The 267,010-nt window shown below is 33.2% G+C and overlaps 8 protein-coding genes and 1 long non-coding RNA gene across 12 annotated transcripts; 5 read left to right on the top strand and 4 right to left on the bottom strand.

Moving 5' to 3' along the window:
* Positions 1-27,286: 27,286 nt before the first annotated feature.
* LOC113520377 (homeobox protein 10) lies at positions 27,287-145,463 on the bottom strand. Its single transcript, XM_026905700.3, has 4 exons — positions 145,084-145,463; positions 128,334-129,245; positions 106,620-106,861; positions 27,287-31,793 (listed from the first exon to the last, which is right to left on the bottom strand). Exons 2-4 carry the CDS (start codon positions 129,103-129,105, stop codon positions 31,347-31,349), a joined length of 1,461 nt encoding a protein of 486 aa, XP_026761501.1. The 5' UTR covers positions 129,106-129,245; positions 145,084-145,463; the 3' UTR covers positions 27,287-31,346.
* On the top strand, positions 102,770-105,599 carry LOC128201337 (uncharacterized). Its single transcript, XM_052898017.1, has 2 exons — positions 102,770-102,942; positions 103,467-105,599. The coding sequence occupies exon 2, from the start codon at positions 103,472-103,474 to the stop codon at positions 105,341-105,343; it is 1,872 nt and encodes a 623-aa protein (XP_052753977.1). The 5' UTR covers positions 102,770-102,942; positions 103,467-103,471; the 3' UTR covers positions 105,344-105,599.
* LOC128201338 (uncharacterized) lies at positions 136,996-158,088 on the top strand. Its single transcript, XR_008253199.1, has 3 exons — positions 136,996-137,120; positions 157,455-157,545; positions 157,954-158,088. It is a non-coding gene; the product is annotated as an uncharacterized LOC128201338 (long non-coding RNA).
* Positions 158,089-171,271: 13,183 nt separating this feature from the next.
* On the top strand, positions 171,272-177,575 carry LOC113520345 (homeobox protein Hox-C6a-like). Its single transcript, XM_026905657.3, has 3 exons — positions 171,272-171,800; positions 176,301-176,476; positions 177,368-177,575. Exons 1-3 carry the CDS (start codon positions 171,320-171,322, stop codon positions 177,494-177,496), a joined length of 786 nt encoding a protein of 261 aa, XP_026761458.2. The 5' UTR covers positions 171,272-171,319; the 3' UTR covers positions 177,497-177,575.
* On the bottom strand, positions 177,296-186,078 carry LOC113520346 (protein jagunal). Of its 2 annotated transcripts, XM_031914619.2 has the most exons (5): positions 185,826-186,078; positions 185,446-185,587; positions 184,336-184,569; positions 183,091-183,241; positions 177,296-177,461 (listed from the first exon to the last, which is right to left on the bottom strand). In XM_031914619.2, exons 1-4 carry the CDS (start codon positions 185,912-185,914, stop codon positions 183,110-183,112), a joined length of 597 nt encoding a protein of 198 aa, XP_031770479.1. In that variant the 5' UTR covers positions 185,915-186,078; the 3' UTR covers positions 177,296-177,461; positions 183,091-183,109. The 2 variants fall into 2 exon arrangements, with proteins under 2 accessions (XP_031770479.1, XP_026761459.1); XM_026905658.3 differs by lacking the exon at positions 177,296-177,461 and having other exon boundaries at positions 181,969-183,241.
* A 4,921-nt stretch (positions 186,079-190,999) lies between these two features.
* On the bottom strand, positions 191,000-202,885 carry LOC113520273 (uncharacterized). 3 transcript variants are annotated; one of them, XM_052898046.1, is made up of 8 exons: positions 201,681-202,885; positions 195,832-195,954; positions 195,277-195,390; positions 194,448-194,611; positions 193,628-193,746; positions 193,198-193,318; positions 192,190-192,308; positions 191,000-191,161 (listed from the first exon to the last, which is right to left on the bottom strand). In XM_052898046.1, the coding sequence occupies exons 1-8, from the start codon at positions 201,788-201,790 to the stop codon at positions 191,027-191,029; spliced, it is 1,005 nt and encodes a 334-aa protein (XP_052754006.1). In that variant the 5' UTR covers positions 201,791-202,885; the 3' UTR covers positions 191,000-191,026. The 3 variants fall into 3 exon arrangements, with proteins under 3 accessions (XP_052754006.1, XP_052754005.1, XP_031770525.2); XM_052898045.1 differs by having other exon boundaries at positions 195,277-195,396; XM_031914665.2 differs by lacking the exon at positions 195,832-195,954 and having other exon boundaries at positions 195,277-195,396.
* An 84-nt stretch (positions 202,886-202,969) lies between these two features.
* Positions 202,970-220,521, bottom strand: LOC113520322 (jupiter microtubule associated homolog 1). The gene is given in 4 exon segments (XM_026905625.3): positions 202,970-204,475; positions 204,478-204,696; positions 208,289-208,483; positions 220,362-220,521. Coding segments are annotated over 3 exon segments (438 nt in total). The 5' UTR covers positions 208,473-208,483; positions 220,362-220,521; the 3' UTR covers positions 202,970-204,440.
* Positions 220,522-222,160: 1,639 nt separating this feature from the next.
* LOC113520274 (gamma-taxilin) lies at positions 222,161-233,467 on the top strand. Its single transcript, XM_052898090.1, has 7 exons — positions 222,161-222,354; positions 223,882-224,220; positions 227,539-227,736; positions 229,508-229,792; positions 230,247-230,420; positions 231,342-231,491; positions 231,743-233,467. Exons 1-7 carry the CDS (start codon positions 222,286-222,288, stop codon positions 232,388-232,390), a joined length of 1,863 nt encoding a protein of 620 aa, XP_052754050.1. The 5' UTR covers positions 222,161-222,285; the 3' UTR covers positions 232,391-233,467.
* Positions 233,468-249,202: 15,735 nt separating this feature from the next.
* Positions 249,203-261,200, top strand: LOC113520429 (uncharacterized abhydrolase domain-containing protein DDB_G0269086-like). Its single transcript, XM_026905759.3, has 5 exons — positions 249,203-249,330; positions 249,498-249,547; positions 251,491-251,996; positions 258,443-258,646; positions 260,076-261,200. Exons 2-5 carry the CDS (start codon positions 249,514-249,516, stop codon positions 260,262-260,264), a joined length of 933 nt encoding a protein of 310 aa, XP_026761560.2. The 5' UTR covers positions 249,203-249,330; positions 249,498-249,513; the 3' UTR covers positions 260,265-261,200.
* Positions 261,201-267,010: the final 5,810 nt, after the last annotated feature.

Here is a 267,010-nt window from a genome sequence, read left to right on the forward strand (position 1 = left end):
ACTATCGACATAATGAACTAGAACTATCGACAGATTAGATCTAATATTTGTATTTGAACCTTTTTGACAATAAGAATGTCAACAGTAAAGTGTAAAAAATACTTCACGGCTTGTCAAAACATTAGCATGTTTATCAACATTCGAATACTTAACAGGTTTTAAACTTTTTCCGCTTCTAATCTATTCAAATATATATGAAATATTCAAGGACATATAATATATATATATCGCGTCTCTTCCCTTCCTGTGTGTATCATAAGAAGCAACTAAGGGTACTTAATGGTCGAGATGGGTAGCAGCGTCTCTTTAAATATCACCAAAGCCTAACTGTGGTTGCCAATCCGTCTGCCAAGCATGGCAACTACTGGAAAAACCCTCTCAACCTATAAGCTTTCTTTCTCATCTTTATCATCTCTCACTGGTCTCGTTTTCGCCCGACATCGCATACCGATAGCGCAGGCAGAGTTACCGTTCCATTTTCACCTATTAAGAAAAAATACCGCCACTTATATACCATCTTAATAGCACCATGAATATAACAGAATATAGTATGACGTTCATTGTACAATAAGCACAGAAAAAGAAATAGACCTGACAAAGTCATAGAAAACAATCTAAAAAAAAATGCTTTAAAAAATATTAACCTTCCTCATCAGCAGTTGGATAAAATTTCTCTTTTCAAATTTGGTTGGAGACTATATACTTACAAAGAACTATATACTTAAAAAGGCCTAATTTGATGGCCAAAAGCGTAATACCTGTTTTACAATGATGCGGTCATTAGAGGTACCCAGCTGATTTTTATTAACTAAGTAATATTACATTGAAATAAATTGCTATAGGTATACCTTTATCATCATCTTCATCACCATATCAGTCGTTAACTTTCTACTGCTGAACATAGCTCTCTCTCATAATGGGGGTTTTGCTAGTAGTTGCCACGCTTGGTAGGCAAATTGGCAACCGTAGTTAGACTTTGATAATGATTTATAAGTGATGCTGCTGGCCATCCCTTGGCCATTAAGTTTTCAAATTTAAATTTAGAACGCCTTCCTTTTTCAAATGTGGTTTTCAATCCTAATACCAGAAGAACGCATAACTATTCCACGTTATTTAACCCCAACAATACCAATATACTTAATAAAATTTCTCAAAAAGATCATTAAGCACTAGTGCATCCGGTCACTGCACTATACAAAAAACTTCACACCAATAATGATTTAGCCGACTCAGTAAGACCAATAAATCCTATATTAATAACTCCATTCGTAACACCTTTAGTTAAGAATGTCTAATTTAAATGTGAACTTGAAACTTATGTGTATGAGTATAAAGACTATATTGTTAGAGTTTAGAACGTATTTTTACACTGGACGCTATAATCTCCCATAATAAAAAGTCAGGCGTTTATAAACCGGTAGCCGAAAAGGATTACCTATAGGTTTTGTATTAATGTAGCGTTGACGGGTTGATCTTAGTGATGGACACTCGTCTTGGATATGTTTATCGATAAACCATTAAAGTACCAAATTTTATAATTACTGGGGAGAAAAGGATTGTTAGTAATGGAAACTAAGAATCCCATTGCTAGCAATGTACCCAACCAGGTCGACTTCCCCGCAGTTCTCCCTGGAAACTATCATTAATTTAATATAATTCCTGATAAATTCATCATGATGGGCTAACTAGCCTATTTTCATTCTCATCTATCACCCTTCACTGGTGCTTCGTTAGCACATGCGGGGTTACCATTTCACTTTCACCCATCAAAAAAAAACCTTATTACTATAATATAAATATGTCACGCCTCGATGTCTGTTTATTTCTTTATGTATTCGCAGTTTATTTAATTTCTACCAGGAAAATAGGAAAACTTTTTGCAAAAGTCGTCTTCATGAGACAGAGGTACCCCTCTGTCACATTCATGTTTCTACCGTGAAACAGTTTTGCTTTCATGGTTATGTTTCGGTTTGAAGGGTGATCATATGGCAGTAACATTACAGGTTACGGAGGCGTAACATCAAAGAGTGTATCATGGGTGTCACAGAGTATGTCATAGAATGCTCTGTGACACCCATTGTGCATTCATGTCCTTCGTCCATGATCGTTCCTGATGAAAAGAAAGGTAAACCATCAGCTTGTTTGCTATTTTATTTCATATTAACAAAAAAGCCTGCCAACACAGTCAACAACAAACAATTCACTACCAACGTATTTATTCTTATAAAAATATGATGCACATTTGCAACAAATTAAGATTAATTCAGATCTATTTTACAGTGGTAGTATCTAAGAAGTGGGGAAATGATTTCAGAACATTGTAAATGAAGCGTCAATCTTCAAATATTCTTTCACGAATAAAGATAAAACATACCTTGCTTTTTGAATACGTGTACTCATTCAAATCGAAACGTTACAAGTACTTATATTTTAATCATGTGTAATACACAAAATTGACAAATAAATAAAACTAATGGGTCTTAATTTTTATTTATAACTGTCACTATAAGTTTCTAGGTTTTTTTTTTATTATTTAAGAGTTTCCTCTTGTTGGAACAACTATTTCATATATTCTCCTCGAGCCAGTTAAACTCCTAGGTACTATCTTAAAAATAAAAATAATATCGATAAAAATTATCGATATATTAATAATCACCAAACTGTTCGTAATAATTATAAATGATGCTTACATCATTAGCGGGATAGAATGATCGAGAATGGGATGTACTATATATTTCTCTCACTCGAACACATGCCGTTCGTGTTCACAGGTACTATTTGCGTGAGACATTCGAGATTGTTGTTGTAACTTGAGAAGAGTAAACGACTTAAAGTCCTAGATTATTTTAGTTGTATTATACAGTATGTATACATTTCGATTGATGAAATTTTTGTTCGTGAAATACAAAAGGAAAGAAAAAAAATAAAAGGTTTTTTTTTGTTGAGTTTGGAATGGTAAAGATGCTGAGTGCCCACTTGATGGGAAATACCAGAGGGAGACTTTGTACAATAGTCGTTTGCTTGGTTACCTCTGTCCCATTCGTGTTCCTATCGTGAAGCAGTTTTGTTTACATGGCTGTGTTTCGGTTTGAAGGGTGGGATATAGCAGTGAATTTACAGGGTATAAAGGATTAACATCTGAGTCCTCAGGAACAGCAAAGCAAATAGGTAAGTGCAGCCGCTTCCAAGAGATAGACTTACATACATTCGACAGTTGGATTGTATTAATATACTTTAACGATTAAATATTACTAAGAATTATGTATAAAAAAACATTTTTTTCTGACTGCCATAAATGCGTCGAAATCAATTACGTGCAATAATAAAGCACTACAAAATACATTATAGACACCACAAAAACCTCCCCCTATAAAGAGACTGCGCGCGCGCATTCAATATATTTTTTCTGCGTATACCTGCCGACTTCCTTCCTACAACGATCCATAACCGTGAATGACATTCCTGGGATTTGACAGTTAAATGGATACCATAACACCTCTACCAAGTTACATTCCAAAATTGTATTACCAATTTCAACTTTCCACCGTCGGTTTAAAGTTGATAATTGTTCGAGATTATAATTGGTTGACGAAAAATAAGTGGAACTTTTATAAAGATACTGCTTTATATTTAATAAACAAAATTAACTCTTAAAGTAAGGTATTAAGATTGAAAATCGCATGAATATTATTATTGAAATGTAAATGATATTATTTTTCTAGAGAGTGAGTAAACCTTGCAGTTGACGTGCGTGGACGCATTGTGATCGGTGCCACGCTGTCTGCGACGCGCTTTTTTTTGGCTGTCAACTGAACGCGGATAGTTTTCTTAATGATACAACTTAGTAATGAGGAACACATAATGATAGCGATGACAAACGTATAGAGAATTATTTTAGACAAATTATCGTGAACGATTTTTTTTTTATTTTACGAGGAGGTTTAGCAAAAAAACTACGATTTCCTTCTTGTGGATTTTAAAGTTTTTTTATTTATACTTTATTGTACACAAAAAATTACATTAATGTAACTCTGTAAGGGTTCTCTTCCTGCAAACTCTCAAACTCTTTTTCCAATGTGTACAATCATCATCATCATTGTTGAACATATGCCTCCCCCATAAAGGGGGTTTTGCCAGTAGTTGCCATGTTTCGTAGACGGATATGGCTACCGCAGTTAGGCTTTGGTAATGTTTTAAGGTGGACGCTGCTGCCTATCCCTCGACTATTAAGTTCCCTTAATCGACTTATACGACACCCACGAAAATGGAAGGGGTGGCCGCTTCTACGCCGGGACCACACAGCAACATTACGCGTACCCACATTTCGCGGATAATTTTGAAATTCAATAGGCAAAAAACTAACAATATACCGTCATTCGGGTTAATTATGTTTGTTATCGATGTATCTCTTTAGCAGAGAGTTAGTCAACAACTTAAAGACATTAATAATCCAAACATTTTGATGGAACTCACGACCATAGTCAATCTATAAAACAGGATCTATAACTAAACCACAACGTTCTAATCCGAATATTATTTATCTACAATATAATATTATGTAGGTATATATATACATGTATATATATAAATATAAATTACAACGCGGTTTCAGAGATGTTTTCTCCCACGAACACTCAGGTAATGGAATGAGCTCCCTGCCGAGGTTTTCCCAAGAGACTACAGCATGGGGTTCTTCAAAAGGGGGGTAAAGAGGTTTCTTCAGGGTCGGCAACGCGCGCGTAATACCTCTGGTATTGCAGGCGTTCATAGGCTACGGTACCCGCTTGCCATCAGGTGGGCCGTATGCTTGTTTGCCACCTCAGTGGTGTAAAAAAATATATAAATATAAATTAGTATTTAAGTATGTCTATCACTTGTCTGGTAGTCAAAGTATAGTAACTTTCTAGATGGATAGATTTCTTGATATTTTTTTTTTATGTAAGTTGCTATTATGGATATTATGTTTTTTAAATTACTTCAAATAACAATATTTCAGAACAAGACCACCACCATTACACTTTCTAAAATAAATATATATACCTTATAACATCAATACTTCAAACACACTATTTATTACAAAATAACAAAAAAAAAATCGAACAATAATTCTTCGGAACATTGAGTATCCGAGTACGTCAATTGACTCTGCATTGAAAGAACTTAGTAGAGAAGTAAAAGAAAAAATTGACTCTTTGATCCATTCACGTTTCATACACCCATATTTCCGGTTCGTTGCATTGTAAACTTTGTATAACGAATTAGAGGAAACAGCTTTTGTGAATGCGAACTGATACGATATACGGCGATATTGGCACTTTTGATCTATATTGTGTAAATACATTCTTTATTGGATTTTAAGATTAATCTCTATGCAGCTTGCGTACTTTGGTAAATGACTTACGGTCCGTTTTAGCTGTTAAACTGTTTTATGGCCAATTACACTTTGAATCTTAAAAGAAAAGTAACCTATTAATTACGAACTTGTTGTTATTTACTAACCAGACTTTTGTACAAAAGTCGATTGCTTGGGCACCTCTGTCCCATTCGTGTTTCAACCGTGAAGCAGTTGTGTTTGCATAGCTGTGTTTCGGTTTGAAGGGTGGGATATGACGTGAACTTACTGGGTACAGAGGAATAACACCTGAGTCCTCAGGAATGGCAAATCATGGGCGAAACAGTATACTCTGTTATATCCATGGTACTGCTCATGTCTATAGGTGACGGTTACCACTTTCCATTAGGTGTTCTAAGTTGTATAAAAAAAAGAAATTTTATCGAACTTGGCTAAGCAGTTTAATTTTTAAATCAAAAGTTTATCCACTATTAAAGTTGATTTTTTTTGGGACACAAAACCTTATTTCGTTTACCAAATTCTATTACAGCCATATCGCCTCACCATTGTTACTTATTTAGAATCGAAAATAATATTTTTTCGAATAGTTTTTTTTTCTATTTCGTTCTTAACTTGCTAACGGAAATTGATACTACTTTATGAATGAACGTAAATAGGTTTAACTGCAGTGTAGTACGTTATAGTACGCAAACAATAGCGTAGGTTACCACAATGGAATGATTCCGGTATGAAAAAACCGTCACATTGCCTATTCATTGTACGATTCATGCTGTGATACCAACGTGTACCATTTTACTATAATTTTTTTTAATGGGTGATAATGAAATGGTAACCGCGCCTGCGTTGCGGTATACGCAAGCGAGGCACCAGTGAAGGATGATAAGTGAGAATGAAAAGGCAGGTCAGTTAGCTCATCGTGATGAATGCACCTGGAATTTACCTCGATGGTTTCCACTTGGAGGTCGACCTGACAGGATATATTGCTAGTATTGTTACGCAACTTTAATTATTTCTCTCCATTCTAATGTTGCCTGGAAAAGATTATGAATTTTTCAACCGACTTAAAAAGTTCTTGTTTTATCTAAAAGGATCTATTTACAGATTGATCCCATAGAGGTTTTATCAAAAATAGATTCAGTAATGTTGAACAGAATCATAGAACAATAGAGAATAGATGAGGCAAAATGCTGTGCCATCTTATACGACATGACGATTTTTTAAAGAGCATAGTCCGAGGAATAACTACATGGGACAAATAAAAGGAACTCTAGGTATCATATCGCATAGAGAGATCAAAGATATGGCCTGGGATAGAGCTGGCTGGAGGAAGACGCATGAATTAGTCGCGCCGACAAGAGGAAACATTTAAATGAAAAGAAAAAGATATTGTTGGAATATCCAAAACTGAAAATGCGATGTCACAGCATTGAAAAACATCTAAAATAAAAACGTTATATGAAATAAATCACTAATCGTTGTCTCATCACCGACTTCTCGCAAGTCAAATAACAAACCTGCGACGCGATATGGGAACGCTGTAAAACAAACACGCGACACGTCAATTGTCGTCACGTCGCTGTTGTGATAGGACGGATCGTATCGGATGTTGTCACTGCGCGCCGCTTCGTTTCCTTAATGCCCCCACTAATTGCTTGTTGCGTCTGATATGTTTATTTTTATATCTCTGATTGAATGAAATTAATTAATGAAAACTCTATTGTATCAAATAGTGATGGTAATCATATCATGATATCAGGCTTTTACCGTCCACTGCTGGGCATAAACCTACCTCTTTGGGAGTTTTGCCAGTAGTTGGGACGGTTCGCAGGCGGATTGGCAACAGCAGTTAAGTCCTGCAGATGTTTTAAGAGGGACGCTACTGTCTATACCTCCTTAGTCGCCTATTACGACACTCACGAGAAAGGAAAGGATGGCATATTCTATGCCGGGACATATGTAATTACATTTACACAAATAATTAAAAATGTGTTTCACAATAAAGAAATCGACTTCAATTGCAGCAAAATCAGTTGTTTTGATTTAAAAACTAAACTATTATTATTACTACATATTAGAATTTCATCGTGCCTCCGAGCAAACTGTTTATAATTACTCCTCTCCATCCAAGGTTGCCTGGAAGAGATCGCTTTTAGCGATAAGATCGCCAATTGTTTTCTCATTGTGATTATTTCTTGTAATTATTTATATTTATAATAAGTTTACTATTGGAATCTTTTAGAAAAAAATAAAATAAAGAATATGTATCTATCTATTTTTCTATCTGTTGTATTGATTTTGGTATAATTTCTTTGCGACCAATCTGTAAATATATAGTAACAATTGACCTTTGTATATATGTGTGTTGTTTTGTTGGTTACCTATAACTTTTTATTAGGTAACCAATAAAAAAAACACAACTAACTTGAAAACCTCCTTTCTTTATGTCAGTTGAAAACAAGTCATTCCAACACATTAGTAAAAAACTTCAACCGAGGTAGATACCTAAACTCTGTCGATTCATTAAACATATTCGTATGTCCCAATTAAAGTATAAGATTAAGTACTAGTCCATCATTCACCCAAATATTCCTGCTTGTCTAATGAGCTAGTAAAAAACTCAACATTGTACCTGGGTGTCAATAAACCCTCTCACCGTTCTAACGTTTAATACACCAGCGCACAAAAGGCCCAAAGCTGTTTTATTTTCAAAGCTTTAGGGTCCGGTTAACTTTGTGCACGAACCTTCAATACTGTAACATATTCAAGGTGTTATTTTTAAAATATCCTTACATAAAAGTTAGACTTATATGAATGAAAATATCTATGTTTTATAAGAGATGGGAAACAGTGCAATTATTTTAGTAAACAATGATAATTTACCACAATTTAAAGAAAGACTACTTCTCTTTGCATCTTCTATATTTATATATTCTTCTTTCTTGTATAACGGGCTGTGTTTTGAAGAACTTATTTATTTATTTATTTAAAGGAACACCAACAGCATATTGCATTATAACATATTATATATAACAAACATTACCTAAATATATTACAATATTAATGCACATGCCTATTATAGGTATTCACAGCATTTACTTTAACATAGTTATACAGTGCGAGAAAATGAAGTAACAATTATAATGAATTAAATAACACTAGACTACAAATATTTTAAAAGTTGCGTTATTAGTTATAGAAATATACATGTAACCTAAGTTGTGAGCAATATCAGAAAATACAAAAATAGAATAAAATATCAAAAAATAAAACTTTTCAATATAATGCCTACAACCACCTTTTATCATCGCGCCGCTTGACATCGATAGAGAATCTATCCTCACACTTTAGAACCAGAATGGTCAAATATAGTATAATTTCATAGGTGCTTCCTCCCGCGAACACTCAGGTTGTGGAATGATATTCCTGCCGCGGCTTTCCGTAGAGACTACAGCATGAGGTTCTTCAAACAGGGCATATTAAGGTTTCTTAAGTGTTGCAGGCGTCCATAGGCTACAGTAACCCCGTCTACCATTAGACGGGCAGTATGTTTGTTTACCACCAAAGTAGTAAAAAATATCTCGACGTTCCGATCTATTTACAATACTTGGTAAACCCCATGTTATAGTATTTTTTTTAATGGGTGATAATGGAATGGTAACTCCACCCGCGCTCTCGGTATACACCGGCGGAGCACCAGTAAAGGATGATAGATGAGAATGAAGTAGGTCAGTTAGCCCATCGTGACGAATACAACAAGAATTGTTCACGGTGGTTTCCAGGAGGAACCACGTGGAGGTCGACCTAATAAGGCATATTGCTTACAATGGGGCTGTCAAACTCCATTGCTAACAATCCCTTTCCCCCCCATGTTACAGTATTATACTAGCGTTATCCCGCCTGCGCTATCGGTATACACTGGTGGGGCACCAGTGAACGATGGTGCGTAATGATGAAGTAGATCAGTTGGTCCATGGTGACGAATTCAACAATAAATAAATCAGGATAGTTTCCAGGGATAACTGTGTGAAGGTAGCCTGATATGTTATATTCCTAGCAATAGAATTGCTAATCTTCATTACTAACAATCTCTTCTCCCCGGACTTACAAATTACATATCCTAAATTCACCATAATCGAATTTCCATTCGAATAAGTGATTAAAAAATTGTTTAGAATTTTTGAACAAAAAAATTTACATGTTAAAACAAGTTTAAAGCTTTTGAAGATATATTTACAGACTTAAATTATTTCATAAAATTTTTCCAGTGTTGATAGTTCAGTTATTTCTATACGGAACCCAAAATGTTGAACCCATACATGTTGCCTTTGAAGGTAACACCGGTAGCAACAATGCCCGCTCATTTATCAGACTCGCCTTTGCTTTTTAACTCTCTTTGGTCTGGCACCGAACCCGCTACCTGTTCGTTAGTCGCCTCAATTTAGTTAGTTAATTAATGACTATCCACGAGTTATGAGTCTCGTTGTTATTATAATATTAGAGTTATTTTCTTGATATTTTGTCACATATTTGTATGTCTATCATACATATTTTTACGTTATCATTTTTCGATAACATGCAAACGTGGATTTCCTATTTGAAACTTCAAAATTCATGATATAAGCCATTAACTCCTGTCGTCCACTCATGAACATATACCTCTCTCTATTGAGGGATTTTGCCAATAGTTGCCACACTTGGCAGGCAGGTTGGCAACCGCATTTTTGGTGATGTTTTAAGAGTAACTCTGCTACCTATCCCTCGACCATTAAGCTCCCTTATTCGTCTCTTACGACACCCACGAGAACGGAAGGGGTGGCCTAATCTATGCCGGGACCACATGGCACTATTTTTTTATTACAGCTATATTACTTAGATGTATATTGATTATATGTAGAGTACAAAATTGAGTCTTATTGCTAAGCAGTCTCTTCCAGAGTAGTCGACCCATGGTCAGAAATGAATGACAGATTGAGTAATTTTTGTATTAATGTGTTTGTCTCTTATTTATTATATTAAAAGTTTTTAATGAAACTTCAAGCAAAACCGCGGTCAGTATATAAAGTATAAAAGTTATAAATAAGCAATAAGTATAGTATAAGTAAGCTGTGGCGCGTGAGGTGGATGAGTGAGACGCGGGAGGCGAGCTTAAGTATTCTTGGACGATTTTAATCTCCACAGTGGGTTTACATGGATCTAGTTTCATAAAAAATATACGATTTAACAATAATTATTTTTAACAATGATTTGGCAACCGCAGTCAGGCTTTAAAGATGTTTTAAAAGGGACGCAACTGCCCATCGTTCGCCCTCCCTTATTCGGTTCTTACGACACCAGCGGGAAAGGAAGAGATGGTCTAATCTATGCCGGAACCACACGGCCAACGGCGGTGTTACCATTCCATTATCACCCGTTAAATAAATAGCACAAATGGGGTCACCATCTTATTATTATTGTAAAAAAAAAAAAAATAAGCCGTCGCCTATAGAAACAAAAACATTGAAACATAGTCCATGTAAGCCTTCCTTAATCGTGGCATACAGTTGCCATCACGCCGCGGCGTAAACAAATATATTTATTTAATAACTTTTTATTGCTATAATCTGGACATAATTTACGTTGATAAGAAGATCAACACGCGCTAATATATTATCATTTGATATTCTCCGTGTGCATTTTGTTTCCTTCTATTTCTACCTTTATAATCCTATATTCTGATGGGGCGGGAAATATTGGCTGTCATTTTATGATGTTGTTAACAATGATGATAAAAAAAAAAAACAAATCTAGACCTCTATGGTCTAGATTTGTTTTTTTTTTCTTTGATTATTTTTGCGACTCCATTTTTAGTTTACGATAATTCTGCAAAGGTATGTAGTGTAAAAAATAAGTAAATAAATAGTCGTTATACATATTTATAATAATTAATAAACGTAAGTTGTTTTAATTTAATTTAAATTTTATAAATAAAGTGTAATGCAGAAAAATTAGGTTCATCTTAGGTATTAGAGTAATGAAAATTGACAGTTGACAATTGACAATTGACCTTTTCTAATGAATGAATGAATGAATGAGTAAACTTTATTTGCATTATACAATATAGGAAATAAGTAACACAATTAGAAATAAATTAGACAATTAACATATATAACGATACAATTGTATAAGTACAGTAAGGCGGTCATATTGCTGAGAGCAATCTTTTCAAGACAACCTTAAGGCAATGGATTAATTGTTGTACAAGTAGGTATGATAGTCACAACAATAAAAAGTTTCAATCTGTAGCTGTGTTTCGGTTTGAAAGGTGGGTTACGACGTGAATTTACTGGGTACAGAGGAATAACATCTGAGTCCTCAGGAATGGCAACGCATGGGGGGTATGATCTCACTCTTCAAACCGAAACACAGCCATACAAACACAACTGCTTTACGGTTGAAACACGAATGGGACAGAGGTACCCAAGCAATCGACTTTTGTACAAAGTCTCCCTCTGGTATATTTTATCAATATAAATTTTATTTAAATTTCATCCTTATTGAAGTACATTGAAAATGAACGTACTATTTAATTTATTATTAAAAACAATATACTTTACTTGGATATGTATACATACATACATATTTACTTATCTACATACATAATATATACTTAAATTATGTTGAACCATATGTCAATGTTCCCAAAAAGTGACATATTGTCCCATTAGCGAACTGTCATTCACGGACACGTCACATCAGAAAACGTCAATCTCGCGGTATTTGCTAGAAATCGGTTTATTCGTATCAATAACAATTGTGTGGATATTTTACATTATCTATGACAAAGTTATACAGTATCCGAGGCAAAGGAAATTCAACTTTGTGCCATATACGTTAATTTCAAAGTGTAATAATTTCGTAACGTTGCCAGCCCTCGAATATTGAATATTTAGGGACAAATGGTGTGAAAACTGTAGCCGATCTATTACAAATAATCGGATTACCTATACGTGTCACATGAATAGGATTAATACAGCCCACGTCCAATAGTTACACGTGAAACTGGCAAAATATAATAGATTCAACGTTTCGAATAAAAAAAAAGTTGTTAATATTACGTCAATTTTTAATTATAAATACGAATATTTCGAAAAATCTAATAATAGGTAAGTTTTTTTTTTTTAATTTCGCCTGTTACTTACATTTTTACGAAAAAAAAACTCGACGCATTATTTAATACTATCCAGACTGCCAGTATTTGAATCATTGTAGTAAGATTCACATGCTGGCTAATATAAAAAAAAGGAAATTAGGTTGTTGTTATTTATATTGTTTCTCTTTTCTATTTAATATTTGAATATAGCTGTATAAAAATTGTACGAATCCTGATAACCTTTTTAATTTGGACCAGTTTATGTTAAAAGTAAACTTGAATATATAAAGCATTAAGATTGAAAATTTATTTTAAATAATCCACATCACTTAAATACACTTAGGTACAAGGAATAACAACATAAAAATATATATATATATATATATATATATATATATATATATATATATATATATGAGATCATATACGTAAAATCTAGTTTTATATTAACTAGTTAGCAAATTGTAAATCAAATTTAATTTTTTTTTAATTAAATAAATTTACATTCAAGTCAACATCATCATATCAACCGTTAACTACTCATTGCTGAACAGACCTCCTGCATATGGAGGGTTTTGCCAGTAGTTGCCATGCTTGGCAAGCGTATTGGCAACCTTCAAGTTAGTTCCAATATACGCATTGTGAAATGTAGGCATTTGTATTACATTCAACAAGACAATATTAGTTTTTATTTACTTTTGCTTCAATATTATTTCAATAATGTATAATAATAAAACAGATAATAATTTAATTCTAATAATCCATGGGTATTTGAGAGGCCATTGACTTATATTTATTATTTTTATTATACACTCCATGCCTATACAATATTTGAAAGTTTTCTTTGAATAAACTATTCCAAAATTAACGACTATTAACGAAATCTATTGAATCTGTAACAATTAACTTAAAATGTCATAAAGTCAACAAGCGTAAACGTTAATACGGTTTTGAAATCAATTTGTCAATGCACATTCTAACATCTGCCGAGCCGCCGGTTTGATGCCCGTATTGTACCCGTGCGACAAATTTGCACCGAATGTTAAATATGTGAAATGATACGTGTAATTTAGATACGGTAGTAGCTTGTTACGATAACGTTAGTTATAACAGTTATCGACGTAATAACTATAACGTTTTCACTAACTAACCAATTAATATTTGTTTCATAATGATATTCAAAATTCGTGGTTGTGGGCTTGTGATCGTGTGTGAAATGAGCAATGGTACTAATAAAGCCTGAATATGAGCATTTTTTTATGCAACTTAGAAAGGCAAATAAGCTGACGGCCTTTTGGAAAATGGTAACCGTCGCCTATAGACGTGAGCAGTACCATGGACATAACAGAGTATACTGTTTCGTCCATGATGCATCCCATGCGTTGCCATTCCTGATGACTCAGGTATTATTCCTCTGTACCTTGTAAATTCACTGCCATATCCCAACCTTCAAACCAAAACACAGCCGTGCAAACACAACTGTTTCACGGTAGAAACACGAATGAGACAGAGATGCCCAAGCATACGACTTTTGTACAAAGTCTCCCTCTGGTAAGATTATGTTACAATTTATAAGGGACTAATACATAACACTATGAAGACAAATAAAGAAGTATTACAAATAAAACTGTAGGATATTTTTTTTATTAAAATGTGAGTTAAAATTGTGACCCACAAAAAACTGACTTCAATTGTGGCAAAACCAATCATTTTTATTTAATAACTAAACTACTGATATGATTTTAATAAAATATTCATGGGACCAATTTGTAAGTATTTCAGATTAAAAATAGTAATATTTTTTAAATCGGTTTAAAACTTACGAAGTTATGAGGTAACAAACGTAAAAAAATACAACGGGATTGAGAACTTCATTCTTTTTTAAGTCGGTTACATATATATATTGTACCCATCTATTAGAAATTAATTGGTTGAGACACATATTCATATGTATCTAATTATTTACATTAAGTACGTTAATAGTAAGGTAGTAAATAAATGAATTAATTAGATAATAAAGTCTAAGAAATAACATAATATTGTTATAAAATTATGTGACTGAACTAAAGCAATTTCAACCTACTTCTAATTTAAGATGTTCTTTAATTAACATCATTATAATATCAAGAACAAGTAATTAAAAAAAAAAATCTATTTAATTTGGGACTAGAGTATGTAATTATTAAAGTCAGTCATCTTTATTTTCTATTTATCCAAAGTTTGTACCATATTTTTTAATATTATTATTATAATTTATCTTGTACCTAATAAAAAATAATTAATAAAAACAATAAATTATAATAATTATCGACAATAATAAAAATATACAAAATTAGAGACACATGTAATTAATTTTGTATCTTTACTAATTTACATTAAATTAGATAATTTTAAATTTTGTTTTGTTATTTACAACGTCTTAAAATGTCGCTTTAAAAAAAACAATCGGTTGAATGATTTTTCTACTGTAATTAAAACGAATGTGTTATAAGTTATAACACACTGTGCTTAACTAAGTGCATCACTATCTTGTCATTGTGTTGAACATCTGTGATTTTGTCGATAGCTTACAATATTTAGTGAATGGTAACTCGATTATTGGGTCGGAAGTAATTAATATTATTGCTTTATAAATGATCCTGATAGTAATTTACACGGGGAATCTTTATTTATGAGAATTATATACTTACAATCATTTATATATATGTAAGTACATATATATATTCAAGCGTTATTGATATTTAATTCACCAGCATTCAACCACAAAATTTTTAAGGGGATTGCGTGGAGGTCGACCTGATATAGTATATTCCTAGCAATACAGCTACTAGTCACCATTATTAACTGCCCTCCCCCCACCCCCCCTTCGCCCTCTTGTATTTATTTGGATAGATTGAATTTAAAAACAAAAAATCCTAAATATTTGAGCCTGGCCTATTAACACCTGTAGGAAAGGGATTGTTACTAATGGAGACTGAGAATCCTATTGCTAGTAATATACCCAACCAGGTCGACCTCCTCGCGGTTCTCCCTGGAAACTATAATGGTTAATTCCTGATGAATTCATCATGATGGGCTAACTGGCCTGTTTTAATTCTCATCTATCACCCTTTACTGGTGCTCCGCCAGCGTATCCCGTTAGCGTAGGCGGGGTCACCATACCATTTTTACCCATCAAAAAAAAACCTGTAGGGTTACTCCTGAAGTAAATGTCAATAAATCGATATTGAAATTGAGACGTCTCTCACTCTCGGATTGCAATACTAGCGACATAATGGTTTCATATTGTTTTAATAGATGCATATTAGCGTAACGTGCCAATGCATACTATTGTAAACGGATTCTAATTAAAACCTAATCCCTAACTGTCATTTCATGAGTGCAGTATAAAATTGTCATTGGCAATAGATTAGATTGATATTGATATCAGATTCAAGAGTAGTCCTGCTGATCCCACGGTGTTAAAACGGGAGATTTGTGTTATACAATTTTCTGTTTTGCTACCTTAATTATATATATATATATATATATATATATATATATATATATATATATATATATATATATATATATATATATATATATATATATATATATAAGATTTTTTAATGTTTGATAATGGAATGGTAGCCCCGCCTGCGCTATCGGTATACGCTGGCGAAGCACCAGTGAGGGATGATAGGTGACGATGAAAAAGCAAGTCAGTTAGCCAATCGTGACGAATTCCACTAGAATTAATCACGATAGTTTCCAGGAGGAACCGCGTGGAGGTCGACCTGATAGGGTGTATTGCTAGTTATAGGGAAATCAGACTCCATTACTAACAATCCCTTTCCCCCCTAATTAATATATTCAAATGCACAACACACAACAATATGCCACAATGTTCGTTTACCATCAGACGAGCTGTGTGCTTGTTTGCCAACTTTATGGTATAAAAAAAAATTACTCAAATTTCTCCGACCCAATTTCATATTTCCCTAAAAATTTAATTTCTCTAATATGTAAACAACTAATTTTTTACCTACCATTGCGAATAAAATACCCAATCTGGCAACACTGTTTCGGTTGAAATAGCTTTCTTATTCGATGGTATGTTTGTGTCCGGCTAAACGTCGATTAGCCGGTAACAAACAGGGGGGCAGTGGCAGAGGTCGCACCACTAATTTGTAGTGTCCGCCGCGCCGGTAAATCTTGGCCTGTCTCTATTCTAAGTGAACTTATTAAACGATTGTCAGCATCGAGAGAGAAGAAGGTTAAACAACTCCTCATTCATGAAGAGCTTGGTGTAACCTTTCATCGTCGAGTAACACATATATAGTATAACTATACCGTTTGATTTTTTATTGCTCTACTGTTTGTTTTTGGAATTTTATCTTCGAATATAACATAGTCTGTTTCAATAGAACTTAATGAAAGTTAAAATCAAGTTTTGTTGATATTATTACAATAATATTCTTTAAATTAAATTAGTAATAAATTGAAATGTTCATAAGCCTCCCTCTTGAGGAGTTTTGCCAGTAGGTGTCGCGCTTGGCAAGCGGATTGGCAACCGCAGTCAGGCTTTAGAGATGTTTTAAGAGGGACGCTACTGCCCATCCCTCGTCCCCCATTAGTCGATTCTTACGACACCCACGAGAGTTAATAAGTAATTAAATAGATACATCAAGATACATTATGTGCGTAAGTATTTAGAACATTATAAATACTAATTGTCAAATTTAGCCACAAAGAGTTAACCCGTTTTCGAGGCTCGATGCTCTATCTATATAATCTAAGGATACTATATAAAATAATAAATAACGCTATTCTGATATTATAATGACGAATGGGTTTTTCATACTTTTATTAGAAAATAAATCGTAATGAAAAAAATTAAACTTTTGCCAAGTATGAAACAGGTACAGACAGCAAAACAATTATTAATTTTTTTTTATGCAAATTAGAATGGCAAGCAAGCTGACGGCTCACCTGATGGAAAGTGGTAACCGTCGCCTATAGATATGCGCAGTACTATAGACAAAACAAAGTACACTCTTTCGTTTTTTTTTTGTTTGTTTTTCTGTTTTATTGTTAATGGTTTGGATAATTTGACTGTTGCTTAACAGAGTATACTGTGTCGCCTATGATAGCCCCCATGCGTTGCTCTTCCTGAGGACTCCGTACCCTGTAAATTCTCAAAGGAAGAGTCTTGTACAGTCTCTCCTGCAAAAATGTACTCGTATGTATTTTGTAATACATATTTATAATTTTCTACTAACACACAATTATATAACTTAACACATATATAATAATTTGCGCGCGCAGGCCGCGCATGCGTATATCAAAGAATTTTGTTGTTGGCGCCACGGGCTTTAATATTTTTATACTGTTATGCTAGAATTATATGAAATGTAATTAATTTAAATAACACATAATAATGTATTAAATCATATTCGTGAACGGGTGCTGCCTATAGGGACTGATCCGCTCTGGTCATTGCAACTAGTTTATTTTATTGATTTATTTTAATTAGATACATTTAATATGTATATAATTAAATTATATGATCTGATATTGTTTTTCAGTTTATATTCACACAAATTCATTATTTATAGGTATAATTAAACTTTTTGAAAAAAGCAACAGCTGAGTTTCTTGCTCGTTCTTCTTGGCTTCTTTGAAGTTGCGTTCCAAATAGGTGATAATGAAAAAAATGGCTATTCAAAAGTGCTTAAATTTAAATTTACTTGAATAAAACATTTCTTTCTTTCTGAATACATAAGAGAAAAAATCATTTATAAACAAAAAACAACAAAAATATAGATTTTTGGTACTTTTTAAGTGCATACATACTTTTACAATAAAATACCTAACTAATTTAAACTTATATTCCCTGAAATGAAATTTTAAAAAATGCATTTTTTGAATATATAAATCCTCAATGACAAAGAAAGTCTGAGGTTTATGTTCAGCAGCTAACGGCTGATATGACAATGAAAGTTTTTGACCCCTTTTAGAATCAAACGCACGACATCTAGTCTAGAAGTCGAATTATTTATATTACATTCAAATCTTCTTTGATCAAAATACATAATATCGACTACAAAAAAATCAAGAAGCTACATTTCAACGATAAAAATAAACATATTCTATAATTTTTTTGACAAAAAAAATAATAAACATTATACTATACTTGCAAACCGTACACACGTTGCGTATAAAGACAGATTTTTAAAAATTTAACAGCCTGTCATTCGCGAAGATCCGCCAAGTTAACCGCCCCCCCCCTCGCCCCCCTCGCAACAGGACGAGAGCACCGGAAACTTGTTAGGGGCAGGTTGTGAAAGTAATCAACAATTTAAAATTGGGGCTAATCTCGCGCCCGTCGTAATCGCGGGCGATCACTCTTCAACTCACAATTTTGTAAGGACAACCGTCCACTCGATGAGAGGCTACGCGTTGCGAGCTCCACACGAAAAGAGAGCATGGAGAAAAGAAAAAGCGTAACTTTTGTCTATAAACAGTGACCCGCCCCGACTTAGAGCTTTTCCAAATAAAAATACGTGTAAATGATATAGTTTTCTACAAGTTTATTTAAACCATCATATCAGTCGTTTACTAGTCCACTGTTCAACATAGGTCTCTCCCATAAAAATGGTTTAGTCATTACTTGCCGCACTTGGGAGGCGGGTTGGCAACAGTAATTAAGCTTTTGGCGATATTTTAATGGAGATGCTGCTTCCCATCCCTCGACCATTAAGTTCCCTTAGTGGCCTGTTCCGACACCTACAGAAAAGAAAGGGCTGGCCCATTTTTTACCGGATCACACGATAATTTTGTATGTTATTGTGTATTTTTTTCAAACGTATAATAAAAGAAAATCAGGAAGGATGGGAGACCGGCGTGACTTATATGTATGTATGGATGATAAAGGAATGACAACCCCGTTTGGGATATCTTTTTTTTTAATGGGTGATAATGGAGTGGTAATCCCACCCACGCTATTGGTATTCACCAGCGGGGCACCAGTGAAGGATGATAGGTGAGGATGAAGCAGGTCAGTTAGTCCATCGTGACGAATTCAACAAAAATTGTTCACGATGGTTTCCAGGGGAACCACGTGGAGGTCGACCTAATAGGGTATATTGCTAGCAATTGGGATGTTAAACTCCATAGTTAACAATCCCTTTCCCTTCACCCTGCCTGTGCTATCAGTATACGTTGGCAGAGCACTGATGAGTGATGATTAATAATATATACAGTGATTGGTAATACAGGTGGTGATGAAAGCGGGTCAATTGACTTACCCTGACGAATTCAGAATGAATGAATCACGATGGTTTCCAGAGGGAATCGCTTGGAGGTGGACCTGATTAGGTATATTGCTAGCAATAAGACAGTTTACTAACAATTTTTCCCCCGGTATTGCATATCAGCTGATTATGAACTTATTTAATTTTATTATCTCCTTACATAAAAAATAAAGCTATATATCTATCGCCTACACCTGGACAACTGGCCCAACGTGTTTGTTTTTCCCTGAAACTGTACGACAAATTGACGCGTCAGTCAACTTACGTCTTTATCGCGCACGTGGACGCCGCCGTATATTTTATATTGCTGTCTCACTCCAACTAAATAACGAATAACAAATGTAATCCACGGTTAATGCCTATCCCAGCTTCGTGTATCGCGAATCATTTGTTGCCTCTCCAACGGTGTTTGTTTTAATTCTGTTAATTGATAGAAGACACGTGTTAGTATCATAATTTCAGAGGAAAAGAGATTGTTAGTAACGGGGACGTGTGGCCCCATTGCTAGCAATATACCCTATTTTTTTTATAGATGATAATGAAATGGTAACCCAGTCTTCGATACCGGTATATACTGACGGGGCACCAGTGATAGATGATAGGCGAGGATGAAGGCAGGTCCGTTAGCCTATCGTGACAAATTTTACTAGAATAAATTTCGATGGTTTCTAGGGGATCCCCGTGGAGGTCGACTTGAGAGGGTACCAATGGAGCTGTTAGACCCCATTACTAACAAACCCTTCCCCCCTAAATATACCCTATCAGGTCGACCTCTTCGCGGTTCCCCCTGGAAAACATCGTGCTCTATTCAGATTTGCTACAATTGAAGCCGATTTTTTTGTCAAACACAACACAAATTGTTCGTTTTTTTGTAAGATTTTTCAAACATTTATTTTCATACAAACATTCGTCAAAATTACAAACACAACAAAAACAAAGAATTACCTAATAGGTAATGCGCTCACGTATCGTACCGTACATTCGGTAATTGATTTTTCAATATTTTTATATATATTTAATTATAAAAATAAATATTAAATTTTTGTACAAATAAATATTTTTGTGGAATTATTAGATATTTTGCCAATGCGTAAATTACAAGAAACTAGTATCATAATTTGATTTATAATAATTTCACCCATCTGAGAACTTATTAAAGACATTTCTGAAGCGACCTTGAATAGTCGTTGTCAAGAGCAGCCATCTGTGATCTGTCAATCGGATGATTGATCAATCGACTATATACCCATTAAACTCAGTTCTCAATATAATCCTGAGTTTTCAAGGGCAACGCCGGCACGAGTGGAAAATCTAATTTATAACAACTGTTTCATATTTTAAACTTCGAACAATTGATAAGAGTGCTAAATAATAAGTAAGAACTGTCCAACAATTGTCCTCTCAAAATTTCCAGACATCCTAAATGGGTAAATTATTGAGGACTTAATTCGAATTCATTTAGCGCAAAGAATACCTTAGAATGTCAATGAAGCTGACACACCTGATGGAAAGTAACCGTCGCCTATATACATGAGCAGTACCATGGACATAACAGAGTGTACTGTTTCGTCTATAATACTCCGCATGCGTTGCCATTCCTGAGGACTCAGATGTTATACCTCTGTACCCTGTAAATTCAAGCTCAACTGCTTCACGGCAGGAACACGAGTGGGACAGAAATACCCAAGCATACGACTTTTATACAAAGTAAAGCATGATAAATAATAAATAAAATTATATAACAAGACAATTAGTAAATAAAATCTAGATTGCTTTTAGCGACAAGGCCGCCTTTTGTATATGCACATTCTGTATAAATATGTTTCTGTATACATCTCTATTGTGCGCAATAAAGAGTTTATAATTATTATATAGATGGAATTCTTCGTAATAGAGCAAGTACTGCGAATGCGAACTGGTTTGAAAAAAGTGGTTTTTTTTTCTTTTTTTTATACTTGAAAATGGAATGGTAACCTGCGATATCAATATTCTCTGGCGAGGTATTAAATAGGTGAGGATGAAGTCAGGCCAGTTAGTCCATTGTATTGAATTCCAGAAGAATTAACTAAGATGTTTCAAAGGGGAACCGTATTGAGACCAACCTGATAGGATATATTACAAAAAAAAGAAAAAAGAGGTGTGAGTATAAACATGAGATACAGCATCCTACCTTTGTACGATCATAGGGAAACAGTAATAAAGTTAATTATTAAATTAATAAAGCTACAAAATTGGAAAGATGCAGGTATACTGAGGGATGTGATACCTATTTAAAAATTTCAAAAATTCTATCTATTTAAAAGGTTCAGAAAGACCGTGAATCAGGTCCTCCTTATAAATTGTTCTTTCCTAGTAAATTAATTTATTGCGATAGGTCAATTGACCCACATTCATCCTTATCTATCATCCGTCAATGGTACCTTGGTCAAAGTAAAACAGCGCGGCAGAGTTAACTTTAATTTTTTTTTTTAAATTGACGTACTTATCTTCCCAAAAATAACTTGGGGGGAAGGGATTATTAGCAATGGAGTTTGATAGCCCCATTGCTAGCAATATACCCTATTAGGTCGACCTCCACGTGGTTCCCCCTGGAAACCATCGTGAACAATTCTTGTTGAATTCGTCACGATGGACTAACTGACCTTCAGCTTCACCTGTCATCCTTCACTGGTGCCCCGCCGGTGTGTACCGATAGCGCGGATTACCATTATATTATCACCCACTAAAAAAATATCCAAAAGTAACTCTTATTCATAGACAAGTTTCGTTAAAATCCGTCGAGTAGTTTTTGTTTCTATAATGAACATACAGACAGACAAAAATTTTACTGATTGCATTTTTGGCATCAGTATCGATCACTAATCACCTCTGATAGTTATTTTGAAAATATATTTCATGTACAGAATTGACTCTACAGATTTATGATAAATTTGTAGTCAGTAGCGACATCTATATTAAATTTAAAATATTAACTGTGCATTATGTAAACATATAAAGACCACAAGAAGCAGTCCGATAAGTAAACAAGTTTTTACATAATTACACAGATGGCGCTTTTACACATTACTTTTTTTTATTAAATAATTTGTGAAACTAGTTATTTTGGCCTTATTTATAATTTAATTTTAACACTATAATGTCTTTGTTTGTCAATTATAAATAAATGACTGAAATTACGATATAATACTATAGTTTTATAATTAAGTGCAACACTTATTAATATAAGAACTTTCGTAGCTTTTGTACGCTGTTTATTAGTTTTTTAACTCATCTAACAGAGGGAGACACTATACAAAATTGTCTTTATGGGTTGGATTCAAGACCTCGTCTAATAATGAAATTATATCTTTAAATAACTATTTTCAGCTCATAACTCTGTTAGTTTTAAATCCATTTTCATTTGAAAGGATATACTATAAAATGACCATAAGATATTTTATCAAAATCGGTTCAGTAGTTTAGTTTTGAGACCAAAATAACTGGTTCAGCCACAACTAGTCTTTTTTGAGAAACACAAACTTTCAACTATTAATCGAATGAAAAGTATACACAATATAAATTAATAATAATTGTATTCATTATCTAATTATTAAGTCTAGATTCACACTGTAACGCCGGTCTTTTTTTATTATCGCCAACAGTTTAGTAGAAAATTAAAAGAAAAACACAGTTAACAACTTGTTTAGGGGCAAAATCGTATTCAGCAAGGTTGAATTGCCCTATAGAGTACCGATGCCAAAAATATCAGAAAATCCCTTTGAAACCTTATTTTTTCCGAACTTTTCATAATGGAGTATTATTCTTATACTATATTACCCTAAAGGGAAAATGTATAAAAGTCTATGTACTCTCAACGTCCGATTTAGCGGTCACATGATTCTCGTAACACATTTCTGTGCCTCTAGTGAGAAAGGGTTCAATTCAAAATGGTCACTTTTCAGGAGAGCCAAAAAACTATTTTAAATAAAGAAAAAAAATTCTGCTGCTTTTATTATTTGCTAATTGAACAAGTCAATGATTGCATTTATAGTAATTTTTTCTCTTCTTTCTTATGAAATTGTCGGTTTTTGTGTAAAACCTATAGTTTTAAAAAGAATTCTATTATACCTAATCACACTTAACAAAAATATATATGATGTGAAAATAGTTTTAAGTTGAATTAAAACGATTTTATTGAAGTATTGAAGAAAAAAAATGTTGTGTATTTTACGCTATAAAAAATAATCGCTATTAAATGGTGTAAAAGGGTTCAAATCCTGATACCAAAAATAATTTTTGTAAAATTTGTAGTTTTACTAATTATGACTTTTTTACCACAAATATTTTGTTAATTGAGCCTTTTACATGTTTACTATCTCTATTGTTTTTAAAGATATCGTTACGATTCTTATACCATTCGAAAGAGAAAAATTATTTATTACTAAAAAAGAAAAAAAAGTTATACCCTTTCTCACTAGAGGCACAGATTTAATCTAGCACTCGCATGAATGAGAAATACACCCAGTGTACTACCATATATATTTAACAAGTGCCACTTTTATAAACCCACCGACAGAACTCGAATCACCATCCTTTTGTTATACGATACGGAACTGTATAACTAATTATAAATTATATTACAAAAAGTGTTCATTAGATGTAAATTAAAAAATATATTAGACGCCATCTAGTATATCATAGTGTAAATAAACCGACTTGTAATGTCTATTAGTTGTTTTATCACGCAATAGATGGCGTTAATAGTAACAGGAGTTAACTTTGAGATCTTAAGTTTCTCTTTCGCAGTAGAGGTTGATAATATATAGAAATATCTATTGTAGTCACAATATATATGAATTGACATAATAACGAATATATTAAATATTAGCAATCCGATATAGTTACAATATCAAAATGAAGATGTCGATAAATAGATATCCAAATAGCGTGGATGACGTTAAAATATGTTATTACTGTTCTTTCTCTCATCAATATCTATAGGAATCTAATGTAGATATCGGGGGGAAAGGGATTGTCAGTAATGGAGACTGAGAATCCCATTGCTAGCAATATACCCAACCAGGTCGACCTCCTCGCGGTTCTCCCTGGAAACTACTATTAATTCCTGATGAATTCATCATGATGGGCTAACTGGCCTGTTTTCATTCTCATCTATCACCCTTCACTGGTGCTCCGCCAGCGTATCCCGTTAGCGCAGGCGGGGTTACCATACCATTTTCACTCATCAAAAAAATATATATGGTAGATATCAGAGCGCAACCGATGTTACTCATACCTATAGTGCAGTTAATATAACTTTGTATTGCCTCTAGTGGTATTTTTTGTGGATAACAATGAAATGGTAACCAACCCCGATTGCACTATGGGCATATGCTGGCGGAGCACTATAGAGGGATGATAGATGAAGATGAAAGCAAGTCAGTCCATCTCACCCCTTTCCTTTCTCGTGGGTGTCATAAGAAGCATCTAAGGCAACTTAATGGTCTAGTAATACGCAGCAGCGTCCCTCTTAAAACGTCACCAAAAACCTAACTGCGGTTGTCAATCCACCTGCCAAGCGTGGCAACTACCAGCAAAGCCCCTGAATAGGAAGAAAAGCAGTGGACATATAATAACTAAAGTAATGATGATTTTTTAATTATTTTTATACAACTTAGAATGGCAAACAAGCTGACGGCCCACCTGATGGAAAGTGGTAACCGTCGCCTATAGACATGAGCAGTACCATAGACATAACAGAGTATTCTGTTTCGCCCATGATACCCCCCATGCGTTGCCATTCCTGAGGGCTCAGGTGTTATTCCTTTATACCTTGTAAATTCACGCCATATCCCACCCTTCAAAACAAAACACAGCTCTGCAAACACAACTGCTTCACGGTAAAAACATGAATGGGACAGAGGTGCCCAAGCAAATAACTTTTGTACAAAGTCTCCCTCTGGTAATCGTTTAGCATATCAGGCGTTGTTATAATTATTATAAACGTAGCAATGCTATTACTTTCTTTATCCAAGGGAGGGAAGGGAAGGGACCAAAACACGTATGTTTGCGCTTGAAGCTGAGAAGTTCTTGACGAAATAAAATACTTGTCCGTGCCTCAAGTTTTATAATAAATTAAAAAAATACAAAGGTGCGTGTAGTCTTATCCGTTAACAAAATTTGAATGTTTGACTTTCTAACGGCTGATCGGTCTATGTCTATGGTTCTAATATTGCAAGTGCGAAAAATTTTACTTTTTATTAAAACTTCTATAATGCCTGATCTCGAACAGCATCTTTCTCTTTATTCTCCAGAGTGAACAAGTCTGCTGGATTACACTCATACTATTATGTGCTACCTTGCACAATCTCGTCATCATCATATCAGCTTCTGGTGATGTTTTAAGATGGACGCTGCTGCCAATTCCTGGACCATTAAGTTCCCTTTATCGCCTCTTACGACACCCACGAGAAAGGATGGAATAGCCCATTCTATGCCGAAATCACACGGCAATGCACACATGGCCGATATCAACATAAAAAAAAAAAAAACAAATGATACTGAGCATTTTTGGCGTGACTTAGTAATTGTTATATAATACCCGTAAACATAACCTCCTTATTTACAAAGTCGGTTGTAAACTTAATGAAATACGTTCACACGTTAGTAATACAAATTTCTTAGTATCGCGTGAGAAAATGCGAATGTAATGCGATACGGATATAATGTAAAGAATTAATAAAACTTCAAAGCGAAGTTTAGTATCCAATGATGTTATAAAAATGTAATTGTTATTTTATTATTATAAGATATTTAAAAAAAAATGGTTTGACCTTGGAAGATATTTAAGAAAAAAAAAATAATGAAGGATAAGCAACCTGAAGTGGCAAATGGCTGGTCACATAGCTCGGAGAACCGACAACCGATGGGGAAGAAAGGTTCTCGAGTGGCGACCACGTACAGGTAAACGCAATGTAGGACGACCCCCACTAGATGGAGTGACGAACTGAAATGTGTTGCAGGGAGTCAGTGGATGCAGGGGGCTCATGACCGTTCTTTATGGCAGTCTGTGGAACATAACAGAGTATACTGTTTCGCCCATGATACCCCCCATGCGTTGCCATTCCTGAGGACTCAGGTGTTATTCCTCTGTACCCAGTAAATTCACTGCCATATCCCACCCTTCAAACCGAAACACAGCCATGCGCGACTTATACATTTTTTTTCTAACCATTAAGTTGGCAAACAGCCCGCCTGATGGTAAGCGGTTGCCGTAGCTTATGAACACGCTTTTTGCAGAATCCTGTTCTGTAGTCTCTTGGAAAAACTTCGATAGGGAGCTTCTTCTATTAGTCAACCGTTTATAGGAGAATACATCTCTGAATCCGCGCTGTGCCCAAAAATCTGGACTGAGGTAATGGCTGTGAACTCTCTGTCGATGGCGAGCTGCGAGTACGTATCTAATTATTTATATGTTTAATAAAATGAATAATAATAAAAAATGTTAGTAATAAAAAAAAGGTATAATGAAAGTACAATTTATTTCCTCACTGACATATTCAAGAACAGAATAACAAGAAAAAAATAGGACAATCTGACAAACTATAGAAATTATTATTAAAAATTTATTATTTAGAATCTTAAAACAGATGCAATAAAAGAGATTTTCGTGTAGCTAATTAATAGTAAAATATCTATTAATACGTATACATGTAACTGTCACATTAAAAACACATACTACATAAATTAAAATACATACAAGTCACTTAAATTTATTATTATCCAGGCCTATTTCTTAGGTGTAATCATGTAAGCAACATAAGTACTTATTACATACACATAGGGTCGATTATTGCACAAACTGTAACATAATGTTAAGAGTTATCAATACAATGCCAACTTAAATATTTTAACACAATATTTAATAAAATACAATGAAATAAATATTGTATAATATTCGAACATTTATGGATTATGTAGATAACGTTAAGTAAGCCCAGACAGAAGGACACAGACACGTGTTTAATAATAGAAAAAAAAAACTTAAAAGAAAGATATGGTTTGAAAAACTTCAGATAATGTGGTCGATTCTGAAGCTGTATTTCACAAAACCTATCTTTTTACTTTTTAACTTGATAGTTTCGTGAAATTATTGCTTTATGAAGTATTCGAAATTAAATTTAAAATATTTATAATTTAAATCTTTTTTTTTTATACAACTTAGAACGGCAAACAAGCTGACGGCCCACCTGATGGAAAGTGGTAACCGTCGCCTATAGACATGAGCAGTACCATGGACATAACAGAGTATACTGTTTCGCCCATGATAACCCCCATGCATTATGTATGATTATTCTTTGTAAGTACATATATTATTCGATATGTTTGTATGTTTATTTATCATAAATTGTTGTAATCTCTCTAAATACTTATTTAATTTACATTTTTTTTTAATTCAGCGTCATTTACTCTCTCTGTTTAGCGTAATGGGTGACCGGTAGAGAATGCTATTAGGCATTAAGTGCGCCCTGTAGTCCGCCTTTAATGTGTGTAAAAGTCTAAATAAATAAATAGTATTGTATAATTAAGAAAGTTAACAGCGTAAAACATTAAGGAAAATAATTACAAGTGCCTTTATCAAATTAAAGATTTTGTATTAGAAACTTTCGTTTGATTAGAAAAAAAAATAGGATAAGAGAAACACGATAGTAAATCTATATATATATTTTTTTTTATTCAACTTAGAATGGCAAACAAGCTGACAGCTCACCTGATGGAAAGTGGTTACCGTCGCCTATAGACATGAGCAGTACCATGGACATAACAGAGTATACTGTTTCGCCCATGATACCCCCCATGCGTTGCCATTCCTGAGGACTCGGGTGTTATTCCTCTGTACCCAGTAAATTCACGCCATATCCCACCCTTTAAACCGAAACACAGCCATGCAAACACAACTGCTTTACGGTTGAAACACGAATGGGACAGAGGTACCCAAGCAATCGACTTTTGTACAAAGTCCCCCTATTGGAAATTTAACTCATATTGATGTTTAGAATAAAATTCAAATCAAATTGTAATATAATATCAAATTATTTTAAATTTTAGGGACAGGTTTAAAGAAAGAGCTCCTCAGAATCGACCTCATTGTAATCAATGGGAGTTTATTAAGAGTCCTTAAAACCAAACAGGTTTACAAACTAAAAATGTGCTGTAATTCTAATTAGTACCAAAACGTACCCAAAACAGTCTAATTTGTAGTCACATAACCTGAATCTGTCAAGTTTTTGATAATTTGTAACAAGTTCCTTAGTTCTGGTTTCTATCAGTCAAGTCACAGACATAGATTGAAATAGATGTCGCATCAACATTTTTTTTATACCGTAAAGATGACAAACAAGCGTACAGTCCGTCTGATTCGAATTTATATTCAAATCATCTTTATTCAAGAGGACTGGTTTACAAGCACTTTTAATTCGTATTTTTTTTATAATCTACTGCAGGGTTCGGACGGTTGTTATTTATTAAGAAGAGCCCGCAAGAAACTCAATAGTTACTTTTTTAAATCTTTGATAGCAAACGATCACTGTAGCCTACAGACATATGTAACACTAGGCTTGTCACGTGCACGTTGCCGACCCTGAAGAAATCTTAATAGGGTGTATTAAGATTTCTTCGATGAATTTATGTATTTGGCACTTAGCCTTGGTTCTAAAATTAGTTCAAAGGAGCCTCTTTTATTCCAGCTAAATATATAAAAATAACCTTTCTTTAAATATACTTAATCACAATCTTTTATACCTCTAGCACTGAACCTGACACAAGAAAATCAAGTTACTATTTTTAAACATATAGGTAAGTAACAAATTTAGAAACGTGATTGATAACGTTAATGTAACAATCTTACTAATACGAGTATAAATAATGTAAAAGTGAGTTTGTTTGTTTATTTGTTACCAACAAGTGTCGTAACAGCTTAACAACATACTATGAAATTTGATTTCATCATATCAGCTGTTAGCTGTCCATTGCTGAAACTAAGCCTCCCCCATAAGATGGGGTTTTGTCAGTAGTTGCCACGCTTGGCAGATTGGTTGGCAACCGCAGTTAGGATTTGGTGATGTTTTAAGAGAGACGCTGTTGCCCATCTTTTGTCCATTAAGTTCCCTTAGTCGCCTCTTACGACACCCACGAAGACGATAGAAAGAAGTTTATAGACTACTATTATCCCGATCACTGAATATATCCCAATCATGTGGAATGAAGTCGCGGGTAAAACTTAGTTATATGTTATATCTATTTGGAGTTCCTACATGAAATATATATTAAGGATTAGCAATCGAAATTGTGTTCCTAATGGGTGGCAATGAAAAAAATTCAAAAAGGCTTAAACCTAAGTTTACTTGAATAAAAATATTTCTTCCTTTCGAAGGGTTTTGTATCGAACGGAGTTTGCTGACTAATTTTCTAACATTACAGCAATTACATTTCTCATACAATATGTAGTTTTAATTTAAGCTGAAGCACTAACGTCATCTATCTCAGTCTATATCTGTGATCCAACTGCTCATGGGTACCAAGACCAATTTAATATAAACTGGAAGAAACTACATACTTCATCAACTGCCATGGGAATCCTATGTCCACCTCCTGATCCACATCATAGTTATTGAATATATTCTTAGCTTTAAACTTGGACCTTGATGGAGAAAACCTTTTAAGTAATTTTATTTATTAAGATTGTATTCCACTTTAATTATGACAAAATCAGATAACTTGATTAAAAAAATAAACTACTGATTCAGTAGATTCTGATAAAATTCTGTGGAACGAATCTGTAAGTATATCCTTTCAGATAAAAGAATTTTCCTTATCGCTTTATAATTAACGAAATTATTAGGTAACAAACATAAAAAAATACAACCAAATCGATAACCTCCTCCATTTTGAAGTCTGTTAAAAATGTCTCAAAGGCGTGTACAAAGTCCATTTTATACCCGACTGCTGGACAAAGGACGTCAATGAAACCAAAACAAAATTGAAGGCTACTTTTTATCCTTCAATTCTGTTCTAATAAGCCATATACAGCACATTACATATTTGTTAGAATTGACAATTATACTGATGAGGAATAACAAATTTGCATTATCAAAGCTTTAAAAAAAGTAATATAGGAACTGTGATTTGAAATTGCAATTTCAATACAAGAGAGACCAAGATAAATTACTCGTATCAATGAAGATCGAACGAAATCTAAATTTCCTATCACGCTAAATTAAGATCCGAAAACGTACAAAACATTCACACGACTTACCAATTTTTTATGTACAATTCGTAATGAGCCTATTATACTATCTCTACCTATATTTTACAGATACAAATTAAAAAGCATGCAAAGACAATCTCAAATGCTCTGTCTACCTTCTATGTATGAAATCATTTCAAACTCTACAGATAATTAAATAAAGCATTGCTCAATTAAATACCTCACTCGAATCTACGTAAACTTTACTATTATTATTATTGTACCTAAAAAAAGATTTAATGATTGCAAAACTGGCCCAAACATATCTACTTAGTCTAGAAAACTTTACATCTCAACATCTCTACTGAGAGTGTCGAATTTTAGTTCTTTCACTTCCTCAGCACTGAAGCTTTTCACTGACACTTTACCAGCTTCTCCTGATAAATCTGTACTTGATAGTTTATTCGTTATTTTAGTTATTGAAATTCTACTTTCTATATCGTTTGCATCGCATATTGTCTCTAAAACTACACCTTTCTCTACTTTCCTAGGTTTTGGCGAAACATTTTGGGTTACTATTTGTTTTGTACTTCTCAGTTTCTCACTTAAGATTTTATTACAATTCTTCTTCGACATGTCTATAGCTAACGGATCGTCTTTATTTCCTTGTTCGTCGACTTTCTTCTCTTCGGTAACTGGTTTCGTTTGTTGCTTGAACTCGGCTACTTCAGCGTTGCTTATGTTATCTTTTTTCTTCCATTTCGTTCTTCTGTTTTGGAACCATATTTTTACCTGAAAATAAAAAATATATGTCTTGTTAGCCAATTATTTATATTCGCATTCTGAATTAAATTAAACAACATGTATGAGTATAACACTAATTTTTAATATCATTTAAACATATTATAATTCAATCACATGGTCGTATCAGACGTTTACTTTCACAGCTAAACATAGCCTTCCCTACAAGGGGGGTTTTGCTAGTAGTTGCCACGCTTGACAAGCGAATTAGCAAACGTAGTTTGATTTTTGTTAATGTTTTAAGAGGACACTGCTGCATATGTGTCCACCATATATGTCCCTTAGTCGTCACTTACGACACTTACGGGAAAGGAGTATCGTAAAAGGGGATCTAAATAAATGTTTATCAGTGTGATTGAATTAGCTGTGTGATCCCATAGGCCACCTCTTCCCTTTTCGTAAGCGAGAGGCGACTAAAGGAGGACGAAGGATGGGCAGCAGTAAAGCATCTCCTCAAAACATCTCCAAAGTCTAACTGCGGTTGTCAATCCGCCTGTCAAGCATGACAATTACTAGTAAAACCTCCCAAGGCCTCACCCTTATGTTCAACAGTTGACAATCAAAGGCGGATATGTTGTATCTAAAACTATTAGACAAAATCTATGAATACAAATTACCTATAAATCTACTACAACTAATAAGAATATAAATTACATTAGGACTTATTTATGGGACTAACCTGATTCTAACAAAACACTTTGAGAACGTAACAAATGAATGTATATTATACTGGATTCCAGTTAAATGGAGCTCAGATTTAATTATATTAGGGCATGTAAGGATATCGCGTTACCAGATAGGCTACACACGAGTTGGGAACAGAGCGAGTCGATCGGTTAACAAACAGTTAATTACCGGCTGATCGATGCCGGCTCAGGGGAGATGAGTAGTAGGGATGGGGCCGTGTCGATGGTTTATATTATTGTAAGACAAAATAATAATCGAGTACAACAATTCAAATTTAAACGTAAAATATGGGAGAGAATGCTTTTAGCATTAAGTCCGCCATGTACATATATTTGTACTAATGAATAAATAAATAAAAAAAAAATATTAGTAGAGATGGGGTCTTATCTTATGTAGGGATAATATTTATATCTTTATATGTATCACATCTCTATATTTAGAACTAACAGAAATTTTCAACGTACCTTCAACCAAATTGTTTAATTACAAAACAATTTGGCAACCTTTAGATGGAGAGGAGTAATTCATTATAATTACTCCTCTCCATCCAAAGGTTGCCTGGAAGAGATCGCTTTTAGCGATAAGGTCTATCGTTTTCTTATTGTGATTATTTCTTGTAATTATTTATATTTACAATAAGTTTACTATTGTAATCTTTTGGAGGAAACAATAAAGAGTATCTATCTATCTGTCTTATCGATAGATTAGTAATACGAGGGAAATTAGTAATTGAATTGAAATCAATTATATCATATCAGCCGTTAATTGTCGTCCGCTTAAAATAGGTCTTTCTCTATATCGGGTTTGCCAGTAGTTGTCATGCTTGGCAGGCGGTTTGGCAACCGCAGTTAGACCTTGGAAATGTTCTAAAAGGGACGCTACTGCCCATTTTTTGACCATTAAATTCCCTTAGTCGCCTCTTACGACACTCACGAGAAAGGAAGGAGGTGGCCTATTCTATACCGAAACAACGCGGTAATTGAACTCAAAATTGGAGAAAATGTTCCAACTTTTGTATACTTAATGTATTTTAAATCAATTATGGAATCATTTTGATAATTATGAGAGAAAAAAGTAATTTAAGAGAAAAACTCAAAATTGGACGGCATGCTTCGGTTTTGTACAATTTAATTTATTGTACTATATTTTACGTTACATTTTTTATATAAAAAGAAGCTACTGAACACATTTTCATGAAATTTGACTCCCTTACAGTTTTGACCCTCGTAATGTAAATGATTATTAATAATGATATGAAAGATAAAAATTGGCAGTAAATTAACAATTTATTTAAAAAATAAACCTAAGATACCGCTTAATATACAATATGTTAATTAACGTAATCAATGTCTTAAAACTAGTGTTATTCATTATAAAGGTATTATAATTTTTTCCTCTATTTTTTATTATAATAGGTATGTATATAGTATACTTTATACTGTATAGTGCCGTTAGGTTTACTTTTTTAATTTTTTTTTTATTTTAGTTTAGTATTTGTTAATATTTTTTGGTAATACTTTTTCTTAGAATTAAAAAAAGAATTCTGAAACTGTATTTATGAATACTTTAAAATTTATTATTTATTTTAGAATTATATTAAATAGTATACTGTAGATAACAATAAAAAATAAAAAATTAGAATTTTCCGCAATTCGAATACATTAAAAAAAAAACAGATAATAATGTTATTCATAGATACACTCGCGGGACCGTTGCAAACACTATTGCAATGGCTTGCAAAACTATCGGCTAGTTTTTAGTGTTTATTTGCGCTTGTGATAAAGCGGATATATCTAACGATGCGATAGTGAATGCATCTCGACCAGTGAACACATTCATATCTGAGCAGCTATTTGCGAACGGATGTTGTAGCCGGCATGTTGCTGTACAATTTATCTATAGCCAATATCTACTCCACCTTTACTATTTTTACGGACTTTTAACGCTTTGTTTCGTGTACTTTTTTTATTCTTATATACGTAAATAGGGTGTTAGAGTTTCTTGACTTGACTTTTTTCGAAGATTCAAGATTTTTTTGTAAAACATGCGTATAAATACATGCAGACGTTGACAATATAATATCGTTCGACATATTTAGCCTGTACGGCATACAAACATATGTAGATACTAGAAGTGGTGGAATCTTTACTAATATTGTAAATGTGAAAGTGAGTTTTGTTTTTTAATGGATGATAATGGAATGGTAACCCCGCCTGTGCTATCGGTATACGCTGGCGGGGCACCAGTAAGAGATGATAGGTGACAATGAAAGCAGGTCAGTTAGCCCATCGTGACGAATTCCACTAGAATTACCCAGGATGGTTTCCAAGGGGAACCACGTGCAGGTTGACCTGACAGGGTGTATTGCTAGCAATGGGGTTATTTAGACCCCATTACCAACAATCCCTTTCCCCCTTGTGAAAGTGAGTGAGTTCTTTTTTTTTACTTTTAATTTTTTAATTAATCATTGTGAAATTTGGTATATAGGTACTATATGGGATGGAGAAAGACATGGGTTACTTTTTATTATGGCCAGTAAATATATTCCAGTCAAACGGACGAAGTTGTGTGTAAAAGTTAGTACAGTGATAAAATTACAAAGATTGCGCCTTTTAACACGAAAATGAATATATATGAATCTGAGCAATATATATATATACACTAACTACTCCATGATTTTTTTTTCTATTGAATGTAAAAAAATATATCTTTTCTATGAAATTGTTTCATATAAATATATTGCAAATACATTTTTAAGACATAACACTTCTATTTTCAGGAATGCCACAACATACGAGAATTACCATAGCCATCTCAGTGCTCAACATGCCTAAAGAAGTGTTCGTTGAGAATCTGAAGAGAGTACACATACTCGTACATACAAAGTTACAAGCACCTAGGAAAAGTTCCCTTTTCTTTGCCAGTCAAAATTTGAAAATCAATAAACATTAAGCGCACACAAATGAGTGGAAAAATTAAGTGTTAATATATTACGAAATCACCACATAACCGCTCTTAAGTGACGCAATAAAACAAATGCTAAGTGCACACGAGCGGCACTGTGGCTAAATGAAGTGCAAGCTATAAAATAAAAGTGGGAGTGACTCGCTTCATCAAACACGAGAGGCTATAAAAAAACAATAAAGTTATGCCGCAGCGAGGGAATTGATACTGTGTGTAATAAGGTTTAATGAAAATTACTGGCTGAATATTATTAAGCTTATTTCTACTATCTCTTCCATTATTTAAGTTCAGGTTAGGTCTATCAAAAATGTCTATGTGTAATAATGACGCTCTGCTACCGCTATGCTAGCTTTAATCAACTATCATTAGATTTATAATAAACGAATTTTATGTACGGATTAGTGGTCCTTCGAGCCGGATGTGGATCTTTCAATTAAGAGTTATTTTGAACTTTTATACTTTTAGTACAATAACAAAAACTTATAATGCATATTTCTACAATACTTTCATTTAATTGTGTGTAACAAAAGATATCAGTTATTTAATTAATTAAGCCGATTCTGAAGAACTTATTCTGTGGCTACTAAATAACTAACTACTTTAAAATATCTTTTTATTACATAAAAAACATAAGATATGTTTATTATATAAAATGATGCCTAAGATATGAATAAAAATATTCGCTTTTACGTGTATCAAACTCGCAACTGTCGAAATGCGAAGCAGTCTATTTAACCACTACACCACAAAGTTCATCAAATGCGACATAGATGGCGGAGTAATAGCTTCCGCTAGAATTATCCCGATTAATATCATCTCACCGTTGTTTGACCGGTGGCTATCCGATGTTACTAACCAATACACATAGGACTGAAATTTTGGCTATTGATCCGATAAAATCGTTTGTTTGATATGAAATTGGTTAGGTGGTTAGGCTTAATTTATATGTATTTGCAGATATATGTAGGTATCTATGGATATATATAGATATCGACTGATATCTATATATTTGCAAGGTGATATTAAAATGATGAACATCCTTCTTTTTCATGATACTTAGAATAGCAAACAAGCTGACGACCCACTTAAGGGAAAATAGTAACCGTCGTCTATAAACATGAACAGTACAATTAACATGGGCATTAAAGGATATACTGTGATACCTGTGGTACCCCTCATGGATTGCCATTCCCGAGGATTATAGTTTTATGTCTCTGTACCCTGCAATTTCACTGTCATACGCCACCATTCAAATCGAAACACATTCATGTAGCGATGCTATTTTGTCATTAAAATTTATTATTTAATTAAAAAAAAACGCTTACTAACGCAGCGTTACGCATTTTATTGTAGTCTTAATTTTTTTTTAAATTTCTCAATTCACATTTCTTTGGAATTAATAATGTTTACGGTCACTATCATAATACTTCCTAAAATGGATGCTAATGATTCAGATCTCATTCTGTAAATATAGGATTTGAATTAGGACAATTGAAATATAGGGTACAATATTAAATAAATTAAAATTTATATCAATAAACCACAACATCTACACACATTTAGGCTACAAGCAATAACAATATTAAAATAATATATAATAAACTTTACATATATACCTATATTACATTTTTCATTAAAATTACATGTTATAGTCGACGATTACCACTTTCCATTACATGGGCCGTCAATTTGTTTCCCATTCTAAGTTACTTAAAATTATGTAGATAGATTTTTTATATTATCACAGGCAAGTTATTTAGTTTTTGTATTAATTGATATAATTGCATTGTCTATTCCTATTTGTGTCTATGATCATAATAGTTTCATAAAAATTGATAAACCCGAAAATTATTCAAAACAACTATGTACTTAGGTAGTTTATAATTAAACACAAGTATAGACTTTGATCCTAGATACAAGCTCATTAAATACCTACTCATACATCATTCGGCACAATACCGTCACATGGCACTTCCGTGTAATTGCCTCGCAAATTAATCCCAGTAACATGTGACATTTGACCCGACAGTGTACACAGGCCCTATAACTACATTTCATACGAACATTTCCGCACATCGGGCGAGTATTGAGCAACTATTAATTGCAGCACTCACTACAATAATGTCAATCAACCAAATAAATTGAATACAGATAGGAGGGTAGAGGAAAATAATATCTTATATAAACAAACTGTTATTTTAAATTGTCATCGAGATGTTTGTAAGGAAAATTTTTCCCATTTGATTTAGACAACTCAAGCCAATGGAAACAATTTTTTTTAATGAAATGGAAGTGTAATGTTAACTCCGCATGTGTTATCGATATAAGCTGGCTAGGTACTAATGAATGATGATTAGTAAAAATAAAAATGAGTTAGTTGGTTTATCGTGATGAATTCATCATAAATCCACTACGATAGTTTCCAGAAAGCAACAAGCGGGGGAAAAATCTTAGAGAATATGAACAATTTGTCTATTAGACTAATAATCCATTTCTCCTCTTTCAAATTGAGTAGTATCTATATTCCCAGTTACACGATGTAAATAAAAATAAGTCGGTAAATTTTCAACTACTATTTCAATTCAATGATGCAGGGTTGAGCATTGAAAATATATAAAAAAAAAAGATTATTTTTATTTAATAGTTACTAGTGTTCCGTAGATAAATTATTTTACTTTAAAGCAGCAATAAGTGCATTATTGTATTCCCATTTGTAGAGTAAAATAACCACTTAAACAAGACACCAATTACTAGGAATCGAAACTAATAAGCAACAGCTAACAAATATCTGACAACTTATCCATTAAATATTCGTTTACACTTCTGAGAATATTTATTTATACCCCTAATGATATTTACAGTAAATTAAAAATTAAATAATCTAAGCAACTTCTCTACCTTACGCTAGTAGCATAATGTGCGATTAGCCTGTCCGTACAATGCAATCCACTTGCTTGCAAACATGAAGATAATTATTATTGATTGCGCATTAGTTCCAAGCGGAAACGGGATAGATTATACGTTTGTTTATATGTGTGACAAAGAGAGATACAGTAGAGATGGTTTGATATGATGCTGTGTTATATGTAACATGCCAAAGCCGCCGCTAATTGCGCGTCCGTATGTCAAGTGATAGCTATCATATTGTCGAATGTAGTTACTATTTCGATTTTGTCCAGCTGAAAATTGTATGTCTGCCAGTGACATTACTTTGAGTAGGTATCGGTTTAATTTGAACTCCGGTTCTTTCAGATCTATTGATGCAGGAAATAGTTGGAGCTTTGTCAAATTTGTCCATCGCCATACATACTCGTATTCTTACACATACATACATACTATATATATATATATATATATATATATATATATATATATATATATATATATATATATATATATATATATATATATATATATATATATATATATATATATATATATAACAACTTTTGTACAGTCTCCCTCTGGTATGGTATTAACTGCGATGGTGTCTAAAAGAACCACACCAGAGGGAGACTTTGTACAAAAGTCGCTTTTGTACAAAGTCTCCCTCTTGCTTTTGGGTACCTCTGTCCCATTCGCGTTTCAACCGTGAAGCAGTTGTGTTCACATGGCTGTGTTTCGGTTTGAAGGGTGGGATATAGCGTAAATTTACAATGAACAAATGAATAACACCTGAATCCTCAGGAATCATGGGGCATGGGGCAGGACGCATGGGGCTATCATGGGCGAAACAGTATACTCTGTTATGTCCATGGTACTGCTCATGTCTATAGGTGACGGTTACCATTTTCCATCAGGTGGGCCGTCAGCATGTTTGCCATTCTAAGTTGTATAAAAAAAAAAAACGTTTTCTATGACATGCTATGTAAATATAAAGATTATCCTTTTGTCTCGACTCTCGACTGATCTTAATTCAGGGATAGATTAAAATGTACTCGTTAAAAGAAAATACAAGAGACTAGATAAGGCAAAAAGGGCATTGACATTATTAACACTGACACTGTTTGAAGATTTTTTTTTTTTTTTATTTTAAAATTTTCTCAAAATTTGAAGACTTTATTGAAGACTTTAATTTTTAATAATTACTGTTTTTTGTCACTTTTTTCAAAGTAAGAAAGAGACGAAACATGAAATAATAGAACTTATAAAAAGTAATAATACTTATAAAATTAAATACATAAATATAACAACAATTCACACCTAGTTACATCTACTAGCCACCGAACTAGGCTGAGCCTGTATCTCAGTGGTTAGTTAAAAACTTCCTTTGACTTAACATAAGACGGTACAATCTAAAACATAAATACACTCATTTGCAATGTTCAATTTACTTTTGGTGCAACATTGTTAAATGTGGGTAGCATCATATTATTTACTTACAATTACGATTAACAGTTTACCCACCTAATGTGCAATATTATTTGCCGGTCATATTAGCAACCACATAAAGTATTGACTTAAGACAAATATTAATAAATTAATTTATATTATAGCATAATATTATTTTAAGCAGAGACTAAGTATTGTTAGACATAATATCAAATTTACAATGCGTTTCATTTAGAATAATTCTTGAGTACATCTATGTTGTTTTTTTGTTAAGCATTCTATGCTATATATAAAATTGCGCGATAACATACATTAAAAATATCAATTCTTATGTCTAATCTGTATTTAAACAAAAGTTTTTAGTGTCATATTATTATCATTATCATGTAGTTACTTACCTCCCCTGTAGACTTCCGTAAGAAACAGTCTTGTTCACAGACTGTAAATTGTATGTCACGGACAGGTGTCTGTTTTTGTCATATAGTTTACTGAACAGTAACACATTTGAGATTGTGACTCCATGTAGTGGGGAGTCGTTCAACAGTGCGTTCGCCTCTTTTTTAAACTAGCTGATATCCGCAACTTTGTCCGCGTGGTATTTGTTATTCCTGATTAGTATGTATCGATGTATGTATCTACCTATTTATTATGTCTGGGAATACTGAACCAAAAATAATCAAATGACGTCTCGTTCTTACTCTTTTACTTAGATCAAAATGACTTTACTATTTGACTATTCCACGGGAACTCTTTAATTTTCCGTGTTTAAAGTATTTAAAATGTTGACCGGGGATGTAAGTTACCACCATCCAAAATTCCATTAAAATCGGTCCAACAGTTTCGGAGATTAGCCCGTACAAACAAACAAAGATTCAAAAAATTTTAAAAAATCTGGATGTGTTCTTTTTCAGTACTAATATTCCCTGACTCTGTTTTTTTTCTATGTACAGACATTCGACCTCTACCGTTTTATTATATGTATAAGTAATTTTTTTATCTTTTTATCGTATTTATAAATGCAGTAGTTCCAGAAATAATTGTTACTAATTACTGACACTTCTCCTTCATAATATAATAAATATTAACCACGATGTTTTCCAGGGGGAACCGCGTGAAGGTCGACCTAATAGGGTATACTACTATGGGTTCAATGGGTTCATTAGACCCCATTACTAACAATCCCTTCCCCCCCAAAATGATTGGTTAAGCCGAGTCAAAGAACTATACATTCGTAACTACCATTTTTTTAAACGAAGTGTACGTATTTATAAATGCAGTAGTTCCAGAAATAACTGTTACTAATTACTGTCACTTCTCCTTCATAATATAATAAATATTTATGTGAGGTCTTTTGTTTTTTTTTTTTATTTATTACCTCTTAGCATCTTAACAGATTCACTGGCCGTTATTAAATTTGGTACAAAGTTTATGATTTTTTTTTTAATAGGTGAAAATGGAAAGGTAACCCCACCGGCGCTATTGCTATACTCTGGCGGGACACCGGTGATGATAGGTGAGGATGAAACTAGGTTAATAAGCCCATTGTGACAGATCCAACAAGAATTATTTATGATGGTTTCTAGGGGGAATCGCGTGGTCGACTTAGAAGAGTATATTGCTAAAAATGGTGATTAACCTCTCCATTACCAACAATCTCACACGAAATTATTGGTTTTTTTAATGGGTGAAAATGGAATGGTAACCCCACCTATACACTGGCGGGGCACCAGTGAGTGATGATAGACGAGAATGAAAGCAGGTCAGTTAGCTCATCGTGACGAATTCCACTAGAATTAACCACGATGTTTTTCAGGGGGAACCGCGTGGAAGTCGTCCTGATAGGGTATACTACTATGGGTACAATGGGTTAATTAGACCCCATTTCTAACAATCCCTTCCCCCCCAAAATGATTGGTTAAGCCGAGTCAAAGAATTATATGGAATAAGGACATAGGATAGGCTACTATCCCGGTCACCGAACATATGCCGGTAACGGAGATAAAATCGCAGGTAAAAACTAGTTTGTAAGAACATCGTAGAAAATACAAACAGACAAAAGATATTTAATAGCAATAGTATACGCAAATTATACTAAAAAAGAGAAACAGGTTATTGGAAACGGCCCGCGGCAACGGTAGCTACTCTGTCAATCCAGTGAAATAATATAAGACCTGTACACAATAATACGAAATGCCTATTTTACGATTTCGTGCAAATATTAAATGCCTGCAGGTACGTCGTAATAAACAAACAAATATCAAATTTGTGATATCCGATATTCGAATGTTCGAATTACAATAGACGGCTACACAATAAAATTAATTTTCAACGTTCTAAGAATTATGCGATATCCAATGTAGGTGAATATTAATTTTTAATTTATAACAGACACCAGAGCGCGCCTCTGTACAAAAGTCCTTGGTACCTTTCCATTTGTGTGTCTACCGTGAAGTAACTGTATTTTAGTTTGAATGTAAGGATTATCATATCTACCGTTATCTGTTCATTGCTGAACATAGTCCTCTTCTAGATGGGTTTTGCCAGTAGTTGTCACGCTTGGCAAGCGAGTTGACAACCGTAGTTAGACTTTGGTGATGTATTAAGAAGGTCAGAATTTAATAGACGAGAGAAGCACCCATCCCTCATCCATTAAATTCCGATAGTCGTCTCTTACAACACTCACGAGAATTGGAGGGATGGCCCATTCTATGCTGGGACCCTCGGAAAGAGAGGGATATAGTAGTGAAAATACAGGATATGGAGACATAACACCATAGTCATCAGGAATGGCAAAACATGAGTGTTCCATGGAAATCACAGTGCATTCTGTGATACTTATGATACTTATGATTTTATTTATTTATTTATTGCATCAATTAAAAATAATAACTACAGTACTATACTATCCATGTGTACAGGCAACGGTTACCACTTCTCATCAGGCGGGCCGTCAGCTTGCTTGCCAATCTCAGTATGATAAAAGAAATCAATATTATGAATTACTTTTACTTAATTAATCAAAAAAATTATAATTGGGGCTTCGTTTATTTACTGCTCTGAAGTGTACACATCTGTAACGTACGAAAATTTCTAAGAAACTAGTGGATAATTTTACATCAGACCTATTAAAAGGGATGAGGCTCAATTAATATAATTGTATTGCTGAGTTTCCTGAGTTATTTATATGATTGACGATTTTGCATGAAATCTATTAAAATTATTTATTAAATTTAATACAAACCCATCACTGAGTTTTCTGTTACGTAATAATTACAAAAACCATTAGTTTGACAAGAGAACTACCTAAAGGATTTAGGCTTATTCAATTTTATTAGGATTTTCTCTATTACTGAGTTTTCTGACACACTTTAATTAAACAATTGTTAATTTTACAATAGATATATTTAAAGAGTTTAGGACCAATTAATACATTTCTCTCACGAAATTTGCTGTCATGTAAAAATTACTTTATCGAATTATTTAAAAATGTTACAATTTTATAGAAAAAATTAAATTCTATTATATATAGTATACATATATATTGTTACATGCTTATTTTGGCAACAAATTTGGTAAAATTATAAGTAACTGCCGTGTGGTCTTGGCATTTTTTTTATACAACTTAGAATGGCAAACAAGCTGACGGTCCACCTGATGGAAAGTGATAACCGTCGCCTATAGATATGAACAGTACCATGGACATAACAGAGTATACTGTTTCGCCCGTGATACCCCCCATGCGTTGCTATTCCTAAAGACTTAGGTGTTATTCCTCTGTACCCTGAGCCATCCTTTCCTTTCCCGTGGGTGTCATAAGAGGCGACGAAGATAATAATTGAAGATTAGTCGCAGAATTCCTCTTAATCAAAGCCTAACCGCGGTTGCCAATCTGCCTGCCAACCGTGGCAACTACTGGCAAAACCTCCCAAAAGGTAGACCTAGCAGCAGTGGATAGCTACTAATGGTTAATACATCGATTATATAGTGATAAGTAACTGAATTTTGAACCTACTGTGTGACTTTTATTAAACTCAAGATATTGCATATAAAGTTCGCTACAATAAATTCTAAAAATATAAATGATTTCGCTAATAAAATATCAATCAATCAATAATAAAATCAATATTATTTGTACACAATTAATATAGTAATATCCTTAAATAATCTACTAACCCTGAAAATGAGAAGAACACAAATAACAAAACGGCTAGGCCCTACAGATAAAAGATGTGTTGAAAGACAGAAAATAAGATGGGTTAATGAAATCATAGAAATAACAGGAAAAAATTGGGTGAATGTTGCTACAGATCGAGATAAATGAAATATGTTGAAGGAAACTTTTATCCATGGGGAACCATATGCCAAAATACCAAAACACAAAAAAAAATGTTAAAAAAATTAACATTGTAAAAAACTAATCTTGTAAAATATAGGAAATAAAGTTATAATACTCGTAATATAGCAATAGAGTACAAGTGCAAGCTAAGTTATTGCCACTTTATTTATACTGTGCTGTGTGTTGCTAAACAATTTATAGAATAACTTTTTTTTTTCGCAAATACATATATACAGACCATATCATATCTATAATGTATATGTATATATATCATGAATAGAAATGTTTATATTGTACGAAAATGTAACCTACCACCATGGGAAGATAAAGCGTATTAAACAATCATCACAAAGGTCGTATAATAATTACTTTATAATTTTTTTTAATATTTAAAATATGTGTACAATTTTTATGTCCGCAAGTGTACTCGTGTATAGAGTCAGCAGTGTACGCTTACACAAACTACGTATAAGGCGCATTATACACAGTAGTGGAGGCAATCAATATTAGCGCCGTGCGTCGCTTTGTTCGCGAGATCAGTGTACACGACCCTATTAGTGCCGGCTTTTTGATAGTGTTGTGATCGATGTTGTTTTTATATCGATATTTTTAATAACACATTAAAGGCGGGAGATCTTGACAAAAGTATGCTAGGTACTCGTCAATCACAGTTAACTGGTTAAACTACAGTCGAGATAAATTGTATTACTATGACTCTCACCTTTAAGTAACAGTCGAGATAAATCGTATTACTACGACTCCCGCCTTTACTGTGTTAATTTTTCTTGTACCTACTGTTTTACTAACACGTGCACTGCATTCTTTGATAAAATATAAAAAAAAATATTTCCTTAATGTATTGTCTTAGACAAATTCAAAACATGCTTATTTCTTTATCGGATCTATGAATGTGTAGCATTGTTCATGTTTATAGCGACAATTAATGATTTCAATTAAATGGACTATCGGTTTGTATTACTATTTCAAGTAATATTTAAATAATTAAAGATTGCTCAACCGATTTTGATAAAATGTTTATTTTCATAAAATACCAATCTGCAAGTATATTCTTTCAGATAAAAAATAATTTTCAAATCGGTTTATAATTGACTGAGTTACGAGGTAAAAATATATAAAAAATTGCAAACAAAATGAGAACCTCCTTCATTTAAAAGTCCGTTGAAAAAGTATAACTTATTATTATTATTAAATATTATATATATATATAGTATTAAATAACCGTTTCATAGTTCTTGACATTGCAGTCAGCCATGATAATGGTGCTGTCTAATATATTACATGAAAATAATTATAGAGTATAATGTATCATAACAACAATTAATATATAAATATAAAAAAACATCGATAAATATAACAATAAATTATCCTGCATTCTTGACATCGACAAATTATCGATATCAACAATATAATACAGCACTAGGCTTATCTAAGTTGCCGACGATCGAGGCCGATGACTAAGCTTCGTTAATCTAACAATTATTCATTGAACATAGTACGATTCTCCCTCTGAAACGAATCTAAATGTTACTGCTGTCCTTTTCATTCATATTACATGCTGATAAGAGAGAAAAAGATGACAGATTAAGCCATTGGGATTTTATGGAATTAGGAGATGATTTCTTATTTGACCTTTAATATTTTTAAACATTTTTTTTTTATGTATCTATTACTATGTTGTTTTACATTTTTATTCGGATTTGCCTTTTTAATTTATAAATAATTAATTATGTACAAAAATATACAAGTTATTTTTTTTACTGAAGGAAATATATAAAAAAATCTGTATCAAATTACATGACTAATTAAATTAATTGTGATGACAACGAAATAGTTAAAATATAATTTTAATTATCACTATAATATATAAATATTTATATCACAGTATAAATAATTATTTTTATATTATGAATCTATTATTATTTTTATTAAAGTATTTATGTGAAATAAAATCCTATTAATATAATAAATGTAAAAATTTGTAATAATTTGTGTTGAATGGATGGACGTCTGTTACTCTTTCAAATAAAAACTACTGAACGTATTTGAATTAAATTTGATACAACCGTAGGTTATATCGTAAATAAACACATAAGATACTTTACAGATTAATTCACGCAAGTGAAGCCGCGATATACAGCTAGTTAAATATGAATGAGCGATAGTACAAACGATAGTGGATCTTCACTACACTATAAATGCCGTCAGAATAAATCTATTAAACTAATTGGTGTCAAGAAGTTTAGAGTTTCAAATGACGTGTTTGACCTTTGCAACGGCACGGTACGGGAATTGCGAAAGTGAGTACCCCTCTTTATGAAAGTGATAATATTACACGGACTTTGTTCTAAATGCGAACGAGTGTTCGAAATTTAAAAATTTGAACATTATAACATTTTAATTCTATAAATAAATGAGTCACGTCTCACGTGTATTTTTTATCGTAAATGCTCGACTAACTTCGGGACCGTACGAGACCCTTGATCACTATTGACCTACAAGGACGCGGGCTCGATATATGAAAGTCATTTCGGTTATTTCTATAATTAAATTAAAATAATAGGTACTTATAAAACTTTTAACAATAATAATAATCATTTATATTTTTTAGTATTAATATTATCCGTCACTGTTTGAATGAATTTATTCATTAATAAGGAATTCAAGGATGAAATTAATGAATGTGTTCATGGACTTCATAGTATATACACTAGGTTGGCAACCCTCTTGCGTAGCCCTTCTGGAGTATAAGATTTCGCCTGTTATGTAGAAGGTATAACATTAGATTTATCAAATATTAATAAAATTTTCAAAGGACTTAAAATGGAAATTCTCAAGTATGTCAGTAATATATCTTTTAATATAAAATATTAATTACCGGTTTAAATTACGCGTAATTTGGTCGAGAAAACTCGACTAGTTTCGGGACCATTCGGGACACTTAATCTTAAGTAGTTGTGATGCAAGCTATCTTTTTTACGCAAATAACATACTTTATATATAAGAACCATTACACTAATCTCCTGATGATCAGGCAAGGGTTTTTTTAATGGGTGATAATGGAGTGGTAACCCCACCCGCGCTATCGGTATACACCGGGAATCAGGCTAGGGTACCCAGTGTTAGTGAAACCAGACTACAATTTTTTTTTTTGATGGATGAAAATGGTATGGTAACGCCGCCTGCGCTATCGGGATACGCTGGCGGAGCACCAGTGAAGGGTGATAGATGAGAATGAAAACAGGCCAGTTAGCCCATCATGATGAATTCATCAGGAATTAACCACGATAGTTTCCAGGGGGAACCGCGAGGAGGTCGACCTAGTTGGGTATATTACTAGCAATGGGATTCTCAGTCTCCATTACTAATAATCCCTTTCCCCCCACTGAAATAGGTTACAATGGTGCATTATGTCCAAAACCTCATATAAACCACTATAATTTCGTATAACACTTTCTCTTGACCTCCAATCAGAGGTTATCTATCGCGCTATATCTTTAAGGATCCGACTAGTAAAGTGACGAAATAATGGAGCCGTCAGCGAAAGTGCATTAACCAATGTCGACGAACTTAATTGTTTTCATTTTAGAGATCCGTCAGCAAAATACATATAAAATAATGTGTGGATGTTCCTTTCCACTTTGGGTGTTGCTGAAAGAGTACTCTTTTAGAGTTAAGCTCCCCTTTGGACATTTTTTTTAAAGAACTTAGAATGGCAAACAAGCTGACAGCCCACCTGATGGAAAGTGGTAACCGTCGCCTATAGAAACGAGCAGTGCCAGGGACATAACAGAATATACTGTTTCGCCCATGACACTCCCCGATGCGTTGCCATTCCTGAGGACTCAGGTGTTATTCCTTTGTACCCTGTAAATTCACGCCATATCCCACCTTTAAAACCGAAACACAACCATGCAAACACAACCGCTTTACGGTTGAAACACGAATGGGACTGAGGTACCCAAGCAAACAACTGTTGTACAAACACTCCCTCTAATAAATAATTTACTTACTTCTGTAATATTTTTATGTAATATTGGTGCATACAATAAAGTATAAATAAATAAATAAACAAAAGCAATCATTAAGATTGTATTTAACAAAAAAAAAAATCCGACTTCAATTATGGCAAAACTTGTTATTTTGTTTTTAAAAAGTTTTGTAAATATATTATAGTGATGATTGATGTTAAATTTTGGTTTCACAAAGTAAGAGAGCACTGATGCCTATAGCACAGGTGTAAAACCTAGTTTAGGCATACAGGGTCCTCACTTTACAAGGCGCCTGAAAGAAATCACCCTTCAAAATATCATCCATAAAAAAAACCTATATTGATACTGAAATTGGTTTGTTTTAATGGGTGAAAATGGTATGATAACCCCACCTGCGCTAACGATATACACTGGCGGAACACCAGTGAGGATGCTAGGTAGATAGGACTGGATAGTCTGCATTCATCATGATTCTTTCAGGGGCGACCACCCCTGACCGATATAGTAATGCTGCTATATATATATATATATATATATATATACATATACATATAGTCTGTAAACATATATTAGTCAAACAGACGAAGTTTCGATTAAAAGTTAGTAGTATAAGAATTTTTAAAAATACAATTTTTAATATTGTGTATTACAAAAAAAAAAACAATTGTGACAAAACAAGTTAATGTGTTGTAAAAAGTAAACAAATGAACCGATTTTGATAAAATTCCCATGGAACATATCTGAAAGTATATTTTTTCAGATAAAAAAGAATTTTCCAAATCGGTTCAGAACTGACAAAGTTATGAAGTTACAAACATACAAAAAAAATACAACCTAATTGAAAACCTTCTTCTTGAATGTTGTTTCTTGATCGATTAAGAATAATCGATTTTCTTTTTACAATCGATTGAGAATAATCGATTAAGATATTTCAGTTTGCAATAAACTAAATGTATTAAAAAGATGTAATTTTATTTTCCAAAACTTTAAACAAAAATGTTTTAAACCTTAAATGCTGTAACAGAATAACAGCTTATTATTTATTTATTTTTTAATCCTAATTGATGCTAAAGCGATGACAAGCCGTGATGGAGAGTAAACGTGAATAGCGGATCGATTGATCAATTTAATCGATCGACTATCAAGGCCCGATCAATTACGGCCGGCCATCTTGTCTGTCCATACATCGAGGTTCCCATTCGGTTCCATTTAAAATTATGATGGCATGAGAATATGCAAATACGAGGTCTGTCCGGAAAGTTCTTATAAAAGTGTTCTGGAATGCGAGAAAGAGGAGTGGGGAGGCCAGGAGAATATGTCCCTAACAAATATTTATCTACCTCTAACGCGTCGGCATGGAGCCCGCTTCCGTTGAAGAGCAGCGCGTCGTGTCTTGTCGGCGCGTGAAATTTTTGCCGATCTCAGGTTTATGGGGATGATGCTAGGAACCAACCGTCCACAAGTGGCTAAAAAGATTCAGAGAGGGCCGAGAAAGAGTTCGATGTTCGGGGGATTGTCCATCAAGAATTCGTCCCTCCAGGCCAGACAGTTGATGGAAAATTCTACGTCGATGTGCTCAGCCTCAAAGCTCGTGTGGCACGAGTTCGTCCAGAATTGGCGCGAGAGGGGCGTTGGATTCTTCACCACGACAATGCCCCTGCCCACACCTCTCTTGTTGTCCGTGAGTTTTTGAGTAAAAATTCCATTACGGTGACCGAACACCCCCCTATTCGCCGGATTTGGCCCCGTGTGACTTCTTCTTGTTCCCAAAAACCAAATTGGTACTTCGGGGGCGGCATTTGGGGGACATAAATGAGATAAAAAAAGCTACGACGGGGCAGCTGAGAAACCTACAACCAGAGGACTTTCAAGGAGCCTTCTCACAGTGGAAACGGCGTTGGCACAAGTGCATTATGTCACAGGGGGAGTACTTTGAAGGGGATAAAATTGATTTACCTGAATAATTGTAAAATAAAATTTTTAAAAAACTTTTATACGTACTTTGACAAACCTCGTATTTATCTACTAGCTTTTACACGTGGGTTTGTCCGCGTGATAGGGTCATTGATAGGGAGAAGAAGTAGCTATGTTTTTCTCCATCCTATGTAGTACCTGCATACCAAATTTCATAACGATTGTTTTTTTTTTAATGGATGACAATGGTATTGTGTTCGCACCTGCTCTAAAGGTATACACTGGCGAGGCACCAGTGAGGGATGATTAGTGAGGATGAAAGCAGGTCAGTTAGCTCATCGTAACGAATTTAATTATTATTAACCACAAAGGTTTTCAGGGAGAACCGCGTGGAGGTCGACCTGATAGGGTATATTTGTAACAAAGGAGTAGTTAGGTGCCATTCCAAATAATCCCTTTCCCCCTCGATTGGATTGTTATAAAATGGTTTTCGCAGAAATTTAGAAGACTCTAAATATAGCAATATTTCGAATCGAGTTGTAAACTTGCAGGATTGTTTGTTTGTTTCTAACTTTCCTTCAGGATTTATGTAATTTAGCTACAATTAATTTAGTGTACCTAACTATTTGGGATAATAGGATTAACAAAGATGAAACTTTGCAATTTAATAGATTTATCAATTATTGGAAGGATTAAATAACTCAAGTGATTTGTAGGTAGATAGATAATATATAGATAGATAGAGTCTTTATTACCAACAAGCACGCACGCACGCACTCACTCACTCATATACACGCACACACACACGCACACACACACACACACGCATGCGTTCTCACCTTTTCGCATTGTTTTCTTTTATTTTTTTTGTTTAGATAAAGTGTACAAAATTTTAGGTAATCGCATTCATAGTCCCCAAGATACAAGTCTGGCCTAGTTTGGGGATTGATGGTAATGCAGACTTTTTACTCGTTCAATATAAATTGTAAACAACAGTAATAACACGTAAAAAATCAACAATAAATCGCCTTTTGTACTACACTATACTTATCGATTTATAGTAAATCTCTTACTACAGGAATTTTCCCTACAAAATGGAAGATGGCAAAAGTAGTTCCAATACATAAATCGGGAGAGGACACACACACACACGGCCAATTTCCATTCTATCTTGGTTTGGTAAAATTTTCGAATCAATTATTTGCACTCATCTGCAGAATCATCTTGCCTTATATCTGAGTAATTGTCAACATGGTTTTACTGGTTCGCGGTCTACAAGTACAAACTTGGCATCGTTCACTGAACTCCTAATAGGAGCAATTGATGCTGGAGAGCAGATTGATGTTATATACACAGACTTTTGCAAAGCTTTCGATAAGGTCTCTCACAAAATTATTATTTATAAACTGCGCGCCTATGGTATTACAGGATCTTTATTAGATTGGATGGCTTCATATTTAATGAAAAGGACTTTCTTTGTAGTAGTAAATGGGTTTCAATCGGCATCTTGTAAAATTACATCTGGAGTACCCCAGGGATCTCACCTGGGACCGATTCTTTTTAATCTTTTTGTAAATGATATCCTTGAGTGTTTTCTTTTCTCACAAGTATTTATGTACGCAGACGACTTAAAATTTGCTAGAATTATTAAATCCTATAACGATGTAACGCTCCTACAAAGTGATCTTGATAGGCTTATTAGTTGTGATATCAATAACATGAATTTGAACCCTAAAAAATGTCGTATAATAAAATTTAGTAGAAAGCATAATTTAATATATTCACAATACCGAATCAAAAATGAAATAATTGAAGAGAGTAGAAGTATGCGTGATCTAGGTGTATTATACGACCAACAATTAACGTTTGATCCTCACCTAAATAACATTATTAATAAAGCTTCAAGGATGCTTGGTTTTGTTATAAGAACCTGTAAAGTATTTCATAATAGTAACATTAAAATTATACTTTATAATAGCCTGGTGAGTGTGTGGTCTGCGCCCACATTTTGCTACACATATATTGCGTATGGAACGTATCCAGAAGCGATTCCTATGGCACTTGGCATTTTCCACTGGCATTGCCAAAAAAATTAAATCCTACAAAGGCTGACTTTAGGATGATCTCATTAGAAAAACGCAGGAAAGTCTCTGACGCCATATTTATGTATAAACTTATAACATATAAATTACATTGTCCTCAGTTATTAAGCCTTGTAAAATTGCGAGTCCCTTCTAGATTACCTCGTGGACCTATAACTCCGCTAATACCTCCATTTAGAAGAACTGTTCTGGGTAGTAATTCTCCAACGGTAAGGTTCTGTAAGATTATAAATAGCTGCAGTGACCAGGTCGATATTAATTTTGATACTCCAATTGTTTTTGTACGAAATATCTATAAATATATAAAATGAGTCGTGCTGCTGGATCTGCTTATGGATATGGTGGCTTTAGTTGTTAGTTGTTAAGTATTTAATAATAGTTGTAAGCTATATATATTTCTCTGTACTTATTGTTATACATGTATTAATATATGCTGTGTTTGCCTATAAAAAATTGTTACACTTAGTTCTAAGCTCCATAATTGTATATATATTTACATTATTTTGTGGAAACAATTGTTGGTAAACCTAAATAAATAAATAAATAAATAAATCGAAAATTCTTCAACAAACCCTGTAATGTTGGTGCAATAAAGTGTTAAATAAATAAAAAAGATTAAAAAAAAAAGTATTTTGCTAGTAATAGGAGCTGCCTTAGCTGTTACTATATACCTAAGTACACCTCCAGTGTGATGCACCTACATATATATAGCGTTGATTTAGGTAGATGTTCCAATAATTCCTGAGGTCTATCCTAAGCAAACTACCTTTTAAACATAAATCGCGTTCCTGTTTATTAAAAAGGCCAATTTATAATCTTCATTCTCTTTTATTTAAGGAGTTCATATAGATAGATGCTATTTATTGTTCCCTCCAAAAGATTATAGTAATAAACATGACAGCAACAAAAATAAAACACAAGAACAGAAATAAAACAAAATAAAAATCAGAACAAAAATGAAACTAATAAAAAACAGAAAATCTTTTCGCCAAAAACGATCTCTTTCATGCAATCTTTAGGAAAAGAGTAATTATAGTTTGATCGGAGGCATGATGGGATATATAGATATATATTAAACAATATTCTTTTATAGGAAGCTATAAAATGTTGCAATACAGCTTTACCTCTCAAGTAATGCAAGTTGCAGATCGAACCAAGATCAAAGTGGACCGCCAGAGTGCAACACTCAGGAATTGCAGCCGAGTGATACAAATGCACTCCGGATGTACAAGACAAGTGAACTCGATCTTTGACCGTATTTCTGGATGTGGCTTAAAATATTTTTATTAATATAGGTTTCGTAAAAAAAATAGGCATCACTTGCGGTGAAACTAGTTATTTTTATTTCAAAACTAAACTACTAAACCAATTTTGATAAAATTTCTATAGAACTATTCTTTCAGATAAAAAAAAATATTTTTTCAAATTGGTTTATAACTGACGGAGTTATGAGGTAACAAACTTAAAAAATACAACCGAATCGAGAACCTTCTTTTTTTAAAATCGGACGAAAAAAAAAGTCTTAATCGGATTATTACAAATCTTAAAAAAAATAGCTAAGTTATAGCTGAGTTATTTTATTATGACTATAGATTGAGGGAGCACGTCATTATCTCTGTGAATTTGGTACGCAGTATACCAAATTTCATTTAAATCTTTCCAACAATTCAAGCAACATTGAATAATAGACATTCAAATATCTTTCATCGTCATCATATCAGCCGTTTATTGTCCACTGTTGGACATAGGCCTCACCCATAAGGAGGGTTCTAGCTTTAATTACGTTTGGCAGGCGGGTTGGCAATCGCAGGCAGGCTTTGGTGATGTTTTAAGAAGAACGCTGCTACTCATCCCTTGCGCTCCCTTAGTCGAATCTTACGACACCCACGGAAAAGGAAGAAGTGACATATTCTATGTCAGGACCGTACGGCCAATATCTTTTTTCAAACATGCTTGGAAATGTGAGCATTATTTTGACAATCTTCTTCGAGATAAATCAAAATTGCCGTACTGGCCAGATACATGCGGGCAGCGGCCGGCAAAAGTTGTATGAAAATCTGTCGTGTTTTGCGGCCAGATAGTAATTACTATAGTAATTACTATGTAAACTCATATCTGTCCTGGATTTAAAAATGGAATGACCTTTTACTTCGAAACATGGCTACCAAGGAGGTAACTAATAAAAGCTTTTATTTAAATTTCGAACTGGCTTACAAGTAGAAAGCTGTTTATTGAAAAAAAAAACAAAGGAAAATTATGACGCGTGAAAAGTAATTATTGTTCGTTATTCGTCATTAAACTTAAAAAGTAAAATTGTGTTTTTGATTTCCGCGCATTGTTTGAGAAAAGTACTATACAAGCCTTGGCCACAACTAGGCATTGATGGACTCACGTATGTGTGCCTAGGCTACGCCTCGGCCCACATTTTGACGTTCGTCCATTAATGCCTCAGTTGCTGGCCGCTGCAGTAATGTACTAATACAATCTTTCAAATTTATAATATCAGTGAGATAAATGTTTATTAAGTAAATTAATATAATCAATCGCTGTATAATATATCAACAGATAATCTTAAGTAAAATATCGTTGATTGATTAATATCGGATTATTCGAGAATTATCTGAGTAAATGGATAGATAATAAACTATACAGAATTAATTTGGCCGTAAAATTTTATTCACTAATTTTTTATTTATTATTCTTATTTCTTATTCACACACCTGCAATTCCTCTTGTATTATATTAATTTGAGCGATGTACTTTTGTTAAAAAATTTTTTTCTTTGGAATTTCATTTTTTTCACGGAAAAACACTTAGAAATGGTAAGGGCTATGGGTTAATTTTTTATTTATTATTCTTATTTCTTACGGTCCTGAGCCACCTGCATCCACTGACTCCCTGCAATGCATTTCAGGTCGTCACCCCATCTAGTGCGGGGTCGTCCTACACTGCGTCTACCCGTACGCGGTCGCCACTCAAGAACCATTTTTCTCCATCGATTGTTGGTTCTTCGAGCTACGTGACCAGCCCATTGCCACTTCAGCTTGTTTATCCTTCGGTCTATCAGTATGTTCTATTTTTGACGTTCACGGTAATTTCATTTCTATATGCGATGGAAAATGGTATATTTTCCATCAGGTGGTGAGATATCGAGCTATATTTGTACATATTATAGTGCTCGATAGCACATTTAAGAAAAATAGAAGTATTTATGCGGACTATGTGCTTACAAAGGATATATCAAGTGAAACTTGTGAGGAATGAGATTTATTTTATTATTATTATATCAGCCGATAACTGTCTACTGCTGAACATAAGCCTTCCCCATAAGAGGAGTTTTGCCAGTAGTTGCCACGCATGGCAAGCGGGCTGGCAGCCGCAGGTAGCTTTGGCGATGTTTTAAAAAAGACACTGCTGGCCATCCCTTGATTATTAAGTTCCCTTAATTACCACTTACGACACCCACAGGGAAGGAAGGGATGGCCCATTCTATGCCGGGACCACAAGGCATTTAATAAAAAAAAATGGAAATTATATAAGGAAAAAGTTTGTAAGACTACATATATAATTGTATCGTTATGTTTGTAAATTGTTTTGTTTATTTTCTATATTGTATAATGCAAATAAAGTATACCTACTCATTCATTCATTCATTCATAAAAGTGTTTCTTCTAGTGGTCATTAAATCTGTCCATTTTATCCGCGCTATCATTGTATATACCTACATCGTGTACAATGTACAAAACGTACATCTAGTAAACTTAACGGAAATTGCATTTATAAAACGAACAAAACAAATGTACGCTCAGTTGTCTCTTCCAGCGATCTTTAAACCCGTCCACCTTATCCGTGCTATCGTAGTATCTGCAACTATATGCATCCCAGTGCAGTTTTTGGCACTGTAACGTCTCACGAGTGGCGAAAACTTGGCACTAAACCAATTTATATGGACTCTATTAAATAAAACGCCACTTTGCTATATTGTCGGCAAATTATTTTAAGTTTTGCGATAAAATTAAACGTATTCGTTATGGGTAAAAAGATGCTACCAGGTAGGTAGTTAATTGGTAACACTTGCATCAACAAATTGTTTTACGTTGTCACCACTGGTGAACATAGGCCTCTCCCATAGACTGCCATAAACCCCCTCTCCTCCTATGGTTTTATTTTATGCTATCGATAACGCAAGCTTAGTAGCATACTTATTACATTTATAGCTTGAATTTATAATTAAACAGAACGTCTCTCTACAAACATTTCAACAAAAACAACTCTACTGACAATTAGAGCGTATTAAAAATATTTCTAATCGTAAATATAATAAATCTGCATTATTTATAACACAGGGAGAAATGGAGCATGCGACTCGCCTGATGTTGAATGACTACCGCACATCTTAAGTATACGCAACACCGGAGAAATTGCAAGTGTGCTGGCGGTCTTACAAACAGGAATAAATTTGCTTTTTTTTAATAATTAGGATATCGTATTAGTTCGGAAATACTGTTATTGGAAGTTAATTGCAGTGTGTGTTTTTTTTATCGATTAAATAATAGATAGATAGATAGATAATTTATTTACATTACTTACAGCACACAAATTACAATAAAAAAAAAAACATACACATAATACACAGTAAAAGAGATAAAAGAATGAAAATAAAAAAGCACAAATAAAAAACAAAAAAAACAAAATATATAAACTAACAAACTCCTTTCTTTCCCTTCCTTCATACTTGTGCCATAGTAACACAAAATGGTCACAACTCAGTTTATTGCTTTGCCCTTAAAAGAGCAAAACACTGATATTCTGTTGTGGCCAAAAGTCAGTCGCGAATCTCCTCATTAAAACTAACAGTAAAAAGAAATATAAATACACTGCATTGTATGTGTCCATTACATTCGCCTCAATTTGGTATTATATTCTAAATAAATAAATAACAGATACCATTAGATGAGAGGTAGTCAGAGATCACTTTCTGTCACATTCAGGTATTCAGGCAATAAATATTTCCGCTACGTACCTATTAGGTATGCCAATTTGTGTTTATTAATCAAAAAAATAAATTAAGTTCTTTTTTAAAAATGTGTTTAGTTTTAGACAAATGAAATGATAACCCCGCCTGTACTAACGGATATACTGGCGGGCCACCATTGAGGAATGACAAGTGAGATTGAAAAGGCAGTACAGTTAGTCCATATGTGACAAATTCACCAATAAATCAATCACGACGTTTTCCAGGGGAACCGCGAGGAGGTCGACCCGATAGGGTATATTGCCAGCATTGGGACTGGCGGTCCACATTGCTAATAATCCCTCTCCCCCTCCAAAGCGTGGTTGTGCGCGAAAGAAAGTGCCTTGAAAAATGCACGGAGGAAGACCGCCACTCATCCAGATGGTTTCTTTTTTTTGATAGGTGAAAATGGAATGGTAACTTGCCTGCGCTAACGGGATACGCTGGCGGAGCACCAGTGAAGGGTGATAGATGAGAATGAAAACAAGCCAGTTTGCCCAACATGATGAATTCATCAAGAATTAACCATGATAGTTTCCAGGGGGAACCGCGAGGAAGTCGACCTGGTTATATTGCTATATTGGTATATTGCTAGCAATGGGATTCTCAGTCTCCATTACTAACAATCCCTTTCCCCCCCATCCAGATGGTTAGGATGGAACTTCAGTTCGTGGCGGGTTTTACGACAGTGAAATTAGACAGCAGGTATTAAACCGAACAATTCGTCAGACAAACACTTAGATGGTTACATAATTCATAACATTGATATGATTTTTTTTATATCTATGATTGATATGCTTTATAGAACACTTATTACAGTAGATATGATGTTTATCTGTAAATAAACAAGAAAAATAAAAATAAATTACTCAGGTATAGATAAATATAGATCTGTAAAATGATAGGTACGGACCTATCTTCACCGTCGTCATCATATCACCTGTTAACTGTCCATTGCTGAACTTAGGCGTCATCCATAAAGGGGGTTTTGCAGTAAATGCCACGCATGGTAAGCGGGTTGGTAACCGAAGTAAGACTTTGAGGGACGCTGCTGCCTACCCCTTGAGGGTTATGTTTTTTTAATGGGTGAAAATGGAATGGTAAACCCATCCGCGCTATCGGTATACACCGACGAGGCACCAATGGAAGATGATAAGTGAGAATGAATGCAGGTCAGTTGGCTCACCATGATGAATTCGACAAGAATTATACATGATGGTTTCCAGGGGAAACCGCGTGGAGGTCGACCTGAGAGGGTATATTGCTAGCAATAGGGCTATTAGACCCCATTACTTACAATCCCTTTCCCCCCTGAGCGTTCATTTACCTTAGTCACCTCTTACGACAGCCACAGAAAGAAAGGGGTAACATATTCGATATTTATACACAGCAACCGTTGAGAAAGGGATTGCTAGAATTAGTAACCCTAATACGAGCAATATACTCTATCAGGTCGACCTCCTCACGGTTCCCCTTGGAAACCATTGTGATTAATTCATTAGTGAATTGGTCATGATGGGCTAACTGACCCGCGTCATTCTCACCTATCATCCTTCACTGGTGTCCCGCCAGCGTATACCGATAGCGTAGGCGGGGTTACCATTCCATTATCATTCAGTATACACAGCAACCTATTAATATCAAATTCATCTTTTTGAAATTTTTTTAAACAAAATAAAAATAACCTCTGAATGAATAAGATTTTTCCCCCATTATTTTTTTTGTCTAATTGTTATCTTTGTTAATTATAAACTATTTGATTGATAATTTCTTTTTTAATTCGATAGAATTGTATTGGAATAGAATAGAATATATGTTTATTATTTTCTTTTATGCAATTTAGAATAGCAAACAAGCTGATGGCCCACCTGATGGAAAGTGATAACCGTCGTCTATAGACATGAGCAGTACCGTGGACATAACAGAGTATACTGTTTCGCCCATGAAACCCCCATGCGTTGCCATTCCTAAGTCCTCAGGTGTTATTCCTCTGTACCCTGTAATTTCAATGCCATATCCCACCCTTCAAACCGAAACACAGCCATGAAAACACAACTACTTCACGGCAGTAACACGATGTTTATTCACAGATCATGAATGAATGAATAAATGAAAACATTCATGATTTGTTAAATTTATTACCTTTAAAGAAAGATACAGGTTATAAAAATTAACATAAACATTTGTTTTAAAATATATTTATAGGAACTACATTTGTTACGATTGAAGTTTTTTTACAAAAAGCAAAACAAAATCAAATTATTTGGAGATACGTAGTTCTATGTTCAAATAAGTATCTATGAATAATTTCGTCGTTCTTCTGTACGTTTTGTTTGTTTTTACTATGTTTTTAATAGATGAAAGCAGAAAGGTAACCCCACTTGCGCTATCGGTATACGAAAATGGGGCATCAATGAGAAATGATAGTTTAAGAAGAAGGCAGGTCAGTCCAAATTCAACAATAATTAATTATTCTTTTTGAATAATTCAAATTTTACTTATTGCTAACTAATTAGATGCTGGCCCCCATAAACAATCTCTTGCAGAATCTATGTAGCTATACGTCATTTATTACTGTACATTGTAGTGTAGGTACATTGCATTATAATGACTGTACAATCAAAATAATAGTTGCCAGAACAAACTAGACAAATTCTATATCATCAATGAAATCCACCTGACAAGTTTCAAGCGATGCCAAACAAAATAGCAATTAGTGAGCTCATTGAATTGCAAAGCACATTATTGTGCGCGTGGGCAACTCGCCCCTCCCCACTGATTGGTCTGTGCTATTTAGGCCGCCAGAATAGCGCGCTGCGATTGGCCGAGATTATCTAGGTCGGCGCGCTTCTGAACGCTGATTGGTCAATGATTAATATAAGTGGTAATTTGGCAAAGTTTCAAACGGGCGTGGTTTGTTGTATATTTTGAAACAAATGACCTGTCATCCAGTTTCGCGATGACAGCTGTTATTGACAGTGTATTTGTGGTCACGTGCCGCAGAGAAATCTAGGCTAGCTATCCATATACGTTAGAGATAGCTGTGACAATCTTAATCTACCAATGAAAAGGATCAGGGGAATGGGAATAATGAGGATTATTGACCCCATTGCTAACAATATACCCTTTTAAGTTAACTTCCATGGAAACTCACATTCCTCTCCTGGAACCTATTATGGTAAATTCCTGGTGAATTCATTACAAATGACTAACTGACCTGATTTCGTCCTCATCTATCACTCACTGGTACTCCGCCAATGTGTACCGATAGCGCAATCAGGATTACTATTTCATTTTCATCCCATAAAAAACTTGAACCTCATCTATCACCCTTTACTGGTACCTCGCTAACTTACACTTATAGCATAGGCGAGGTTATCATTCCACTTTCATCCATAAAAAACAAAAATAAAATAATCCTTAGATACTAATAACATAAACGTTAAAGTGAGTTTGTTTGTTACGTTAGAGAAGAATCTCTACTAAACCTAAATTTCATAGCTAAGACATTAGACGCCACCTTAACACCACAAATATGAAATTTGATAACAAGTAGGTACTACTTATACGGAATAGAGAAAGACATAGGCTATTTTTTATCTCGGTCAGTGAACCGTTGCATCTTGACGTTTTAATGGCTCTACATTAGGGGTCAACCCATTGTCATGTAATTTAGCGTACAAGTACTATTTGGGATGAAGCAGTACATAGGCTACTTTTATTCCAGTTAATCAAAATATCCCAGTCACTCAGATAAAGTCACAGATAAAATGCTAGTAAATCGTAATAAAAAAAAACGAGATAAAATAAAAATCCTTTTGAAGAAATGTTTTGCAGTGAACAATGAAACCCTTTTCCCTAAAGAATCGTAAAACACGGTGGAAAATTTTGAGCTTACTCATACTAACATAGCCATGTTAGTCTGAGTGTGGTCCAGGCATAAAATGAGTGACCCATTTTCACACATCCTTTCCCGTGGTTGTCATAAGAGGCGACTAAGGTAACTTAATGGTCGAGGGATGGGAAGTAGCGTCCCTCTTAAAACATCACCAAAGCGTATCTACAGTTGTCAAACGTATCAACTACTAGCAAAACCCCCCAACAGAGAGAGACCTATATTTTCCAGTAGACAATTAACGGCTGATATGTAATATTTATACTAACACAGCAAATCCAGTTGTCAAGTTCATAGCATTTAATTTCAATTCATGATTCTTTGAGAAAAATGATCAATTGCACTAATAGAACGTCCTCGTAAAGAATACTAATTAATGGCTTCTAATCCATCCTGAATGTAACTTACCTACTTTATCTGTTTCAATACCAGTTATTTTGAACTCAATTACAAAAGATACAGAGGCGTTATCACTTTAAATACCCAAGCCCCTATAAGGGCGTGTACACAGTGTTCCTCGCAGGATAATTGCTGCGCATTCCCATTATCCTTAAACGCAACAAATAAAAGGCGATACGACAATTGACCAGATTTTCGCATTAATCGCCGCTTGAAATAAACTCGAGATAATCGAACGAGGTGCTAATTAAACCTTGAATTAAACCTAATCGGGTTTGGCGACATGTAGCTTGAGATAGAAGGAATCTTTATTAATATTCTAACTAGCTTTTACCCGCGACTTCGTATGCATAAATCGAGATAATTTGATTAACTACTTATAAGCACGAAGCGCTTTTGCGTTTTCCTTCACCATGCGTATGACCAAGGAGCGAAACTATCTTCCTGCTTATATTTTTCCATTCAAATATAATTTGCACAAATTTAAGGTAAATGTGAATAGGTTATTCGTGGACCCGCAGGCTCCATATTAGTCCACATCTTCGCTTTCCATCAGGCGAGATCGTGATTACTTGTGGAATCCTTCAGTAGTTAAAAAAAGGGGGTAAAAAGTAGGCTATTTACTGCTTCATCCCAAATCTACCCATATTCTGACTATGAATAAATATTTCTCTTATTGATTTTTTTAGACCAACACCTTTTTAATAGATAGGTAGTTCCTTGTGGCAGCTCCATAAAATCAAAGCAGTTTTAAAACGAAAACAGTTCTGTTTCACTTTACACTTACTGTATAATTAGAAGTCTGCTTCAATAATCAATCATTATCAAATTAATAGAATTAACAGTCAAGGGGTGAGCAGCAGAATTCCCCTTTAAAACACCACCAAAGTCTAATCCGCCTGCCAAGCATGGAAATTACTGGCAACACCCTCCAATCAAGACAGGCTTATGTCCAGCAGTGGACAGTTAACGGCTGATATGACGATGATGATTATGAAACAAATAGAACACACGAAATTTGAAATTTAAAAATTGGATCAAGTACGTCAAAACTAAAATACCTTTAACATACAAATACTGCTAACAATCGGCCAATACAAAGACTGAATTTCAAATGTGTATAGATAAAACGAAAAGTAGATAAGGTCTCAACGAAACGACGGTGCAGAGAACCCGTGCGAGGACCACCGGCGGCGGTGCGCGATGCACAGCCATTTGCATAAAAATGCACCGACACGCGCCTTAATTGATTGTAGCCACTCGACCCGTACATTCGCGTACACAACCATAATGTGTTTTAATTTTTTTTTTCATTTTAAAACTAAATTTTCTTACTGATTGGTTATGTACAAAAATGCTCGTTATTTATAGAATAAATAATTCAATTGTATCATCATCATCATCATATCAGCCTTTAACTGTCTGTTTATAAAATGTGTGCTGGTTCTTGTTATATATTTTTATTACTTATTAATTATATTATATTATTTGTAAATAAAATGCCGTCTGTTGACTTGACGTATTATATGTATTTTTTGTTCCATTTCAATTGTTTATCAACTTTCTTTTTTATAAAAAACAATAATTGTCAATAAATGAAAAAAAGGTTAATTTTGAACATATTCCACCTTAGAAAAGGTGTGAGAGAATTTAACAAATAAAAAAAAATACTTAAAATAAATTATTAGCTTCTACAAGAAATAAAAGTAAGCAATATTGATATCGATTGTGTTAAATATGCATCTAACATGATGTTAGGCTCAGGTCAATCCGTCAAGGAGTTGCTTAATTCCCACATCCCTGTAAATTATGGTTTTTATCACACAGCGGCCAAGTTTCCGAGGCTGGAGAAGTTGATAGTTTTAGAAGACGAAATTGTTTATCAACTTTCTTTTTTATAAAAAAACTACAATGGTCAATATATGAAAAAAGGTTAATTTTGAACACTGTCCACTGCTAAACATAAGCCTCCCCCTTGGGGGATTTAACCAGTATTTGCTGCTTGGCAGGTTGTTGGATTAGCAATCGCAGTTAGATTTTGGAGTTGTTTTAGATAAAAAAGTAGAGTGGATTTTAGACAAAAGTCGATTGTTTAGGTACTAATGTCTCATTTTGTTGTGTTTACATGGCTGTGCTTTAATTTGAAGGGTGAGATATGGCAGTGAAATTACAGTATTGTTTTCCATTGCAAGTAGTATAAAAAAATATTGGCACATTGACAAATTCATTATGATTTGTAATTGTATTACAGTATAGTAACTTAGATATTACAAAACATAAATAAACATGAGCTCGCTTTGAATCATTAATAAAACCATTTAAATGTCATGCTAATAGACTATGAATCATATTTACAGTGGGCAACAGCTTATATCTGTAAGTAGGAAATAACGTATGGCCTAATTATATCATACTTCTTTACTAAACCTTATCGTCTTTTCATACTGAGAAAGGCTATTCTAGATAGTATTTATACAATATTAACAATTACTAACAACAAAGCCGTGTGATCTAGACATAGAATAGGCCTCTCCTTTCTTTCCCGTGAGTATCGTAAGAGACGACTAAAGGCGGGCGAGGAATGGGCACCAGCGTCTCTCTTAAAACATCTTCATAGCCTAACTTAAGTTGCCAATCTGTTTGCCAATCGTGGCAAATACTAGTAAAACCTCGCAAAGGGGACACTGTTTCTCTCTTGTTGTTTCTGACAATTGCCGAGACGCTGCACATAAAGTACCGTACTCACTCTGAAGAAGACTTCCGAATGAAGTAAAATACATACAATAAAAATATAGAAGTGAAAACTATTTGAAAGTCGCTTAAAAGTTTTATACTTTTCCCATTTTTAAAAATAGAATCCAAATTTTATTCATTTTTAAATTTAAGTAAATAATTTTTATTAGCGATTACTGTTATTTTTATATTATCAAACGAGTTCGAAAAGATCCAACAACTTTCAGTTTAGCACTTTTGTCAGCGACTGGACAAAGTGCTACTGGAGTTGTGCAGCTCGACGACGGCGAAGCGACAATTAGACTCGTGCACTTAATGCTGTGCGATTTAATTGTCCACCGTTGCACCTAAATCCATTCTGTTTTAGGCCTCAGGACTCCTACACGACTTTTTATCCGTTTACGTTACAAATGTCGATATAAGGCTTTCCTAAATTAATGAAAAGACCTTTCGCTGTTTGAATTTAATGTACTTAGTTGTATATTAGAATGACTATATATATCTCGCGGTTTCGCTCATGATAGTATTGTGATGTTGAATACCCTTTAAACTCCCTCAAGAAATGATTTTAAAAATAACAAAGGTATTTTTCAAATCCGACCAGTTGTTCCAGAGCTAGGATAAGATACTCCTTCGGGGAAGTAGGGATTATTAGTAATGAGAATTAGCAACTCCATTGCTACAAATATATCCTATCTGATCGACCTTCACGCGGTTCCACCTGTACATTAACGTAATTGATTTATTGTTGAATTCGTCACGGTAAGCAAGCCTGACTTGCTTCATCCTCACCTATCATACCTTACTGGTGTCCCGCCAGCGTATTTTTTTTTATACAACTTAGAATGGTAAACAAGCTAACGGCCCACCTGATGGAAAGTGGTAACCGTCGCCTATAGACATGAGCAGTACCATAGACATAACAGAGTATACTGTTTCGCCATACCGTTAGCGCAAACGGGGTTATTATTACATTATTAACTTATTAAAAAAACATACTTCTTTGAAGGGGGAAGGCATTGTTAGTAATGTGGACTATCAACCACATTACTAGCAATGGAATTGGTAATCCACAGGTTCTCAGGCTGTCCTTCGCGCGATCGCCCCTGGAAATCATCGTGTCGAATTCTAGGTGTGTTCAGCGTGATAAGCTAACTGACCTGCCTTTTCATTCTCACTTATCATCGCCCACTGGTAGCGTATACCGTTAGCGTAGGCTGATTCACCATTCCATTATCATCCATTTAAAAAAAAAATAGAAAATATATAAGTCCATCATTTCATATATTCCATCCCACTCCATCCGCATGACACCACTGATTACACTGTGACGTCCGTACCTCTCAATTTCTCATGGGCAGTCATTCCCGTAATGTCACCGTCGAAATCCTTCCTTTTTAAAATCGGTTAACGAAATGACGTCAATAATCATAAATGTCGCTAGAGAAATGCAGCACGAATGCGATTCAAAGAATGTAAATATCCAGACGGAAGGGTTGGGTCGAATGAAATTGTTGTCTTAGGGGGACTCGTTACGTCCCTTTGTTGGATTATTTGATTATTTTAATTAATTGCGAACATCATTGTATGTAATTGACAAGTGATTTTTTTTTTAATAGAATTTATAGTCACAAACTAGCTGTATCTCGCTGCTTTCTTTATTTATTTTTCATTAGTTCGTGTATGTGTACAAGGCGGAATGCTAAGAGCATGCTCTCCCAGTCAACCTTAGGGAAGACTTTGTAAATCTAAATTAAAATATAAAGTGCCTACTCTATTACTTTTTTCTTTTTTTTTTAATACGTAGTTTAAATTTTACAAAGTAATTGTCAGTAGATGTCATGTGAAGGGTGAGATATAGCAGTGAAATTACACAGTACGCAACTATGGAGGCATAGCACATTAGTCCTCAGAAATAGTAAAGGGTGGACGTCACAGTATATTCTCTAATGTCCATAGTGTAATAAGCAATGTCATGTCTATAAGCAAAGGTTACCAATTTCCATCAGGTAATTAGCTTTGCTATTATGAGTCAGCGATTCCTAAAGTGGGTTTCGCGGAACCGTAAAAAAGTCACTAGGGTTCCTCGAAATGATTTATACAGTGAAACAATTTAATTTTTCATATTAAAAATTAAAGGAAACTATAAAGTCCTATACTTTTAAAATATTTCTAATAAAACCTTTTGTTCTTATTTAAATTACAGTGTTTTTGATTTGTAATAATTTGATATGCGGTTCTATAAAATAAAACGGTATTTGGCGGGTGTTCCGTTATCTTAAAAGTTTACAATAATGAGACAAGTAGTGCCCTCTATCTTATAAATTGCTGTATCTAAAGAACGTCTTGTCATTTATGATGATTCAAAAAGATTGAAGTCTCTTTTTTTTAACAGAGCAATAGGTGTATAATTATCAATGTTTTTTTTTTTTTGCAACGGAATAAATAAATATTATTTTAAAGCTTATACTCATTTAACTCGAGGCGAGACACTGTGAGTAAAGCGCTAAACGGCCCCTGAAAAAAACTTTCGGATGATGTTGAAACAAATGTCGGAAAAGACAAAAACAGTGTTTTCATCAATCTCTCTTATTTATATAGACATTAGAATCATTTTTTTTTTCTTACTTTCATAAAAAAAGACAGTACCCCTAGTTTCAGGTTTCACAAACAGTGCCTAGCTTGTTCCATTACACACAAAATTATGTATAGGTAACGAGATCAATGAAATATGTGCATAGTTCGCTCACAAGAGCAATGTAATGATATAATTCGCGTTCGCAAACAGACCGCAGGCATGTGATTGACGTGCGGTCAGTATGTTGGTATGTATCACTCAGTCTATACTAATATTGTATAGATGGAAGATTTGATTGTTTGTTTGTTTGTAATGAATAAACCCAAAAACTACTCAACTTATTTTTAAAATTCTTTTAACTATAAAAAGTTGCATTATCATAGGATACATATTATTAAGCTCGCCTTGCTATAATTCAAGGAGTACTGACACCAACACTCATGTATGGAAGCGAATCGTGGGTATGGCAGAAGAAGCATGAAAGTAAGATAAATGCTGTACAGATGAGAGCTTTGAGAAGTATGTGTGGTATTACTTTAAAAGATAGAGTAAGAAACAGTGTGATTAGAGAGAAGTGTGCACTGAAAGTCGATGTAGTGACCAAAATCGATAAAGGAATGTTGCGTTGGTTTGGTCATTTGGAGAGGATGGATGAAAGAAGAATTACGAAAGAGATTTATCGAGCAAGAATGAATGGAGATGTCGGTAGGGGCCGCCCTAGACGGACGTATGTCGACCAAATAGGCGACGCGCTGAAGAAGGGCCAAATTAAAAGTACCCGTAACCGACGAGCGTGTATGACAAGATTGATGAATGTGGAAGAAGCGAAAGAGGTTTGTTTGAATCGAAGCATTTGGCGTTCCATTGTTTCTGCCTACCCTAATGGGAGACAGGCGTGACAGATATGTATGTATGTATGTACATATTATTAAAAAAAATCCATACGAAAATTACAATAAAGAAACTCAAAATATTAAATATTTGCCTATTAAGCTAACATAGAAATAGAAATTTATTACTAGAAAAAAACATAAAGTTACAAACACAAGATACAATGGGCGAACCTGTATAGTGGGCACCCTACGAATATTAACGATTTACAATCTATTATAACAAAGAGTATATAATGAGCGGGTATTAATATAAAAGAAGAGGAATATAAAACTGACATAACGATCATTTGCTGATCAGGTAACTCTCGTAAAATATATAAAATACTAATTTATATATCTGTCTACCCGTGAGAAGCCGTGCGGATCGCTAGTGTTATATACACTATAGGTTTATAAAATACGCTATATAAAGATAGTAAAAAAAAAAAATAGTGACTCGATTCTTGTTAAAACAAACTTCTTGACGAGCTCCGTGAGGCAAGACGTTGCTTTGTGTAAATGAAGTTCTGAGTAAAGGTGAATCAATATCTATATATTGTAGTTACAGTATCTGTATATACTATATTGGCCCAATAACAGATATACTAGATATAGGTTTTCCAATATGTAATATCGAAATGAAGAACTCAATAATGAATATAGATATCCGATTGGTATTGGTGATATCCCATGAATGGGCATCAAAGTCCAAAAGAACTGAATATATAGATATCAGATATTACTCATCTCTATAGTTCTAGATTTGACCTCATACAGTCCAACACAATGTTGAACGATCCCTAAATGTAAGGACGACCTCAAATGTACTGTAATAGTACACAGTCAGTGGGGGGAAAGGGGTTGTTGGTAATGGGGTCTAACTGACCTATTACTAGCAATACGCCCAGTCAGGTCGACCTCCACGTGGTTCCCCTGGAAACCATCGTGGTTAATTCTAGTGGAATTCGTCACGATGGGCTAACTGACCTGCTTTAATCTTCACCTATCACCTCTCACTGGTGCCCCGCCAGCATATACTAATAGCTGATTCTATTAACACCCATAAAAGAGTACACAGTCAGTAGATATGGAAGAAGCTTATATTTAGAAATGAAGAATGATGATGATGTAAGAGAAGACTAAAGGAAGAAAGCAAAATTCCCATACTAAACTGTCTGGTCAGAATAGTCGTAGTATAGAATAGAATAGTGAAATATATTCTTCTCCTACATAGAGACTCATACCCAGCAGTGGAACGCTAAAGAATAATTTAAAAGGAACACAGAAGCAAAATCGTCGAGGTAACAATTCAAATACCTTTAAGACAAAATTCACAAATCAAACCCTACACAAGTCATGATTTTGCGAAATAGTACACTTAACGAGCATCAGTCACCCCCCGGGCGTGCGTTATCAACACGCCATCGCGTTGAGGGGAGGGCAGGATCAATTGCATCATTACAATTTAGGGGAACACTCCGTACGAATGACGGCCATTAAATTTTTAAAAGTCTCGTACGTGGCGAAGGATTCTGTTTAATGAATTAAGTGACTCCCTTTGTGTAGAATTGAATGCAATGAATATTTTTTTTAATAGTCTTTTGAGCGGCCTTTATGAGCGGTAGTAACAAAGTCTTACAATACTTGGCTGCGATCTGGGATGACTCTCAAAGCAGTTGTGTTTGCATGGCTGTGTTTCGGTTTGAAGGGTGGGATATGGCGTAAATTTACAAGGTACAGAGGAATAACACCTGAGTCCTCAGGAATGGCAACGCATGGGGGTTATCATGGGCGAAACAGTATACTCTGTTATGTCCATGGTACTGCTCATGTCTCTAGGCGACGGTTACCACTTTCCATCAGGTGGATCGTCAGCTTGTTTGCCATTCTAAGATGTATAAAAAAGCACGTTTATATTATTTATTTATTAAATAATAAAAAATAATTGAAATTAATTCAATTAATCAAATATAATTTTATATATAAAATATGATAAAATATGAAATATAAATAACCGTGTGGTCCCGGCAAATAATAAGCCAGCCAACCCTTCCCTTCCCGTGGATGTCGGAAATTATTTTTTGTCAATAAGGATACTTACAGATTGTTGGCATGGAAATTTCATTAAAATCGGTACAGTAATTTAAGTTATAAATTAAAATACCTGGTTTTGCCACAGTCGAAGTTAGTTTTTTGTGAAACACAATTTTCATTCAATTTAAAAATACTTAAAACGTCATTTTTTTATTATTAATTAATCCATCAATAATATTCAAATTATACAGCACATTTCTAGCCATTTACATTATTACATAGCGGTGTAGGTCCCGGCATAGAATAGGCCACCCCTTCCTTTCCTGTGGCTGTCGTAAGAGGCGACTAAGGGAGCTTATGGTGGAGGGATGGGCAGCAGGGACCCTCTTAAAACATCACAAGCCAAACTGTTACCAACCCGACTATCAATCGTGGAAACTACTGGCAAAATTCTCCTTATGGGAGAGGCCGTGTTCAGCAGTGGACAGTTAACGGCTGATAAAAGAAGAACATAGCAATTTTTCAGTTTATAAAATTAAATACTGCCATTATTTTTATCATATAGCTTAATAATTAATTATCCTCCGCATTTTTGTTTCTGAGAACTGATTTTCTTGAACAAATTCAGGGGAATGTAAAGAATTAATCCCTAGGTGGCACAACCGGAGGGGAAATATTTAGAAATTCAATCATTTTTAAACGTAAACGAAGCTACGGTTATATGGTAAAAATAAGGAAATATAATCACGACTTTTATCCCTGATGGTGTTGTCAGAGGTAATTGCCGACATATTGAAACAAGTCATGCTTACTTTAATGTCCAGATTGGTGGCGGCGTGATGGGCTATATATGTTTAAACACAACGATGGTTGGCTCATTCGTCATACTCGAGAACGGGTGTTACCGTTCTCGAGTATGACGAATCTGATCTATTCAAGAATACTGTGATTGATTGTAATGTTAACTAATTAGTTAACACTACAATCAATCACAGTATATAAAATGATAAATCCCCTTAGCTCATTGTTGCATCAGACGTCTATACTTACTCACAACTCCCGTATGACGAGGATATTTTCACTGACTGGGATACTAAGTAGCCTTTGTCTTTTTTTTTATACAACTATGGTGGCGAACAAGCATACGGCCCATCTAATGGTAAACGGGGTTAACGTAGCCGATGGATACCTGTGACATCAGGAATGTCAGGCACGCGTTGCCCACCCTTACAAATTTTAATATTCCCTTTTTGAAGAACGCCATACTGTAGTCTCTAGGGAAAACCTCAGCAGGAAAATCATTCAACAACTTGTGAGTTCGCGGGAGAAAACTCTTTTAAAACCGCACTGTGCGTGACCATTCTCGTTGTAATTCTCCATCCCGTATAGTAACTATATACAACATTTCATATAATCGATATGGTATGGTTAAGCCGTTAAGGCGCTAAGAGGTAACAAACAAAAACTCACATTTATAATATTAGTGAGGATTTGAGAAAACCAACAACAATTTCATGTGACATCTTGCTAACCAACATAATTTTAATTTTAGCATAATATCAAACGGAACATGTCACACAAATCAAGCAATAAAAAGAATGTAACCGAAATCGTTTAATCGTCCAAGACGAGACATTATTTGAATGAAGAAATAATCTCAAAATATTTCTGTTGGAATGAATGCGTCAAGTGTTGAAAGTATAGACAAATCCCCTACAAGCGTTGGGGCATTTCATTAGAAAAACATTTCGTTGATATTACGCGGAAAGTCGTCTATTAGTGCATGCTGTTTGTCAAATAAACTGTTGATAGAATTTAGATGGGAACAGTTGTATGGGTTTATTCATAAGCGGTAGAGGACATAAGTATAAATTGCTTTAGATTTTCTATTATTTTTTGTCTTTCAAACATGACTTTTAACAACATATGATTTTAGATTTGAAAAAAATGTTAATCGATGTTTTTTTTATTATACAACTTAGAATGCCAAACAAGCTGACGTCCCACCCGAATAATTTATTATTCATAGTTCAGTATAATATATAATTAGTTTATTATAATCATTCTATAATTTCTTTTTATACAACTTAGAATGGCAAACAAGCTGACGGTCCACCTGATGGAACATGATAACCGTCGCCTATAGACATGAGCAGTACCATGGACATAACAGCGTATACTGTTTCGCTCATGATGCCCCATGCATTGCCATTCCTGAGAACTCAGGTGTAATTCCTCTGTACCCAATAAATTCACGCCATATCCCACCCTTCAAACCGAAACACAGCCATGCAAACACAACTGCTTCACGGTTGAAACACGAATGGGACAAAGGTACCCAAGCAATCGACTTTTGTACAAAGTCTCCCTCTGGTATAATTAATTTATTTATAAATAATTATAGCTAAAAACTCTATATTATTATTAATCACGGATAGAAGACATATTTGAAAAAGTCCTATCAAGAGTCTACAGATCAATACATTGGGTCGTATATTCGAGTTATATATTAACTCATTAATAAATAAAAATACTTGTTTTTACTCGCGATTTTGTTTGCGTGATCGCATATGTTAAGTGACCAAGATAAAAAGTAGCCTATGTCTCATTTCATCCCATATAGAAACTGTGTACTACATTTCATAGTGATTAGAGTTAACAAACAAACGAACTCACTTTCACATTTAATAATAAGGATACGTAAATAAAAATGTAGTCGCTTCAGCTTGTCACTTTCCCCACAAACATATACATGTCAAATAATGTCTGTTCGGAGTGCCCTGAAAATTCCTGTAAAGTTATTTTTCAGCGGGGAACATCGACAGATAGCCGAGTGTCATCGTGCAATCTATTACAAGAGTTCATCGAATTCGAATGTTTTGATCTTTGTTAATGTTAAAATTCACTATTTTTGTTTACTTGTATGTTTATGCTTTAGTCTTCTTCTTCAATATATGCTCTGTTTCAATTAATTTTCCTGTAATTTATTTATTTACAATTAAGAATTTTAATAAAATTTTCGCTAAAAAATACAATTCTGTTTAACATAGGGTTTTTTAAAGTGGGGTCCGCGGAACCCTTAGAGGTTCGTAGCATGTGTATCAGGTGTCCGCAGTAGGTTTGTTAACTGTAAAAACAACTTATAGGAAAACTACAGTATTTCCTACTCGACAAAACGCAATGACGTAGTTAGGCGACGAATTCAATAGGTAGATACGAGTAGAGATAATCGTTTAAATTGTGAAAGTGGCCCGTGACTGCAAAAAGATCAAGGAGCCCTCCTGTAAAACTTCTCAAATTAATAAATAATCATAATCGTTAGTAATATCATAAATGTGACAAATCATAAAAAAAAACTTAATCATAAAAATTGAAACATTCTACAAACCTATTTTAACTATTACTATATTTTGTCAAAAGCAATAACAAAAGGCTTTTGATGTCTGGGTAACCTGTATGGTGGAAGATATTTATATCATATGTATATATTTATATTTAGATAGTATAATATATAATAATGATTTATTATTATACATTATTGTGAGATTAAATATTAATTCACTTATTTATTATATAAAAACTAAAACGTTCTACAAGCCTATTTTAACTATTAGAATGTTTTGTTCCTTTCTTTCAAATTGAGAATTTAGCATAAAAAAGAAACAAAACCGTTCAATAGCTAAAACAGGTTTATGAGAGGTTTGACGTTTTTATAAATAAGGGGGTGAAAGCTTTAAAGCTTTCAAGTATTTAGTCATTTAATAATATTTAAGTTGAATCACATTACTCAAGGTATCGTCGCAAATCTTCAACTATAAATTATACAAGCCACATTATAAGCGGTGGTTATGCGCATTAATTGCTGGTTTCCTGGGATCGGGTTACAACGATTGATCTGCGCGCGCGCCGGATACGATGTGCGACGTTGATGTTTCGCATTTGGACGTGTCTAGATCCGGACTATGGGATTTTAATGCTGCTACAGATACAGTGGAATGTCGAAGGAACCCTTACTAATATAAAGAATTTATAGTTTATTTGTTTGTTTTTTAACTTTTATATACAATAAGATAAAGTTAGCTGAGGTGCCAAAGTAGGACGAATCAAAAATCCATTAATTGATTGAATTCTTTGATTTCCCATTTATTTAATTTAGACAGTATTTCTGTGATAATTTAAGAAGAAAAACTGTTACCTTTTTATTAATTTCACTGAGTTCTATTGAGACAATCTATATACACACTAATTTTACATAAGACTTTGTCCACGTGACCGATGTGTTTTGATTGACCAGGATAAACTGTCCATGTCTTTCTCCGTCCCAAATTGTATAGTTATACCAATTTTCACGACAATTTGTTGTGCATTGAGGACACAAAAATTAACAAAGATATTCGCTTTTACATGTGTAATATTATATTTACGATATTACAATATATTTTATGTTTTGTAGTCCACAAGAAAAAACCGACTTCGATTGTTTCAAAACCAGTTTTTATGATTTCAAAGTAAACTAATAAATTTTATAATTTTGATAAAATTTCTATGGTACCAATTTGTAAGCATATGCTATCAGATAAAGAAACAAACAAAAAGCCAAAAGACAACAAGAGTAAAAAGAAAATACAACCCAATCGAGAACCTCCTCCTTTTCGTAGTCGGTTGAAAAGTTTAGCAGAACTATTATTATATTAATGTCCTTTAGGTATAACGATCTGAACAATTGTACACTAATTTGCTATTACAATCATTGTTTCCACTAGAGACTATGCGTAGTGTAACCATATATACAGTAAACTGAAGGATAAATCTTACAAGGCTAGCAGCTTACCTGCAATGCCTCTGGTGTTGCGGACGCTTATGGGCGACGGTAGCCACTTCCCAAGTGAACCACATGTTCGTTTGTTTATTTTTCTTTTTCTCAATTATCAAAGACAAATTTATTAAATAACTGAACATTTATTATGTTCATTAAAAATAAACTTCAGAAATTAATTAAAAAAATATTCGAGTGTAATGAAATACTCGATTGAAAACATGTATTCAAGTACTTGTCCGAATCCGCAAGCTCGAGTCGGGATACGATTCTTTTTTTATAAACACCAAATACCTTGAATACTAAAAAGGTCACCTCGGCACGTCGCTACATTCTATAAGAAGTCACTTAAAAATACGCACGACAAAATTTGAGGTCTAATTAATAACGTTTACATAATATAAAGCGCATTGACTTTTAGATCACCGGGATGCACACCAGTAAATACAGGGCTTCCGTACTTACGGGTCTGTAAGCTTTACATAAAAATATAAGAGATAGCCTTTGATTTTGTAATAATTTACGCTGTGTTGCACCTATGGTAACCTTCTATGCCCAAATAGGTGAACCGTATGTAATGTAGCCCGAATACGTTGTTGTATATAACTTTTAACATTCTTATACGTTATACCAAGAGTAAAAACCTTTTATTACAGTGAATAAGAAATTTTTATATAGGTTTAAAAAAAATACAAAAAAAATGTAACTCTAAACGGCATAGTAAACAATTTGTCATGAATATCATGAATGTTTAGTAATAATATTGTAATAAATGTGAAATGTGTTTGTAAAAATAAAGGACATTTTTAATAGGTAAATCGTACTTTAAATTTTAAGGGATTTGAATAAAATTTGGTACATTAATGTCATAATACACTACACTACACACATACATTAAACACAGTTTATTTAGCGACTAATCTTCATATAAAATATCCATTTAATCAACGTTCTTTATTCATCATCAATACTGTAGTAGTATATTGATTTGAACATGCCTGAGAAGCAAAAATCTTAAGATTATTAATTAAAGTTTTATAAATCCCAAAAAAATTTTTTTATGTTCATTGAAATTTAAGACGTGATAATGTTATAGTAAACAAATTCATCCCTATTGAAACTTGAGTGCTGATTTAAAAAGGGAACGCACAACAAGTCACAAAGGGTAATGACCTTTCATATCGGGACGTCCCACAAATTTCGGTGCACCTGGCAACACTAGGGCGAGGGTCGGTCTAATTAACCTTTGTCGGCTGTATTACATCTTAATACACCTACGCAACCAAGTATATCACAAATTACTATAATATACATAAATCTTGTTATCGAGAATTATCTAGATAATTCTATAACCAGTGCATACCGCGGCTATGTCTGCTCGGAGTCTTCCATTTCCAGAGAAATTTTGGAAAATCAGTCGATAAATTAATCAATAATTTATTTGCATAAACAAAGGTACTTAATTGCATGATATTATACAAAAAAAAATGTTTGGATTTCTATGTTTTGCTGTTATTGGGGATATAAATATTACATTACGAGTATAAAACTATTCACCAATAATTTTCAAATATATTAAATAAAATTTTTCATTCATGTCAGCCGTTAACTGTCCGCTGAATAAGTCTCTCCCCATAAAAAGGTGACGCTCTAGAGTCAACCCCATTGTACGTATAGAGATGTGCAAAGTATCTTATTTATTTACTTAAACCTCAATGCAAAATTATATAAGTGTACATACTTTCTTTTTTTTATTATTTTTTTTTCAGTGGTATTTCGCGGCTCACCTTTGGCCACAACAGAATATCAGTGTTTTGCTCTTTTTAGGGCAAAGCAAAAAGCTGAGTTGTGGCCATTTTGTATTACTGTGGCACACGCATGAAGAAAAAAAAATTGTTACTAATTTTATGCATTCTGATTTTTTTATTTTGTTTTTTTTTTTAATTTTTTGTACATGTATCTTTTTTTATCTTTTTTCCTTTGCAATGTGTCTTTTGCTGTTTGTGTGCTGTAAGTAATGCAAATAAATTATTTATCTATCTATCTATTTATATACATCTTATCTCGCTATCTAACGTATTTATTTATTTATTTCTCACCACAAACAATTAAGGACCTTACTACCTATAACATGCAAAACATTTTAACAATATTTATTGTGGGATCTGATATCTATTTAATGCACCTTATAATCATAAATAGGGACTGGATACGAAAGCGCATCGCTAACTTATTAAAGGGGTATAAATATATAGGATGATGGCTAAATCGATTTATCAATTTATGAAGCTATTAATGCGCCAAGCTTTAAAGTTTTACAATACCTTATATAGTTTAGGAATAACTTAGGTTGAAAGGAGAGAGAACTGTTAACAATGTGAACCGATATCCCCATTACCCCATTACTATAACTATGTAATGTTAAAAAAAAAATATATAAATTATATGAAATTTGACGAATAATATATTTTTTATACAACTTAGAATGGCAAACAAGCTGACGGCCCACTTGATGGAAAGTGGTAACCGTCGCCTATAGACAGGAGCAGTACCATGGACATAACAGAGTATACTAAGAGTATTAATCACTACACACTGACACCACATTGTGCCTACATTGCGCCCGTGTGAAGCCTGGACGAATCGCTAGTTATGATATATATCGGCCAGTGTGATATATCCCTAATAAATATCCAGAGATCTAACGATGAATAACACGATCAACAAAATCATTAATTTGCCAAGACAGAGAGGGCAATGAATCACAGTTTTCAAAGCCCTCCTATTCAAATGCTAGGCGAAGTACGTAGAGCTATAAAACGATACTGTCGCTTCCTCTAGAGCTGGCCAAATTGCTCACTCTATAATACAGCGTTAAATGTTTGGCTGTAAATCGTAGCTCGGTGATCGCTACACAGTTAAGGGGAGGTTCGACACTTTGTCAGTGAGGTCCTATTTGAGGTCTTATTGTATAAAATTATAAATTTATTTATTTAATCGACTAATTGAACTTTACAATATTAATATAGTAGTTTCATAATAAGAAGTATTTTGATTTGTTTGAGTTGGCCAGAATGTTCATTCTATGAGTATAATGCAAGTTAATTATTTGACTGAAAACCGTAGCTAGACAATCGTTGCGCTATCAAAGAGAGGATTGGTTATAGTTTAATCTGAGGGTACCATCTCAGATTAAATCGGAAGTTCTTAAGTTTCTTAAATTACAATTGTAATTTAATAGTTTCATGACAAGGAGGATTTTTCTCTAATTGCGCTGGCCAAATTTTATGTGACTGTAAATCGAAGCCTCATGATCAATTATGGAAAGGGTTGACAGTGAAGTGCAAACTTAAATACTATTTTATAAATATATCTTTAAAAATATTTTTAAAATAAGTAAGATAATAAAATAAGAATATCGTTATTGAAAATAAATTAAGGTAAACAGAGAATAGAACCCGCATCTTCTACTCCGTGCCAGAGCTAGTGCTGGTATTAGAGAAGCCACTTTATTAGTTCGAAATATAAAATTTTAATTTGATAATGATAAATAAAATTTTGCTACACGATAGGCTACTACTAGTTATAGCGTGATTTTTTACAGAACCAACCCATAGATAAGACATTAATGTCAATTAGTAATAATTATAGTGTAACGTAAATACAAAAAAATCTCACAAGAAACTCGGCGTGAAGATAAATAGATTATTAAAAGAACGGACCAAAAAAAATATAAAAAAATTGGAAGGCTTTTGTAAGTTATCTAAAATAATTCTTACTAATATTATAAATAAGAAAGAAAGTTTATTTGTTACCTAATAGCGTCTTAAGGACTTAAAAATCATTATGAAATTTGATAAACACATACATACTTTATGAGAAGGGTATATATATCTTATATTCCGGTCAGTAAACATATCCCGATCACGCGGACAAAGTAGCGGGTGAACGCTAGATATGTTATAATACCCGAAGAACTAAACGTAAAAAAATAGGAAAAAAAAATTGGAATAATACCAATACCAAAAAAGCTTGATGCTAATGAACTCGTATATTTCATCTTATGAAAAAGCTCTAGAGTGGGATGTTAATGAATGATAATACGTTATTTTGTTGATAAAGTGTGTATATTAATATTATCTTTACAGACAAAAATAGATCCACCTCCCCCTTAAGCGCCATTTTCGAACATCGCTGTATTATTGTGGCGTACGTCATACAACGACGTGAACACAACACTTTGATCTTATCATTCAGAGTAATCACAACCGACGTACCTTAAAGTAAAGTTCACATTCCATTGACAAAACATTTACAGCCTGGTCTATTTCATTTCCATTTCTGTAGTACAACCGCTACGCTATTTTCAGCTTTACAAGTAAGCACCAAGGGGTATTTTGGCTTGTGCATATTAGACTGACGGGTTAGTACCGGCTGCGTTTGACACAAGGTATAATTGGCGAGAAATGGACCGCTCCCTCTCTATAAACTGTTGCCGTGTTATTTGGTATTTTATGGAATATCTTAGGAACATTGTACGGTTGACAAAGGAAGCGTTTCGCTAATTATTGCGATTAATTACCCTCTGTTCGGTGACAGGTGGCGTTTCTGTATATAGGAAACGTTATAGGAGTTTTATATGAGTTTGTTTGTAATTATTAGGAGTAAGATTAGTAGGTAAATACATTAGTAATATAATTTATATTATTTGGTCTAATTTTATGGTGATGTAAGAAAGCCCTTTCAGACTCAAGATTTTTTTTCTTTCAGATTAAATATATTTTCGTGTTTTAGAGCCAAGCCATCATGCCGGCACGCACGAGACTACTGCACCACCTAACCGCTAAAATGATTTCTTATTGGCTGGTTTAGAATCTCACTATCATGTTATTTCAGCTTCGTGCGTAAAAATGAATTGCGCGCGGTTTTAACATTTTTTAAAGTTACCACTCACGCCCGTATCGTTCAGGTCTGAAAGGGTTAAGGTAGTAATTTTTAAATAGTCTAATTACATATCTAAAGGCAACAATGCATGTGGGTTTGAATCTGTCTAGCACCAAAAATATCAATTTAAACTTCCGACAACCTCTCCTTTTTGGAAATAAATCCAAATTAATTTGAATGACGTCAGTTGAATCGTCCCCTAGCACGTTAAATTCTAATTTGCTCGACGGAAGAGGGAAAGGGATTGTACAATATACCCTCTCTGGAGGAAAGTTATTATTAGCAATGAGGTCTAGCAGTTTTATTGCTAGCAATATACCCTGTCTGGGGGAAAGGGATTGTTAAGAATGAGGTATCGCAGCTCCATTGCTAACAAAATACCTTGTTTAGGGGAAAGGGATTGTTAGCAATGAGATCTACCCTAGGTCCTTCCCTTACCCTGTTTAGGGCAAGGGGAGGGGGGGGGGAGAAAATAGACAATGTTGGTAATGTTGTGTGTGTGTATCCTAACAGGTCGACCTCCCCGTGGTTCCCCCTGGAAACCATCGTGCTGAATTCTAAGTGTATTCATCACGATACGATAACGTACTACGTATCCTCACTGATGCCCCGCCAGCGTATACCGTTAGCGCAGGCTGGGTTACCATTCCATTATCATCCATTAAAAAAGACTGGAGAAAAGGGGTTGTTAGTAATGAGATCTAACGGCGTCATTATAAGCAATATACTCTAACGAGTCCAATGCTTCTGCCTACCTCAGTCTACCTACCGACCTACAGTCGTGCTCATATTTAGTTTATTTAACACGTTCACGCCAGCGCAGGCCACCGATGGCCCGTGCTAGACTGTCTCATTGAACGACGCGTACCACCGATGGCCCGCGCTAGACTGTCTCATTGGACGGCGCATACCACCGGTGGTACGTATTCGATGATGAAGCGTAGCATCAATTAGAGCGCCGCCTCGCAGCAAAAAACATTAACCCTTTTAGTGCCGGGAGCCGATATATCGGCTCCTGCTACACTTGCGAAAAGTACCAGAGCCGATATATCGGCTCGCACCTTGTAGCGGTTTACTACTAGCATTGCGTGAAAACTCTCTCAAAATAAATTTGTAATGCGTTATAAATGATCTAATTTGATTACAAGATAATTAAAAAAAATATTTTTTTGTTTGAACTCTTTGTGGACGTTTTTCCTATCCCTTGTAAAACTGTGAAATTCGGCCGACTTTTTTCGCATAGGCACCTCTATTTCGCCCGGCACTAAAAGCGTTAAACTCGGCCACGGCGTGAACGTGATAAAAAAAAAACTTTAAGATTCTTCTGCATTTTGAAGTCAAAGTCAGATAAAATTATAAAAGAGTGTCATAGCACCAACAAAATAAGCCAACTTTCTTAACACAAATAATATATTTCGAATATTATCATAGAAAAATACAATTTTATTAATGGCCACGTCTCATATGTATTCTATTTGTCATTCTGAACACTCATCGCCGGTATAATTACGGGTGAACGAGACAGACAGACAGATTTCAAATGAGGCGAACCGACGAAACGAGGGGCGAAAGATTACAAACGATATTAATGGATTTTCTTTCCTCGCGTACTGATTAATTCACGGAATTCTTGAACGGTTAATACCCATCAAATACAGTCCAATGACACGATACCACGAAGTACGTATAGAGTTTTTAGGATTCTATATGGAGATGTGAAGCTCTATAAAATTTCGTTATAAGTCTGTATATCACAGCAGTTCTCAGTAACTATAGTGGTGATAGAGTCAATATTTAATACAAAAATAGTACCTACATGTGTACATGCAAATAATAGAAATTGTGTACCCAAAATTGTTTATGTATTGACGTTCTATGTATATTTTTTTATTTTTTAAATTTGTGGTTATCTTTGTTACTCATATGATACCGACAGCATTTTACATAATGACATTAATTTATTACTAGCGGCCCGTCCCGGCTTCGCACGGGTGTACATTTTTACATTTTAAAAAATCGCCATTAAGGCTCCACACGCGACGGAAGCTTAAAAATGGAGTAACTTCTCCCGTTTGCCCAACATTTCCCTTCAATGCTCTGCTCCTATTGATCATAGCGTGATGAAAAGTATACTATAACCTGCCCAGGAGTATAAAGAATAATTGTACCAAGTTTCGTTAAAATCGTTTTGTTTCTATAACGAACATACAGACAGATAGAGAGACAAAAATTATACTGATTGCATTTTTGGCATCAGTATCGATCACTAATCACCCCCTGATAGTTATTTTGGAAATATATTTCATGTACAGAATTGACCTCTCTATAGATTTATTATAAGTATAGATTAACTATCCATTACTGAATATAGCCAAATTTGGTGGGTTTTGCCCGTAGTTGTTACGCTTGGCAGGCGGTTAGGCTTTGGTAAAATTCCACGAGGGACGCTGCTGCCCATCCCTCGACCATTAAATTGAGCAAAAAATATTAAATTGCACAATTTTTTTTTAATGGATGATAATGGAATGATGACCCTGCCTGAGCTAACGGTATACGCTGGCGGGGCACCAGTGAGGGATGATAGATGAGGACGAAAAAGCAGGTCAGTTAGCCCATCGTAATTTATACATCTGGAATTCAGCACGATGGTTTCCAGGGGAAACCGCGTGGAGGTCGACCTGATAGGATGTATTGATAGCAATGGAGACTAACCTCCCAATTGCAACAATTGTAGAGAACACCATCGAAATCATACACAAAAGAAATACGGTCGAATTGAGTAGCTACACTTTTTTTTAAGCCGGTTAAACAGATCAAGTTATATTGGTCGTTTTAACATTCAGAATATCGTTAGCCGTAAACAATTGCGTCGCGAGCTGACAGTTTTATTCCTGACACTTTATGACATCGACCGATGCTTATTAAAGGACCAATTTAAGCCATTATAGTGTTCATAAAAGCGTACATCATCCTGTTTTGTTTTTGTCCCGTTCCTGTGTACGTGTCTTGTGTATAGATGTCTCTTTTCGCGAGATGAGAAAATACGCTGAATATGGTTTACGAGATTCCCAAGTGAAGGGGAGGTGTATTTTCGAAATTGTTAGCGATTAGGAGCGGGAACGTGTGATAAAATATCGATAAATTAATTTAATATTTTGTTCTACAAAAAATATCGACTTCTATTGTGGCAAAACCAGTTGTTTTGATTTAAAAATCAAACTACTACTGAGCTGATTTTGGTAAAATTTCTACGAGTCCAATCCAAAAGTATATCTCTACAAATAAAAAAAGAATTTTCCTAATAGCTAATAATAATAGCAAAAAATATTAAATTGCATTAATTTTTTTTTAATGGATGATAATGGAATGGTAACCCCGCCTGCCCTAAGGGTATACGCTGGCGAAGCACCAGTGAGGGATAGGTGAAAATGAAAAGACAGGTCAGTTAGCCCATCGTGATGAATACACCTGGACTTTAACACGATGGTTTCCAGGGGGGACCACGGATAGGTCGAAGTTGACAGGACATATTGCTAGCAATAGGATCGGTAATACGCATTACTAACAATCCTTTCCTCCCTTTATTCTGTGATGTTCATGGCGATGTACATCTCTATAGATAATGGTTGCAACTTTCCATCGGATGAATTGTTAATTTGTTTCCTATTTCCAGTTGCATAAAAATAATAAGTTTTTCCTTGATATTTTAAACAGCTGCACAGCTACACAGCTGACAGTTGGATTAGCAAAGGATAGATAAATAATTTACTGTTAAATTCTTTATCTTATCAAATGTTCAATGTCCACTGATTTATGTAGGCTTTAATAATCGACTAAGGTTTAATTATTTTAAATATTTAATATATTGCATATAAATTACCCGTGTGGTCCCGGCATAGAATAGGCTACCCTTCATCTCAGGTGGGTTTCGTAATAGACGATTAAGATGGGCAACAGCGTCTCTCTTAAAACATCTCCAAAGCCTAACTGCGATTGCCAATCCGCCTATCAAGCCTAGTAATTGTACTAGTATTGTATATAGTATTGGCAGCCCCCAAGGGAAGACTTATCTTCTGTAATGTACAGTTAAAAGATGATACGATGATGATGATATAAAAAAGTGATACATAAAAATGTAATCATCAAAAATATAATAATATAACATTGTAATGATATTTCTATTTTTATGAATCTATGAATTTAGAAAAAAAAATAACAAGTATGCCTATCAGCAAACTTGTACTGGTTCGTAATAGTTGCTCTGCTTATTTTGAGATTAAATAGCAATTACTGATATGTTCGTGACTATTTAATGTAGACAATAAATGCATTAGGTTTCTATAAAATAAACTCAAAAGATTAAATTCATTATGCGAGATTTGCAAACTTTCTGTGCATTTCAAATGAAATTACTCAAACGTCTACACAATGAAGCTATTCAACATACAAATATCGATAACAATCGCTGTATCTCTCACATCACTATCCAGAATGTGTGTTTAAGCAACAACACTAAATTTACAGCTGTGTGCACATTCATTATATTATTTTAAACTTTATAACCATGTAATAAGTATCAGAATTAAATTGAGCGTCGATATTATTATGTTTGCGAGAGTATAAGTGCCCGATGAGTGCTCCTCGTGATTTTATTTGATTGTTTATTTGTGTGATTTGTATTTCAGTTCAAGTATAGGAAATTAAAGCTTATACGGCTTTATTAAGTCGAGAGTGACGCCGTTAAAATGTGAGCTTACGTTGCTCGAGTTTGTTTTTAATGGATACGATATTGTACAATGATTGTTGAACGTTTAATTAGCTGTAGATACTTTGTATCGTCCATAATTGGAATAATAGATAAAAAAAGCCGGTCAAGTGCGAGTTACACTCGCGAAATGAGTGTTTCGTATAAAATCAAGTTTTTTTTTAATAAAAACAAATTTACAATTTTCGGATTTTTCCTTTACATGTTTTACGTGTTATATGAAAGAAAGAAAGAACATGACATTGCTTCTTGTCAAATTTCATGATTCTAGGTCAATGGGAAGTACTCTATAGGTTTTGAGGAATTTTTTGCATATATAAATGGAACCCTCTGCTTGATTTTTTCATTTTACGGACTAAATATATGAAGAATGAAAAAAAGTCTCGACGGACGACTATAAAGTTCCGTTTTTTGGAGGTACGGAACCCTAAAATTAAGACTTGGCATAAAAGTTGTGTTGTTTTGATTTGTTTTGTTTCAAAACTATTATAGTATATATTATAGTATTTATAAAACAAGAAGATTGTTCTCAATTCAGTCCTACTTTTTTGTTTGTTTTTTTTTTTATGGATGAAAGTGGTATGGTAACTCCGCCTGCGCTAACGGGATACGCTGGCGGAGCACCAGTGAAGGGTGATAGATGAGAATGAAAAAGGCCAGTTAGCCCATCATGATGAATTCATCAGGAATTAACCATGATAGTTTCCAGGGGAGAACCGCGAGGAGGTCGACCTGGTTGGGTATATTGCTAGCAATGGGATTCTCAGTCTCCATTACTAACAATCCCTTTTTATGTTTGTTAGGTACCTCATAACTCGATAAGTTCTAAACCAATTTGGAAAATTATATTTTTGTCAGAAAGGATATACTTACAGGTTAGTCGCATAGGAATTTTAATAAAATCAGTTCAGTTGTTTCAGTTGTTAGTCAGTGATTCTCAACCTTTTTTTTTTGCGGTACATATTTAACGATTTCAAAATTTGGCGGCACACAAAGAAAAAGATAAAAATTATTTACTTACTACAACACACTGCATAAATAGTTTATGACAAAAATTTTAAATATTTGCAAAGTTTGGCGGCACACTTTAAAAATTTGGCGGCACACAAAAGTGCCTCGGCACAGTGGTTGAGAATCACTGTGTTAGATCGAAATAACTGATTCTGTCATTGAAATCGAATATTTTTTTTTTTGTAATTTTATAGCAATGGTTAAGTTAAAGCGCTATAAGTTAAAAAACAAACAAATTCACATTTTAAATAATAATAATATACATTTTTTATTTTCTTATATAGTCGAATTAGCGTTTTTTTTTTTTTTTTGAAGAATTAAAATACACTATGGATACGCACTTCGTCCATAAACAATGGGTGAGTGGAGTAAGGGATTTTAATAGCATTTTAAATGTCACCAAAGGGGCTTTAATGTGATAAGTCACGCCCGGCCGCACTCCAGTCTCAAATGTTATAATTATTATATTACTATACACATGCACGCGGGTTCACCTACTAAAAAATCTATTTTATTAATGCTTGTAGGTAAGCTCTTGTGATAACAGGTTCTTAATGGTATTACGATTTATAAAACTATAACTTACTATACCATATTATATCAGCTATTACCTGTCCACTGCTGAACATAGGCCTTTCCCATAAGGATGGTATAAAGGATGCGAAATAAAAAAAAAAACTATTTATAAATGCTGCCTATGCACTCACAGAGCACGCACTAAACCAAGGAAAGGGAAATTAATTTTTTTTTAAGTATTGTACGTACCCTCAATATTTAATTTTTATTTATAAAGGACTGTATTAAATAAGTGGGTACATTTATATTAGTTGTTTTTTTTTGATGGGTGAAAATGGTGTGGACCCCGCCTGCACTAACGGGATACGCTGGCGGAGCACCAGTGAAGGGTGATAGATGAGAATGAAAACAGGCCTGTTAGCCCATCATGATGAATTCCCATGATAGTTTCCAGGGAGATCCGCGAGGAGGTCGACCTGGTTGGGTATATTGCTAAAAATGGGACTCTCAGTCTCCATTACTAACAATCCCTTCCCCCCCCCCCCATTTATATTAGTATACAGTTAAAAAAGGAAAATATTAATAAAAATAAACTACAGTCGTAGTGCTTCGCCTACAGATGGTTTTGCCAGTAGTTGCCACGCTTGGCAGGCGGGTTAGGCTTTGGTAATGTTTTAAGAGGGACACTGTGGCCTATCCCTCGACAGATAAGTTTCTTTAATCATCGCTTACGATATCTATGGGAAAGGAAGAAGTAGCCGGGACCATACGGCAAAAATGCCTTTATGCGGCGTTTTCGATTAGGTTGTCTAAATATATAAAAATCCCGTGTCACGATATTCGTTCACACTCATCTCCGAAACCGTTCAACCGGTTTTATTGGAATTTTGTATATATAGTATGTAGTTTTTGCTACTATTCAAGAGATAGGATAGATTTTTTCTCGATAAGAAATAATGAGAGTAGCAAAACTGTAGAGGGCAAAACAATGTTTGTCAAAACACCTATAACTATATATATATATATATATATATATATATATATATATATATCCCTAATAATATTATAAATATGAAAGTGAGTTTGTTTGTTACCTTATAGAACTTTCGCAGTTATATGACGAACGGTTAACACTAGACTCGGAGCAGGTATTTAATAATAATTTGCATGAAATTGCCTCGTTTAGAGTTTAAACACGTGTCGCAAAACGTGCGTGATTAAAATGGCAGTCGGAGATTGATGACTAATTTGGAATATTGTAGAATTTCTGGTAGCAATCGTGATGGTCAATCTTCGAGTGTGGGCAGACACACACGTACTAATGGTAGCGGGATTAAACAAAATAATTCAAATCAAATAATATCGACTTAAGCAAGATAATACCTTGTTCAGTAAAATCTTATATATTAAATTCTCGTGTCACGGTGTTTGTTACCAAACTCCTCCGAAACGGCTTTACCGTTTTTTATGAAATTTTGTGTGCATATTCGGTAGGTCTGAGGATCGGCCAACATCTATTTTTCATACCCCTCAATGATAAGGGTAATACCTCACCAAAAAAAAATATTTTTTTGTCAAATTTTTCCATTTTTATTTTATTATGATTTAGCATTGAAAAATAGATACAACCTCAAATTTTCACCGTTTTACGATCAACCCCTGTTTTTAAGCGCGATTTTTATATTCCACAATAGGGTTGCAAGATGGCGATCGAATATAATAATTGTAGTATGATAAATTTTCATGTACCTATAGTTCATGAAATAATGTATATGGTTAAACAACGTTTGCCGAGTCAGCTAGTATTAAATAAAAAACTAGTTTTTTTATATATAAAGTTAGTAAATACGGTAGCTAACAACACTTAACAAAAGTTAATTAAAAATAACGTTTATTGAAAACTATTACTTACCCTCAAATATACTAATTATTACATAAACTCAAACTCATATTTTCAGGCTTTTTTTTTATACAACTTAGAATAGTAAACAAGCTGACGGCCCACCTGATGTAAAGTGGTAACCGTCGCCTATAGACATGAGCAATAACATGGACATAACAGAGTATACTGTTTCGCCCATGATACCCTCCATGCGTTGCCATTCCTGAGGACTCAGATGGTATTCCTCTGTACCCAGTAAATTCACGCCATATCCCACCCTTCAAACCGAAACACAGCCATGCAAACAACTGCTTTACGGTTGGAACACGAATGGGACAGAGGTACCCAAGCAATCGACTTTTGTACAAAGTCTCCCTCTAGTAAAATTATTTAAAAAGTTATTATTTTTCTATAACGTCTTGACCTGACAAAATTTTATTTATTCCTCTCCATCCTAAGGTTGCTTGGAAGAGATCGCTATTTAGAGATAAGACCGCCTATTTTTGCCTCTTTATCTTGCTTTTATGTAATTAAGTACTCATTTTGTTTGTGTACATATTGTTAATCTTTATAATCTGTATAATTTTTTTGAAGTCAACAATAAAGAATTGGGGGGAAAGGGATTGTTAGTAATGGAGACTGAGAATCCCATCGCTAGCAATATACCCAACCAGATCGACCTCCTCGCGGTTCTCCCTGGAAACTATCATGGTTTATTTCTGATGAATTCATCATGATGGGCTAACTGGCCTGTTTTCATTCTCATCGATCACCCTTCACTGGTGCTTCGCCAGCGTATCTTATTAGCGCAGGCGTGGTTACCATACCATTTTCACCCATAAAAAAAAAACAATAAAGAGTTTTCTTTCACTCAAATATAAGTCATATATATAAAGCAACAAATAATAAATTAATGCATAATTACAATATAATGTTCCAAATGTCTTTATAACAGAGACTGTAAACATTAAAACAACAATTCTTAACACAAACCATAAATAAGGACTTGAGTTTAATCTTTCAAACAAATCAAAAGATACATCCAACAAAAGGATCAGAGAGACCACTAAAATAATAGATGCTAAATCAAAAAGAATTTATGAAGGCAAGCAGGATAGCTTCCCGAAATTAAAACGACCGTTGCTTTTTTTTTGTCTGTGGCTCTCTTTTTTTTAGTCTGTGAGATGATAATTTAAATTAATTATGTTTGGTTAATAGACGGCGCTCGGGCGGGCCGTTCCCAATGCGGATATTGTCGGTTTGTAACTTGAGACTTTTGTAAACAGAAGATTTTGTGTTTTATTGTTTCCTCTGCAAGTGAGGTATATTTATAATTAGGTGTTTTATTGTTACATTAATTGATGAGCGGCTTTCTTTTCGTACAAGAAATACCTTAGAGGACATTTTGTCACTGTGTCTCTTTTGAATTAATAGTACTTGAATATTATAATATCTAGGTTTAATAGATCAACCCTTGTTTTTTCATGCTATCTCATACGCTAATTCCGGTTAATATTGTTTTATTTATTAAAATCTACAAGCTATGTTAACAGTTTATCATGAGACTCTTATGGTTGTAGTAAAAAATCAGTAAAAAGATGCTTAGTAATGTTAGTAACATTACTAATTGAATCGGAACTGCTCGAATACCATTAGTCGAATAGGGAACAGACCTTTATGGTTGTTTTTGTGGGCTAATGAGGCGGCCGGCCGTTTGATGCGAGCAGGGCTGTCACGTCGCGATTAATGTGCCATCCATCAAACTTTAATAGAAGACTGGTTTGACCCACGTTGTACAATCGCCGATATATACATATATATGTCGATTAAAAGCTATTAACGATTATATGAGATAGACGTTTTTGTTCCAATTTATAGTTGTATTAAGAAATTTTACACAATATCTTTTTTTTTTCATTAGCTTTAATCCGGATCGATCCATATGTTTTCGATATTTTTTTTTGTGCACTTTTTTTACAAATATTATATTAATATTATTCAGTCGCGTATTTATATGCAGAATATAGGTATATAGTTATTAATCCAATTAATGTTTTAAATGTGTAAATTTGAAAAGATGTTTGCATATTTGTTACTCAATTACGCTTAAACGACTGAATGGATTTGAATAAAATTTAATACACGGTTAGGTTATATTTTAACTTAACACACACGATACTTTATATATTGTAATCAGGCGAGCAAAACCGGAGTATATAACTAGTTACAATTATAAGTAGATATAAGTATGGTGATAGCATATTGATGTTCATTGGAACCTTTATACCAATTTAAGGGAAATTCACACATAATCGTATCAGTCATATTTTAAAACTAATATTTTATTAAAAAAATTTTTTACTACTTTAAAATGAATAAATTAACGGCCTGCCTGATAGTAACCGTGGTCCGTAGCCATGAAATGGCACAAAATACATACGGAACATTTTAATAAAATATTTATAATACATTTAAATTTAAAGCGAATAAATATATCGTTTCATTTATTCTGTTTAAAAAAAAAAATAACGCATAATATATAAATATTACTGGTTTAATTAATAATACTAAATTTAGTAATGATACTAATAAAATAATATAAAAATATGAACAACTACATTAAATTGCATTAAATTAATATAAAACATATGGGAACAAAAAAAAAATCGTTAATATCATTAAATTATTTTGGTACTTAATTAGAATTTAATTAAATTAATGAAATTGAATTATATAATTATTGAAAGCTTTATGAAAATTTAAGGATCGACATCCTCCTCGCTTCTAATTGCTGTGCCCGACAGAATCTACAATGTACTATATCAATTACTAACATCTTTTATAGGGGGGAAAGGGATTGTTAGTAATGGGGTCAAATAGCTCTATTACTAGCAATATACCCTGTCAGGTCGACCTCCACGTGGTTCCCCCTGGAAACTATCGTGACTAATTCTAGTTTAATTCGTCATGATGGGCTAACTGACCTATTTTCATCTTCATCTATCATCCCTCACTGGTACCCCGCCAGTGTATACCAATAGCGCAGACGAGGTTACCATACCATTATCACCCATTAAAAAAAAACATCTTTTATAATAATATTGTAGAATGCAATAAATAAATTGAAATTGAAAATTGAAAACAAAATTAAAATACTATGCTAATTATTTTTTAAATTTGTATTTAATGGAAACATAATATGTTTGTTATATTTACTAAGGGAGCTTGACTGTTCCCCAATTCGCTCGCTTAGCGATCACAATAATATAAAACTTAATAAAATTTTATTACTGAACACTTTCTTAATAATTTATTGCCATTCTGCAAAACTAGACAAGTTTACCAATTATTATACCCAAGTCCGAATACTGACTCATGACACCATTGAGCAGAGTCAATGTCAGTGGAAGACGAGCATCTTTTACTAGCTCTATTTATCATCATCATCATTTCAGCCATTACCCATCCACTGCTGGACATAAGCCTCCCCCATAGACTGTTATAAAGAAAGGTCCTGAGCCACCTGCATCCACCGACTCCCTGCAATGCATTTCAGGTCGTCACTCCATTTAGTGGGGGGGTCGTCCTACACTGCGTTTACCCGTACGCGGTCGCCACTCAAGAACCTTTCTTCCCCATCGGTTGTCGGTGTTGTTATCCGCTATTCATATTATTACATAATAATAATAATAATCCAATCGTTTTGTTGGTGAACGGTCTTATCCCAACCAGTCTGGAACAACATCTCAGACGGTTGGGATCCCGAGGCGGATCACTCCCGGGAAAGATGCAGAATGCAGATGCTCTTAGATTCTGCCCGCATTGTACGCCGGTTTCTCTCCCTGGGGCCCTGAACCCCAGCCGACTGTGCTGCTGCCGGGGGTTAGTTCTCCTCTCCTTAAGAGGGGAGATGAGAATATTTGTAAAATTTAAAAAATAATAATAACTTTACTTAAACTAAAAATGCAGGTACACAATTTACTCGTCAGTGATTAGTGTACTAGGCTCGCATGACTGCTTTGTAGTAATCGGTACGGTAATATTTCATTATAAAAGTGATGAAGATATAAAGAGAAGTTCATAAAGGATCATATCAGCCTTTAACTGTCCACTGCTGAATATACACCTCTTTTCTTCCTCTGTTTTTCCAGTAGTTTCTACGTTTGTCAATGGAAAACGGATTGGTAACCAGAGTTTTTTTTTTTAATGGATGATAATAGAATGGTATCCCCACCTTCGCTAACGGTATACGCCAGAGGAACACTAGTGAAGGATGATAGGTGACATTAAAGGACAGGTCAGTTAGCCCATCGTAATGTATACACCTAAATTTCAGCACGATGATTTCCAGGGAAGGGGCCACGTGGAGGTCTTCCTTGGTGGATGAAAATGGAATGGCAACCCCGCCTGCGCTAATGGAATACGCTGGCGGAGCACCAGTGACGGGTGATCGATGAGAATGAAAACAGGCCAGTCAGCCCATCATGATGAATTCATCAGGAATTAACCATAATAGTTTCCAGGGGGAACCACGAGGAGGTTGACCTGGTTGGGTATATTGCTAGCAATGGGATTTTTAGTCTCCATTACGAACAACTCCTTTCCCCCCGCCACGTGGAGGTCGACTAACAATTCCTCCCAAAGTAGTTAGTGTTTAGAGGTATTTGAAAAGAGACTCTGCTGCCTTTGGTTGACCTGACAGGGTAAGGATAGTCCGTATTACTAATAATCCCTTCCCCCCTCTCTCGAATCTTTCAGTTCTAATCTCAACAAAATTAAGTTCTATTATATTAACGAACAGACTATATTTACATTATAAAACCGTTACCATGAAAATAAATTGATAAAATTATATCACAGCGGACATATAAATAAACCTACATTTTTCCGAACTAGTTTATAAAATCTATAATAAATAACATTTCGTTCCACTTAGCATCAATATTAGCATAACTGGTATCCTTTAAAATGACAAAAACACTTTATTACGATAGAATAAAGTAGCAAATCCAATATCAGTCCATCAGAGGTTTCACGTATCGAGTTTATTTTCACCACGCAACGTCAACTTACGGAGGGGCAATTTTCCGTAACTTGGCAACCCTGAACGGGTTTGTGCCCATTCGGTCATATTACGAATCCATTTCAATATTCAGTTATACGTCAGCCTTCTAAATATGATCTTTATCATTATACTGATAGAGTTGTTTTTTATAATTGTTGATTTACTTAATGGGTATTATTTTCTAAAGTGAATCGCTCAAAGGCGTGTATCTATTTGTGTTGGAGGATTATGAACTCGTGCCCATTATTATTGTGTTTTGATGTAATGTTTGCTGAAAGGGTTGAACAAATGTTTCTTATGCATATATGGATATCGTGTAGGTACGATATATAGTTTATCTATTTAGGTAATAAAACATAAAGATCATTAAACAATTAAGTAACAAATCATAGAAGTCTTTAAAGATCTAATAAAAAATAATAATAATATTATTTCATAAAAAAGAAACTCGTTTACGTATTTCACATTGAAAAATATACTGACCTAATTATTCTCAACTAATACCTAATAATTAAAGGCTTCTAAAAGTGATAATAAAAAAATTATCAACTTTCTTGCTCGGATCAACTTTTCATAAAACCAACACACATTTGGTGAACCTACTTTGTTCGTCACGGGGTCACCATTCCATTATCATCCTAAAAAAAATTAATGCAATTTAATATTTTTTGCTCAATTTAATGGTCGAGGAATGGGCAGCAGCGTCCCTCGTGGAATATTACCAAAGCCTAACCGCAGTCGACAAACCGCCTGCCAAGCGTATCAACTACGGGCAAAACCCACCAAATTTGGCTATATTCAGTAATGGCTAGTTAATCTATACTTATAATGAATCTGTAGAGGGGGGAGAAGGGTTTGTTAGTAATGGGGGTTAGTAGCCCTATTGCTAACAATATACTATATCAGGTCGACCTCCTTGCGGTTCCCCCTGGAAACCATTGTGACTAATACTTGTCGCATTCGTCACGATGAGCTAACTGACCTGCTTACACGCTCATCTATCATCCATCATTGGTGCCCCGCTAGCGTATATCGATAGCGCGGGCGGCTTTACCATTCTATTATCATCCATTAAAAAAAAAATCCAGTGGCACTGAAACATTCAAAATCCCGTAAACACGTCACGGGATGTAATATTTCAAAATATAATCATATCTATGACAAATGTTGTTGTTGTAACAAACTCTAGTACGAGTTCCAAGCGGCCGTTGGTAACGATGTTTTCATAAGCGTCCCCCTGTCTCATCCTAATTAGGGGGAAGATTTACCGGTTCTAATGACATACATACATACAAATATGTATACATACAATACAAACGTATACAGTAATGTATGTTCGTACATAAATGAGTTGCTAGTTGAAAATCACTATATCTAATTCTTCTTAACGGAAATTTCGAGGAACCATCGTGATTCATTGTTGAATTTGTCACAATGGGCTAACTGGCCTGCTTCATCTTCACTTATCATCATTCACTGGTGCCTATATATACCGATAGCACAGGCGAGCTTACCATTGCATTATTATCCATTAAAAAAAGTTAAGTTAATTTGAAGACACATTCCATATCCTGGGATAATTTCATTCTAAAGCGTCACCGCTAGAACTATTAAAAATATAATAGCATTTCCCATTATCTACACACACACACACACACACACACACACACACACACACACACACACACACACACAACACACACGCACGCACACGCACACACACACACACACACACACACACACACACACACACACACACACACACACACACACACACACACACACACACACACACACACACATAGAAGATTCTGCGTAAAATCATTTAAAATGACAAAGAGTACAAAATAACACAGACAGGGCAAAGCTTAAAACCAACCGATAGACTACTTATTATTAATGAATGTGATAAAAGTACTCGTAAATTTGTTTTTCACCTCTTAACGTCTTAACAGCTTAACCAATCTTTATGAAACTTGTTTTTTTTTTATACAACTTAGAATGGTAAACAAGCTGACGGCTCACCTGATGGAAAGTGGTAACCGTCGCCTATAGACATGAGCAGTACCATGGACATAACAGGCGTTGCCATTCCTGAGGGCTCAGGTGTTATTCCTCTGTACCCAGTAAATTCACGCCATCCTTCAAACCGAAACACAGCCAATTTAATAATTAATAAATGTAATGTGTGAGAAATAGTACACTGTTCGTTGAGGAACATAATTGATGGAAATTTGCAACCAGCACGACTTCAAGCCCTCATCTTTGAGCTGCTAGAGCTATTAATTGAAAATTTTATTCAGTAAGTATTATAAAAAAAAATAAGAATTAATATTTTGTTTATACCACAAAGATGGGAAACAAAAAACAAGCATACAGCCCGTCTGATGGTAAACAGTCACCTGCAACACTAAGAGTGTCACGTACGCGTTGCCAACCCTGAAGAAACCTTAATATATCCTTTTTGAATAACCCCATACTGTATTCATTATATATGTAACAATGTATGAAACTTCTTATGTTATTATATTATTAAGAAAATAAAAATATAGGTACTAAAAGTACATTCAAACTACAATACAATGAGTGATTTTAGAAACATTTTTAATTGTGATAATGATGAAAACCCTATTAATTCATTATCAACAAATAGTGGCGAGTCTGTTAAATACAAATCTATGGTGCGCAGGAGTTGACAGTCGCATTGGAGCATCGTAACAGCGGGGGACTACAAAAAAAAGCTGTGCCGCACTTAACAAATGACATATGGTGTGAATGAGTTGCTACAGGATGATTTCAGATCTCTTGAAAATTACCAATTTGTAATATTATAATTAATAATAATAGAATCGGATTAGAAAATAGTGAATTACATTACAAGAGAGCAAAACTATATCTTATTGTTGGATCTTTATTAACATTGTAAAGAGAAAAGATTTAATTGTGTGTAATGAATAAATCTAAGGGATAAACTTAAAACTATTTAATCGATTTTAAACATTCTTTCGCTTGTGAAATTTTACGAAAATACTATCCACTCATGTGAAGTTCGGCCGGATCATTAATTTTTAATAAAAAAAAAATAATAAAATATGCCACGCTAATTTTAATATTTAGAAAAAATAAAAGAAAAAAGGGCAGGATGATAACAATGCAAAAACAGATGTCTGACCTTATCTGCAGATACTGGGAGAGACTTAGGCTACGACTAGAAGTCAAGACAATAGATATTAAGAATACAATTACCATTGAAATTACAGAATACCAGAGGGAGACTTTGTACAAAAGTCGATTGCTTGGGTACCTCTGTCCTATTCGTGTTTCAACCGTGAAGCAGTTGTGTTTGCATGACTGTGTTTCGGTTTGAAGGGTGAGATATGGCGTGAATTTACTGGGTACGGAAGAATAACACCTAAGTCCTCAGGAATGGCAATGCATGGGGGGTATCATGGGCGAAACAGTATACTCTGTTATGTCCATGGTACTGCTCATGTCTATAGGCGACCGTTACTACTTTCCATCAGGTGGGCCGTCAGCTTGTTTGCCATTCTAAGTTGTATAAAAAAAAGAATATTCTATGATAACCATGGTATTTATTGCCTATTACTATAAGACATTTCTCATCTGGTGTGCCATCAGCTTATTTGTCATTCTAAATATCATACAAAAAATAAAAATAAATCAGTTTCCTTGCCTTCTTCATAAGAGCTAAAAATATGGTTCGAAATAGATTAATTCAACATTGACACAGTTTTTTATTGTATTGTTATTAGATCAGCCATTAATTGTTCACTGCTAAACATAAGCTTCTACCATAAAGGAATGGGGAGACCAAAAGTTGCCACGTTTGGCAGGTGAGTTGGTAACCGCAATTAAGTTTCGGTGATGTTCAAAGAGGGACGCTACTGCCCAATCCTCCACCATTAAGTTCCCATAGTCATCTCTTTTGGTACTCACGGGAAAGAAAATGGTGGTCCATTCTATGCCGCTTAACAAACAGATTGCCAACCACAGGTTTCGGGGATGTATAAAGAGGAATGCTGTGCTACTCATCCCTCGACGATTAGATTCCTTTAGTAGTCTCTTACGACACCCACGAGGAATAAAGGAGTGGTCCACTCTATGCCAGAACCAATAACTTAATAATTATTCTATTGTGGAAACAACATATTTTAAAATCGAACGATAAACTAATTCCTACATGTACTAATAAAGTTAACCATTCTAATAACACAGCAAAATTATTCTGTCACTTTAAAATCTGGCCGTATAACACAATCCCTGTGGAGTGCATCCTATTACACGCAAAAACTACATTTACTATTATAAACGTAAGGTTTATTATCGTATATAAATTTTAAAAGCCATTATTGTTAAGAGAAACGGATCCTCAATTAGTATCGTGTTTTAGAATCGTGAGATGAAATAAGCGACGAGTTTAGAATAGATCAATATTTGTTAGAAATAGTGATGTGCCGAGTTAAGCTGACTCGAGTTATCACTTGAATCATTAATCGGTACTCAAGTACTTGAGTTCTATATATAGAATTCGGGTACACGATATTCGAATACAGGTTTAGTTAAGTAGTTGTTATAGTAAGTTATTTTTTTCTCTTTCGTTGTTTTATTAATTTTTGCTTTTATTAATTAATTGAATATATATTGTCTTCATTGATAGTGAGCTTCAGAAATCAATTTAAAATTACTCGAGTTTAATGAAGTAGAAGTAAATAGATAGACAGATAATCTTTATTATGTCTAACAGATTACAATAATAAACTTATTATAAATACAAACAATTACAAGAAATGATCACACTGAGAAAACAGTGGATATGATAATGGAGATTTTGAATATTCTATCTATTTGAGAGGAAGAGGAAGACCGAGGAATAACTACATGGGACAGATAAAGGAAACACAAGGCGTCATGTCGTATAGGGAGATAAACGATATGGCCTGGGATAGAGCTGGCTGGAGGAAGATGCATGAATTAGTTGCACCGACAACAGGAAACTCTTAAATGAAAAGAAGATCTATTTGAATAGTCTGAGTATTCGGACTCGAGTCATGATTACTGATTCTTTTTTTTAATCGACTATCAAAACACTCGAATATCAAAAAAGATCGACATGTCATATAACTAGCTAGAAACGAGTAAGTGATTTAACTGAATAGATGTTACGGCTCGTTGCAAATGCTTTATTTCTTTGTTCCTAATATAATAGAGATTGTATCACTGTTATTCCTGACTTCGAATGCAGTGAAATGTTAATTATTGCTTGTTAGTTTTGACTTATTAGTTTTGATAATAAAAAAGTTTAAATCACTAATACTGTATATAATAATTATTTAACAACTTCAGGTAATAGGTCACTAAACGAAATTAGAGAAGAAATCAATATCTCTTGTGTAATTTTGTTTGATCTAATTTTATCTAATGATGGCTCTGAAATCTGGAGACTTGTGGTTTTTGTTGATTATTTTGTATTTAAAGATAATTTGAAATAAAATTTCTAAATTAGTGAATAGTTTTATTTATTTTTTTACCAATAAATAAATAATATATATCAAAAGATTCTTATTATATATATATTGTTAAACAAAAATATAAAAGAAAGAAAAAATTATTAATCAATTTTTTTTTATTACTTTATATTTTTTTCTATTCTTTTTTTTTATTTCCATTATATAAGCTGATATGTTGCCTAAATTATTTATCAATCGTCTCAGTTCACTTTTTACTTGTGTTTGGTGATATCTTTTTTAATCTTTCGGTTTTAACATTCGGTAAGTAATAAATTTTAATAATTCTTTTTACAATTTTATTACCTAACAAACTTTTCGAAATCGCTTTTTGTAGAACATATTCTGACCTCACTTTTTCTGTCCTCACTTTTTGCATTGACACTTTTTGTAAGAAACTTTTTGTCACATTTGTTAATGACTTTCTTAGGGGATAATTGACTTCCTATATGGTGATGTTCGGGACACGTGGCAACTGATGGCAAGTCATTACAGCGACGGGGGTTAGTTAGTGACAAATTAATTACTTTACATTATGAACGTAAAATTAGATTCCGGTATTTTTGGAGTTTTAAAATACTTTTCCATATTTATTATTTATTTTATTTTATTTAACACTTTATTGCACCAACATAACATGATTTGTTAAAACAATTTTCAATACGTATAGTGTAGTACAAAAGGCGGTCTTATTGCTAAGCAATCTCTTCCAGACAACCTTTGGGTAGAAAGAATTAAAGCATAAATAGGTAGGTGGCGCGTTAAAAAAGATAGATTTGTAAAAAAATAATATCTGTGACAGCATAGTCATATACATATACATACATAAATAAACACATACAACCAAACATATACATATATATACATACACTTTCACATATGTATACATACATATACATATATACGCATAAATACATACAAATATACCATATTAATACACATATATATAACACACATAAAACTGGAAATACGTAGGACTAAGTGATTATAAGGATAGGTAGTGGGCTTTAACTAAGTTTTTAAAAATGGGCAACGATTGAGCGCACCGCATATCCTACCAACCGCTAATGTTAATGTTGTTAAAGATAAATAAATTATCATCATAACAGCCCTTATTTGTCCACTGCTGAACATAAGCCTTGGGGTTGGGTTTTCCAGTAGTCGCCACGCTTGGCAGGCAGATTGGTAACCGCAGTTAGGCTTTAGAGATGTTTTAAGAGGAACGCTGCTTCCCATCCCTCGTCCTCCCTAAGTCAGCTCTTATGACACCCATGGAATAGGGAGGGGTGGCCTATTCTATGATAAATAAGTAGAAGAAGATAAGTACTACGTATAATTTCACAGAAAATAAACAGATTCTTGGTATGTTTCTATATTGAAAAAATCCTGCGAATATTATAAGTGTCAAAGATTGTAAATATGGTTTTATATTTCAATATTTGTTACTCATTTAGGCTTAAACAGCTAAACGAATTCAATTATTTTTTTTTTTATATACTACTTAGAATGGCAAACAAGCTGACGACCCACCTAATGGAAAGTAGTAGCCGTCGCCTATAGACATAAGCAGTACCATGGACATAACAGAGTATATTGTTTCGCCCATGTTACCCCCCATACGTTGCCATTCCTAAGGACTCAGGTGTTATTCCTCTGTACCCTGTAAATTCACTGCCATTCCCACCCTTCAAACCGAAACACAGCCATACACGACGGTAGAAACACGACCGAGAGAAATGTGTTAAAGCAAACGACTTTCGAACGAGTCTCCCTCTAGTGTAATATATACGGACAGGGTGTATTCTGATTTAAAATACATCAATTTACGCGGGCAAAGCCGTATGTAATATAGGTATCGTTTTACAATTACACTAAGTAACAAGCTCTCAAGTGGGATTTTAAAGCAACGTTAAAAATAAACAATTTCATTTTTGCTCTTATTTGTTGTCACAGAGTATAAAATTCGCAGTAGTGCAGTAGTGGCACCCATGTACACAGACGGCGAAAAGTTCTTTCACAACGACACTGGATCTGGTCTTTGTAATTTAACAGGCAACACGGCACCATAGTTTTAATTAGTGACGCCATGTGCGACCTCTCACGTCGCGGGGGACAGCCGGCCCCCTCCGTGCCACCTTGGTGATAGTATAATTATCTCAGTGTACGACGTTTAAATATAGTCTTTGGTAAAAGAGAATAGCGATTAATACTCCAACCTCGGGTCATATTATAAGTATTTAAAACCTTGGGGTACCTACAAATTAAAACTAAAATCATAAACAGAAGAACATAAAGGAATTGTTAGTAATAGGGGCTAGGAGTCCTTTAGCTAGCAATATAACTTATCAGGTCCCCCCTGGAAACCATCTTGGTTAATTCCAGATGAATTTATCACGATGAGTTAATTCACCTGACTTCTTCGGCCTCACAGTAATTCTTGACCGGTGAAAAAACTAGGGGACTTACTATATGCTCTATGCTATATGTGGGCGAAAGAACTGTATGCTGGTATGGAAACGCGGTGTTTTTAGAAAAATAATATAATTATAAATAAACCAAGGGAACAAAAAAGCAAATAAAACAAAACTAAACTGACACTAACTTCAAATCACAAACAAAAACTTCTTTTTAATAAAATTAAAAAGGAAACTAAAAAGTTGTCTCGTGCACACTATATATTATATGAATCGAGAAACTCCTCCTTTTTAAAGTCGGTAAATAATATGATTGCATTCAAAATGATTTCATTATAATACATAAGAAAACGTTAAAACATCCAGTGAATAAATATCCCGAAATGAATAAATAAAAAGGCAATTTTTGTCAAGAAAATATTATCAAATTTTATCCGCTTAAGCTTATATTTTGTCCCACTAATAACTGAATGAGGAATAACATGCCCAACGTATGGGTTACAGTTTGAAACGTTTAATTTTGTTCACGTTTCTGGAAACCAACTAGATAATGATTACAGTTTAGCATAACGACCTTAATACATTCTGTAATATATGTAAAATATATATATAATTTACTCGACATATGTCTATTTATATTTTTTTTCATGGGTGATAATGAAATGGTTACCCCGCCTGTACTATCGGTATATATTGACGAGGTACTAGTTATAGCTAATAGATGATGATAAAGCAGGTCAGTAGGCCCATCGTGATGAATTCAACAATAAATCAATCAGGATTACAGATGGGCAAAGCACCGGGTTTAAACCCGGTGCTTTGGTAAAAACCCAATAAACACCCATAAACTCCCATAATCACCCAAAAAAATAGGTTTTTACGTATTTTTTTGAAAATATGTAAGTAATACCAATAAATTATTTTTATAAATTGTATTGATCAATTCTACAATATTAAATAAAACGTTAACTAATAATATTTCAGGAAATTTTAAAAATCTATATATAATAAAATGAAAGTAATTAATTTTCAGTGTTTTCATGTTGCAGTTGATCAACATGTTGGCCTTTTGCTTCCCGTAGATACTTTAAAATTTCTTCATAACACCTCGTTCGCACACATGGCCGTATATATTTAAATTCTTGAGCCACTAACAGTCCGAAATACTCATTTCTTTTATCCTCTTCTCCATAAATTAAGCATTTAGAACAGTTTGTTTCTTCTTTCAGTAAATTTTCTTTTACTTTATCCTCGTTTTTTTCTTTGTTGCGACGACGCTGGGTAAATCATCTGGACACTGGGTCTCACTATCGCCAAATATATTTGGAGATCGGCTTCGGCTACGGCTTGGCAGACATTTTTTTCTTTCTACAATTTTAAATTAAATTTATTAGAATAAATGCTTCGAACACACGCGATCTAAGTACCTTTTGTGTTTATTATACCTTACCTACCTAGGTATAAAAAGAGTACTTACGTAGATTTTCTTTTATTAACTGTTTTATACGAAGATCTTGATCTCTCAAATTAGCATCCATTTTACTTCCAGTGATTATCAACTAAATTAATAATCCACAAAGTATTAAATAACGTTTTTATGAAATATTTAGCACAAAAACAATACCCTTTAAATATCGATCGTCAGTAACTGTGGCTGACTTACCTATATTCTAGCAAGCAGGACTGCCAGATGTGAAGGGGAAATCCCCAATAAATTGTTGCATGTGACTGATGATGTGAGCATGTTCGTTTCATAATAAAAATGTTGCCAGGTAACCAAAAAGTCGTATGTTTTTGTGCGAATTACGATCATAATCTTTACGATCGTACATTAAAAAATAGACAAATAATAGTATGAGTACGATTTAAATCGTATATCTGTCAACCCTGCTAGCAAGACAGCGACAAAATCACGTTGCATAACAATGTAGCCCAAGCTTATATCTTATGAAATATACGGAAGAGATACGGACTTAGAAAAAACAGAAATGTTGTTCTTTGTGGAAGTCATTGATGAAATTCTATGTATTTTAGCCCGCAAACTTTCTTCAAACAAAAACAGCGCCATCTAGTATCGAGTTCTGTAATTATCTCTTTGTTTATGGATTTGAAGTAAGACCGCCACGCATGCAATACATTATGACTGGGGATTCCCCTATTTGTCGACGCTGAATATGAGGCGACGACAATCACTGTCAAACGTGTTCACTATTACTCTGACTCTGGTAACGTGACTTCCTGGTAACGTGTTAGGTAGGAAAAGCAGTAAAAAAGTGCATATTAAGGGAGCAGATTTGAAATAATATTTATACTTAACAAGAAATAATTAAAGGTAAGTGGATTTTTGAATGATACAATTATATCATGATCACTTAACAATTTTAACTTAAAATTAGATGTATTATTACAAGCTTTTATTTAGCTTGCGTTATGTAAATAAAAGTATGTAGGTATGTTCGTATGTTGATGCAATTATCCTCAATCCTCAACCGACTGGGATAAAATTTTCCATACACGTTTATTTTGGATGATAGTGCATAGTTAGCTGAGAGTCGTCATTGGATAATAATGGTGGATAGCCTAAGATGTGTACTAGATATTTATTTTTAACATAATATGCGTAAGTACCTAATCGAATTAAAGAAGTTGCTGAGAAAAATACAGAACAATACGATAATAAACTAGCGTCTGCGTTTAATCCTCCGAGGAGATGTAATTTTACAAAGGTTTTTTGTATTTATTTTATTATTTTTTTAATAAATTTATTGTAAATAACAAGAAATAATCATTGTAAAAAAATAGGCACTCTATTGTTGAATTTTCGTCAGACCAACTAATCATCGTTCATTTTTTTAGGTTCAATGGGGAGACCTAAAGATTTACGCATATGGGAGCACTACCGTACTTTACTAAACAAGTCTGTTTCTTGCAAGCTTTGTAATAAGGTCTACAAATTCAGTAATGCTGCCAAAATGCTTCAACATCTTATCACTTGTCCAAAATCTCCAGAAACATTAAAAGACTCTATGAAACTTATAAAAGATAGCTCGTCCAAAACCAAAATGTCTGGACTGTCAGAGATAGAGACAAATGATTCTTTTATAAGCCCCTCGTCGTCTGCTAACACTACAATAAATGCTGAGTTTCAAGACACCGATGATCATATAAAAACAGAATTAGCCAGAGCTATATTTGTAACAGGGACGCCATTATCGATGGTGCAACATCCTTTATGGATACAATTTTTCGAAAAATTGCAACCAAAATTTAAAATACCTTCACGTAAAGCTTTAGCGACAAAATACTTAGATAAAATATATAGAGAAATGCGTTTTGAGTTAAATGAGGAACTAAATGCTTGTAGTTACTTACACCTTCAGTGCGATGGCTGGTCTAATTTAAGAAATGAAGGAATAATAAACTTTCTTATATCAAAACCTCAACCTGCATACGTTAAAAGTTTGAATACAGAAAGTAATCCTCACACTAGTGAATACCTTAGCCAAGAAGTTGAAAAAGTAATGAAAGTGTATGGAGCAAATAAGTTTCTTGTACTTATTGGCGATAACGCTAGAAATATACAAAAGGCATTCGAATTAACAAAACTCAAATATCCACATGTTGTTCCTCTCGGTTGCTGTGCACATATCCTTAACTTGTTGTGCCAAGATATTGTAAAGATACAAGAAGTAACTGTGTTTATTATGCAAGCCATAAATATAATAAAAACTGTTAAAAGGAGTCAACGATTAAGTTCCTTGTTGATAAAATCAAGGCAGGGTGAAGATTCTACACAAACACTAAAATTGCCTTGTGCTACAAGATGGGGAAGTCATGTTACTTCGTTAAAAAGTTTGAAAGCAAATAAGATAGCTTTGCAAATATTAACAGTTAGAGAAGATGTGGTAATTTCAAGAGATATTAAAGATTTAATTCTAAGTGATGATTTCTGGACGAAGACAGGGGAATGTATAAGTATTTTGGAACCAGTCACTGAAAGCATATTTTACTTAGAGAGCGACCAGAATCGTTTGCATCGCACATACATTACATTTAGAGATGTACAAGCTAAGATACGTTTTGCATTAAATGAGATTTCGACATTGAGCGAAGAAAGCAAACAGCAGATTCTAACATCAGTATCTTCAAGATGCAATATGGCAATGAGGCCAATACATTTTGCAGCATATATTCTAGACCCCAGGACTCTAGGAGTCGAACTTACTCAAGAGGAAGAACTTAAGGGTATGGAGTTTATCTACAATTTAAGCCAACACTTAAGTTTGTCAAATGTAATGGCAGATTTGGCGTGTTATAAAGCTAAAGAAAACTTTTGGGCCAGAGGATTTGTATGGAGCTCATTAGATAGCATTGAGCCCCTAATATGGTGGAAAGGTATTTGTGGTTCCACTGAGTTAAGCAAAGTAGCGATTCGTATTCTATCAGCTCCCTGTACTTCGGCAGCCACTGAGCGTTCCTTTAGTATCCAAGGCTACATACATAATAACAAAAGAAATCGACTTACAACTGAAAGAACTGAAAAAATTTCATTCATTTGTTATAACTGGAATCTTAAACATAAAGCTGAATGCGAGGACATTCAGTTTAATGAAGAAAATACCTTAGAAGCTTTCATTGAGCAAGTAAATGAACATAACAGTTTAGACGAAATAGAGCCTATCGAACCTATACAATTCATCGCTTGTAATAACTCTGAATCTGACAGTGATTGACTGTAGTTTTACATTTTACTTTCATCTCTTTCTTAATAAACTCAAAATCAAATTAAAAGTTTTTTATTCTGTAGGCTGCATAATAATATTGTCTATGTCCAGTATAGTGGACGTCTTGCGGCTGAGATGACGATGATGAAGTACAAAATCATAAACACCCAAAAATTTGGGTGTTTATGGGGTTTAAACCCAATAAACCCAAAACACCCGGTTTTTACCCACCAGACTTTAAACCCACCCAGGTGGATTGCCCATCTCTAATCAGGATGGTTTCCAGGGAGAACCGCGTGGTGGTCGACCTAATATATATATGTGTATATATATATATATATATATGTGTATATATATATATATATATATATATATATATATATATATATATATATATATATATATATATATATATATATATATATATATATATAGGTGTGTGTTTCAGTAATAATATCAATATATATTTAAAGTTCCACCAAATACAACAATGGCGAATATTAATATCTAAAACTGCAGCCACAATTTAGTGCTGTGGTAGCAGAACGAATGGAGGAACGGACGATGAACTTAATTTCCTTGTTTGGTACGGAACCCTAATACTTCACATATCTAGAACCACGCTTGATATACTCTTAAAATGTGAGGTTACATAATAGATTAGGTAATGTGCATATCAAAACGTTTATTCACATTTTTACATTAAATATATTTTTGTATTTATTTATTTTATTTCCTTGTGTCTACGTCCTTATAAGATACATCCCTATTCGACGTGATACAACAAACAACTATGGTTAGATTTTACAGAATCAAATAGTAAACATTCCAGCCCTTGTGAATTCAATCATATAAAGAAATCATTTTTACAGTTAGTTTCCAAACACTGCAGCTTTTTGGTGAAACAATTAACTTTTTATCCTTACAACACATACTCTACTTTTCTTTGTTTAAAAAAAAACTAAAATCAATGCTCCTTTTCACTCAGGGTTTGCTGGAAGAGAACTCTTACAGAGTTAAACTCGCCTGTTGTACATCTTTATCTAAGATAGTAAATTTTTGAGTATAAAGTTAAATAAGTTTTTGAGCATAAAGTAAAGTAAGTATAAATAAATATCAATTTCTAGGAAGGTTCATTTTGAATACCGAACGTAGACAAATTTATTTATTTATTTTACATACTTGGATAAGGTACACTTTACCAACGATTCTTGTACTAAACTCTACGCTTGTATCCCCAAGGTTCCTACTTACAATAATTAATTTAAAAAATTTCCTTACTCACCTGAGTCTCAGTAACATTCAGCAGTTTAGCCATATCGGCTCTTTCGCCAGAGGACAAGTACTTCTTCACTTCGAACAGTTTCTCCAGTTCAAAGATCTGCCGGCCCGTGAACGTTGTTCTGGCCTTCTTCCGTCTCCCGACTCCTGGTTCTTCACCTTCTTCACTGGTCAGAGAACCTTCCCCGCCAAGTGGCGAACGTACATCGTCCGTGGACTTTTTTCGCTTAATTAACTTTGACGGATCTGTAAAGAAATATTTCTTTTAAAGTTTATTAAACTTTTTACTAATGTGTCTCAAGTACGAAAGAGAGTTTATATTATTGACTAGCGATCCGACCCAGCTTCGTACGAGTAGACAGAACTTTCTAAAAACGATACATATATAAAAAAAAATTAAGCTAATTCAACTGCTGCCAAGCTGTTTCTGAGTTTAGCGTGCACAAACGTACAGACAAACAGACAAGTATTCCATTCCATGTACAGACAGCAATCAGTATGATTTTTATTTTATTATATGTATTGATGATTATATATATATATATATATATATATATATATATATATATATATATATATATATATATATATATATATATATATATATATATATATATATATATATATATATATATATATATATATATATATATATATATCACACTAGTCTCAGTTATGATAGTTGAGGATAAAAAAGCAGGACAATTAACCCATCGTGATGAATAACCCTGGACTTCAACACGATGGTTTCCAGTGAGGACAACATGAAGATCGGCCTGATTGGGTATATTACTAGCCCCCCAAATATTACTATTGAGTATCAACAGACTGCCTCGAGACATACTAAATTAGATATTAATTTGTTTACATTTTCATTTATTTATTGAAACAGGCTATAACATGTTTTATTACACTATCAGTTCTTAAATGCAATGAATAATATTATTTTTAATAAAATACACATTTTTACAGTCACATTTTAGGGATGTACCCGATACACAACACACAGGATTAGTGCGTCATACAATGAAATTAATGCCAAATTACCTGATATTGATATAGTGTATGATAATTCGAATTCCTACAGGAATAAATTGCTGAAACACTTTGTACAATAGTCTAATAAAAATTAACTCTGATTATCATAATAAATATATATATATATATATATATATATATATATATATATATATATATATATATATATATATATATATATATATATATATATATATATATATATATATATATATATATATATATATATATATATATTATATTTTTTAATTCAATTCACTCATAATAGTATTTCACAACTTAGGTTACATGTTTATTTTTATTATTTACTTCTTTTTCTCGCACTGTATAACTATGTTAAAGTAAATGCTGTGAATACCTATATTAGGCATGTGCATTAATATTGTATTATATTTAATGTTTGTTATACCTATATGTTATAATGCAATATGCTGTTGGTGTTCCATAAAAAAATAAATAAATACACAACAAAATATTTATATTTGATTACAAATCAAACAATAAACTTTGATCAAGGGCACAAAATTACTCTTCAGCAATAACTGTAAAACAGTTACCTGCCCGATTATCAAATGTCAATGAACTGAATAAAAATGCAAATTAAAAAAAAAAGGTTTATACTCTCAAAAACTCTCCCTTCAAATCAAATAACTCGAATCAATTTGAAATTGTAGACTTAACAAGCATTTGATTATTAAAATAGGTCAATCGCTCATTTGGTAACTGGTGGTCGACTGAATAATCGTTTATCTACTTTATAGTCATACTAATTTTTATGGGTCTTAATCATCATCTCTATAACTCATTCTGTCATAGACTAATGTGATGAAAAAAAGAATGATATTTGAGAAAATTTAAGTAACGTAACCCTGCATTAAGTATATTTAAGATATTTAGGCAACTTCCAACAAAAACTGTATATTCTAAAATGTAGGAGCACAGGCCAACAAACTTTATTATCCTAATAACCTTTGAAAAAGTTTATTAAAATATTCCTTTCGTGAAACACTCTTAGCTCAAATAGCAGAAATATATGAATCCGTATCCTACAGTATCGATCTGATCGAAAATTTTCAATCTATAATAACCTAGATACAATGACAGCTTAATGACTTTAGAAAGTGTTGTAACCGATTAAATAATAATAACAATAAAATAATAAATTAAATAGTAATAAAGAACTCATATAATAAGGTTACGAATTAAAGATTTTGCAGATAAATAAAGAAATTATATAATTACTGGCTAAGTGGATTAATTAAACAATTAGTTTGCTTAGATAAAAACAGCTTTACGAAGAAAATACTGAATTTATACAATAGCCGTACTCTGATATTAATTATTATTACTTACGTCAAGACGAATATTCATGAAATTTACCTTACGCGGACAGTTCCTGTCAGAAAAATAAAGAAAAAGCAGACATTGTGTAGAAACTTACGCGTTTGTTGATTTTCATTATATCAAGCCTGAAATGTAGTGCTAATATTCATAAAATTAAATAATTTTTCCCTAGGAATATGGAGCAAACCCTAGAGACTGTGGTTCTTTAAGACTGAGGTTGTGTATGAGGTTCTTCAAAAAGAATGTATTAAGATTTCTTTATGGTCCCCAATGTGCACGTGACATCTCAAACGCGTGACTCTCTTAAAGGCGTTCACAGGCTACAGTAACCATTTACCATCTGACGGGGTATATACTTATTTGCCACCTTGGTGGATTAAAAAAAAATCTATTTCCTTTCCTAACAGAGTTGACTCATAGAATGCTCTGGTAAATTAAATATACATATATACATAGTCGTATAGTCCGGCATAGAATGCACCTTTTCCTGTAGTTGTCGTAAGAGGCGACTCATTCATTTTCATTTAAGAGTTTCCTCTTGTCGGTGCAACTAATTCATGCATCTTCCTTCAGCCAGCTCTATCCCAGGCCATATCCTTTATCTCCCTATACGTCATGACGCCTAGTATTTCCTTTATCTGTCCCATGTAGTTAATCCTCGGTCTTCCTCTTCCTCTTTTGCCCTCTATCTTTCCTTCTATTATGCTCTTAAAAAAATCGTCATGTCGTATAAGGTGGCCCAGCATTTTGCCTCTTCTACTCTTTATTATTTCAATCAACGCTCTCCTCTCGTTTACTTTTTTTCTAAGAGGCGACTAAGAGAACTTAATAGTCAAGGAATGGACAGCAGGGTCTCTCCCCTCTTAAAACATCACCAAAGCCTAACTGCTGTTCTCAATCAAAACCGTTTACTAAGAGTAGCTACTAGTGGCAAGACTCTTTCAATAAGGTGAGACCTATGCTCAACAATACTGATATGATGATGGATTAAGAATATAGTTAATCTATCAAATTTCGTTCACGAACACATCTGTATAATGTTTTACTTCAATCACGTTATCAGACCATAGACCTCAAGAGGCTAAGAATAATATAATAGCATTTAAAAATCCATATTCTATCTCACAAGGACTATTCAGTGCTTCAACAGTTCATTAGTATAATAGTTTCAATTAAATAGGTCAACTTTAAATCGCGCAATGAACGAGTCGGCGCAATAATTCTGCCGAATTATTAAAACGTTTTCCAATTGCAAAGCAATATCGACTCTAATCTGTGCATAACAAGGCTCATTTAGGAAAGGATTATATTTTCTAACTCGGTAGAGCTGTCTCAAACTGTGATATCCAATTAAACGTTATAATAACTACTATTATATCGCCTGTCCATAATCCGGATGAAGAGCAATCTATTCATGGATATCGCGAGTTTATCTGGAGTTTCCAATACTATTAGTTCATTATTGCTATTCATGTAGAGTTATATAATAGTTAAGAGTTATAAATAGATAGATATGAATTAATGAATGAATTTTATTACTAAAAATGTAGTACAATAAGGCCATATGGTAATATTACCATGGTTACTCTTTATTGTTTCCGCCATAAGATTACAATAGTAAACTTATTACAAATAATAAACAATTACAAGAATATTATATACGAAAATTAAAGTTATATAAATAGATTGTATAATATTATAGCATAATGGATAATGCACCATTAGTTTAAACTCACGATTTTACTGCAATAAATATTAGGATATAATTAGAATTGTGTTCCCAATAACTCGACTTCAATTGTAGCAAAACAAATTATTTTGATTTTAAAATTAAACCATTGAACCGATTTTGATAAAACTTTTATGGAACCAATGTGTTATTGTCTTGTGACTCCTGTGTTTTTGACTTAAATAGAAATTTAATTCATATTGATCATTACAATAAAGTTTTGCTGTAATATCAAATTGAAATATAAATTTAAGGACAGTATTAAATAGATGGTGTTTAAAGAAATCTAAATAGACTTCCTTTAGCAGACTGTCTATGTTCGAGTCAATTGTTTGTTTGTTTATATTTTTATTAGGTTCCGTTGAAACAGGCTAACGTATTGGCTTAATTCGGTATACGGTAAAGATTTTAACTTAGGACTCATTTTCAAACGACTTCAAAAAGTGCACAAGTTCTTAATTTAATTATATCATGTTTATTACCCCATAACTCCATCCATCAATTATAAACCTCATTTGTAAAACTCTTTTTCTATCTAAAAAATATACTTACAGATTGATCCTATAAAAAATCTTATTGCCATCAATTCAGTAATTCAGTTACTAAAATCAACATAACTATTTTTGGCCTAATTGAAGTCGGAACTTTTTTACGAAATACAACATTAACCCTTCTTTGCATAATGGTGGAAATTACCATCATAACATTGAATGCCCAAAAATTATATAAAAGAACATATTCACTTTAAGTTGATCGTATCTAGATACCTTTTTAATGTTCATTGCAAAAAAAAACATAGCTGTCAAATTTATTTTTTTAACCATTATTCCTTTAATTTTGAACATGAATTATATCACCTTGATTTATTTGACCAATAAAAAAAATCATGCAAAGAAGGGTTAAATTATTATATAGTTTTCCTTTTCATTGCAATTGATGAATAAATTTAGCTCAAGCACGATGTAGTCACTACCAGCTATGGCTAGCGACCCATAGAAAACTGATAGACCATATAACAATTGCTAACAATGGCACTAATTAATTGGGTAGCTAATATATCAAACTGACGGACAGATGGACTTAATAGGATATTGTAAATTTATCAAAGGATCATTGTTGTCATAAAGATTTTGTTTGTTTAAAATTACTAAATCTATTTCGATCATATTTTTAGAATAAAGATCTTAAATTCTTCCCCAATTCACTTGTAACATATTTTATTAAGTATGTTATTTAATAGGCACGTGCATTAATATTGTGTTATATTTAATGTTTGTTATATGTGATATAATGCAACACGCTGTTGGTGTTCCTTCAAATAAATAAATATATAAATAAGTAACAATATTTTTTTATACAACTTAGAATGGCAAATAAGCTGACGGTCCACCTGATGGAAAGTGGTAACTGTCGCCTATAGACATGAGCAGTACCATGGACATAACAGAATATACTGTTTCGCCCATGATAATCCCCCCCCCCATGCGTTGCCATTCCTGAGGACTCAGGTGTTATTCTTCTGTACCCTGTAAATTCACGCCATATCCCACGCTTCAAACTGAAACACAGCCATGCAAACACAGCTGCTTCACGGTTGAAACACGAATAGGACAGATACCCGAGCAATCGACTTTTATACAAAGTCTCCCTCTGGTGAGTATATTTATGTAATAATTTATATAAATTACTAGCTGTGCCCCGCGGCTTCACTCATAATCACATCGTGATGTTGAATAGAAAACTAATTGACCATATAACAATCGCTCACAATGGTGCATTGAATTTCTTGAGGTAGATAGGCTTATCTTACTTAGGAAGAGCTATCAAATACAGTAAGAATTTCTCAAAAGCAACTTCTAGTTTCAGAGATTACTATGTTCAGACAAACAAACTCTTCAATAACGGGGGGAATGGGATTGTTAGGAATGGAGATTGAGAATCTCATTGCTAGCAATATACCGAACCAGGTCGACCTCCTCGCGGTTCTCCCTGGAAACTATCATGGTTAATTCCTGATGAATTAACCATGTTGGGCTAACTGGCCTGTTTTCATTCTCATCTATCACCCTTCACTGGTGCTCCGCCAGCGTATCCCGTTAGCGCAGGCGGGGTTGCCATACCATTTTCACCCATAAAAAAAAAAAACATGAAGTACAGCTACTTCAAAATAGATTTTATCAAACACAAGGCATACTGTGGTTGCCTATAAATGTAAGAACAGTTAGATCTAATCTGCCAGTGTATTGTATTGAAATGTTTAGCTGTATCTTATGTTGGTAATCCTATAAATAAATAAATAAATAGATCATTTATTGATTATATTATTTCCGTTTTTATTTCGTTTGGTAATGAATTTGTTTTTATTATTGTTACTATAAAAAGTAACCTATATTAATATGTAAATATAGTATAATGTCTATCCGTGGCCCAAATTTCAACCGAATCTGTTTAGCCGTTCATCTACAATTGAGTAACAAACAACACACATACTTTCCATCTAGAACATTACAGATTACATATAAATAAATTTATAATTATACATTTATACATTCTATAAATTACGTTATAAATTTACGATGTACAATTTATACACTATATAAATTATAAATGTATAAATAATTGGAAATGTACATTATGGACGTTTGACATGAATACAAATGACAAACAGCGGTGGTCATAAGCCAAGTATCAAGACCGCTTCTGACGACTGACGACGACGCACTAAGTATCAAATTAATTGCAATCGCAACATATAATTACACCGAGCGAGTGATATATCGTCCATTTGCTAAGGTACAACGTTTAATAAATGTTATTTTGGGATATAACGATCGGCCGATTATGGTAACTCGTCCTCACTAAATGTAGCACACAGATTACATAATGTGACAGAGTGGAAACTTTTCAGACAATGCCTAACTCGTGAAGGGATTGTTAGTGATGCGAATTACCATTCTCATTGCTAACAATATACCCCCTAACAGGTCGATCTCCACGCGGTTCCCCCTGAAAACCATCATGTTTAATTCTTATCGAATTCATCATGGTGGGCCAACTGACCTGCATTCATTCCCACCTATCATCTTCTACTGGTGCCTCGTCGATGTATACCGATAGCGCGGGCGGGGTTACCATTCCATTTTCACTCATTAAAAAACCTATAGGGTAATTATTGAAATAAATTCCAATAGATTTGATTCCAACAAGAGGAGAAGCGACTATTATTATAATTCTCCCATTGCTAGCAATATACCCTGTCAGGTCGGCCTTCATATGTACCCCCCTGGAAACCATCGTGCTGAATTCCAGGTGTATTCATCACGGTGGGCTAACTGGCCTGCCTTCTCAAAAATGCAAGAATGCAATAAAATTATTTTTAACCGATTTCAAAAAATACGGCTGTAACCAAATTAAGGAACTACTTTTAATTATAAACAATACATTATTTATGTTCAGTAACTCATGGTTCCGTCGTTTATAAACCAATTTGGATAATTATTCTGTCTGAAAAGGTATACTTTTAGATTAGTTCCCTAAAAGTTTGTAAAAATTAGTAGTTTATTTTCTTAAGCTAAATAACTGGTTTTGCTACGATTAAAGTTAATGTTATTGTTTTTTTATGAAACAAAATCTTGTTTTATTTAAATTGTATAAAAATAAGACATTCTTCACAGTCTGTATCTGTCCAACTTATTACAAAAGTCACATAAAACACTTCCTCTGACAGGCGAACTGTGGTAAGCTTTATATTATTGTTGGTAGAGAAACACACCATTTCCGTCCTATAACCGAACCCCATGGTTTTACAGGTGTCTCCCATCCTAAATCCCATAATCTTCGAGCTTGTTTTGAGATTTATTCTTTCCTCGAGATGTTTGTTTAACCGACATTAGCTGTAATATACTGTAGTGTTTTATTTTGCGGTTTTTCGAATGCTTAATCGGTTTTTTGCGGTGTTTTATGGCAGCCATAAAGCATTGCGTCAGTAGAGGCATTCAGCTCTATTATATCTCTCTAATGGTATTATGACAATGTATTTCATAGGTTGTGAAATGTTAAAAATGGGTTAAAAAAACGAATGTTGGAATTTTATAATTTATTATATTAAAATAGAAATAAATATTATGTTTCATAAATGATAGCTTTTTAAAACTAATATAATATATTCTGAACAGAAATTATTATTACAAGATTTTACTAGTCCTTATTAATATTATAAATTTAAAAGTAAGTTTGTTTGTTTATTACCTATTGACGTGTTAACGGCATATATATATATATATATATATATATATATATATATATATATATATATATATATATATATATATATATATATATATCCAATAAGACTATTTTTATCAAAGATTTAAAAAATCGCTAAAAATTTAGTTTCTTTTTACCCCTTACTTTTTGCCGCTAGTGTATATATGAACATATCCCGATCATGCGGAAAAAGTCACGATTAAGAGCTAGTAATGTTACAAATGTGATGAAAATTAATAAAAATTATGACTCAATCAGGCTGAATGAATGTATTTGCAATTTGGTACACGAGTAAATATTATCCTAACTCGAAGAATTCCTTTTAAGTACAAGCACAGATAATATAATATTATACTAGGTACAAGTGTACTTATTCACGCAGGCAAAGCCGCGGGAAACAATTAGTAGAAAATAAGGTTGCAGAATCGACCCCATTATATTAAGAATCACGGATCAAAATACAGTGTCACCCCTAGAGGCACCCTCTGACTTACCCCAACTAGTACCTATATTCTATACCAATTGGACGTAACACAAACGAAATAAAATTAAGCATCAAATTGGAGAATTGATAAAATTTTTTTTTATGGGTGAAAATGGTATGGTAACGGTAACACCGCCTGCGCTAACGGGATACGCTGGCGGAGCACCAGTGAAGGGTGATAGATGAGAATGAAAACAGGCCAGTTAGCCCATCATGATAAATTCATTAGGAATTAACCATGACAGTTTCCAGGGGGAACCGCGAGGAGGTCGACCTGGTTAGGTATATTGCTAACAATGGGATTCTCAGTCTCCATTACTAACAATCCCTTTCCCCCCGGAGAAAAATATTTAGTAGGGCAATACTTTTTTATGCAACTTAGAATGGTAAAGAAACTGACGGCCGCCTGATGGGGAGGGGAGGACAGAAGGGATTATAAGTAATTGGACTTAGCAACCCCATTGTTGACAATGTGCCCTGTCAGGTCGACCTCCACACGATTTTTCCTGGAAATCATTGTGATTGATTTATAATTGAATTCGTCACGATTGGCTAATTGACCCGCCCCATCCTCATCTATTGTCCCTTACTATACCGTTAGCGCAGGCGAAGTTATCATTCCATTACCATCCTATTAAAAAAACCCCACATAATGGAAAGTGGTAACCGTCGCCTATAGACATAAACAATACCATGGGCAGTACTATAGACATGAACAGTACCATACCAGTATTCTAGCATTTTAAAATATTTTTAGAATATAAATAAGTCGAAAAAGCCGAATGAACAATTTTTCTTTTCTTAAATTTATTATAAAAAAGATTTTTTTGTTACAACTTAGAATGGCAAACAAGCTGACGCTCCCACCTGATGGAAATTGATAACTGTCGCCCATAGACATAAGCAGTACCATGGACATAACAGAGTATACCGTTTCGCCCATGATACCCCCCACGCGTTGCCATTCCTGAGGACTCAAGTGTTATTCCTCTGTACCCTGTAAATTCACGCCATATCCCACCCTTCAAACCGAAACACAGCCATGCAAACACAACTGCTTTACGGTTGAAACACGAATGGAACAGAGGTACCCAAGCAAACGACTTTTGTACAAAGTCTCCCTCTGGTGAATTAAAATAAACACAGTTATGTAGAAAAAAATATATTATTAAACGAATTAATATTGTTAAGTATTTCCGTACTCTACGAAATTTCACGTAAATATTGTACGTAAATGTTTATTTAATTTCCTATATTAAATACAATTTGTTATTAAACACGGTAAAGGAGATCAAATTAGAAATAACAAGTCCTCGGCAAGAATGATTAAGTCCTGTTTATTGGAATACCTGCAATAACTCATAAGAGCTGATGAACTTCAAAATTGCTGAAGTGGTTACCGTGAAATATAACTTCATATAATACCATCTATTTATATTAACTGCCTTTAAAATAAACAGCGAGACCCAATACAAACTTGAGAGCCTTCATACCTAATGTGACCATTTATTCTTTGACTCAAAATAGGACATTGGTTTATTTAAGACAATTAAAAGGTAGTCAAAAAATAAAAACTTTTCTAAAGTTATTTATTTCGAAAAAGTTAGCTAAAAAATTACGAATTAAAAAATATACCCGATAAATATAAATGTAACTAAACATTTTGTTTAGTTATAATTGTCGGAGGAGCAAATATGATTTAATACGAATATTTGGTTAAATGTGAACATTTTTAGTAAGAATGAAACTGTTGGCTCTTTTTTATATTTACCTTAATTTAGCAACATCGTCTTTAGACTACTCAAATTTTCACGCGATTTCCGAAAATGGGACAATTTTGCGTCCTAGAGTTCATATTGGGGACACTGGGACTCATAATTATAAAAAGGGACAGTCCCGTTCAAAACGGGGCGTGTGGTCACTTTATTCATACCGAAGTGTAATAACATTAAAATTATGTGTGGATTTTTTTTCGATTCGAAACATAGATTTAATTTCTTATCATTTATTTTTGTAAATAAAAAAAAAACTATTAATATATTACAATAAAAAAGAGAAAAAGGGCTCCGTAAAGAAGGAACAGAATTAATACGTGGTTTCATTTTATAAAATTTCCCGAAGTAATATTATCCACCTAATAACCTGCGGAGACAAATTAACCTTCTTCTTGGAATATCCAATTATTAAAAACAAATGATCATATTTCAACATATAATTGTTTATTTAAAAGCGATAAAATTATTATTTATTTATTTTCCCTTACAATTTACAGCTGAATATATTGCATCACACTCCAGGCAATTAAAATTTTTGTACATGTCAAATTATTTACAATATTTAATATTTACAATAATTAATATTTACAATAATTAATATTTACAATAATTAATTATAAAGGATTAAGATTGTACTTTATATCTACATAATACAATAAGAGGCGGCTAAAGTAGGGCGAGCAGTGGGTAGCAGCGACTCTCTCAAAATATTTACAAAGCCTAACTGCAGTTGCCAATCCGCCTGCCAAGCGTGGCAACTACTGGCTAAACCCCCAAGAAGAAGGTTTATGCTCAGTAATGGACAATTAAAGGCTGATATGATGAATACAATATTCAATTCAGTTCCTAATAATATGTCAAGTTATAGTCAAGTCTATTTACTGAGTACAGAGGAATAACACCTGAGTCCTCAGGAGTGGCAACGCTTTGGGGGTATCATGGGCGAAACAGTACACTCTGTTATGTCCATGGTACTGCTCATGTCTATAGGCAACGGTTACCACTTTCCATCAGGTGGGCCGTCAGCTTGTTTGCCATTCTAAGTTGTAAAAAAAAATATAAAGCCCTAATTTGTAAGCCGAGGCAAAAAATATGTAATAGTGCTACCCTGTATTTGGTAATAAAGATTTATTATTATTATTATAATATCAACCGTTAACCGTCCACTGCTAAACATAGACCTCCCGCAGTGGGATTTTTGCTAGTAGTTGCCACGCTTAACAGGCAGGTCGGCAACAATAGTTAAGCTTTTGGCGATGTTTTGAAAAGGACACTGGTGCCCATCCATTTAATCATTAAGTTCCCTTAATCGCCTCTTACAATACCCACGGGAAAGGAAGGGATAGCCCATTCTATGCCGGGACCACACGGCTGTAAACAATGATAATATTTGTTTTGTTTTTTTCCCGTCCCGTCTGTAACATTACACTAGCAAATCCCTAAGGTCGTACATACGTACGTACGCAGCTTTTGTTTCGCTCGAGGGTTATGTCTTAAGACTAATTAATTTCGGTTATAAATACCTAATAAAGATACTATATATAATATATAAAAGCCACCCTCGTTGTTTTTATTTACTAATTGTATCCCGCGGCTTTTCCTGTTTGAATTACACGATAAAAAGAATCCAATCTATATCTTTTTATTTATTTATTTATTAGTATAAATATATTTACATGGCGGACTTAATGCTAAAAGCATTCTCTCCCAGTCAACCATAGGGAAGTGTCAGAATACTCGAATGCGGTACTACTAATTATTGATATACATACATACTAATATTACATATATAAACGAATAAATATATATAAGTAACAATTATACTTACACATATATGACATATACTTTATTATACACGAAATTGTGAATAATATAAAGTACTTACTGCTCGGATAAAGTAAAAAAATGTACGTTTTTTTTGAAAGACGGTTTAGTCGGACTTGAGTCTTGGATCTATAATCCAAATTCAATATCTAAAATACAAATTTATTTATAGACTAACTAGCATTTACCGGCGACTTTGTCCCTGTGACCGGGATATATTTATTGACCGGGATAAAAGTAGCCTATATCCTTCTCCACCTCATATAGTACGTATATACCAAATTTCACAGTGATTAGTTAAGTCATTTAGACGCTATAAGATAACAAACAAACAAACTCATTTTCACATTTATAATATTAGTGTAAGAATTAATAAAACGCTAGAAACCGTTCAAATGAGGGCATTTTTAAATTTATTTCGAAATTAAAATGAAATCGTTAGCGAGTTGCATTGTGCTAAAAACAACATCAACAACAAAATCAACAATGTTTCGTTCCACCAACTGTAAAACCATTTAACGTGTATTGAAGTGACAACGGTGACAATTTTCTATACAATGTTTCCATTCTACTTATAGTTAGTATCTATGTCTGAGCACATGAGAGATTTTAAAAAAAAAAATCTGTCTATCTGTATTATGCTTGTTCTGGCATCACGGAAAAACTGCTATACCAAATTGGATGCGGTTTGCATTGTTGTATTCCCCAAGATCTAACATCATCATTTCCCATCTAGAAGTAATTTATTTCATGATTTTCTTGTGAAATCCACGCGTACGAAGTAGCGGGCAAAAAAACTAGTATGAATTAAGATTAAAAAATGACTAAAATAACAACAGATACTCTCTTGACCAATGGAATCTGTAGTGAGTTATAATAACATCTCACTATCGAGAATAACAACAACAACAAAAGACACAATGTACCTTTCCGACGTAAAATCATTTATAGCAAATTTTACGTTAACTGTAACCTATTCTATAATTTGTAGTAATTAATTGTACCTAAAGTATAGAGTGGAAAAAAAAAACAATAACATTTAATCAGGTTTAAATCAACTCTTGACCAATGAAATCCTTAGTGAGTTGTCATAACATCTCACTATCGTCAATAACAACAATAACAAAAACAACAATGTGCTATTTTGCAATAAAATCATTTATATCAGATTCACGTAAACTATAACCTATTCTATAATTTATAGTAATTACTTGCACTTAAAGTATAGAATGGAAAAAGAAACAATAAAATTAAATTATGTCCAAATCCACTCTTGAAGAAAGAAATTGTTAGTGAGATGTCATAACATCTCACTATCGTCAATAACAACAAAAACAACAATGTGCCGTTCTGGCGGCCGTAAAACGACCACAACCGTCGTGTCAGTACGGGTGAATAACGCGACCGACTTCAAAGATCGCTTCCTAGTTTATAGCCCTGTGCACGCGGGCCGCCGACGCAATTTATTGCCCTATTAACAACTGCGTTTTCACGGAAAAAAAATTAAGGGGGCAGGCGTGTAGGTGTCGTAGTTTTAGACGAAGGTAGATCTATTGAATTTTTATTAATTTGGTTATTTGATTACAATTATTTTGTTTAATTCCGCTAACATTAGTATATATGTATATGACTGCCAATACTCGAAGATTGACCCACCACTATTACTATCAAAAGGCGTTATTAATTTCTCTAAAAATACTCTCTCTTTGTGAGGTTTATACAATAGAACTATCGAATTTCTGATTCGCTATCAAATACTACTTCTGGGTTCTTCCTACTAATATTATATAATAATTATTAAATATTAAATAATTGTGAAAGTTTGTAATCATGTCGTTCACGCTTCAACGGCTAAACAGATTTGCATGAAAATCGGTACACAGTTAGGTTATGTTCCTATTTAACACATAAAATACTTTATTATACTAATTCACGCGAACTTAACGATTTAAAAGTGCTTGTAAACAAATATATTTGAACAAAGATTATTTAAATTTGAAAATAACTAGTGGTGTTATATAATAAAACAATTAATTCAAAGCCGTGATAATTATGTTCAAAAAATATAATTACTTGAAAATTGAAAAAAAAACGTAGTAACAAGACAAACAACTTTTTAATTAAAATTTGTTTACTAAAAAAGATAAAATTGTTTTCCCTTTTGGACTATAAAATCATAAAAAATACGATTACTATTGCACAATGCTTAAATTTAAGTTTACTTAAATATAAATTACTTTTATTCTTTTCTACAACAAATAAATTTAAAATCTCGACTCGACTTCAAACAAACCGTTCCTCTATACTAACGATCTGGCAACTAAACGTATCTAATATTCTGGCAACTAAATAAAGAAACGAAACAGTAAGGGAACTGAAACATTTTAGTGTCTAATCCTGAAGTGAATATTGTGATTTATTGCTACTCCTGCCATTGCCACAGACGGCCGGTCGTGAAGATTAAAGTGAAGCTATTGCTCGGCGTAATCCCACGGGACATTTAAGCACTGCAAGTATTAAATTTAGATTACCAGACTGATAGGTAGGTATTGATATTTTTAACATTAATTGCTCTTTGGTACAGAGTAAGCTTTGTAATTAAATACTTTGGAGTGAGCATTAATAAAAAATAATTATTTAAGATTACTTACTACCTGAATTCGCATCTTCATTCGCGTAACTGGCATATATTAATTAAATGTGCCTATTCGTGAATATTTTCAAGCGATTTTAAAAAAAGAGGACAGTCTCAATTCGGTAATTTTTTTTATGTTTATTACGAGTACCTCAGTACTCCATCATTTATAAACCGATTTGGAAAATCCTTTTTTATCGGGAAAGTTATGGAAATTTCTATACATTTGTATGGATATTTGTAATAAAATTTTATCAGATTCAGTTCAGTTTTTAAATAAACTGATTTTGACGATTGAAGTCGCTTTTTGTTTTAATGTATTTTTCTTAGTTTTCTAAGTAGTATTTAGTTAGTTTTCGCAAAAAGAAAAACTAAACAGAGACTAACTGTAACTTCCATGATCAATACGGAAGTAAACTTTATCGATTAAAAAGAAAAAGAATAATTAAAAATAGATCAATATAAGCGACGCAATCAAGAATTGAAAAATCTTTTTCTAAAGTCACATAGGTTACATTCTATGTTATGTTAGTAAAAACAGTAATTATTATTCATAGTGAAAGCTTATAGCAAACAAAAACAAGTAACTAAACAAAACAATCTTTTAAAAGAGTAAAAAAATATCGCCTGACGAGTTGGCGACATATTGGTAGATGTAAACACGCGCACCGCATCGATAAAATCATTTATATCAATTTGTTGGGCGCTGTAAAGGCTTGAGATCTAAATAAAGCTATAATAGCCCAATCAAACAAACTCAATGCAATTTATTTGTCGCTTTATGGCCGCCGGTAACGGCCAGAAAAAGAGAATCGAGAGGATCGACCCGTCAAGTGGTCTGAAAGCGTAATTATCGATAAACTCGACAATGTTAAGAGACTAAGTAGCGACAGCGAAGCGATTTTGAAACGATAATAGTATGGTATTAATATCTACCGTCTCTTTTCAATTAAAAGTTTCCGCTTGTCGGTGCAACTAATTAATGCATTTTCTTCCAGCCAGCTCTATCTCAGACCATATCTTTGACTTCTATATACGACATGACACCAGGTGTTTCCTTGTTCTGTCCCATGTAGTTATTCCTCGGTTTTGCCCTTCCTCTTTTGCCCTCTATTTTTCCTTCTATTATGCTCGCTACCTAATATCTACATAATACTATGATATTGGAAGTCTTCACAGAGATACCAGCGCACATAATCAAATAAAACAAGCAGGGTTGTCATTCAATTCTCAGTCAAAACAGATAAGCTAGAATATAACTTGAAAATCACAGACAACACTCTTGTATCATCTGTAACGCCCCGATGTAGCACGATAAAATTACAACAAAGCCAATAAAGGAGGAGAAATATCAGAAATAGTAATATTTTTTGCATAATTAAAGATTGTTGTAAAAAAAACCAACTTCAATTGTGACTAAACCAGTTATTTTGGTTTAAAAACTATACTAGTGAACCGATTTTGATGAAATTTCTATGGAACCAATCTATAATCCTTTCAGACAAAAAAATAATTTTCCAAATTGATTAAAAATATTATTAATTACATTGGTTTTGATAATTAAATTCTAGAAAGAATGAAATAAGTGAAAATTAATCTACATATATACACATTAATACTCTATTTTAAATGTTTCACCGAAACAAATAAATAGTACTAAATATTGAACCTTTTCTACGATAACGAATTAAATACCGAAACTAGAATTATGTATTTGCTTAATCTTACTTTTGCATAAATAAAAAGTAAAAAAAGTGTCTATGGTCAACAAATGGAAGCTCGCCCTAAAATTAGTAACAGTTATAAAGCCTAGTCTAAACATGGTGCAGCAGACAGCGCGCAACAAATTAAACCATCGCTATATCGCGGATCGTAGGCAGATGATGTGGCGCGAACACGATCACGTTGGCAAGGGCTGCCGCTCGTGAAATTTAAATATACCCACTGTGCCAAATTATCAGCTCCAAATAATAAATCATTTATTGTGCTCGCACTGTTTAGTAGTAAAAATGTTAGTTTTCGCATAAAACCGCATAATTAATTTTCATACAAAAATAGTGATGTCGTAACTATTTATATTTGTCTACAATATCTATCCACTTCGTAAAGTATGTTAATCTGTTAAACTTAGACTGGATATTATTAATCAATTATCAAAAGGCTAATGATTAATAAGTCAGATGAGTATTAATAATATATGGTAGCATTCATTATATATATATATATATATATATATATATATATATATATATATATATATATAAAATATATATAAAAAATTATTTTGTGTATAATATAAACATCAATGTTTTAACATTATCAACTATGTATAATTTTTTTATCATCATATCATATAAGAGGGATTTTGCCAGTAGTTGTTATAGTTGTTAGAAATATATATACTTGATAATAATGTATTAAAACATTATCAATTCGTATGATATAATTAGAAAGTTTTCTGACTAGCATACTACAGTCGCCCTAAAACACCAACCAGTAATATAGTACTTAGCTTTATTTAACATTGATTCTATAAACTAGTGTTCATATACATACGACTAATCCATATAAATTAATTCTAAATATACATTGGCAACCCTGAGCTCGATGGACGCCACAGCTGCAACGACCAATAGCTTATTGCTTGGACGTTCCACGTTCAAATTACATCTTGCAAACTTATATTTTACTTACACAAAATCTCTTATGACCCTTAAATGTATCCGCAGTAAGGTTTAATTTTATATTTTAATATTTGTATTGTTGAAATTAATAGTAAATATTTGTATATTGGTCTCGATTAAAACGTTCCAATATAAACGCAAGTGGTATTTGAAAATAGGATATGACTGCTATTTTATTAGCAATATTATGAAGAGTAGAATATGGTGCCGTCAAAAGACAAATCGTCAGCAAACTGCCTGTGATGATAGGATTGATGGCTTAAGGTTTATTTCCGTATGGAATTTAGTAAGTATTATATTAATAATTAAAGAATAAGTCAATATTCTTCACAACCATTGTGACCATTTTGTGTTACTGTGGCACACTCACGAAAAATTATGTTACCTTTTTTATGTACTTTTCTTTTGTTTTTTTTTTTTTATATAAGTATTCTTTTATTTCTTTTTTTAAGTTTGTACCAATATCTGATGTTATTAGTGTACTGTAAGTGATGCAAATAGATTATATAATTATCTATCTAACCAATAAGATATCTTCAACCCAATGATCATTATAACTACTTCAATTTCATTATAATTTGTTTTAACCTAACCAATAAAGATTTAGATTTTTTTATACAACTTAGAATGGCAAACAAGCTGACGGCCCACCTGATGGAAAGTGGTAACCGCCGCCTATAGACATGAGCAGTACCATGGACATAACAGAGTATACTGTTTCGCCCATGATACCCCCCATGCGTTGCCATTCCTGAGGACTCAGTGTTATTCCTCTGTACCCAGTAAATTCACGCCATATCCCACCCCTCAAAACACAACTGCTTTACGGTTGAAACACGAATGGGACAGAGGTACCCAAGCAATCGACTTTTTGTACAAAGTCTCTCTAAATGATACTCAATAATAACATAAGTAAACAATTTTTCGACTAATACATTGTTATGGTTGACTGGTAGAGAAACTCATCCGGTGTTAAGTCCGCCAAATGTACATACGTATACACTGTACATTAAAATTCAAATAAATACATAAATAAACGTCCTGTGTGGCCCCGACATAGAATAGACCACCCCTTCTTTTCCCGTGGGTGTCGTAAGAGTCGACGAAGAGAGGGCAAGGGATGGGCAGCAGCGTCCCTCTTAAAATATCAAAGCCTAACTGCGGTTGCAATTCTGCCTCAAGCGTGGTAATCACTGGCAAAACCCCCCAAGGGGGAGGCTTATGTTCAGCAGTGGACAGTTAAAATCTGATATAATGATGTTGATGACATATATAAACAAGTTTTTTTATAGACAGACTCAATTTCTTTTAAAAGCCAACGTTTAATTGTATTAATTCTGTAATTAATAAAAGATCGTCAAGAAAACTAGCCACAAACTTTCCGTTCTAATTTCAAATATTTTAATTCTTTAAAAATCTTTAATCGGATTTTTACGAGCATTAATAAAATGCCAACTCGATCCTACCACTGACAAGTGATTTACTTAATAATAAAATTCTATTTTTGTTTTTAAATTAATAATCTAGCTGCTATTATAAACGTGAAAGTTTGTAAGGATGTACGAATGGATATCTCTGGCTCAAAAGATATCTCTGGCAATCCATCGCGCAAATGCTGCAAGTGTCATGGGGACCTTTGGGTCGGGTACGGATCGTGAATATGACTGATAATTTTTTTTTGTGTATAAAACATTATTGCATGTATAAAATAAATATGTACGAGTATATATTATATCTCAAATTAACATATGATCATCATCATCATATCAGCTGTTAACCATCCACTGCTGAATGTAAGACTACTTCATAAGGGAAGGTTTGCCGGTAGTTGCCACGCTTGGCAGGATAATTGGTAACTGAAGGTGTTTTGTTTTTGTTTTATACAACTTAGAATGCCAAACAAGCTGACGGCCCCCCTGATGGAAAGTGGTAACCATCGCCTAAGGTAGATTTTTAGCGATGTTTCAAGAAGAATGCTACTGCTCATTCCTCCACTATTAAATTCCCTTAATCGCCTCTAACGATATGTACTGAAAAGGAAGGGGTGTTTACCAAAGAGAGACTTTGTAGAAAAGTCACCTTCATGGATTCGTAGTGTGACCTAGCTGTATTTTTGCTGTGACGAAGCTGAGCTTGTGTGACTGTATTTTAATTTGATATAGCAATCAGAAAAAAAAATTAAGATTTCTTCAGAGCTGACAATGCACACATGATTTCCCTAGTATTGTAGACGTTCAAAGGCTATAGTGATCGTATACTATCAATAAAAAAAAAGTAAAAAAAGTCCTCAGAAATGGTAACGCATGATACCATGGGCGTCACATACTTTAATGCCCATTAATGCTGTTCATATCTATAATCGACCATTACCACTTTTTCTCACATGGGCCGTCAGCACGTTTGCATTCTAAGTATCATAAAAGTAAATTTATCTGAAATAATGCATCTTTATTTTTATTTATGTTTGTAAATTTATATTCAACAGTCATAGACAATAATATAAAAGAGTTTACGTCTACATACTCCATCTGCGTTCATCGACGTGTACTAAAATTATTATTACACTCACTCAGACGCGAGCTCTTTTAGTGGACCTCTTTCGACTAATTGACTCTGATTTACAACTTAGCCGGTTTATAGCCTATACCGACCTCAGTAGGTTCGTGGAATAAGTCATTTGTTTGTTTGGCCGCGTGTGTGGGACTGGTGGTCGTTTAGAATACTGAATACTGTACGACAACTAGCTCTTTCTCCCGACTTCGGTTGAAGAGACTTACGACTGCTTCCTCAGATAGCACACGATCTATTTAATCATGTTAAAGTACATCGGGGTTAGTACAAGCTATTCCCAGTGTCTATCAACTTTCACATTTGCCTTATATGCTTATTTGAGCATCCTTTCATCCGAAATTCTTATCAAATCCTTGATCATAGCAAGGGCCGATAAAAGCATTTTTACTCCGGATCTTTCAAACCATTACGCTCTCGTACTACAGTATAAGAAATAAACTGCAAGTTTTTTTCAATAGATTCTAAAAATTTATTTATTGTTTAATAGGTACACCCAGTGACGTGTGTGTGTGTGTGCATGCATGACTTCACATGCATGCATGCACACACACGCATGCATGCATTTAGATATACTTATTACTAATATTAGATAATGTTTATGTCTTAATTTTATGGTACTATGATTTGTATTTGCATGGTTATGGAGGAGCGTGACCTTCTGATACAGGTGATAACACTTACTAGAAGGTCACAACAACGATCTTAGTATTGTATCAATTTTGTTACGAAATAAATATTTTTTCATTTTCATTTTTCAGTGACCTTTCCGTACCGTACTTAAAATATCCTATGTGTTAAAAACCGTCGTGTGGTCCCGGCATAAAATGAGCCACTCCTTCCTTCCTGCGACGCTTGGCAGACAGATTGGCAACCGCAGTTAGGCTTTTCGTGATATTTTAAGAGGGACGTTGCTGTCCATCCTTCTAGCATTAAATTCCTTCAGTCGCCTCTTACGACACCCACAGGAAAGAAAGGGGTGGCCTATTCTATGGGCTACACGGACGGACGGATGATAATGATGATTTGTTAAAATGTTTCAAATTTTATCCAAATTCGTTTAAACTTTTAAGTATTAACATCTAAACATACTAACGTCTTTATAAACTTTCTTATTTATATTATTAGTAGAATTTTCTATTTCGATGAAAATTAGCTATAAAATCATATAAATAATAATAAAGCCAATCGACATTATAAATAACGTCAAAACTAAGGTCACTGTCTTAATTTAATCGAATCTTAAAATTCTTTAGAATGCTCTAACACGACGAAATTTACAAGTCCAAACTTCAAGCGAATCACTATTCCAACCTTACGGTTTATCTTACCATAAATACAGATCTGCTAAAAGTATTATTCAGAACTCACCTTTTGTGATCTTGTCATCTTCATTCGCACACCAATCTTTAGGCTTTGGCACAGACAAATTCAACGGCTGCTCATCGCACTTGTAGTATTGCACTTTATCCTCACTCTCACTAGTCCTCACTCCCCTTTGTAATAACTGTTCCTGCAGTTTATTCTTATGTACACTTAAATTAAATTTCCTATCAGTCAAATCTGTTTGCACTTGTATATTTTTATCGAAAGAAAAAGATTTCTTAGCTTCAAAATTTCTCTTAACGTTTATCAACTGACTAACGCTTGATCTCTTAGGTTCCTCTTTATTACTCCTATCAACGTTCGATATACCTAATATGTACTCTATTGTATGAGGTGTTGGCTTTTTCGGAGGTTTCCCATACACATGTGGATGCCATGATGGTTCGCACGAATCGTCTTTTTTAAACTCTTCATTTCTAACCTCAATAGTTTCGACATTCTCATGATTACTGTCAATTGAGCTTTTGCTGTTATGAGATTCTTTTACATTGTCGGATTCGTTTACATTGTCGGCTATTACAAGTTCCTCTTCTTTTTCTTCTTCATCAACGTTAATTTTCTCTTCTGGAGTCAGTCTATCAAGTTCATCAGTATACTGATATTCTATAGTATAGGAGCTATCATTATTAAATCCATTGTGGACATCTATCAGTCTATTATCAGCTTGTTCTATTAAATTCGGTGCAACGTAACTGGAGACCACAGTTTGCATATCGTCTGTCTCTTTCTTGTCTTCCTGTCCCGTTTCCGCGCTCATGTGTTAAAATTCACCCGCGATTTGTACGGAAATAGCATGTCATGTTTGTTTTTATGATTGAATTAGCATTTAATAGCCACTTGGGATTGATGTAGAGTTGTTTGATGTATGCGGTCTTTGAAGTCCGTTTCAGATGCTTCCTGTAACAAACACACGGACGATTTGAATCATATTGAGTGAATAAGTGCTCTGGATAGTAGGAACATGTTAATTAATAGATTATGTTTAGATTAACTCTGTGTTAACGAATGAGGTAGTGCAATTTATTTGAAGTTTTAGTCTTTAATATATAATGTTTTTTTTTTTTTTTTTATTAACGGACATCAATTTATTGGTCCTTAAAAAAGCCTGTATATTCAAACAAAAATGTTTCAAGTATATCAAATTTACAACACTTAAACACGAGTTAATTTCACGACATTATATTACCATAAAATTCAGTTCTCAATGACGTAAGGTAATACAATACTGAACGTACATACCTAATTAGTCAGTCACAAATCATTACGCTGAATACGCATAATGTGTAGTCAATTGTTGAACTGTTGTGGTAATTAATACTCTACGTGAGTATTTTTAAGTATTATTAAATATTAAATATACGCAAGCTAAAGTTAGCATTCTTTTAAAGGAGCATTCAACCAGTGACATTCTTTACCATGTTTCTTTAGCAAAAATGTAAAATTTTCTCCTATTGAAACCAATGGATCCTAAAGACTTTGATGTCAGCCTATATACCTACACGTGCTAAGAGATCTATACTAACCTATGGTTATGAAATAGATCGTATTCTTGGAGGAGGCTCGATGAGCTATGCCCACCTCAGAATTACCTAGTGCCCACCCAATAATATGAGCGGAATTTTTAACTATTCGCAAAGTCGTGTTTGAAAGTACATAATGTACCTTTTTCATGAAAATATCCCCCCCCCCCCCTCCCTTTGAAAAATTATTTTAAATACACCAATGTCGGTATTCTATCTTTCTATCAAGAATTTTCTAAATAGGCGTGCAGATATGAAGAAAGTTATGAAAGTGCAGGAAACAAGGGAAGTGAGTTCCTACTTATCTTATAAAAATAGAAACATTTATTTTTGCGTGATACAACATAGAATACAAAGCCACGCATAGGAATATCTATAGAAACAAATTAATACCTTATACGTTTCACATGAAGCGAACACAAACATATACACAATTACACGCACGCACACAGCACTATAATCGCAATAATTCGGTGACAGGGCAGTACAGTCGAGTACAAATTCCTGTCAAAGGTTCGTGCTTTATCGTGTCCCGTCTATTACCAAATCTCCCTCCTAATAGTGATGTAATTAAAGTATCGATAAGTTGTTTTATTATTTATCTATAACCATACACGCATAATAGTAATTAATCAATTCGTGTGAAGAAAGTCCCGAAGTGTATAGTATAATTTTTTGATCCGGTTTTTACTGTGTGTGTGTTCTAAGACTTTTTAAAAATTATTGATATTGCTATGGCATTTACCTTAAAGTGTTATTTCAATACAAAATTGTACAGAGATGATATCTAAAAAAAGTCTGAGTATTTTAAATGTATATAAAAAGAAAACTTTAAACTTTGTCGATGTATCAGAAGATTTGTGGATACGAGAAAGGTCATTCGTTGTATTATTACAAATATTAGATATGCGTTTTGGTGACCTTGGTCATGTAGCAAAACAGACTGTTGTACTTTCTGTTAATTATATCCTGTTTATTATAGGATTTGTTTTTACCCGCGACTTTATCCATGTAATGAGAATATCTTAATTGACTGAGATAAGATGTAGCCAATTTCCCTTCCCATTTCAAATTCCTATATGCAAACCAAATTCTATGACGGTTGTTTGAACCCTTAAGACAAAATAAGTAACAAACAAACTTATTTTTACATTTATAATATCGATTAATAAGGTTCTATTTCGACAGAAGAAAATAAAACACTCCTACAACTAAATTATAATAGAAGAAAGGAATGGCTAATAATGCGGACTACCAGTTCTAATGCTAACAAGTTGTCAGATTGACCTTCACGTGGTCCCCTCTGGAAACCATCGTGTTGAATTCCAAGTGTATTCATCACAATAGGCTAACTGATCTACCTTTTCATCCTCTCTATTATTTCTGAACTGATATTCTTCCATCGTATACCATTAGCACAGGTGAGGTTACCACTCCATTATTATCAATTAAAAAACAAAAAGTAAAATATAATAGTTTTCCTAGAAGTCTGATTTTTTAATAAAGAGAAAATATATATTGTACTGGCCTTCTGATTATGTATATATAATTATAATTATCACAATCAGATATTAAATAATTACTCGATACGATATCAGAAACGTTATGACGAATACACTCACACAGACTCCCGTCACACGATTGTGCTTTATCATACATCGTATTCCAAACCTCCCCTGCGGTTGTAGTGTTGTAATGAAAATATCGATACAAATGATAATTACAATGGTTGACTCGATTTATCGATACGCGCCAACAGCACGCGCGCACCCCAATTGTATTATTTCCGCCATAAAGCTTAAATGCTTATTCTATTCCAGTAGTTTTACTACGTAAATAAATTAGAGTTCGTTTCAAAAGACCGATAGAAACTAGAAAGGTATCACTAGCCCCCGTCAAGTACTACTCACGCCGGCCATTTCAATTGCACGTTACTTCAATATCCTGAATAGTGACGTTCTTAGGTAAATATCGATATTTATCTTATATTTGTAAAACATTTCTCATTTATTATTTATGCTTTTCTTTTATATACATATAAATTAAATGACAAATTTAATTTTGCTACAGAAGAATAACACCTGAGTCCTCAGGAATGGGAACGCATGGGGGAGTATAATGGGCGAAACAGTATACTCTATTATGTCCATGGTACTGCTCATGTCTATAGACGACGGTTACCACTTTCCATCAGGTCGGGCGTCAGCTTGTTAATAGCAGTGTTTACCAGCACTTGGTGTCACTGTGAACATACATTGATTTTATTGTAATGTAACATCTGTAATTCTGTATTTTTGTGATAATAAATAAAAAAATAAAATAAAAAATATTATAAAAAAAAAATTAAAATGTATACAATTTGTAAAAAATTTAATAGTGTTTTTCTAATAATATCAATAATTTATTTATTTACTTTTTTTGTAAACTTATCATTTAGACATATCATGGAATTAGTGGAATATTATATTTTTATTTACTATTCACAATATGTAAACCAATTACGAAATATTATATGTAATATAATTTTAAGTTCAATATTATAATTTTCATACGAAATTGTTGCACGTGAATTATATATAAAATAACCATTATTATGGTAAAATAAAACTCTTAAAAAATTTCTAAAGCCTAACTGCGATTGCCAATCCGCCACAACTGACAAAGCCGCTCAAGGGAAAGTCTTATGTTCAGCAGTGGACAGTTAACGGCTGATATTGTGATGATGATGATAAAATAACTTGCCTAATATACGTCCATATTGTTCATAAACTACCGAAATATTAGGTAGGTTTAGCTACTATTTTTTTTATCAATATAGATACATAGATACTCTATATATAAATAACTATATTGCTATGTATCTGATTCAGTGACTCATCATACATGATAGTAGTCACCGGTAAAGTACCGTTATCTCTTTCTAGCCAAAAATCAATAAATTATTGTAAAACCCTATACAGATATATTATAAAATAATTATAATAATAAAGTACATAGATAATTTTGCATGATTTTCATATTTTAACAAAATATTTTATGATCGCCAAATTAATCGTTTTGTTAAATATACAGGGTAAAATCAAAATATAATTAAATAAATTAACTAACTGTATTTTGCAATTTTAGCAACGTGATTTTTTATACCAAATACTCTAAATATTCGTCTGAAATATAGCCTAAGTGTTTACTAAAACAATTCTTATAATGTAATTTACTAATTAGAAAAACATTGTATCGAAAAAGTGGAAAAAATTAAAATATATAATTAAATGCATTAAAAGCAATGTATTACTTTATTTGGCCATAATATTAATCTCTATTGATATTCTATTGTTATCAGACATTATAAATTAAAGAAAACTATTATCGAACCATTATAGCCTATAGATTGATAGATAAAATCAATATATGAAAAGTAATGGCATTCAAAATAAGAGATGATAGCTTTAGTTTAACTCAACTGTATTTAAAAAAAAATCTATTATATTTAACTTATTATTTTACTTGTATATAAGCAACATTAATCGATTAATAGAGGAATTAATTTTAAGTATTATTCTTTTACAGAAATTGTTTACTTTTATCGACTATAGTAAGGTATATAGTGATTTTGTGTTAATTTCATTACTATTTTCGACAAACCCATGTAGGTTGTTACAAAATGTTATATCATGATATTAGTAACGATAACAATCCAACGATTTATTTGATAATGTGAGGTAAAAACATTTTTAACCGACTTCAAAAAGAATATTAAGTATTTTTTTTTTATTTATTACCTCAATAAGCAGTCAGATTTGAACTGATTTGGAAAATTATTTTTTTTATCTGAAATATACTTAGAGATTAGGCGTTTAGAAATTTTTTAATTAAAATAACTCGTTTTCTATCACAAATGAAGCCGATTGTTTTGTAGAATACAGTCTTAATAACAATGAAGACAGATAATCTAGACATTATACATAGTATAATGTCTAGATTGTACCGCTGTAATTACATGCCCCTTATCCGTTTCTACTCCTGGAGAGTAATGTATCTCTATTTACTCTTTAAATTAAAACATTTCATTAATGCTTTATGAAAGAAAAACATAATAAAAATCTAAGTTAACAATATTTTTTAAAAGATGTTATTTGTTATTTTATCAGCCATTAATTGTCCACATCTGAACATAGTTCCTCCCCCTATTTTACCAGTAAATACCACGCTTGGCAGGCGAATTGGCAACTGCAGTTAGGTTTTAGTGATGTTTTAAGAACGACGCAGATGCGTATCCCTTGACTATTAAGATATTTACTTACATTAATATACGTAACGTAAAAAAAATGAAAATAAAAGACTCGGTTTATTTACTGGGAATTAATTCTGTTTACAATCGCATATTATATATCTAATTTAACTGATCTGTCATCATATAGCCAATACAGAGTATCGTGTTCACGGCGACAAATATAAACGTTCAATAATGTAGTAATGTATCAACAGAAATTAATTATGTGCTAAAACGATTTGTGACCAAATTGTTGGTTGCGTCAAAAAAATATCTGTACATATAATAAAACTGTAGAAGTCGAATGTCTGTACATAGAAATAAAACGCTAAAAACCGAGTCAAGGGGATGTTAGAAGTGAAATAGAACACATCCAGATTTTTTTCAAATTTTTCGCTTCTCTGTCTGTTTGTATAGACTAATCTCGAAACTGTTGGATTAATTTGAATTAAATTTTACATGGTGGTACCTTACATCCCCGGACAACATTTTAAATACTTTTAATCATGAAAAATTAAAGAGTTCCCGTGGGATAGTAGAAAAACTATAATAACTTATACATCTTAGTACACAACCTACTTCGAATTCGAACCTAAACGAGACGTCATTTGATTATTTTTGATCCAGTATTCCCAGGCATAATAAATAGGTAAATATACATACGTCGATACATAATAACAAAGAATAACAACATCAACTAGTACATAATATATCCAAATAAAATATGTGCTGTTTATCGATATATTAATTGTCGTGTAAGCTCAGTACTAACAAACGAACATCCCTACTGCTACCGCCCGGGGTAAGTCTGGCCCTCGACACAATCTCCCTCTACACGAGCGCACGCACACCAAAAACAGCGCTTATACACTCATCGGTGAACGTTGATTGATTTTTATTGGAAACAAAAGCCAGGGTTGTGCCATATTTTTTTTAATCACCTGTATTATGCACTAACATATAGTTAGTGTAAATAAAATAAATTGTTTTCGAATTTTACAATTTCAATTTTTGAACAATTGTAAAACTTTTTGAAGTTAACGCGGCTGTGATTAATTGTCAATTGACTATTTGATTCTCCAGATTAAAGCATTTTATTCTCATCAGAAGTAACTAAAATTGTAACCTTGTGGCATTAAATACACTAAAATTAAAAGAACACTATATGTTAGTTTTCCCAAGAGACTAAAACATGGGGTTCTTCAAAAGGGGGGGTAAAGAGGTTTCTTTAGGGTCGGCAACTCGTGCGTAATATCCTTGGTATTGCAAGCGTTCATAGGCTACGGTAACCTCTTACCATCAGGTGGGCCATATGCTTGATTGCCACCTCATTGTTATAAAAAAAGGAGTATTCATCACCCCTTTATAGGTATACGACCTATTTATTATATTTTCATGCCAACCTCCGTATTATTTGGATAAAAGATAAAAAAAATTAAATATATTTTAACGTGTAGTACATTACATTGCAACTCTATATTGATGGCTGAAATCAAAATCTAATAGGACTTCAATCAATAGGTTATATTCCCGTAATAAGCCAAAACTAATTTTATTCCGATTGAAGTGGATTTATTATGCAATGAAATCTTAAATTATTTAAAAATAAATTCCTGTTTTAGTGACAACCCTCGCGTCAATTGAAACAAAGTACGACATCGGCGGGAACACGTTACAGCCACAAATATATCGTTCATACAGTTGACCCTACTGTGTAAACTATATATTTACAAGTAATATATAAATCCTACTACACAGGAATTTCTTTCTATAAATCGTTGCTATATTCGCTGTAAATGTGGAAGTGACTGTTGGTATTTGAAATAAGATGCACAGAAAATGGTATGGAGTAAGAAATGTTGAGTAAGGAAGAAGTTAGAATAGTTAGTCCATCATGACGAATTCACCAAAGAACCACGAACTTTTCCAGAGGAAACCGCGTGGAGGTCGATCTGTTAAGTTATATTGTTAGCAATGTTAACAAGATTATGTGGTTAGGATTACATGCCTTCCATTAAATATCTCCCGTCTGTACATATACATATTATGTTTTAGTCTTATCACTAACTACAAATATCTAGTATAAAAAAACCGGTCAAGTGCGAGTCGGACTCACGCACTGACGATTCGTACAAAAAATAAAAATAAAAAAGATTTTTTGTTTTGTGACATAACTAAAATTGTTTTTAATATTCGTTCTTGTCAAATTTTATAGTCTATAATTTTATAATCTATAAATAGTTTACTAAAACTTTAATTATAGAAAACGTTGCACATAAATCTACCACTAAAATCTTTATACTTCATATTATGTTTAAAAATTTTTCAACACTTTTTTCCATCAAAATCCAATTATTCAGTGGCGACTTAATGAGAATGTTATGTGCACTATGTATATTACACTTTTTAAATAATCAATCAGAAACATCAAAAAATATTAATCTGTTTTTTTTTTAATCGAGGGATAATTGCGACATTGGCACACTTTAGTAAGCAAAAGTCGTTCATGACTTTTGCTTAATAAATTAAATAAAAAATAAAATGTAAAAACAAAAATTCGAATTTGGAACTCTTTTAGTTTGAGCGGGAATCTCGGCATAACCTATAAACATGAAAACTAAATAGTGGACCTATTATCACAAAACCCCCGCAAACGCCATACAAATCATTACATGGACAATAATGAAAATAATACAAATAAATGATTCATTGCATAATTAATTTAATCGCAGCAATAAAACAATTTTTCCATTGTTGTACGCGATAAACGAGCGATTATCAACGATGATAGACCTTATGGACATATAAATAAGCGGTGCATATCTGATTAACTTAGGCCGTATTTAGATATATTTATATATAGGGCATGGATTGACGTCAATAGCTAAATATTTGTAAGCATTATTGATGAGTGTCGTACACATTAACACACGTATCATCGAATACTGTATAATGCTGATCTTTCATTATCTTTAATCGATAGTGAGTGCTTTAATTAATTATTAAAAGAAATATTTATTTGATTTAAAAGCATTTTTTCAATGCAATCGACTTTACGTAACTGTATTCAAATTTTTTTTACTACTATTGAAGAACTGAAGTTAATGGTGTACAAGGAAGGGAAGGGATTGACAATAATGGGGCCTGATAACCTAATTGCCAGCAATATAGAGTATATTGCTGACTACCAGTCCCATTGCTAGCAATATACCCTGTCAGGTCAATTTCCGTGTTATTCCTACTGGAAACCATCTTAGTTAATTTCCTGATAAATTCGTCACGATGGGCTTGGACGAACTTACCAGATTTCATCCTCACCTATAAATACCTCACTGGTGCCACTCCAGCGTACACATTCGATCTATCATCCCTTAAAAATAAGGTAAAATCGAAAAAGGGGTTTTTCTATAAAAACTGAATAATTTTCCATGGAATAATTTTTTATACTATTAAGATGAAATGATAAGCCCGCCCCAGCTATTCTTGTAATGATGTCTATCCTCTCCAATCCTAACAATAGCTCCCCACCTCCCTTCCAAGTAGTACAATCATATGGGAATACGAATGTATACCTACATGTGAAAAACCTTTAAAAATACGTTAAAAGGGTATAAACAACCAAAATACAATACACAATTAATGTATCTTCTAAAGAATTAAAATTATATTTGAGACTGATTTATTTTTGTAGCCTTATAATAATCAGCTTAGGTATATAAAAAAATATTCCAGAGACCCATATACGACTTACTAAACTATCTCTGAACATAATCTACGTAATATCTTAAGTAGAATTAGGAAATAATAAAACAAATATGAAGATAATTCCTCCCTTTTTTTATAATACTTAGAATGGCAATTAAGCTGACGGCCCACCTGGTGGAAGTGATGGCCACCTAGAGACATGAACAGCACCATGGCATACAATGTTATTCTCATTCACCACCGCAGGGTGCTATTCATGTCAGTAGACGACAGTTGTCGCTAGTGGACTGTCAGTTTATTTGCCATTATAAGTTTAAAAAAAAAAAAATTCAAATTGATATTATTTTTGCAGAGAAATTAAGTTGAAAAATGGATACAAAATTTTGATCCTCCCATATAAACACAGCGCATTCGTCTGTCAAGTTAGTACGATAAGTTCAAAGATATACTAAAATATATGATAAAAGAAACACACATTCGTGTTTCTACCATTAAGTATATTTTATACTAATTTTTATAATTATATAAATGTATATATATATATATATATATATATATATATATATATATATATATATATATATATATATATACACATGTACACGTACACATATACACATATCCTTATTTATATATTAACAATTGTAGCTAATTACATAAAGAGCTATCGTTGTAAATTCATCCAGAGGGCAATTAAATTAATATTCATCAATCTGTTCATACAGTCTCGCTGGTTATGTGTATGAATATTTTAAGACAAACCATTATTATTATAATATTATTATCTAAAATCTATCTACACATTACGAATGTTCACGCATTTTATTGTATAAAATCGAATATAACTAACTAGCTGTTGGCTACACACCAAAAATGTTCATAAATAAAGCAAAACAAACAATAGTATTTTCACGAAACAAATGAAAAAACGGCATAGTTTTGTGGATTTAATTTTCTTTCCCTTCTTCTCGAGAATCGACATTTTTACAGGTTTATATACAAAGTAGAAACAAATTCCTTACAAAAAGTCACTACTGTTATCTTAAAAATTATATCTATAAAAAAAAAAAATCAAAACCAAAATTAATTAAGGAAGCGTGACTATTAACACTGGCATTCACTAAAAAAAATCGGACTGTCAAATATGGAACATCCATATTTGATTCGCGACACACTACAGGCCATTTCCTACGGCGTCCAATAAAAAGAATATACCATTCGACTTTTAAAAAATTTTGTTTTTAATTCTTGTAGTGATAGGAATAAGGTTTACAATCGGAACTATATCGATTAATAGAACTAGTTGGTGGTACTCGGTGAAATCAAAGGGCCCACACACGTTGCCGTCGGAACTTCCGTGACTTTGTACGTGGACGGTCCTCAACTTGCATCGTTATCGATTAATGTCATAATCTGTAGGCCAAATTAGTTGTAACGACGATTCTGTTAATTTTATATTTCCAGGATGAATTAGTTATGATTAATGTGAGGAAATATTTTTTCCAGGAAGTTCTAAAGGTTTCTGTTTTACAATAAATTTCACAAGAATATTTTCCTGTATTTGATTTATTAAATGTAAATAAAATTAAATGTAATAAAACAATTTCTAAAATATAAAGAACTATGTTGAACTTTACCAACAAAGTAGGTATCATTCTCGGGTCAGTGGATAGATATTGATTACAGCTTTTATTATTCAATATTCTTTGAATCTTCGCTTGCAACATTTATCGGGTTAATTCAGGTCAAATACGATACAATGATACATTGACTTAACTGATCAATTCAAAGGTAAGTATTTTGTAATAACTTCCAATCCTATGTTCCTTTAATTAAAAAAAAATATCCGTTCTCCTTTAACCAAAGGTTGTCTGTGAGAAATTGGTCTAGCGATAAGACCGCCATTTTTACATTTATGTATGTTTCAATTTGTATTTTATGCTACTGTCTTTCACTTGAATTTTATAATTGTCATTGTATATTTATATGTTTTTTTGTGCAATAAAGAATTAAATAAATAAATTAAAATTATAAGTGGAGATACTTTAAAAGAATATGTGATATAAAAATTATTATTTTTATTGTCCCTCATAAAAATTCAGTTTAAAAGCTTTAAAAGTAACTATGTATTTTTTATTTAAAGTTTGTTTTAATAAAGTCTAAAGTTTTAAGTTATCTTCGAACTTAAACGGCTAATATAAGGGAGCGTTTATACCGAAGCATGGTACATGCGGTAACAAGGAGCACCTTAATTCAAGACTATTTAAAAAAATGTAAACACTATAACAAAAAATGTAAACAACATAAACAAAACGGAGGACTTAATGCCCTCCCTAAATGTTATCTTTATTAAGAATTTAAACATATGTAATTTTTAATGTTTTTTTTTTTTTATAATTTGACTATAAGAAGAACTTTTTTAAAAACTCTCTGTAGCCTTCATTAAACATAGGTAGCTTAATTAGGGCCGGTCATTTTAAGTGACCCTTATTACGTTATACTATTTTTTTTACAACACAGGGTGCAAACGAGCATGCGGCTCACCTAATGGCTTTTTTTTTTATACAACTTAGAATGGCAAACAAGCTGACGGCCCACCTGATGGAAAGTGGTAACCGTCGCCTATAGACATGAGCAGTACCATAGACATAACAGAATATACTGTTTCGCCCATGATACCCCCCATGCGTTGCCATTCTGAGGACTCAGATATTATTCCTTTGTACCCAGTAAATTCACGCCATATCCCACCCTTCAAACCGAAACATAGCAATACAAACACAACTGCTTCACGGTTGAAACACGAATGGGACAGAGGTACCCGAGCAATCAACTTTTGTACAAAGTCTCCCTCTGGTGACTACCGCCGCCCATGATCACCCACAACACTAACGGCATTACAGGTTTGCTGCCGGCCTTTTAAAAAAGAATATGCTCCTTTCTTGGAGGTTATGATTTTCACATATTTTCACAATTTTTTGTGTAAAATTGTTAAATATCAAAATAGCTACTAATCTTCATTGTGAACACAAATTATTTTAATCAGACAACAATACCATCTACCGTATTAGCTGTTAACAGTCTACTGCTAAACATAGGTCTCTCCCATAAGGAGAGGTCTTGCCTATAGTTGCCAGGCTTAGCAGGCGGGTTGGCAACCGTAGTTAGACTTTCATGGTGTTTTAAGAGGGACACTGCTACCCATTTCTGGATCATTAAGTTCCGTTAGTTGCCTCTTAAGACATCCACGGAAAAAGAAGGGGTGGCGCATTCTATGCAAGGACCACACAGTTATTATCATGCGACCTAGGATTTTAGCCTTCCTATTAGTCTTTTATATGTGTCAGTAAGAGCATCATCATCTTCCTACCCTTATCCCAATCATTTGGGGTCGGCGTAATATGATTTTATCCATATTACAAAAATATTTGGTTTTTTAGTTTTACGACCGGCCACCTGCCTGACGTCAACCCTCTTTCTTTCTCTTTGTCTCAGTAAGCGCAATGAAATAAAACTTTTTGAAAGTGTATTTTCGAGTAGTTGCCCGTGTAAAACGCCGGCTCTTCTTTGCCGCAAGTACATTAGTACAATTATTTACTTCTAATAAGTCAAAGCTTAAACGTTGAAGTGTGACGTCGAAACTATCTGTCAATTTTCAGAAACGCTTAATTGCTCAAATGAATTTTGAGAATTTCAATAGGCAACGTTCGTGGCGCGACGGTAAGCACTTTACTTTGCGTAACGAAGTCCCGGATTCGATTCTCAGTCGGGTTAATTTCTAAAAGAAACTTTTCTAAATTGATCCCATCTGGGTGTACTGGATTTTTTTAATAGATGATAATGGAATGGTAACCCCGTTGGTGTTAACGGTATACACTGGCGGGGCACCAGTGAGGGATGTTAGGTGAGGCCCATCGTGATTAATACACTTGGAATTCAGCACGATGATATCCAGGGACCACTGCGAGGTCGACCTGATGGAATATATTACTAACAATGGGACTGATAGTCCGCATTACTAACAATCGCTTCCGGGGTTTTTTTTTTTTTTATGTGTGAAAATGGTGTGGTACCCCGCCTGCACTAACGGGATACGCTGGCAGAGCACCAGTGAAGGGTGATAGATGAGAATGAAAACAGGCCAGTTAGCCCATCGTGATGAATTCACCAGGAATTAACCATGATAATTTCCAGGGAGAACCGCGAGGAGGTCGACCTGGTCGGGTATATTGCTAGCAATGGAATTCTCAGTCTCCATTACTAACAATCCCTTTCCCCCCGCTTCCGGGATGTAATGGCCCGGGTGTAATGGTTTATGTCCCCAAATGTTCGTTGCCTGGTTTCTCATAATACGGCGTATTCAAGGAGCAGGAGGCTGGTGTGATAATAGAAGTATTATTATGTACTAGCGGCCCGTCCCGGCTTCGCACGGGTGGACAATTTGACATTTTAAAAAGTGTCCATTAAGGCTGCACACGCGTCGGAAGCTTAAAAATGGAGTAACTTCTCCCGTTTTCCCAACATTTCCCTTCACTGCTCTGCTCCTATTGATCGTAGCGTGATAAAAAGTATACTATAACCTGTCCAGTAGTATGAAGAATAATTGTACCAAGTTTCGTTAAAATCTGTCGAGTAGTTTTGTTTCTTTAACGAACATACAGACAGACAGACAAAAATTTTACTGATTGCATTTTTAGCATCAGTATCGATCACTAATCACCTCCTGATAGTTATTTTGGAAACATATTTCATGTGCAGAATTGACCTCTCTACAGATTTATTATAAGTATAGATTATCGGAAACAGATGTACCTATTTATTAGTAATTAAGTATTTGTTAGTAAGTCTGTTGCGTTATGAAATGAGTTTCATATAATGAAGGAACCTTCAATGGAGCAAGTGACCATTTAGTCTAATTTATTGGATTTTGAAATTTCAACATGCAATCGATTATCAAATATCGATTTAAACTTAATGCGTATAAAAATAAACTCATCATTCATTTTTGTAACGATTGGTACCGCTTCTTTTTTTTACTGCCTTTTACGTAAACCTCTTTTATATATTCCTTTTTATTGATTTAAACTTTTTTTTTCTTTAACGTATCATTGTCTATTGTTCTATCTTTACTGTTTGTTTTACGTGTCTATGATCTCCTATCTTCACATCAAACAAAACAAATAATATTTACAAAGCAAAATATTCATTTTTTATTGTTATATTTTAATGTAAGAGCAACCGGATTGGATTACGTATGTTTTGTTCAGGCCCGCGCTCGCGTCACGGTTGCTCACGACTAAGGGTGCCGAAGGGTCCCGAAACTAGTCGAGCATCTACATTAAAATAAAATACTCTCGTCTTATTACAATACAGGATCTAATAAATTGTAAACAGCACTATCAATTGAATTCAATCCGATATCTAATCAAATGGCTACAATCGATTTAATATTACACTATTCGAAGCAATTACATGTAATTAGATATATCTTTATCAATATTGAAATCGAGATTTAATCGAAGTCTTTTGTAATTAATTAGAGTTGCATTTTACTAAGAACAACAAGCTTTGCCTGTGACTTCATTCGTATAATTGTCATAATAATCTTATCTGAACATATTAAAGACGTAGTCCAAATGCAAGGCAAATATTAGTATTACATTATTATTTTTCACATTTGAAATCAAATATGTAAAGGTGTATCAAAATGCATAATCTTAATAGATTGAGCATTTTTTTTTTCAATTTCGAGTAAAAATTTATCTATAGGTATACAAAATTTTGAAAAAATTAAATTTTTGGAGAAATTTAAATTTTTTTTTTTTTACTGTTTCTGTATTTATAAACCGTACAACCGTATATAAACATAATATTATACATATATCAATAAAAGTCGCAAAACACAAGATAAGAGAACTGAAATGCAGAAAAGAGTTTTTTCTTTATTTTTTTTTTGTCATTCATTTGTGATTACATAGTAAATTATATATTAAACATTAAAACGTAGTGTTAGTAAAATGACACAAGTTAGTAATTCGGAGAAAGGGAAGAAAATCTTATCGAGTGGGAGAAAAACATTTATATTTGGATAAAAATAAAAAATAACATCTGGCAACCCTGCTTAGGACACATTTCATATCAATAAAAAAATTTATAATACCTTGCATGGCTTAAAAATAATCTAATGAAATTTTTTTTTGTTTCTACTATACTGGTGTATTTATGACACTATTATATACTTACTTCTTCTATATATTTATTGACATAACAAATCACAATAAAACTTTGAAATTAAACTGTTTGTGTAAAAAAAAGTTGTAAGAAAAATAGATGACTTTCTAAAGAGACAATTAGTTAAATTGTTATAGAGGTGATAAAACGGACACAAAATGCTTCAATGATGAAGGAAAAACGTGAACACCTCTCTTTTTATCTGTCTCTCATTCTCAATGTTTTCTGTCTCACTCTTATGTTTGTGATGTCATAGCGTTGTCCTTATTTAAGTTGTGCGACGATTACAGTTCTCCTTCAGGTGTTGTTGTGATTGAAAAATTTAGAAGATTTTTAGAAGATATAAACGATATAAGTATATATATATATATTTACACGAATCAAGTTCTAATTTGCTATGTATTGTAGTTTCCTATTATTGTAATTGCCAATAATTGATGGATCACATAAACACTGGTTGATATTTTGTGATACAATTTAGATATCGAAAGTAGCGTCTAATGAAATTACCCTTGCCGTAATTCATTAGACGCTACTTACTATAGGAGACCGCCTTTATTTCTTGTTCGCTTTATATTTTTATACTACATAATGTTCGAAAAATTTCGTTTAAAATTTTACTCGATGTTATTAAATATTATTCACATCAGAATATGTTCATATATCATCATCTCAATCATCATCAAATAAATATCATCATCATCATCGAATAAATGTTCATATTAGTATAAGACAAATGTTTATATTAGTTAACTATTTGTTTTTAACTGCAATTAGTCAAACGAGATTTCGTTATGAATATAAAATGAATTCTAATGACCGTACAAAATACAAATAAACATATTAATTTAAAGCACTTTTAATTGGTCAACTTCATTAGTCGATGATATTACACGAATGCTTACTGCTTTTGCATAATCACTTGGTATCTAATCTCTGAACGGACCAATAAAACGTCGTTGCTCATAAACTTAATTAACAACACAAATTAATTTCTCGTGCCACTCACCTGAATAACAAGTCCGATATCCGCTCAGCTCAATCACATCACTTAAACATTCGTTGAATTAAAAAAAATAAAGTCACAAAAAAGTTACAGATTAAAAATTAACAGTTTTTGAAGAAATTGCACTTCCGAAGTGTTGTTAACGCATTATGGCGCGAACAATAGTCGAGTGTTTCGATAAAATTGCGATTGCGAGAAACGGAACGTGTCTGTGAGGAGTAACGTTGTACTGCCGACTTGCAGTCCGTTGTGTGGGTGCGAGCGACAATGTGCGACGAGGACAGCTAGCGAGCTGTTAACGCGGCGATCCTCACAGTTAGACTAACTCACATCCAAATCGCTTAATTTTATGAGTTGTTGCCTTCTCCACCCCCTCACCGAGTGGGGACGATGTAACCTCTGCAAAGCGTTGAAGAAAATATTTTTGTATCTTTATAAAAATTGCTGTAATTCAGTTCTAACTGTATTATGAATTAAAATATGATGAATATTGATACTATTATTTTAATAAATACTAACAGTTCACATAAAAACAAAATTAATCTACTATTATATCACTACTTGTCGTAGAAATATATAAACCAATAATTATGATAGGTACCTGTAAGTGATAATATTAAAAATACCGATAATATCATTTCGAATTACCTTTAGATAAAACTATGACAGATATCTATACTTTAATTTTTAAACTGATAGTACGTGGGCCCGTTTTCGAGAACGAATTAATACAAGTGATAATATGTTATCAGATAATTAACAATTATTGTTAACAATACAAAATATAGTCATAACTTGGTTTTGTTGCGTAAGAATCACAAAACTTATATATTAAATTACTTATAATAATATATACTGGGTCATAAAATATTATGTCATTTCATTATAATAATTATATATATATATATATATATATATATATATATATATATATATATATATATATATATATATATATATATATATATATATATATATATATATATATATATATATATATATAATATCTAGTTGAAAGTTAATATAAAACAAAACCACCACTTACTTCAATTGTCATTACATAGTGGAATTATTAAGCATAAACATAAGTTTTATTTGAACATTATCTAGAACTTGTATTATCCGCAAATAATCTCGTTTACAGTATCAGATCAAGTTATGCGAAATTGAATATCGATCAGAAAAAAAAAATTTGTACCAATATTTTAGTACATGTTAAAAATTTTATAATATTAATACATCTCCTACTCTGATGTCTGGTCTTTATTTGCATCGCAAAAAATTTAATTTTTATGCATACACTATATGTTTTTTGTTACACATACATATATCTCGAACTAAACATTATACAGTTATAATATTTAATCTACCAAATATAAATAAGAATTATTCAAATTTACTTATTGTGTACAAGTTTACAGTATCATAGACAGGTATTACAAATATACGGCTAAAGTTTTTTATGATAAAACAATTGAATCGATAAATAATACGTAGGATATAATAATGAATTGGTGTACTTTATTTGTATTGCACTATATAGGGAATAAGCAAGCCAATTAATAAATTTATCTATTTATTTATTTTGCTTTATTGCACATTATATAGGCGGACTTAATACTATATAGCATTCTCTCCCAGTCAACCTTTGGCTAAACAGAAATAAATAAATAAATAAAATAAAAGAAATAAATAAATAAATAAATAAAACGATACAGTTGTATAAGTACAGTAAAGTGGTCTTATTACTGATAGCAATTTTTTCAAGACAACCTTAGAGTAACGGACTAAATATTGTACAAGTAGCCATAATAATAATGTATAATTAAGAAAGTTTGGAATAACAACGTAAATCATTATTAAGAAGTAAAAGGAACTTGATCTTATTAGAAAAAATAAAAAGAATATACAACCTCAGCACAAGGTTATATCGCCCAAAGCATTTAGCGCCGGTACAGTAGCAATAACTCAGCGCAGGAAATCACGTCATCGCTCTATTACAGCTCCAACACAGGCTAAAGTTGACACACATGCGCACCACTGGCGCCTGTTATATGCACTTAATATACGCTTCTTAAAATATAGTGCAATCTTTTTAAATATGTCATATTAATTAAAAATGAAATATCTATTCGTTGTTTAATTTTCTCACAAATAATTATTAGGTTGGCGTTAGAATACGAATAAAGACTGTAATTTTTTTTTTTAACTTTACCTAATTTCTTGTAAAATTATAATAGCTTTAATATTTCTTTTTCTCTTGGAAAGTACTAAACAAGTACTAAAGAAATAGACGTGATTAATAAACGAGAGCTCTCTTATTAGTCATATCTATTTATTTTTTATTATTATTGTTTAATCTATTATCTAAAAAAAAACCTACTTTCCTATTTAGACTTTAACAATATCTCACGGTTAATATCTATCTGATATAGGTCAACAGACTATTTATAACTTATTCATAATAAATACATACATGAAATAACTTATCTAATTTATCAGTGTCCTATAGTACAATGTTAGCAAATTACACTTAAATAGATAGATCATATATGTATAATATATATGCTTCCACTAGTATACAAAACAGATAGAGCTATAATTATTGATAAAACTTAAATGATTACTTGTAAAGTATTGTATGTACAATATAATCTATACATTTTGCCATTATAAAAAATTTGATTAGATTAAAATCATTTGTTTGACAAAATAATAATTATTAGATATGCTACAACTCTCCAAAATGCCGACTCAAATACCTGGCTTGTATTTATATTGTCTGAATTTATATTATATTTTATTTATTCTAAGTATGTTTATTTTATCCTATGCTATAAATTAAATATCTTTTTTTTTAATGTATCAGTGATATTTGATCGATCTATCGATTAAAGAACTTAAATCATTTAGTTCAATGGAAAATTGAATCTATTGCTTTAAATTATTAATATTAATATAGTGCACGTAAATTAACGCATACAATAAAAAAAAATCTGAGTAAAAAATATTATCAAAATCATGTAAAAATGCTTTAAACATCGGCTAGCAACTGGATAAATTTATTTAACTTTTATAAGAGGATATTAATATTAAATATATGATGACACTTTGCCGTATGCCCTACCGTGTGTAAGACAGTGGACATTTAAAGACTAATAGGATGATGATGATGATGATGATATGATGACAGAATAATTTTTCATTAGTATCTAATATAAGCTCAAAAATTATAACTTCATTGGATAGTAACAACTTTAACTAAACATGAATGTATGAAAAAACTAATAATTTAAAGTTGGCACTATAATCGTGCGTACGTAGTGTACCCCTAATTGTGTGCGTTCATCGCTTTATTATTGCTTGATGTATCCGTATGATATTATGGAATGTGAGAGATGGAAGTATATTAGAATAATAACCTAAGCGCCATATGATATGATCGTTGGTAAATAAAATCACAATTAGTCTATGTCGATAATTGGACCTAATATTTGTAGAGGAGGGGGAAAAGGATTGTAAAAGTAATGTGCCCTAATTCCCATTGCTAGCAATATAGAATATATCAGGTCGACCTCCACGCGGTCTCTGGAAACCGTTGTTACAGTTTCCCGATAAGTTCGTCATGCTGGGCCAGTTAGGCCTATTAAAAGAATATATATATATATATATATATATATATATATATATATATATATATATATATATATATATATATATATATATATATGGGGTGAAAGAGATTGTTAGTAATGGAGACTGAGAATCCCATTGCTAGCAATATACCCAATCATGTCGACCTCCTCGCGGTTCTCCCTGGAAACTATCATGGTTAATTCCTGATGAATTCATCATGATGGGCTAACTATATTCATATGAAGGGTGGGACTGAAAACAGGCCGTTTTCATTCTCATCTATCACCCTTCACTGGTGCTCCGCCAGCGTATCCCGTTAGCAGGCGGGGTTACGCAGGCCATTTTCATACCATTATTTTATATATATATATATATATATATATATATATATATATATATATATATATATATATATATTCATAATTAAATACCATCCTTCTAGCACAATCGAGTGAAAATGAGACGACCTATCTAATATCTTGCTTCAACACGTTCTACGACGTAGCAAATGCTACGAGAATATATTGCTATGTATTTTTTTTTTGTCATTTCATTAAAAAAAAACTAGACCTGTAAAGTATATATATTGAAAAAAGAAAGACTTTATTTATTTATTTATTTAAAAAAAAACTAACAGCGGTTTACAAGTAAAATTAACAAAATTTATAACAAAATAGTATGCCCAATAACAGGTTTTTCTAAATTAAATTCTGTAGATTATGTATGTAGTTATTTTTTTTTATCTTTATTTATTTAGGGACTTTTGTCCTTTTAGGCACATCAGTCCCATCGTACCTTAATCAATTTTAGGACATCATTGGATATATTTTAACAAAATATAACCAAATTCCAAAGGCGGCGGTTGTCACTTACCATCAGGTGAGCCGCATGCTCGTTTGCCCCCTGTGTTGTAAAAAAAAACAATATGAATGAAAGGAATGTCGTGGGACAAAAAAACTTAATAATCTATGGTCCGATGCAGGCCTCAAGGCAGTTAGATCTACATTAAAACCTACATCCAACCATATCATACACCATCCTCGCGTCGTCGGACGGAGGGTCTGCTAGAAATGTATGTAGTTGACAACTGTTAAAGGAAAAGCAGAAAAAAATAAACAAATCAAATCGTTGAAGTCACAATAATATTTTTACACATACGCAACAGATATAATATATACATTTAATAATAATTATATACACATACATACACATATACATACATGTACACATACACATATAATTACATATACACATACATACATACATATACGTATACACATACATACACACGCACACACACTAAATAGCTACCACAATTAAATGAGCTCAAAAAATAAGAGTTATATTATGTTTACGTGTTATATTAAAAAAAATATGCAGAAAAGCTCAATAATATATCAAGAGCATGTCATTTTCTTACAATTTGAATAACCCCTTCTCTATACTACTTTGTACTAAAGTTGGATATTTATGTTTCACATTTATTTCAACTGTGAAGATAGATAAATACTCTCCCCCCTCTGGAAATCATCGTGCTGAATTCCAAATGTCAGGATGAGTTAACTGACTTGCGTTTTCATTCTCCCCTATCAACCCTCACTGGTGGGGGGAAAAGGATTGTTAACAATGGAGTTTGACAGCCCTATTGCTAGCAATATGCCTCATTAGGTCATCCTCCACGTGGTTCCCCTGGAAACCATCGTGAACAATTCTTGTTGAATTCGTCACGATGGGCTAACTGACCTACTTCATCCTCACCTATCATCCTTCACTGGTGCCCCGCCGGTGTATACCAACAGCGCGGGTGGGGTTATCATTCCATTATCATCCACTTAAAAAAAAAAACCCTCACTGGTGCCCCGTCAACGTATACCAGTAGCGCAGACGGGATGAATAATTCCATTATCATTAATTAAAAAAAAAAAAGTACATATAAATTCCACACAGTTATTATAAAAGGCTGGAATAATTACTTTTAATTGTTTATTATTTCGAAGAGCATTTAATAGTGGCCGTTTACGAGTATTGTCCCCAACTCACACATTACCATACATTTGTGTGACCGTATCAAGTGTATGACTTCTTTATGACTCAATTTATTGCCCTGTTAAATTTCTGTTGGTGCATTTCTTAGAAACAGTGTAATATATGGATTAATATGTTTTTCGAAATAGTATCGACTCGATTGTGTCACTGTTCCGCTGACTTCTCCTTAACATATAATTATCCATCAAACCATTGCCCATTATAATAAAAATGAAGCAAATTTTGTGTAAATTTGTGTAGCAAGTACGTTACATTAAAAAAAATACTTTTTTTCTACGATAGTGGGATAAAAATATTATCCATACTAAATTATAAACATAATAATAGAATAAATATGATAAGATATATGATCTAACCAGAGGGAGACTTTGTACAAAAGTCAATTGCTTGGGTACCTCTGTCCTACTCGTGTTTCTACCGTGAAGCAGTTGTGTTTGCATGGCTGTGTTTCGGTTTGAAGGGTGGGATATGGCGTGAATTTACAGGGTACAGTGGAATAACACCTGAGTCCTCAGGAATGGGGGACGCATGGGGGTATCATGGGCGAAACTGCTCATATCTATAGGCGACGGTTACCACTTTCCATCAGGTGGGCCGTCAGCTTGTTTGCCTTTCTAAGTTGTATAAAAAAAAGTCTGTTATCTCTTTATTAATATAACAATAATTGTTATTCCACTAAACTTAATTATAATTACATATTATTAAATTTTTATGCGATTCTACCGCCCATTCGGAATGCAATATCAGCCGTAAAGAACGGGCAAGAAACTCAACTGTTACTTTTTTTAAAGTTGATTTTACAATATTATTAAGTGTTTAAACGTAAAATACTTATTTGTAAATATATACATAAATATGACTTCATAAAAAGATGAAGGTTAATCTAACCTTAGGTTAATCTAAGTCTAGTTAAGTTTAGTTAAGTTAATCTAACTCTAGGTATCTACCTATCTAGTTAATTCTAACATATTTGTTTCCACAGACAACAATGCAGTAGATCTCAATGTAGGTACATACTTACATAGTACTTTATCTTTAAATAACCGGAGCTGCCAAGCGTCCCATAAAAACTAATCCCTTTTTTCAAACAATTAAGAGCGAGCAATTAAAACGGCCATTTAGTTAATCGTTCCATTCTCGTACTAAAAAAGTCAATAAAAAAAATTATGCCCCTAAAGATGTCTTTATCGTGTGTACCCTGCTTTAGTTTTTTGTGACACTCACTTATGGATTTAAAACGCCGATGTGTTATAAATGTTAAAAGTTCTGTGTTGCCAACACTGAAAAAAATCATACAGATTTTTCCTAATTACAAAAATAAATTACTACCTATTTCCTGTGTAGACTTCGTTATCCGCTGTTCTTGAGGTAACTTCAGTAAATTCTCTTTTAGCGAAGAAATATGTGAATCCGTTGATTTGACATAACTTATGATGAACTAAATTGATTTCTTTATAATAACCATTAAATGAAACCTTAATGTACTCTATAATTTCAGTATTTTACAGCAACAAAAAAAAAAAAACAAACATACGAACAAGCATTCAGAAAAAAATATTGAAATTAATATTCTATTAATATATTTACATATATTCAATCTTGCATTTTTTTTTATAAGAATAAGCATAAAGAAACATAAGAACATATTTTCACATTTGTCAGATGGAATTATTGACCAAAAACCCAAAGTACTATCGCAAACAGACATGTAAATATAAAAAGTATATTAGCAATTGTAAATAAATAACAGAAAAACAAAAGAACGAATAAATAAATAACTTTCATTTGATCAAACTATTTAGTAACTGGCAACACTGAAATCCTATCAAACCTTCTTTACGGCCAAATCCACAAAATGTTCGACTAAGCACGTCTTATTGTCATTATATACGGTTCAAATTGGATTGAAAAATAACAACAGAAGCGGTTCTAAAGTTGTGTACACACCTAGTCCTTGCATAATATATAAAAATAAAAACCAATAAATAAAGTCCCTCGAAGCCTTAGTGCTGTAAAGATTTTGATGCAGTTTTCATTGATAAATATAAATTAATAAAAATGAAGGATAAAAACAAAACATAAATTAATTGTTGATAGAACTATATTTAATTAAAATGGAATGGATAAAAAATATTTAAGTAACCTAAACCAGAGGATCTTATAAAATTTTGCGCAGAAGTTCCTTAATATAATGTAGATAATTACAAATAAATTATGTTTAGAAAATCCTACAGGATAAAATAGATTCACATACTGCACAATAGGGTGGCAGAGTGGATAAAAATCCACGGGCCAGGAAGAATCTACCTTTTATTATACAGTTTTTATAAAAATTGTAATTACTCATTTAAAAATTAACTCGATAACATACACGAATTATAAAAATAAACTATTAAGATTTCAACAACGTTTTTTTTTTTTATTTTCAAGTAAAACGAAAAATAGACAAATTAATTATAATAGTGTCGCTATAAATCTTCTTAGTGATATTTAAAAATGAAATTTCAACCACAAACTCTTTTAGTTATAGGGTGAGCCCCATCGACTTTGCCACAATCCTTAGATGGTACAGTTGCGCTAAGTTCACGTGGATAAGCCCATGATCGACGATTAGTAATAGAATAATCTTATCTATTCGTATAAGTAATAAAATTGTATTTTTAATAAAAATATTTAATACTATTGACGGATCGAACATAAATTTTCCGACGCCAATAGATAAAAATTATATATGTACATTACCTATATCTTATCTTTTGTACAATTTAAGTGTCCAATATTATCAATATAATAAAAATCTAATGATAGGTTATAATAGAATCTATACCTATATTATTATGGACAACTAAAATAAATGTCAACTCATTGAATGTGTCATGACACATTGAATTATATCGGTTCTTCAAAATTACTAAGGCTGGGTAATATCTAGCAATATCTATATATACCAGTTAGTTAATTAGTTATAGTCATATATGTTGAAAATAATAAGCTCAGTTTGATAAATAATAAAATGTCTGTATTTTGTGAATTTTAGAAGAGAATAGAAAACTGTCAGTTATTATTATATTGTTATGTTTTTGTATTTTATATTTTGATTATAGAACATTAACAAAAACGACTATAGAGTTTTTACAATAATATTATATATATATATATATATATATATATATATATATATATATATATATATATATATATATATATATATATATATATATATATATATATATATATATATATATATATATATATATTGTATATAACATATCTTGTGTTGTACTCCTTTCCAGAGAGTTCAACTGAACAAATTATCGACAATACCGTATAACGTTATACTTAATATAAATTAGACGAAGTCTTCTCTAACCCTGATATTGGCAGAAAATCAGCGTCGTCTCTACAGTGGAAGCAATTTAAAAAAAAAAGAAGAAAAGAATATCTAGCAATATCTATTTATTGTAGTTACAATATCTATACATATATTTGCCCAATAACAGATATATTAGATATCGGATATTATCCAATTATAAAAATACGTTAATTTTGTTGCACACTTTCATTGTTTGCACTATCGCTTCGCAATAAGCACTGTTTTGCTTTAATTTAATAAAATATTATTAATATACATATTATGTTAAAATATTTATTAATTATTATATAGGACCAACACAAAAGTCGATTGCTTGGGCACCTCTGTCCCATTCGTGTTTCTACCGTAAAGTAGTTATGTTTGCATGGCTGTGTTTTGGTTTGAAGGGTGAGATATGGCGTGAATTTATAAGGTACAAAGGAATAACATCTGAGTCCTCAGGAGCAACGCAGGGGGGTACAACAGTATACTCTGTTATGTCCATGGTACTGCTCATGTCTATAGGCGACGGTTACCACTTTCCATCAGGTGGGCCGTCAACTTGTTTGCCATTCTAAGTTGTATAAAAAAAACTAATAATTCGGTAGCAGAAATAAAAAAAAAAACAGATAAATTGAGGATCTGCTTGTTTTTGAAGTCGCCTAACTAATTCAGTCATTAATTCTCAGTTCTCATTCTGCCACGGTGTGTACCCATCATTATGGGACGCTAAATCGCTTGTCGTCCCATTTACGAGGAACGCAGGTAGCAAAGCTATAAAAATTAGTACGACCCCCGTTTTATATAGTAGGCTCTGTAGGGGTCACGGGCAAACAAAGAAAACCACTGGCATTCTGACAGCCTTATTAAGGATTAATTTGTAATTCATTCAGAAACTGTTCTCTTAGTTAAGCTGTAAGTGTAAAAAAAATGATAATGATATTGATTAGGCATGAGCAATATGGATACCGATCCGATATCTATATATCGGGTTTTACTGTACTTTAACGGTGGAGTACAGTAGGCCTACCATGAAATGATTTCCGAAATTTCGGGGACGAACGAAACAGAAACTTGATGTTAAAATTACATAATACATGCCGTTTAAAATTATTAAAAATGTTAAAATATCTTTCCTCTGGACTATTAGGATAGGATTTATAATAAAAGAAATGTTAGGCTCCACTTACTGGGTCGATTTCGGTACCAACAAAACACGAAATTGAGCCCGAAAATTCGGAATTCCATTTCATGGTATACCACCAGGTCATCACCTATTTCGATATCGCCCATTGTCGGATATCCACTTTCGTGTATGTTAAAAGTCTGTTATCCAATACTATTTTTGGGTAACAGACTTTTTACATATTCGTTATTGGATCTTTCATTATTGGATATTACTATAAAAAAATTCAAAATTCAAAATTCAAAAATCATTTATTCATGTAGGACATTTTAGCCGCTTATGAACGTCAAATTTTTGAACGTCAAATATATTACCCATATCTATATCTATATATATATATATATATATATATATATTACCCACTCCTAATATCGATTTTACTCTGTACCTTTCGTACGGTTCACAGATAATTAAAATTGTGTCCTACAAAAAAACCGACTATAATTATAGTAAAACCAATATATTGATTTAAAAATTAAACTATTTAATGGTTTTCGATAAAATTTCTATAAAACCAATCTATTAGTACATATAGCCTTTAATATTATATAAAAAAAGAATTTACAAATCAGTTTACAACTGACGGAGTTATAAGGTAACAAACAAATAAAAATACATTCAAATTGAGAACCTCTTTTTTTAAAAGTCGATTTAAGAGGATGATAATGATATTAATTTTACTTTATACACTTTGTACGATTCACAGAAAGGCTAAAATAATTACGGTTGCACATGGTTTTCTGAAATGAATGAATGCCAAATAAGTTGCGCTGTAACAGTCACTCTATTCCTAAAATCAAAACACTGCAATAAAAACACAGTTACTTTTGTTATTCTAAACATTTGGTCAAAATTTACAATGAAAAATTTTTTCGCTTGTTCTTACTGACGTTTCCCCATTAGGAGATAAAAGTGGAATTTTTTCCATTTGTAGAAAATGACTAAAGAAAGTGACTTTATTAATTTATTACCTCTTGGGGCTCGACTAAACCTAACGCCATAAAATTTAACGTACACTTTGTATTATATAGAATGGAGACAGATAGACGATTTTCTATCTCGGTCACACAAACGAGGTCTGGATTCTAGATCATCATCTTAACCATTATCTGTCTACAGCCGAACAAAAACCTTCCCCATAGATTACCATAAGGAACAGTCCTGAGCCACCTACATCCACTAACTACCTGTAATTCATTTGAAATCGTCACTCCATCTAGCCATCAATACAGGCTGTTGATACTGAGTTTTTTTTTAGAACAATGTATTATTTTTAAGTTTGTTCTGTGTCAGATTTTTATAAGACATACCTCGTATTTTTTTTTAAACTTATTATTTTATATCTCAAATACATATATGTTTTATTACTGCGTACTGCTATTTACAACATAAATAATACACTGAACCCTTCCTCACGAACACTACAACCTACATGCCTACTTCGTCATATTTTATACTTCGGTATAAAACACGGTGAGATCATTAGGGCGCCATCATTGGGCGACTTAATATAATTAGTGGTCTCCAATAAAACAGATTTTATTGTTATTACTCTATAGCTTCATTTATGTACATTTGTTAAGTTATTTACAGAGTCGTTAAATTATTGCATGTAGGTATGTGATTATATCAATTTGCTGCGTTCTTTATAATATAAAGTAGTACTTGTAGCCTTACTTCAGATTGCAGCTGAAAATCAGTGCTTTGCTTTTAAGTAAAACTATCACTAAGCTGTAGCCTATTTGGGTCACTGTGACACACTTGGTGAAAACATATTTCCATATTTCATCTTTTGTTTTATATTTAAAAAAATGTAAATAATCAGATTGTATAAACTCATTTGTTAATTTACGTGTGTCATAAATGGCTCAAATAAAGTGTTTATCTATCTATCTATCTATAATTAAATTGTGTTCCACAAACAAACAGACAATTCAATTATGGCCAAACCAGTTATTTTGATTTAAAAACTAAACTCCTGAACCGATCTTGATAAAATTTTTATGGGACCAACCAGTGAGTTTGTCGTTTTAGACAAACAAAGAATCTTCCAAAACGGTTTACAACTAACAGAGTTATAAAGTAACAAATATAAAAAAGTAAAACCGTGTTTGAGAATCTATTTATTTTTGAAGCCAATAAAATGTGTTTAAGGTAAAACACCGCAGTGGAAGCGTTTTATAAGAGAAAGATTCTGTCTGTCGAGGAGGACTAACCTAGCATCGGCTTCGTGAGTTTTTCTGCTGTAGGTGATCGGCAGTTCTTCCTCAACTCCTATATGCACGCACACACAAATTCTTACAGGTTCTTATAGGCACATACAGTTTAAAACACACAAATTATATTTATTTTACAGGAGCAAGCGTCCGCGCACACGCCTCCTAAACTAAGGTGGGAGAAAAATAATAATGACGGATTCCAATATTGTATTACATTATATTGTAAACAATCTGTGTTTTATTACAAAGGGATTAAGGCTTTATTTTGAACAAAATGTTTGAATTCATCATAGTTCAGTCCAATAACGCTTATTGGGATCCCAATATCAAATCCCAGCCTCCAGCAAATCTCTGAATTTATACATTCATGTTTGGATCTTTTAAGACTTGGAGGGAAGACTGACAGCTTCAATACTAACAATTTACTTTTCTAGGTCAACTTTCACGCGAGCCCTTAGGAAACCTTCGTAACCGATTCCTAGTACATTCATCATGACAGGTCAACTGACCTGATTCCATCCTCAATTAATGTCCCACACAACAAGGCTGAAAACCCAACAGCGAACCCAAAGAGGTAATCTTCCATTATCATCTATTTAAAAAAAAAAAACTAAACACTAACTAATAATGAAATTGAAATACTAAGCTTAAATATAGGCTTGTAATTTTTTTTATGCAACTTGGAATGGCAAACAAGCCTACGGCCAATCTGATAAAAAATGGTAACGGTCGCCTATAGACATGAGCAGTACCATGGACATAACAGAGTATACTGGTTCGCCCATGATACCCCCATGCGTTGCCATTCCTGAGGACTCAGATGTTATTCCTCTGTACCCTGTTATTTCACTGTCACATCCCACCCTCGAAACCAAAACAGCCATGCAAACACAACTACTTCATGGTAGAAACACGAATAGGACGAGCAACTAAGCAAATGACTTTTGTACAAAATCTCCCTCTCGTAAAATAATATGTAACTAAAGTCTGACTCAATCTTGAAATAGTTACAATACAGTACAGTAAATAAACGAAATACAATTTATCTATAGACCTTATAAATTATGCAACCAAATAAAAAAGTAACAATCTAAAGAAATAATTCTACAAGTTACTTCTGACGTTTGAACTCGGACGCCTTCACTGGACAGGTGGGCCGTTGACTGAGCAAAAATAGAATCAAAATCAATACAATACTTCGCAAGATAGCACTAGTGATGTTCCCATAGATAAGATATTTCTATCGACAATCAATCATCTGTCTATAAACTTTTATTATCTATCTAAGGAAAAATAACATATTAATTGGGTTTAATAAAGAGTGACAAGTTTTTATTGAAATAAAATAATCAGTTTTTGTCAGTATTTACTTAGTTTTTATAACAAAAAAGATCACACATTAAATTAAATGCAGACAATTTGAATCGCATAATGACCTATCTACACGATTCCCAAATGTTCTTAATTTTTCAACATACTTGTATTTCCAAAACAGACAAAAATATAAAAGTAATTTGAGTCGACAACACCATAATTTTTTAAAATAAATAAATAAATGTTTATCTTGTTATAAACAGTGCATATTCCTTATAATAGTGTACTATGCTGTTCGGGAACTTTATGATTAATTAAATATTTTTTTTAAATACCAGATTATTGTAACTTAAAAAGTTATGACAGTAAATAATTACAGCATAAGTAATAAAACAGTGTAGATTAAAAAGAATTATTTCTTGTTATTAATACCATCATGAATTACAATATACTATTTAAACATTATACCATAATTATATATTATATTATTTTTAATTTATATAATGTATAATTTTTTTAGAACGTTGACTTTTCGCAGCCCTATGATCCCATAGGGATGTCAACTAGCTGTAAGTAATCGGCCATTATCTGTATCGATTCAACTCGCCATCGTTCTGTCCACCGACTCACAATCTATTCACTATTTAACCCTATCCGTATCGGCATTTTTTCTGTACAACATTTCTATTGCTGTCTTTTCAAATCTCCATTACGACACCAGTACTTTAGAAGCAACAATGTACACTGTTTTATTTAGAAAGTACGCTATTTTCTTGTAACCTACTAAGCATTTAAAAGTGATTTTAACATCGTTTCACCTGCAAAAGGGATCTAATGAAGCGATCGCCTATAATTGATTCGGATTTAGTCGTTCTTTGCATATTTCTTTATCTCCCTCTTTGCATTTCGAGAGACATTTATTTTGATGTATATCTACTGCAGTAAGGCTGATCATTGTTGAATGGATATTTTTATCAAGCTTTAAATCTTTACGTAATAAATGGTGTTTTATATTTATGCGTATGTATATAAATAAATAAATATTATTTTCTTTGTTTGGTTAGTAAACGATGAATGATTTTGAGTTTTTATGTTAGTCGTATGTCGAAAGTTTTGGTAAATTATTAATTAAATTTAAATCGAACAACTTTCGAAAATATGTGAATAGTATTGAAATAACACAGCGAACTATTTGTAGGTGAATTCAAAAGAGTTTTTGGTAAAAATATTTATCACCAAATTTTGCCACCAACCCTTAACCGATTATTCCAATTATTTTTACAATCCATGATGTTTATTTCAATATTTAATTATGTAACGATTGAAACTGTCATTCACAAAGCGTAACTCTTGACTTCAAACTTTGAACTGAAAACCCTATTGTAACAGCCCTATATTAATATACCACTTAGGTACCTAATTGCTTCAGGGTTATCAATCACTCAAATAAGTACTACGCATATAACTATTATCAATAATACCTTAATCCCATGTGCCAATTTTCCAATAAATTAAAATAATGACTATTTATTTTTACTATTTTTTACATTTATATTAGTATTCAAGATTAGATTAAAAATGTTCTGAAATAAGTCGGATTTAATATTAAACTTTATACCCATTTACCTGTTATGATATGTACATACCTACGATAAGTGATTGAAAAGTGACAAATATTATGTAAATATCCTAGTCCTACTGGTATAGATAGAACAATAAAGATTATGATAAAGTGCTATCATAAATAACAATTAAATTTTGTGCCATAAACGTGACTTCAACCACGCCAAACTAGTTATTATGACTTAAAAACTAAACTACTGATGACTGTATGATCGGTTTAAATATAATATATCGGAGGGGAAAGGGATTGTTAATAATGGAGACTGAGAATCCCATTGCTAGCAATATACCCAACCAGGTCGACCTCCTCGCGGTTCCCCCTAAAACTATCATGGTTAATTCCTGATGAATTTATCATGATGGGCTAACTGACCTGTTTTCATTCTCATCTATCACCCTTCACCGGTGCTTCGCCAGCGTATCCCGTTAGCGCAGGCGGGGTTACCGTTACCATACCATTTTCACCCATAAAAAAAATATAGTATATCCTTTCAGATAAATAAAAGAATCTATTTATTAATGTCTAAATCGATACACCTATTTGTTATATCGGAATTCTGAGGTAACCAAAAGAATAAAACAAAACGAGTTTAGCTCGGTATCACAGTGCAGTCTATGATTTGCATGGTCAACTTCATATCTTTTTCTTCATACATATATATATATATATATATCAAACTTTTTGGGTACAAATAGAATATCCGGAATTTTGACGTCAAGCGATAAAATTCCTTTTGCCCTTCATAACGACTCACTTATGTAAGAGTGGATTTTCGCATCTACTTATGTCCAAAACGAAATACAGAAATCGACTTAAACCAAAATTTTAGATTCAGGTTTAAGATTGAATCTGCCCAAAATTTCTCCTAGAATAGCTAGCTACTATTTGCCTTAAAAAACAAGCACACTCATGACATTCAATTGACTAATATGAATATAAATCATCGTCATCAGAACCAGCCTACTACAGTCCACTGCTGGACGTAGACTTCTTCCAAAACAACAAATAATAGAAATACGTAACATTTATCTATTGCTCTTTCGAACTCCTGTTTTAATAAAACACCTTATTCGTTTTGTTAATAGCCAGTTTTTTAAAGAATTCGCCGTGATTTAGAAAACTTAATAGTACCTACTCCTATAGATTCCTCGTGATTTTTAATTCCACAAAATAGAACATAATATTAAAATAGATGCCAAAAAAGTCCATAAATAAAAGAGCGGTCAGGAACTAGTGGCGAAGTTTCAGATACACCTACCCTACATTTTAGCGTCTATTAATAAGCGTTCACTAATTAACAAGCAATCAAAGTACAAAGAGAGACATTCAAAACAATACGCGACCAATTAACTCACAACTTCCAAACTCGAAATCGGGGTTAACTCGACAATTGTGGACTGTTTGAACGCAAAAAGTACTAGACAAAGGAATAAAAGGGGTTAAAAATATGGCGGGCCCAATTAATTAAAGACAATTAGCTGCCCTTCCTGTTGTAACAAAAGGTAGAAAAAGTCTGCCCATTAATTACTGAGCGGAGGGGAAAACAGGAAGGTACGCGGAAACTCCCTTTGTTTTTAGAGGAATCTATTTATTTAAGTAGACTCTGATAGACCGGCCGTGTTGCTGCTTTGTTAACGCCATAATTGCGTCGAATGTTGGTATTGATTACTTTCTAAATACTTAATCCATTTCTATATCTACAATTAGTTGGAAACTTAACGTAATTTCGGCGTTTTAAAGCTATTTAAAAAAAAAGAAGAGGTTCTAAATATGTCTATATTTTAATTATTTGTTTGTACAAGCTTTATTTTACATTCATATTTGACACAAGAGTCAGATTGTAGAAAACTTACGAGCAATATACACAAACGGATTTAAGAGCATTCGTAACTTTTGCTTGTTAAAGTGTGACAACTAGTGATAAGTAATCTAATCCGCTGCTGATCATTAGAGACGTTTTAACAGGAACACTGCTGCCCATCCCTTGCCCTCTCTTAGTTACCTCTTACAACATCCACGGGAAAGGAAGGAGTGGCCTATTCTATGCCGGGACCACAAAGTCATTTTCTTTATAGTCTAATATTCGTGTTAAATATGAATGGGCATTAATTCATTTGCCATGCAGTCCCGCCATAGAATGGGCCACCCCTTCCTTTCCCGTAGATGTCGTAAGAGGCGACTAAGAGAACTTATTAATGGAGAGTTCCAAAACCTAACTTCTGTTGCCAATTCGCCTGCTAAACGTGGTAAATATTAGCAAAACTCCCCTTTTGAGGGAGGCCTATGTTCAGCAGCAATCAGTAGACGGCTGGTATTATGATGACGATGATGATGATGAATTTTATTATAAAACAAAATCTACTTGTGATATATACTTATTAATTTTTATTATCTATACTTATAATAAATCATTCTGTACATGAAATATATTTCCAAAATAACTATCAATTTGATCGATACTGATGCCAAAAATGCAATTAAAATTTTTGTCTGTCTGTCTGTATGTTTGTTATAGAAACAAAAACTACTTGACGGATTTTAACGAAATTTGGTACAATTATTCTTCGTACTCCTGGGCAGGTTAAAGTATACTTTACATCACGCTACGATCAATAGGAGCAGAGCAGTGAAGGGAAATGTTGGGAAAACGGGAGAAGTTACTCCATTTTTAAGCTTCCGTCACGTGTGCAGCTTTAATGGCCACTTTTTAAAAAGTAAAAATGTCCACCCTAGTATAAAAATACGAGACATACTCTAAAAGAACTCAAAAACTGTACAGATGAGACAAAAAGGAATTTTATTTATAAACGATATATCCTTCGTCTGCATAGGCCAGTAAACTTACGAAGTTGAGCTTAAAAAAAAAACTAACCTATGTAAGTTCTGTAATCACGTAAACGTATAATAAACTCATGTAAATAAATAACGAGATATGATAACATGTATTAAATTATAACATAATCCTTTATTAGTCCTTATCAAAACTAATATTATAAGAAATATAAGAGATAAGGTGATTTTTTATAATACATAGAAATATTACAGATAAGGTGAGTTTTTTTTTTTTAAGTACATAGATAAAATATACTATTCACAATAAGGTACAGCAATAGTGTTAATATATCTACACATAATATATTTGCACACCTGAAATGCCTTTGGTGTTGTTGACGCCGTCAATTTATAATTAATCTACCCTACTCTCATATACGCCCCGCTTTCATTTTCTTTCGCTGCATACACCAGTGTTAGCGTAACAGCCTATGACGCAACATATATATATATATATATATATATATATATATATATATATATATATATATATATATATATATATATAGAATAGGGATATATTTATATTATTACATGTATCATATCTTCATATTTAGAATTAACAGAATTTTTCATCGTGCCTCCCACCAAATTGTCTATAATTACTCCTCTTCATCGAAAGGTTGCCTGGAAGAGATCGCTTTTAGCGATCAATTCGCTATTCTCATTGTGATTATTTCTTGTAATTGTTTATATTTATAATAAGTTTACTATTGTAATCTTTTGGAGGAAACAATAAAGAGTATCTATCTGTCTATCTATTCCCGCTAATATTCGCCCACGCTGGATGGAAACCGCCCTTCTTGACCGCGTATGAGACACCGCTTCATCGTACGTTAATTAGAAACCTAATATTGGTTTCCTGCGCGTACAGGTTTTTGGGTGATCATGGAGGCGGTAGTCACTTACTATAAGGGAGCCACATGCTCGTTTGCCCCCTGTGTTATGAAAAAAAATAACAAAAAGTTTGCCAATTTTGATATAAGGATATAAGGGATCACTACCAAGTATTTTTTTAAATTGGTTGGAGGTGAACAAAATATAATAGAATGCCGAACAAACTCATGCTGTTTTCAATTTCTTGTATTGATAGTCAGTCGTTTTCAATTTTTTTTTTTCTATTGTTATAAACGTATTAAAGTGTCAAAGAGAACAGATCGTGCAGGGCGTCAGAGGATGCAGATGGCTCGAGATCATTCTTTATGGCGATTTATGGGAGAGGTCTATGTTCAACAGTGGACATTGGACAGATAGACAGTAGACGGCTGCTATGATGATGGTTAAAACTCTTTGCGGGGTAGGCAGAGAGAGCTGAATACCAACTTTACATAGAGAAGAACAATCTTTACATAAGATCTCCAACCTTATACTTACATCTTTTGCTTCTATTCTACACTTTCATAACTAATGTCATGCATGCACGCCAATTCCGATTGCAATGCAATAACAGGATACGAAAGTATCATATTATTGCATTCCCATAATATCATAGTCCTCTAAATTGGCAACGCATGAGTACCATAGGCGGCACAATATATACTGTGATGTTCATGGTGCTGTCCATGTCTGTTACCACTTACAATTAGTTGAGCCGTAAGCTTTTTGAGTATCTTAAAAAATGTAAATAAAAAAAATTGGCATTTATAAAACCACATCCTGTATTTGATTATAATGTAAACATAGGTGCGGACGTGTACTTTGGTTACCTATTATCAGTTCTATTATTATCGATGAAAAATAATTTGTACGTACGTAGATACTGTCCTTACGAATATTACAAATATTAAGCTAAGTTTGTTTGTTACTTTATAAATTACATCATTTTATTTATTTATTTAATTCTCTAATCAATCTAATGAGGTAATCAAATGTACAAAGGCGAGCTTAACTCTAATAGACTTCTCTTCCAGCAAACCCAAAGTGGAAAGGAGCATCAATGTCAGCGGGTAGAGCGGTGTACAATATTGTGACAATTTTTATACAAAGAAACTAGACAAAATTAAATTCATTACATTATATTTAATCGTATAAATACATCATCGTCATCTTTGTAACAAAAATATTTAATCGTAAATTTAATTTATTATTATATATATATTCTTTATTGCACAAAAACATACAGTAACAACAATAATTTAATAACAATGTTAGCAAAGGCGAACTTATCTCTAAAAGAGATTTCTTCCAGTCAACCTAACGCAGTGGCATAGGAAGTAGTGAGTGGGCAGTAGTAGTGCAAGACAGAAATTTAAATAAATATTTACATAAATTATAAATAATTATATATATACACACATACATTCACATATATACATACATACACATACACATATATATACATATACACATACACATACATATACACACATACATACACATGTTAAATACAACATATAAATATCAGATACAAGAGAACACAATGATGACGGTCTTCTAATCATTTTTATATTTAAATTAAATTGGAAAGATAAAATTATTTTAATATTATTACATTTATATAGATGATTACCTTACAAATTATGTATGATAAGTTATTTTTTTAATTTTTTTTACAATGTATTATATTACTAAATGTTGATAGGGGATTATTTGGTAATTCTTACTATTATAATATAAATTGATATGAAAGTTTGTTTGTTTGTTATCTTATAGCGTCTTAATGGATTAAACAAGCACTACGAAATTTAGTATACACGTATTATATGGAATGAAAAAGCATATAGGCTACTGTTTATCCCGGTCAGTAAACGTATCCCGGCCACGCGGACGAAATCATGAGTAAAAACTAGTATAGATATGTATATATATAGAAATACCAGAGGGAGACTTTGTACAAAAGTCGTTTGCTTGGGTACTTTTATCCCATTCGTATTTCAACCGTAAAGCAGTTGTCTTTGCATGGCTGTGTTTCGATTTGAAGGGTGGGATATGGAGTGAATTTACTGGGTACAGAGGAATAACACCTGAGTCCTCAGGAATGGTAACGCATAGGGGTATCATGGGTGAAACAGTACACTCTGTTATGCCCATGACACTGCTTGTGCCTATAGGCGAGGGTTACCACTTTCCATCAAGTGGGCCGTCAGCTTGTTTGCCATTCTAAGTTGTATAAAAAAAATACACGTAAAAAACCAAGAGAACTAATCAATCAATCAATACATATAATAAAATCGTAACTGGTCGCTGTCTATATTTGGAAGATATATAAGAAAAACTGTAATAGGGGAGCTTTATGAACGCAATACGAGTAGAATCCAAAACAATGATATTTAGAATTTTTATCCGTTTGTATGTAGGTTTGTGCGCGCTTATCTCAGAAACAGCTTAACCGATTTAAATGCGGTTATTAGTAATGCGTTGCGGTTTGCTCCACGTAACATTTAGTGTTTTATTTCAATCGGTTTATAAATAAAAAATTATAATCAATCTAAAGAATCACATATAAAATGCCATAAAATAACCGATCAGTCGAATTGGCTAAAACTTTTTTTATTGTATATTATATTGATTTTAGAAAATTCTGTCTACTCGTGCGAAGCCGGGTTGGATCGCTAGTGTCAAATTTAGATCTAATTTTACTTAATAATACTCTATTACGTAGAAGAAATGCACTTCTCAGAAAAATTCAGAAGATTTCCTTTTGGAACAGTTTTATAAGGAGCCTCTCTCTTAGGAATCTATCTTACCATATACTGTCGTAGATCGACCGCAGTGTCAAACTTGTATACCATATCGTCATCATATCAGCCGTTAACTCTAAGCCGTCTCCCATAAGAAGACAGTTACCAGCAGATACCGCGCTAGTGAGAGATGATAGCTGAGGAAGTAGGTTAGTTAGCCCATCATGACGAATTCGAGAATTAAATCAGAGGCAGACTTTGTACAACAGTCGATTGCTTGGGTACCTCTGTCCCATTCGTGTTTCTACCGTGAAGCAGTTGTGTTTGCATGGCTGTGTTTCGGTTTGAATGGGATATGGCGTGAATTTACAACAGAGAAATACTGGTGACTTGTAACACAGGTTCTTCAAAACCTACCGCAAGCATCAGTCTCTCACAAAATTGGTCTTCATATCAAATTGTACCTCAAGTTATCACTTTATACTATGTTTTGTGAAAAGAAAAGAAACCGTTCTTACATTCATTCATTCAATAACATCTGAGTTCTCAGGAATAGCAACGCATGGGAGTATCATGGGCGAAACAGTATTCTCTATTATATCCATGGTACTGCTCATGTCTATAGGCGACGGTTACCACTTTCCATCAGGTAGGTCGTCAGCTTGTTTTTCATTCTAAGTTGTATAAAAAAAAGCGATAATTTTCTAAGGAAACCGCAAGGGAGTTTACCTAGTAGGGCATATTACTAACAATAGGAATATTAGACCCCCATTACTAACAATCCCATTCCCCTCTATCCTGAAGGGTTGCTATCTATTTAAGTATGGTAATTTCCATAGATATTCTATTGGTCCGAAAGAATTATGCAAATAAACAGCCGGAGGCAGTTGTTAAATCTGATGCAAATATTCTAAAAACACAGGACTTCATTAAAATTAACAATTCTAGCAATTGGTACATTCTAAAAGCTTTAAAGATCGCTTACCTGCTTTAAATGATCCGTATTTTCTTGCGTCTCGAATAGCGTTTCTGTTTAATATAAAAAAAAACTCAAGTACTTAATCACGATGCTTTATTCAATCAACTCATGTGGAAAACAAAAAGTTTGAGATTAATCTTATTGTGGATATTGACTCAAAATTTTGCTTAGCGAGGTTAATGCAATGATGTAACAATTGAGCGAAATAAAAAGTAGACTATGTCCTCTTTCCTCCCAAATAATTACGTGTATACCAAATCCCACGATAATGATGAGCCGTTAAGGCACTGAGAGGAAACAAATAAGCAAATATATATATTATTGCACTAAAACATACAGTAACAGCAATAAGTTAATAACAATGTTAGCAAAGGTGAACTTATCTCTAAAAGAGATTTCTTCCTACGTTCTTTTCTATCCCATACAGTACGTAAATATGTACCAAATTTTCAAAATACTTCAATATTTGTAAACGAAGGTCTTTGGTCAGCGATGAACTATGGAACCGAAACATGGCTTTCATTTAAGAGTTTCCTCTTGTCGGTGCAACTAATTCATGGATCTTCTTCCAGCCAGCTCTATCCCAGGCCATATCCTTGACCTCCCTATGCAACATTACACCTAGTGTTTCTTTTATCTGTCCCATGTAGTTATTCCTCGGTCTTCCTCTTGTTCTTTTGCCCTCTATTTTCCTTCTACTATGCTCTTTAAAAAATCATCATGTTGTATAAGGAGGCCCAGCATTTTGCCTCTTCTATTCTCTATTGTCCGTATGCAAAAACTGCAAATTACTCAGCGAGCTATAAACAGAGCTATGCTTGTATGTATCGGATTTTTTTGCGTGACAATAACAAATGTGGAGTTGGTCACATATCTCGGAGAACCAACAGCCGATGGGAAAGAATAATTATTGAGTGGCGACCCTGTACGGGCAAAAGCAGTGTAGAATGACATAACGAGTAAACTCAAAAACTACTGGATCGATTTCAAAAACTCCTTCACCAGTAGAATGCCAGAGTAACATAAGCTACAGATTATTTTCGAATTTTTGTTTCTACCCGCGTGAAGCCGGACCGAATTGTTAGTATTAGTAGAAGTTAATAAGTATCCCACCTTACCGTTTCATTAGTTAATTGAATAAATAAATAACAAAATATTAAGTTATCAAACAAGAGATAATTTTTCAATTATAACAATTAATCTATGAGCTATCTAATAAGGAGCTTACATATTTTATTTGATTCTAATTAATTGTTGTTACATTCTGATGTTATCTTAAGATGATATTAAATCATTGAGTGAGACGCAAAATATACTAAATATATCCAAATAAAACTATTTATATTTACTAATACTATAAATATGAAAGTGAGTTTGTTTGTTCATATGTTTGGTAGGTACATCTTGGCGCTATAACAGCTTGACTAAGCGATATGAAATTTAACATACATACACTATGGGAAAGAAAGGTTTTTAAGTGGCGACCGCGTATAGGTAAACGCAGTGTAGAACGAGCCCCCACTAGATGAAGTGACGACCTGAAATGCGTTGTAGGGAGTCGGTGGATGCAGGTAGCTTAGAATCATTCTTTATGGCGGTCTTTGGGGGAGGCTTATGTCTAGCTGTGGACGGATAATGACTGAAATGACGCTATGGGATGCAGAAAAGCATAGGTTTTTATCCCAGTCAGACAGACGAAGCTGTAGATAAAAGCTAGTCCAATAATAAAAAAAATGTAACTGCCCCATAGAAACAAAGCTTGTAAGCTTTGCTTAGTTTAAGACTAGATGGCGCCATGTGATTCATTATATATAATTTTAAAATTATTTAAATTTTCTTGTTTATTATCAAATACCCCAGCGAATGAACTTTGTTCACGTATTTATATCGTCTTTGATTATAACATACACCTTTATAGATTAATTTGTTTTAGTGTTAAGGTATCTAAACTAATATTGTAATAAGGAAATTTGTTCTTTTTTCCTGTACATAAACTCAAAAAGTGCTTAATTTTGAAAATTATTTTACCAATAGAAGGCTACGTTATTAGTGAGTAAATTTGATTTTTAATTATAAAAAATAGATATTACTTCAATAACTATATACCCGTGCGAAGCCGGGGCGAGTCGCTAGTCTCTAACATAAGAGTCGCAATGTCATTTTAAGTTTTTAAAGACGTTTAAATGTTTTTAATTAAAATCACGCATAAAGGTTTGAAAGGTTTGCTTCATGTAATTTTATAATTTATATGGCAATTAAATTACTATGTATGTATGGGACTCTTCAAAAGAATATATTAAGGTTTTTTCAAGGTCAGGAACGCGCACGTGACACCCCTAATGTTGCAAGCGTCTATAGGCTACAGTCACCGTTTACCATCAGACGGGCTGTATGCTTGTTTGCCACCTATATATATTTTTATAGTATAAAAAAATTATGACCATCGCCAATAGACATAAATGGCAACACTAACATCTCAGGGTATATGTATAAAAAATAATAAATATATATATATATATATATATATATATATATATATATATATATATATATATATATATATATGAAGGACGCCATTACTCATAGTAACTGTATTGCAAATGTACAAGAGTGTTGCAAAAATGAGTCGATGTAAAAATAAGATGAATGAGATGTGGGTGCATGTAGGTGCATTGTGAGCTACATTTGTCTTCATATTCTCATATTTACCCAATAACCTTTTTACTAAGTTACATTAGCCAGCTTATTCACCAGAGGGAGACTTTGCACAAAAGTCGATTGCTTGGGTACCTCTGTCCTATTCGTGTTTCAACCGTGAAGCAGTTGTGTTTGCATGGCTGTGTTTCGGTTTGAAAGGTAGGATATGGCGTGAATTTACTGGGTACAGAGGAATAACACCTGAGTTCTCAGGAATGGCAACGCATGGGGGGTATCATGGGCGAAACAGTATACTCAGTAAGTTGTATAAAAAAAAAGATCGGTCATCAGTCAACGACGGAAAATACACAACCAAATTTAAGTAAGACTGCAAGATTCGATCCCCAATAGGCAGCCAAATATGTTCTAAGTGGCGCTAGCCTTATCATAAAAAACGTCTAAAAAATAAAACCCTTTATGATGCTATTGCGCGTTGAATGATTTTCTCGATAAGATTAGCATTAAACAAGTGATTCCCTGTAATTTAAGTGTCCCTTTAGTGTTAATTACAATGCTTTTTAAGTCACAGATTATAAAGCATACATTATCTAATCTATCCATAACTAATCCGAGTCCTGTCAATAACTATATAGAAAAACATGCCAAAGTGGCGTCGGATAACGTAAAATAGATTAGAATGTCCATTAAATAAGTAGCTATCAATTACCGTGGTTCATGCTGATAATTTTTAACACTACGATAAAGTATTCGGCAGTGCCAAACAAGCATTCAATATGTGCGCGTGTCGGCAAAAAAAATCGTTCCTCATCGAAGACATACTGCAGGATACAACGAAAAACAAAACACACAAGATCTCGAGCAATGAACCTAGTAAACCTATTGTCAACGCAATCAAAAGAACAGACACCGATGAAAAAGTGGGACATGAAAAATATGAGAATGATGTTATCAATGAAAAAATTACCAAATTCAACGTCATACGAGAAGTACAGTATGAAATGGAGTTGAACAAAATAAATCTGGAGCAAAGGAGGAATACTTACCCAATATATCCAACGCCGATGAAGGCTAATCTATCGTGGACGCGTTACAGAGCAAAGGACCCAGTATCGTACCCTGTGCAACCCCGGCATTCGTTCAGTTATTACAGCGATCCAATGCTAAATACAGATCAAATTTTGAGAAGTCAATTAGCGGCGAATAGATATGTAACACACCCATTCACAGTGCGACAAACTTATGGATTTGATAGAGGTGAGATATAGCATTTGAAATGAAAAAATATTTTCAAATTTTCAACCAACTTCACAAAGTAGGAGAGTTTCAATTCGGTTGTATTTTTTTTTATGTTTGTGACTACATAACTCTGTTAGTTACGAAGCGATTTGAATAATTCTTTTCTTTTATTTGAAAGGATTTACTAACAGATAGTTCCACAAAAACTTTATCACAATCGATACAGTAGTTTTGAAATCAAAATAACTAGTTTGACCACTGGCTTATACTGGCTGGTACCATATGAAACACAATCTTAAATTGTATATATATTATTATATAAAATAAAATATATAAAAAAAATCTAATTTTTTATCAAATTATTACTTTGATATACTTTAAAATTTCTAAAGAATTCTATTAAAAAAAAAGAGATTATTATTACAGGTAACACTATACAAATATACGGATTACGGAACCTGTTAATGTCCCCGTATCGCAGTTATCGAATACCATTAAACAAATAAAAAATACCAGATTAAATTTAGATTACTTACCGATCTGATAAGAGCGTAACTCAAACGGAACAATACATAGTTGATATTTTTAACGTACCTAATCAAAATCACGTGTATAGTAATAAATATCTTAAAGTTTCATTAAATAATTACTAAAAAATTATTTCTGGTTAGTTGATTACAATTATTTTGTTAAATTCTGCTAATATGCAGATTGAGGGCTGTTAGCCAGGGAGAATATAAAATGAAAGGTTTTAAAATTTCTACTAAAAATAATAGTAGTCAATCTTCGAGTGTTGGCAGTCGCACGTATTTTTTTTTAATAGATGATAATGGAATGGTAACCCCACCCGCGCTATCGGTATACACCGGCGGGGCACCAGTGAAGGATGATAGGTGAGTATGAAGCAAATCAGTTAGCTCATCGTGACGAATTCAACAAGAATTGTTCACGATGGTTTCCAGGGGGAACCACGTGGAGGTCGACCTGATAAAGCATATTGCTAGCAATGGGGCTATCAAACTCCATTGTTAACAATCCCTTTCCCCCCATTTGCACGTATTAGAAAGGCAATTAATATTTAATATATTATATATATTATATATATATTAATATATATATATATATATATATAAAATGATATGTGGGGTACTACGTAATACTAACTTACTGATAGTAGCGGAATTAAACAAAATAATTCTAATAAACCAGTGATATGGACTTACGTGAGATAACACCTAGTGCAATAAAAAAAAAATAACTTTTACCTACGAGTATATCCCATTGTCCATGGTCGTATTGTAACGTAAAATACAGACACGACCACTATGTCACGTCTATGTCACAGTGACCGTTTACTATCAGACAGAAACAATATAGCCTATAATAACCTTTTTCAAGAAATGAGATATCAAATTTATAGATAATTTTCAAGATCGACTGGTAATACCAAGGATTAGCGCATTCGTACATACTTTTCCACTTTATTATATTACTAGTGCGTATAGTTTTATATTGTCTGTGGTATAGTTATTTTATTATAAATTGCAGTAAATATTACATAATGTTATTGTCATTAGATGAACGAAATCACCGTTAACAAATTAAAATGATATATATTAATCATCATATCGTCATAGTCGTAGAATACTCACGAATCTATATATCGTCATAGTCGTAGAATACTGACGGATCTAACAAATATTACATATAAAGATCCGTCAGTATTCTACGACTGTGACGATATCAGTCGTTTATTGTCCCCTACAGAATATAGCCCCCTCCCCCCCCTTAGGAGGTCTAGCCAGTAGTTTCCACATTTAGCAGTGCGAGTTAAAAATCGCAATTACCGCAGAAATCCTCGACTATTAACTTCCCTTAGTCGCTTCTTACGACACGCACGGGAAAGGAAAGGGTGGACCATTCTATGCCGGGACCACACGGTCATATATTATTGAGAATGGCAAATGTAACCTTCACCACAATGGCTACAGGCAACAAAGAACACTGACTATTTTATACCTGGTTGCAGTCGTGAACATATATTAAATTTATTTTTTTATTATATTAGCTATTAACTGCCCAACACTACTAAACATAGCCCCCCATAAGGGGGATTTGCCAGTTGTTACCACGCTTAGCAAGAGGGTTTTACCCCTCGACTGTTAAGTTCCCTATTGCCTCTTAAAGTTGAAGAGTTGGCCTATTCTACTATTTATGTGTTATATATATATATATATATATATATATATATATATATACGCACGGCCAGAATGCCAACATATATATAGTCGAGGGGTAGAACCCGCCTGCTAAGCGTGGTAACGACTGGCAAATCCCCCCTTATGGGGGGGGGGGCTATGTTTAGTAGTGGGCAGTTAATAGCTAATATAATAAAAAAGAAATTAAATACATATATAGATTCGTGAGTATTCTACGACTATGACGATATGATGATTAATATATATCATTTTAATTTGTTAACGGTGATTTGAATGAATAATCTCGTAAAATTTTTACGGAACCACATCTCACCATGATAAGAAACAATTTGATAATAAATAAAAATATAATACATTACTATTAACAAAGATAACATACGTATACCACGACGTTTACGTATCAGTCCATTGACATTTTACATAATACAAATATTAAGTAAAGCTTATAAAATATAATGCATTTAAATAGATAAAATACCTAAGCGACTAATTATCAGTACAACATTATTATATTATAATTTTATAGTACTTAATAATGGCAAAACTTATTTTTATTCTGAAAACTGAAAGAAATTTATTTTTATTCACCAATTTCGTTAGGTTTCGAGATTTTAATGTCAATTTCTTACAGGGTTGGCAAAAATACAAATTTGTAAATGGTTTACAATTTACAATTTCTTCTTCTTATATATATATTAATAGTTATTTATTATATATATATATAATAAATAACTATTAAAGTTTGTTACAATGGATATATATATATATATATATATATATATATAAGTACAGAGTTCATAGGACCCCACCCTCACGAGACCTTATCATTATCAATAATATTTAATCGTCACGCTAAATGTAATCCTTAATAAAATATTGATAAATAATAACAATTCAACATACGTATCTATAATTATAATCGGTATAGTTGTTATAATAAAAATGCTACAAGTGTGAGTAGGACGCGATGCGATGGTTCTGTACATATTTTAATTATACATTTCACGCTTAAATTATATATAGATAGAGCATCGACCCTCAAAAATAGAACAACTTTTTGTCAGCTAATTGTCAAATTAGCTGACCCGTCTGTATCTGTGTTCTACGTAATAAATTAAACTTACTTTATACGTAATAAAGTAAAATAATAAAAAAAAATTAATATCAATATCGCTGACAAATTGCTTTAATCGAAGCACGTCCAAAATGAAATGACCGCATAAATGACATAACAACATACTTGTACTGTCAACACTGAAAAAAGTTTCAATTTGACAGCATAGTCCCCAATTTAAAAGAAGTTTAAATTTGATACAAAAATCCCCATTAGCAAAATGATCCGCCATTTATTGAATTCATTTGTTACAAAAAATGTAATAAATGAAGAACCGCTCAACCGATATTGTGCAAACTTCACATAAACCATCTACTAAATAGTCCGAATAAAGCCTAAACATTTGGTTTGGATAGATGAGTCCATTCTTGAGTTATAAAATTACAACGAAAAGTGGCATTAATTTTTATATATATAGATTAATGTACATACATATTTCTGTAGGTACTAAAATATTGTATATGGTGCATGGTACAAATCGTAATATCTAAGCGCCTAACATATCTAAGACATGTAAATCTGAATTAACTTACCTACTTTTTTTTTATGGATGAAAGTGGTATGGTGACCCCGCCTGCGCTAACGGGATACGCTGGCGGAGCACCAGTGAAGGGTGATAGATGAGAATGAAAACAGGCCAGTTAGCCCATCATGATGAATTCAACAAGAATTAACCATGATAGTTTCCAGGGAGAACCGCGAGGAGGTCGACCTGGTTGGGTATATTGCTAGCAATAGGATTCTCAGTCTCCATTAATAACAATCCCTTTCTGCCTCCCTCTTGGGGGGGTTTTCCAGTAGTTGCCACGTTTGGGAGGCCGATTGGCAACCCAAGTTAGGCTTTGGTTATGTTTTAAGAGGGACGCTGCTACTTATCCCTTGCCCATAGTCGCCTCTTACGACACCAATGGAAAAGGAAGGGATGGCCTATTCTATGCCAGGACCACATGGCAGAAAGATGATAAGTAAGGATGAAAGCAGGTCACGTGGTCCTTTGTGACGAATTTAACAATTAATCAATCATAATGATATTCAGGGGGAACCGCGTGGAGGTCGACCTGATAGGGTATATTGCTAGCAATAGGGTTGCTAATCCCTATTACTAACAATCCTTTCTTTAAAAAAAGGCAATGTTAAGTAAATTCTATTATGATTATTTGATAATAAATTTATTTTCATCCCCAGTTTTACCGTCATGCTGTAGTCCGTGGTGGGGCTTAGGAGGCAGACGGAAGGGTGGGCAGGTGCGGTTCAGTGCTTCCCAAACAGGCGCACTGGAGCGAAGGTTCAACGCCAGCAAGTATCTCAGCCCTGACGAGAGGAGGGCATTGGCAGCGTCGTTAAGACTGAGCGATCGTCAGGTAAAAAAACAATTCAGAAATAATAGGATTGAAACAATGATAATAATAATAAAAAAAAAACAATGCATACGGCACGGCATAACACCCTTATTCGTGAGAGGAACGAAGTCTTAATAATGAGAACTCGCGAATATTACTGACAATCTCCCCTGATAACCATCAACGTTTGGTCAACTGACCTGATTCATTCTTTAACTATCATCCCTCACTGATTGATACCTCACCAGCGTATACCGTTTGATCACGCAAAATTATATATAACTACACCAAGGTACATATGCTTCGTCTTACCACAAAAATAGTTGATTACCAGAGAGAGACTTTGTACAAAAGTCGATTGCAGAGGTACCCCTCTGTCTCATTCGTGTTTCAACCGTGAAGCAGTTGTGTTTGCATGGCTGTGTTTTGGTATGAAGGGTGGGATATGGCGTGAATTTACAGGGTACAAAGGATAACACCCGAGTCCTCAGGAATGGCAACACATGGGGGGTATTATGGGCGTAACAGTATACTCTGTTATGTCCATGGTACTGCTCATGTCTATAGGCGACGGTTACCACTTTCCATCGGGTGGGCCGTCAGCTTGTTTGCCATTCTAAGTTGTATAAAAAAAACGTTGAAAACATTGACTATTTGAACAGAGTTCAATAAACTCTGTCTAAGTAATTAAATACTGTTTATTCGATTGAATAAATTATCACCTATAAAAATAAACTATGGACAACACAACTTACAATGACGGGGAAATAATATTTACTTCGTTTTTGCACAGAATGTTTACAAATAAAACGATTTATGCGCACATTTAAGCGCCCCAAATTAATAAAATAAATTGTAATCCAAAATCTGCTATTTATAATTGAAAAATTCAATTCACTTTTTTGTTTGCAGGTTAAGACTTGGTTTCAAAACCGTCGCGCGAAGTGGCGCCGGACTGCACCGGACTCAGCGGATCCTGGCAGCCCGCCGACGGCTGATGATGAATCTGATGAAGAAATTCATATAGCTGACAACGAATGAACGTTTTTTCTCCATTAGTTTTATTATAAGTGACAAAATAATTCGATTAAACGGTATTAAAAAGGACAAAACTTTGAAACTTGGTTTTATTATCTTTAGGCCGTCATAAATATAACCCTTGTCATATATGACCAAATCTCAGGGTTCGTTTTAATGGATGATAATGGAATGGTAGCCTTGCCTGCGGCAACAGTATACGCTGACGGGGTACCAGTAAGGGATGATAGGTGAGAATGAAGAGGTAGTTCAGTCAGCCAATCGTGATAAATAGGGGGAAAGGGATTGTTAGTAATGGAGACTGAGAATCCCATTGCTAGCAATATACCCAACTAGGTCGACCTCCTCGTGGGTCCCCCTGGAAAACTATCATGGTTAATTCCTGATGAATTCATCATGATGGGCTAACTGGCCTGTTTTCATTTTCATCGATCACCCTTCACTGGTGCTCCGCCAGCGTATCCCGTTAGCGCAGGTGGGGATTGCCATTCCATTTTCACTCATCAAAAAAAATCGTGATAAATACATTTGGAATTCAACATGATGGTTTCCAGGGGAAACGACGTGGAGGTCGACCTGACAGGGTATATTACTAGCATTGAGAATGATAGTCGCCGCTAGACTGAAAACCCCACCAGCGCTAAAGGTATTCGCTGGCACCAGTGAGAAATGGTAGACGAGGATGAAAACAGGTCAGTCGGCTTACCGTGATAAATTCTAAAAGAATTAACCACAATGTTTACTAATGTGAACCGCGAGGAGGTCGACCTGATAGGGTATATTGCTGTCAATGGACTCCATCACTAATAATCCCTTTCCCATCCTAACGCTGTTTATTGGGGGGGAGAGATTGTTAGTAATGCGGACTACCAGTCCCATTGCTAGCAATATAACCATCATGTCGGGAATACGACACAACCGTCAGACGATGTTACGTCATAGGCAGTTACGGTAACACTGGTGCATGCCGCGAAAGAATTATGAGAGCGGGACGTATATAAGATATAGTAGGATAGATTATTTATAAATGGACGGCGTCAACATAATTCTTAATCTAAATTAGTAACTGCGATATCTATATAGGTCTTTAATAATAGTCAAGATAATTTTAAAAAATAATTTTATTAATAGAAAACAAGTGTTCAAGGGAAAACCTCAAAATCAAAACAAACTTCTAACACCATTACAAATTGGACGATAAAACGTAATATTTTTATTTACATATTATTTTTAGGCCCTTATCTTTAAATAACTAGGACAAAAATATGATTTGTTCAGGCCATTCAATTAATAATTGGCAAATTCGTTTATCGATTTTACGACAAGACAGTCGCATCAGAGATGAAAGTCCTGTCTGACTAGTAAACATTACAATAAACTTAGATCAATAATACATCCAGATAGTGCCTTCCTACAAATTTGCGAATTTGGGCAGACGAAATGTTTCGAATAAAACCGCCAATTTTTTTTTTTCTTAATTTTGTGTTTTTTTTTTCATAAATCGAATGCGTTCTACCACTATCTCTTTAGATGTTAGGTGACAATGGTCAAGATGTTACACGAAAAATCAAATACCGCCTATTCACTATTCCCTTGAAAAGATAGTAAGATAATTAAAAAAAAATCATTTACTTTGTATCTATAATGGTAATTTGTGACTTTCATCGCACAAACTGAGCCTTTACTAATTTATATTTACTATATTATCAATATTATACTTTCAAACTTTCGTATACCCTAACAAGTAAACAACGAAATAACGCGAGTCGACAGTTGATTGACCGTTTTTGTCACTATTCTCCATCTAGATGTATTTGATCCATATAATGTTTGGAAAATACCCAAACAACTGCACATATGCAGTGTATTTATTTATACACAACGTTAATGGTGTATAAAAAAATGTACACAAAGCACATCTTTGTTTAAATTTTCTCTCTTTCCACTACTTCAAATGGCAAACAAGCAGACGGCCTACCTGATGGCCTGATAACCGTCTCACACAGACATGAACAGCACCATGGATTGTTCAAAATACACTGTGACGCCCATTCATGCGTTGCCATTTCGAAAGACAATTTTTTTCAGAATACACTGTGACGCCCATGGTACCTTCATGCGTTGCCGTTTCCAAGGACTAGTTTTAAGCCTCCATACCCTGTAATTTCACTGCCATATCCCACCATGCAAATGGAAACGTAGCCATGCAAGCATAGCTACTTAGCGGCACAAAGACGAATTTATTCGAATGATGATTGATCATTCGACAATTCGATTTTTATTTTTTAATATATTAATTATAAGTGTCATTTGTGCTTCTATAGTGTAATGAACTATATTATAAAAAAAATCTAAAACATATATAATATTTATTATCTAAAATAGACATCAAATAACATTTTATTGGTAAAAAATCTATTTGTTGTAACATACTAAGTACAATATATTATATTTACAACTGGTTTACATTGAGTTACACAGTTTAAACTTTGTCTTTTAAATTTAACTGAATTCAACGGATTGGAAACATAAAAAATTGACACATTACAAAGTAATGACAGGACAAGAAATAGCTTTAAACGTCTCAATGTAAATAAAAATAAAAAAAAAAATGAAACAAACTTAATATATTTTAGCATTTACAAGATGATATGAAAATTTTTATTGATGGCTCGATTCCACCATTTTTATTTTGAGCAAGAGACAGGCATACAGACAGACAAATGCGACATCTATACAAATGTACGAGGTCTGTCCGGAAAGTTCGTATAAAAGTGTTCTGGAATGCGAGAAAGAGGAGTGGGGAGGCCAGGTAAGCGCAGGACCCCTTCCTTATGTCCCTAACAATGCTTCAGTTCTGGTCTGACCGCCGTGCGGTGCGAACTGGCTTGTCACGCCATCTGTACCTCTTAACGAAACCCCGTGCATGGAGCCCGCTTCCGTTGAAGAGCAGCGCGTCGTAATCAAGTTTCTCTCGAAACTCGGCAAGAATGGCCGTGAAATTTTTGCCGATCTCAGAACAGTTTATGGGGATGATGCTGTGAAGGAACCAACCGTCCACAAGTGGCTAAAAAGATTCAGAGAGGGCCGAGAAAGCGTTCAAGATGACCCACACGTCCTTCCAATTCCGACGAAAACGTGGAAAGAATTCGAACTTGTGTTAATACCGTCGTTTAACGGTCAGACAGTCGTGTGGCACGAGTTCGTCCAGAATTGGCGCGAGAGGGGCGTTGGATTCTTCACCACGACAATGCCCCTGCCCACACCTCTCTTGTTGTCCGTGAGTTTTTGAGTAAAAATTCCATTACGGTGACCGAACACCCCCCCTATTCGCCGGATTTGGCCCCGTGTGACTTCTTCTTGTTCCCAAAAACCAAATTGGTACTTCGGGGGCGGCATTTGGGGGACATAAATGAGATAAAAAAAGCTACGACGGGGCAGCTGAGAAACCTACAACCAGAGGACTTTATCACAGTGGAAACGGCGTTGGCACAAGTGCATTATGTCACAGGGGGAGTACTTTGAAGGGGATAAAATTGATTTACCTGAATAATTGTAAAATAAAATTTTTAAAAAACTTTTATACGTACTTTCCGGACAAACCTCGTATGTCTCGAAATGGTTAGGTTAATTATTAATGCAATCAACATATCAGCCGTTAACTGTCCACTGCTGAACATAGCCCCCCCCCCCCCCCCATAAAGGAGATATTAATTAATATAATGCCCACAATTAAATAAAATTATAAATATTAAAGTAATAACACCCAAAAATAAATAAAATACAAAATATTTATGTAACTTTCGAAATAAAATATCACTTACACAAAAAATAGTTAGATTCATACAAACAAACATATTCATGGCTATTTTTGTATAGTGCGTGACTCCATCGCGCAACTATCGAAAGCTGAGTCAGTGTAGAACGACAAACAGTGATAAAAAAAAAAGAAATTATTCTTTTTTTAAACTTGTGCGCCATACGCCCTTTTGAGAAGACTTCTGTATGAAGTAGGAGTGGGTAATTAATATATAGCAATATCTATATATTTCAGTTGCAATATCTATAATTAGCTCCAATAACGAATATGTTAAAAGTTTTTTTTATCTAAAAAATAATATTTCTGTTTTGCCAAAGGTTGAGTGGGAGAGAATGCTATATAGTATTAAGTCCGTCTTTTGTACAAGACTTTTTTTTGTAATGTGGTCAAAAAATAAATAAATAAATATTGGACGACTGACTTTTAACATATTTGAAAATAGATATCCGACCGATATGAGCGATATCGAAATGGGTGATGACCTTCATTCCCCATCAATGTCCAGAGGAACTCAATATATAGATATCGAATCGGTATTCATATTACCCATGCCTAGTATGGAGTCGAAACAAATGTCCCAAACTACAAATATAGTATGTTCATAAAATTCCCATTATACACATGTACAGACATCATTCAGAAATTATATTTAAAAAAATCTCATATTCTTGCGAAAAATCTCAATTCCTACTTTTCATAATATTATAGTAAAATGGTAACTGCACGATGTCTGTACATGGGAAATATTTTCAAAAATACATGTAAGGAGTTTTAATGGAAGCAATAGAAACCAAAACAATTATTAATAGAAATTTCGTCTGTCTGTCTGTATGTTTGTTCATCGCACAAAAAATACTGCACTAAATTTAATGTGGTTTTCTCCGTTACGTTTTTGAAGGTCTAACTTAAAAACTGGAGTATGTATTACGCCATCTAGAAGTGATTATTTCATTGGTTTTCCTACGTACAAAGTAGCTGATAAGTAAATTTGTTCTAGAATGAACCGAGAGCTAGATTATACGTCTACGTTTTATATCACTGAACTCAGAAGAAAAAATAGTAATTCTAAGTACAGTAATGTGTCAATTATACCATTTCTTCGGAATGGCAGTGAATATATTAAATTAGGCTCAGATTCAAGACGCCTTTGCTCATTTAATCAACACAAATAGAAAATGTAACAAATTATTTTATAATCATTATAAAAACACTTCCCTACTATTCCATAATTTGATAAAATTAGACTAAAAACAATGGCGTAAATATACCATTTGAATAAATTCAGTTTTGAGACCAATTCCGGACCCTTAATCATAGGCGGCTGTGATACGAGTACTAATATATGCAATAAATGATAGATTCTTTGTATGCTCATGGCTACTTGAACCAGAGGCCCTCTTGGGCTGGAAGCCCAAGGCACCCTACAGTTATGCTACTAAATAACAATTATATGACTGTGCAACATATAAATATATATATTTGCAAATATAATTTAAAAAAATTATGGTACAGTAAATATTTTTTTTAAAATAACTACTAATTTAAAATTCCACTAAGTGCAAGCAGTTAATACCATTAACAAAATATGTTTTTCAAATATCAAAATCATTGATATACAGTAAAAAATTTATTGTCAATTGTAATTAGATTGTCATGCAATTATACAATTAATTTAACAAAAATAAATATTAATTACAAATTTCAATCATTTTTCCATTCATGTCAGATGAAAAGAGCAAGGCATCTTTAAGAAAGTAAATAGAATTTAAAAACATACAATTAAACTTAATGATGGTCTATTCTGCTTTCCTCAATGCACCTCTGGCACGCCATGCCTTAAGCAAGTTGTAGGAAAAGTATAGTTGGAAGAAGTGAATCTGGGATCCAAGGAGCACGAATGCGTACCACAACAATCCATATGGGTAGCCCTGAAAACAATAGAAAACAGACTGATTAACATAGTTTTTACAAACTACAATATTAATAAAAGTATCTGATCGTCAATGGTTACCATACTGTATAGCTCATATTACACAGGACATCCTGACTTATCATAATCGGCCATTATCTTTCCACTGTTGAACAAAGACCTCCTTCATAGACTACCATAACGAGAATATTCCTTATGACAATTTACCATTAAAGGGATTTTGCCAGTAATTGTTACACTTGGCAGGCGGATTGGCAACCGCTGCTTGGCTTATGGGATATTTTAAGAGATCTCTTATGACACCCACAGAAGAACACAGAAAGAAGTAATAAGTTATAACTATGGGAGCAAGAAATTATTAGTACTGAGATTCAACAGCCCCATTTTTAGCAAGTCAAGGACAATATAATATTGATTGTAAGATCATATGTACATATTGCTTTTTGAATAATAATGACTAAAGCAAACAGTCCAACCCATAAACTGTTTTGGCCAAATTTATCATCTTCCTTCCAATCATTCATCACTAGACCATACCAGAATAAAGCAATAGTATAGAAGGGGTTGCCTTTCCATTATCATCTATAAGAAATAAATATGTTCCACAAAAGAAATTACTTCAATTATAACAAAACCAATTATTTTAATTTAAAAAATACTAAATCGATTTTGATAAAATGTCTATGGCACTAATCTGTAAGTATATCTTTTCAGATAAAAAAATGCTTTTTCAAATTGGATTACACCTGACAAAGTTATAGGATAACAAACACAAAAAATACAAACAAATTGAGAACCTCTTTCTTTTTGAAGTAAGTTGAAAAGTGTTTCTGTTATAAAGCATGCCCACATTTTAATTTGAAGGTTCATATATACACCTTTCAAATCAAAAATAATTAGATAAATAAAACCATCAGGTGAGCCGCATGCTTGTTTGTGTAAAAAACAAAAAAAAAATACATATGTAATAACACAAATGTCATAGTGTAATCTGTGATCTCCATCCATATGTGTTATAAAATCTATATAACACTTTTCATCAGGTAAACTGTCAGCATGTTTGCCATTCTCATTAAAAAAAACTTTACCCACCTGCCATAACTCTATCTCCACTTCGGAGCTGTCATCTTCATCATCATCTCTGGACAAATATCTCCATACATCACCACAGTAGTACAGAACACAATATAACAATGGTCCAAATCCAAGAATACAGATTCCATACATGTAGTGTCTTAATTGTTTTATGTTGTTTCGTTTTATAGCAGACAGACCAAGGAATGAGAGGACAAGTGACAAGCACCATATGTACTCCCACCATACAGGCTGGAAAATAAAATTGTTATAGTTAAAATAAGATTGTGTCCCACAAAAAACTAACTTCAATTGTGGCAAAAATTAGTTATTTTGATTTAAAAACTAAACTGCTGAACCAATTTCAACAAAGTTTCTATGCATCCAATCTGTAAGTATATCCTTTCGGAAAAAAAAAAGAATTTTTCAAATCAGTTTACAACTGATGAAGTTATGAGGTAACAACAAAATAGAATATCCAAATTTAATTAAATTAAATTCTTATAAATTACAGCCTGATTAAAATTAATACATAATTAAATTAACTATGAACTTATTTACTTGCATAATCTATAATATATATATAAAATTTTCCAAATCAGTTTACAATCAACAAAGTTATGAGGTAACAAACAAAATAATATATCCAAATTTAATTAATTTAAATTCTTATAACATACAGCACATACATGATTAAAATGAATACATAGTCAAATTAATTATGAACTATATGACATATATATATATATATATATATATATGTGCAATGTAATGTAAAATTGTTTTTTACATCCTGATACCTTAAAATTTAGTATCCAACTATTATTTGGGATGGAGAAGGGCATACTTTATCTTAGTTAATCAACAAACACTACTCATGTAGCCAAAGTCATAGGTAAAAACTAATGTGTAATATTTTTACTATAATGAATTGATAATTTTTAAATTAGTTTAAATTATTTCTTTATAAAAACAAACTTTAAAAAGAACAAACAATATAAGTTCAGATATAAAAACCTTCTCCATTTTCATGCAAGTTGAAAATAAAAATAATATGCACTATATTGTGGTGTATCTTTTTGAAAAGGTATTTCTATACATTTTATATATTTAGATATAATTTATTACCTGTGGTATTTGTAATTCCTCAATTTCTAATATAAATATATCCAGTTTATCCAATATATCGGCAGATAACTTGGCCAGCATCACAAGGAACAACATATGATGGAAGAATACACAGTATTTCAGTCGGGATTTGTTCAAAGCACTGGAAAATATTTTTTTATAAAATATTAGGATTTGGTAAATAAACATTCAAATAAGTGAGCGATTCGTTTCACAGCTTAAATCAAAGGGGCGAAATATTTTCACCATGGATTGCTATTGTCTAAAAATAATTTGACGGAACTAGTAAAATAAAAGTAGTTTAACACATTGCCACAAGACCAATTATTTTAGTTATTATTAACGTGACAAGATACAAATATAATTAATGGGAAATTCACCTTAACTGATATTGTGCAGCTATTTTCTCCCTGTGCTCAAAATCAGCCCCGTTGGTCCCCGTCACCATAATACCACCGCGCGAAGCCATTTTATAACTTAATTCTTTAGCCAAATAACAGAAAATATTCTTCTCAACCTCAACAAATCACACTAAGACCATCATTCAGAAAATTCGTGTTTAAATTTATAAATTATATTATTATTTCATTTTCAATCCATCTGCCAAAACGTAAGAACGAAATGCCAAATATGCCAACGTTTCAAGGCCACTGTGTATTCGTTCCAATATACGTTATATTTGGTCTAGATTCTTAAATACAATTAAAAATTTAGATGCACGAAATATATAAACTAGCACATTATTTAATTTTGGTCTTAATATGGATATTATATTACTAACTACGAATAATAGTTAAAGTATTTTTTACTTTCTAGGTTGGTAAGCACATCAATATCATTCTATTCTATATCAACTTTACCATCTTGGTATAGAACGGAACGCTTGATTTTTGACATTCCAATTCACGTCCGGAAATACGTTGTTTGAAAACCTTAAAGTGATCTAATTGTAGTTTTAACTGATTTATCCTATGATATCATTATTATAAAAGTGGTAAAGACCTTGTGTAACAATGTTAGTGCGGGTTCTATACTAGTTATTAGGATTTATAAAATACATAAATGTTTTGTTAATTAGACATTAACAAATTAACATTAAGAATATTTTGTTTTATCATCATAGAAAAATTATAATATTAAGTACTTAACACGATTACTTCTTAATTATTAGAAAGACTAAATCAAAGAAAGGTCAGTCAGATGCACTTTGATAAACAATGCTACTAGATGTCAAATAGTAATATTACTATTATGAGAGTGTCGCCCTCTGGTGTCAAGAATTTCTGAGCCATTATATACGAATTCTAATCTTAATATTCATTATACACGAAGACGTCCGACATGACTTACCGGACGATGGCTTTACGTGTCCTCTGAAATATAAAGCATGTGACAATTTTGTTTTAATGATCATAACAAAATAAAAAAAAAAATGGGGTCAGTTCTGATGCAATATTTCTCTAAATTTATCTTTTAAATAACAATTTATTTTATAGTATGCGAAATTACCATCATAATATTTATAATAATTTTCACTTCAATCTATTATAATTTTTGTCCATTCATCTTTAGAATAAACATTTCGCTGTGATATAAAATTTTAATTTTAGAGATAGATTTAGAATAATGGCGCTTCAGAATTGACTCCATTATTATTATTTTTAGTAGGATTCCATCTTGGGACATTTGGACCGCAATCAACTATATTCCAACTAAACTGGTATCGTCCACTACTTATATAGGACCTAATACGCGCATCTAGGGTGAAAGGAATTGTTAGTAACGAGTTCTAATAACTCCATTGCTAGCAATATACCCTAACAGATCGACCTCCACGTGATTTCCCCTGAAAACCATCGTGGTTATTTTTTGATAAATTATTCACGATGGGCCAACTGACCTGCTTCATACTTACCTATCATTCTTTACTGGCCCCGTCAGCGTATACCGATAGCGCAGGCGGGGTTACCATTCCATTATCATCTATAAAAAATTACGTATATAGAGGGGGAAGGGGAGTAATTGTTAGTAATGCGGACTACCTATTGCTAGCAATATGCCTCGTCAAGTCTATAATTGTCTGTAATAACTGATATTAAAGATATTATAAAAACTGTTTTCTTATACCCACAGAGGATCAGGCATGACATTAGAATTCCATAGCACGTCATGCATTTTACAGCGAAAGTAATCAAATATAAGCACACTGCCTAGTAGGTACTAATTAGAGCTGGAAACATTTTATAGCAGTAGCTGATTTATTTACTTACTATTTATAGGTAGGTATTTACCGTGTGGCCCCGGCAGAGAAGGGGCCAATGGATCACCCTTTTCTTTCTAGTGGGTGTCGTAAGAAGCGACAAAAGAAACTTATCAAAGGATGGGTAGCAGCCTCCAACTTAAATCATCACCAAAGGCTAACTACGGTTGCCAACCAGCCAAAGATGGCAAGATGCTGTTGGGATTGGTGCCATTCTATAATGCATCTGGGATGTTTGTAGAAGCTCCAGTAGATTGCTTTTATGCCACAATGTGTATAAAATGCGCATCATTGGTGCGTAGGATGCGGGGCAGCACCAAAGGCATCCTGAATATGATTGCAAGCAGGCTGGACTGCACTTACATTGTTCACTGTTGTGGGATCTCAAACGGAGTGCCATAGCAGTGACCAAATGTATCAAAATGTGTTTTTATTTTTGTAAGATAGGTATACTAACATTAAGCCAAGATTATGCCATTTACAAATTAGGCCATTGCAGGCTTTAATAAAGATATTATTATTATCAATGCTCTGAAAACGACTATGCTCGTAGGTAATTTCATTGAGTTACAGAAGTAACAGAATCTGTAATAAAGAAATACCAAAGTAATAAATATATAACCATATTACTCAAAGTATCAATTTCAATCGAAGGAGAAGAAAAGTTTTTGTTTTCAAATTGTCAACGCAGTATAAGACGACCTAAAGTTCGTCTTATACTGCAATATGCTAGACAGAATGATGACCGATAATAACCAACGATATGTTGCAGGGAGTTAATGGATGGCTATAGCTCAAGAACCTTTTGGCAGTCTATAGGAGAGGATTTTGTTTTGTCTTAAAAATATGGACCAATCTTAAGATTCTACAATGGTCTGTAAATAACTGAAATGACGATAAAAAAAAAATAAATGATTACAGTTGGATAGGGAAAAAAAACAAATAATGTTCATGTCCTACATGAATAAATGATTTTTGAATTTGAATTTGAATTTGAATTTAAATGATCACAATAAACAAATAATGTTCAGCAGTCCACAAGATGCTATGACGTCACTTCCTACAATTCATAAATCAGAAACAGGCGATAAGATTTTAATTGTTCAGTCATGTTTTATAAACATGGCTCGTTACTCAACGAAAAACAATAGTTATTTTAGTAACTTCGCGGGCACCGCGGTTATAAATTAAACCGCGTGGGTGCCGGAGTTTACTGTGAGTTACCCAGCGTCCGCCGTGATGAAAGTTATTGTGATTGTTGGTCTGATTGCCTTCGTGGCTTTGCAGGTATTGCTTCCAGAAATGTACCACCTTTTTATGATGCTTAGAATGGCAAACAAGCCAAGGGCCTACCTCATGAGAAGTGGTAACCGTCTCCTATCGACATGAACAGCACCATGGACATAAAGGAATACGGGGATTATGGTGTTATGTCTCTCTACGCTGTAATTTCACTGCCATATCCCACCTTTCAAATCACACAGTCACGCAAGCATAGATACTTCACAGTAGAAACACAGATAAGATAAAAGTACCCATGTAGACGATGCAGGTGTCTGTACAAATGTTTTTGGAAATCTCTACCTGATATTTAAAATTCTTGTAAATACGGATTGGATTAGTTTGCTCCTGAACAAGTGCGAAGATGTACAGTTAGCAGTAAAAGTCAATAAATATACTCAGATTTCCAATACTCGAAATCCTTACTAGTTTTTAAAATGTATGTAGACTATTTTCATGTTCCATATAGTTCACCCATGCTGCGCCAGTCCCCGACGAAGAAAATAAAGAAGAGGCGGTCCAGTCATCGCTTGCTCCAGTTGAAGTGTCTTCATCTACGTTAGCTGGAGAGGTATCTATGATTATTTTGTTGGTATTACTCATGGTAAAAAACCACCTCCAAGATTCTCAATACTTAGGACAGTCTAAACAGAATTAGATCGAAAAATAATGACCACGATATACATTACTATTAAATAATGGTTTAAACGCTATGAATATCCAATGTCTGTCCACGACTAATCCAAAAATGTGCCTTGACTTTAAGACTTAGCGCAAATAGATTTAATATAAGGTCGCGAAGTATTTTTCGATCCATTAATAAGTAGACACTTTATTGTCAATCTTCACGCCAAATCCATTACAAACTAGACAGAGAGTATTGAGCGTTTCTAACTCTACAAATAAGTTTTGCTCATGTACACACGGATTTCGGGGATTTTTGACCCATCTCGCAGAGAGCATATGGCCTGATCATTAAAGATTAATCTAGCATCCCTCTAATTTCTTCTTTATTATTTCAGGTAAAAGAATCTTCCAGTGATGACATCGTGACCGTGGTTAGTACGGGTGCACCGGCTACGCCAGAAGAAAAGACAGCCTAGCTTACAAATAATGTGATGTAAATCAAAAATAGGACTTTTAATTGTGTAACAATAAAAATAGGAGAAATAATTGTAGGTACTAGGCAAGTCGACGTTATTATTTGTAAAATAAAGTATAAGAAAAGTAATCGAATAGTTATTGTGTAGCTATGTTATTCTTCGTGTAGTGATGGTGCTGGGACGGAAAATGCAACGTGTCACCACTCTGTTGTATTCGATTTTGAGAAATTTCGTCTAAGAGAAAACTAGTTTGACTAGTGCAAAAGATGGAAAAATCGAAAATCAAGGTACGATTTACACCGTTTGCCAAGTATGACAGTTAATGTTATGATAATCCACAATATGTGAACACAGTAAATTTTGAATAACGCAACAGAAATATTAATCCTACCTGCTGTGAGGGGAAAAAGGGATTGTTGGTAATGAGGATTATCAATCCCATTACTAGTAATACCCAATCAGGTCAACCTCCTTGCGGTTCCCCCTGGAAATCATTGTACTGAATTCCAGATGTATTCACACAATGGGTTAAATAACCTGCCTTTTCATCCGCACCTATCACCCCTCACTGCCAGTGTGTACCGTTAACGCAGGCAGGGTTACCGTTCCATTATCATCCATTACAAAAACTACCTAATGTGAGAGAAGTGATTGTTAGTTATAGGGTCTAACAGTCCCTTTGCTAGTAATATATCCCGTCAGGTCGACCTCCATACGGTTTTCTGTGGAAACCATCGTGGTTAATTCTTAGTAAATTCGTCACAATGTGATGGGACAACTCATCTGTTTTTATCTTCACCTCACTGGTGCCCCGCGAGTGTATACCAATAGCGCAGGTAGATTTACCATTTCATTATCATCCATTAAACCTTATTCCATAAAAAAATCAAAGAAAACACAACTCTAACTTCGACCAGTTTACTTATCAATTTGAAAGTTATTGTGCAGTAAAGAACAGTATATCTCTGACGCTGGCTCTTGAAGGCAGATCTAGTGGTGTGATCGCTACTGCACCTGCGCTGCCAACGCGATATCGTGAGGTGCACTCCGAGCCCTGTATATACAATGTCACCTAGAAAGAGCAGAATGTTTATATTGTATCCAATTTTTCCTAGTTTAATTGGATGGTAAGTTATTCGCCAACGGATTTAAGGATTACCAAGTTAAAAACACTAAGTTGGAAAGCACTCAGTATTAAATAAAAGGAAGCAACGATGCCTACATGAATGTTTTAGTTTGAAGGGCGAGGTATATCTCCACCCTTCAAACTAAAGCAGTGAAATTACAAGATCCATTTAAGTAGCCTTGTTAATTTACTATATGATAGTACTTATTAATAGTAGACCTACGGAATCGAAACACAATTCTACACGGTTGCCCGTATGCTCCAAGCTTACGTATGCTAAAAACTTCAAGTCATTCAGCGAGCTACAGAGAGGGCTATGTTCGAAGTTTTTTTTTAATGGGTGATAATGGTATAGTAACCCCGCCTGCGCTGTGGGTATACGCTGGCGCGGCACCAGTGAGAGATGATAGATGAGGATGAAAGCAGGTCATTTAATCCATCGCGATAAATTCAACTAGAATTAACTACGGCTTCCAGGGGGAATCACGTAGAGGTCGACCTGACAGGGTATATTGCTCATAATGGGGATATTTGACCCCATTACTAAAAATCCCTTTCCCCCCTATGTTCGGAGTTTCTTTGCATGATCATGAATCCGAAATGAGAATATCCGCAGATAACACTAGTCAAATAGCTCAAAAAACCGACAACCGATGGGAAAGGAAGTTTCTTAAGTGGAGACTCCGTACGGGAAACGCAGTGTAGGATGACATTCCCCCCCCCCCCCCACTAGAAGGAGTGACAATCTCAAATGCATTGCAGTCAGTCAGTGGATGCAGATGGCTCAGAACCATGCCTTATGACAATCTATAGAGAAGGCATATGTCCAGCAGTGAATAATAACGGCTAATATGATGATGGCAAGGCATGGATTATGGTGCATGAGGGGTATCATCTCCCGAGTTAGCTTGTTTGACATTCTAAGTATCAAAACTATAGTAAACATGTACAAGTAATGTATGATTGAATCTGACCTGTGGCAGAGGACTATGTCGACTCGGTTCGTTTGACAGCGGTACCGATCTCGCTTCCTTGCGCCTGCGCTTGCAGTTGGAGCGCCTGCTTTCATGTCGTTTGCGTCCAGCACACGATTCTATAGCAAAACTGTTGACTACATACATAGAGCATTGAGCATAGAACCTTCTGGAACCTAAAGGTTAAAACTACCTACCGAAATATCTCAATGAAATTACACGCATCTGTAATTTTTTTTGGGATGTAGAGACAATTTGAAACAAAGTAACGTATGGACACTAGTAACACCAAAGGAGTCGATGTGTTGCCACTATAAAATAATTGTTTTGCGCATCTACCTACTAAAAAGAATAATATTACTTTGACTCAAGAATACAGTTACGTCTATTTATAGCAGAAGGTAAACAAATTTAATGACCTCTGCAGCGCAGTAGTGCATATGTCGCTTTGTGTTAATGAGGAATAAAAGAACTTTTTAAATTGGCTTGGATCTGTATGTTATGCTTACAGATATCTGGTTTCTAATAATATAGGATATCCTAGCTTTGAGGCCCAGGTTATTAATGTGATTGTTGGCACTCATGTCCGTAGCCAGGGGAGGGGGAAGGCATTGAGGGGCAATGCCCTACCTTAAAATGAAAGGCGCCAAGCAAAATATGGCTTCTGCCCTACCAAAATGTTCCTTTGCCCTACACTAAACTTGGGTCTAGCTACGGCCTTGCACTGAATATGATTTCGGAAGGAACCTTCCCAAAATGTCCCCGCTCTGTATTTTCTCCTAATTATTACCTACCAATAACAGTCGGTACAAGTCTACAAAAATCTTTGCATGGTCATCTGTGTTCCATTAATTTGTTCTGGCACCAAACAGCTTGCTTCTATTGCATAGTTTTGTTTAGGTATACATTACTAAATACTGTGTTAAAGATTTTCAGGTCATAATGGCCTGTTAGTCAGACGCGCAGTATTTTTTGTGTCGACTAATCTAGTATGGAACCTCAATAGACCTTCAATTTCCTCCTGGGGTAAAGGCGGTGGCAATGGCGGAGGGCGCAGTGGAACTCGAGGGATCCTCGACCGTCGTCCCTCTATCAATCTTACCAGACATTCTAGCGCTGCTTGTTTATTCTGTTAGAAAAATCAATGATAAGCATAGGTATATTTAAGGGAAAGGCCAAGCAACCTTTCAACTAAAAATAAAGATATGTTTAAGAGTACATATGTGCTTTATTAAAGGGTCAACCCCTCGAACCCCGCTTCCCTCACTTGGAAACAATCATTAATATGTTACTTGTACTTGTATATTTGACGAGATCTTAGGGCTCAGCTAAATCATGATGATAGAATGAAGAAAGACGTAGGCTACTTCTCAGCCTTGTTAATCGTTATATCTAATCGCAAGGACAAACTTAAACATTTTAAGTATAAAGAACATACCCTGATTTCATCCAACAGCGGCTCAAACGCCATCGGATCAGAAGAATCTTTGAGCGCTTCCCAGCTCTTGAACAGTTTGCGGTCAGACATGCGTACAGTGTTCTCTAGTTCGCGGATCTCTGATGGTTAAGTTGATAATGATTATTTATTGAGAAAATCGACGGATTTTCCTCTACACAATAAGAGTCTGGAGTTGTTACAACTTATGTGACAGTAGAAGGTCAGACATCTCTCACATGGAGGTCGACATGACAATGCATGTTACTAAAAACGGGAGCGGTAGTCCACATTATTAGCAATCCTTTCCTTATGTATGGGTATTATTTAATCTTTGAAACTGGACTTGTATAAGCACACGTAGTGTAATCCCCGTTTAAATAGGTGAAGTGATAATTTGAAATGTGATATTAAGAAACCATCGATTTTTTTTATACAACTTAGAATGGCAAACAAGCTGACGGCCCACCTGGTGGAAAGTGGTAACCGTCACCTATAAACATGAGCAGTACCATGGACATAACAGAGTATACTGTTTCGCCCATGATACTCCCTATGCGTTACCATTCCTGAGAACTCAGGTATTATTCCTCCGTACCCAGAAAATTCACGCCATATCCCACCCTCCAAACCGAAACACAGCCATGCAAACATGCTTTACGGTTGAAACACGATTGGGATAGAGGTACCCAAGCAATCGACTTTTGTACAAAGTCTCCTTCTGGTGCACATTCCTGTAAAGGGATTTTGAAAAGATCTATATCCGACAAAGGATAGCTAGCCAATGAATTGTTGTAGCCGACCATAATGTCTTCAAACCAACCTGTCTCCCTTAAAGCAACCAAATGTGTTGTGAGCTCTTTCCTCTGCACGTGCAATGCACGCCGTTGCGTGCGCGTTCTAGTTACGACGTCGCGTGCGTTGCGCGCTTCTGCCGCTAGCGCTGCCACCTCCCGCGCTTCTTGTTCTAATCGACGCTCTAACTCGCTGATTTGCATAGACAATTCATACAATTTTACAATTTATTGTACATTAATAATAAATATATATATTATTGTCGGACAAACAAGATGTCTTACAATAATACGATAGAAAAATCACTTATAAAGACCTAACGCGAGTATGCAGGGGAGAAAGGGATTGTTAGTAATGGAAACTAAGAATCCCATTGCTAGCAATGTACCCAACCAGGTCAACCTCCTCGCGGTTCCCCCTGGAAACTATCATGATTAATTCCATATGAATTCATCATGATGGGCTAACTGGCCTGTTTTCATCCTCATCGATCACTGGTGCTCCGCCAGCGTATCCCGTTAGCGCAGACGGGGTTACCATACCATTTTCATCCAATAAAAAAAAAAGGCGAGTATGCAATGCAACATTATACATAACCAATTTATTGTTAGTAATGGCACAGATGATTGCCATTCTTCATTCCTTGTTTGCCATTCTAAGTTTTATAAAAAAAATACCAAATCAGTTCACAACTGACGGAGTTATGAGGTAACAAACAAAAGAAAAATACAACCCAATTGAGCATCTCCATCTTTTTGAAATCGGTTTAAAACAAATAGCAATATTTTACTGAATTAGCTGTTATTTTGTGAAAGTTTATATCACTGATTATTTAATTAGAATTAACGAATAACAACCTCGGATATTCGCCTGTGATCTTGGCGTAAGACTGTATATTTCTTATCACCTCCACGAGGTGATGTAGCTGATTGCAAAACTCTGGCAACTGCTCCGGAGTTAAATACTGCCCGCTGTACCTTTAGAAGAATGTTAAGATGTATTGAATGTTTAAGGGATTCGAGCTCAGACGCAACAGAGTTACTTTAGAAATATTTTTTATTTAAGCAAAGTACTATAGTTGGGGGAAAAATTAGATATTACTGTAGTGTTAATGTAACCTTAAATTAATATTAGGATATTAGATATTGATGATGATGATGACAGCCATTAACTGTTCACTGCAAAACATAGGTCTCCCTCATGCAGGGTATTGCAAATAGTTGCCACGCTTGGCAGGTGAATTGGCAACTGTAGTTAGGCTTTGGTGATGTTTTAAGAGGGACGCTGCTGTCCTCTCGACTATTTAATTCCCTTTATCACTTCTTAAGACAGCCACGGGAAAGGAAGGAGTAGCCCATTCTATTATGCCGGGACCACAAGGCGAATATTAGGTACTGTATTGTTAATGTAACCTTAAATCAATATTAGCAGTGAATTGGTCATTTTCAATAGGTCCGTTGGACGCGCACGTAGTCCCCGCTTCCATCATTTCATCCACATTTATTGTGCTACCACATCCGGTGCTTTCACTAATTCTGTGGGCAAAATTATCATACGAGTACTTGACTAGTCCATAAATATAAATTTACCTGAGTTCGTTTTCGTAAAATCATCCGTCAGTAGTATCCCGCTAGAGTAAACAATTCAGACAGGGTTACCATTCTATTTAGTTTGTATCAATAGAATTTATTGAAAAGGTAACTAAATTTTATTTTTTAAATTAGTAACAATTCGAAAATCCAGTCAATTAATCGATTTTTTATTTGCACTGATATTGAATATGAGCAGATACCGTCTTATGTCCGTATTATCGAATCAATTAAGTAATCGTTTATTTAATTCTCTATTATTTTGTCACAGACTAACAATCATAATAAGATAATCATAATTTCAGTAATAAGAATTCCGTTCGACAAGGCAACAGCTGTGTTTCTTAGTTCCGTATTATTTGAGTTTTTAATCAGTGTTTTTTAGCATTTTCCTTTCGTAAGTTATATGTATCGATAAGCTTTAAAAAATATTACAATAGTATAATTAACAAACTTAAATTAATGTTGATATTTAGAAGTAATTGTAAAATAAATTTCAAAAAGTGAAAGTTAACGACTATTTAAATTTTTGTTCCTGACCTACGACAACCCGCAGCCGGCTCGCATCTATGAGTCATCGTTGTACATCGTTGCTCAGACTTCTCGACGACTCAAGCTGAGTACCCTTATTATTTGAATTATAACCGAGATATATTGCATTAAGAACGCAGTTTAAATATATCGATTTATATCACCAACTATGATCTGTCTCGCTTGTAACAATCAAGCATGTAGTGACGACTATCTAAGATGCTATGCCTGCAAGAGTATTTATCACTATAAATGCCTGAATATGCAAACTAAGTTCTATAAAGATAATCTTTTTGAATTAAAGCGATCATGGAAATGTCATAATTGTGCACAAATCACGCGTCGGAGAAATGATAGTACCCCAGTCCGTCAACAATTTGATCTAACGAAAACCAATATAACTGATATGTCATGCGATGATTTACCGCACAATACATCCATGGTGTCTGGTGATGTAGATATATCGCTTCAGAGTAAAGATCAACCCCAGAGTTTAACTTCCACATCGGGTACTATAACATACGAGCAATTTAGTAACCTACTAGACATTAAATTGAATTCCATGAGATCTGCCTTAAAAGAGGATATTCACTCAGCTGTTTTAAAACTAAAATTGGAACTTACTGAAACTACGGATTTTTTAACTAAACAACAAAGCGATTTAAAGGACCAAATTAGTGGGGCTGAAAATAGAATTGTTGGTTTGGAGGCTGAAAAAACTAAAGTAGAATCTTGTCTGACTAGCTTAAATAATCGTATAGTATCATTGGAAAGATCATCAAGAAGCCGCAATCTGGAAATACATTTGGTACCTGAAAGAAGGAATGAAAACCTGTTAAGTTTATTTAAGAAGTTATGCGACATTATTAAAATATCTATTAGTGATTCTGAAGTGCATTCTATCAGAAGAATTGCTAAGTTGAATCCTTCAAACAATCGCCCTAGAAATATATTGGTAACGCTCCCATCCGAACGCCACCGTGACTGTATTCTGTCTGCTTTTAAGAGGTTCAATAAGGAAAACAAATCCGCTACACTTAATTCGTCTCACCTTGATTTTACCGGTGACAAATCTGTCATTTATGTGTGTGAACATTTGTCTCCTGAGACAAAAGAACTTCATGCTGCAACGAGAAAAGCTGCCAAGGAACGGGATTATAAATACGTGTGGATAAAGTACGGTCGAATTTATACCAGAAAGAACGACACATCTCCTGCGATATACATAAAGGACACCTTATCCCTAAATAAGTTAATATAGTGTAGTTTTATATTTGTGTACTTCTATTACTATAAACAGATGGAAATATACTATCAAAATGTTAACCGTTTGAGATCTAAAACTAGTGATATTTACTTAAATGTTTTAAATTGTGGTTATGATTTTATATGTTTTACAGAAACTAATTTAAATTCTTCTGTATTTGATTCTGAATTGTTTGACTCGAGATATAACATATTTAGAAGGGACAGACAGTCCTCCTGTTCTAGCAAAGTTGACGGAGGTGGCGTGGCTGTGGCTGTAAAAAATCAATATAATGTTGTAAGGCGCGCTTCATGGGAGAGCAAGTATGAGGACATTTGGTTATCTATTTACTCTAAAGATAATGTATTTATTCTAAATGTATGTATATGTTATTTACCACCAGATCTTCATAGTAGTGATGTCAGGTGTTTTTACGAGAACTTAGAGAAGGTTGTATTGAATGGTCTTGGCAGGGAGGATGGATTTCTAATTATTGGTGATTTTAATACTCCAAATATTGCATGGTCGCCCGATTTGGATGGCTCGCTTAAGCCTGGCATCCTTTCGGACCTCAAATCTTGTTACTTGTCTGATGTTATGGCATTGTGTGGCTTGCGGCAGTTTAACGGGATTTCCAATCAAAACAATCGTTTGCTTGACTTGGTTCTTTCGACGGTCTCCATAGTAGTATCATCAGCTGCTGAACCATTGTCACGCATAGATGTTCATCACCCTCCACTTAAAATAGTACTAAGGAATCTAAAGATACCCAAATATATAAAAAGTAGACGCCATGAAAGGTTTAATTTTCATAAGTGTGATTATAAGGCATTGTGTTGTGATCTATTGCGAATAGAATGGAGTAAGATTTTATCGCCCATTGATGTGGACATTGCGGTATCATCTTTTCAAAATACGCTACTTGAATTGATATCTAAACATACTCCTTTAATAAAAGCTATGGGTAGCGATTATCCCTCATGGTATTCACCTGCTTTAGTCAAATGTCTTAAAGAAAAGGATAAATTTCACAGACGCTTTAAAAAATATTGTAATCCTCGTGATTATGACACGTTCACACTCTTACGTAAAAGATGTAAAGTGCTAATAAAGTCTAATTATACATCGTATATATCTTCAATTGAATCATCGCTTAAGGAAGACGTATTTTTGGAAATTTGTTAACAATAAAAAGCGTTCCTGTGGCATTCCTCAGAACATGTATTTGGGGAATGCTACTGCTACAAGTACGAAGGATATCTGCGAGCTTTTCTCAAATTATTTTAGCTCAGTTTTTGAAAGGAATGCCGTAGTAGGAGATATTACGAGTTTCCAAACTCAGTATCGAGATAATAATCTCATCTCCCAAATTAAAATATCACCAGATGAAGTATTAAAAAAATTAAAACAACTTAATTCCAATAAGGGGCAGGTCCAGATGGTATTCCCACTATTTTTGTAAAACGCTTTGCTGAAGAACTTTGCGTGCCTTTAGCAATCTTGTTTAATAAATCCTTAAACAGTGGCACTTTTCCATCAGCCTGGAAACTTGCTCATGTCATTCCTGTACATAAATCTGGAGATCCAAAGGACTGTGAAAACTATAGGCCCATTAGCATGCTCTCATGTATACCCAAGGTCTTTGAGTCTCTTGTTTATGATTATTTATACCATCACGTTAAATCTATGCTTTCAGAAGATCAACATGGTTTTGTCAAAAACAAATCGACTGTTACAAATCTTCTTGAATATAAAAATTACTTATGTAGAGAGTTCGGTCAATCAGGTCAAGTTGATGCTATTTATACAGACTTCAAAAAAGCCTTTGATAAAGTGAATCACGATCTATTGGTCCGCAAGCTTGCCGGCTACGGTATTCATGGAAGCCTTCTCAGATGGATCCAATCATATTTAAGTAATAGGAGTCAATTGGTTACTATTAAGGGAGTATCTTCTTCACCCATTTCTGTGTTATCCGGTGTGCCCCAAGGATCACATCTTGGCCCTTTATTTTTTATTATTTTTATAAATGATCTTGTAGATAAACTGAAATGCCCCCGGGCTCTATATGCGGATGATCTCAAGATCTTCTATGCCGTTAAAGATATTACTGACTGTCAATTTTTGCAAACCGACTTATACGTTATACAGAAATGGTGTAGAGAGAACTACATGTATCTCAATGTATCAAAATGTTTCGTGATCTCATTTACAAATAAAAAGAACAAACTAGTTTACAATTACGATCTTGACGGTCAGTTTATTACTAGGAGGATGGTGGTCAGAGATCTTGGCATAGAGTTTGATGAAAAGTTATCATTTAAAGAGCATTATAGTACATTAATTACGAAGTCATCTAAACTTCTTGGTTTTATTGCTAGGGTCACGGTTGATTTTAAGAATCCCCATAGCCTTATTCTTTTGTTTAATGCTCTGGTACGAAGTATTCTTGAATACGGTTCTGTTATATGGTCACCTTGCTATAAATGTCATTCCGATAGAATTGAATCTGTTCAGCGAAAATTCTTAAAAATTCTAAGTTATCGTAATGGTTATGGGCGGGTTCTATCAAGTTATGAAAAAAGACTAGAAAAATTTAATGTGACTCTCTTATCTACAAGACGAAAACAGATCGACTTACTTACTTTACACAAAATAGTTCATTACCATATTCACTCGGCTTCTCTACTCTCTGCTTTGACCTTCAATATAAAAACTGTAACACGGAGTTCTAAAACATTTGCACTCTGCGTTTATAAGAACAATACATCGTATTATAACCCGCTTATCCGTATGTGTCGTACTTTTAATGAATTTTCAACTAAGTGTCCTCAAATTGATATCTTCAACTCACGTCTAAACAACTTTAAAAGCATTTTGCAATCGGCCATCGGGTCTCTTTGACATGTCCTTATTCTTTATGTGTTTTTATCGTTTGCATGTGCTTCGCTGTTTTTTGCCAATTTCATGTGCTTTCATTGTATAGCTTTGTAATTTGACATTGTATACCGACTGCTTTGGCCATGCTGTGCATACACGAGTCTGGGTCTCAATCTGGTTCGGTCTATTGTCTTTGTATAATGTCTATCATGTTATTGATTGTAGCCTGTTGTGTGTGCCTTTAATAAATAAATAAATAAATAAATAAATCATCATATTTCATTTAATACAAGGTAACTTCTTGACGATTTTAATCTCTATCGCGCAGTAGTATGTGCGTTATTTTACGTAAACAAAGTTCCAAGTTCGATTCTCAGTCGAGCCAGTTTAGGAAACAAGCTCTTCTAAATTGATTTGGATCTAAGTGTTCTAGATCCTAAGCTCGATATTCATTGTTTAATTCATTGGTTCTTGTGGATGTTTGTGACTTTTAGTGAGGCAGTAGAATACCCAAAGATTATGGGGCGAGAGATAAGATCATTTATCATTGACATGGTGCAAAGGGGGCGTGGGCAGATTAATAAATATATCTAAAACAGTGAGTCAATAATAATAAGATGAGGGACTCTTCTATCTATCCTATTTAAGAGCTACGCTCTTGCCACTCACTACGATTTTCAGCGAGTCTCTTCACTTCTTGATACGACACGACAACAACTCCTTCCTTGATCTGCCTGCTGTAACTATGCCTCGGTCTCCCTCTTCCCCTCCTTCCTTCTATCTTACCTTATATTATAATGTTCATAAGTTCGTCGTGTCATATCAAGTGTCCCAACAGGACTCACCAGAAGGGACTCTTAGAAACAAAAATTTTGGCAATATGGTCGGTGGCTAAAATAAGGTTGAGTAACTATGACACGTACTTTCTAATAAAATATTCTACATAATTTGAAGAGCAACTAATGGGCGTTATTGTATTAAAAAACTAAACAAAACTTTACTACATTTCACTTACCCAGCGGATGTAAACGAGATATTTTTATCGAGTGCAGAGTACCGATGTTCGCCGCGCAGTTTGCCGAGCAGTCGACCTAGCAAGCGCGATTGTCGCCCTCCTCCGTCCATTACCAAATCACTTTATGTAAGTCACTTACTTATTTTTAAATTAACTATAGATAATGTGTCTACATAGGATTGAATTTGATATAGGTACCCTATATGATTTATAAAAAAAATATACTTATTATGGCGCATATATGTGATTAAATTGTGTGCAAATAAAGAATTGGTGGCCAGCTTTATAAGATACATGTAAATCCATCTTTTATTGTGTTTTTAGGTAAATAAACAAATATGCTTTATCACCATTTTGGTCGAAGTAAAATTTTGACGTATACGAATACGCCTATCTCGATTTACTTTATTTTTCACAAGTTGATGATCAAAATGACCTTAGATTAAGGTTTGTCCTACCATGAATTAAGAATGTAGATAAATTGAATAGAAAGGGAATGTGTACTACCAAGCATCTCCTTTCTAGGTCACTTACCTATCTATAAAAATAGTACATTATACTAAGTCTATCTATAAAAATGACAAAAGTACTGGCATATTATATTTTAAAAATATGGATACAAGTCATAATGAAATTAAGACTATTGTAAATCAGGCTGTTTGGGTTAATTCTTTTGCCTTTCGCATGGATAAATTAATAGGCACTACTATTATAGTGAAGTATTAAAAAATATTCATTTCTAAACGTCGTGCAACGTGCGCGTAATACTCCTGGCATTGCAGGTGTTCATAGCCTACGGTAACTTACCATCAGGTGGGCCGTATGCTTGTTTGCCACCTCAGTGGTATAAAAAAAATAGAATAGTAAGTGCCTATTAAGAAAACTGTATTACAAGATCTATTTAGTGATCAACAAATGTCTATAGTGTAATACAGCTTTCTTCTATTTTAAAATTAAATTAGGTAAATTGTGAACAGTTTTAGGAGTACCTTTTGTATTGGGTTGTGAATTTAGAGTTTTATGTATCACCATCATCTCAGCCATTATTCGTCCACTGCTGGACATAGGCCTCCCTCATAGTTGGGAGATTTTACCAGTAGTAACGACGCTTTGGCAGGCGAGTTGGCACTGCAGTTAGGCCTTTGGTGATGTTTTAAGAGGGGCACTATTGCCCATCCTTCAATCATAAGTTCCCTTAGTCACCTCTTATGAAACCTACCGGAAAGGAAAGGGTGGCCCATTCTATGCCGGGATCTACACTGCGATTTTTTGTATGCAATAAAACAGTATTATAAAATTTTAATGTACTGTAATCAATATAAAAATACAATTATTAATATACATAATCGCATCATTGCGAGCGTAGGCATACAATTGTTATCCGTAATAAAAAACAATCGGCAAAACATCAAATGCTAATTGGGAAACATTTTAAGTACAACATTATAATTCGAACAGGCACAAGTCAGTCTGTAAAGTACATTGCAATTAAATTAATTCATATAAAGAATATCCAATACCCTATTCCTTGTTAAGCACTCCAATATTTATCATTTATCAATTTCATTATATGTAACTCATTAATACAACATATTAATAAGAAAATACGAGACTTATAATAAAAAATCGAGATTAGGACATTTTTGGCAGAAGATTTCTAAAATATTATATAATACTATACCAATTGTGACGATATATCTAAAGCTAAGGTCTGGCGATTTGCCACAAGCTGAATAGAACGAGAATACAGGGTTAAAATAAAAATAATCTCCTATTTAAGTAAATAATTAATACCTAGCGTTAAACGATACATTTGTTCAGTAAATAGAGGATTGCATTCTGCGAGGAATAGACGAGTACTGTCCTAAAGCGAGACCACTGCGGGAAAAAGAGCTTGGGACCAGCAACTCCAATGGCATAAACAAAACGACATATCTACATACAAACTAGGCATGGGTAATATGGATACCGATCTGATATCTATATATTGGGTTCCTGTGGACATTGACTGCGGAAAAACGGTCATCAGATCATCACCTATTTCGATATCGCTCATATAGGCCGGATATCTATTTTCGAATATGTTAAAATTCTGTTATCCAATATTACTTTTTTGATAACACACTTTATCATATTCGTCATTGAACCAATATATAGATATTGTAACTAAAATATATAGTTACCCACACCTAATACAAATAAACATCTAGCATTCAACAATAAAGACCGAAGCCGTAGTGGTGATGAAACAGTTGGTAAGACTGACGGATTAATTAACTGTAACACTAACATTGAAGCAGGGGTCGGTGTTTCTGGTGATATATCACAATGGACCACTAGTTTCTTGAACCAAATGTATTTCATCACCACTTAGATTACAATAATTCCATTTAATTGTATCTGAACATAAGTAACTTGAGCAAACAATTCTAAAATTTACTTCATCATTATTGACATAAGTTTCAATTTCATTAGATTACAATGTATCTCACGTTGTCGATATAAAATTGAGTTTATGTACTGATTGAATGAAACTTCATCAGGTATCACAAAATATGACACCCAAACCATCACTGATATTAAACGAAACTGAACTTAATATCTAATGACAGAAGGTTTACATGGCCAAGTATACAAATGACAATTATTGTACATACCGCAACGGACAATGTATTACAACCGAAGCTAACCTAATTTCAACTGGTCCCAGCAAGAATCTTAATTATGCCACGAAACTAAGCTTTATAGCATTGTCCAGTCTTACCAGAGCCCTGAGGAGAAACCGCCAGGAGGACGCGTACGCGCTTCGGGCCTTCGACTTTTGGTGGCTCGATTACGGCCGGCTCCGGCTTGCTCTCAGTCTTGGTTGGGCTTTCGACGTTTGTCGGTGTTTCTGGCTGAACGTCGGGAACGGATTCTACTCTTTGCTCTTGAGGCGACTCAGGGGTGACGGCTTGGCCGTTTTGCGCCGGCGCGTCTGTCCCATTTGTCGGTTTGGCTGGTTCGTCGCCTTGACCTGCAATTTTATATTTTTAATTAAATTATGGAAAGCTATTTCGTCAGTTTTTTTTTTTTTATTTTTAATAAACGAAAATGAAATATTATTCCTGTCTGCGCTAATAATATACACTAGCAGCGCACCAGTGAAGAGTGATAGGTGGAGATGACGCATTCATAAATAATTAACTACGACGGTTTCCAGGTAGAACCGCGTGGAGGTCGACCTGATAGGGTATTTTGCAAGTAATGGGGTCTCCATTACTAACAATCCCTTTCCCCCCAAATATCGTCACAGTTGGGCTATCCAAAAAAATAAGATCATTCGGCAGAAATTATTGTTAACTGTCGCATTTTACTAGCAATATATTGTTAGGATGACCGTCATGCGACCCCTCTGGTAGCCATCGTATTTGGTATTTTGGGAATTCATCACGTTGCGCCAACTCTCCTGACTTCATCCTCACTGCATCATCATATGTATCAGCTTATGTTACATTCTGTTTTCTATATATAGTTCTGTGTTACCAATAGTGTTGCCGGAGTTAGCATTCTATTTTCATCAATTAAAAAAGGTCGAATAATGTTAATTCTGGTCGATACCCAAATATGACAAGAGAAGTTTAATTATACTTTTACTACTGGGAAAATAAAAGGTAAACGTGTTCAACCATAAGGAATAGACCAATGAACTGAAAAACTCATAATAGACACGTGCGGTAGTTTTTATAAAAAAAATAAAAAAAATAATAAGTAAGTAATTTTAAAGAACGACCTACATACTCCATTAACTATTTACTACTTATAAATGGTTTTGCAAATCACAAATGTTTACCCATCGTTATGTAAAGGAGAATTGAGGTTTATCAACTGTTAAGGATATATAAAACATTAAAAAGTGCGTGGGCAGGACCTTTACACATCATACCGTAAAAGGAAAGTTGGTTGTAACCAAGTAAGGATTATAATAGTGCTTAATGTAATAACGAATCCGACTTATTCACCTCATTACCTTATTACCCAATTTTACCTAATTTATTAAAAGGGGAGGTCACAAAAAAATATGCTGCGGTAAGATATTATCTCGAGAATAGAAATTAACCGCGCATATCATTTAACCAGCTACAGCAGGATATATATTTATTTATTTGACTCTTTATAGCACCATAAACAAAAATATACAATGACAAGTGAATAATTCAAGTGAAATACAGATGGAAATATACATATAAAGGTACGCGAAGGCGGTCTTATCGCTAGGGCAATCTCAATCTCAATATACAGGGGGGAGGGATTGTTAGTAAAGGGAGGTTAGTCCCCATTGCTATCAATATACCTCATTAGGTCGACCTCTACGCGGTTCCCCCTGGAAACCATCCTGACTAATTTATCGTTGAATTCGTCACGATGGGCTAACTGACCTACCTTTCCATCCACACCTATCATCTCTCACTGGTGCCCCGATAGTGTATACCGATAGCGCAGGCGGGGTTACCATTCCATTAACATCTATTAAAAAAAAAATCTTAATATACCACAGCTTTGTCACTATTATTATTAACAGTTGAGAATTCGGTCTATATTTTGACCCAATTTTGTACAAATCCATTCAGTCATTTAAGCATGACAGAGTGACACAATCGTTTAAACATCTTTGCAAACTTTAGTAAGCGTTGCAATCGCTCGATTACAGACTCTCGGTAATCGAGAGAGCAGAGGCCGCCAGCGCCGCCTCCCAGCTCGATTCCATGATTGTATACTCTAGATTAGCGAATGAGTTGTCTCTGCCTTTTAATTACACTGTACTGTCTGTAAGGTTATTTTGAGATTGTCCATGTTTTTTTGTGTACTACAATATTTGATACGATTTATGTGGTTACCTCCAGTAAAAGTATATTTCCACAATAAAAAACGTTTTCTTTGGCCCGTAACCCCAAGAACTCACTATTATAAGATTATGTGACTTCAAAATAGGCAAGTTTCTCGATTCGCATTTGTATTTTTTATATTATATTATAACATCTATCTTCACTAATTTTAATAATTCTTTTAATAATAAAATCCCACGTAGTAATAATATATAGCAATATCTATATATTTTAGTTACAATATCTATGTACTGATCCCATAACGAATAAGTCTATTATTAAAAAAAATAATATTATATAACAAACTTTTAACATATTCCAAAATAGATATCCGACCGTTATGGGGGATATCAAAATAGGCGATGGCCTTTTCTCCGCCATCAATGTTCAGAGGAATCGAATATATAGATATCGGATCGGTATCTGTATTACCCATGGCGTGAATTTACTGGGTACAGAGGAATAACATCTAAGTCCTCAGGAATGACAACGCCTGGGGAGTATCATGGGCGAAACAGTATACTCTGTTATATCCATGGTACTGCTCATGTCTATAGGCGACGGTTACCACTTTCCATCAGGTGGGCCGTCAGCTTGTTTGCCATTCTAAGTTGTATAAAAAAAAAATACCGTGTATTTCTTATTGAGCCACGATTAAAATCTGCTTTGATTTGTCAAATCTCTACTAGAAATGTCTATTAACACAATATGAGATAGAAGACAATAAATGGTTTCCATTATTTATTATTGTTTATACAGTATACTTTACAGCGAAATTGCGAAACGGTGTAAATTTACCGTGCCCTAAACCCGATACCCCGCTTGCATTTATGACGAACGCTTCATGCGTGGGGGCGGTGTTGCAACCGGTAGGAAATATGTGGGACACCTAGGCTGTTTCTTGAAATTATCACTGACGCAACACAATACATCGCTTATGATAAAGAACTCCTTTTAGTATTAATCTATTTATATTTCTATACTATATTATATTATAAAGAAAAAACATTTGATTATTTGTTTGTTTGTCTCACAAACTCAAAAATTTCTCAACCAATTTTAAAAAATATTTCACTTATAGGAAGGTACATTATCAGCCAGTAACATAGGCTTATATATGGTTTAAAAAAAAATAAGATTCTCCCTATTAAAATTACAATAATAAAATCCAAAATATAAAACATGGTAAATATTATAAAATGCATGCCATGTGAAGCCGGGACTTTTTTAAGGGTAATAATGGAATGGTAACCTCGTCTGCTGGCGAAGCACCAGTGAAAGATGATGATAAAAAGGCAAGACAGTTGACAGATCGTGTTGAATTCACCTGTAATTGAACACAACGGTTTCCAAGAAGGACCGCAAGGAGGTCGACCTGGGTACATTGCCAGTAATGGTGGTGCCAGTAGATTGATAAATAGATGCTCTCAATGGTAAAAGTCGTCGACTATTTGGTAATACCAATAATAGGAGGGAAGGGACTGTTAATGTTGGGGTCTAATTTCCCCATTACTATCAATACAGCCCATCAGGTCGACTTCCACGCGGTTCCCCCTGGAAACTATCGTGGTTTATTCTAATAGATTCTATTCTGATAGAATTCGTCACAATGGGCTAACTGACCTGCTTTCATCGTCACCTATCATCCCTCACTGGTGTCCCGCCAGCGTATACCGATGGCGCAGGCGGGGTTACCATTTCATTATCACCTATTAAAAAAAAAATAATAATAAAAGAAATTACCAGAATTAGCGTTGGCGTTGGCGTTGGCATTAGCAATCGCTATGGCAGACGCTAGGCGGCGTCCGCGAGGGGGCTCCGGGTCCCCACCGAAGATGTCGGTGTGCCCGCCGCCAGGAGGGCGTAGCACCCTGCTGGATAGACGCGTGCCTTCAGTCAAACCAACGTTGAAGGGTGTAGAAGTCATTCTGATTGTATCTGGAAACAATTAAGTTGAGACTTTAATTTTCAGTGAAACAAACCTTAAACGAATCGCTACTGTATACAGGAGATAGAATGAGATAGCAACATGCGAGCGATAACGAAATCGTGTCTACCAAAAATTTGTTATCCACTTGTTTAAAGTAGACAAAATTAGAAAAATCTATATGAATAACCTAACCACATACAAAAGTATACACAGATTCGACTTAGTCTACTATAAACACCAAACTACGTCATAAAATTCATAACCGAAAACTTCACCAATTTTCATACATTATCTACACAATTAATGTGTCACAACGTTGTAAGGTCGGTGATTCGGGTCGCGATAAACGTAATTTGACATGCTCATGTCGGTGAAAAAAATATTAACATTATGAATCGAAAATAATGGGTTTTATTTTGTTTCAATTAGTTTGAGGATATTAAATTCATTATTAGCTTCAGTTTAATGTATATACAGTGGATTTCATTTATTACGACCTTGGTTGTAGCGACCATTTGCCTATAGCGACGTTAAATCTAAGTCCCTTAAATTTAAAGCATACTTTAGTACAACATTCATGTGGCTATAGCGACTTTGGATGTAACGCCGAGTTCGGGTGTAACGACTGTTTTTAATGAATCATTTGTAACAAATTCCTAGAAATCCCATGCAGATATTGCGACCGAAGTTGGCCGCTAAAGAGACACCAAGATTTCTTTCTTTCACAAACATTTCTAACCTTTTGTTTCCATCCACACAGATCGTTAGCAAATGTGGAGACCTTTACCTATTGTTTATAGATAGCAGCTAAGTAGGTAGGGAAGCGTGTACGCTTCGGAGTTGAATTTATGGTTCACTTACAAAGTGATATTCTGAGTAGCAACTGAATTTAGTAAATTTTTGGATAAGTATGGCTGTCTCGACGTACATTCACTGTTAAAGGAAAGGTGGAAATCATTTCTTAATTGAAAGACGGTGAAAACAATGCTGATTTGTGCGAAGAGAAAACTATACATGTGTAGGTGCCTGTATCTCTTTACTTTTGGCTGTAACGACTTCCGGATATAACGACGAAAATAGAGCGGTCCCTTCATCGTCGTTATACCCGAAATCCACTGTATGTCATCAGCCGTTACCTGTCCATAGTCACCTGTTACACAACCTACGGGAAAGTAAGGGGTGACACGTTCTAAACCGGGGTTACACGGCAATTAGGGTTTAAAGGCTACTTTTTATCCCGGTGAATGTATATATCCCGGTCACGCGGACGAAATCGCGAGTAATTACTAGTAATAAAGTCAAATAAATAGACGAGAACTTCAACTTCTATTATCAGTAATGTGTACGTACTTAATACTATAATAGTTCTGTATAAAATAATACTAGCATTCAACAACTTAATTAGCTATGCAGTAGAGACTGCAATTAGACGACAGACAAGAAAACTGCTTATCATAATATCGTGCTCACATCCTCCGCCCGATATGGAATAATTAATGTAATGTACCGCATTGTTTCCACTCAGGTGGCATCTCATCCCAATATAACATATATAGCATTTTGTAGTATCTATTTGATGTATATGTATTTGTATACATCACATTTTTCAATTTCAATTGAATCCACTAAAATTGTATTTATTTTTGTCAACTTTAGTCAGATAAGATAACAGATAGAAACAGGAACGATAAAAGACATATCTTCTATTATTTATTCTTTCTATCAATACGTAGAAAGAATATGAAAAGTTCGAAATTATTAAAAGTAAATACTACAATATCGCTGAATCTGGTTTCAATAGACTCTCTGAGGTGACGGTCTTTGAATTCAGTGAAGAATTGAAGATATTACTTCGTAAAAGCGTACAGCTAAAAAAAATAACATATTATCAACACGAGAATACCTGATCGCATATTTCAAAAATAGATATCAGAATCGGTAATAATTAGCAAAGATATAGTGTAACATTACAAAATAACAGTCGAAATTTTAATTAAGTAAAACAAAATGTATAATTATTATTTTTTATATGTAATTATATTCCTTCTACTTGGACTTTAACGTCATCGCCATTATCTAATAACGGTCTTATATTATCCTACATTATCATTTATTGTATAGGTCGATTCATCCGTTCAGATGAGTTTACCCTTTAAATGAGTTTACTAGTAATCACTACGAAATATTGTTAAGTACGTACATTGTTTTCATGCGACAATGAACCGTGGGTGATTAATTTCTAAACACAATTTCCTATAGACAAAAAATCGGCCAAGTGATTAATGAATACAATGGCCGGGCTCCGTCAAACAGTGACATCATTAATATCCAATGAATTGTCCCATAAGCTTATGTGATCCGCATATAAATAAATAAGTATTTACGTACGTTACAAAATATGTTTACAGATTTTGATAATGACATGTTTTTTTTTATACAACTTAGAATGGCAAACAAGCTGACGGTCCACCTGATGGAAAGTGGTAACCGTTGCCTATAGACATGAGCAGTACCATGGACATAACAGAGTATACTGTTTCGCCCATGATACCCCCCATGCGTTGCCATTCCTGAGGATTTCTAATTTTAAGTTTGAATGTTTTTTTTTTTTGGGTTTCGTTTTCCCTATAAATAGGGAAGGGAAGGAATAGGGAACGACCTACAAAGCCGTTGTTGTCTACAGTTAATATCTAGTATTTTTTTTTTGTTGTTATTTTCTTTTTGATATATCAAAGTTTGGACGAGTAAATTTAACACATTTTTTTTTAACTAGGCAGCATGGTCACCGACCTTAGCCTGTTCCATAACGGAACAATGTAGTAAAAAAATGTAATAAAAACGCGCCATTTTCAGTGTAGCAATTAATTAGATTAAAAATTTGAATTTATTTCTTCTAATATAATCTATATCTAATCTAATATAATCGATACGTATACATGTGTACATATCGATTGTAAACTAAAATGGCGGTCATTTATTCAATGATTATAAAACGAAAACATAAGTCTATACTTGGAAGTAATCAGTAAAGATGAGCATCACTATGAATCATAATGATGCATTGTTTATATTATCCTTTCAAATATAGTCGTCGGTAAGAAATTTGTATCGTTTGTATTTCTCAACTTTACAATATAATTATAAGCATTTCTACTCATACGATGGGTAAAAGAAAATCCTCAGCACTTTATTATCTAAATTTATATAAACTTGTAATTAAATTTCAATTATACAATCTTGTTCTGTTTGTTAATTAAATGTTTATAAATAAATACCCTAAGTACCTAACATTGAGTCAGACCTATCATTGCCTTGTTTGTTGTGCAAGCATATTTTATGGGTACTATGAACTAACTTAACTCATTGTAATAATTATAATTGCTAAACGTTTGTTCTAGTAAAAATAAATAAACGTTTATCATTTTTTTTTGATGGGTGAAAATGGTATGGTAACCCCGTCACCGTAGCACAGGCGGGGTGCCTGTGCTAACGGTATACGCTGGCGGAGCACCAGTGAACGGTGATAGATAAGAATGAAAACAGGCCAGTTAGCCCATCATGATGAATTCATCAGGAATTAACCATGATAGTATCCAGGGAGAACCGCGAGGAGGTCGACATGGTTGGGTATATTGCTAGCAATAAGATTCTCAGTCTCCATTACTAACAATCCCTTGCCCCAAACGTTTATCATTACTAAATGATTATAATTTCTCCCATATACTAAATAATAAAAGTATAATTATGGCAATCCTATTCACAGACATGAATAAATAGACTTATTTATAATAAAGCATATATATGGAGACGCTCTATCTATATAATCTAAGATATAACTATATTGTCAGCACATAGTTCTCCCTGGAAACCATTGTGGTTAATTCTAGCGGAATTTGTCACGATGAGCTAACTAACTTGCTTTCATCATCACCTATTACCCCTCACTGGTAATCCATCAGCGTATACCGATAGCGCAGGCGGGGTTACCATTCCAGTATCACCCAATAAAAAAAAAACTATATTGTCAGCAAACAGGTATAAACAGATTAGGTTAATGATCACAAACGTTAAGTTCGTAAACAGAAAATTGATACTCACAGTTTGAAAATAGGCATGATACGTCCATATTTGATATAACAAGCATTAGTAGGCTATTTTAAAATATTTGCTTATCATCTCCTATCCAAGAAATAGGTATTGGCGACCCGCACGCATGCTAAAGGTAAAGGAGTTAAGGGACCGCCTGAAAATCAGCGCTATATATGTACATCACGCTGGAGCTGTACATGTATAGCTACAGCTGAGGCGGCTCTTATTACCAGCAACATTAATTGTTCTTTTTTCTTTTTGTTGTTTGAATTTTTTATTTTCTTTATAGAGGTAATAAAGGTCATCTATCTATCTATCTAATTATCCTATAATTACTAATCATGTATGAAATCTTTCAACCGGATATTTCATTTGTTTACACAAAACATCTAAGTTGTTAACTAGTCATAACGATTATTAACGGTAGTTTAGAAACCTTTGGTATGTAAGGTATGTGGCTATTTGGTGAATATACGAGTACAAGTTTTGGTGAAAGTAACACCGCTAGTTTTTCTTAATACATATTTGTCTTATTTGTACAGTATTCATATTCTAAAAGAAGCAAGTTCTCGATTCCATTAAATTATATTTTTGAAAAACAGACGTCATTGCGATGACGTCATCAATTGTGAACAGATATTCACTATAAAATATTTTTTTCAAGCAATAGAATTCACCTCCATATTAATGTCATAATCATTTTATGACAATTAATTGTACTTTTATTATGCGAAGCATAAAACCTATTTGTTGCGAAGCACTACTCATACGCGAGTACACACACAATTCCGAGCTCTAAATTTAAAATATTGAAAATCTAACGATGTCTACATAATTATAAAACATTTTGTTAGTTTTTTTTTTCTTTTAAAAAAGGAACAATGTGATTACCAGTGAGAAAATAAACACTACGTTTATTAGAGGTACCTATTAACAAACTACTACTCGATATTAAAGACGTTGTTTTTTTGCGCAGCAAAACTAATTTGTTAATAACTGGTTTACTTACTTATATAATAGGTACCCACGTATCATGTAAACAATAATAGAAGCTAAATTCGACAGCTTATCTCATTCAATATCAATAATCTATTGAATTCCGAATTCTGATGCTTGTGTAGAGAAACATTTTTACTAATATAACAAATATGAAAGTTTGTTTATTATATCTTTGAGCCGTAAAGATTGAATCAATTACTACGTAATTTTATATAATATATACGTACTACATTAGCTAGTGAAGGGCATAGGCCACTCTAAACGGTCATTGAACGTAATCTTGATTACGCGGACGAAGTCGTGGATAAAAGCTAGTATAGAATCATCATGTTCAGGGAGACACTTTTATCTTGTTCTAAGAACATTATTCATTTATCTGTCATGAATAAGATAAACATTGAGTCATTATAAAAACACTTATTGTACAGTATCAGTCATCGACTTGATAGGTCGCGTTTTTTGCTCACTTCCTTCCTTTATAGTCTAAACGAAGGAAGTGAGCATAAAAGTAAAAGTAACTCTAAAGTTTAGACGTTCTATATTATTTTAAGCACTAACTTTTTGCCCGCCACTTCGAACGCTTGGATTTCAAAAGTAGAAGAAGCAATTAAACATACCAGTTCTAAATGGCGTTATCATATCAGCCTTTAACTGTCCACCGCTGAACATTAGCCTCCCCCTCAGGGGGTTTTACCAGTAGTTGTCAAGCTTAGCTGGCGGTTTGGCAACTGCAGTTAGGCTTTAGAGATGTATTAGGAGGGACTCTGCTGCCCATCCCTCGCCTTCCCTTAGTCACCTCTTACGAGGAAACGGGAAAGGAAGGAGTGGCCTCTTCTATGCAGAGACCACACGGCCAAATGATGACTAAATGGCGTATCAAGATAAAATATATACCAGATTTTAGGTTAGATCCTCAGGAATCTTTCACTATTGAAAGCCGCATGCAATTTGGTGTAGTAGTTTGTACGTGATGCCAAACAAATAGACGTATAGACAAAATTTCCAAAAATTATTGTTTTGACTGCTATTACTCTTATTAAAACTCCTCATATAATTTTTTTTTAAATATATCACATGTATCCCGCGAATTCACTCCGGTGAATCATTATATCAAGTTTATTTAAAACAAAAACATTGGTTACAATATTATTGAAAAACGATAATATCCGCAGAAGTTTAAAACTGTGTCGCGAATATCAACGCCCTCCTTCTCATTGCAAGATTCCAAACCAGACTAATATGTATCGAATATAGGCTGAAATGTTTACAATTACACATACCTACATTGGTACAGAGTATAAATCGTACAGCGTAGGAGTAAGTTTATCAACTAGGGCCCCGCAGACAACCGGCGTCGGGGCTTTGGACTTTAATGTTTTATTTCCATTTCAAGTTATTTTTAACCTAGCCAATCTGTGCCTACTTTATAGAACGACTGGTTTGTGAATTAATTACATTCACTCGCCTTACCAGATGGGATATCGTATGATAATATAAACGTAGTTGGGGGCAAAAGGGATTGTTAGTAATGGAGACTAAAAATCGCATTGCTAGCAATATACCCAACCAGGTCATTCCTACCATATCATGGTTAATTCCTGTTGAATTCATCATAATGGACTAACTGGCCTGTTTTCATTATCATCGATCACCATTCACTGGTGCTCCGCCAGCGTATCCCGTTAGCGCAGGCGGGATTACCATTCCATTTTCATCCACCAAAAAAAAAAAAAAATATATATATATATAAACGTAGTTTGGGAGAAAAGAGACTATTCTAACAGCTAGATCGATAGCTATATACCCTAACAGGTCGACCTACACGCGGTTCCACCCGGAAACCATCGTCTAATTCTTGAATTAGTCATGATAGCTAATTGACTTGCAGTCATTCTCACCTATCACCCTTCACTTTCTTTGCCAGTGTATACCGATACCATAAGCGAAGCTGTCGATCTATTATCACCTATTTAAAAAAAAAAAATCAAGATTGTTTATTAATCTGTACCAAGTAATAAAAAAACAGATTATCCTAAGCTACCTTCGAGTATATCCCTCATACGATGTGCAGATCACGTGTCCGCATAACCACAATGTACGGAAATGCGTTGAAATAATAATCAATCTATGTGCAAACACAGATGATTTGAAGGCAATTATTCTTGCTCTCCTTGTTTTATAACGTCTTTATGGTTGGTTAGCTTAATTGAATAAGTACCTATACATTTTGTTGTAAATTGCTTAGTTCTTTTATAGATTTTACTTTTATAATATTTTATTAATACTTTTTTGTTTTTATAATTGTCACATTGCTCTTTGTCGCTTTCGTAATCTGCTTCTGTAGTTTTATTATAGTTATTTTCCTATAAACCCATTGTTTCACTACACTTAACACATCAACATACAGTCCATAATATCGCCCACATAGGTATTTCTGTTGAGCGATAAGTCTCTCGTAACTATGTACTTAAACTGTTTACATGTATATAAAATAATTAAATATGTGTAAATTACCAAATTACAGAATAAATATATTTATTCTGTAGTCTAATTATAAAAACTATAAGAAACTAGTTTTACCACCGATTTCGTCCTCTGACCGGAATAAAAAGTAGTCTATGTCTATTCCAAATATACATTTTTATGTAAGCCGTGCCATTAAGACGGCGAAATGTAACATACAAATACATTTCACAGTTATAATAATAAATAGGAAATAATGGAATCTCAGAGCTCAAAGATCTTAATAAGCACTAAGTTTCCAGGCTACATGAATAAATCTCGTTCACGAAGAATAAGGACATCCATATTTTCAAGACAGCAGCGGATAGAGTCATTAACTATAAACTAAACTGTAATTAACAAATTGGGAACAAATTGGTATATTGTGTTTATGTAGTTACCTAAACTACATAACATATCAATTTGAACTAATTGTATTAATTTGGAACCTCAAATTACTCTCTACCATAAATGTATTAAGATCTATGACACTGAGATGTAATAAAAACATTTTCCATTTGACTACATAGATAAAGACTTCATTTGAGTCATCTATGATTCAAGTAAATTAACAACTAAATTCATGCAATCAAATAAAATAGTTACATAACCATAAAAATAAAAAAAAATAATATAAAATAGAAAATATAATATGTTTTTGCAATTTGTTGCTCAGTGACACAAATAGACTATAGCTCAGTGAATTTTTTTTATGGCTGAAAATGGAATGATAGTTTTATACTACCCCGCCTGTACTATCGGTATACACTGACAGGGCACCAGTGAGAGATGATAGGTGAAGATGAAAGGTCAGTTGGCCTATTGTGACAAATTCAACAAGACTTGTTTTCACATTGCTTTCCAGGGGGAACCGCAGAGGTTGATCTGTTAAGTTATATTGCAAGCAATAGGGCTGTTAGACCCTATTACTAACAATCCCGTTCCCCCCCTGATAGTTTTGCATAGAAGCAAAGCACTGATTTACAACTGCAGCATGAAGTCGAACTACATGGACATAAGCAATGACCCTAGTGTCCAGATTAATATACAAAAATTAAATTGTAATATATAGATATACATATATATACTTAAATAATGCATAAATATTTGAATAAAGAAGTAAACATACAATATAAATAATTAATATCAATAATTATTATAAGTTGAAAGCAGCCATTGCCTACTACTAGATATCTTTGTAACAATAAATCTAAGATTTTAAATACCTATTAACAAAATAACATTACTGTAACTATATATTTTTTATCACATTCATCTGATAGTTATGAAATATAATGCTCATTGGATAAAATGAAGTATATTCAAATTAATAAACACAATAATTTGTATAATAAATACAGTAATATATTAATAAATATATAAATATATTAATAAACAAATATAAAAAATTATATAATAAATACAGCAATATTAAACACTAGTATTTTAAACCTTATCATAAAATAAATATAATGAAGTAATTAATTGAATTAAATAGTCATAAGAAAGTGAATTAATAAGCAATTATATTTAATTATAATATATAATTTCTACAATTATTATAATATTAGTTATATAATTAATAACAGGATCATAAATGGGTGTGGACATGGTCTTATCAATATGTTTATCAACATATTGTATGTATATTTACAGAGTTTTGTTAAGTACAATAGATAATTCTGTTGTGTTTGGTGAGTATTTAAAATAAAATATAAACATGAGACATGATAAATAATGAGTATATTTGAGTATTTATTAATTACTTAATAATATATAAATGATTGAATGGAATTTGATATAAGTATATGAATGTTCCTTGTTATCACCTTAGAAAAATTAGTACATATTTTATGGGGTACTGAATATGTTTTTGTAATAAACTTCCAGATGAGGTTTTACATTTAAATGAAAGAAAATTTAAGATATGTATAAAAAAGACTGTCTGTACAAAAGCATATTATAAAAGAAATTACTATCTAAATGACAAAAATGCATGGATACCATTTTATATTAGTACCATTAAGTTACAAAATATACAATAGTATATTTCATAACATATAGACTGTTTATTTATTTATTAGTACATGTACAAGGCAGACCTAATGATAAAAGCATTCACTCCTATTCAACTTTAGGAAAATGTTATTATACTCTAATGTCATGCTACTAATAATTGAAATACATATAATAAGATTGTAACTGGTCGCTGTCCGTACATGGAAGATATATAAGAAAAACTATTATACAGGGACTTTATGAATGCAATAGATCCAAAACAATTATTTTTAGAATTTTTGTCTGTTTGTATGATTTCAATGTAGTTTTCATTAATATATTGTGGTTTGCTCTATTTAACATTTAGTATTTATTTCAATTGGTTCATAAATAAAAAAAATATATAAATCGAAAGAATCACATATAAAATTCTATAAAATGACCAATCAGTTGAATTGGAATCAGTTGAAGACTGGATTCATGAAGACTTCCAATGGAAATGATATACAAGAACTACATAGAAGTGGGCAACACTGCAGGAAACAGCTAGTATAAAATAAAATTTACATCTTTTCTTTTATATAAAATTTTAATATAACATTTATATTTCTTCATCTTTTTATTAAATTTTGAATCCAGGCAAAAAAAAGACAAAACTAATAATAATAGTATGTTAATCGGATACCTAATATCTTTATAATTAATCTTGTAAAATTTTATCATTGCATCAAATAAGAATACTATTGGAAATTAAAAACCAGAACATTTACTACTACCCAAATTATCCAACAGAATTCTGTCCAAATTCAATTTTTTTTTCCTTCATCTTAATGTAACAATTAAAAAAAAGTCAAATCATTCCTGCTATTCTCAATCAATTTACTTACTAACAATGTTGAATATTTATTTATATAACTCAACTCATTACAGAAAACTTAATAAATAGTTTTACATTTATTTTAATAAATATAATAGGTTTTAAGAGTAAAAGAATAAAAATCTCATAATGCAATTGTCCCAAATAATGTGTAGTAGTTTCCATTTGTTTTGATGATTTCTGATGAACTAAAAATGTCAAATAAGACAATAAATTCCACTTTCAATTGTGTACATGGTTTCTTTTTTTTTTATTTTAAAATTGTTTTAGAATGACAGGACTGATTTGCACATTTTTATAGTTTATTTAGTTTTTAGGCAAAAGAAAGAATGGAATTTGGACAGAATTTCCATTTTCTTTTTTTCATATTCTCAAATAATTCATTTTCTGACAGTGTTTTATATTATTTGTATGCCTCAATTAAATACAAAAAATAAACTAAATTCACATTACAACATTTAAAGTTATTATCCATTATTGTCACTTAAAAGAAATACAGCATTATTTTTTAAAAAGTGAATACTTAATCAATAAAGAGATAAACTTTTTTATTTACTCTTTATACATTTTGTTTTTATTTGTTGTAAAGATTTATTTATTACAACAAGATTATTCAAATTGCTATCAGTCAGAAAATAAGTAAAACTGAGAGATCAATTAATGAAATGAAATCAGCATGAGTAAATGGCAATTAAATAATCTAGTCAATTATTAATTTACAACATTAATTTTGAGTTAAAAGATCAAGAATTTATTGATAATTGATATTTAATAGAATAAGAGCAATATTATTAAATACAAATACCTACAACAATAATTCTTTGTGCTGTTTGTTTTATACTTATTACTAATTTATGACGGACAATTTATATTTGTCCTCATTTTGAGGAAAATTAATACAAAATTTTAAGCATGTTTATAGGAAGATATATGTATGCATAACAAAAAATTTACACATTTCCTTAATCCATGTTATTTTTAACCAAACCATAAACGTGTGAAGAAAATGAGGGCATACGCCATCAGATCAAAAAACCGGTTGAGAGTGGACAAAAATAGTCTTAAAGAACACGACAATGCAGTGTAGACTGGCAATTATAAGTTATTTTAGATGGATAACTGTAAAAGTAATGAATCTATTGGGCACATAGTGCGGTCAAGTCATTCATGCGGGAACAATAACGGTCGCTTTGTCTGCACTTGGCGAGGTGCAAACTCGTGGATTATTGCAAATTGAATATATGCGAATTTAAATATGTAAAAATGTTGCTATATACGTTCTTAACTGACTATTCAACTTAATATTCGTCCTACGGCATTAGGGCACAATGACCTTTGTAAATCTTAAAAAATAACGGCTCGTGCGAAGAAATTATTTTGCAACAATAAAAATAAAATAGAAGAATAATCTAATTATTTACCTGATATATGTGATGGTCGACTGTTAGACTTGCTGCACTATTTGGTTTTATTATGGTACAGGAAAGCGTGAACGTATAATTTTCCAATTTCGGAGAAAAAGATTACTCACTGACTACCAAACGATTGACTTCTTTTTGATATAATGCATCAAAGAAAGAGATAGACATATAATGTTTTTTAATAATGTTACCTACTATAAATTCATAAGTCTACCAAAATTTTTAAATAATGGAATCTATTGTGAAGAGAATTTCTTTTACTTTACAAGAAATGTTTTAAATTTGAAAACGAAAAACAATATTCAATACTAAATACTTGTATTAGACAAAATAAATTGTTAAACATACAAAATATATAGTAATTCTACCGTCATCGATATGATCAATGTGGAGGTAGTATACCTATAACTCCGAATAATATTTAAGTCAAAACTACGTTAAATTTAGTTAGTAATGATCCGTAACATAACTAAAATTTACTTAACTCTTAAATTACCAGTTTAATTATGTATAAAGAATTATACCTCAGATCCAATCTTCTCATAATGTACTTTATTCTTTATATTAAATTATTATTAAATAAGCATATAAAAATTCTATAACAACATGTAACCTTTTCATACTTAATGCAAGGTATGTTGTAAATATTCGCAAAGTTAATTATTTATAAATTTAATATTTTTTACAAGTTACATATAAATTTGGAGTAATTTTTTTTTTAATTATAGGCAACATCTGTGAAACAGTAATTGAAATTTCTACATTCAGCAATTTCAATTTGTGCTTATCCTCTGGAAAAAAATGTTTATATTCATTAATTAATCACTTATTAAATAGATGTCATTGTTTTCATTTTCATCCAGCAGTAAAAGGATTAACAAATTAAATTAGCCATAGGTCAGTCAAATTGCATAACCGATGAAAAAAGTATTGTTGAAAGACAATCTTATGCAATTATATTTAGTGGAGAATTCAGATTTACCACGAAATAGAATGACGACCTTAAAACTGTTAGAGAGGTTAATTGATAGTTTGGAATAATTTCAGGTAGCTGAGAATTATATTTCGTAACCACGAAATATAATTTTGAGCTATGGAGATAAAGAGTACATAATGATTATAGTAACATCAATAAAAAATATGTAATATATTTGTGAAAATATTTATATTACAATTATTTAATCCGTCAATATAATTGAAAAGGATCGCAAATAGTAGAAATTTTAATACTAGTAACCCATTTATCTCATCCGAAATAATCTGGTTTAATCTGGTTTTTATAGTTTAGAAACTCGGAACTTAGGTATTTTTCAATTCTACCTTCATTTTTAATATACGCTACCGGAGAATTAATGAGGGATGATGATGATTATGATCATGAAGAAAACATTATAAAGTATTTTAAAATCTATACCTACTTATGTTTTCGAACGTAAATCTGATAGTGATGTATTTTATCTAAGAATAATGGATTTGATTTCTCGGATATAATAAAGATTTTGCTATGAAGAATCTATAAGAAAAATGGAACTAATTTTAGTAAATAAAGAAATAACGTATAAAATCTTGACTTTAGGAAATTACATTGATTTTTTTTTAATAATATCCTCGAAATTGTTGATATATTTAATGATATTTTTAAGAAACTACTTATGAATAAATTCGGAATTTAATTTTAATAATTTATTATATGTAAGTAGAAATTAAATAGGTACCTACTACTTAATTGCTATTTTCGGGTTCATATTAATGGTTTTAATCTGTAGTTTACAAATTTCTGAACGAAAGGAACAGAACAGCATGTATCAATCTATTTCATCTCTTTAATGTATAAACTACCTATTATTACTAGGACGGTGTCAATTTTAATTCAATTTATTTCTGTTGTGTTTGGATAAAATTAAAGAATTAAACTTATTTTAAAATGGAAGCAGCAGCGGAAGAAGTATCCAAAGAAAATACAGAAAATGCAATTCCAGATATGACTGCAACTGTGAGTATACGTTTCTTATATTATTTTTCAAGTTCTAGAAATAGAATGCTATCAAATGTCGGTAAATAAAATTATGGGTATTTTGGAAAAAAAAAAAAAACATATTAGTCGTTATTTTTGGTAATAAATAATTATATTCAATTTTTGAATCACTATCGTATAAAAATATAAAATTTTCGATTCTGTTACGTTAAACAGGTGAAAATTTTAACCTGAAACAGAGTTGGCGAAAGGCCAAAACACTACTTAAATGTTTATGATATTTTTGTGCGTTAGCTTAGCACGTTTCATGTTCTTTCTTCTTATATGGATTATGACAATTCGAGAGAACATAACAAGTACCCTTTGAATAATAAATAAAAAAAAAATGTGAGGTATTTAGAATTTAGTAATGTTCTAATAATAACATTAGAACACAATGAAAATCTAAATTTAAAAATAGGGAAACTACAGTATGTTATTCACTCCTTTTACATATCTATCTTTATGCCAAGTCTTTTACATACTTACATGCATACTTAATAAAAAATGTATATTTTATTTTTTAAATTATAGCTTTAAAATTTAATTTCTGTTTTTTTTTTTACCCATTTGTCCTTTGATATAATTTACCTGAAATATAATTTGTTTTATATTTATTATTATTTACCAAAACTTTCTTTTTTTTTTTTACATTATTCCCTCCCTGCTTCTTTTTGTATTATCCTTTCTTTAGTGTCCCACATCTTTATAATATTCTGAAGTCTTTTTTCCTGACTGGTCTCGTCTGGTTCTCAAGCTATAAAAGGATACCTTGTGTTATGAGGAACCAGATATATCTGGGGGCACAACTCGGAGTACCTAGACTTAAGATAATTCTATTGGAAATTGGACTTGATTACTGTAAAGCATTGCACCCACCGCTGTTCTATGGAGGTTGTCAAATCTTTGAACAACCTACCTTTTGTATAATGTTATATTTGTTTAAATCAATTTAAAACTTTAAGGTTCTCAATTTGTATTAATTATAAAAGATAATATTAAATAAATACCATCATCGTCTTAACCCCAAACTAAGCCTTGTATTATGGGTACAAGACAGTTGGTAGGTATACCTAAATACTATTTTGTTAATTCATTCATATTATACATAGATGAAACCATATCATTAAAAAACCTATTTAAATATTTGTTTAAGTGTAGTCCACTTCCTTCCAATCCTTCCAATGGTCACAGGTTCCATTCTCGCATATTAACCTGAATACAAACATTTATGAGTATGTCTGTTTGTATTTGTCTAGGTATATTATATAATATATATGTATTTATATAAAAGTATTTAGTCTATGACTTGTCTAGTACCTATAGTATAAGCTCTACTTAGTTTTAGACTAGATGGTACACTGTTTACTGTAATCTTTCTTGAATTGCATTCAGCAAGTATTTATGCATGGAAAAGACAATGAAATAGTGAGAGTCTAGTAATCCACATATTCTTCTATGATTTTACCTATTGATTTAATAAATGCATAATTTTTTTGTTTATAGGAAAAATCTCTCCCACCTCCAACACAAGACCCACCAAAAAAGTCAAAAAAAGAAGACCGCACCAGCAAGAAAGATGATAAAAGTGTAGAGCAGTTCATGAAATCACTAAACTCGGTGCCAACACTGGAAGAAAAATTATCACTTGTATGCAAAAAGTACATACATATAATGGATGACAGTAAGAAGATGCAGTTTTATATTAAACAATCGGAAAAAAGATATACATTGCTGTCTAAAGAGAAGGAACAACTGCAGCATGAGTACAATAAGACTGTACTTGTCAAGTCGAAATTGGAAAACCTTTGCCGTGAACTTCAGAAACAGAACAAGGCTATCAAGGTAAGTCTTTCTTTCAATAATTATTTTAAAACTAACTTTTACCCTCGACTTCATCCGTGTAAATAGGACATGTCCACTCCCATCCTATATAGTACCTGTATAGCAAATTTCATTTAGATTGGTAAAGCTGTTAAAGCACTAAGAGGCAACAAATAAATAGTTATTTTCACACATATGATATTAGTAAAAATAGGTAATCTTGCATTTGGGAATTCCTTAAAATAATAGGTTGAAAAATTTCTGCATGCCCAATAGGGTTTAATTCCTCAGGATTGGCAACGCATAGGGGGTATCATGGGCGAAACAGTATATTCTGTTATGTCCATGGTACTGCTCATGTCTATAGGCTACGGTTACCACTTTCCATCAGGTGGACCATCAGCTTGTTTACCATTCTAAGTTGTATAAAAATTAAAAAAAAAAGGTTTTAACTGTTGATACTGATGTTAAGGCCCAAGCAATGTTTACTGCTATATGTACACACTTTGAGATAAAATTCTATTCTGTCGGCTCGATTCAAAAGGATTCCAATCAAAATGTTTCTGCTATGTGGGCTGAGTGTGTCCCTAATTACACCACAGGAGGAACTATTTTTTTCTCAAAATTACTATTTCAGTAATTTTTTTTTATTTCAGATGATAATGTTTGCCTATGAACACCTGCAATAGCAGAGGTATTACGCGCGCGTTGCCGACCCTGAAGAAACTGTATGCTGCTAAGTATAGTATCATCTTTTATATTAAATTTGTTTTACAAAAATATTTAAATTTAACTTAATTCTAAAATGATTTTATTTATGTATTTAAACTTATAAGAGCCAAAAGTGAAAACTGTCCCTTGAATGGCATTTATAATTGCAAATTGTAAGTACTACTGGAAAATAAATAAAATTGTTACTAAAGTACTTAGTTACTATCTTTTATGGAATGAGCTCCCTGCCGAGGTTTTCCCAAGAGACTACAGCATGGGGTTCTTCAATAGGAGGGAAAATCTTCAAGAGGTTTCTTCAGGGTCGACGACGCGCGCGTAATACCTCTGGTATTGCAGGCGTTTATAGGCCATAGTAACCGCTTACCATCAGGTGGGCCGTATGCTTGTTTGCCACCTCAGTGGTATAAAAAAAAATGAATAAAAAAAATAATGCTAGCTTTCAGCCGCGACATCATCCGCGTGACAGGTATACGTTGACTGAGATAAAAAATACCTATATCTTTTTCCATTCCATGTGGTGTGTGTACACCAAATTTCATAGTAATTTGTTAAGCCATTAAGGTGCTAAGGGGTAACAAATTCGGGGAAAGGGATTGTTAGTAATGTGCACTACCAATTCTATTGCTAGCAGTATAAGCTATCAGGTCGACCTCCTCATGGATCCTTCTTCGAAACCATCTTGCTAAATTCCTGATGTATTCATCATGGGCTAACTGACCTGTTTTTTCATCCTCATCTATCATCCCTCACTGGTGCCCTGCCAGCGTATACTGTTAGCACATGTGGGGTTACCATTTCATTATCATTTATTAAAAAAAAACAAACAAATCCTCGGTAGTATAGTGATAAGTATCTATGGGGGAAAGGGATTGTTAGTAATGGAGACTGAGAATCCCATTGCTAGCAATATACCCAACCAGGTCAACCTCCTCGCGGTTCCCCCTGGAAACTATCATGGTTAATTCCTGATGAATTCATTATGATGCGTTAACTGGCCTGTGTTACCATGTGTGGCAGTGTTACCATGCAATGTTAATCAATAAAAAAACAAAAAAAAAACAAAAAAATAACATTTCCCCATTTATAAAATTAGTAAGGGCAGTCATCAACATTAAGTAATGCTGTATCATAATATAAGCCTATAACCTTAAGGCAATTAAATAGATGCTAATAGTTCTGTTATATGGCCTCTATAGTGTTAAATGTCTATTTGGAGTAAATAAATAATTTCAATACAAAAATTTCATTTCAGCGCATTGCCATCCCTTTTCCCCATTTATTTTGGGGTCGGTTTAGTATGTTTTCTATTTCCACAAATCCTTATCAACCCTCATATCTGGGCACTTCTTTTCTCTTTTATCCATGTCATGATTCACACAGTCCATCTACCTCTGTGCCCCCATCCACCTCATTGTCCCCTTCCTTTACATCTTTCCACTTTCATACATAACACTCTTAAAACATGGTTTTCTTTTATTAGTGGTGCAGTAATCGTAAAATTATCTATTTGTTTCGGCCATCACATTTTTTAAATAATAATAATAATAAACTCTTTATTGCGCACAAAAGATATGTAAACAAGGTGTATTTATAGAGAATGTGCATATACAAAAGGCGGCTTTATCGCTAAAAACAATCTCTTACAGACAATCTGGCATAAATAGTAGATAAGTACAGAGAGAAAGGTAGATGGCGCAAGTCAGACACAGTAAATACAAAAAAGTATCTAAATAAATTTATTTATTTTATTTATTTATTTATTTAAATTGTGATACATAGGTAACAATGGATGGTAAAACAAGATAAGTCCTCTATGATCAACCCCATATATCGAGGTACACAAATTTGCAATTATATAAGAAAAAACAAATTATATAAAAAAAAAAAAAAATAATCAAAAATGTCATATTTATAGTAAAAAATTATAGTATTATGGAAATTTATTACATTTATCTTCAAGGAAATCGTCAATTGAATAGTATGCTCTGTTTACTAGGTTTTCATACATAAAATGCATATTGTTCTAAATAACATTTATATAAAAATAAGATTGGATTACATAAACAAACATATATAATATAAATAATAGTATATAAACATAAATATACTAAATAGGTCAAGGTAATTAACACGTATTATGTTTAAAACCTTGTTCTTCCTTTTCTATTCTGCTCATTGATAATAATCTATTCTTTAAAGAACATAATCTAATGTTATTTGGATGTCAAATTGAAGAGGTTTCTTCAAAGTTGACAATATGCGCGTAATAGCCCGAGTTTTGCAGGTGTTCATAGGCTACGGTAATCACTTACCATCAGGTGTGCTGTATGCTTGATTACCACCTCAGTGGTTTATTTTTTTTTTATAATATTATATGACGAGGCCAATTCATTAATCAGCTCTCAGCCTCTGTCTGCAAAACTGCAGTTACTGGTTGCTATATTTTTTTTTATACCATGAAGGTAGTAAACAAGTGTATAGCCCCACATGCCTTTTTATTCGAGAGAATCTAATACTTCCCAACCCTTGTAGTTGAGCATCCAATTCATTTCTATGTCTATTCAATCTATAAAACCATGTTCTAATTAAAATAGTTTAAAATTTCAGGAAGAATCTCTAGTTAAGATTCGCGAGGAGGAAGAGCGTCGTAAGGAAACACAGGCCAAATTCCAGAACACTCTCTCGGAGATCACAGCACTCTTGCAACAGAATAATGAGAAGAACGCCAAGCTCAGAGATGATAACATCAGCATGAGTGAAAAGTTCAAGAGTGTGGTCCAACAGTATCAGTTGAGGGAACAACAGGTGTGGTATTTGTTTTTAATGGGTGATAATGGAATGATAACTCCGCCCACGCTACTTATCATCTCTCATTGGCGGGGTAGTGAGAGATGATAGGTGAGGATGAAATCAAGTCATAACTGATCTGATAGGTGTTAGTCCACAAGAATTACTCATGATGGTTTCCAGGGGGAACCCCGTGGAGGTCAACCTGGTAGACTATACAATTATTTCCGATTCGAATAGTTGATGGGGGGGGGGGACCATCGTGCTGAATTTCAGGTGTATTTATCAAAATGGCAAGGTGCCCCGCCGGTGTATACCGATAGCGCAGGAGAGGTTACCATTCCATTATCATCCATAAAAAAAAACAGGAATAGTATCAATAATTTTATAGAATGATAATTCAGTAATGAATGCGTAGTTGGGTAGTTAAGTTTCTCCATGAAAATTTTCTTAGTTGCTCTCTTTAAAGTAAACATTTTGTGTAGGTAGTCCTTTCGGTTGGTGGTCCTTTTCAACAGACATCAAAAATAATGAGGCTCTCAGTTCTGATGTATTTTTTTTATGTTTGTTATCGCATAACTCCGTCAGTTGTTAACCAATTTCGAATATATATATATATATTATTTTATTTTAATATATATACTTACAGATTGGTTCCATAGAAATTTTATCAAAAAGGTTCAGTAATATGATTTTTAGAAAAAAAAAAACTGTTTTTGTCACAATTGAATTTCTTTTTGTAGGACACAATTTTTAATTATAATTTTGTACTAGATAGATTGTCAGCCCTCGACTAATGAAACTAATAAATGTTAAAAATAAATATATACATTGTACTAACATTGTACTATAGATAATGAATAGGTAAATGTGTTAGATTTCAACATTGAATATTATGTAAATATTCATTAGGCTTAGGGCATCCATTCATTATGTACCGCCATACAGAATCAACAAACTTATCAGTAACAAGGTATATTAACATACTAAATATACCACAATAATTCAAAGTACGAAAATTAAAACGTAGGTAAAATCTATCTATCTATACTTATAATAAATCTGTAGAGAGGTCAATTCTGCACATGAAATATATTTCCAAAATAACTATCAGGGGGTGATTAGTGATCGATACTGATGCCAAAAATGCAACCAGTAAAATTTTTGTCTCTTTGTCTGTATATTCGTTATAGAGACAAAAACTACTAGACGGATTTTCACGAAACTTAGTACAATTATTCTTTATACTCCTGGGCAGGTTATAGTATACTTTTCATCATTTATAAAAAAAAAAAAACAAATCCTCTGTAGTATAATGGTAAGTATCTATGGGGGAAAGGGATTGTTAGCAATGGAGACTGAGAATCCAATTGCTAGCAATATACCCAACCAGGTCGACTTCCTCGCGGTTCTCCCTGGAAACTCTCATGGTTAATTCCTGATGAATTCATCATAATGGGCTAACTGACCTGTTTTCATTCTCATCTATCATCCCTTCACTGGTGCTCCGCCAGCGTATCCCGTTAGTGCAGGCGGGGTTACCATACCATTTTCACCCATCAAAAAAAAAATATGCACAATTAATCTGAATAATGGCAATAGTATTGCCTACAAATTTACTAAAAAAAATTTTAAAAATCAAACACGCTCAGTGATACGTGAGAATGTCGAATGTTATAGTTCTACACATCGGTAATAGTCGAAAAATCACTTGAAGTTTCTTCTTATTATTTGTTAATTCACAAATATGCTTATTGTTTCTAATAAATACAATTCATTTTTGTAATAGGTAGACAAAATGGCAAAACAAATGGCATTAGAATCTCAGTTGTCCGACGCCAAACTCCAGAAGGCAAGTCTGGAACATCAAGCCGAGAAAGAAAAGTTGATGGCTGAGATGGAACACCTGAAGGTGACGTTGACTCAGTATCGGACCAAGATCATGGAGCTTCAAGGCACAGAGACCGCCTTGAGGGGACAGTTGTCGGTCTACACTGACAAGTATGACGAGTTCCAGAACGCTTTAGTGAAGAGTAATCAAGTGTTTGGAGGTTTCAAAGAACAAATGGAGAAGGTAAAATGATTATTTTAATTTTCATTACTATTTTTTTTTATTTAAATTCGAATATATTTTTTTTTCTATTCGAATTTAGAATTCTAATAGAAATTATACTATTTAAATATGATTTGTTAACATAAAAGTTGATACTTCTGATGTTAACGCTAGGTCGGAATGTTGTTGTTTACTGAGAAGAATCCGTAAACATAACAATTACATACTTTTAAATAAGAAAAGTGTATTGTCGATATTAGATAAGTTTAAAATTTATATCGGTTGGACAGTAATCAAATCTTTAGTAATATTATAAATGTGATAGTTACTTTGTTGATTTTAGGTCCGCTAATCCTAGTTATGACAATGATGTAGCTTTAGCTAAAAATTAGCATGATATAGATAAAGTAAGAATTTCACATTCTTTCTTTTTCTATGTTTAAAAGATATTCATTGCCTCGATTAATTATTTCAGATGTCAAAGAAAATCAAGAAGTTGGAAAAAGAGTCGTTATCATGGAAGAAGAGATGGGAGACGTCGCAGACGGCGCTACTGGACATGTGCGGGGAACGCCAGGCTAGTGAGGAACGTGCCGCCGCCGCCGCCCGCCAGTTGCACCACATGCAGAGCCTGTGTCGCACGCTCCAGGTGAGAGGGAGACCCAGAGATTGTCTCAGTCCTGTCAATTGTCTCCTCAGAGATTAATATTTACATTGTTTCTATCATCCTGTATGGATCTGAATGTTGGCCCATAAAGATGATGGATGATAAAGGAATACACATGGCAGAGATGCGAATGTTAAGATGGATGTGTGGAGTGACAAGGAATGACAGAATAAGAAATAAGTATGTACGGGGAAGCTTAAAATTTGCTCCGGTAACAAAGAAGTAATACAATGTCATGGTATGGTCATGTCATGCGCAGAAATGAAAGCCATGTTTTAAAGAAAGTGTTAAGTATGAAAGTGTATGGATGTAAAAGAAGGGGACGACTGAAGAAAAGGTGGATGGACTGTGTGAAAGATGATATGCAAAAAAGAGGAGTGAGCTCGGAAATGACAGCTGATAGGGATTTGTGGAAGAAGACATACTGCGTCAACCCTAAATAAATGGGAAGAGGCAAGGCAATGGTAATGTTGTGTTTCTATAAGGAAAAAGAAGCTAAGGATCGCGTTGATGTGGACCCGACAGAGTTATTTACTAAGAATGGAGATAGTCTTATAGTGCTAGATAAGAAAGCTACAGCCGAGGGGTGCAAAGAAAACCAAAAATTATTCTAGGTTAAATGTACTTAGGTAAAAATACAATTAATATATATTAATTATAACATGTGTCAATTGGTCGATGTGTGTACCAAGAGTGACTACGGCTGCCGGCTTTTCCATGAATATTCTGAGTCCCACGTTTCCGTTGATTCGGCATCACGTGTCGATGGAAGGTATGATGCGCTGCATCGAGGCCGCTACCTATGCAGCGGTTTCCGTGAATTATAGTTTCGTAACGTGCTTTACTATATAGTAAAATATGCATATTATATGTACCTACTTAAAAATCTTATGTTTTTTACAGGGTGAGCGTACTGTGTTGTTGAATACATTGAAGGAGCATAACATCGAACGTCCGCCGCTGCCGCCGCCGCCACCTACGCCCGTACCGGCGCTGGCACCCGCACCCGCACCCTCTACATCTCCTGCGTCAGCACCGGCTTCTAATAGCAAGGTAATTATAATATCAATTTCAATTTGTACGATTATCAAGATGTCACTCTGCTTCCCTTATTAGTAGGGACACAAGACCATAGAATAAACTTCCATTACGTCTTCTGTACAGCACAATCCCTAAAATATGCTTGGGCACAATGATGGCACATCTGGTCTGCTGGTCTGCTATTATGCTTATTGGTTTTTGTTTGCAGAGTAACAAATTTTAATTAATAAGTAAAATATAATAACAAATTATTTAAACTTCAGGTCGACGCAATGGCAGCTAACTGTGCCCAATTACGGCAAAGTCTCGCACATCTCCAAAGCCAGCTGAATGTTTTAACAAATAATAAAAATAACACTACAGAGGAACCACCTAAACCGGAAAAACAGAAGAAGTCCAAATCAAAAAAGAGCAAAGCAGAAAAACAAGCACAAAAAACTGTTCAAGAGAAAACAGATGTGACCAAAGAGCCAGAAAGTGATGAGTCGAACGCAAAAGAAAATACAGATGTTAATGAAGTTAGTGCCAATATAAATGAAGTACAAAATGACGGTAAAGACAGCTCAGACGATAAGGTAGATGATAAAACGTTAGAAACATTAATACAAGCTATAAATAGTGCTAATATTAATTTGTGTGATTTGGAAGTTGTCCATGATGATAACATGGATAACGATGTTGGTGAAGTATTAAATATTGAAGTCTCAAACGACTTCAAAGTTCAGAATGCCCTCGAGGAAAAGATAAATGAAGTTATCAATTCAAATGAAGTCAAATTAAGTGTATCCATTGAAAAATGTAACGAAACAAATCCAGAACAAGATGAAGGTGCCCTTGAAACAAATATAAATGAGGAAGTATCTCACATTTCTGAAATTAAACCCATCGCGACTGAGGCGACTAGTGCGTGAATATGTCGATTGTCAATTCTATTGTAAATAGTGTTTGGACTTTTCTACATTCTTTTAATGTTAATCATAAACTTTTAATAACGGAGTTTTTTTTTTAATATTTTAGTATTACTTAGTTGGTCTCAATTTAGTTTTTTTTTTTGTGTGTGACCATTTCTATTTTGTTTGTTAGTTGACTGACTTTCTGTTGGAAGTGTACAGTGCCTAAATCTAGTTGTGCCTAGTCCTAGATTTAGGTTATTGATTTGTATTTTTTTTTGTCTTAAAGTATTAAGATGGCTCTTATTTCTTTTACTGTTTTATTAAAATTTATAGTTGTCTGAAGTTTGCCTGCTATTCGCTCCTTTACAATATTTGTTTACTTTAAAATTTCATTAATTTTCTATTATTATAATTGACCTATAGGTCAGTTACTAAAATTATGTTTTTAGTTACTATATAGATGTTGTGTAGTTTTACCATATGGCCCAAAAACATTATCTTTTCGTTAATGAAATTGTTATAAATTGATCATGGTTCGTTAAAGTTACTAGGGATTACACTCGAAGTATACAAGTTAAAAATTACGCATGGGCTCAAAACATTTGTATCTCAGTATGTTGTCTATAATATTTTCTGGAAAATTCACTGCCCTCACTCCCGCCTGTAAATATTTCTGGAGCAAGTCGCTTGTCCTCCAAATTCTGACCTAACTTCTTCCGCACTGCATTGCACTATTTTTTTTTAGTTTACCAATTTATATACATTTATACCTGTATTCTAAAATAATTTTTGAAACCTTTATTAACTCATTCTCACTTACTGAAATCAATATTCTTATTTGGCAAATTATTCCTTGACACGAATATTTTCTTCTTCTTTCTTCTTCTCGATGTGAGAATGTGTAAGGTAAGAACTGTTAATGTTAAGATACATCGGAAACTACCTTAAGGAACAATTGAGAAGTGTTTTTGTCAGTAAGAGAAAATTTACAGTACAAGTTTGGTGTGTAAAAACGAAATATTGTGTATATGTATTTTATAGCATTTATGATTGGATAATAGTGTGCAAATAAAGGAAGTTAGAATTAATAATTAATTATTTTTAATTTATTAAAAAAAAATATCCAGATTGATGTTGTTTACGAGATACACGACTATGGAGAGATTACAGTATGGGATTTTACATAAAGGGTTTATTTGACACCCCTGGTATTGCAGGTGTCCATAGGCTACAGTAAAAGTTTACCATTAAATGGGCTGTATACTTGTTTGCCACCTTTGTGATGCAAAAAAAAAAACAAAAAATCCAGTGGAATTCTATGATGACACAGAATTCTAAAGATACTATAATTTACGCAAAAGAACTAATGAACATATTGTCGCCATTTGTTTTAAATATAAATTTCATTAACAATAGAGAGAAGCTAATTGTACTCGAGTTCAATCGAGTTTCTTCTAAATAATAGATGACGATTTACTAAGAATATGGTATTCGACACTTCTTGAGGAATTCTCAGGGATACCTTGTTGGAGTTTTAAGTCGAGGGACCTGTGAGGGACCGTTTCAGATTTTTTATGGATGATAATGGAATGGCAAACCCGCCTGTGCTGTCGGTATACACTGGCGGGATATCAGTGAGGGATTATTAGCGAGGATGAAAAGGCAGGTCGTGACGTGATCGTGACGAATTCAACGATAAATTAGTCACAATGATTTCCATGGGGAATCGCGTGGAGTGTCGATTGTAAGTGCCAAGGTATATTGATAGCGATGGGGACTTACTACTAATTACTAAATAATACTAATTTGTGTTCGCGCCAATTTGACCCTCCTCCTCTGACTCAATTTGGGAAGAGATTGTTAGTAATGGGGAAGTTAGTCCCCATAATAACTACCACTGTTAAGTCCGTCATATGACGGACTTAACAGTGGTAGTTATTCCCTAGATTCTCTACCAGTCATCCATTGGACAAATAGATAAACAGGTAAGCAGTGTATTTATAATTTGAAGAATTCAATATATTAGATACAAATAAATAAATGCATAAAATATTACCATACAAAAATAAGTTATTATAAGAGTAATGAAAATAATCATGTTCTATATATAATTTCAGATAAATATAATTCTTTTTTCGTGTGAGGGATGGACGGCAGTGTCCCTCTTAAAACATCTCTAAAAACCTAACTGCGGTTGCCAACCCACCTACCGTATGTACTAACTACCGGTAAAACCCCTGTATGGGGAAGTATGTTCAGCAATGGATAGTTAACGGTTGAAATAATGTTTTTTTTTAATGGATGATAATGGAATGGTAACCCCACCCGTACTAATGGTATACGTTTACGGCCCCGTTGGTGCCCACCAGTGAGGGATGATAGATGAGAATGAAAAGGCAGGTTAGTTAACCCATCGTGACGATTATATCTGGAAGTCAGCACGATAGTTCCCAGGGGGGGAGGGGACTGGTAGTCCGCATTACTTACAAATCCTTTCCCTACGATAAATATGATTGTGTATCTGTAAATAGTTACTAAAGTTTCTATGTATTTGGGGTACCTGTTTATATTTTAAACACCATGTAGATAGCAATAGGAGCAATGTAGTATTACGGTTTATTACCTAAATACTAGCGTTAATTACGAACTGATAATGCAACTGTTAAAATACTCAAATCTTTTTATTGACGGATTACGATATTCTATTAATAGCTATACACTCGCTTTGTGGCCACGAAAACAGCGGGTGACTGTTTTTTTAATGGGCGAAAATGGAATTGTACCCCCGTGTACGCGATCGATAATCACTGGCGGGGCACCAGTGAGGGATGATAGGTGAAGATGAAAGCAGATCAGTTCATGGTATTGTCATTCTAAAAGATTATACCTACCATATCCTCTTCAAATTGTAAAACATGCAAGCATATCTGCTTCACTGCAAATACACAAGTGGGATATAGGTCCCAAGCAAACGACTTATGTACAGTCTCTGGTAATACTTTCAACGTCGACCGGTGAAGGCGGTTTAGAAACTTGACATTCGGTACTGGAGTCTAGTGATCTAGAGAGGGAAGGGATTGTTAGTAATAAAAAAAATAAAGGGGTACCAGCGTAATTTCTATACCCTATCAGGTCGACCTCAACGTGGTTTTCACTGGAAACCATTGTGGTTTAGGTACATTGGTACCCCGCCAGAATATCGATAGCGGAAGCAGTATAATCATACTATTTTCGTCTTAAAAAAATGGAACCGCTTCTCTCGGACGGAAGCGTTACTCGCACGCCTTTTCTATGGCCACAAAACCATTATTGCACTAAACGGTTATCTAACAAAGACCAATTGCCGGGAAAACGGAAGCCGTTATCATCCGTTTTTTTGTGATTTTTAAAAATAGCCCATTTATTATCGAATAACGGTCTAAAATTTGGACACAGTCTTTTTGTCTATCCTAGTTAAATCTGTCAACGATTATGACATTCATTATTTTAAAAATTATTGGCACATTTCTATCGGAATCAACGCGCCCGATGAGTGTTGCCGGTGTTTGTAGGCGGCGGTAGTCACTTACCATCAGGTGAGCCGCATGTTCGGTTGTCCCCTGTATTATTAAAAAAGAAGTACGTTATAATAATCATATCATCATCGTTATACCAGCTCTTCACTGATCACTGTTGAACATTGGTCTCCTCCATGAGGGGGATTTTGCCAGTAGTTTCCAAACTTGGCAGGCATGTTGGCAACCACAATTAGGTTTTGGTGATGTTTTAAGAGGGACGCTGCTGTCCATCCCTCGACCAATAAATTCCCTTAGTCACCTCTTACGACACCCTCAGGAAAGGAAGGGGCGGCCCATTCTATGTCGAAACCACACGGCTAGAAAGAAAAGAACATACTCCTTATTATTTTTTTGACAAATATTTTTTAAAAAGCTGGCAAATAGCTGGTAATTCCTTTGGTGTTCTGGGTGTTTATGGTCATCAGGTGAGCCGCATGCTCGTTTGACCTTGTATTATAAAAAAAAGGACGAACCATTAAGAATTATGTACGAACAATAAATAGAGGGTATTCAAGTATCACGCAATTCAGTCTTGTAAAACGTTACGATGCATTACAGGGGCGGGTATTAATAAAAAATTAAAATTACCAAGTTGGCAACCTTTTACGGGATATCCCTCGACTGTATTGTACGATATTTTTATTTTGTTTCGTTGTCAGTATTTGTTAGTGTCGTGACTTTTAGGTAAATATGATCGCTTGGGTTTTATGTAACGTTTAGAGAGGGGTCTTTTTTTTAATGGGTGATAATGGAATGGTAACCCCACCCGTGCTATTGGTATACACCGGCGGGGCACCAGTGAGATATGATAGATGAGGATCAAGCAGGTCAGTTAGCCCATTGTGACGAATTCAATAAGAATTGTTCACGATGGTTTCCAGGGGGAACCACGTGGAGGTCGACCTGATAGGGCATATTGCTAGCAATGTCGAACTCCATTGCTAACAATCCCTATCCCTTTTAGAGAGGGGTCAAGGGGTACAGAAAAATGTTTCGGCGCGTTACATGGGAGGGACAAAATTTAAAAAAAAAATTGCATTACGTAATACTTGAACATTCCCATACTTAAGTATGTATATTTTTAGCGTTGTTAAAGATTTTAAAGTTTGTCACAGCGATAATAAAGTTACAACAAAAGATCAAATTAAATCGAAACAGCGGCGCTCACAATACTTTTTCTAGCTTTTTATTGAGAAGATTACGATGCCCTTGTTTCGAGATCACGTTTCAGAAAGTGCAATATCATTGTTACTTTTACAAAAATAAGTCCGATAGAAACGTAAATAAAGGAAAATTAAATCGCAGATGGCTATAAATAGATTCGAATGGAAATATTCGAGGAAGTATGACACCGATCAATACGTTCGTATTCTTGTTACTTTCATTTGTATATGTGTTTACAGGATTATGGATTTATAATAATAATAATCTTTTATTTTCAGGTATATACCCATAGTATACAGTTTTTTTTTCATGGGTGAAAATGGTATGGTAACCCCGCCTGCGCTAACGGGATACGCTGGCGGAGCACCAGTGAAGGGTGATAGATGAGAATGAAAACAGGCCAGTTAGCCCATCATGATGAATTCATCAGGAATTAATCATGATAGTTTCCAGGGAGAACCTCGAGAAGGTCAACCTGGTTCGGTATATTGCTAGCAATGAGATTCTCAGTCTCCATTACTAACAATCCCTTTCCCCCCTCATAGTATAAAGTGATTGCGGACATAATTTACTTTTAATTCATTACAATTTTTACACTATTAATTATACGTACAAACTATTATTATATATTTAAATTAAACATTAATTAACAAAATACCAATTTCAATTATTTTATTATAAAATCTTTTGTCGTCAGGTATGCAGTGAGGGTACTGTTTTAACAATAGGATTACTTATTGTCATTAATCTTTCATGAAATTTTTCTTTACCTTTACATTTGATTTACATGAGTTAATTAAATAATTGCCGTGTGGTGTCAACATAGAATGGACCGCGTCTTCCTTTCCCGTGGTTATCATAAGAGGCCACTAAGAGATTAATGGTCGAAGAATGGGCAGCAACGTCTCTTATAATATCATCAACTCTTAACTGCATTTGTCAACCTGCCTGAATATGGGGGGGGGGGGGAATGGGATTGTTAGCAATGGAGTTTGACAGCCCCATTGCTAGCAATATGCCCTATTAGGTCGACCTCCACGTGGTTCCTCCTGGAAACCATCGTGAACAATTCTTGTTGAATTTGTCACGATGGGCTAACTGACCTATTTCATCCTCACCTATCATCCTTCACTGGTGCCCCGCCGGTGTATACTGATAGCGCGGGTGGGGTTACCATTCCATTATCATCCATTAAAAAAAAAACCCGCCTGAAAATTTGAGAACCGCTGATCTAGATATAGTTATGCCAAACTAGTTTTTCTTTTACATGCACAGTTTTTAGGATTTCACCTCGACACGAGCAAGGTGAAAATTGTAAAAAGTTAAAACTACACATTTAAAAGTTGGTCAAGAGATATCCAGCTGAGATTAAATGGAAACTTTGCTATAATAATATTTGTACGATGGAAATTGCACGGCACTTGACGCATTTTTGACATTTCATCACCATTATAATCGAGGGCAATATATTGGATTGTTTGAACAGGTTCCTTATTAGCTCTAACTCGCAACTGTTCACGTTTATCAAGGTAAACATTATTACTTCTTAACCAAGATTTAGCTCATCTGTGTATATACATATTTTCGTCTTGTGCACTGGTGTATCACGACTCATTCACAACAATAATTCGTAATGAAGTTACAGCAGTGGTATTTGCAGACTGTTGCCAATTTATATATAGATAGATAAATACATAAATAATTTATTTGCATTACTTACAGCACACAAACAGCAAAAGACACATTGCAAAGGAAAAAAGGTAAAAAAGATACATATACAAAAATTAAAAAAAAAAAAATAAAACAAAAAATCAGAATGCATAAAATTAGTAACATTTTTTTTTCTTCATGCGTGTGCCACAGTAATACAAAATGGCCACAACTCAACTTTTTTGCTTTGCCCTAAAAAGAGCATAACACTGATATTCTGTTGTGGCCAGATATATGTGGTACACGTAACACTTGTAATACCTACATTTTACCAAACATATAAATAAAATACATAAAAAGAATTATAATACTAATAAAGCTAAATGTCAAGTGTTCCCAAAGTGGCGACGATTGCGTAGGGGTCATGCACCACAGTTTGAAAAAAACTAACCTAGTATATAGGCATTGAAATTTTCTTAAATTAGGTTAGAGTTAGTTAATCATAGCATGTAAAAGGTACCTAATTACGTTCGTCACCATGACGACAATAAAAATATGCAAGTATACACTGCGTAACTGTATCGGTCAAGGTCCATACAAAAACGTGGTTTACTTTCCCTTATTTAGGCCCCGGTCATATACCGTTTGATTGTTGTCAAGTAAACTATATGTACTGTCTATAGGGTTCCGTTTCATGTAATTTTTTTCATGTATTCATGATAAATAGTTCAATAAGGTCTGGGTACGGAGGCATAACATCTTAGTCCTCAGCAATGGCAACACATGAGGTGTCCTACCATGGGAATAATAGTTATATCCATGGTACTGCTTTTGTTTATAGGCGACAGCTAACACATTCTATCTGGCGAGCCGTCAGCTTGTTTGCTATTTTAAATGTCATAAAAAAATATAGAGAAATGTCATAGAAAGATATGACCATTAAGTTTTGATGAAAAATTTATTTTTTAGAGCCGAAACTTTGAAGAATTTTTTTTTAATTCTTAAGGTATTTTACCTTCCGGTATATCAGTCCTATCGTACCCTGAACTTAATGAATGTAAACAGAATATTGTCTTTACTTATGCTGTCAGTTTATGTTTGTGGAGTATCAGTGGATGAAAGGTTATGATGAAGTCAAGTAGCGAAATTATAAGAATTAATCAACGTCACGATTAATTCTAGTAATTTCGCTACCTGACTTGTTGACTAAAATGGACTGCGAAGAGATGCATAGAAATACTTAGAATACTTATTACTGACAATCTTTTCCGCCTGTCCGCAATCTATTTTCCTGAGTCCTGTTTTCCCGAGAAAAAAAAAGTTTTTCTCATAATTTATTTGCGAAACCTACTTTTTAGGTCAATATTTCGCTACAACTTATTTTGTACTAATTTTAAGATAGATTGATATATTACTAAGAGTGAGATAATAAAATATTAAATATTTATAAATATTTTTCAAAGAACTCCGATATCGCTGATTTATCGCAAAAACTGTTTATATCACTTTTGCTACGCACGCACATTGTTATTTTTTTACTTGATTTGTGCCGACGCACTGTTTGATTTTAATATTGAATGCCATTATTTAGGGATTTTATTACCGTGAAAATTACAACTTTTAAAGACCTGTTTTTAATTTGGCTTTAAATTTTAAACTTTGAGCACCTCTACACGGATTACCTTAATTAGTTTATATATTAAACTGATTTATTCTTTATTAAAGGAGGACAGGAATATTGAAAAGATGTAATACTACCTACTATACTATCCTAACAAATAATTTGAAAGTGTGTTTGTTTGTCACCTTTTAGAGCTTTAACAGCTGAAATTTATTAATTTCCAAAAAATTTAGATTACACCGAAATACCAGCTTCTTCCATTAGGCCCCACACGACGCCAGGCGACTCGGATTGTTGATGACCAATGACTTATTCATCGACTTGACTCTTGGCACTGTGTAGAGACGTTGCGTCTCTTTGCGTCTTTATACTGTATACTGCTGCCTCTCCTACAAAGGAGGTTTTTGCCAGTAGTTGCTATGCTTGATAGGAAGATCGGCGACCGCAGTTAGACTTTCGTGATGTTTTAAGGAGAACGCTGATGCCCATCCCTCGACCGTTAAGTTACCTTAGTAGCCTCTTATGACACCCACGGGAAAGGAAGAGGTGATCCACTCTGTGCCGGAACCACACTTATCTGACGTATATAACTAAGAAATAGAAAATATTTCTGAATAGATACTCTTTTAAATGTTTTGTAAGTGCCTACAGGCATGACTTTAATCTTCCCGTCTTCACTTTCCAACAGCTCTTTTGTTCTCTTGCAATCTGCCAAACTATGGTCACGATCTTTGATGCTTCTGAACTGCCTTTGTTAACTTTGACCGTACAAATCTATTTGTTGTATTGTTTCTTTGCAGTACAATTGAAAAGTTTTGAATACTATAAATGCTGTTTATTAAAAAAATGTCTTGGTAAATCTCTATATAGGTATGGTGTCACCATAGCTAATGTAGTATTATATTATCTGTGATCGTACGAATTGAATAACATTGTAATATATGTCTGTATATTTGGTGCGGCATCACACAAAAATTGCTGTACCAAATTGGATGCAACATTCAAAGTTGTAAAATCTGGATCAAGACAAAACATCTTATTACGCCATCTCGAAGTTTTGAATAGGTAAAAATGGCATGATAACCCCGCCTGCGCTATCGGTATATACTGGCTAGGTACCAGTGAGAGGTGATAGATGAGGATGAAAGGCAGGTCAGTTAGCCCATCGTGACGAATTCAACGATATTAGTCACAATAGTTTCCAGGGGGTACCGCGTGGAGGTCGACCTGATAGGGTATATTATTAGCACTGGAGACTAAACTTCTCATTACTAACAATCCCTTTCCCCCCGCCATCTGGAAGTACTCTATTTCATTGGTTTTTCTATTTCCAAAATCCACGCATACGAAGCCCCGTATATAATCTAGTAATTGATAAGTGCTTAATTTAAAATTTAATTTATTATTTTTATATAATACTTAGTATACTGTTGACCTTTCCATTGTCATAAAACAATATGTATAATGAAACAAAAAAGAAAGCTATTTAATCGAGTCACATTTACTTTTTGCTTGCACAATGTACCAATTTTTGTGGAACATTGCCAACCACTTGCATTCAATCCTACATTCTGACCATATTTGTTTAGTTTTATTTTCATCAAACTTATATTAATATTTATAAAAATTATATATATGTATAATGGGAATTTTATGAATTTAATATGTTTGTAGACGACCTTAAATGCATTGTAGGAAGTCAGTGAATGCAGGTGGCTTTTTTTTATACCACTGAGGTGTGTAATCAAGCATGCGGCCCACTTAATGGTAAGTGGTTACCGTAGCCTATGAACACCTGCATCATATCAGTCATTAACTGTCCACTGCTGAACATAGGTTTCTCCCATAAATGGTCGAGGGATGGGCATCAGGGGCGTTCTTAAACTTCACCAAAGCGTAACTTTGGTTGCCATCTCGCTTGGCAAGCGTAGTAACTACTGGAAAAATCTTCCAAAAGGGGAATATGCTCAGCAATGGACTGTTAACGGCTGATAAGGTATAAGACGTAGAAGAGTTGTTTTTTTAATGGGTGAAAATGGAATAGTAACTCTGCCCGCGCTATCGGTATACATCGACAAGGCACCAGTGAGAGATAATAGGTGAGAATGAATGCAGGTCAGTTGGCCCACCATGATGAATTCCACAAGAATTAACCATAATGGTTTTCAGGGGGAACCGCGTGGAGGTCGACCTGAGAGGGTATATTGCTAGCAATGGGGCTATTAGATCCCATTACTAACAATGCTTTCCCCTTAATAGAAAAGTTTTTAAAACCGTGAGACTGCAACCAAACCTGATCTTAATTATTCACGCGTTCAAATTCTCTCCAAATGTTAAATGTTAACTGGAAAGCTGATTAGTGTTAATGTTTATTTCTGTCGCTGTGTTTCCTGAAACCACGTTAGAAGCAATATGAATACAACAGCTATAAAGTAAAAACTTTATTGCTAAGGTTTTCACCACATAGTAATTACATTTATATTTTTAGAGTTAAAAAATATTATCGATTGACGATTGAAACCGTTGTTTTTTTACGGATATTTTTTCAATTTACTGTCTTTAGGATATACCTTTATTGTTGTGTTTTGTTATATTTGAAGTTTTAGTCTTTTTTTATTATTTTTAACAATATTATAATCGTAAGTATAAATCATGTGTTGGCCGTGTGGTCCTGGCATAGAATAGGTCGCCCCTTCCTTTCTTGTGGGTATCGTAGATGACTAGAGAATTTAATAGTCTAGGGATGGACAGCAGTGTCTCTCTTAAAACATCACCAAAATCTAACTGCGGTTGCCAACTCGCCTGCCGGAGAAAAATTTTTAGTACTTACTTTTTTTTTCTTAGTCTAGTTTTTTTCTGTAATGGTAGACATTAAGTATACTGAATATTTCATTATGTTTCTTGTTAGTAATATAAATTATATACTAAATAATAACAAAGAAATATTAAGTTTTAAACTTTCCCGTATACAACATATAACATATTTTTCCTAAATAATTACATAAATTCTCGTCTCTCATAATTATTATTATTATAAACTATAAACTACGAACTCTAGAAAATAGTAAGCTGTCAACCCTATATGATAACGGTTGATCTATGGTTCGTTTGCTTTGATTTGGGTTTATCTAACCATAGACATCATAATTGGTTTTTATGAGCTTCTAGCTGATCTGGCTCTTTTGACCCGATAAATAAATAAATAAGTAAAAACATGCTCTTTAAGTTAGAACTTACTTAACTTTCCCCAAGATTTAAATGATAGAAAAAATAGATTTGTCAAGTTAATTGCATAACTTTTAGTTGAATATCTATAGACTCTACTTAATGATCCATTGATTAATTTTTAGGGTTCCGTACCAAAAATGTACAAAGGAACCCTTATCGTGCGACTTCCTCTGTCCGTCCATCTGTCTGTCATGGTTATAACTCAGCAACTATTAATGATATAGATTTAAATTTTCGAATAGTGTTACACATCATTGTTATTATACAGGTTTGCATATATTGCTATAAAAATAATAAAAAAAAAAATGCTTTTTTTTTGCTAGAGGGTCCAAAATAGATACTTAAAATTTCAAAATTAACCTATTAAGTGGGGTAACATATGAACGGGCTTCATTTGCACATTTTAAAACTGATTTTTATTTATTTTTATGCTATGTAGTTTTTTAGTTATGATCAAAAATGTGACAAAAAAACCTAAACCCCTACCTTATCTCCGAAGATTCTAAAGCATAAACTCTGAAATAAATACCGTTTATAAAGATATATGTGAATATTACATAAAAAATAAAATGATGTTTCTAATTTACACTGTTTTTGAAATTTGATCAAAAAACTTCCAAAAACAAACTTAGTTGTGCGGTCCAGTTTTTAACCACAATTATGGCCCAAAATAAGCAATTACGAATTGTAATATAATAATAAAAAATAGTAAATGTTTATTTCGTATGAAAAACGCAATAAAAGTATTTTTATGTCATATATAACACACGGAACCTTCGCCCTGTGAGTGACCTCCCACCTGACCACTTTTTTCCACAGCTTCAATGGATTCCTCATTAAAAGCGTGATCGATTTTTTTCTAACAACTTACATTTTGCTCCGCAAATAAGAAACAGATGACTATGCGTGTAGCCACTGATGAGCTACAAATGTTACGTAGACACATTAGATTAAAAGTATTTGAATTTAGAATGTGGTATCATGTATCTACAATTAGATTTTGCTCTGCAAAGAAAAATGGTAACTCCAATCGCCACAAAACTAATAAGAGACCAAAATGTATAGAAAAATTAAGAACCTCTTAGTTTTGAAAGTAACTTACTAAAAATAATTTAAGATTTCAAAATCAATTATTTTGATTTAAAAACTAAAGTACTAAACTGCGTCAGATAAAATTTTTACGGAATCTATCTGTAAGTATATCTTTTCAGATAAAAAAAAATATCAAGTTAGTTTATAACTGACGGAGTTATGAGGTAACAAATGTAAAAAAATATACAACCTAATCGAGAGAGGAAAAGGGATTGTTAACAATGGAGTTTGATAGCCCCATTGCTAACAATATGCCCTATTAGGTCGACCTCCACGTGGTTCCCCCTGGAAACCATCGTGAACAATTCTTGTTGAATTCGTCACGATGAACTAACTGACCTACTTTATCCTCATCTATCATTCTTCACTGGTGCCAGCCGGTGTATACCGATAGCGCGGGTGGGGTTATCATTCCATTATCACCTATTAAAAAAATACTTAATCGAGAACCTCTTTTGAAGTCGGTTGAGAAGACATATGACCAGTCAAATCTTTTGGAATTTCTTAAGCAGATGAAAGTATGGCTGTGCAGCGTGACATCTATTAATTGCGTTCAACCATAGCGTCCAGTCGATCGTATTATTTTATATTTTTTCCTATTGTTTATGTTTTTTCAATAGTCTAAACTGTAATGCCTAGATTTTTGAAACTATAGGCTGATGTTTTATTGTATGTACTGATTTTTTTTTTATAAATGAATTTTTAAGTTGTTTTTCCATTTACATTTGAAGTTAAAGACCAATGAGGGGCCACAGACAAGGATGAAGTTAGTATTTTTTTTTTGTATTTGATGTGTATGTTTTAATGCTTTAATTTTCAAAAAATAGTCTTCCTTTTTGTGTATTCATCAATCCTTCATCTATGCAAATTTAATTGGCTGATAAATTATTATTTAATTGTGTAATTGTTTTGTGTTTTTTTGATGTTTGCCTTAAAATAAATAAAAAAGATTTACCACAGATGACGGTAAGAGAAAATTAACGTCTTAGTATATGTCAATGTGTTAATATATAAAATACGTGTGTCAAAACGTTTGTTCATGCAAATTTTTTAAACCGCTCAATTGATATTAATAAAATTTTCTAAACGTATAGATAGATAGATAGATAATTTATTTGCATTACTTACTTACAGCACACAAATTACAACATAGATATACAAAAAGCGAGATAACATAAATGATAAAAAAAAAATACATAAAGCTAAATACAATTTTTCGTTCGTGCGTATGCCATAGCAATACAAGATGGTCACAATTCAGTTTATTGCTTCGCCCTCAAAAGATATTATTATTTGATCTAATTTGATAGATAGATATTTTTTTTATACAACTTAGAATGGCAAACAACCTGGTTGGCAAACAACGGCCCACCTGGAAAGTGGTAACCGTCGCCTATAGACATGAGCAGTATATATATATATATATATATATATATATATATATATATATATATAACCTCTGGTTTAGCAATAGGTTTCGTTTAATCAAAAATTTGGAAATTAATGTAACACTGAAACAGCCTGTATGTAACTATCAAGTAAAAAAATTAGGTGGAATAATTCGCTTTCTGTCTAGGTCATTTTATCTAAAAAATATCCAATACACTCATTTCCGGTATTTTTTTAAGATTTATTGTTTCATTAGGTCTAACAATATTCTTTTTTTTTTTTGTAAAACTCGTTTGCCCCCTGGCAATTACCCCCTTAATGGGAAAGCTTAACTTCAACAGTGGATAGTTAACGGCTGATATAAATTAAATCATCATTCATCATTTCAGTCATTATCCGTCCACTACTGGACTAGTAGTTATTGTTTCTATAACGAACATACAGACAGACAGACAGAGAGACAAAAATTTTACTGATTGCATTTTTGGCATCAGTATCGCCTGATAGTTATTTTGGAAGTATATTTCATGTACAGAATTGACCTTTTTTTTATACAACTTAGAATGTCAAACAAGCTGACAGCCCACCTGATGGAAAGTGGTAACCGTCGCCTATAGACATGAGCAAAACCATAGACATAACAGTGTATACTGTCTCACCCATGATACCCCCCATGCGTTGCCATTCCTGAGGACCTCTCTACAGATTTATTATAAGTACAGATTGTAGTTGTAATGTATAATCAATAAAATAAATATATTCACGGCTGTAATTCTAGAAGAAGTATTTCTTTGATTATTGCTTTTGTGGTAAACGTAACACTTTATTTGTTCAGATCTCGCCTAGTGATTACACAACACTGTAACTTAGAATAATTTACGTCTTATTTCATACTTAGTGCTCGCAGGTCTTAGGGCTTACTACGTCTTATTCCAGACTAGCTGTCCCCTGCGGCTTCGCTTGTGGTCGTATATGATATACTACGAATAGTTTGTAAACTGCCTCAATAAATGAACTATCAAATTCGGAAGGATTTTTCAATCTGAATTTTTTTTATACAACTTCAAATGGTAAACAAGCTAACGGTCCACCTGATGGAAAGTGGTAACCGTCGCCTATAGACATGAGCAGTACCATGGACAGTATGAATGGTAAGTAGTTTCAGAGATGTGCGGCTTCAAACAAACAGAAACCTCCACTTTATTATATCTTATTCTAAATTAACATATATGTAGTACACTATTTCCCTTAATTTACCAGAGAAAAGTCAGTCAGGAGGCTAGTTTATGAAATTGTTTAATTTTCTTAGAATTTTGACAATTAATATAGATTTTGTTAATTTATTAACCTACTTAAATAAAAATAATAAATCGCACACTTAAAATAAAATCATATATGTGCGTCCCAATTGTTTGATAATAGCACATTAAATACTATTGCATTTAATACGATGAATAAATTCATGTTTCATTATTTATTTTTTATTATAATTAATTTTACTCATCTTAACTAATTAATTAATTTTATTTAACATTAAACAACAATTTAATTAATAATAAAATGAGAAATTCTTCTCATTTTATTATTATTAATTATTTCGAATAAAGAATTTAATATGTACTCGTATTTTAATGTAATGATTAAGTATTATTGAACTATTTTTCTTTATTTAGGTGATACGTGCGTGCATTGTGCGTTGGCCCTTTATAACTCTGGTTGTAATTGCTTAGAGCTGTTAATACCGTCGGATTTCTTTGCATAAAGTCCTTATTATATGTAAACTGGTATATCATAGGTATGAGTATTTATAAAATATTTTATTTATATAATTAAATTGTTATTAGACGATTGTCTTCCATGTACAGGCATGTATATATTTAAGAAACTATATGAGGGGTCTTAATAAGATCAATAGATGCTAAGACAATATTTTTAGAAATTTTATCTGTCTGTATGTTTGTTCCGGCGATACGCAAAAACGACTCGACCAAATTGAATGCAATTTTCACAGTTGTATTCCTGAAGGAGTAACTTAAAATCTAGTGTATATTTATTCTTGAGACAACATCTAAAAGTGACCTATTTTATTAGTTTTCATATTTCTCATGTCCACGTTTACAAAGTAGCGAGCAGAAATCTAGTAGGTACATGAGATAGTATTTCGAAGATATTGGCGTTATCTAGTATAGTATAATACTATACTAGTATATAATATAATCAGCGGTATTATTAGTAATTATTAATATTATAATAATTTCTTGTTATGTTTAAGTTTTAAAAATTTGAATGTTTTTGACAAATTATTCAATATCCCACTGTTGGATAGAGTCTCTTCTCATAAAATAATTGTAGCTTATTTTGCTACGCTAATTATTTAGCTAACTTAGAGCTAATGCCAAGCCATTTACATTTGTATAGAGTTTTATTTGTCTTAACGATTTTTTATGTGAGTTTAAAAAAAATAACTATTGTAAAGAACCATAACAATTAAATATTATATCCTATTAATTCCAGTAAACTAAGTGTAACGAATTATTATAATTTGTAGATATTGTATGAGATGCAAAATAGTTATCTCAAAAAATGCAATTTTCAAATGATTGCACTTATCCGAAAATATAATCAATATATAATTATAAGTAATTAAAGTATTAACAACAGTTTTATACACGTATACGTTAATTTTTTAATTGATAAAAATAATTTGTGTGTTATTGCAATACCGATATATGTATGTGGTAAGTAGCAATCTTATAAAAGGAGGGAAATTAAATGTATATCACTCAAACGGCATTGAACTATAGAAAAGTACAAAAAATGTGCATGTATATATTGTCGCTAGAGTAGGTAATACGAGTATATTGGTTGAATTTCGACCACAATCGATAGTAACTATCATAATTATACAATTTTTACTATAAAGTTAGCGGTTTGCCTCGTTCAATATTGAAAATCTATGATATTTTGTTTTTAATTAATTATTGGCCGCTGCTTTTTTAAAAGAGTAATTTAATTTTAAAACTTATCCATTATGTAAAGAACGTGACAATCTTCATTTCAACTTTCAGCATTTTTATTGTCTTGTGACAGCTCTATACAAATCTCGGGTGCACGCTTTCAGTGGATGGAGCGCATTCACTATAAATAGAAGTGGCTACTGTCTGACGGTACATTGCCTCACAGAGCACTGAGAAGGGGCGTTCGCACCCCCAATACCTAAACCAAAAATACTCAAGCTTTTGTGAAAATTTTGGAAGGTTAGCATTTGGTGATCATATTTTTAAAGTGCAACATTTTAGCCACCGTTAAAATATTATAATTAATTTTTGAGAAAATTTATTGTTAATTTTTTTTTTCTAATATAGTAATAAGATTTTATTTAGATATTGAAGTGTTAACGGAAAATTATAAAATGTGCTTTCAGTTCGACTGAAGACAAAATGAAGAGCTTCAGGATCGTGTTATTATGTATTGGTAAGTGTTTTTGAAACAAGATTTAAGAAAAAAAATATGTACTATTTCTAAAATTCTTATTGATATTTTTAAATGAAACTTTAAGGTATTAAAGACAGCAAAATATTTTTATCCATTACTTTATTAATATTCCATTAAAATTAACATAGGTTTAATAATGAAAAATTAAGATTAAATTAATAAATTTCAGAATTTAATTAAAAACAATTTGTATGGGCAACTTACATTCAACATGTATATTAGTACAATAGGCCCAACATTATTTATGTCAATTATATATCTTTAAAAAATAATTCAATTTTATATTTTTATTAAAGAAATTATTATGATATAGGTATGTAGCTATAAATTTGTGTTTTAAATATGTACCTACTCCATAGTATTAGTAAATTTGGTAGTTTCGTTTATCTAATTTTGGATTAATTAAGAATTTGTAACACAACTAGTGATCCGGTCTGACTTTACATGGATAAATAGTATTTTCGAAAATAATATATTACTTATGTTACTTGCTGATAATATAGCTTTCAATAGGTGAAATTTTTTTAAAAATCAGATGAGTAGGTTTTGAGTTACATTACAAACAAATGAACTAACAATTAAATCTTTTCTTTTTATAATATTATTATAGAAATAAAAAGTCTAAAAGAATTTAACTATAAGTAGTATAAATGAACTTAAACACTTCATTTATCTGATAAATAGTCGGGAAATATTTAATTATAAATTTATTACACAAAATAAACAGTCTGGAAAATTTATGTTTGAGTAAAACTCAGATGTTCGTTGTCAGTAAGCTCGAAAATTTAATTTATCTAATAAGTATTCTGAAAATATTGATTCATTATAAATTTATTAAATGGAGTGACGGCCTCAAATGAATTGCAGGAAATGAGTAGATGCGGGTGGTTCAAAACCGTTCCTTATGCCAGTCTATGGGGGAGGCTTATGTCCAGTAGTGGATTGATAATGGCTGAAATGATGATGAGAAATTTATTACACAGAATAAATTGTCCGGAAAAACGTTACCTATTTATTTAAATACCACTCATTATCAGTAAACTCGGAAGTTTGATTTATCGTTATGTACGTGCATGTAACAAACTATACATTTCCTCAAAATTTAATAAGAGATTAAATAACAGTTCGTAAGTATATATGCACTATGCACGCATCACGTTGTATGCAATTAGTACGTAAACAAATTAGTTCAACAACTCACGCAGGCGCGAATGAATTCAATTACATCGGTCTAATATATTTGATATGTTGGAAAAATACTATGTTTTCAAAATACAATATCTAAAAATACATAAAAATATATACAACGCATGGGGATGTCATGGGCAAAACAATATATTCTGTTATGTCCATAGTACTGCTCATGTCTATAGGTGACGGTTATCACTTTCCATCAGGTGGGCCGTTAGCTTGTTTGATATTCGAAGTTTCATAAAAAAAAAAATATTATATTTTTGAATCGTAGTTTCTTAATTTATTTCATATATTCAAAATTATTTATTTAGATGACTGGAGATGGACATAGTAAATTAAATTACATTGTTATGACACAATTACTTGAATTATAGTATTATTTTAAATTATTACGTAAATATAGATTGTTTAGGTACTGCAAATACCTAATCAATAACATAATTGAGATATTAAAAAAATAAATAAAAAATACAAATTAAATGTTTAATTGACCAATATAATAAAACCCTTAAAAATGTGGCTCGAAACTTAAGTCTTTTATGCAAATGCCTCAGTATTTAATTAAAAATAAAACTTAATATTTTTTCAATTATGATATATTTTTTAATTACTTACTCCTGTGCTGGTCTCAGTTTAATGTTGTCAAGATTGAAGTTCTTTTTTTATGGAAATAATATTTTAATGATGTTTCAACTATCAAAATATCTTACCAATTTCTTCTATTCCAGGCTCACTCTCCGTAGCGACATCTGCACCGGCCGCATCCCGAGACAGTTCATCCCAACCGTCAGAATATGAATACGACTACGAAAACTCAGCACAATCAGGCCAGGCGCAAGAACCACAGGAATCTGCTAGCCATTATGACGCTTATATTCAAGACGTTAAGGCTGCCGCTAGCGGAGACGGTGGCGCTAAGAAAGGATACAGTAGAGGTAGCGGTTTGAGAACCATAGCGGTTGGAAGCGCGAATCAAGCAAAGACAGCGCTTGGTAACCAAGCAGCGGCTGCGTACCAGGCCGCTTATATGGCTAAGAATACTTTAGCTCAGTCAGCGGCTCAAGCTAGTGCCACAGCGCAGGCAGCGCTTGCTGGTAAACAGGTGATCTTGTCCGGATTAGAACAGCAAGTGAGGGATGCTAAGGTCGCACTTCAGGGTGAGGAAATGCAGCTCCAACAGGCCAAGAGATCTGCTCAATCTGCCGCGCAAGCTGCCCAGCAGGCTATGCATCAGGTATGAATTGAGACTTAAACTTCTTGTGTTATTGTTAATATATATGATTATTTCTTCGTATACAAAATATGATAATATTAGCAGCATTTTGATTTAGTAATTAATTTTTAAATTTATAATAAAAATAATAAAATATCACGTCGAACGCGAAGGTATAAATCCATGCCTTTCCGCACAGGCCGTGTTAGAATAGGCAGTTTTTAAAGCACTAGAAGTAATATAGTTTATGAACAACTTGGCATAAAAGCACAGAAGGCTTTCGATGTTTGGATAACTCGTTTGGTGGTAGATATTTATATTATATGTATATATTTATATTTAGATAATTTAGTGATTTATTATTATATATTATTAAGAGATGAGAGATTAGACATTAATTCCCTTATTTATAAAAACTGAAACGTTCTACAAGCCTATTTTAACATCTAAGAAAATTCTTCTAACAAAATCAAATAACCCGTGATAAGTACTGTTGCAAGATAACATCTAGTTCAGTAAAATAAAATAGGTTTATAAGAGATTTGATGTTATTATAAATAAGGTTTTATTACCTTATTTATAATAACAATACAAAAGTACATAGCTATACAAAAGTATAGCTATACTAAATTATGAGTATTTCTGAGGTGTAAAAACGCTATTTTTTAATAATGTTTTTTAAGCAGCATATTAAATTAAAAAAATCCGTATCTATAACATCACAACCCCTCCCCCCTCCCTTATTCATAAAGACTAAAATGTTCTAAAAACCCATTTAAACTATTACCTTGTTTGGTAACTTTCTTTCAAATTAGGAATTTAGCACCAAAGAAAGACATAAATCAGTTATATAGCTAAAATGGGTGTGCCGTTTATTACGAATAAGAGAGTAAGTCTTCAGGAATGGCAGCCCATGATACAATAGTATGTTCTGTGTTAACTATGATACTATTCATATCTATAGGAGACGGTTACCATATTTCATCAGGTGGACTGTCAATTTGATTCTATGTCGTATAAAAAATAAACCGTGATTACTTTTTAGAGTCAAACGAGTTGGGATTCCTCAATTGAGGATATAATTAACAGTTCTAAAGTTTTAATATTAATCAGTTAATATATTAATGATAAAAAATATAGTATGTCCCGGGGAGGTATTGTGTATTTTGTAATAATCTCGTTTCTATAGATAAATTCAGTATTTCTCAAGTAATTGTCGCAAGATTACGCCCCGAGCCGAGTATTTGCGAAGCCGTCCATTACTAAATGCCATAGCGTGATGATTGCAAATCGATTACGGGATATTGCAATTGTGTACCGTTACATATAAAAATTTGTTTATCTGTCAATCAATTTATATTTCACTGTTTAATTTTTGTCATTCCATGAAATTGGATTTTCCTCAAGCGATCGTTTAAATTTCAAGGGGCATGAGCAACTTTATATAGTTCAGTGGCATTGTTTTGTTTTGTTTGTAACAGATTTTATTGTTAATTTGTCCCTTATTGTTGTATTATTTTAAACAAAGATTTATGGTTAAGATTTTCATACAAACATCTTCAAAAAGAATGAGGTTCTCAAGTATGTATTTCTTTTTTGTGTATGTCACCTCATAACTCTGTCAAATGTAAACCGATTTGGAAAATTATTTTTTTATCTAAAAGGATATAACTACAGATTGGTTTTATGGAAATGTTATCCAAATCAATTTAGTAGTTTGGTTTTTGAAACAAAATAGCTAGTTTCTGTTTCTCTTGAATTATATTGAATTATTTAACGTCACAAAGAATGAGGTCCTCAATTTGGTTGTATTTTTCTTTTGTTTGTTACCTCATAACTCTGTCTAATGTAAATTGGAATTTGGAAAATTTATTTTTTACCTAAAAGGCTATAACTACAGATTGGTTTTATAGAAATTTTATCCAAATCGGTTTTTTGAATTTTTTTGAGCGTTTTTGAATGAACCGTTTTTGAAACAAAATAGTTGGTTTTATCAGAATTGCAGTTAGTTTTTTGTGAGATACAAGTACAATCTTTAATAATTCAATTTTAAAACGAAGCAAATTCACAATTGAGTTGTATTTTTTGTTGCCTCGTAACTTCGTCAGTTGTGAACCGATTTGGAAAATTCCTTTTTTTTTACCTGAAACTTTTACAATTGTCAATTTTTCCGAAATCGATTCATATCTTACTGTTTGGTATTCTTATGCAGGTTTTTATCTGTCTTTATTTGTATTAATGTCATATCTTAGATTTTTTTTTAATTTTATTATAATTATTTATGTTTGTTTTACTCATCTTTTAAAATCGAGGATGGCAGACTACTTTCGAACTCAATAGGGGCCATTATTCATGAGCGTAATTCATGGCTAACGCCAATAAAGCCGACATAAATAATTATAATACTCACAATAGTTATTTTTTAAGTTTTTTCCATGACCATAATAACCTATTATCGTCTCTCTGCTGGACACAAATCTCTCTCCCATAAAAAAGGATTTTTATCTCGACAGCCAAGTTTCTTGATATTTCTTTTCACTGATCGTATGATGTCGTCATGTTTTTTGGAATTAAGAGCTAAATATCCGTATTTAATCATAACATATTTATTCTTTTTTTTTATAATAGTAAAAAGAATCATTGTTTACAGATTAGAATAGTATTTTTTCACAATTTTGGGTAAAAAATTTTGTGTTGGATAAATTATTGGAGAAAATTTAAACGGTTGTGGTGAATTTTCGGCACTCCCTTCCAGTTTTTGTACTTGTGAATTGCATATAGAATCATAGGGTAAATTAATGAAGGTAGTAACACGAAGTCAACATAGAGATGGGATGATATTTTATTGTCACTCAAAGGAAATGGGAATGAAATGATGTAGTGATACATTATTTCATTCCCATTTCCTTTGAGTGACAATCACCTTACTTCGCTATAGGCACACGTTGAACAAAATATGTATAATTTAGTCATTAGTGAAATGAATAATGAATTTTATGGGCGAAACAGTATACTCTGTTATGTCCATGGTACTGCTCATGTCTATAGGCGACGGTTACCACTTTCCATCAGGTGGACCGTCAGCTTGTTTGCCATTGTAAGTTGTATAAAAAAAAAGGTCAAGAGATAAGAATATTCTATAATATCCGGGAGACAGAAAGTTCATTGTAACTTGCTTATTTCTACTTAAGTATATTTCCTCGCTGAATATTTGATTGATGGTGGTCAGATAGTGTTTATGATAGAATTCGAAGGTCATCTCTTAATTTATTCGTTGAAAAATAGTTTTGAAAATATCTCCAAAAACTAATTTGTTATAGATGAATTTAGACTTTTTGTTATAGGTAGTAAATTATATTTAATGTTTCATAATACTGAACGGCGATTCAATTACCTACTTACCCACTATTTTTTCTTTCTTTCGTAGTCCAGTTAAATTAACGTTTCGATAGATTTTTTTTTTTTTATGATTTCAATTCGAAACGTAATATAGATCTTTTTAGCTTTCTCATTACGTTCTAATATAAAATGTACCAACTGTTAATGTTACGTTAATATATTTATTAAATTACGTTATTAGCGTCACAGTATTTTGTTTGAGAACATCATAGCATCATAAGGTTTCTTTGGGGTCGGTAACACGCATGTGACACCCCTAGTGTTGCAGGCGTCTATAGGCTACAGTGACCGTTGATCATCAGACGGGCCGTATGCTTGTTTGCCTACTTCTTGGTATATAAAAAATAACAGTAATAATTTCTATCTTTATTAATATTATTTCCGTAAAAGTGAGTATTTATTTGTTATTTTTTCGCATCGGTTTATTCAACCAATTGTCAGGTAATTTGATATAAATGTTGTATTTGGAATGAAAAAGAATATAGGGTATCTTTTATTTCGTTTGTTTAAACAAATAAACTCATTTTGTCCTTTAAATTATTAGTATTTATTACTCTTACAAGAAAACACCGCAAAAACTGTAAGCTGTAACTAGTCACTAATAGTTCCTGTTGAGATCTTGATTTCTCTAACGGCCTACGAACGATCCACGATAAATTATACAAAACGAAACCAAAAAAGGAACTGCGCAGACAACATCGGGCGTTTGATTCGTTTTGTGAACAAGAACTCCATTCAGAACTACTGGAGCGACTAAATAAGAGACTTACGTAAATTAATTATTGGCAATTTGCCGACGCCTTGTCGACTTTTATCTCTAGTTCGATTTGCAAATTTTTCGTAAATCCAATTCGTACTTTTCGTACTTGATTTACGTAACTGGCGATACAGCGTTTTTATCGTCGGCTATCTCGGTACAGAACTGATTTTTTAATAAGTTTTTTTTTCTTCGTATATTGCAATATTTGAGTTGTCAGTAATATTGCACAGATCTGGTTCATTGTCGGAATATAGCCTTGTTTTTTTTTTTTATTGTCTCTTATTAAACGCATGGTTTTATAAAATAGATTTAGCAATATCTAATTACTTATTTACCTGCGATTGTAATAACAATAATAATAAATAAAAAATATACTCACGATTGATGTACTAGACAGGGTAGATACAACATTTGTTGTGTATCTATATTTTGCAAAGAGTATTTAAAACTTAGATTATCAATAATAAATCTATTATTTCTTATTCTATAGTTAAAACAATTATGGAATAAAAAAATAAGATATTTTATCGAATTAAGCTGTTTGAAATTGTTATTTAGTCTAAGATTCTGTTACAAAAAAAAAATAAGATTTCAATTGTAGCAAAACCGGTTATTTTGATTAAAAAACTAAACTACTGAGTAGATTTTTATTAATTTTTAATAAAAATCTAAATCTAAATAAAAATTATATGGATCTAATTTGTAAGTATATACTTTGGGATAATAAAAAAAAAATATCAAATCACTACACAAATAGAATTGAAGAAACTTTACTATCTAATAATAGTTGTTGAAAAATTCATAATTTTGACTAAAATATATTTTAATATTATCATACCTACTTGTACAACAATTAGTACATTATCCTAAAAAAGTCTTGAAAAGATTGTTCTCAGCAATAAGACCGTCTTACTGTACTTATACAATTGTATCGTTATATTAATTGCCTTGCTTATTTCCTATACTGTATAATGCGAATAAAGTATACTCATTCATTCATTCGATTTGAACCTGTATAAATAGATAATTAACATTACGAGAATAAGTATTTTATTATAACTACGTAATAAACACGCAGACTTCTACATATAATTATTCATTATACAAACACAATTAAAGGAGTATTTCTAAACGAAAATGTAACGGGCAATAATTCCGGTGGAAAGCGATATATACCTAATCAATACACGCAATTGGATACGTTTCTGAACGCATAATATGAGATGCAAATTTCCTTCCTATACAGCGGTCAGAAAAGAAAGTGTTGTAAGGTAAAGTTGATACTTTGTTATTGTATTGAATTTCAAACTTTAACACTTATGACATAGAGGTTTTTTGTAGATTACAGTATGGGGTTCTTCAAAAAGGGTATATTAAAATTTCTTCACGGTTGGCAATGATCACTAATCACCCCCTCATAGTTATTTTGGAAATATATTTCATGTACAGAATTGCCTTCTCTACAGATTTATTATAAGTATAGATTAATGTTTATGTAATCATGTGTAGTTAATGTTGTGTACCCCTGCTATAGGTATACATATCATCATCATCATCATAACAGCCTTTAACTGTCCACTGTCCTTTAACTGGACACAAGCCTCCCTCTGGGGCTTTGTCAGTAGTTGTCATGTTGGCAGGCGGATTGGCGACCGCAGTCCGGCTTTAGAGATATTTTAAAAGGGACGCTATTGCTCATCCTTCGCTCTTCCTTAGTCGCCTCTCACGACACTTACGGAAAAGGAAGGGGTGGCCTATTCTATGCTGGAACCATACGGGAAACATATCAGTATGCTACACAAGAAATGTATCTTAATTTATATGTAATACTAGTGACCCGCCCCGGCTACGCACGAGTGCAATGCTAGAAACACAATTATCTCTAAGAGATAGACATTTACCATCGCGGACTTTTTTATAGATCTTCTTAAGGTGTACAATACTGTAGTACATTACTTTGATCTCTCTCGTAGGGTTCAGTCAGCGTTTGCAATGTAAGCGCAAAAAATGTGTTTATTTACGATATCACATTAGAAAACTCTAAAATTATCAGTGTTTCTTTACTACATTACGCATGTATTATACATATAAACCCTCCTCTTGAATCACTCTATCTATTAAAAAAAACCGCATCAAAACCCGTTGCGTAGTTTTCAAGATCTAAGCATACATAGGGATAGAGAGACGACGGAAGTGATTTTGTTTTATACTATGTAGATTAAATAAATAAAATAAACCTTCCTTCCGCTATAAAACAAGATCCTGTGCCAAATTTTGTGTGATAAAATCCTTCATCATAAAATTGCAGGTGAACGTAATCCAAGCAGCACTGAACGCCGCTCAAGCTACCTCCGAGAATGCCAACGAGGCCGCGTCGCAGGCCGCCGGTGAGTTGGGTGCACAGACCGCCATGGTGGGTGCGGCCAGGCAGAGGCTGCAGACTCTTCAGGAACAACTGCACGGTGTCAGGATCGACTTCGAGGCCACCCAGGCCGCTGCCAGGAAGGCACAGGTATGTTGCTCTTATGATTTCCGCTGATGTTCACGGTGGTGCAGTTTGACAGCTGGTAAATTTCGATTTTAGAATAGGACTGGCTGGTAATTTTCAATTTCAGATTTAGACTAGAATTAGGATAAAAAAAAATGTGTAAGTGATATTTTTTTTTATTAAACAGAACAATATCAAGGGAAGTAAAATTTAAGAAAGTAATACTTTTTTTTTAATTTTTATTTATTTATTTATTTAAATTACTGACAAATATGGTACATAAGGTGGATTTGGTGTTATATCCATTATGTTCAATGTATTTCAATAAAAAAAAAATTAATATATTTTAATCATGCTTTGTTTAAAAATTTAAACATTTCTTTTAGTTTATATATATAAACTAGGCCGATTTAAATCAAATTTAGTAGAGATTGCCTGAAGCGCAGCTGGAGTCTACTAAGTTTGATTTATATCAATTGATATAATAAATGTATATATACATATATCAGGTTTAGTTAGGTATATTATCGCCTATTTGATATATAACAAAAAAATTTTACAAACAGGAATTTACGAAGGACGCAAGAATACACATCTTCGAGGATATAAACATATTAATCAAATATTGAACTTGAAACAACTATCTTTTTCTGTAAATGAGAATAATCCATTAATGCCAAATGAAAGAAGACTAAAGTACCATTAGACTTCTGGCCACACACATTTTAAATTGTATTCTTTCATTTAAATTTTAAATTTAGAATCTATTGTTATCTTCGCTTCATTGATCATAATGTCCGAGTCTGGTAACTCTAACTTCTCACGAGTGTTTTATTTTAAAAGTAATAAACACTTAGAATGGAATTCTTCTTTATTTTATTCTCCTATTATTTTAAAACTAGCTGTTTCTTTATATCATTAGAAATAGTTGATTGTGTATGGAGATATAGATATATATTCTTATTCAGAGATAGCAGATTAGTAATATTATTATTGAGACTTAGGTAATGTGTTGCCTAAATATATAGTGGGTGATTACCGGTCGAATATGGATAGAAGGAGATAGAAGGTAATATACTATTATATAAAAAAAATTGAGCCTTCATACTATACATTGACAACTGGACGTATTTTTGTTCGTATTGGAGATTTTTATGTAATTTTTCGACAGACACTTTTTAGGAAAAAAGTACAGTTTCACTGGCTTCAGTGCTCTTCTAAAACGATGCTAATGATTTTAACTCTGTCTATTATTTGAAATATAAAACGATATAGGCCACTTTTTATTTCGATCATATGGACGAAGTCTCGGATTTTTGACAATTATTTAATACATTTCATTAAGTCACCAATAATAATTAGTTAGTACCTAAGGTTTATGTATAATGAAACAATAATTTTAATGTATTTAGTTTTTTTTTTTTATATCCTAACTGTAAAACGCTTCAAACAGGCGGCCGCACAACAGGCGCAGGCTAATGCCGCCGCTGCAGCAGCGAAGGCAGCGGCTGCCGGACTCGGCTCTGGACAGCATCACGACGCCTCCCACGAAGGTACGACTTACGAAGAGTACAAGGTTGCACCCTCTTCAGAACAGAACAGCCAAGAGTATTACCCGCGTCAGTCGGACTTCCAACACTAGTAGCATTAAGGTTTTAGGTGCCTAATTCCCCCTGGGGTTTTGTAGTCTTTTTTAGCTCATTATTTCTTCACTTATTACTTTTCCAGCATTTAAATACAGTTTACTATATTTTATTACGTATAGGTATTTAATAACTTATTTTCTCTGTATTGACCCTTTTTTCTTTAATTCCTTGTTCCTTCTTCACTCTTTAGCTATATAAAATGAACTAAGAAAGTTAATGAAACCCCGGAATATTTGATTCGGATATTATTAAAATAGATTTTTAAAGTACAAGACATTATGAGCATTAAGGATTTCTGAAAATATTTCTTAGTTTTTGTCACAATTAAAAAAAAAAGTAGAGAAAACGCGCGACTTTTTAATAGTGATGGAAACTGTCCAGAAATAATAATAATACAGCTTTCATGAATACTCAAAACGATTATTGGAAGTTAGATCAACACTATTTATTTCATAATGTAAAAACTATTTTAATAATATCATAATAATTAGTAGTTCGTCTACTGAAATGTAAATAAAAACAATTTTTGTTAAACTAGTTTAGTCGGGACCTCAACTCTAATTTTGTGAGTCTTTGTGATATTTTATGTAGATCTATTTTTTTTATACTTTTTTATACAAACGTGAAGTCTATTTATACATATGTGGTGGATGTACACTTTCGTTTTGGACTTTTATAACTTTTTTAAACAGTTGTATTTTTTTAAAACGAAAGTGCCAGTAAGTATAATAATCAATAGTAAAATACACTAACCAGAAAAAATTAAGTGCGATGTCACATAAAACAATGTTTTAGGAGAAATGCGATCGACGTGTATGAATTTGTATAAAAATAAAAAATGTTTTGTTAATAATTGTTATTTCAATATTGTATTGACTGGTTATGTATGACTTTTGACGACAGAGTTGACTATTATTTGGTAGCTGGGAAATTATGAAGGAAATATCTTAGGCGTTTATGTAAATACAAAATAAAATTTAGTAACTAATGAAATTTTATTTACATTACTAATTATATTTAATATTAGTATTAAATATTGTGCTATTTATACTGAAAAATAATAAAAAAATATATAAAATAAATTACAACATTAATTGATTTTATATATTTTTAAATCTACGGTAAATAGAGTCATTGCCCTTATTATGGCAACATTACCTCATTTTACCTATACCATTTTACCTGCTTTGGCCAAGGGACGAAAAGGTAAAATAAAAAAAAAACTATTTAATTTTTTTAAATATTTCTAATTAATTTTCCAGCTGACTTGACAGTGACTTGACATCTCACTTAATTGTACTTACTTACTTGTTTGCGACTTGACTAACCTTACCCTCGCATGCAGCCTCTGCTTTAGTTTTTACACGTAGAGAATTTTTTTTAAATTATATTAATGGATAATATGATGACCCACAGTGCATATAGTGGTTCATGCTTGGCATAAACGAGATCCCGGATTTGATTCCCGATTGGGTCAATCCTGGGATAATTGTGGCCTCAATTTGGTTACTTCGTTGTTTGGTTTCAAAAAGAAAGATACATAATAATAGCGGCTTTTTATTAATATAATAAATATCGATGTAGGTTTTTATAAGTTTAAATTTTACCACTACACATCGATGAGAATTTGAAGCTTAAAGTCGGTTGGGGGTATAATATGTGTTCATATCCTTTTTCATAAATTTAGTACTTGAATATGAGTTACGAAATTTCAATACAAACTTTTCGGTGATCAAATAATAAATCAATACACTTTTTTGCTTGTAATTTTACTCTAATCTTCTTTAGGTATGTTAGTTGAGGAATGTTCGCATTCAAACAACTATTTATGTAATACTTGAAAGGTATATCGTTTAATAATGAAAAAGCCGCCATTTTAATATCTAATTTTAAATTAATACACAAATAAGTAGGTACGAGTACAATGTGTAAAATGTAATTAATAGACAAGAATGCTTGTTTGCCATCTTGGTGAAATAAAAAAAGTTTTCGTGAAGATTTAAAAATAAATTTAAAGCAAATAAAAAGATTATCTTCAAACTATCGCACCAGCATGCAGTAGAGGTCTAAGTGTGGGTATTTCTACTTACCTATTGTCAATAATCCACTATTCAACTTTAAAAAGGCGTACAGGACTATCCTATACTCTTCCTTAGCAATTTTCCTTTTCACGAGTTCGCACAGCATGGACCACTTAATTCTTGTTACTTTCTCAAAGTTAATTCTTTCAACCTTTCCACATTTAAACGGATCTAGAAGATTCGATAAGAGATTTCCATTTTTCAGAGTGGTCCGGTCCCGTCCAGCTACTTCCAGAACAGTCCAGCGTCAATCAAATCCTACACCATCCCAATCATGAAGAAATCAAACCACAAGAAGACAATAGTCTTCCTAACAATGCACTAAAACCGCTCGTATTAGAACTCGATTCAGTTTCAAAGCCGACCCAGAATAAACCAGCTCAGTCTGATTCAATTCAGATACAACCAGTCCCATCCATATCCATACAAGAGAGACCACAAAAAGCAATAGCACCAATCAAGTTTGTTAATGCTAAATCCTTTTTCAAGTTAGTGCCCCAAACTCATTTACATTTGAACAGTTTCAATAACAAAATAAAGAGCCAGGGTCAGAGTTTGTGGCATCCTGGATTTTTTAGCTGGTGACAAGGTCCAAACAAATTAAAGTAGGTAATAAAGTAAATTAAGACAAGTTGATTACGTTTATTTTTGGGACTTTATGCCTCGCGCTTACAAGTATATAGGACATACATAATCTAACAGATTTTCTCATCGACGTTTCCACGTGGATAGCATAGACGTAGGATACAAGAAAAAAAGGTTGTTTCATCCAAGTATTCTACAATTTAGATATTAATTACTAGATAGGTATTCTATAGGATATGTAGTAACCATAGAACCACTCGTAGTACCTGATCCGTACCACGTCATGATCACGAGATGACAAAAAGAGCGAGATGGTCTTCTGGATATTATAGATAATAATGTAAAAAAACATAGTAATGTAGAGCGGTTGAAGATATTACGCGACTTGCCCAAAGATAACGACAATATTTTCAATTCGTGACCAACTACACTATACAAGTTCAGATATTATTTTAATGGAATGAAACGGTTCTAATGTGGGATGATAGGTGAGGATTTTTTTTTTATGGCTTATGCCTTCTTCAGGCATATCAGCCCTATCGTACTCTGAAATAGGTGAGGATGTTGAGGTCAGTCGGTTAATCGTGATGAACTCATTGGGAGTTTAGGATAGTTCTAGAAGAAGGATAGATACGCATAGAGATCGATCTGACCTACTGTTTTCAATGGGGTTTGTTCTCTACTAATTATAGAGTATATATTAGGTATTTATCTACACTATTTCGCGTCGCTTTAGGTCCCAAAAATAAATATACTTATGTGTAAAAATAGAAAAGTTTAAAACTAAGACTAGTTATTTATATTATGTACTAGCCGTTTACCAGGACTTCGCTTGTGTGGAGTTACTACCTCCCTTGCTTGTGTGTATTCCGAGAATTATTTATAGCGGATGACCAAGTCATAAAAGGAACATATATCCATAACCTCAGCGGTTTAGGCTGTGCATTGATTGATTACTCAGTTAGGACAAGTCTTTTTATATTTATGTATAAATATACTTAGGTACCTATATTTAGATGTGCATGTGATATTTGAGAGCCAAATAAATATAATGCTAATAAGTCTTTTATGATTGTTGATTACCCAACCTATTTTGTTGTTTAAATTATGCTACTAAGAACACTAAAAAGGTTACGAGCTTCATATCTAATAGACTATAAATAATACTAATAATAAAAAATAATGATAATTGAACATAAAAACTCAAAGCTGTATATTCAAAAACTAAATGTAATTTTTAAGTAAGCAGATGTTCGTAAGTTGTAATTTATATTGGCCTAGGTGCATAAAGAAATGGAGAAATGAGTTTGACATCTAATTAAATAACTATGTTAAAATATATATGTAGAACTGGTGTATGGAAAGAAGTAGGGATGCTTTACTTATTGTTTTCCGGACAAAATTTTATTTTATTTGGGAAACAAACAATTTCTTATTACATTTAGTATCTATATGTCATATAAATAACATACAAATCAGCAAAGTTTCCACAAATAAATAGAATATATTTAATATTCAAAAGACAGAAATACCAAATACTCATTCAACAGTAAAAAGTAAGACAATATGGCGGAGATAAGATAATTAAGTAACTATAAATACATAATTAGGTGTAGATAAATTCTCTAATGATGATGTACATCATAATCATCATATCAGCTGTTAACTGTCCACTGTTGAATGCAGGCCACCCCTTTACAGGATTTCGCCAGTAGTTGCCATGCTTAGCAAGTAGATTAGATAGCCACGGTTAAACTTTGGAGATGTTTTAAGAGGGACGCTGTTGCTTATCTATTGACCCTTAAGTTCTCTTAGTCGCCTCTTACGATACCCACGAGTAAGGAAGCGATGACCTATTCTATTAAAAACTTTAAAAATTAGAAATTAAAAACATGCCAATTCTGAATTTATTCCAAATACAATTGAACTAGAAAGTAAATTTAGTCGATTTTGAGAAATATTTTCAATATACTGAAGTAAAAATTATTTCTTTATGTAACAGAAAAAAATATGTAGTTATAAAAAAATTATGTCAACTATTTTATATTATATATAATTTAATATATATCGTGGAGGACAATCTTGAACAGCTTGTGTCTGAAATCGAGAGACGTTAGCTAGGGCCTCTGATCGGGGACGACAAAACTCAGTCCAGTTTAATTCTGCTAAGACACAAGCTTGCGTGTTCATCGCTAAAAAAACATTTGTTGTGCCTCCACAATTCCAGGACACATCTTTTAAACTCTCTAAAAGCGTTGGGTCTCTCGGTTTTGATATATTTAGTGACGTACAGTTTCGTGGCCACATCGAAGATAAGGTGAAGCTGGCATTAAAAAACTCGGTGTGCTTAATAGAGCGAAGCAATACTTTACGCCGGATCAACTATTAATGCTCTATAAATCTAAAATTCGGCCTCCCATGGAGAATTGCTGTTACTTATGGGCGGGAGCACCTAGATACCAGCTTGAACCCTTCAATTCAGTGCAACGATGAACTATGAGAATCGTCGATAATACCAGGCTTACCAGCCTAGTATTACCAGCGGTATCGAACTCTTAAGCGTTAGGAGAGATTTTGTCTCACGTTGCGTGTTCTACCGCTTGTACAATGGACTGTGCTCAAATCAATTGTTCAATATGAGTTTACCCCTATATCTTAAAGCCTTGATGGTCCCGTACAGCGCGGTTTTAGGGGTTAACCGCAGTTATGCTTATAGAGATGTTTTAGGAGGGATGTGGCAACCACATCCCTCTGCCATTAAGTTACCTTAGTAATCTCTTAGGATACCTACAAGAAATGAAGGAATGGCCTATTCTATGCCGAGACCATACGGCCAACTCACATACAACAAGTATACTTCATATTTACAACCAATCAATGATAGATTCTTTTTACGATTTGTTTTTATGGAAGATAATGAAATAGTAACCCTGGCTGCCCTATTGGTACATACAGGCAAGACAGTAGTAAGGTAAATGATAGGTGAGAACTTGGAGTGCGGATGAAAGCAGGTCAGTTGCCCCAACGTGACGAATTCATTAAGAATTAACCACGATGACCGGACAGGGTACATTGGTAGTCGTACTTCCAAGGTCACCTTTTAGTTTCATAATCAGAATATTATGTTAAAATAAATATTGGATTTAAGTTTTGCCTTATTTTCCTAGATATCTAAATATGATGGATTTAGACTCAGATGTCAGCGATGTGCTTCATAGATGAGCCTGTTAAAGAAATAAAAGACCTAGATATCATAGAAAGTAGTTGAACAGTAGAGATAGGTATGTCACTCTTTTCAAATTTTGGCATTCTAACCCTAAAGTGATCAAATAATCACATCTGCAGACAGAATAATGGATATTTAGGTAGGTTCTTTCGTTTTAAAAAAAATATAAATAAAAAATCAGTTGCACATTTAGATATAGGCCTATAGGTAAATATGTTCTAATTTGTTAACATTAAGTATGTGTCTACCTGCGCCTAGATATATGATATTTTAAGTCTTAAATGTAATACCCAACTTAAAAATAAGATCGTAGGTTGAAATCATGATCCCAATAAGTGTTTTTAAAATTTCATACTGCTTAACCTAATAAATAAAAAAAAGTAGGTAAAGGTCATAACACTTACTTCAATACATTTTATGTAAAACCTAATATAAATAAAAGTGTAATAAGACCTGCCTTATGCTAAGCGGTTAGAACTATTATTAACCAATATACATAATATAAGCTTGTATAATAATGTACTTAGCTTACTTAGCTACTTATAACTTAATGAGAGTTGTTGCCTGTCGTTTATGTTGAGATCGAAGGTTGAGACCTATGATAATTGTAATAAAATTCTTTTATTAGATAAATATTTTACAGAACCAGCAAAAGAAGAGCCCGCCGAAGAAGCAGAAGAAGAAGAAGAAGACTGCGAAGAGGAAAAATAATACTACTTTGTAGTATTTAGATAGTTAAATGCCATTATTTTTCTTCTACAGTATTCGTTACATTAATAGAAGTTTTTTTTTTAATTTAATTAAGAATATTATTATTTAATTTATTCAGTATTTTATTTCATTCACAGCA

This window comes from Galleria mellonella, unplaced genomic scaffold (genome assembly GCF_026898425.1).
Source record: "Galleria mellonella isolate WM207_F2 unplaced genomic scaffold, CSIRO_AGI_GalMel_v1 utg40, whole genome shotgun sequence".
Taxonomy (NCBI): domain Eukaryota; kingdom Metazoa; phylum Arthropoda; class Insecta; order Lepidoptera; family Pyralidae; genus Galleria; species Galleria mellonella.

Bases quoted from the DNA above. Each gene is read 5' to 3' on its own strand.
- LOC113520274 (XM_052898090.1), top strand. From the start codon at position 222,286: ATGGAAGCAGCAGCGGAAGAAGTATCCAAAGAAAATACAGAAAATGCA. The intron at 224,221-227,538 runs GTAAGTCTTTCT...TTAAAATTTCAG, and splicing joins AACAGAACAAGGCTATCAAG to GAAGAATCTCTAGTTAAGAT. The intron at 227,737-229,507 runs GTGTGGTATTTG...TTTTTGTAATAG, and splicing joins ATCAGTTGAGGGAACAACAG to GTAGACAAAATGGCAAAACA.
- LOC113520429 (XM_026905759.3), top strand. From the start codon at position 249,514: ATGAAGAGCTTCAGGATCGTGTTATTATGTATTG. The intron at 249,548-251,490 runs GTAAGTGTTTTT...CTTCTATTCCAG, and splicing joins GATCGTGTTATTATGTATTG to GCTCACTCTCCGTAGCGACA. The intron at 251,997-258,442 runs GTATGAATTGAG...ATAAAATTGCAG, and splicing joins CCCAGCAGGCTATGCATCAG to GTGAACGTAATCCAAGCAGC.
- LOC128201337 (XM_052898017.1), top strand. From the start codon at position 103,472: ATGGGGAGACCTAAAGATTTACGCATATGGGAGCACTACCGTACTTTA.
- LOC113520377 (XM_026905700.3), bottom strand. From the start codon at position 129,105: ATGAGCGCGGAAACGGGACAGGAAGACAAGAAAGAGACAGACGATATG. The intron at 106,862-128,333 runs GTGAGTTCTGAA...ATTTCTTTACAG, and splicing joins AGATGACAAGATCACAAAAG to ATCCGTCAAAGTTAATTAAG. The intron at 31,794-106,619 runs GTGAGTAAGGAA...TTTTATTTTCAG, and splicing joins TGAATGTTACTGAGACTCAG to GTAAAAATATGGTTCCAAAA.
- LOC113520345 (XM_026905657.3), top strand. From the start codon at position 171,320: ATGTGCGCGTGTCGGCAAAAAAAATCGTTCCTCATCGAAGACATACTG. The intron at 171,801-176,300 runs GTGAGATATAGC...TTTCATCCCCAG, and splicing joins AACTTATGGATTTGATAGAG to TTTTACCGTCATGCTGTAGT. The intron at 176,477-177,367 runs GTAAAAAAACAA...TTTTGTTTGCAG, and splicing joins TAAGACTGAGCGATCGTCAG to GTTAAGACTTGGTTTCAAAA.
- LOC113520273 (XM_052898045.1), bottom strand. From the start codon at position 201,790: ATGGACGGAGGAGGGCGACAATCGCGCTTGCTAGGTCGACTGCTCGGC. The intron at 195,955-201,680 runs GTAAGTGAAATG...TTTTGCCCACAG, and splicing joins ATCTCGTTTACATCCGCTGG to AATTAGTGAAAGCACCGGAT. The intron at 195,397-195,831 runs GTTACATTAACA...ATTCTTCTAAAG, and splicing joins ACTGCTAATATTGATTTAAG to GTACAGCGGGCAGTATTTAA.
- LOC113520346 (XM_031914619.2), bottom strand. From the start codon at position 185,914: ATGGCTTCGCGCGGTGGTATTATGGTGACGGGGACCAACGGGGCTGAT. The intron at 185,588-185,825 runs GTGAATTTCCCA...AATATTTTCCAG, and splicing joins GCTGCACAATATCAGTTAAG to TGCTTTGAACAAATCCCGAC. The intron at 183,242-184,335 runs GTGGGTAAAGTT...TATTGTTTTCAG, and splicing joins TGGAGATAGAGTTATGGCAG to GGCTACCCATATGGATTGTT.